The 281,872-nt window shown below is 61.4% G+C and overlaps 2 protein-coding genes across 7 annotated transcripts; one reads left to right on the forward strand and one right to left on the reverse strand.

The window, feature by feature from the left end:
* Positions 1 to 52,813: 52,813 nt before the first annotated feature.
* On the forward strand, positions 52,814 to 60,933 carry LDLRAD2 (low density lipoprotein receptor class A domain containing 2). Its single transcript, XM_039508592.1, has 4 exons — positions 52,814 to 53,917; positions 55,842 to 55,991; positions 56,311 to 56,451; positions 60,427 to 60,933. The coding sequence occupies exons 1-4, from the start codon at positions 53,395 to 53,397 to the stop codon at positions 60,672 to 60,674; spliced, it is 1,062 nt and encodes a 353-aa protein (XP_039364526.1). The 5' UTR covers positions 52,814 to 53,394; the 3' UTR covers positions 60,675 to 60,933.
* Positions 60,934 to 62,952: 2,019 nt separating this feature from the next.
* Positions 62,953 to 227,054, reverse strand: HSPG2 (heparan sulfate proteoglycan 2). Of its 6 annotated transcripts, XM_039508937.1 has the most exons (95): positions 226,927 to 227,054; positions 225,415 to 225,510; positions 223,229 to 223,303; positions 212,231 to 212,340; positions 211,838 to 211,896; positions 210,959 to 211,119; positions 208,232 to 208,357; positions 206,465 to 206,755; positions 203,596 to 203,715; positions 200,191 to 200,322; positions 199,857 to 200,001; positions 199,223 to 199,374; positions 198,698 to 198,844; positions 197,559 to 197,722; positions 196,936 to 197,115; positions 196,058 to 196,254; positions 195,083 to 195,230; positions 193,667 to 193,794; positions 189,412 to 189,498; positions 189,044 to 189,102; positions 188,385 to 188,452; positions 186,672 to 186,812; positions 182,185 to 182,361; positions 180,902 to 181,081; positions 180,431 to 180,549; positions 179,563 to 179,674; positions 177,590 to 177,703; positions 176,238 to 176,365; positions 175,982 to 176,068; positions 174,150 to 174,199; positions 173,683 to 173,762; positions 171,755 to 171,895; positions 171,460 to 171,651; positions 156,101 to 156,193; positions 154,334 to 154,414; positions 152,666 to 152,896; positions 152,433 to 152,546; positions 151,930 to 152,057; positions 150,003 to 150,089; positions 148,162 to 148,220; positions 145,524 to 145,688; positions 144,319 to 144,429; positions 142,984 to 143,084; positions 141,718 to 141,898; positions 139,957 to 140,016; positions 132,570 to 132,692; positions 131,660 to 131,812; positions 129,989 to 130,131; positions 122,665 to 122,800; positions 121,244 to 121,395; positions 120,731 to 120,869; positions 119,940 to 120,079; positions 117,106 to 117,244; positions 116,000 to 116,151; positions 115,103 to 115,238; positions 114,064 to 114,215; positions 113,535 to 113,661; positions 113,001 to 113,152; positions 112,503 to 112,641; positions 112,168 to 112,319; positions 111,633 to 111,771; positions 110,611 to 110,762; positions 109,282 to 109,420; positions 108,439 to 108,590; positions 107,914 to 108,052; positions 107,374 to 107,517; positions 106,466 to 106,600; positions 105,765 to 105,946; positions 104,952 to 105,144; positions 102,688 to 102,867; positions 101,663 to 101,923; positions 100,296 to 100,473; positions 99,836 to 99,933; positions 97,820 to 98,086; positions 97,443 to 97,555; positions 90,283 to 90,430; positions 89,250 to 89,366; positions 87,501 to 87,585; positions 86,909 to 87,053; positions 86,535 to 86,634; positions 86,024 to 86,133; positions 85,681 to 85,789; positions 83,504 to 83,602; positions 83,169 to 83,390; positions 82,281 to 82,525; positions 81,717 to 81,888; positions 81,247 to 81,369; positions 69,921 to 69,977; positions 69,551 to 69,626; positions 69,098 to 69,176; positions 68,071 to 68,112; positions 67,507 to 67,577; positions 66,208 to 66,291; positions 65,794 to 65,897; positions 62,953 to 64,798 (listed from the first exon to the last, which is right to left on the reverse strand). In XM_039508937.1, exons 1-95 carry the CDS (start codon positions 226,949 to 226,951, stop codon positions 64,629 to 64,631), a joined length of 12,567 nt encoding a protein of 4,188 aa, XP_039364871.1. In that variant the 5' UTR covers positions 226,952 to 227,054; the 3' UTR covers positions 62,953 to 64,628. The 6 variants fall into 6 exon arrangements, with proteins under 6 accessions (XP_039364871.1, XP_039364873.1, XP_039364875.1 ...); XM_039508939.1 differs by lacking the exon at positions 223,229 to 223,303 and having other exon boundaries at positions 197,559 to 197,782; XM_039508941.1 differs by lacking the exon at positions 68,071 to 68,112.
* Positions 227,055 to 281,872: the final 54,818 nt, after the last annotated feature.

The following is a 281,872-nucleotide window of genomic DNA, read 5'->3' on the forward strand; positions in this document are numbered from 1 at the left end:
AGTAAAGATGATTTCCAGTGCTACTGTGTGGTTAGTTGCTACAAGCGATGTAAAATGAATTGCAGGGTAGTATAATGCACTAGTTACACGTCAGCCTGCTTTATCTGCAGAATGCTGCTTTTCCATCCTTTGATGAAGAGGAATGTACAGTAAGACAGAAAATTAAAGGATTTAAAGAAGACTTTTCCATCTTAAATCAGGCACATTGGTAATAGTGACCTAGTGCAGGGGTTCTCACAACAACAATTTTGGTGGCCGCTCTGACAATTTTTCCTAAAATATTTAATTAACTTTAGGAAAAACAAATCAATATGCACATATACATGTGCAAATCATTGTAATTTATCTACGTAGGTTTTTTTTTGCAGACTCTAATAAAAATAATGTACAGTTGTCCCTATTCTTTACTAGACCTAAACAAATTAGAAACACAAATACGGTGCTTTGCCTGTTTTGCTTTTTTTGGTTGATTTTCTTTTAATTTTTAAGACTTGCTAGCTAGTAAGTCTGCTGTTGTGAAAAGTGATATTTGTATATTTGTTAATATCACTTTTCACATCCCTAGAAAGCTGGGAGACAAATTAAATCCTGGATGGGGAAGTGGGTAAGGAGGCAGGAGGGCCAGGGGCAATGGGGGACTGGACGAGTGGGGTGGAGACAGCAGGAGTCAGGGCGTGCGGGGGTGAGTCCAGGCCAGGAATCTGGGGTCCTGATGCACTAGGGGGGCTGGAGGAGGCAGTGGGAGCCGGGGCGATGGTGGAGGGGTGAACCTGGGGCCAGAGCCTGATGCCCTGGGGCTGGGAGATAGAGCCTGCTGTCCGCCCACCACCCCAGAGCTGAAGCCCGAAGCCCACGCCCCACCTCCCCCAGGAAGGTGGGGAATTCACACTGGTCACCTAGCTCCAACAGTGTTGTGGTTCCAGAAGGGGGCAGGGACTGCTGCCTGCTGGTGACCCTGTGGGAGGGACCACTGCTTTGAGCCCCCCAACCACCAACCAGGAGGCTGTGGCCACAAGAAAAGCCCGTGATGGCCGCATGCAGCCACAGTGGCCACATTTGAGAAACACTAAGAGAGAGATTGTTTGCATGACAGAGGATCCAGATTTCTCTATTACTGCCTGCTAGGGGAAATCTCTGTTAGCTCAAGTGGCAGGGGCCTGTGCTTTCTGCAGCTGGTGGTACAATGCTCTACCTTAGCATCCCCAGATCCATGTGTGAGAGTGATATCAAATAATTATTGCATCTTGGTTCTGAACCCAAATGTTTATAAAGTGAAAGTGTTGAAAACAGGTTGCCGAGCTTGGACTTGCAGGAAGCAATTACTTGTTCAAAGTAGTTGTCAGTCTTGGCAACTTCTTTCAACAAAAACTGGAAACAAGCAAATTGACTATAGTGTTTACCAAAGATGTTGTTCTTAGAAGGATCCTTGAATATATATAGCAGCTGCTGAACAGTTGCCAAATGTGACTTTAGAGATCAATGGATATGCAGAGAAAATGGGTTTTTAGCCCAGAAACATTATATTCTGATGTCAGGTCAGGTACTATGTGCATGATCCATCAGCTCATTTGTTTTCATGCTTGACTGGAAAGCCAGCGAAGTAATTGAGCCCTTTGTTTTATTTTTGGGAAAAGATCATGATTAGAACTGAAGGTGTATCCTCCAAACTCACATGGCACAGTGCCCCATTGAGATCATGTGCATCACCTAATCCACGTTCTCTGGACTGGTCAGGATGTTTATAAGGCAGATCCCTGGACTCCTATTTTCCACCCTTTTCTAAGTATTTGAATGATCACCTTGATTTCCCAACCATGTGTTTTTATACAATTATTTAAAAATTGGATTTTCTGTGTACCGAGAGTATTAACACACATATTATTTCTGAATCAAGTTGCTGAGATTTTTCCCCCTATTAAAACAAAATGAACCTTCATAAGAACGGCCACACTGGGTCAGACCAAAGGTCCATCTAGCCCAGTATCCTGTCTGGCGACAGTGGCCAATGCCAGGTGCCCCACAGGGAATGAACAGAACAGGGAATTATCAAGTGATCCATCCCCTGTCGTTCATTCCCAGCTTCTGGCAAACAGAGGCTAGGGCAGAAGTGGGCAAACTACGGGCCGCATCCGGCCCTTCAGACATTTTAATCCCACCCACCCCCCCATTTACCTCTCTCCATTCTGAAAACTGACCATTTATTCCTACCCTTTGTTTCCTATCTTTTAACCAGTTACCAGTTCATGAGAGGACCTGCCCTTTTATCCCGTGACAGCTTACTTTGCTTAAGAGCCTTTTGTGAGGGACCTTGTCAAGGGCTTTCTGAAAATCTAAGTACACTATATCCCCCTGGCCACATGCTTGTTGACCCCCTCAAGGAATTCTAGTAGATTAGTGAGGCATGATTTCCCTTTACAAAAACCATGTTGACTCTTCCCCCAACAAATTATGTTCATCTATGTATCTGACAGTTTTGTTCTTTACTATATCAGAGGGGGAGCCGTGTTAGTCTGGATCTGTAAAAAGCAACAAAGAGCCTTGTGGCACCTTATAGGCTAACAGACGTGACATGCGTCTGACGAAGTGGGCATTCACCCACGAAAGCTCATGCTCCAATACATCTGTTAGTCTATAAGGTGCCACAGGACTCTTTACTATAGTTTCAACCAGTTTGCCTGGTACTGAAGTCAGGTTTACTGGCCTGTAATTGCCGGGATCACCTCTGGACCCCTTTTAAAAAATTGGTGTCACATTAGCTATCCTCCAGTCATCTGGTATGAAGCTGATTTAAATGATAGGTTACAAACTATAGTTAGTAGTTCTGCAATTTTACATTTGAGTTCCTTCAGAACGCTTCGGTGAATCCCATCTGGTCACGTGACTTATTACTGTTTAATTTATCAATTTGTTCCAAAACCTCCTCTAATGACACCACAATCTGATACAGTTCCTCAGATTTGTCACGTAAAAAGAATAGCTCAGGTATAAAATCTCCCTCACGTCCTCAGCCATGAAGACCGATGCAAATAATTCATTTAGTGTCACCGCAATAGCCTTATTGTCCTTGAGTGCTCCTTTAGCATCTCAATCATCCAGTGGCCCCACTGGTTGTTTAGCAGGCTTCCTGCTTCTGATGTACCATACTAACATTTTTTTTTGCTATTACTTTTTGAGTCTTTGGCTAGGTGTCCTTCAAATTCTTTTTTGGCCTCCTAATTATATTTTTACACTTCATTTGCCAGAGTTTATGCTCCTTTCTATTTTCCTCACTAGGATTTAACTTTCACTTTTTAAAGGATGCTTTTTTATCTCTCACTGCTTCTTGCACTTTGTTGTTTAGCCACAATGCCACTTCTTTGGTTCTCTTACTATACTTTTCATTTGGGATATGCGTTTAAGTTGAGCCTCTGTTATGGTAACTTTAAAAAGTTTCCATGCAGCTTGCAGGGATTTCACTTTTGGCGCTGTACCTCTTAATTTCTGTTGAACTAGCTTCCTCATTTTTGTGTAGTTCCCCTTTCTGAAATTAAATGCTACAGTGCTGGGCTGCTGTGGTGTTTTCCCTGCCACAGGGATGTCAAATCTAATTATATTATGGTCACTATTAGCAAGCGATTCAGTTATATTCACCTCTTGGACCAGAGTTTGTGCTCCATTTAGAACTAAATCAAAAATTGCCTCTCCTCTTGTGGGTTCCAGAACTAGCTGCTCCAAGAAGCAGTCATTTAAGGTGTCAAGAAACTTTATCTCTGCATCCCGCCCTGAGGTGACATGTACCCACTCAATATGGGGATAGTTGAAATCCCCCATTATTATTGAGTTTTTTATTTTTATAGCCTCTGTAATCTCCTTGAGCATTTCACAGTCATTTTTTGTCTGGACTGTTTGTATTTGAAAAGTATTCTCACTTACACTAGCTGGCCATGCATCTTAGGTGCACCATGGAAATCAGGTTGTGACAGTCTTGATTGGTTATCAAGTACAGGAACAAACGCAATGAAGAGGGATAAAGGGTTAAGCGATTATGACATTGGGAGGTTGTTGTTAGTTCTTGGGCTAACCATGTTCTCTAATTTCTAGCAAATCACTATTTGGATGAACTTGAATCATATAAATTCAGCCTTTATCAGATTGGGAAACCCCTAGATTTTCCAGAATAATCCCAGTGGATGTGGTGGGAGTGGGTGGAGTTCCTGCCCTAATGCTAGCACTGCAGAAGCCCTGGCCTCTCATGGGAGAGCTAAAGCTTTATGCCAAATCTACCTCCACGAGAACCTAGATAGTGCCACAATAAATCAAGAAAGGATTTTACAAACACCCACACGTACTCTGCAGATGGGAATTTCAAAGCCATAAAGGGGATTTGGACACCCAGTTTTCATTAGCATTAAACCTCCTGCACCGCTCTGCAGACCTCAGCCTCCAGCAGTTGTTCTGTGAGTGCCATAGGCAAGTCCTATGGGCTGAGCAACCTGCAGTGCTCTGGTCCACTGTAAGGCCTAGGATGGGTGAGCAACCACTGGGGGAGGGAGATGAAAGGCAAGGGGGAAGTGGGCCCAAGCAGTAGAAGTGGGGAAATGGGACCAGGACAATAAGGTTTTGAAGAAAGAAAATGGAGATGATTCTGTTTTGTCCAGTTGGGTCTCCTGAAAAACATTGGAGCCTGGATACCCTTCTCTAAATGGGGCATCTTCTCCCAACTCCCTGGCAAGGTCAGTCTGATAAATAGCTGCCTGGGCCTGTTCTATGATATTCCTCTTTATGGTTTGGATTCAGGCAGGTGCCTCCCTTGAAGGGTGTGTATAGCTCCATTGACTTAGAATCTCAGGGTTGGAAGGGACCTCAGGAGGTATCTAGTCCACCCCCCTGCTCAAAGCAGGACTAATTTCCAGACAGATTTTTGCCCCAGATCCCTAAATGGCCCCCTCAAGGATTGAACTCACAAGCCTGAGTTTAGCAGGCCAATGCTCAAACCACTGAGCTATCTCTCCCCCCTGTCTTTGATGGGAGTGCTCAAGTGCTCAAGCAACTAACAGAATCAGGGCCTGAGTCGTCTCCATCCGTTCTAAATCAGTCTGGAGCCATCGTTTTCAGCCTGGATCTCCCAATACCTGTCTTGTTAGTGCCATGGCACGTCCATGCCTAGCAGCTGTGCCCTCATCCTCACTGGCTAGATATTGTCCATCTCGGTTTGCTGTCACCACATGATGCCTTTTAGTCTTGTAATGGATTGGAGGATCCTGGGGCAGCATGTTTTATTGTTCCCCTTGGCTTGTCTACTGCTCCATCAAATTCCCATAGTTGCCATGGCTACGCACCAACACAAATCCTGACCGTAAAGAGCAGACTGAAGCAAGGACAAAAGTAAAGCTCTAGGGGTCATTGTGCCCAGACAAGAAAGAGAAAAGTCCTCTGCCTTTTAATCAACAATGGGGCTGCTGCCTTTCGCAATGAGCAGATCAGCTGCTCCCCTTTGTTCCCATGTCACAGCAACCTCCAGCTTGATTTGCTCACTGAAAGCTAGGAGGTCACCACACTCCTCAGTCGACCAGCTGCTGCTGGCCTGGCTGGTACTTCCTCATGTCTCGCTGTAGCTTGGGATTTGGGGCTCCTGAAAAAGGAAACACGAAGATGGGGGGACACTGGCATATGCTATCAAAGTGGCTGGTTCTGCTGAACTTCATGGCATTGGAGGTCTCATCCATAGAAACAGGTATGGTGCTTCTTTTGCTTCCCAGCTGGGCTGATCCAGAACTCGAGCTCTCTCTTTGGTTTACTAGTAGAAACCTGACTTTACACCTGAATCTAAAGTGCATATCTGACATGCGCTGTAGCCACACTCCTTCCTATCTTTGCATAGGTGAGAGCGAAACGGTTTTGCTAGGATGGGGAGAGATATATGCATGGCCTATACAGAAGCTGCTATTTTTCCTGGTTTAAAAGGCAGCTGCATAATACTGATAATACTGAATGATTCATATGGTCTGAGGGGAGACAGGCACCTGTGGCTAGCAGGTGACCATCAGTAGTTTCCCAAATCATGATTGGCTGTGCCCCGGTGTGTATTTGCCTGTGTGTATTTGCCTGTGTGTCCTCAGTGCTAGGTGTGACCTTTCTAAGCATGGAAGACATTCAGCATACTTCAAGGGCCCTGATGTTGTGCTGAACTGTGCAATGATGTTGGCATTCACATACAGCTACTTGACAGACTGTTTGAAATTAATATTTTTCCTAGGGTGTTGAGGACAAACTCTCATTCACCATGCAAGAAGAATCACTGTTACCATCATTCCTGTTTCACTTCTGCAGGTGCAAATCAGGAGTGAGTTCCACCAGTGTGAAACTGGTGGAAATTAGAGGAAAATCAGGCTCAATGAATCCAGCAAGGCAGTATGAGTCCTACATGGCATCTTCTGTCCAGGGAAACATGATTGAGTAGGTAGAACCTATTAACTTGCCTTGGAACAAAATTCTCCCCTCTCTTCTGTGGCATGGGTAAGAGAGCCACAGTGTGGACTGGAGAGCGGCATTTTGACCTTAGTCCTGTGGCTGAATGCAGCCCTCTCTCACCCTTGTGCAGCCCCAGTAAGCTGAACAAGGAGCTTCTACGGGTGTGACCAAGTGCTGCATTCGGCTCTCTGTCACATCCAGATCTGGTTAGCCAAGACAGTGACAGGTGCCTTAGCAGCGCCATAGACGGAAAGCTATCTATTGTCCATTGTGTAGCTGTAGTGCTAGAATTATCAATACCTGTCTTACCACAGAGAATGAATGCATTCATTGCATGTAATTCACCAGCCCAGGAATCTTACCGGCCTAAGCAAATGTTAGTTTGGAAGGGATGGCTCCCCATCAGGAGGTGGAAACATTAAGAGGGTGTTTCTAGAGTGGAGTCCAGGTGTTAAATCCTTTGGGGTAGGAGCGGCAGGTGCTTTCTTGTGTCGGATTTAGTACTTTAATACCCATGAGGAAAAGCAGGGAAGTGTTCAGAGGTGATGGAGGAAATTCCCTGAAACCCAGAGGAAATGGGTTGTGAAGGAAGTTCACTTTGCAGGGTTGTCTCCTACCTTCCCTTCCCCTGGGAACTGGAATGAACTGGGGTCAACAGACAGAAAGAGACATTTTCCTCAAGGAAGCGTCTGAGAGGGGCACAGGCTACACTGGGAGGAGAGGACGTAGGTGGGTGCATATGTGCTGGAACTGCCGCACCCCCTAGCTGGAAGTGGTTTCCATCATATCCAGGGTTTACAGTTTGGTTCAATGGCTCTCAGCACCCCCACTATACACCTTGTTCCAGCACGCCTGGGTAGGCGGGTGGACAAGGGCACATGGACCCCAGGAGAGTTTGGAGTGCCCTCGTCACCACGTCCTATCCTCAGGGTAACTGTGCATGCTGGCTGCCCCACACCAGGCGCCAGAGCACAGCACAGAATGTTTCGCCCATTCCAGGTTTTCTCTGCTGTAATGGACTTGCTGTGAAAAATAGAAGGGGAATCCTGGCCCCATAGGAAGTTTTGCCATTGATGTCAGTGGGGCCAGGATTCACCCAGACATGGATCCGAACTGGCACCTCCAATCCAGTCCCTCCTGTGTTTCAGGTGGGGTTGGATTTATCTAGTTCCAATTCCCACCCAGCTGAAATCTTATAAGAACAGCTGGTCTTGTGCGAGCTGCACCACTCCAGATGGCTCAGATCTCACCAGGTCAGACAGTTTTACATGTTTGGGGCCAAAATATTAGATCATCAGTTTTTGAGATTTTCCTGAATCAATCCAGACACAAGTCCTAGTCCTGATTTGGCTTTGACTCTAAACCCTAGCCTAAGACAATCAGAGAATCTCAGGGTTGGAAGGGACCTCAGGAGGTATCTAGTCCAATCCCTGCTCAAAGCAGGACCAAACCCAACTAAATCATCCCAGCCAGGGCTTTGTCAAGCCTGACCTTAAAAACCTCTAAGGAAGGAGATTCCACAACTTCCAAGGTAATGCCAGAGCTAAAAACCTGATCTGCTTCTCTGTACTCAAAATAATCTGGACAATCTAAGCAGCCCCCCTTCACTGCTGGGGAATCACTGCTGAAGGCTTTGAAGGAGCCAAGCCCTCATCCCTCTGCAAAGTAAGCTCGACTGTACAACTTCAACAGCAGGCTGCAGGGCTTAGTTCTCCAAAGGAGCTGTTTCGGCCAATGATTTGAGATGTAATTGGATTGAAATCACCTGCATAGGAAACAAGATGTTTTGTTATCAAGAAGGCACAGCCCTTTGGAGAGCTAGAATATGCTGGCACCATAAAGTGCTGCCCCAGCGCTTCCCAGACGTGTACATTTTTCACTGTGTGGGCTCCCAGAGGCACAGAGCAGCATTGTTCAGGTCTCTGTGTGTAACTGCAATGCCACGGCCGGGGACGTGAGCTGATTCTGTGTGTGCTTGGCCCCAGTGGACTGCTCCCTTGTGATTTCAGGGTAACAGTGAGAAGGACCATTAAACAAGCTCCGGGTAATTTGATGTGTGTGGGTTGGGGGAGTCTTGGAGTGCACTACAGGAGCAAACCTTTTTCTGCTCATCAGCACCAGTGGTGCGGGTTTATGGCTGGCCCATCCCATGGTACAGCAGGGGGCTATTAGGAGGTGGGAACTTTTCTGACCTTCTCCAGGGCCCAGTGTACCTCCCTGAGGTGGGAGAGACTTTGAAAACTGGGATTCTGCTCCCAACAATTTGCCATGAGCTTCTCCTCCCACAGGAGGGAGACCTGCCCTCTGTGTCCCACAGGCAGAGCTGGGAAGGCACCGGCACCAGCAACTGCATTGAGGAGGCAGTGGACACCATCCATTGCAGCTCTTTCTCTCCTTGTGAAGAACCTGGAACAGAGCTGGACACGCCTGCTCGGAAAATGATCTCCAGTTCATGGAGCCAGCTAAGTTTTTAAACTAAGGGCTGGGGGAAAGTAAACAGGTGTGGAGGAGCACATGGTTTGGACAGAGACATCCCTTAGGGGAAGATCTATTAATGGAGATTTTTTATATCCTAGTAAGGAGGAGAGGATGGAAGATGATAAAATACAGGCAGGATCTGATAAACAGTCAAATGAAAAAAGTCCCATTCAATTACATCACATAATGGCAGACAGCTAAAAAGTGACAATTTAAGTGCTTATATACCAATGCTAGGAATCTAAATAATAAGAGGGGTGTGTGACGGGTTGGATCACAGAACCCCCCTTGGGAGCTGCTACCCAATGTGCCAAGACTACATCTGCCTCTGCTTTCCCTGCCAGCTTGGGACTCCAGCACCCTGTCTTGCTGAGCCAGCACCCGTCTGCTCCAGCAAAGACCCAGGGTCTGAATTACTTGCCCCAAAGCTGCAGGTTTACCTGAAAGCAGCTCACAGACGTGTTCCTGTCTTTAACACTCAGATGCCCAACTCCCAGTGGGGTCTAAACCCAAATAAACCTGTTTTACCCTGTATAAAGCTCATACGTGGTAAACTCATCAATTGTTCGCCCTCTATAACACTGATAGAGAGAGATGCGCAATTGTTTGCTCCCCCAGGTATTAATACAGACTCTGAGTTAAGGAAAAAGTGATTTTATTAAATGCAGAAAGCAGGATTTAAGTGATTCCAAGTAGTAACAGACAGAACAAAGTAAGTTACCAAGCAAAATAAAATAAATGTGCAAATCTATGTCTAATCAAACTGAATACAGATAATCTCACCCTCAGAGATGCTTCAATAAGTTTTTTCCTCAGACTGGACACCTTCCAGGCCTGGGCACAGTCCTTTCCCCTGGTACAGCCCTTGTTCCAGCTCAGGTGGTAGCTAGGGGATTTCTTATGACTGCTGCCTCCTTCGTCCTGTTCCACCCCCTTATATAGCTTTGGCACAAGGCAGGAATCCTTTGTCCCTCTCTGGGTTCCCATCCCTCCTTCTAAATGAAAAAGCACCAGGTTAAGGATGAATTCCAGTTCAGGTGACATGGTCACATGTCACTATAAGACTTCATTACCCACTTGCCAGCACACACGTATCAGGAAGACTTACAGATAAAACACATCCATCTGCAGACAATTGTCCTGGTTAAGGGAGTCATCAAGATTCCAAACCACCATTAATGGTCCACACTTTGCATAATTACAATAGGCCCTCAGAGTTATAGTTCATATGTCCAGTTTCAGATACAAGAGTGGTACATTTATACAAATAGGATGATCACACTCAGTAGATTATAAGCTGAGTAATGATATCTTACAAGAGACCTTTTGCATGAAGCATATTCCAGTGCAACATCACAGGGTGAACTAGAGTGCCTTGTATTAAATGAAGATATTGATATAATAGTCATCACAGAAACTTGGTGGAATGAGGATAATCAGTGGGACACAGTAATACCAGGGCACAAAATATACAGGTCATGCTGGTGGGGGAGTGGCATTATATGTCAAAGAAAGAATAGAATCAAATAAAGTAAAAATCTTAGATGGACCAAACTGTACCATAGAATCTCTATGGATAGTAATTCCATGCTTGAATAATAAGAATATAGCAGTAGGGATATATTACCGACCACCTGACCAGGATGGTGATAGTGACTGTGAAATGCTCAAGAAGATTAGAGAGACTATAAACATAAAAAAAAATCAACAATAATGGGAGATTTCACCATCCCCATATTGAGTGGGTACATGTCACCTCAGGGCGGGATGCAGAGATAAAGTTTCTTGACACCTTAAATGACTGCTTCTTGGAGCAGCTAGTTCTGGAACCCACAAGAGGAGAGGCAATTCATGATTTAGTTCTAAATGGAGCACAAACTCTGGTCCAAGAGGTGAATATAACTGAATCGCTTGCTAATAGTGACCATAATATAATTAGATTTGACATCCCTGTGGCAGGGAAAACACCACAGCAGCCCAGCACTGTAGCATTTAATTTCAGAAAGGGGAACTACACAAAAATGAGGAAGCTAGTTCAACAGAAATTAAGAGGTACAGCGCCAAAAGTGAAATCCCTGCAAGCTGCATGGAAACTTTTTAAAGACACCATAACAGAGGCTCAACTTAAACGCATATCCCAAATGAAAAGTATAGTAAGAGAACCAAAGAAGTGGCATTGTGGCTAAACAACAAAGTGCAAGAAGCAGTGAGAGATAAAAAAGCATCCTTTAAAAAGTGAAAGTTAAATCCTAGTGAGGAAAATAGAAAGGAGCATAAACTCTGGCAAATGAAGTGTAAAAATATAATTAGGAGGCCAAAAAAGAATTTGAAGGACACCTAGCCAAAGACTCAAAGAGTAATAGCAAAAAAATTTTTTTGAGTACTGTACATCAGAAGCAGGAAGCCTGCTAAACAACCAGTGGGGCCACTGGATGATCAAGATGCTAAAGGAGCACTCAAGGACAATAAGGCCATTGCAGTGAAACTAAATGAATTATTTGCATCGGTCTTTATGGCTGAGGACGTGAGGGAGATTTTATACCTGAGCTATTCTTTTTATGTGACAAATCTGAGGAACTGTATCAGATTGTGGTGTCATTAGAGGAGGTTTTGGAACAAATTGATAAATTAAACAGTAATAAGTCACCTGACCAGATGGGATTCACCGAAGCGTTCTGAAGGAACTCTAATGTGAAATTGCAGAACTACTAACTGTAGTTTGTAACCTATCATTTAAATCAGCTTCATACCAGATGACGGAAGGATAGCAAATGTGACATCAATTTTTTAAAAGGGCTCCATAGGTGACCCCAGCAATTACAGGCCAGTAAGCCTGACTTCAGTACCGGGCAAACTGATTGAAACTATAATAAAGAACAGAATTGTTGGACACATAGATGAACATAATTTGTTGGGGAAGAGTCACCGTGGCTTTTGTAAAGGGAAATCATGCCTCACCAATCTACTAGAATTCTTTGAAGGGGTCAACAAGCATATGGACAAGGGGATCCAGTGGATATAATGTACTTAGATTTTCAGAAAGCCTTTGACAGGGTCCCTCACCAAGGCTCTTAAGCAAAGAAGCACTTCTAAAAGTGACTGGTTTATAAGGCTTTCTGCATGTCCATGCAGTTCAGAGGCTTGGTGTTTTCCAGCCTTTTCATGTAGGTTGTCATCATTGGCTTTGCTGATTGGTCTGGCAAACTTAGCTCCTCCACTTTTACTATATAAATCCATGGTATGTCCACATCTTGAATACTGTGTGCAGTTCTGGTCACCCCATCTCAAAAAAGATATATTGGAGTTGGAAAAGGTACTGAAAAAGGCAACTAAAATTATTAGGGGTATGCAGGGGCGTCTCTACAAATTCAGCCGCCCCAAGCAGTCATGCCCGGGAGGCGCCCCCAAGCCGCGGGAGCAGCGGACCTCCCGCAGGCATGACTGCGGAGGGTCCGCTGGTCGCGCGGCTCGGCTGGACCTCCCGCAGCTGCGGGCGGTTCGCTGGTCCGGCGGCTCCGGTTGAGCTGCCGCAGGCATGCCTGCGGGAGGTCCAGCCAAGCCGCGGGACCAGCGAACCGTCCGCAGTCATGCCCGCGGGAGGTCCACTGGAGCCGCCGGCCGAGCGTTCCCTCCGCAGTCATGCCCGCGGGAGGTCCGCTGCTCCTGGGGCTCCGGTGGACCTCCCGCAGGCATGACTGCGGCAGGTCCACCGGCCCAGCCTGCCGCCCCCCCGGGAAAGGGCCGCCCCAGGTGGGTGCTTGCCCCGCTGGGCTCTGGAGCCGGCCCTGGGGGTATGGAACAGCTTCCATATGAGGAGAGATTAATAAGACTGGGACTTTTCAGCTTGGAAAAGAGATGACTAAGAGGGGATATGATAGAGGTCTATCAAATCTTGACAGATGTGGACAAAGTGCATAAGGAAGTGTTATTTACTCCTTCACGTAACACAAGAACTAGGGGTCACCCAATGAAATTAATAGGCAGCAGGTTTAAAACAACCAAAATGAAGTACTTCTTTACACAACCCACAGTCAACCTGTGGAACTTTTTGCCAGGGGTGTTGTGAAGGCCAAAATTATAACAGGGTTAAAAAAAGAACGACATAAGCTGTCATGGGATAAGAGGGCAGGGCCTCTCATGGATCGGTAACTGGTTAAAAGATAGGAAACAAAGGGTAGGAATAAATGGTCAGTTTTCAGAATGGAGAGAGGTAAATTGTGGTGTCCCCCAGGGTCCGTACTGGGCCCAGTCCTATTCAACAGATTCCTAAATGATCTGGAAAAAGGGGTAACAGGTGGCAAAATTTGCAGAAGATACAAAAGGCTTTGAGCTGGGGCAACTGCTTCCAGCCAGCAGCCTTATAAAAAAGCAGCCAGTTGCAAACTGAGTGAGCTGCGAACGGAGGAGAAGCAAACAGAGGGAGTTTACCTGGGAACCATCCGAGAGACTCCACGGTGAGTGCTGCATTAGGGGACCTGTGTGGTGAGTTGGTGGGGTGAATCTCCGAGTGTCTATTTGTTTGACTGGTGCTAGTTGCAGGGACTGTTTGACCATGTGTTTGTTTGAAAAGTGTGAATTGGGAGTGCTTTCTTACAGGTGGGCTGTGAGTGGCTGATTGGAGGGATGGCTTTGAGCCAGGGAAAATGCTTTGAGACAGCAGCCTTGTAAAAAAGCAGCCAGTTGTGAACAGAGTGAGCTGCAAATAGAGGAGAAGCAAACAGAGGGATTTTGCCTGGGGAGTTCGCCTGGGGGGCGTTCCCACAGAGTTTTTGCCTTTTGGGCTTCTGTGAGCAGTAAATACATCTGAAGAGGCTCTTAGAAGGAGGACAATATGGATAGTGAGCAATCAGCTGTTGTGACCTGCACGGCCATGTTGGTCTTTCTTGCAGAGGATAGAAGCCACTTCATCTGTACGAAGTGCAAGCTGGTCTCCATATTGGAAGAGAAGGTTAAAGGATTAGAGACCCAAGTATCAACCCTGCGTTGCATCAGAGAAAATGAAGACTTTCTGGATAGAAGTCAGCGTTTGGTACTGCAGGCACAGCATGCTGAAGGATCAGAGAGGGCAGTGCAGAAGGGGAAGAAAATTGGCAGCATGTGACCTCCAGAAGAACAATGAAGAGAACTCATGTACCCCCAATGCAGATAGAGATAAGAAACCATTTTAAGGCTCTCTGCACAGGTACTACGGCAGAGAATGGTTTGGAACAGTCATCTGAGGGAAGAGATCAGAAGGAGACCCCATCGGCCAGAAGGCATGAGATGCACTGTCCTAGGGATGGGGGTTCCACTACCACCGCTCCCAAGAGGAGGAGATGAGTGGGGGTGGGGGTTGGGGACTCCCTCCTAAGGGGGACGGAGTCATCCATCTGCTGTCCAGACCTGGAAACTCGAGAAGTGTGCTGGAATAACAGAGACTTGGTGGGGTAACTCACATGACTAGAGCACTGTCATGGATGGATATAAACTGTTCAGGAAGGCCAGGCCGGGGAGAAAAGGTGGGGGAGTTGCACTGTATGTAAGGGAGCAGTATGATTGCTCAGAGCTCCAGCGTGAAACTGGAGAAAAGCCTTTTGAGAGTCTTTGGGTTAAATTTAAAGGCAAGAGCAAAAAGGGTGATGTCGTGGCAGGTGTCTGCTACAGACCACCAGACCAGGAGGATGAGGTGGACGAGGCTTTCTTTGGACAATTAACAGAAGTTTCCAGATCACAGGCCCTGGTTCTCATGGGAGACTTCAGTCACCCTGATATCTGCTTGGAGAGCAATACAGTGGTGCACAGACAATCCAGGAAGTTTTTGGAGAGTGTTGAGGACAACTTCCTGGTGCAAGTGCTGGAGGAACCAACTAGGGGCCATGCTCCTCTCGATCTGCTGCTTACAAACAGGGAAGAATTGGTAGGGGAAGTAGAAGTGGGTGGCAGCCTAAGCAGCAATGACCATGAGATGGTCGAGTTCAGGATCCTGACACAAGGAAGAAAGGAGAGCAGCAGAATACAGACCTTGGACTTCAGAAAAGCAGACTTTGACTCCCTTGGGGAACTGATGGGCAGGATCCCCAGGAGGCTAATCTGAGGGGGAAAGGAGTCCAGGAGAGCTGGCTGTATTTAGGGGGGATAGCTCAGTGGTTTGAGCATTGGCCTGCTGCACCCAGGGTTGTGAGTCAATCCTTGAGGGGACCATTTAGGGATCTGGGGCAAAAATATGTCAGGGGATTGGTCCTGCTTTGAGCAGGGGGCGGGGGGGACTAGATGACCTCCTGAGGTCCCTTCCAACCCTGATATTCTATGATCTTAAAGAAGCCTTATTGAGGGCAAAGGAACAAACCATCCCAATGTGCAGAAAGAATAGCAAATATGGCAGGCGACCAACTTGACTTAACAGAGAAATCCTCAGTAAGCTTAAACACAAAAAGGAAGCTTACAAGAAATGGAACTTTGGACAGATGACCAAGGAGGAGTATAAAAATATTGCTCAGGCATGCAGGAGTGAAATCAGGAAGGCCAAAGCACAATTGGAGTTGCAGCTAGCAAGGGATGTGAGGGGTAACAACAAGGGTTTCTACAGCTGTACTAGCAACAAGAAGCAAAAGTGTGGGACCCATACTGAATGGGGGAGGCAACCTAGTGACAGATGATGTGGAAAAAGCTGAAGTACTCAGTGCTTTTTTTGCCTCGGTCTTCACAGACAAGGTCAGCTCCCAGACTGCACTGAGCAGCACAGTATGGGGAGGAGGTGAGCACCCCTCAGTGGTGAAACACCAGGTTAAGGACTATTTAGAAAAGCTGGATATGGGTCCAGATCTAATGCATCCGAGGTGCTGAGGGAGTTGGCGGATGTGATTGCAGAGCCATTGGCCATTATCTTTGAAAACTCATGGCAAATGAATGAGGTCCAGGATGATTGGAAAAAGGCAAATATAGTGCCCATCTTTAAAGAAGGGAAGAAGAAGAATCATCCAGGGAACTACAGATGGGTCAGCCTCACCTCGTCCCCAGAAAAATCATGGAGCAGATCCTCTATATAGATCCTGGTACACTCACATCTTGAATACTGCATGTAGATGTGGTCACCCCATCTCAAAAAGATTTATTGGAATTGGAAAAGCTTCAGAACAGGGTAACAACGATTAGGTATATGGAACAGCTTCCCTATGAGAAGAGATTAACAAGACTGGGACTTTTCAGATTGGAAAAGAGATGACTAAGGGGGGATATGATAGAGGTCTATAAAATCATGACTGGTGTGGAAAAAGTAAGAAGGAACTGTTATTTACTCCTTATAACATAAGAACTAGGGATCACCAAATGAAATTAATAGGCAGCAGGTTTAAAACAAACAAAAGGAAGTATTTTTTCACACAACGTACAGTCAGCCTGTGGAACTCCTTGCTAGAGGATGTTGTGAAAGCCAAGACTATAATAGGGCTAAAAAAGGAACTAGATAAGTTCATGGAGGACAGGTCCATCAATGGCTATTAGCCAAGATGGGCAGGAATGGTGTCCCTAGCCTCTGTTTGCCAGAAGGTGGAAATGGGTGACATGGGATGGATCATTTGATGATTCCCTGTTAGGTTCACTCCCTCTGGGGCACCTGGCATTGGACACTGTCGGAACACAGGATACTGGATTAGATGGACCTTTGGTCTGGCCAAGTATGACCGTTCTTATGTTCTTAAGTTTGCCTCTCCCCTTTGCTCCTCTCACCCCTGGGAGCTAGACTCCCTTACCAAGAGAGTCTCACCTTTGCATGCCAGCCAGGGTAAATTCTCAAAGATCTGTCCAGTTTTGCTAGAGTCAGAGCATCAATGGGACCAGCAGAGGGTCCACTGGGATAGAGTTTGGTGTCTGGTCAGGGGCGGCTCTAGCTCGCAGGCTTCAAGCAGTCGCGCGCGGCGGCGCGCGCGCCGCGCCAGCAGCGCGAGCGGACGGGGCGCATGACACTGGAGAGGACGCTGCTCGGCTGGACCGGCCTGGGACGCGCGACGGCGGCGCCGCGCGTCGGCGGCTCCGCAGGCTGCCGCGCATGCCTGCTGGGAGGTCCAGGAGAGCGGGCGGAGCAGCCGCGCCCCGCAGTCCTGCGGCGCGGCAGGTCCAGTTGGTCCCCTCGGTCCGGTGGACCTCGGCATGCAGGGCGGCGCGGCCCCCGCCCAGGCCGCCGCCCCGCCCCGCCGCGGGGGACGCCCCCCTTTTTTTGCCCTAGGCACCAGCTTGTTTTGCTGGTGCCTAGAGCCGCCCCTGTGTCTGGTACAGACCCCCAGGATCTGATTTGGATATGGATAGAGACCTCTAATATTTTAATGAAATAAACACTATCAGGAATTGTGTGATTATGGGAGACTTTAACTTCCCAGATAGAGACTGGAGGACAAGTGCTACTAATAGTGGTAGGACCCAGATATTCCTGGATGTGATAGCTGACAGATTTCTTCACCAAACAGTCACTGTACCAACAAGAGGTGGTGCTGTTTTAGAGTTAGTATTGGTAAGTAGTGAGGACCTCATAGAAGAACTGGTTGTAGGGGACAACCTTGGTTCGAATGATCATGAATTAATTCAGTTTAAACGAAATGGGAGGGTAAATGAAAACAGGTCTACAACTAGGGTCCTTGATTTCAAAAAGACAAAATTTAAAAAATGAAGGGAATTGGTCTGGAAATGGACTGGGGACTGAAGAAAAACGGTAGGACTGGTGTTCTTCAAGTTGTGTTGCTCATGTCCACTCCAATGCAGCTGTATGCTCACCCCAAGCACCGCCACTGGAAAGATTTCCCCTCAGTGGTATCCGTCGGGTCGGCTCTGGTGCCCCCTGGAGTCACGCCCTCATGGCATGGTATATAGGGCCCTACTGACCCACCGCCCCCTCAGTTTCTTCTTGCCAGCTAACTCCGACAGAGGAGCAGGCAGAGGGGTGGGGGTGGGTATGGACATGAGCAACAAATCTCAAAGAACAGTTACAGAAGGTCAGGAACTGTTTTTTCTTCGAGGGCCAACTCATGTCCATTCCAATGGAGGTGACACCCAAGCAGTTGTACGGCTGGAGGGTTTGGAGTTCATTGGCATGTTGATTGTAGCACCACTCGGCCAAAGCCTGCGTCATCTCTAGCTTGCTGGGTGATGGCATAGTGTGACTTGAATGTATGGATGGATGACCACATCACCGCACTACAGATGTCCTGAACTGGAACCTACCCCACGAATGCCACTGCTGATGCTTGAGCCCTTGTAGAATGGGCTGTCAGTGGAGGAACTGGGACCTTTGCCAGGTCGTATCATGTATGGATACAGGAAGTGATCCACGATGAAATTCCCTGGATTGAGACTGGGCGGCCTATAATTCTGTCTGCAATGGCTACTAAAAGCTGAGTGGATTTCTGAAAAGGTTGAATTCTTTTTATGTAAAAGACTAGTGCACACTTAACATCCAGTGAGTGTTCCTCCCTGTTAGCATGTGGCTTCAGATAGAAGACTGGTAGGAAGATAACCTGGTTACAATGGAATTGAGAGACCACCTTTGATAGGAAGGCCAGTTGCCTCCATAGCTGAAACTTGTCATTGAAGACGACCATGTACGGTGATTCTGAAGTAAGAGCTTTGATCTCTGAGACCCTTCTAGGAGAAGTAATGGTGCCCAGGAAGGCACCTTCCAGGCTAAGCAGAGCAGAGAGCATGTTGAAAGCCGTTCAAAGGGAGATCCTCTGGAGTTGTTTTCCTTGGCACCAGGGATGACTTTCGGTGCCAGGAGTCCTGGGACATAGAAGCAGAGTCCTTCCTCAGCACTGGAGAAGCAGAACAGCGCCGCGCCTCCCTTAGAGACGCTGGGGTGCTTGGTGCCAGGTCAGTGTGACTCGGCTCTGTGGGAAGACAAAGCGCTGCCTCCATAAGGAGGAACTTCAGTCTGGTGTCCCTGTCCTTCTTAGTTTGGGGCCTGAAGCCCTTGCAAATCCTGCAGCGCTGCTGCATGTGGGCCTCCCTCAGACACTTGAGGCAGCTGGAATGTGGGTCACTAACCAGCATTGGCTTATGGCACAACGCACGTCTCAAACCCCAGGGATTGAGGCATGCCCCGGCACCAGGGACGGGCTAACCCTGCTGTGACCCGAGGTGCCTAGGGCAGCCCACACTGAAAATGCCATGGTCAGGGCAGGCTGCAAGAGGACAGCAGATTCCCCCAGAACTGGAGGTTAACACTGTAGTTAGATTCCCCAAACTGTGCTCCTGATTCCCCACATTGGTTATCAAGAAGCTAAAAAATAGAAATCACAGAGCCCCCTTTATTGCATTCCAGTTCTCTGGCTCCCAATCAACAAATAGATCCAGTAAGGTGAGGAGTTATTTAAACAATTCTGCTCACTATATAAAATGTCCTTCTGATCCCCAAAGGGCCAGCCACATTACCAGGTTAATATTAGTTTGGATCTTAACCGAAATATCATGCTGCCAGTCAATCCTTTAGTAACTAAAACTAAAGGTTTATTAGAAAAGAAAAGAACGAGAAGAGAGTTGTTAAATGGTCAAAGCCGTCAGATACATATATAAGACTTCAGAGTCCATATATCAGGATCTTCGCAGCATTGGTGAGTTGGCTAGCTTGAAAGACCCTCTGGAACACATCCACAGCTTGGATGGGTCTATCAGTCCTGTGTTCAGAGCTTCAGTTTGTAGAGAAGTTGCTCCAGAGGTAGGAAGCCAGACTGAAGACAAAATGGAGATGGTGCAGCTGCCTTTTCTATCCTTTGCCATGTGGCTTGTACATCCTCTGTCCCAAACACAAGCTCACAGCACATGGGCCTGGAAAAACACTTGGAGTCCCCTGTCCACAGGCATGTCCCTAGGTGTCCTGCTGACTCATAATTGTAGCCCCTGGCTTCTCTCAAGGGGTTCATTGTACAGCTGATTGCCCTTAATAGGCCATCAAAAAGGCTGGATAATGCTGATGCCAATCTGTCTGGGGGTAACCCAGAAACACAGCACAAGTTTGATATACAAATATACCACACATTTATAACTCACAATCAGGGGTGAAAGTAACTTACAGGACTTACCAGTACTGCTGGAGTCGTGAGGGGGCGTGGCCTCATCCAGAAGAGGCGTGGCCTTGTTGCCGGCTCAAAGGGCCGGAGGAAAAGCAACAGTGGGGGTTTGTTGCCCGGTGTGCGTCGCACTAATTAACACACCAGGGTGGAGAAGCAAACCAAGTTTATTTGAGCCCAAAAAAGGTGCCAGGGAGAAAAAGCATTCTCAGATCCTGCACACCCGCGCGCAGGCGGGGTCCCAGCATTTATACCCCCCTTGTTTGTGTAAGCCTTTTGTTCGGTTTTCCCCCTCACCCCTCCCTTCCCAACAGCAGTTACTTTAAACATTACATTTCAGCGTGTTAGAAAAGTTCCCATTTGCATATTTATCTATGGCCTTCACAGCACAGACACATGCAGATTTTCCTCCCCCTCCTCCCCGCCGCTTTTTGCTGTTTCAAACTGTCCTACAGCTGCAAGCTGAGACAGCTGACAGTTACACATTTTGCTTGCTGTCTGTTAGCATCTTAGGCTGGTTAAAGTTCACAGCATGGAAGAACTTTAGTTCACTCAGGCCCAAACTCACAACTTTGGTTTACTTAGGCCTAGTGACACCAACAGCTTCAATTGGAAAGGGCGGGGCCTCTCAAGATTTAAAGGCCTTGGGGCACCGGCTGTGGCTGGGAGCCCCAGGGCCTTTAAATCAACTGGGGCTCCCAGCTGCAGAGATGGCTGGGAGCCCCCAGGGCCCAGGGGCAAATTAAAGGGCCCAGGGCTCCAGCCACCGCGGGGAACCCTGAGCCTTGCCGGGCTGGGGCCGGGATTTAAAGGGCCCGGAGCTCCTGCCACTGTGGGGAGCCCCAAGCCCTTTAAATCCTGGCCCCAGTCCAGCTGCCGGAGCTGTGGGCAGGATTCAAAGGGCTCTGGGCTGCCCGCAGCCGCAGGAGCTCTGAGTCTGAGCCCTTTAAATTCCGGCCCCAGCTCAGCTGCCGGAGCTGCAGGCGGGATTTAAAGGGAGCCCAGAGCCCTTTAAATCCCCACTGCGGAAGCCAGTGCGGTCTGGCACGGTGTACTGGCTCTTGCCGTACACTGTACTGGCTTACTTTCACCTCTGCTCACAATACAAAGATGAGACAAACCTGATGACCATATTTAGGCCATTATAACTTTCCCACTAATACCTTACATGGCATATATTGTAAGATTCAATGCAATTTTGTAATATTGGTATCAATCATATTATAAATGGTCACCCATATGCCATACAGCATCACACCCATTAAGCGGGGTCAGCTAACTAACTAACTAACTAACTAACTAACTGAAACTTAAACACTACAAAAAGATTTATGTACAGTAAATAAGCAAAGTTCACTAAGAAATACTTGTGGAAAAACTCAGGGACAACAGCAGTTCCAGTGACCATCACAGGCAGTAAGAAGTAACTGACGGGGTGGCAAGATGGCAGGGCCCATTATACCAACACCATGAGGGCGTGACTCCTGGGGGCACCGGAGCCAACCCAACGGACACCGCTGAGGGAAAAGCTTTCCAGTGGTGGTGCTCCGGGCAAACACACACTGACATTGGAATGGACATGAGCAACACATCTTCAAGAAGAACTCAAGGATCTGAATGTGGAGGAGGCTTGGAATTTCTTTATGTCCAACTATCTGAAGCCCACAGCCCAAGCAAGGAGGAAAAATTCCTAAGGAAAGTTTGCAGCCCAAACTGGATGAGCAAGCGTCTCAAACAGGTGATTAGGAGAAAGCCTGAAAGGAATGGAACATGGGATGGATCAGCAAGGAAACCTACCCCTTGGAGGTCAGAGAGTGTAGGGATAAAGTGAGACCTGCCAAAAGCTAAGCAGAGTTGGACCTTGCAATGGAAATTCAAACCAATAGTAAAAAGTTCTACAGTCATATCAATAACATGAAAACAAGGACAGAAGAAGTGGGACCACTGAGGATGGGGTGGAGATTAAAGATAATCTAGGCCTGGCCCAATGCCTAAACAAATATTTTGCCTCAGTTTATAATAAGGCTAATGAGGAGCTTGGGGGCATTGGATGGGTGGCTAATGGGAATGAGCATATGGAAGTAGAAATTACACATCCAAGGGGGAAGTCAAACTCAAACAGTTTAATGGGACTAAATCGGGGGCCCAGATAATCCCCATCAAAGAACATTAACGAAACTGGCACATGAAATTGCAAGCCCAATAGCAAGGATTTTTAATAAATCCATAAACTTGGGACTCATCCTCTCTGGCTGGATGTGGTGGGGTGTGCATACCCAGCACTAGACAGGAAAGGCTTAATCCAAAACTATGGGCAGACCCTGCTGCGCATGCTGCAGCTGCTGTGCTAGTATAAAGGAGAGCAGCCCAGCTCAGTCTGGGCTGACTGCCAAGAAGGAAGGACGCTTGGTGGAGGCTCCAGCCTAGAAGTCATTACAGCCCTTGCCTGAGGGAGCTGGAGATCCCGAGACCCAAACTGGAGACCTGTTGCCTACAGTTAACTGGCTGGAGTCAGAGTCTCAGGGAGTCACATGCGCTGAGGAGCCCGGAGAACCTGATGCCATCTGGACTGAGGTTTCAGAAAGCCTGGTAGGAAGTGACCCAGGGAGGTGGAGTGAGTGGTATCTCCCACCTGTGTAAGGTCAGCATGTTGCGGGTGGATTCCCCACTGACCCAGTGGCGGACCACTCTGCCACTGTTAGGGCCCTGGGTCAGGACCCGGTGGAGTTGGGTGGGCCTGGTCCCCCTACCCTAATGCTACCCCCCCTTTAGTGGTAGCCCCTGGATTTTGCCATTAGGCCGTGCTGCCCTGCACTCAAGAGCCATTGTGTTGACTCCAGCCACTAGGCCACACAGCCCTGCACTCAGTGGCCGCTATATTGACTCTGGCAACTAGGACATGCAGCTCTACACTTGAGGGTCAATATATTGACTCCGGCCAGTAGGCCACATGGCCCTGTGCTTGTGGGCGGCCATATTGTCTTGGGCCATTAGGCCACATAGCCCAAACCCAAGAGCTGCCGCTTTGACTCTGGCCATTGGGCAACACTGTTGTGAGGCCCAGAACAGTCCAGTAGACTGTAACCATGGTGTCAGGACAACCACGACTCACTGGAGAAGTGCAAATTTAGTATCTATATTTAAGAGAAGGAAAAAAAGTGACCCGTTAGTTTGACCTCAGTTGTATGCAAAGTCTTGGAACAAAGTCTGAAAGAGAGAGTAGTTAAGGACATAGATGTAAATGGTAACGGAGATAAACTACAACATGGTTTTATGATAGGTAGATCATGCCAGACCAGCCTGACCTCTTTCTTTGAGACGATAACTGATTTTGTAGACAAAGAAAAACATCTGATATAGTTCCACATGGAAATTACTAGTGAAACTGAAGAAGATGGGGTGGTTTGTTATTGTAGGGTTGCTGCTGCTGAGTTCCAGGCTGTGCATGCTCCTTTGTTATCACTGAGCTGGTCTCTAAGGATAGAACAAGAAGCAATGGGCTTAAACTGCAGCAAGGGAGGTTTAGGTTGGACATTAGGAAAAAGTCCCTAACTGTCAGGGTGGTTAAACACTGGAATAAATTGCCTAGGGAGGTTGTGGAATCTCCATCTCTGGAGATATTTAAGAGCAGGTTAGATAAATGTCTATCCGGGATGGTCTAGACAGTATTTGGTCCTGCCATGAGGGCAGGGGACTGGACTCGATGACCTCTCGAGGTCCCTTCCAGTCCTAGAATCTATGAAACTATGAGCACTGGAAGGTGCATGCTGATTTGGGTTGATCATATATGAACAAGTTAAAAATATTTTAAAATGATGAAAAATAATCCCTCAACAGCATGTGGCGCAGAGCCTGCCTGCTCCTGGGGAGCAGAGTTTGACTAATGCTGGGATGGAGTTAAAATAAGTCCCCTTTGGAAATAATTGGCAAAGCTCTACTGCTTTTACTCAGAAAGGAAAGTGACACCATTGTTATTTTTTTAATTTGCTTGCTGGGAAAACGTGACTGGAGGAGTGAGGCCCTCTGCAGAGTCTGGGAACAATGTAAATACTCAAGTTGTGTGTGCACTCAGATTCCAGCCTTGTGGGCCTCCTAGGAGCTCCTGTGTTAAATGCCTGTGAGCTTTCTAGGTCTCCATGGGGAGGGGCAGTGGGGGAGGAGGGTCAAAGGCTTGCAGAGATGCACTATGGGACAGAGGTTGCTCAGAACCAGACAGACGTAACTCATTGTGAGCAAGTGAAGCCAGATCTCCAGCAAAGGTAATGAGCGAGATGCAGAAGTCACTGGGTGAGGTTCTTTGAAAAATCCATGGCTCTGTGAAGTGGCAGGGGAGGGATCACTAAAGTTACTCTAATTCAAGCCATTGAGATACCCCTTATGTTCTTCTGAACCAGATGTGGGCTGGGCACAGAGCATGCTGCAGAGGTGAAAGTAAGCCGGTATGGTCCAGGGCCACCCAGAGGATTCCAGGGGCCCGGGGTCTTCGGCGGCGGGGGCCCTTCCATTCTGAGACCCGCCGCCAAAGTGCCCTGAAGACCCGCGGCGGGACCCCCCACCGCCGAATTACCGCCGAAGCAGGACCCGCCGCTGAAGTGCAGCCCGGTCTTCGGCGGTAATTCGGCGGGGGGGGGTCCCCGCCGGGGGTCTTCGGGGCACTTCGGAGGCGGGTCCCGGAACGGAAGGGCCCCCCGCCGCCGAATTGCCGCCGAAGACCAGGCTGCACATCGGCGGCGGGTCCCACTTCGGCGGTAATTCGCCAGTGGGGGGGGGGGTCCTTCCGCCCTGGAGCAGAAGGACTCCCCGCCACCGAAGACCAGGAGCAAAGAAGCTCCTGCGCTCTGCCCCGCGAGAGTTTTCCGGGCCCCCCGGAGCGAGTGAAGGACCCCGCTCCAGGGGCCCCAAAAAACTCTCGTGGGGACCCCTGTGGGGCCTGGGGCAAATTGCCCCTCTTGGCCCCCCCCCGGGCAGCCCTGACCCTATCCACCCCCCACAGAACACCCACAATCCAACCCCCACATTCCCTGCCCCCTGACCGCTCCCCCAACCTCTGCCCCCTCCCTGTGCCCTGACTGTCCCCAGGACTCCCTGCCCCTTAGCCAACCCCCCCGGCCCCAGCCTCTTACCCCCGGCTCCCTCCTCGCCCGGAGTCTCAGCGCCTCGCTGAACAGCCGCAGCGTGTCTCCCGCGGGGCCTGAGCTCCGTCCCGCTCCGAGCCGCGTGGCGAGGGGGTGGGGCTGGGAGTTCCACGCCGAGCGGAGGGAGCTGAGCTCAGCCCGGAGCTCCCAGCCCCGCCCCCTCCCCACGCGGCTCTGAGGGGGCGGGACGGAGGCGGGAGCCTCAGCTGTTCTCTTGGGGGCCCCTGTGGAGCCCGGGGCCCGGGGCAAATTGCCCCCTTTGCCCCCCCCCCTCTGGGCGGCCCTGGTATGGTCCAATACGGCGTACCGACAAGAGCCAGTATGCCATGCCGGACCGCATTAACTTCCACTGCGGGCAGCCCGGAGCCCTTTAAATCCCGGCCGGCTCCTGCAGCAGGGCTGGGGCCGGGATTTAAAGGGCTCAGAGCTCCCCGTGGCTGCGGGCAGCCCAGAGCCCTTTGAATCCTGTCCACAGCTCTGGTGGCCGGGCTGGGGCCAGGATTTAAAGGGCTCCGGGCTTCCCTCAGCAGCAGGAGCTCCGGGCCCTTTAAATCTCTGCCCCAGCCCTGCAAAGCTCAGGGCTCCCCGCAGCAGCCAGAGCCCCGGGCCCTTTAATTTGCCTCTGAGCCCCGGGGGGCTCCCAGCCACCTCTGCAACTGGGAGCCCCTGGTTGATTTAAAGGCTCTGGGTCTCCCAGCCACAGCCCGTTCCCCAGGGCCTTTAAATCTTGAGAGGCCCCGCCCCTTCCTATTGAGGCCACGCCTCTTCCAGATGAGCCCACGCCCCCTCAGGACTCCGACAGTACCGGTAAATCCTGAAAGTTACTTTCACCCCCGCCCAGCTGTGTTCATAGTTAGAGCCTTTAACACTCCCCAGGTACAGCTAAGGTTAGCTTAATTACAGTGTGTCACACACAGTGCCACCTAGTGGCTGAATAGTGTGATACAGTTTAGCATCCGATCACATTTCCCCCTTTAAGTTCTACACTCCTACCAGCTACAGTATTTACACTGCCGCACTGTCTTTGATGTTCAGTACAGATCAGTCTGTTCAGTGTCTCTGAATTGTACTGGTTTCTAATTACAAAACCGGAATGCATAATGACTTGGTCATCTGGCTGTCCATTAGTTCCAATGACTGGCTATGTTGGAATCCTTGAGTCCTCGTCTACTTGTTCAGCATCTACCAGCTGCAGAGTTTGCTCTGTTGATTGTTCTGTGAGGAACAAACTATAGATGTTGATGATTTATGTTGAACTCTACATTGTCAGCTCGATCACTTATGATCTGAGTGCTGAATTATTTTTCTTCACGACAGCTGGAGTTGTCCATTCTTTTTCTGCATCCAATTTGATATGAACATGGTCACCACATTCTAGACCTGGCAGTTCTCTGAGTGATATCTGTTGTAAAAATGTTCATTAGCTCTTTTATCCTATTTGGCTCCTCTCTTCATGTCTGGCCACTTTGGAGCGAGATTCTTTTCCAAAGTTGGAACAGTAGCTCGGAGTTGTCTTCCCCTCAGGAGTCATGCTGGACTAGATCCAGTAGCCGCTCCTGGCATTGATCTGTAACTCAGAGGAGCAAGGATTGGCTCTCACTGCTGTCGGTACATCTCTCTCAGCCTCTCCATTCGCTTGTGGGTACTCTGGGCAGCTAGTAATATGATCAAAATCATATTTCATTTGGAATGACAAATTCTGCTGCTGTAAATTGTGGGCCATTGTCCATCACTAGTTGTTCTGGAATCCCAAAGTGATCAAAAGTGCACTTCAGGCTCTCCATGACATTGTTATGTCTTTCAAATACATTATTTCATATTCCTGGAAAAACAGTCTACAATGATCAGATAGTGATGTCCTCTGAATGTGCATAAGTCTGCAGCTAGTTTCTTTTCTGACATTGGTCTATATGCGCCTTTACGTCATTTTCGAGTTCAGGGGAGTTGAGAACAATGCTGGGCTTCTGACAGAGTGTCTGCTACCACCAGATTTTTTCCTGGAATGTATTGTGATAAAGTTCCTCCTCTACCTTGGTGGGTCCTGCACTTATTGGCGGATTTTGCTAGCCTCAGAGATCTTCCTGTGATGGATCAGGAGTTGGGAGGTTTTGGGGGGAACCCGGGCCTGCCCTCTACCCCGGGTTCCAGCCCAGGGCCCTGTGGACTGCAGCTGTCTATAGTGCCTCCTGTAACAGCTGCATGACAGCTACAACTCCCTGGGCTACTTCCCCATGGCCTCCTCCAAACACCTTCTTTGTCCTCACCACAGGACCTTCCTCCTGGTGTCTGATAACGCTTGTACTCCTCAGTCCTCCAGCAGCACAGCCTCTCACTCCCAGCTCCTTACACACCCCTCGCTAACTGGAGTGAGAGCCTTTTTATACCAGGTGTCCTGATTAGCCTTAATTAATTCCAGTAACTTCCCAATTGGCTGCAGGTGTCCTAATTAGCTTGCCTGCCTTAATTAGTTCTAGAAGGTTCTTGAGTGTTCTGGAATCGTCCCTGTTATCTTACCCAGGGAAAAGGGGCCTGCTTAACCTGGAGCTAATGTATCTACCTTCGACCATTCTCTTGTAGCCATCTGGCCTGACCCTGTCACAGTATTTAGCAATTTAGGTTAAATTGCATTAACCTTAGCAATATAGGTTGACAGAGGTGCCAACTTTCTAATGTGCTGGGGGGTGCTTGACTCTCCTCCCCTGCCCCAGGCCATGCCCCCACTCCACCCCTTCCCCCAAGCACCAACCTGCCTCTTCCCACCCCATTCCACCCCCTCCCCCAAGCGCACCTAGCACTCGCTCCTCGCCCATCCCTCCCAGCACCTCCTGCATGCTACAGAACAACTATTCCATGGCAGGCAGGAGGGGCTGGGAGGGAGGGGAGTGGGCACCTATGCAGGTTGGCATCTCATTGGTGCTTGATCCACATCTCTTCCATTTATGAGGGTCACGGGTGGTTTATGTTATCAGTGTAAATGAATCCAGTCCACACAGCTATCTGTAAAAATTCTCACATGCCCATATGCTTGCCAGGCACTCCTTGTTCATACAGTTTTTCTGCTTCCGTAAGTGTATGAGAGCAAAATGCACTAGTTTCCACTCAGAGCCTTGTTGTTAAAACAATCATAGAATCATAGAATCTCAGGGTTGGAAGGGACCTCAGGAGGTATCTAGTCCAACCCCCTGCTCAAAGCAGGACCAAACCCAACTAAATCATCCCAGCCAGGGCTTTGTCAAGCCTGACCTTAAAAACCTACACAACTAGGCCACAGGTGCTTGCATCAGGGCCACCCGGGGGTGGGGACAGGACAAGAGGGGCAATTTGCCCCAGGCCCCGGGTCCCGCAGGGGCCCCCACAAGAGTTTTTCGGGGCCCCTGGAGCAGAGTCCTTCACTCGCTCCGGGGGGCCCGGGAAACTCTTGCGGGGCCCGGGCCCCTGGAGCTTCTTCTGCTCCCGGTCTTTGGCGGTAATTCGGGGGCGGGGGGGCCCTTCCATTCTGGAACCTGCCGCCGAAGTGCCCCGAAGACTGGTGGGGGCCCCCCCCCCACCGAATTACCGCCGAAGACCCGGCTGCACTTTGGCGGTGAGTCTCGCTTCGGCAGCAATTACGCAGTGGGGGGTCCCCACTGCAGGTCTTCGGGGCACTTCGGCGGCGGGTCCCAGAACGGAAGGACCCCCCACCACCGAATTACCGCCAAAGCGGGGGCCCCCCACCGCCGAACACCCCAGGCCCCCGGAATCCTCTGGGCGGCCCTGGCTTGCATCGGCACTGACCAGGGTGGGTTTGTTCCAATTGTAGTTCTTGAGAACTGGAGCTGTGGAGATTATTTCTTTTCCCTTTTTGAAGGCAATGTCTTGGTTTGGCCCCATAGCCAAAATGTCTTGGACTTGAACAGTTCGTTCAGTGATATTTGGCCAAGATACTGTACCATCCCCAATATACATCTCAGTTTTGGTGCATTCAATTCTAGAATTGCTTTTACTTTCTCAGGGCTAGGACTGATTCCATCTTTCTTTATTGTTTATTCCTGTAACAGAGTTGGGACTCACCACCCGGTGCCTCCTGCTGGTTATCTCTGGGAATTAGCTCTGTCCAGTGGATGGTGTCCCGTCCATCTTCCCCCCCTCGGTTGGAGTGGACCCACGTTCCTCCCAACTCGTGGCGTCCTTTTCAGGACCACTGCCTCCAGCAGTGCCCCTTAGTCCCTCCACACCCCCTTCCGGTGAGGGGGGGTTTGATCAGCAGTCTCTCTGCACCCCAGCCACCACGTACAACCACACACCCTCTGAGTCTAATCCCTCTTGTCAGGGATCTGGCGTAGTCTATGATGGCCACTCCCTACGGCCGATGGCTGGGTGTACTGCAAGGGGGGAAGGAGGGGACCCAGGCCTGCCCTCTGCTCTGGGTCCCGGCCCAGGGACCCTCTGGCGGCAGCCTGGCTGTCCTCCTTCTCTCCCCTCATCTGTCTGCTTCCCTGGGCCGCTTCCCCTACGGCCCCTTGCACCTGCTAGGCCCTTCCCCTCAGGGCCTGCAGCCTGGCAGGCTACAGGCTAGAGCTCCCTTTTGCTCCCCGAGCCTGGCCAGCACTGTGCTGTCTGCGGTGCTAGTCTCCCACCTTTGGAGACAGACCTTCCCCTTTCAAAGGCCTGGGGCAGACTGACTGCTCCCTTCCTGGGCAGCCTTCTTATAGGGCTGAGCCTGGCCCTGATTGGCTGTCTCCAAACTGGGCCCCGATTGGCTCCCAATAAGCCCTTCTTTAATTGGCTCCCTGTCTGCACATGCGCCCTGGCCTGTGGCAGCCCACACTCTTAGGGAGTGAGGCAGTCCGCTCCAGTACAGTTCCAAAAACTCCTTTGGGTTAGGTGGAAGATGCATTTTTCCTTCTTAGCTTCAGTCCAGACTGCCCGATAAGGCGTCACTGAGGGTTTTGGTGTGTCTTCCATGGAAGTTCCACTTATCAGAGTCTTATGGATTCTCTCGTTGCTTCGCTAGGTGAGTGTTCAGTTAGTGGTGAACTAAGTTCTTGGTTTATTTGTTTTTATGACATCTCACATGAAAAGCGAGTCCAATCCTGGATTTGCAAATGCATTCTCATGTCTTGGAAGTGCAGTTGTTGTTGAGGGGAAGTTTTGAGGTGTTGGCCTTATGACATGTTCTCTTCCCCTGCCAAGACCTCACACACCACTCCTCAAATGTGAACACAGCCTCATGGCACAGACCTCTCCCTCTGGGTCTGTCCAGTGCAACAAGTTTCCAGGTTTTAATGTCTATCTTGCATGCTTTGAGGCTGGCCTGCTTTGTATTAGAGCAGGTTCCTGTCTCAGCTGGCTGGAGAGCACTGCTTTCGGTATATGGGAAACCTCCATGCACACCTCTTCTCCAACCCAGCAAAGCATTCTCTTGATGGCAGGGATTTGGCACCTCTCAGTGACCTCTGTGCTGAGATCCTGTCCTACCCCTTGATGTTGCAGATGGATCTTAGGCAGCATAGTGGAAGCTCTTCAGCTGTTTGATGTGGTGGCGTGTGTTGTCCCCATGGAGGAGTGAGGTGAGTACAACAGAGTGGTAGGTTTTTTTATCTTGGTTCTGTTGCTGGCACAGAATGCCTGAGGCAGCAAACAGTGGTGGTTCGTTGCCCGGTGTGCGCCGCACTAATTAACACACCAGGGTGGAGAAGCAAACCAAGTTTATTTGAGCCCAAAAAGGTGCCAGGGAGAAAAGGCATTCTCAAATCCTGCACACAGATACAAGCGGTTTTTCTCTCTTTATACATAACTTCAGCTAAGCATTCCCATCACCCCCACACTCCTCCCCCCTTACCCCTCCTCTCCTATTTCCCATGTAGCAAATACATTATAAAGTAGCAATTACACTAAGCAGGTTAAATCATTTTTGGCAACAACCACTTTAGCTCGTTAGTAACTTTTCTGTGAACAGTTATCTTGTTTTATTTCTTTGATCTGTTATTTTGCCCCTTAGCCAGAGGCATACAGGCCTTATTATTATTTCCTAGTACCGGTGTGAGTGGGGTTGCACCTGATAACTAGCTGCTACGCATTCCATTCTCTGTTGCTAGCTTGTTAGGTTGATTAAAGTTCAAACATAAACATGGAAGCGCTTTGGTCAGACATGGAGTGACTTTAGTTCATTCAGGCCTACTACAGAAGGCTTTATTGACACTTATGGTTTTCCACCCTCCTGAGTTACCTAGAGTCATGCCTAGTGACACCAACAATTCCCCCCTTTGAGAATACTCAACAAACTTTTGGCTGAGTTTTCTCAAACTTTGAGGACAAAAAGTAATTACGCTCTAGGGAGCTGGGGTTATTAATGAGGGGGTAATTAGTTCCACATTCATCCTCCCCATGGACCCGGCAGGATTCGGTATGTGGGAGCCCACAACCACCCTAACCGGTCCAAATGCTTGGAAGGAGCACTGTGAATGTCCACACTTCCACCCAGAAAGTGTCCAAGTATGTCTTCATGACCACAGATCAGATGGTTCCTGATATGTCTGTAAGGGCAGTGGGCCAAGTCTGGTGCTCAAGATCACTCCGAATGGCCATCAGCTGGTCATTCAGGAAATCCTGAATTTCTAAACATACTAGATCCCACTGCAATGCCTTCCCAGCCTCAGTGATATTCAATACCATCTCTGTCAGTAACTTCTGGGTCATAGAACTAAGGGTGAAAATGACATGTAACTCACCAACTCCAGCCTGTACTTAAGATAACTGAGCTTTAAAAATAAGGCTATTGGCCTTTTCTAGTCGGCCCAATTCCTTATCATGTTCTTGGCCTTTAAGAATATTCCAAATGGCTGCTACATTATTGCCCAGCCCACAGGGATCTGCCCAATTTCCTCTTTTTCCAGGTTCTCTGTTGTGCTAGTCTAATGGCAGCCCCTTGTAAGCAATCTGGGTATGTAAAAGTGATCTAAAAACTGGATAAAGGCAATGTCATTTAAAATCCAATTAGGGAGGGCAATACATACTGAAGGATTTATCCAAAACACAGGGCGCAGCCTGTAGAATAAACCCCAAAATCCAATTAATACCACATTCCCAAACATGGGTCCCACAAATTTGTTCCTGCCAGCGTATAATTCTTTGTTTCTTCACCAGGGTCAGTTCTCAATGTTCTTTTTAGTCAGGAATTCCTGCACTTTGGCAATGTCAGTGGAGTGAGTGTTTCTTCTTCTTTCCCGAAGCAGTCGTGGTTCAGCACCCTACGGGGAGATTACCAGGACATCACCCTGTAATGGTTTTGCTTCTTCTAGAAAAGTTTAAAGGCACAGTAGATGTCAGTGGACAAGGGAGAGGTTGCTAGCACGTCACCTTGTCCTTTTTTCCCTGCTGTCCAGAAGCACAGTAGAACTAGAAGAAAGAATAGGCTAATCATCAGTAGGAAAATTCTCCTGATGTGGAGGGGTCTTTTTGCAGTGAGAATCCTGGGTCCAGGCAGTCAGTCTTTGGCACTTCACAGCAGTGTTGGTAGTCAGCAGGACTCAATAAGGGCCTTTCCAGCATGGAGCCAAAGCAGTCTTTCGCTGGTGGACCTTTACATTGATCTAGTTTCCTGGTTCCAAGGAGTAGCAGGGCTGCTAGGGTCTTCGGATAGTGCTTCTTTACCTGTGAGAAAAGAAACCTAACACATTGCATTAGTGTCTTTGCAGATTTTACAGCTGCTTGGGCAAATTTAAGCCCCCCCCCTTTTCTTGGTTGTTAGCCAAGTCTTAGCTGTGAGCAGTGTCCTTGAATGGGGCTGGCGCCTTATCCTTAGACTGAGCATGTTAGCTATTTTTTTTTCCTCAGTTAACTCGTTCTTTTTCCTTTTCCCCTTTTTGGCTTCTTTTAACCTACAAAGGAAACTTTTACTTTTTACTTATACACCTTTTGTTAACAATGAACACATACACATTGCCGTTATACAGTACATTAGTCTTATTATTTAATGTATGCCACATATACCCTTCTACTAAAATAACCTTATTACAGAGCCGTGGAACAACAAGTCAGGACAAGCACACCCACTTTGATGAGTTTCTTCAATACAACCTCTAGTCCAATAGCCTCCCACCATCCCCAGCCCGCTGGCTAGAAGTCTGAGGTAGCCAGAAGGATCCCATGCACAATATGGGGAGTGGGTTAACTCTTCATGTCCTTGCTTCCAAAGACTGTTAATATGCAAATTTTAATAACTTCAATTAAACAATCAATTTAAAAACTTTCAATTAAAAGATTTGGCCAATAAAGTTTCTCTTTCTCTTAAGGAAATGTACTAGACTTTAGTATATCACATTTTTCCTGATGTATTTAAACACTTTGTATTCTAAGTTGAACAAAACAAATATCTGCATTCTAATTCAACCCTTCCTTTGATTTTAAACCAGACCATGAAAATATCAAACACAACAATTCTGGCCATGAGACAACACCACAAGACAGAACATAGAACACAAAACATAATTTTTACTGTGCCAGCAAATCATGGTACGTTGAATGCTGTTCAGCTGGCATTAGTTTTCTCTGAGGGTACGTCTACACTACAAGACTATTTCAAATCAACTTAATTCGAATTTGTGGAATCGACCTTATGAAGTCGAAGTTGTGTATCCACACTAAATACACTAGTTCGACTGTGTGAGTCCACAGTAACGGGGCCAGTGTCGACTTTGGAAGCGGTGCACTGTGGGAAGCTATCTCACAGTTCTCGCACTCCCCGCTGCCCATTGGAATTCTGGGATTTCCCCCCAATGCATGCTGGGGGGAAAAATGTGTCGAGGGTGGCTTTGGGTAACTGTCATCATTGAACCGTCAATCACGCCCTCCCTCCCTCCCTCCCTCCCTGAAAGCGCCTGCGGGCAATCTGTTCATGCACTTTTCTGCTCAGTGACAGCGCGGGCACCACAGCACTTTGAGCACGGATCCCGCTGCAGTTATGGCCGTTGTCAACTCCTCACACCTTATCGTCCACCTCTTCCACAGTCAGCTGCTGAGAAATAGGGCTACTTTTCAATGGTGCTGCGAGCACTGGTGGACCATGGGGGACATTTTACCAACATCAACGTCGGGTGGCCAGGCAAAGTTCATGACGTGCGTGTTTTCAGGAACTCTGGTCTGTTTAGATGCCTGCAGGAAGGTAGTTTCTTCCCGGACCACAAAATAAGTCTTGGGGATGTGCAGATGCCTATAGTGATCGTCGGGGACCCAGCCTACCCGCTAATGCCCTGGTTCGTGAAGCTCTGTGCAGGCGCCTTGCACAGCGACAAGGAACTCTTCAAGTACCAGCGAGCAGTGAGCAGCGTGACCTGTGACTGTTCAGTTTCTTTACAGAGAAGCTGAACCTGCCCCTGTTTCTTTACCAAGTGACTGTTGACTAGCTTCTGCAGTTACATACCCCGCCCACCCCGCTTCCCCAACTTCCAACACACGTTTAAAAATAAAATACATGTTCCACTGTAACTTTACAAAGGTTTCTTTATTGATGACTTTGCGTTACAGGGTTGAAACTGGGACACGGACTGTGCTGGGTAGGGTGTGCAGTGATGTAAAGACCACCTGTAAACTCGAGGAATGACAGGCTCCTGCTCCCAGAGCGGTCTGCAGTGCCGGACTGGATGTTTCAACGGAGCCTGCCATCCCTCCTGTTTGGGACTCTGTGTGCGGGGCTATGTGGCCTTTTGGCGGGAGGACGGATATAGATTCCTCTGCTGCGTGGCTCTGTGGTCCAGGACAGGGACCGTTGCATGAGATCTGTAACCCCCTTCCCCCGCTACAAAGTCACGTACCCCCCCACCCACACAGAACCTGCAAACCACCTCCCATACCGACCAGGGTGCGTACTGACTGCACTGTGTGTGTGACGTGCTGCTGATCCTGCCCCCATGTCTGTACCCTGGTAAAGGTGATTGTCCTGTCAAATTACCAACCCCCTTCCCCCCCTTCAAACACAGTCTCCTCTAAAAGAACATGACGGAAACAGTAATTAACAGAAAAGTATTTTTTATTATCAACTAGACAGTTAGGGGATGAAACTGGGATGGGGGCTTGGGTGAGGCGGGAAGGAAAGGACTTCTCAAAATTTAGGGTATGAGAGCTTTTGGGTACTTGAGCACTCTGCTGGGGTGCAGTGATGGTTTTAACGCCCCCTGGCGCCCCTCCTTCTGGTTATTTTGGGTGAGGGGGGTATGGGACTTTGTGGCGGGGGAGGGCGGTTGCAGATACACTGCAGGGGGGCTCTGTCCTCCTGCCTGAGGTCCTGCAGAACATGCACAAGGCGCAGGAGCATGTCCGTTTGCTCCCTCATTAGTCCAAGCAGCGTTTGAGTCGCCTGCTTGTCTTCCTCACGCCACCTCTCCTCCCGTTCGCTGTGTGAGCGCTGGTACTGAGAGAGGGTCTCCCTCCACTGGCTCTGCTGGTCTGCCTCGTCTCGGGAGCACCCCATAAGTTCAGCAAACATCTCGTCCCGTGTCTTTTTCTTTCGCCGCCTAATCTTTGCCAGCCTCTGTGAGGGGGATGCTGGGGCAGGTCTGGAGACAATCGAAGCTGTGTGATGGGGAAAAGGGAGTGAATTCCTTGCAAAGATAAATTTTTGCGAACAATGAACACAGTCTAGTCTGTCTCTGTGAATTCTGGGTTGAGATCCCAGTGCCTGATGGGGCAAAAACCATTTTCGCGGGTGGTTCTGGGTAAATGTCGTCAGTCATCTCTTCCTCCGGGAAAGCTACAGCAGACAATCATTTCAAGCCCGTTTTCCCTGGATTACCCTGGCAGACGCCACAGCGTGGAAACCATGGAGCCTGTTTTGCCTTTTGTGCCTGTCACCGTATGTGTACTAGATGCCGCTGACAGAGGCGGTCCAGCAGCGCTACACAGCAGCATGCTCTTGCTTTTGCATGACAGCAGAGATGGTTACCAGCCATACTGTACCATCTACCATACCATAAATTGGTAATAAGATGGGCATGGTTACCAGTCCTTTTGCACTGCACCATTTGCTGCTGTCATAAGTGCTCCTGGCTGCTCTTAGCCAGGGGCGCAAAAGCCAAAATTGGGAATGACTCGCTGAGTCAATCCCTCCTTTTTGGTATCTAAAAATAGAATCAGTCCTGCCTAGAATATGGGCAAGTGTACTAGAGAACCACTGTATCAGAGAACCAGAGAGCACAGCTGCTCTGTGTCAGATCCTGCATAGATTATGAGCTGTATTCTATTCACATTGGGTGCTCCTGCAACAACCCCACCTGTTCATTCCATTCTTCCCCAGCCTTCCTGGGCTACCATAGCATTGTCCCCCCACTTGTGTGATGAAGTAATAAAGAATGCAGGAATAAGACACAGTGACTTGTTAGTGAGAAATGAGTGGAAGGCAGTCTCCAGTTGCTATGATAGTCCAGATAGGACATTAAGGAGTGTGGAGGAGAGGAGCCCAGCATCCTGCTGCTAGTCCAGGGGCAATTGAATCTTTTCTTTACACATGAAGGGTGGGGGCTGATGAAGCTCAGCCCCCTGTTGCTATGATGACGATGGTTACCAGCCATACTGCACCATCTACCATGAAAAATTAGGTTCACCTGACACTGGGGGACCTGACAGATGGTAGTCGGCATGGTTACCAGTCCTTTTGCACTGCCCCATGTGCCAATAGGCTGATGATGAGGACGGATACCAGCCATATTGTACCATCAGCCATCCATAGCGTGGGGGGAGCAAGGATGTTGGTGTTGAGTGCTGCAGCATCGCGTCTATCTGCAGCATTCAGTAAAGATAGGGTGACATGTAAAAGAGTCAAGAGAGGATTGTTTTCCCTTTCACTTCTGGGGGTGGGTGGGGGGCTGCGTAAATTGCCTAGCTATGCCCTGACCCACCGCGGACACTGTTTTTGACCCTAGAAGCATTTGGAGCTCAGCCAAGAATGCAAATGCTTTTCGGAGACAGCAGGAACTGTGGGATACCTTGCGTCCTCAGTCCCCCCTCCCTCCATGAGCGTCCATTTGATTCTTTGGCTTTCCGTTACGCTTGTCACGCAGCAGCGTGCTGAGTCTCTGCTACGCTGTCTCTCCGGAGATTTTTTAAAAATACTTTGGACCTGGCGTAACATTATAGTAATTCCCCTAATTAGATGCAGGAGTCTCCGAGCGAGATCACCCTGAGGAGGGTCACTGATGGAGATAGAGAGCGCATGCTGCGTGAAAGCCAGCACAAACCAGGGCCCTATGCAGCCGTGCTCGGGGAGGCAATGCTCCCTGAGTACCTCATGAAAGCCTGGCACGGAAAAGTGTGCTACCACGGAGCACCCAATAAGGCAGCTCTCCCCAGGAACCTCCTGCGGAGGCTTTTCGATTACCTCCAGGAGAGCTTCGTGGAGATCTCCCAGGAGGATTTCTGTTCTATCCCCATATATAGAGAGACCTCCTTTTCACATACTTCAGATTCCTGTTATATTAAGAATAAAAGTTTACATGGCTAAAGCACTTACCGACTGCTCCTTCCCCTGATTCAGGGTCCGGGTTAACGGCCGGGGACGGTTGGTAGGGGATCTCCGTGACGGTGATGAAGAGATCCTGGCTGTCGGGGAAACCAGTGTTGTAAGCGCTGTCGCCTGCCTCATCCTCCACAAACCCTTCCTCATCTTCCCCGTCCGCGAACATCGCCGAGGAACTGGCCGTCGACACTGTCCCATCGTCAGAGTCCACGGTCACTGGTGGGGCAGTGGTGGCAGGCTCCGTAGCGTCCATTTGCCGCTTTGATTTTTTGGTAGCCTTGTCTGGGGTCCTTGATTTTCACGCGGCGCTGCGTTGCATCCCGGCTGTATCCTCTGTCTCTCATGGCTTTGGAGACCTTCTCATAGGTCTTTGCATTCCGTTTTTTTGGAGTGCAGCTCCGAAAGCACAGACTCATCGCCCCACACACCGATCAGATCCAAGACTTCCCGGTCAGTCTATGCTGGGTCCCTCTTTGTATTCAGAGATTACATGAACTCCTCTGCTGGAGAGCTCTGCATCGCTGCCGGTGCTGCTGAGCTCGTCCCGATGTCCAACCACGAATTGAGATTCTAACTGTCCAGACAGGAAAAGGAATTCAAATTTTCCCGGGACTTTTCCTGTGTGGCTGGTCAGAGCATCCAAGCTCGGACTGCTGTCCAGAGCGTCAACAGAGTGGTGCAGTGTGGGATAGCTCCCGGAGCTAGTAAGTTCGATTTGCATCCACACCTAGCCTAATTCGACATAGCCATGTCGAATTTAGCGCTACTCCCCTCGTCGGGGTGGAGTACCAAATTCGAACTAAAGAGCCCTCTAGGTCGAATTAAATGGCTTCCTGGTGTGGACGGGTGCACGGTTAATTCGAATTAACGCTGCTAAATTCGAATTAAAGTCCTAGTGTAGACCATGTAACATGCTGGGGTACCCTTAGGGGGTGAGGTAGAATGTTTAGACTGTCCCTCTCCCATTTTCCACTTACACACACAGAGAGGGTGCCCTGTCCGCGCTAGCGGCACATAAACTAAGGATCTCTCCCTACAGGGCACTCACACAGGAGAGACTAATGAGGATGACCACGACTCTCCTACACCTCCCTTCAGCAAAGAGCGTCGGCTAGTCTCTGGGAGACAGCGCCACTTACTCTGATTGCGTCCAGTGAGATGATCAGACTGTCAGTAGCCCACACAGAAAGGAAGCGGGGGAGGGAAGATGGGTTCACACACTCCTAGACCCAGGAAGCTTCCTCGCCGGACGATGCCAGGCCGAGTCAGCCCACCGTGGGTCGGATCTCCTAAAGATCCACTAGTTACCGGGCTTGCGTTAGAATAGTCCTGATCACGAGCTTTCGCTTCACAGGGTATTCTGGGCATCTTCTGGTAACAGTCACTCACACTGGTATACACACACACACCAAGGCAATTATTTCCTATTACCACGATGCATCTTATCTTGCTGCACAGTCAATAAGTTCAGATTGTGTGAGCCCAACAGAGACAGACGTCCCCACGGACAGTTCTCCTCCCAGTGCAGCTCTGGGGCATATGATGGGGGATTTTTACAAGAGCTCTCCATACAAACAGCTTCAGAAGCTACCTGTTCGCTGACAAAACAGGATTAATTGAAGGATCGTGTTATAATTAAGTGATCCTTCCAGTGGCCACCTTTCCTGGCTCTCTAGCTGATACTGAGGCCAGTCAACTGTACAGAACCTCTTCAGTTTGCTTTTAGTCAATGGATCTGATTCAAACACTCTCCAATTCATCAGAATGCATTCTAAGGGCGTACACTGTGCCCTGCCGGCTGTACCCTGTCCTTGCCCCATACCACGGGCTTGCCCTTGACCCACTATAGGACGCTCTCTCGTCTAGTGGGAATTACAACGGCTGGGCGTCCCCAGCCTCAGGCAAAAGTCCACACCACTGGACTGTTCCTACCTTATCCGCAGGACCGGTTCCTCACCATCGCCCGCAGCTGCTTCTCCACTATCTGAGTGCGTTGCACCGTTGTGTCCTCCAAGGTCAGCCTGACGCGTCTCTGCCGAGGCCCCCGGTAAAGGCACCAGTGCGCGCTGGGCGTCGGCTGTGACCATCGTCCACCGGCCATTGGAGGAGTCCGGGCAAGGCACAATTTTGCCTCGAGCCCACTCAGGGACGTCAAAACTGTTGCCGGCACAGAAAGCCTGAGGCAGCAAACAGTGGTGGTTCGTTGCCCGGTGTGCGCTGCACTAATTAACACACCAGGGTGGAGAAGCAAACCAAGTTTATTTGAGCCCAAAAAGGTGCCAGGGAGAAAAGGCATTCTCAAATCCTGCACACAGATACAAGCGGTTTTTCATTCTTTATACATAACTTCAGCTAAGCATTCCCATCACCCCCACACTCCTCCCCCCTTACCCCCCCTCCTATTTCCCATGTAGCAAATACATTATAAAGTAGCAATTACACTAAGCAGGTTAAATCATTTTTGGCAACAACCACTTTAGCTCGTTAGTAACTTTTCTGTGAACAGTTATCTTGTTTTATTTCTTTGATCTGTTATTTTGCCCCTTAGCCAGAGGCATACAGGCCTTATTATTATTTCCTAGTACTGGTGTGAGTGGTGTTGCACCTGATAACTAGCTGCTACGCATTCCATTCTCTGTTGCTAGCTTGTTAGGTTGATTAAAGTTCAAACATAAACATGGAAGCGCTTTGGTCAGACATGGAGTGATTTAGTTCATTCAGGCCTACTACAGAAGGCTTTATTGACACTTATGGTTTTCCACCCTCCTGGGTTACCTAGAGTCATGCCTAGTGACACCAACAGTTCTGAGGCAGACTCCACACTTCCTTTGGAGTTCATGGGTGAGCCTGCCTGTCATGAATAGTTAGTAAAGGGTTAAAGTATAATACCTGGTGGACACCTGACCTGAGGACCAATCAGGGAAGAGAATTTGAAACTCCTAGGAGGGAACTTTTCCCTCTGTTTGGGGGGGTCTTTGTTTTTAGCCGTCTGGAGTTACAAGAGTCCAGATGTTTTAATCAAGTCTACAAGTTTCCACCTTTCTGAACTAAGTTCTTCTAGTCAAGATAGTGAGTATTAGAAAGATACGTTGTGTCCTCACCTAATAATCCTATGCTTGCAATTCTGTGTGTTTGTTACTGATTATTCTTATTCTGCTGTGTTGTTGTACTGAGAAAGAGAGAGGATTCTCTCCAGAACTTAGCAAGGTTATACCCTATGAGTGTCCAGCTTGGGCTCATAGAGATTCTGTATTTTCTTGTTTTTCTTTTAATAAATTCTTTCTATAAAGACTTGATTAAATCCCTTCCACTGTGGATAGGGGGAGGGGCGAAGACACTCTCTCGGTGGTGAGACAGGCTTATCTCCGGGCAGAGAAGGGAGGGGAGAGGGTTCCTCCTGGGTTTGATTCAAACAGTTGAATCAGGTATCTCTTTCCAGTGGCTAGGAGAGAGAGAGGGGGGGAGGTTTCCCTCCGATGAGTGGATCTGTATTTCCCCAGGGAACGTCTCTGGAAAGGGGAGTGGGAGGGGGAATATAGGGGTGTCTCGGCCCACGTAATCGACCGAGTGGTGGCAGCCTGAAGGAGACCTACCCTAAGGATTTTGGGGTGGGGGAAGACATGCTGGTCCTCACTTTGAAACCCCCCAGCTTCAAGTGAGGGTAGACCCATGACATGGTGGCAGCGGAGTTCGAACCCATTGTTCGAAGGAGTTTTTTCAGCTGGGCTACGCTGAAGGGAGCTCTTTTCTTTCTTGTTGCTTGGACAGGCAGCTTGAGGAAAAGGTGGTTTTGAAGCAGGTTCAGGGTTAGAAGATTTTCAGTTTCTTCCAGGGCTTTCTGTTACAAAGCCCCTGTGGAGTGCTGTTTTCGTCCATTGTGAGAGGAGATATCACTCAGGATTCCTGAGGTGGGGGGAAGTGCTCAACAAAGTACATTCCCATCCAACAGGAAAAACAGGTTTGTGGGGGGAGAGATAAACCCTCCAGCCAGGTTTTTTTTTTTTTCTCCCTGTGTTGAGAACACAGATCTCTGAGGAAATAGACCAGATTTTTCTCAGGGGTATTGTTAGCAGCAGCCTTTCAGCTGGGCTGCTGAGTACAGCTACTCAGAGCAGAGTGGGACAGAGAATTTTTTTTTACTCTTTCCCTCTTTCTCAGTACAAACCAGTAACATTACACAAACCACAATTTGCTATACAAAGGATTGATTTCTCTTTCTTTACTCAAGTTATCATAGGCAGGGGTAGGGACTGTCAAGCAACACAAACAGTTCACTGACTGCAGAGGGGTGTGGCCAGCACCTGAAGGCACAGACATGACTGACTCAAAGACCGAACTGGAAATTGCTCAAGTAAAATTAAAAATCCTACAGGCACAAAAAGAGAAGGAGGAAGCTGCCCATCAGAGAGAGATGGAAAAACTAGAAGCTAACCAGAAAGCCAAAGAGGCAGAACACAGGCGGGCAATGGCAGCCAAAGAGGCTGACCGGGCAACCAAAGAGTTAGAGCTACGAATCCAGACACAGGCTTTGGAATTAGAAAAAGCTAAACAGCAAACTCCACCCAATCCAATCCCTCTTCAACCTACTGATCAACCTTCTCGGAGAAAATTTCCCGCCTACAGGGCAGGGGATGATGTTGAGGCCTTTTTAGAAAACTTTGAGAGGGCCTGTATTGGATACCATCTTCCTAAAGATCAATACATGCTGGAGCTGAGGTCACAGCTCAGCGGACAATTATCCCTGGTGGCAGCTGAAATGCCTCTGGGCCAAATGAACGACTTTCAACTATTCCTAACCAAGGCCAGACTCAGAATGGGCATCACCCCTGATCACGCCCGTCAGCGTTTCAGAAACCAGAAATGGACACCGGAGGAGTCATTTCCAAAACACGCCTCCTACATTGAAAAGCATTTTTCTTCCTGGTTAGCAGGAGCCAATGTTCAAACCATGGACGAGCTAACCCTCCTGATGATGATGGAGCAGTTCTTGGATGGTGTTCCGGAGAACATTAGACGCTACATACAAGATGGTAAACCAAAATCTCTCACTGAGGCAGGGGAGATTGGAGCCAGATGGATGGCATCGGTAGACAACACGAAAGCTACGGCCAAAGGGAGCGAATCACACAAGGTAGCCACCGAGACTAAACCTTACCATCGAGGGCCAATCAAGCCCACACCTACAACCCAAGCACAGTCACACCCTACTTCTTCTTCTACCTCACCAGTTTCCAGTAGACCAACACAACCCCGTGACCCATCAAGTGGGCGATGTTTTGGATGCAATGAACTGGGGCATATCAAAGCCAAATGCCCGAAGAACCTGAACCGGGTCCAACTCCTTGCACCTGCACACCAAGGAAACCCGGAATTAGATATATCTCAAATACCCGTATGCTTTAGGGAAACTTTGAGAGTGGACGGAAAGGAAGTTATCGCATGGAGAGACACTGCAGCACATATGTCAGCTATCCACCGAACCTTCGTGGACCCCAAATTCATCAACCCGAAAAGCACAGTGACTGTTCGACCCTTCATGTCAAAACCTGTGACATTACCTTCCGCGCAGTTACCTGTCCAGTACAAGGGCTGGTCAGGACGTGGACTTTGCTGTCTATGACAATTATTCTGTCCCCATGATTCTGGGCAACCACTTAGCCCATCACGTTGAGCCGCCAGAAACAGAGGGAGTGGTTACACGCAGCCAAGCCAGACGAGCTGCTGCAGCCATCCCTGTCCCTGAGCCATCCACCAAGACCCCGTCTGTGTTAACAGGGACCCAGACAGAGGTGGTGGAACCGGATCCCATGACAACACCTACAGCAGCCATACTACATCCAGTCCCAGAACCGGAACTGGAAGAGCAACCAGCGGCAGTACCAGCGCCAGCACCGACGCCAGCGCTTACAACTCCACCGCCGGAGGGCGACAACGGGCCAAAACTGGCAGAAGCAGCAGACAACCCTACCCAAGAGGCTCAGCCGGAGCCTGAAATGACACTTTGTGCACCAGCGGGGCGCGGTTCACAGTCAACGGAAACAACCTCATCACCTACATCGCTTCCACAGGAACTGGTGTCTCCCGCCTCAAGGGAACAGTTCCAAGCAGAGCAGGAAGCCGATGACAGCCTCAAGAAAGCATGGGCGGCGGCACGCAGCAACCCACCGCCTCTCAGCTCCACTAACCGATCCCGGTTTGTGGTGGACCAAGGACTTTTATACAAGGAAAGTCTTTATGGTGGACACAAGGAGGGCTGGCATCCTCAAAAACGGTTGATAGTTCAAAAGCTCTTAAGCTTAGCCCATGATCATCCCAGTGGCCATGCTGGGGTGAACCGAAGCAAAGACAGGTTGGGAAGGTCCTTCGACTGGGAGGGGATGGGCAAGGACATTGCCAAGTATGTCCGGTCTTGTGAGGTATGCCAAAAGGTAGGGAAACCTCAAGACCAGGTCAAGGCCCCTCTCCAGCCACTTCCCATAATTGAGGTCCCATTTCAGCGAGTAGCTGTGGATATTATGGGTCCTTTCCCAAAAAAGACCCCCAGAGGAAAGCAGTACATACTGACTTTTGTGGACTTTGCTACCAGATGGCCGGAAGCAGTAGCTCTAGGCAACACCAGGGCTAACACTGTGTGCCAGGCCTTAACTGACATTTTTACCAGGGTGGGTTGGCCCTCTGAAATTCTTACAGATTCGGGAACAAATTTCCTATCAGGGACCATGAAAGACCTGTGGGAAACTCATGGGGTGCATCACTTGGTTGCCACCCCGTACCATCACCAAACTAATGGCCTAGTGGAAAGGTTCAATGGAACTTTGGGGGCCATGATCCGCAAATTCGTCAATGAACACTCCAATAATTGGGATCTAGTGTTACAACAGTTGCTGTTTGCCTACAGGGCTGTTCCACATCCCAGTTTAGGATTCTCACCATTCGAGCTGGTGTATGGCCATGAGGTTAAGGGGCCATTACAGCTGGTAAAGCAGCAATGGGAGGGGTTTACACCTTCCCCAGGGACTAACATTCTGGACTTTGTAAACAACCTTCAAAACACCCTCCGAGACTCTTGGGCCCTTGCTCGAGAGAGCTTAAAGGATGCTCAAGGAGCAAAAGGTCTGGTATGATAGACACACCAGAGAGCGTTCCTTCAAGGTAGGAGACCAGGTCATGGTCTTGAAGGCGCAACAGGCCCATAAGATGGAAGCATCCTGGGAAGGACCATACGTGGTCCAGGAGCGCCTGGGAGCTGTTAACTACCTCATAACATTCCCTGATTCCTCTTTAAAGCCTAAAGTGTTTCATGTTAACTCTCTAAAGCCCTTTTATCCCAGAGAATTACAGGTCTGTCACTTTACAGTTCAGGAAGGAGATGACACCGAGTGGCCTGAAGGTGTCTACTACGAAGGTAAAAGAAATGGTGGTGTGGAAGAGGTGACCCTCTCCTCAACCCTGCAACGTCTGCAGCGGCAACAGATCAAGGAGCTGTGCACTCTCTTCGCGCCCTTGTTCTCAGCCAACCCAGGACGGACTGAGAAAACCTGCCACTCCATTGACACAGGTAATGCTCACCCGATTAGGACCCCACCCTACCGGGTGTCACCTCATGCCAAAGTTGCTATTAAACAGGAGATTGACAACATGTTGGAGATGGGTATCATCCGCCCTTCTACCAGTGCATGGGCATCTCCAGTGGTTCTGGTTCCCAAACCAGATGGGGAAATACGCTTTTGCGTGGACTACCATAAGCTAAATGCTGTAACTCGTCCAGACAACTATCCAATGCCACGCACTGATGAGCTATTGGAAAAGTTGGGACGTGCCCAGTTCATCTCTACCATTGACTTAACCAAGGGGTACTGGCAAGTACCACTAGATGAACCCGCCAGGGAAAAATCTGCCTTCATCACCCATGCAGGGGTGTATGAGTTTAATGTGCTTCCATTCGGATTACGGAATGCACCTGCCACCTTCCAAAGGCTGGTGGATGGTCTACTAGCGGGATTGGGAGACTGTGCAGTTGCATACCTCGATGATGTGGCCATTTTTTCTGATTCATGGCCCGAACACCTAGAACATTTGAAAATGGTTTTTGAGCGCATCAAGCAGGCAGGACTTACTGTCAAGGCCAAAAAGTGTCAAATAGGCCAAAACAGAGTGACTTACCTAGGACACCAGGTGGGTCAAGGAACCATCAACCCCCTACAGGCCAAGGTTGAGGCTATCCAACAGTGGCCTGTCCCAAGGTCAAAGAAGCAGGTCCAATCCTTCTTAGGTTTGGCCGGATATTACAGGCGATTTGTACCACACTACAGCCAATCGCTGCCCCACTAACTGATCTGACCAGGAAAACCCAGCCAAATGCAGTTAAGTGGACTGATGAGTGTCAGAAAGCCTTTACCCAGCTTAAGGCGATACTCATGTCGGACCCTGTCTTAAGGGCCCCAGACTTTGACAAACCCTTCCTAGTTACCACCGATGCATCTGAACGTGGGGTAGGAGCGGTACTCATGCAGGAAGGACCGGATCACAACTTCCATCCTGTCGTATTTCTCAGCAAGAAACTGTCTGAGAGGAAAGCCACTGGTCCATCAGTGAAAAAGAATGTTACGCCATTGTATATGCCCTGGAAAAGCTACGCCCATACGTTTGGGGCCGGCAGTTCCAGCTACAAACTGACCATGCTGCGCTAAAGTGGCTTCACACCAACAAGGGAAACAACAAGAAACTTCTCCGCTGGAGCTTAGCTCTCCAAGACTTTGACTTTGACATTCAACACATTTCAGGAGCTTCCAACAAAGTTGCTGATGCACTCTCTCGTGAAAGTTTCCCAGAATCAAGTGGCTAAAAACTTTTCTTAAAATGTTTTCATGCTTAGTAGTCGATGTAATAGTGCATGTGTTTTATTACTCTGGTTGTTTTACAGTTCTAGGAGGAAATCGCCGCCAGTGGATCCCACTGTGACGATTTGGGGGGCGTGTCATGAATAGTTAGTAAAGGGTTAAAGTATAATACCTGGTGGACACCTGACCTGAGGACCAATCAGGGAAGAGAATTTGAAACTCCTAGGAGGGAACTTTTCCCTCTGTTTGGGGGGGTCTTTGTTTTTAGCCGTCTGGAGTTACAAGAGTCCAGATGTTTTAATCAAGTCTACAAGTTTCCACCTTTCTGAACTAAGTTCTTCTAGTCAAGATAGTGAGTATTAGAAAGATACGTTGTGTCCTCACCTAATAATCCTATGCTTGCAATTCTGTGTGTTTGTTACTGATTATTCTTATTCTGCTGTGTTGTTGTACTGAGAAAGAGAGAGGATTCTCTCCAGAACTTAGCAAGGTTATACCCTATGAGTGTCCAGCTTGGGCTCATAGAGATTCTGTATTTTCTTGTTTTTCTTTTAATAAATTCTTTCTATAAAGACTTGATTAAATCCCTTCCACTGTGGATAGGGGGAGGGGCGAAGACACTCTCTCGGTGGTGAGACAGGCTTATCTCCGGGCAGAGAAGGGAGGGGGGAGAGGGTTCCTCCTGGGTTTGATTCAAACAGTTGAATCAGGTATCTCTTTCCAGTGGCTAGGAGAGAGAGGGGGAGGTTTCTCCGATGAGTGGATCTGTATTTCAGGAACGTCTCTGGAAAGGGGAGTGGGAGGGGGAATATAGGGGTGTCTCGGCCCACGTAATCGACCGAGTGGTGGCAGCCTGAAGGAGACCTACCCTAAGGATTTTGGGGTGGGGGAAGACATGCTGGTCCTCACTTTGAAACCCCCCAGCTTCAAGTGAGGGTAGACCCATGACACTGCCAAATGCCAAGCTGGCCTTTGCCAGGTGCTGAGTGTTCTCATCATCCAACATGGCGTTGCTGGAAAGCATGCTACCCAGGAAGCAGAATTGCCTGATTGAGTTGAGGGGTTTGTTGTCAGTTGTGATGATGGGATCATGGTGTAGGTGGTCTGGTGCTGGCTGGTACATGACCTCTGTCTTTGTCAGGCTGATTGTGAAACCGAAGCATTTTGAGGCATAGGCAGAGTGGTTCACAATAAGCTGAATGTCCTTGAGTGTGTGTGCAGTGAGAGCACAGTTGTCAGCAAACAGGATATCTCTTAGTAGCTGTTCAATTACCTTGGTGCAGGCCCTGAGTCGTTTAGATTGACTAGACCCCCATCCAATATAAACCAGATATCTAAGCCTCTGTCGAAGTCCTGGAATGTGATCAAGAGCATGGCTGAAAAGACAGCGGCAAAGAGGGCTGAAGCCATTACACATCCTTGTTTGGTGCCATTGGTCAGTGATTCTCAATCAGGGGTATGTAGAGGCCTTCTGTGGGTACATCAACTCATCTAGATATTTGCCTAGTTTTACAACAAGCTACATAAAAAGCACTAGTGAAGTCAGTACAAACTATAATTTCATACCGACAATGACTTGTTTATACTGCTCTATAGACTATACACTGAAATGTAAGTACAATATTTATATTCCAGTCGATGTATTTTATAATTACATGGTAGAAATGAGAAAGGAAGCCATTGTCAGTAACAGCGGCTGGGACACTTGTATTGTTATGTCTGGTTTTGTAAGCAAGTCGTTTTTAAGTGAGGTGAAATGTGATGTAGGCAAGACAAATCAGACTCCTGAAGGGGTCCAGTTGTCTGGAAAGGTTGAGAGCCATTGCTGTGGGTGACAGGGAAGGCTTCTGATGAGTCTCCGTAACCCTGCCCATTATGCCATCATGAAGTGAGCGGATGACAGCAATCATCTTCTCTGGGCAGCCAAAATGATGAAGGCGTTTCCACAGGGCCTCGCAATTCACTGTGTCAAAGGCCTTGGTCAGGCCAACAAACACCAGGTACAGTTCCTTGTTCTGTTCACCAGCCTTCTCTGCAAAACTCATGTCCATGGTGCTATGGCCAGGACGAAAGCCAGACTGTGACTCTGGATACACCGAGTCCACTAAGTGAGAGATGAGCCTGCTGAGGACTGCAAGGATCTTCCCTGCTATAGACAGTCATGTGATTCCACGATGGTTCTCACAGCAAGGTATTTGTATACCTTCCTTTGTATAGCTGGACTATGAAGGCATCCGTGTACTCCTGAGGCACGGTGTCCTGTTCCCATATAGTCTTGAAAAAGCTGGTGAGTTTTCTGACCAGGTGAACACCTCCACACTTGTACACATTAAGTGGAATGCAACCAGGGGCAGAGACTTGGCCCTGGACAGCTGCTTGATGGCTTTAGTAACCTTGTCTAAAGAAGGGTCCACGGACAGCCCCTCCAGGACAGGACACTGCGGGAGTGAGTCAATGGCTCCGTTGGACATAGTGGATTGACGGATCAGGAGACTAGTAGAGTGCTCTGCCCAGCTTTTGTCTGTGAGGAGACAGTTACCATCTGCTGTGAGGACAGGCTATCAGAATATCGTCCATGGGAACTACAACTCCATTTGTGTTAGTTAGCAATTCTGCCATTGTTTTGGGGAAAATTTCAGGTGCACTGGCAATTTCAAAAGGTGATCTTTGAAAGCAAAATCTCCCAAAGGGTCTGATAAATGTAGTCAGTTGAGCACTTCCTTTGGCTAACGGAATTTGCCTGAATCCACTCGAGGCATCCAGCTTGGCGAATACTGCAGCTCCTTTCGCTTTGGGGAGGAAGTCAGTGTCACGGAGTGTGGGGAAGTCAGGGCCCTGCACCCCGTCTTCCTGCGATTCACCGTGACTCTCAGCCAGCCAGTAAAACAGAAGGTTTATTAGACGACAGGAACACAGTCCCAAGTGGAGCGTGTAGGTACAACCAGAACCCCTCAGTCAAGTCCTTCTGGAGGTTCAGGGAGCTTAGACCCCAGCTTGGGGTTCCCTGCGTTGCACCCCCCAGCCCAAGACTGAAAACAAAAACTCCTCCAGCAGCTTTCTTCCCCCTCCCCCCAGCTCCTCCTCTCCTCTGTTCAGTCTCCCAGGCAGAAGGTGTCACTTCTCCCAACCCCGCTCGCTCCTGGCTCAGGTTACAGCTCAGGGAGCTTCCTTCAAGGGAAGTCCCCCATCCCCAATGTAACTCCCCTGCAACACCTCCTGCACCCCACATGGGTGCTTGGCTGTTCCAAGCCTCGTGAGAAGTAGGGAGAACTGCCCTGGACTTGTTAGTGTGGTGCCTTTCCTGGGGTTTGTGTCCAGTATTCACGCTGGCTGCAGCAGCATTAGATCTGGCTCACAACTGCCTATGCCCTGGCCTCCAATGTCAGTTTATTTCAATCGTAAATATATCTTCACCTCAAAAAAAAAAAAAACAACCAACCATTCCCAGGTCAAATCCGCCCTACTTCCTGCTCCGTCACAGCCAGTGTGGAAGGGTAGATTTTTGTCTCACAGCTGCTTCATTGAGTCTGTTAAGATCCATAGGGATTTGTATTTTTCCATTTTTCTTTATATTTGGTACCATTGGGGCACACCATGCAGTTGGCTTTAACTCAGTTTCCACTTTATCAAGTAATAGGCTAGGAATCCTGCACAGTGTATGTGCACTGTATGCAGGGGTGAAAGTGAGCTGGTACGGGCTAGTACGGCGTGTCGGTACGAACCCACACCGGCCCGTACGCACCCTGCCCTTTTTGCCTCCCCCATCAGCAGCCCTGCTGGTAGGATCCGTACTTTAAAAAAGGGAAGCAGGAAGATCCAGGGAACTACAGGCCAGTCAGTCTCACCTCAGTCCCTGGAAAAATCATGGAACAGGTCCTCAAGGAATCAATCCTGAACCACTTAAAGGAGGGGAAAGTGATCAGGAACAGTCAGCATGGATTCACCAAGGGCAAGTCATGCCTGACTAACCTAATTGCCTTCTATGATGAGATAACCGGCTCTGTGGATGAGGGGAAAGCAGTGGATGTGCTATTTCTGGACTTTAGCAAAGCTTTTGATACAGTCTCCCACAGTATTCTTGCCAGCAAGTTAAAGAAGTCTGGGCTGGATGAATGGACGGTAAGGTGGATAGAAAACTGGCTAGATGGTCGGGCTCAATGGGTAGTGATCAATGGGTCCATGTCTAGTTGGCAGCCGATATCAAGTGGAGTGCCCCAAGGGTCGGTGCTGGGGCCGGTTTTATTCAATATCTTCATTAACGATCTGGAGGATGGTGTGGACTGCACCCTTAGCAAGTTTGCAGATGACACTAAACTGGGAGGAGTGGTTGATACGCTGGAGGGTAGGGATAGGATACAGAGGGACCTAGACAAATTAGAGGATTGGGCCAAAAGAAATATGATGAGGTTCAACAAGGACAAGTGCAGAGTCCTGCACTTAGGACGGAAGAATCCCATGCACTGTTACAGACTAGGGACCGAATGGCTGGGCAGCAGTTCTGCAGAAAAGGACCTAGGGGTTACGGTGGACGAAAAGCTGAATATGAGTCAACAGTGTGCCCTTGTTGCCAAGAAGGCTAACGGCATTTTGGGTTGTATAAGTAGGGGCATTTCCAGCAGATCAAGGGATGTGATCATTCCCCTCTACTCAGCACTGGTGAGGCCTCATTTGGAGTACTGTGTTCAGTTTTGGGCCCCACACTACAAGAAGGATGTGGATAAATTGGAGAGAGTCCAGCGGAGGGCAACAAAAATGATTAGGGGGCTGGAGCACATGACTTATGAGGAGAAGCTGAGGGAACTGGGATTGTTTAGTCTGCAGAAGAGAAGAATGAGGGGGGATTTGATAGTTGCTTTCAACTACCTGAAAGGGGGTTCCAAAGAGGATGGATCTAGACTGTTCTCAGTGGTAGAAGATGACAGAACAAGGAGCAATGGTCTCAAGTTGCAGAGGGGGAGGTTTAGGTTGGACATTAGGAAAAACTTTTTCACTAGTAGGGTGGTGAAGAACTGGAATGGGTTCCCTAGGGAGGTGGTGGAATCTCCTTCCTTAGAGGTTTTTAAGGTCAGGCTTGACAAAGCCCTGGCTGGGATGATTTAGTTGGGTTTGGTCCTGCTTTGAGCAGGGGGTTGGACTAGATACCTCCTGAGGTCCCTTCCAACCCTGAGATTCTATGATTCTATGATTCTATGAAATCTCTTCAGCTGTAGCTGCTGTGAAAGGTTTTTAATCCATTAACCCAGTAACCAGCCTGACTCTGATGTTTTCCTGTTTTGCATTCCCCAAATCTCAGGTTTCAGCCAGTGTATTCAACCTGTTCATAATCATCTTTTGTGACTTCTTCAGTAAAGTCAATCGATGTAAAGATATCCTTTGCCTGGTTCCCCATAGCATAAATTAGAGATGATACCTGAATATCTCCAGTTTCTTTGTGGATTTTTTTTTGCAGTTCAAAATCTTGCAAATTACTATTGGGAAGGTTTGTCAAAGTTGTAGTTCTCTGGGGTCTCCTCCTTGCCACCCCTTCTCCCTGACTGGAGGTTTGGGCTGCAGCAGCCATGACTGGTGCAGGTGGTTGTGGACAACAGCTTCCACAGCGCACCAGCCCCTCAAGCCTGGTGCCCTCCGGACGGAGCAGGGCCAGGGTCTCAGCTGGCAGTGAAATCACTGCCCGAGCCCCAGTGCCAAGAACACTGCCTGAGATTTACGGCCTGCCAGTCCCCTGTACTCAGCTGGCCCAGCCCCCCAGCAGCCCTGGGATTATCCCCCCAGACAGACTTCATCCTGGGAGCCATGGTGACCTTGGGGGGCTGTTACCCCTCTGCAGGGGTCTGCCTTGCAAGCTGAAATGCTGCCATGTGGCTGGGGGTGGTGTCGCAGAGTATTGCCTCGCCATAGCCCCTGTGACCAGCTGTCCCATCCCCCCATGGCCTCCAGCCAGGCTACGGTTATGCTCAGCCCTTTGGGATGAACCAGAGCTTACTCAGCAGTGCCATGACACTGCCCCAGGTCCAGCCCCTTAGTCCTTCTGGCTCCTGCGTCTGGGGCCTCCACGCAGCCTCCTTGGTGAGCCTGTAGGGACCCAGTCCCTGCCCCACCCTGGATCCAGCCCAGGGACCCTGCAGCAAGTGGGTTTTCTGCCTCATCAACCCACTTCCTTCTTCCCTCAGCTACTTCCTGCACCAGCCCAGCTTGGGTACAGGGGCTTACCCTGGGGCCAGGCTCATGGTCCCAGCCGCTGCCACAGCCAGGGGTGCTGGAAGTTTTTATATTGGGGGTGCTGAGAGACTTTGAACCAAACTGTAAATGATGGAAACCACTTAGAATCATAGAATCTCAGGGTTGGAAGGGACCTCAGGAGGTATCTAGTCCAACCCCCTGCTCAGAGCAGGACCAATCCCCAAACTCCCCCCCCCCACTTCAAGCCAGGGGGTAGGGCAGCCTCACCAGCGCCCCCCGCCCCAGTTCCAGCACCTATGGCCACAGCAAAGCATGAAAACCAAACGAACAGCAATAGAGCCCAGCACCACCAGGGACCCGGCCAGCGTACTGCACCCACTGTGTGCAGGAGCCTGACAGCACCTAGGCTCCCTGCTGGGAGCTGAGGGGTAGAGGCCTGATGCTCTCCCAGAGCTGGGGGTCCTCTGAACTGGGCTTCTCCCTGGTAAAGCACCTCCTCCAAACCTGGCATCAGTCATAGGTGCGTGGGGCAGGGCTGCCTGAGTCCACGGCTGCTCTTTAACCCCTTCCTGCCTGCTGTGGGGTTTGTGGATCCTGGCCCTTGGGGTCAGAGGCACAACCCTGGAAGGCAGCCCAGAGCAGGCTGCAGCTGTGCGAGCTGGTGCGCGTTGTTAGAGCAGCTGGGCGCTAGGCGGGATGAGCCTGTGGCCGTTTGCGTTCTTTGCCGTCTCCCAGGGCAGGGACAGAGGCAGTGGCAGTGGGATTCAGGGGCTGCAGGTCCTGCCGGGGCTCGGATGGCGACTCTCTTTCTCTCTCCCCCCACCCCAGTTAACCTGGTGGATTTTTGTGGGCAGACCATCAGAGACGACGGGCTGATTATCAATTCGCACAGGGACTCCCGGCGCTACTACTTCGTGGCCACGGGGACCGACTGCTCCCTCACCATGCAGGCCGCGTCGCCCAGAGACAAAGTCCAGTTCCAGTTCCGCTTCTTCTTGGTGTACAGCCTGCTGCAGCCCCCGCCCAACGCCACCCGAGCGCCTCTGCCTCCAGAGCCCGCCCGGCCCAGCCAGCGGGGGCCTGGGCAGCCCTCAGCCGGCGGAGACTGGGCGCTTCAGGACCCCTGCAATGCTGGATCGTATGTGCAATTCTATGATGGCCGAGATCGCGCCGCCGAGCCCCTGGGGTTCCCGCTGTGTGGGAAGAGCATCCCCAGGCCCATCCTGTCCACCGGGAACTACCTGACCCTGCGCTTGGTGACACGGGGGCAGCAGCCTCGGGTGGATTTCGTGGGCGATTTTACATCCTTCCGGCTGGGTGAGGGGCAACGCATGCAGGGGGCACAAGCCAAAGGACCTTGCCAGACTGCCCAGCTCCAACCAGTGTTCAGCCCAAAGATCAGCTGCCCAGCCCCCCCACACCTGCACAGGGGCCCTCGCCAGCTGGGCCCTGGGGCCTGGTCACTGGCCAGCACAGGGACAGGGCACATGTGGCAAAAGGCTTCAGTGGCGGAAATAAACTGAGTATTTGTGCCACCTGCTGAATCTCCGCCAGGCTCCACAGGAGCCTTGTCCTTGGGTGACTGGATCAGGGCAGGCGGGGGGGGGGGGGCAGAGGCAGGGCTGGCACGTGAATGCCCAGGGGTGCAGATTCAAAAGGCCACATGACAGGCGGTGGGGGTGGATCAGGCATGACATGGACTTGGCCACAAGCGCGTGTGATAGCGCATCACCCCGAACACTCATCAGAGCACGGGGACAATGCACCTATTTGCCAGGGACTCCACAGTCACCTGGAACACACACCGACGTGTGCCTATGTCCCACGCACACATACACCGTCTCACACAGGCTGCACACATACCTATACACACACACACACACACACACACCCCTGCACACACACACAAGGCTGCACACACGCATACCACATCTCACAGATGGCTGCACACATGCTTACACACATGTTTACACACACACTCTCACACAAGGCTGCACATGAACAGCTGCACACACACACACTCCTGTACACACACACACGTGCACACACACACTCTCACACAAGGTTGCACATCCTCGCACATGAACCCTCACGCTCTCTCTCTTTCGCTCAGCTGCCCCCTGCGCAGAGCCGAGCCCACTGTGGCCAGCGTAGTTCAGGGCTTCAGGGCATGCCGGCTGTCTGGGGCTCTGAGACACAGGGTTCCTGGCCCTGCAAAGAGCCCTTTAGCCAGGGTGCCCTCGTGGCCCTGCTGAGATCAGTGGCGCCCTGTCCCTGACACCAGTGAGCTGGGTGTGGGTGGTGTGATTGCCTGGCTCCGCTCTCAGTGCTCACCGCCAGGCCCCAGAGCCAGTGGGTCCCAAGAGAAACCAAAGGCCGTTCTTCCTGGTCAGACACCCGCACTGCTCTGGTGCCTCCCCCCACGACTGGAGAGGCCAGCTCCTCCCCACAGCAGTGGGTGCTGCCATAGCCTTTCACCTCTTGCAGGCCTGGCCCTGCTGGCTCACCTGTGGCTAGTGGGGTGTTAACTCCTGCTTGCAGGGCCCCAGGCAGGGCCCCAGCTTGCAGAGATCCTGGGTCTGAAACGCTGCGGCGTGGCTAAGGTTGCCAGGCTTTCGACCGGAACGCCCTGTTGGAAAGGGACCCTGGCGGCTCCGGTCAGCACCACTGACCAGGCCGCTAAAAGGCCAGTCGGTGGCGCAGCAGGGCTAAGGCCGGCTCCAGGCCTGACCTGGCTCCGCAAAGCTCTCGGAAGCTGCTGGCATATCCGGCTCCTAGGCACTGGGGCGGCCAGCGGGCTCCGTGTGCTGCCCCTGCCCCGAGTGCTGGCTCTGCAGCTCCCATTGGCCAGTGGGAGCTGCAGGGGAGGTGCCTGCAGGCGCAGGCAGTAGACAGAGCCCCCTGGCCCCTCTGCCTAGGAGCCGGACAGGCTGACTTCTTCTGAGAGCTGCCTGAGGTACGTGCCGTCCAGCCACCCGATCCCCAAACCTCCCCCCCGTGCCTCCCCCCCCACCCCAGACCCCCCCTCCTGCACCCAAACTCCCTCCCAGAGCCCACAGCCCAAGCTCTTGCCCCAGCCCTGAGCCATCTCCTGTACCCTAAACTCCTCATCCCCGGCCTGGACGCTTGAGCTCTGCTACTGAGTCACGTACCCACGCCAGCGCGTGCTAGTAGCTGCCCCCAGGGGTGCGCGACGCACCAGGAGCTGCCATGCTGTCAGCGCTGGCCATGTCCATTTCAGGCTTCAGCATGTCCGAGTGCAGCGAGGAGCCGTACTTCCAGTGCCGGAACAGCAAGTGCATCCCCATGAGCCTGGTGTGTGACCGGACGGGTATCGATAACTGTGGGGATGGCTCGGACCAGGCAGCCCACCCCCCTGCCAAGTGCAGAGGTCAGTGTGGGTGGGGAGAACCCAGGGGCGGGGTAGAGGGAGCGCCCAGAGAGCAGAGACTGGATAGGGCCTGATCCTGCCTGGTGCCCTCGGGAGGGCAGGGGAGCATTCTGGATGGGAGGACGGGGGAGCAAGCAGATCGGGGCGGGGGGGGGGGCGCTATGGGGCCTGAGGTGCGGCAGTAGCCAGGAGTGGGAGGGGGCAGCAGGAGCTCAGGGCTGCTCCACTCCAAGGGTTTTCCTGGCCTGGGGGCTCTCTGCTGGGCTGACGCCTGCACCGGCAGCTGGTGCAATTACACCCCTTCCCCTCCCCCATGCAGGCCGCCCTCCCACATCAGCATTTCTCCAGCCTGCGAGCAGCCCTGCAGCCCACATCACCCCCTGCCTGGCGGCCTGTGGGGGGGCAGAGAAGAGCCAGCCCTGGGCCCCAGACACCGCGCCCCAGGACGAGCCTGCAGCAGGTACCTAAGGCCACGTGCAACGTCCCGGGCCTGGCCTAGAAATGTGCTCACACCTGGCCTTGTTCTCAGCATGCCCTGGGGACAGGGCTGGGCTGTTCCCCATGGTACAGACGGGGACTGGGGCACGGCCAGGGGCTGGGACCCACCCCCATACAGGCACTGACATCTTTTTGCCAGTGGGTGCTCCGCTCTGCCCCCTCCCCCCCCATGAGCGGGGGGCAGGACCTCGGGGGGGGAGGCCAAGCGGGGGCAGGAGCACGGTTCAAGCACCGTAGCCCACAAAAGGTCCTGCGGGTGCTGAGCACCCCCTATTTATTTTCGGTGGGTGCTTGAGCCCCAGAGCACCCACGGAGTTGGCACCTATGCACCCAAGGTCACATGGAGGGTAGGGTGACCAGATGTCCTGATTGTATTGGGGCTTTTTCTTACATAGGCACCTATTACCCCCCACCCCCGTCCCGACTATTTACACTTGCTCTCTGGTCACCCATACAGGAAGGCTGTGGTCCCAGCTCAGTACCCGAACCACTGGACCAGCCTTCCCTGCGACATGCCCTGGGGGAGCCCAACCCTGTGGGCATCTCAGGCCCCTTCTGATCTCGTTCCTGGGAGGCCAAAGCCCAGGATTCCCTCAGCACTTTGCAAAAGGATTGACAGATGTGTGGGTACGTGCGTGTGAGCTATGTGTGTGTCATGACAGACATGTGTGTAATGGCAGGTGGCTGTGCATGTGTGCAATGAGAGACGTGTGAGCGTCTTATGACACATGCACATGTGTAATGATGGATGTGTGCATCCATGTGCAATGACAGATGTGTGTGCAGGTGCGATGACACGTGTGCAATGACAAATGTGTGCATGTGCAATGAGACTGTCATGACACGTGTGTGTGCAATGAGGTGTCTGTAATGACAGATGTGTGTGCTCGTGTGTGACGTGTGCATGTGTATAATGACAGGCAGGTGGGTGTGTATGTGTGCAATGATGCATGTGTGTGCATCTATAATGACAGGTGTGACGAACTAGGAATGTTCTAATGTTTTCTCTGAATACGGTGTTGGTGCCTCAGTGTCCCCTAGGCAGTTCTTAAGTATCTAGGTGGTGGGATAAGGGGGTGTGATTGCTGCAAGGTGCCAGTGCACATAAATGCCTGACACCCTGTCTCCTAGCAACTGATGGCCTGGGCCCCTCCTCTGCAAAGGTGCCAACTGAAGGTGTTGGAGACAAAAAGGTCAGGTGATCTCCTGGCCCGGGAAAGGGGCTGAGCAGAGGAGGAGGGGCTGGAGGGGGTGTCAGTCTGGAGCTGGCTGGGGACGAGGAGTGAAGTGCAGATGTGGGGGTCTGGCTCACTGCCCCCCCCAAAATGGACCCGGCCGAGGGGTCCGGTTCGTGGTACCTACAAGCTCTGTTTTAGACCCTGTTCCTGTCATCGAATAAATCTCTGTGTTACTGGCTGGCTGAGAGTCACGTCTGACTGCGACGTGGGGGTGCAGGACCCTGTGGCTTCCCCAGGACCCGCCTGGGTGGACTTGCTGTGGGAAGCGCATGGAGGGGCAGAGGTTGCTGAATGCTCCAAGGAGAAACCCAGGAGGTGAAGCCGTGTGAGCTTCTTGCCCTGAACAAGTCTGCTCCAAGTGAGAGGAGGCTCCCCAAAGGCCTGCCTGGCTTGGTGGGGAGCAGTTCCAGAGCATCGCCCGGGCACTCCGTGACAGCTGGTGGCAGCGCTGGGATGTACTGCAGCCCGTGAATGGCATTTCTTGCAGTAAGTGACTGGGGAGCAGTAAAACAAAGGAGGGATAATGAGGACCACGTGGGTTTCAGGGGGCGGTTAACCTCTGGGAGTGTGTGACCAGCGAGAAGGACTGTTGGAGTAACGGGGTCCCCCTGAGGACGGCAGCGAGCAGTCCCAGGGGCGGAGGAGTCTGCAGCTCGACCCTGGCAGAGAGGTGGTGACACGAGAAGGGCTGGCACACCAGGGGTTCTTCCTGGAAACCATGGGGGAGCCAAGGGCACACAGGCCTGAGTCCAGAGCCACTTGGGAGTGGTGCAGTGATGGCCTGTCACCATCTCCTTGAGAAGGACATTGTGATCCTGTGCACACAGATAGGGTTACGCATGGGGAAGTTCACCAAGGCCCAGTTAATTGTGCAGCTGGAGGAGGAGGACAAGGACCGCTCTGAGGAGCAGATTCCTGACCCAGATGGGGCTACAAGAGGATCTGGGAGCAGCTGGAGCAGCAGCCAGGCATCCCCGAGGGTCTTCACAATCGGGTTCCCCATCAGGGGATCGGAGACGGATGGGATTGGAGCAGAGCCCGAGAGAGCGAGAGGACCGTGAGAGAGAGCAAGAGCCTGAGGAAAAGCTGCAGGAGAAGCTACAGCAGCCTGGACTGGCGATGGTGGAGCGGAGAGGCATAGGGAACACTGAGGCACCAACACAGTATTCAGAGAAAACATTAAGAACCTTCCTAGTTCGTCACAACAGGTGTGTGTATGTGTGATGATGTGTGCGAGTGTAATGACAGGTGTTTGTGTGTGTGAAGGTGGTTGTGTGTAATGACAAGTGGCTGCACGTGTGTGGTGACATGTGCGTGCACTTGTGCAATGACAGGTGTGTACATGTACGATGTGTGTGTGCAATAACAGGCGTGTATGTACATGTGCAATACCAATGTGACTGCATGTGCAATGACATCAGTGTGTGCTTGTGTGATGACACGTGTGCTCATAGGCAATGACAGATGGCAGATATGTGGCTCTGTGTGTGTGCATGTCCAATGATGTGTTGGATGTGTGTGTGATGACACGTGCGTGGGTGCATGCACAGACAGGTGGGTGCATGTGCATATGTGTATAATGACAGGTGTATGCACATGTTTAATGACAGACGTGTGTCCATATGCAATGATGTGTATGTAATGACCGATATGTGCACATGTGCAATGACATGCATGTGTGTGCAATGACAGATTGTGTGTACTTGTGTAATGACAAACGTATGATGACAGGCATGTGTATGTGCATGTGTGCAATGACACGTGTATGGGTGTCTAATGGCACGTAGCTGTGTGCATATGCAACGACAGCTATGTGTGCATGTGTGTAATGACAGGTGGGTGTATGATTTGTGTGCATGTGTGTAATGACAGGTGGGTGTATGATTTGTGTGCATGTGTGTAATGACAGGTGGGTGTATGATTTGTGTGCATGTGTGTAATGACAGGTGGGTGTATGATTTGTGTGCATGTGTGTAATGACAGGTGGGTGTATGATTTGTGTGCATGTGTGTAATGACAGGTGGGTGTATGATTTGTGTGCATGCATTGACACATGTGCAGGAATGTGCAATGACAGGTAGGTGCCGGTGTATGCAATAGGGGAGGTGCATGCGTACTTGTGCCATGAGACGTGCAATGAGAGGTGGCTGCATTTGTAATAACAGGTTGGTGCATGTGGGTGCAATGACACATGGACATGTGCTATGACAGGTGGTGTGTGTGTGATGACACGTGTGTGATGACAGGCATGTGTACGTGTGCGTTCCTCCTCCCCGTGCTCTGAGCTCAGGCACTAGGAGCAGCCCCTCGGCAGCAGAGTGGGAGATCAGTTGCTGTCTCACACTGACCCCCGCCGAGGCTCTGGGCCCTGCAAGGGGCACCTGCGCCATTCCGCTCCCTACAGCGACCCTGCCTGGGCCAGCGCCTGGGAGCCTCTGTCCACCCTGTCCCTGGGGTCGCGCGCCCCATGCACACTGCAGCTGGCTTAGCAGCACATTGCAGGAGCAGGGTGGCAGCAACTCAGGCCCTGTGGCCCCATGGCCGTGGCACTGAGGGCACGGCAGCCCCTGGGGCTCTGCCCACCCTGTGGCAGGGCAGGTCTGCTTTTGGCTCCAGCACGTAGAGGGCAGAGCGGTGCTGGGGAGCTGAAGGGAGGCACCCGGCACTCACTGTCCCCAGCCCTTTTCCTTCCTCTCCAGGTGAGAGGAGCTTGTGCTCCCTGCTGGCCCTCTGCATCCTCCTGGGGCTGGGCGTGGGCTCAGCCCTCCTGCTCTGGTGCTGCTGGTCCCCTGGCTGGTTTGTCTGGAGACTCGGGGCCTGCCGGTTCCTGCCTGGCTGCAACTCCATGTGGGCCTCGTGCCAACTCTGCCCCCGCAGCTGTGCCCACAGGAACCACAGCTGTTCCAGCAAAGTCACGCCGCAGCACAGCGCCGACCTGCCCATCTGATGTCAGCCATGCCGTCCCGCCCTGGCCGGAGGAGCAGGGATCCGACCTTTCCTGTCTGTGCTGCAGGGATTCTCTCCGCTGGCTTGGGTCATAGCAGGACGGGCTGTGATACCAGCTGGGTGCAGGGTGGGGAGAGATGTGAGAGGACAGGGCAGCTCCCAATACCTCCTCTGCTCACTCCCATAGACCCAGGCCAGGCTCCATGCGCCTCCTCCCATGGATCGGCTCAGCTGCTTGCCTCCCCACCCCCACCCCCACCCCCACCCTCCGAAACACAAGGGCTGAGGGCTGCTAGGGCGCCCTGGAGTTGCCCCAGTGAGCGATGCAGGTGGCGGAAGGAGCGACTGATTCACCGGCGGCTTGTGTGGGGATTTGCCCCTCGCCTCCGAGCACGTGCTGCTGGGGGCAGGCCGGGTCCCCGTCAGGCTCTGCCTGGGACTGTTGTTGTGACGCCTGCCGCCCCGAACGCATTGTCCCACCACGTGATGTGAGCCCAGCAGGTTCTCCGCAGCTAATAAAACAAGCAGGCCCTTTGCTTTGGAGCGTGTGTGCCCAGCCCTGAGCTGGCCCTGCAAGCGGGCAGGCTGGGTGGGCATCACTAGTGCTGCCTGCGCTGCCAGGGGCATGCTACTGCAAGAGCTTTGGGGGTGACCAGGCCTGGCCCCTTCCTGGGGCGCTGCACCTGCCTGCCTGTCTGTGCCGAGGGCCGAATTTGGCAGCAGCTCCAAGCCCCCAAACTCCTCTGCAACCCCATGAGCTGCCAGCATTCAGCCCCTCTGGAAACCAAGCCCAGGTGGATCCCAACCTCAGGACAGCCGACCCCAACGGCCACTACTGCCCTCTGCGGCCTGCGGGACCCGGCTGAGGCTGGGAAGCCAGGCACGTCGGGGGCACTCCCACAGCGCAGTGGGGCAGCCCCATCCCTGAGATAGTTCAGGCTGAGCGGAGCAGGCTCGGGGCCTTTTCAGGGAGAATCCACCGCCAGCGTTGGGCTGGTTAGAGCCTGGCCTGCAATGACTGGGCCCCCCAGCCTGCCCAGGGGCAGTTCTGCCAGCGGCCAGGCCCCTGCCCCTCTTGCCTTGCCAGCAAGCTGGTGCGATGCAGGGCCCCTGCCCCCGGCGGGCGAGGCAGAGCAATGGGCCCCAATCTGGTTATTTAGGGACGAAAGGGGCTTTCCCCCAGCTCCTGGACAACCACCACCAGCTCTGTCTCTGGGACAGGGGCAAGCAGGGCCGGCAGGGGCCACGATCCCATCCCCCAAGCCCGGCAGGTGCAGCCCCAGAAGGGGTTGGCTGCTTGTGGGCCCTGCCTGGGCCTGGATCACAGACAGGTCCCCCTGCTAGGGGCCTTCGCTGGCAGGAGAGCAGAGCGCAGCGAGGGCGTGGGGACACAGGGCGTCAGCAGCCAGGCCCTCCAGGCTGGGGAAACACCCCCGCAGGTCAGGCCGACTCCTGCCGGGGGTCCTGGGATCTGGGCAGGGGCTGCAGGTGCCTGGGGGCTGCCAGGAGGGCAGGCCAGATCCTCCTGATCCCAAGGGCTGGGAGCCCACAGCTGGTTGGGGGCTGGTAAGCCCCCCAGTGAGATAGTAGCTGCTCCCCCCACTTCCCCAGAGCACCCTGGGGTGCCAGAGCCACTGACCTGCCCTCTGCTCCGGGCACTATAGGGTTATGCCTGCCCTCACAGGGGCATGAGGGGTCTGACCCCACCAGGCCCACAGCGCCAGTGCTGGGCAGTACTTCGCCATAGGGGGCGGCTGGGTTGAGCCCTGCAGGCTTGCGCCCTTTGAGCAGGGTCTGACCCTCCCAGGGGGGCTGCAGAGGCCATGGAACAGGTCAGTGGGGCCAGATCTGCACCAGGTAGCAATCAGCTAGGCTCCTCGTTAGCTTCATGGGGCCCGATGCTGGTGTCACCTGGCCCCACTCCACTAGAGCCAATGGGCAGAGCCCCACCTGGTGTAAACGGGCTGCAGCTCCTCTCAGCACTTGTGGCCCTAGCGCAAACGCTGCTCCCCAGCCAGAGGAAGAGGAGTGTGGGCTTCGCCCTGGCTCCCATCCCACCCCGGAAGAAGCCCCACCATGGGCCCATAGGACTGGTGGGGCCCTGCCAGACCCTGCATCCAGCCCCCAGCTAGTGCAGGCACCTGCAGCTGTTTGGATTCATGAACAAAGAGGACCCATGGGAGAACTGCTAACACCCCCGCGCCGTGACTCCCAGCCCGGCTGGCAGGCGCCTGAGACAGACACGGGCCGAGGCGCAGCTCACCCTCCGACACAGCTCAGGCGTTATTTGTCGTTTAATAGGAATCCAGTGAAACAGCACAAGTCGGACGTGGTCTGGGGTCGGGTGCGTTAACAGGGCGCCATCTGAACGGCAGGAACACAAGCAGCCTGGCTCCCTGCTGTTCTCTGGGGTGGCAGCCGCCCTGGGCAGACAGGCAATGCAAGGCAGCGGGGGCCGTGCCGTGTGCTGGCGCCTCGCCCTGGGTGGGACGTCACCCCAGGCAGAGAGGTGACATTTGCTGGGCTCTGTTCGAACAGGTGCCCTTGGAGCTCTCGGTTCTGCTCGGTGGTGGGCTGGGGCGAAGGGCTCTTTGCAGTGGGCTGTTCTGCCCAGCCTGCCACTGCCTAGGCCGAGTCATCTCTGTCCCACCAAGTGACGCTGGTGGTGATGCTGGGCAGGCTCCAGCCAGTGCGATTCAAAGGGCCTGGCACTGGTAAGTGCTTAGATCTGGACCTGGCAGAGCTAGCAAGAGCAGTGAGCGAAGATTGTCCTGCGAGCAGATGGCTCCAGAGCAGGACACGCCCCCCACCAGGCAGGGCAGGGCAGGGAATGGGTGGGCAGCTTTTAAGGGTCTGCCCAATGGTTGTTGGGTGAATAGGGGCAGCCCAGCCCCCAGAGGGTCCTGCTGCTAGTAAGGCACTTGCATCTGTCCGCCCGTCTGACTGGGGAGGAATGATCTTTTTTTTGGGGGGGGGGGGGGGGGTCTGCTGGCTGCCCACAGGAACACATAACAGCCTCTGGCCATGGGGTGCCCCTGCCACCAGCACCTGGAGCGAGCCGTGGGGCTGTCCTTATGCATGGGCCCCCAGCCGTGCATGCAGGATGCCGGCCAGGGTACCCTGCAGCATGAGCTGTGGTCGCTCCCAGGCCCTGCCCCTGCCCTCCTGCTCTGCATCACGACCCTCCAGGTGAGGCTCTAGGGAGACAGCCCCAGCTAGGGGCTTGGGGCAGCCATGGTGCGGGGGCTGGAGTGTGGCTGAGGCAACGGGGATGGCCACAGTGTAAACAGACAGATCCTGGTGGGAACCCCTGCCCCAGCCTGCTGGCCCCTGTAGTGCTGCCCAGGGCATGGAGCGGGAGGGGTGACCAGGCTGCCCCTGGAGAGAGGGGGCAGGCTCTCACCGAGCGGGGGAGGCGCCACCTGCAAGGCAGGCTGTAACTTTGAGCTCACTCTCCTAACTTTGGAGGATGAATGTGGATCCTATCCCTCCCCAGAGGAGAAAAGATGCCCCGTCTGCCCCTCTCCCCAGCCCCCCGTCCTGTAGCGGGCATGGGGCACAGCAGAGCCAGCTGGCACCCTCCTTCCCGCCCAGCTTGGGGGCACATGCTCTGAGCACTGAAGCCGGAAGGCAGAGGGGGGCGCTGCCCATCTTGTGGGGCAGGACGTGGCGAGGGCCGGCACTGGGTTGGGCTCCCGGCTCTCTGGGCCCAGTGCGGTTGGGTCGAATCCACCGTCTCAGTTCCGAAGGGTCTGCGTTCCCATGGGGCTGGCAGGAGGCGTGGCTGCCCCCCTGCTGCCACGCACCAATCACAAACAAACCCATCCCCCACTGGTCTGGGCTAGCAGCGAAGCACCATTTTCCTCGCGGTTTCTTAAAAAAGTGAATCATCGTAATAATAAAACAGCCAACGTCCCACGATTGGCCTGCGGACGCGGGGCAGGCGGCGGCCGGCCTATGAGGGGCACTCCTGCATGTTAACTCCCGCCTCCGAGTGATGCTGCAAGTCAATGGGCTGCCGGGGCGGCTGGCCTGGCTCGCTGCTCAGCACCAGGTTTTTAATGCACCCTGTGATTCCTGAGCGGAACTTGCCGGCGGTCAGGGCTTGGATGGCAGGAGCGCCTCCTGGGGGCAAGAGGAGAAACAGTCAGCTCCCAAAGACACCGCCGGGGGGCAGCCCCATGCTCCGGTGGCCCTAGCGCTCCAGCGGCCACAGCCGGGGCTGGATCACTCCCCGGGGCACCGGGCACTGCCAGAGAGCGGGCTGGGCAGCTCCTACGGCCCCTTCACATGGAGACGTAGGGAAACCGAGCCATGGAGCGAGCGAAGGTCACACGCAGGGCGTGATGGGCACAGCTGGGGACGGACCCCCCTCCCCTCCCTGCTCTAATCACTAGAACCTTCCCTCCCTTCTTGGGTGGGGGGGTTTATGGGAATTCCCCAAGTGACCGTGAGCCTCTCAGCTCATCCCCAAACCGGGAATGTTGCTTCCTTTGCTCCCCAGCGCAGAATCGCACCAGGGTCCCATCCCGTGCAATGCAGCTGGGCCCCGCAGAGCCCTGGGAGCCGGCCCCGCCCGCCACGGTTAGTGCCCGGCCCTGGGCCCCGCAGAGCCTGGGAGCCGGCCCCACCCGCCACGGGTAGTGCCCGGCCCTGGGCCCCGAGAGCCTGGGAGCCGGCCCCACCCGCCACGGTTAGTGCCCGGCCCTGGGCCCCGCAGAGCCTGGGAGCCGGCCCCACCCGCCACGGTTAGTGCCCGGCCCTGGGCCCCGAGAGCCGGCCCCACCCACCACGGGTAGTGCCTGGCCCTGGGCCCCGCAGAGCCCCGGGAGCCGGCCCCACCCGCCACGGTTAGTGCCCGGCCCTGGGCCCAGCTGAGCCTGGGAGCTGGGCCCATCCTGCCATGGGAAGTGCTGGGCCCTGGCCCAGGCCAGCCCCCATCGCTCCTAGTTCTGTCCCAGAAGTGGCGGTGCCGGCTCAGACAGGGCTCCTGGGCATTAGGTTCCTGGAGAGGAGGGTCCAGCTGAGCAGGCAGGGGGCAGGGGAGAGCCCCAGTTCCCACCCTGTACTCCCAGGTCTCCCAAGTCCCGCAGGTCCCCAGGGCGCCAGTCCAGCCTCACCTATGTACACGCTGCCTTGGGTGTTCACCATGACGTTGCTGCCTGGCGACTCCCCACTCACCAGCTCCTCGCCGTCCACCTGAATGGAGCCCCGCCTGCCTTCCCTGCAGGGCACAGAGCCAGGCGTGAGCCGGGTTCGTCCAAGGCCGGCCCCCATCCCAGTCGGGAGCAAGGGGGCAGGACGATCGACCACGGGGGAGCTGCACCCACTGACACCAGTGACACCCCTGCCCCCTGGGCTCCCTGGCTCCAGGCTGCAGCCCGGCTCAGCCCCTCTGCAGGGAGAGCCTGGGGCTAAGGACCCTGGCAGAATAGTTGGAGGGCTGCCTTGCAGTGGGATGGCTCCCTCCCACTCCCTTCCCAGGGGCTGTGTGGCTGCAGGTCGGTGATGAGCTAAGCCCCGGGGCCCCTCACCGAACAGCTGTCACTCTGTGCCACTCTCCATCGTTGATGGGGTCCTCAGAGACGATGCTGGCTTCGCCGCTGCCCAGCTGGTAACTGCGGGGAGAATGGCTGGCATTAGCACCCACTCCTGGGGGGCAGCGTCCGCATTACCCAGCGCTCGGGGGAGGGGGCAGCACCTGCATTAGTCAGCTCTCGGTGGTGGGTGCATCTGCATTACCCAGCGCTTGGGGGGAATGGGGTCTGGGGGAGACTGGGGAAAGATGGTTCTGGGACCCTGGGGGTGGGGCTCAGGGTGTGTCTAGGGTCCCAGAGGCAGGAGAGTGGATCTGAAGTGAAGAAGTGGGGAGAGAAGGTGGGTCCGGGCTCCCAGGCAGGGGGAATGAGGATCCAGGGTGCAGGTGGGTCCGGGGTTCCAGGTGTAGGGGAGGGTGGGTCCCGGGGCAGGTGGGTCCGGGGTCCCAGGTGTAGGGAGGGTGGGTCCTGGGGCAGGTGGGTCCGGGTTCCAGGTGTAGGGGAGGGTGGATCCCGGGGCAGGTGGGTCCGGGGTCCCAGATGTAGGGGAGGGTGGGTCCCGGGGCGGGTGGGTCTGGGGTTCCAGGTGTAGGGGAAGGTGGGTCCCGGGGCAGGTGGGTCCGGGGTCCCAGGTGTAGGGAGGGTGGGTCCCGGGGCGGGTGGGTCCGGGGTCCCAGGTGTAGGGGAGGGTGGGTCCCGGGGGCGGGTGGGACCGGGGTGCCAGGTGTGGGGGGTGGGTCCTGGGGCAGGTGGGTCGGGGGTCCCAGGTGTAGGGGTGGGTCCCGGGGCGGGTGGGTCCGCGGTCCCAGGTGTAGGGGTGGGTCCCGGGGCGGGTGGGTCCGGGTCCCAGGTGTAGGGGAGGGTGGGTCCTGGGGCGGGTGGGTCCGGGGTCCCAGGTGTAGGGGAGGGTGGGTCCCGGGGCGGGTGGGTCCGGGGTCCCAGGTGTAGGGGAGGGTGGGTCCCGGGGGCGGGTGGGTCCGGGGTCCCAGGTGTAGGGGAAGGTGGGTCCTGGGGGCGGGTGGGTCCGGGGTTCCAGGGGAAGAGAGTCTGAGGTCCTGGGGTGATGGGGAAGGAGAGTCCAGGGGGAGAGGGAAGGTGGATCCGGGGTCCCCGGGTCAGGGGGAAGGTGGTCCAGAGTCCTAGGGATGGTGGAAGGTGGATCTGGGATGCTGGGTCCAGGGCAGGTGGATCTGGGGATTCTAGCCTGTGCCCTGGACATGCTCCCTGGCTGGCAGGAGGGGTGCGTCAGGGGCCACGTGGCCGTTTGCTCCTCAGCTGGCGCCAGGCCATGCTCACCTGAACACCAGGTGTCCATCTCTCAGGCCGAGGCTGATGAAGTCCTTGGCTTTGCCGTTCTGCCCTTCCTCCTGCCAGAGAGACGTTATGAGACTGCTGGCTCCTGTCTGGCTGGGACCCTGCTCAGGAGCCAGCCCTGGAGCCACGGGCCCTGCCTGCCACCCGGGCACGGGTCCAGCTGAGCTGGGAGCCAGTTCCACGGCTGGACCCAGGGCTTGTGCCAGTCAGCGCCACGGGGCCCATGAAGCAGCTTGCTCCCCTGCAGGGCTTCTTGGCAACCCCGGGCTGGATGCTCCGACTGACCCTGTACAGGCAGCCAGCTGCACTGCCCGCGGGCCGTGGGAAATGCCCACCCCTGCGCGGCTGGGGCCAAGGGGGGACACGGCTGTCGGGGGCCAAGTTGCAGGGAGTGTTCGCCAGTCAGGGCTCCACGTGTGTCCCTGGCTGTGGTGCATGCTGGTGCCCGCGCACCAGGCACTGCCCGGTGATCCTGGAGGCTGTAAGCCCCACTGCTGCTCCCCACGTGGTGCCAGGCCCAGCACCCAAGGGCCCTGCAGTAAATACCTCGTTAGTAGCATGTGGCTTGAGAGCAGGCTGCCCGGTCACCTGGAGGAGAAACGTGCAACAGGGCGGTGAAATGCCCATGGACAGCGAAGCAGCATGCGCCAGGGGGGTGATGGGGAGCCTGGCAGCCAGGGCACGGCTCAGGGAGCGGTACCCTAGGGCAATGCCAGCCCCGCATGGCATGGAATGAAGAGTTGAGCATGGCAGATTAGTATGGGCCTGGCTCTCTGGCCTGAGCCAGGTGGCACAGGCTGGCTTCATGCATGCGCAGGCAGGTCAGACAATGGGGGTGCGATGGGATGTGAGTCCAGAGTGGAGCTGGGTTCCAGTCCATGCCATAGCGGGGGAGGGAGCAGCCCAGCATGCTGGCTGGCGTGCCATGCTGGTGGATGGGTGTCCTGATCACACTCAGCAGCCAATTCCCCAACTGACAGCAGGGGGCACTGCTGGTCAGGCCCGCCTGGCACCCCCTCTCCCTCCTCTCCAGAGGGCAGCCAGGAGCCTGGCTGCTCTGCCCTTCCTGGGGGCCCATGCACCTAGCCCTGCCCTCCATCCTGAGGGGCTCCCTGTGCCCCTATGTGCTGAGGGGGAAGCTGGTCACTCCAGGGCCCTCTCCCCAGTGGGGTGCCCAGCTCTGGCCTGCCTCACGCGCTGGCCCCTCTTCCCCCCTTGCTGGCTGCTCTCAACCCGCCGCCGCAGAACTCCAGGCCAGCAAGTGCTGGAGATGGAGTCGCCCTGGCTGGGGATGAGGCTGCAGCCTGGCCCTGGTGCCACCCTCAGCCCTGGAACCCAGCCCCACGAGGCACGCCCAGGCCGCCCTCATCTCCCACCTGCCCCCGCCCACCTCTCCCTCTGGATCCCACCCGTGTCACCCTCACCCGGAACGCCAGGGAGCCCAGACAGCCCCTCCCCGTCACCCACCCACCTCCTACCTGCCCCAGCCACCCATGCTGGCCTGGCTCCCACCTGCCCCGGCCCAGGTCCTCTCCCCGACACGGCGAGGGGCCCAGCCCCCAGCGTGACTCACCACGCCCTGCCACAGGAGGAGGCCGCTCGGGGAGCGCGTGCGCACTTCCAGCTCAATGGTCTCTGGAGACTTGGGGTGACTGCAAGGAGAAGACAGCGGCTGTCAGCCCTGGGCCCCAGTGTATACGGTGGGGGGTAGGGACCAGACCATGGTGTGCCCTGGGAGCCCTGCCCCCACCAGCCCCCAGTCCCCCCACCCAGGGCCCAGCTCTGCCATTCCTCTGGCCCCCGGAGCCAGGCCATGCGGCTCCTGGGGGGACTCAGCCAGAGGGCTGCTCACACTCCAGGCTCCCTCCCCGGCTATGCAGAACATGGCGGGGCTGGCACTGGGAGCTGGAGCTGGTGCTCGCCCCGCTGGTGCATGCTGGGAGCTCCGGGCCTTCCCGAACACAGACGGCAGGGGGCCCTGGGGCGATGCCCCTTCTCCCCGTCACAGCATAGGGGGCCCACTCACCTGCGGGGCAGCACGTGCCGGGGAAGCGCGAGGTAGCCGCCATCCTGGAAGTAGGCTCCGTACTGGCCTGGGGCGTCTGCAGGGCGAGAGCTGGGATCAGACAGCAGGGGGCGCTGGGAGCCACCCCGTCCCACACCTGGGCTTCACCTTAACCTGGCTGCACCCAGGGAAGCCAGTGCTGCTTCCTGACGCTTCCCCCCTGCAGGTCATTAGAGCCCCCCCTCCCCGGGGTGAGCTGCCTCACCCCACCCTTGGCCACCGCCCGCAGGGAGCCGCAGGGCAGCCTGGGAGCTGCTGGGCCAGGGCTGCTCGTACAAAGCGGGGGGACGAGAGAGGGTGGGCGAGACGCCAAGCAAAGTGGGTACCGTACCGTTTCCCCCGCTGCCCTCCAGGGCCCACTCACGCTCCAGCGCCGCCAGGGCCAGGCCTGCATGGGGACAGACACACGGGTTACAGGGAACGCTCGGCACAGCGCAGCAGCACATGGCAGGAGCGCTGCTCCATGCCAGGGGGAGGCAGAGGGCATCGCTCTGCCAGCTCGGGCCTGGCGCTGGCTCCCTGCCGGGCCCTGCGCTGCACAGTGCTGGCGATACCAAGTGCTGTGCGCCAAAGCAGAGGAATTGCCCCCCGCCCCGAGCACACGCTGCCCCCGCCCCGAGCACACGCTGCCCCAGACCCTGCCCCGCGCACACGCGGCCCCCAGCCCCGAGCACACGCTGCCCCCAGCCCCCTCCCCGAGCACACGCTGCCCCCACCCCCGAGCACACGCTGCCCTCAGACCCTGCCCCGAGCACACGCTGCCCCCCAGCCCCGAGCACACGCTGCCCCCGCCCCGAGCACACGCTGCCCTCAGACCCTGCCCGAGCACACGCTGCCCCCAGCCCCGACCACCCGCTGCCCCGGCCCCAGCCCCGAGCACACGCTGCCCCCCCGGCCTCGGCCATGAGGAGACGCTTCCCCCAGCCCCGAGCACACGCTGCCCCCAGCCCCGAGCACACGCTGCCCCCGGCCCCCAGCACCCGCTGCCCCCAGACCCTTCCCCGAGCACACGCTGCCCAGCCCCGAGCCCTCGCTGCCCCCTGCCCCCGCCCCGAGCACACGCTGCCCCGGCCTCCGCTCTGAGTACACGCTGCCCCCAGCCCCGAGCACACGCTGCCCCCAGCCCCGAGCACACGCTGCCCCGGCCCCAGCCCCGAGCACACGCTGCCCCCCGCCTCCGAGCACACGCTGCCCCCCAGCCCCGAGCACACGCTGCCCCCGGCCTCCGCCCGAGCACACGCTGCCCCAGCCCCAGCCCCGAGCACACGCTGCCCCTGGCCCCGCCCCGAGCACACGCTGCCCCCACCCCTGAGCCCACGCAGCCCCCGGCCCCAGCCCCGAGCACACCCTGCCCCCTGCCCCCTCCCCGAGCACACGCTGCCCCGGCCGCCGCCCCGAGCACACGCTGCCCCCAGCCCTGAGCACACGCGGCCCCCCCGGCCTCCGCCCCGAGCACACGCTGCCCCCAGCCCCGAGCACACGCTGCCCCCAGCCCCAGCCCCGAGCACACGCTGCCCCCAGCCCTGAGCACACGCTGCCCCTGGCCCCGCCCGAGCACACGCTGCCCCCAGCCCTGAGCACACGCTGCCCCCGCCCCGAGCACACGCTGCCCCCAGCCCCGAGCACACGCTGCCCCGGCCCCAGCCCCGAGCACACGCTGCCCCGGCCTCCGCCCTGAGTACACGCTGCCCCCAGCCCCGAGCACACGCTGCCCCAGCCCCGAGCACACGCTGCCCCGGCCCCAGCCCGAGCACACGCTGCCCCGGCCTCCGCCCCGAGTACACGCTGCCCCCAGCCCCGAGCACACGCTGCCCCCAGCCCCGAGCACACGCTGCCCCCAGCCCCGAGCACACGCTGCCCTCAGACCCTGCCCCGAGCACACGCTGCCCCCAGCCCCGAGCACACGCTGCCCCAGCCCCGAGCACACGCTGCCCCCGGCCTCCGCCCGAGCACACGCTGCCCCCAGCCCCGAGCACACACTGCCCCCAGCCCCGAGCACACGCTGCCTCCAGCCCTGAGCACACGCTGCCCCCCCGGCCTCCGCCCCGAGCATACGCTGCCCCAGCCCCGAGCAGACGCTGCCCCCAGCCCGAGCACACGCTGCCCCCAGCCCCGAGCACACGCTGCCCCCAGCCCCGAGCACACGCTGCCCCGGCCCCAGCCCCGAGCACACGCTGCCCCGGCCTCCGCCCCGAGCACACGCTGCCCCGCCCCAGCCCCGAGCACACGCTGCCCCCAGCCCCGCCCCGAGCACACGCTGCCCCAGCCCCGCCCCGAGCACACGCTGCCCCCAGCCCCGAGCACACGCTGCCCCCGGCCTCCGCCCGAGCACACGCTGCCCCCAGCCCCGAGCACACTGCCCCCAGCCCCGAGCACCCGCTGCCCCCCGCCCCGAGCCCACGCGGCCCCCCCGCCCTCCGCCCCGAGCATACGCGGCCCCCAGCCCCGAGCAGACGCTGCCCCCAGCCCGGAGCACACGCTGCCCCCCAGCCCCGAGCACACGCTGCCCCCAGACCCGAGCACACGCTGCCCCTGGCCCCAGCCCCGAGCACACGCTGCCCCCAGCCCCGAGCACACGCTGCCCCCGGCCTCCGCCCGAGCACACGCTGCCCCGGCCCCAGCCCCGAGCACACGCTGCCCCCAGCCCCGAGCACACGCTGCCCCCGGCCTCCGCCCGAGCACACGCTGCCCCCAGCGCCACCCCGAGCACACGCTGCCCCAGCCCCGAGCACACGCTGCCCCGGCCTCCGCCCCGAGCACACGCTGCCCCCAGCCCCGAGAGCACACGCTGCCCCCGGCCTCCGCCCGAGCATACGCTGCCCCAGCCCCGAGCAGACGCTGCCCCAGCCCGGAGCACACGCTGCCCCCAGCCCCGAGCACACGCTGCCCCCAGACCCGAGCACACGCTGCCCTGGCCCCAGCCCCGAGCACACGCTGCCCCGCCCCAGCCCCGAGCACACGCTGCCCCCAGCCCCGAGCACACGCTGCCCCGGCCTCCGCCCCGAGCACACGCTGCCCCGGCCCCAGCCCCGAGCACACGCTGCCCCCGGCCTCCGCCCGAGCACACGCTGCCCCAGCCCCGAGCACACGCTGCCCCTGGCCTCCGCCCGAGCACACGCTGCCCCTGGCCCCAGCCCCGAGCACACGCTGCCCCGGCCCCAGCCCTGAGCACACGCTGCCCCCAGCCCCGAGCACACGCTGCCCCCGCCTCCGCCCGAGCACACGCTGCCCCGGCCCCAGCCCCGAGCACACGCTGCCCCAGCCCCGAGCACACGCTGCCCCCAGCGCCCACCCCGAGCACACGCTGCCCCCAGCCCCGAGCACACGCTGCCCCGGCCCGAGCACACGCTGCCCCGGCCCCGAGCACACGCTGCCCCCAGCCCGGAGCACACGCTGCCCCCAGCCCCGAGCACACGCTGCCCCCCGCCCCGAGCACACGCTGCCCCGCCCTGAGCACACGCTGTCCCCAGCCCCGAGCACACGCTGCCCCCAGCCCTCCCTGAGCACACGCTGCCCCAGCCCTCCCGAGCACACGCTGCCCCCGGCCTCTGCCCCGAGCACACGCTGCCCCCACCCCAAGCACACGCTGCCCCCAGCCCCACCCCCGAGCACACGCTGCCCCGGCCCCGTCCCGAGCACACGCTGCCCCAGCCCCAGCCCCGAGCACACGCTGCCTCCAGCCCCGAGCACACGCTGCCCCTGGCCCCGCCCGAGCACACGCTGCCCCCAGCCCCAGCCCCGAGCACACGCTGCCCCCAGCCCCGAGCACACGCTGCCCCGGCCCCAGCCCCGAGCACACGCTGCCCCCGGCCTCCGCCCCGAGCACACGCTGCCCCCAGCCCCGAGCACACGCTGCCCCCGGCCTCCGCCCCGAGCACACGCTGCCCCCAGCCCCAGCCCCGAGCACACGCTGCCCCTGGCCCCGCCCCGAGCACACGCTGCCCCAGCCCTGAGCACACGCTGCCCCGGCCCCAGCCCCGAGCACACACTGCCCCCAGCCCTCCCCGAGCACACGCTGCCCCGGCCTCCGCCCGAGCACACGCTGCCCCGCCCCGAGCACACGCTGCCCCCAGCCCTGAGCACACGCTGCCCCCGGCTTCCGCCCGAGCACACGCTGCCCCCAGCCCCGAGCACACGCTGCCCCGGCCCGAGCACACGCTGCCCCGGCCCCGAGCACACGCTGCCCCAGCCCGAGCACACGCTGCCCCCAGCCCCGAGCACACGCTGCCCCCAGCCCCGAGCACACGCTGCCCCGCCCTGAGCACACGCTGCCCCCAGCCCCGAGCACACGCTGTCCCCCGCCCCGAGCACCCGCTGCCCCCAGCCCCAGCCCCGAGCACACGCTGCCCCCAGCCCTGAGCACACGCTGCCCCAGGCCCCGCCCCGAGCACACGCTGCCCCCAGCCCTGAGCACACGCTGCCCCGGCCCCGAGCACACGCTGCCCTCAGACCCTGCCCCGAGCACATGCTGCCCCCAGCCCCGAGCACACGCTGGCCCCGGCCCCAGCCCCGAGCACACGCTGCCCCCGGCCTCCGCCCCGAGTACACGCTGCCCCCAGCCCCGAGCACACGCTGCCCCAGCCCCGAGCACACGCTGCCCCCAGCCCCAAGCACACGCTGCCCCCGGCCTCCGCCCCGAGCACACGCTGCCCCCAGCCCCGAGCACACTGCCCCCAGCCCCGAGCACACGCTGCCCCCAGCCCCGAGCACACGCTGCCCCCGGCCTCCGCCCGAGCATACGCTGCCCCAGCCCCGAGCAGACGCTGCCCCAGCCCGGAGCACACGCTGCCCCCAGCCCCGAGCACACGCTGCCCCCAGCCCCGAGCACACGCTGCCCCTGGCCCCAGCCCCGAGCACACGCTGCCCCGGCCCCAGCCCCGAGCACACGCTGCCCCAGCCCCGAGCACACGCTGCCCCCGGCCTCCGCCCGAGCACACGCTGCCCCAGCCCCGAGCACACGCTGCCCCCGGCCTCCGCCCGAGCACACGCTGCCCCCAGCCCCGAGCACACGCTGCCCCCAGCGCCCACCCCGAGCACACGCTGCCCCAGCCCCGAGCACACGCTGCCCCCGGCCTCCGCCCGAGCACACGCTGCCCCCAGCCCCGAGCACACGCTGCCCCCAGCCTCCGCCCGAGCATACGCTGCCCCAGCCCCGAGCAGACGCTGCCCCAGCCCGGAGCACACGCTGCCCCCAGCCCCGAGCACACGCTGCCCCCGGCCCCAGCCCCGAGCACACGCTGCACCCGGCCCCAGCCCCGAGCACACGCTGCCCCCAGCCCCGAGCACACGCTGCCCCGGCCTCCGCCCGAGCACACGCTGCCCCGGCCCCAGCCCCGAGCACACGCTGCCCCAGCCCCGAGCACCCGCTGCCCCCCCAGCCTCCGCCCCGAGCACACGCTGCCCCCACCCCCGAGCACACGCCGCCCCCCCGGCCTCCGCCCCGAGCACACGCTGCCCCTGGCCCCAGCCCCGAGCACACGCTGCCCCCGGCCTCCGGCCCGAGCACACGCTGCTCCCAGCCCCGAGCACACGCTGCCCCCAGCGCCCACCCCGAGCACACGCTGCCCCCAGCCCCGAGCACACGCTGCCCCGGCCCGAGCACACGCTGCCCCGGCCCCGAGCACACGCTGCCCCCAGCCCGGAGCACACGCTGCCCCCAGCCCCGAGCACACGCTGCCCCGCCCTGAGCACACGCTGCCCCCAGCCCCGAGCACACGCTGTCCCCAGCCCCGAGCACACGCTGCCCCAGCCCTCCCTGAGCACACGCTGCCCCAGCCCTCCCGAGCACACGCTGCCCCACCCCAAGCACACGCTGCCCCAGCCCCACCCCGAGCACACGCTGCCCCGGCCCCGCCCCGAGCACACGCTGCCCCCAGCCCCAGCCCCGAGCACACGCTGCCTCCAGCCCCGAGCACACGCTGCCCCTGGCCCCCGCCCCGAGCACACGCTGCCCCCAGGCCCAGCCCCCAGCACACGCTGCCCCCCGCCCCACCCCGAGCACACGCTGCCCCCGGCCTCCGCCCGAGCACACGCTGCCCCCAGCCCCGAGCACACGCTGCCCCCGGCCTCCGCCCCGAGCACACGCTGCCCCAGCCCCAGCCCCGAGCACACGCTGCCCTGGCCCCCGCCCCGAGCACACGCTGCCCCCAGCCCCGAGCACACGCTGCCCCGGCCCCAGCCCCGAGCACACACTGCCCCCAGCCCTCCCGAGCACACGCTGCCCTGGCCTCCGCCCGAGCACACGCTGCCCCGCCCCGAGCACACGCTGCCCCCAGCCCTGAGCACACCCTGCCCCCGGCCCCGAGCACACGCTGCCCCAGCCCCGAGCACACGCTGCCCCCAGCCCCGAGCACACGCTGCCCCCAGCCCCAGCCCCGAGCACACGCTGCCCCCAGCCCTGAGCACACGCTGCCCCTGGCCCCCGCCCCGAGCACACGCTGCCCCCAGCCCTGAGCACACGCTGCCCCCCCGGCCCCGAGCACACGCTGCCCTCAGACCCTGCCCCGAGCACACGCTGCCCCCAGCCCCGAGCACACGCTGCCCCCAGCCCCGAGCACACGCTGCCCCCAGCCCCGAGCACACGCTGCCCCGGCCCCAGCCCCGAGCACACGCTGCCCCCGGCCTCCGCCCCGAGTACACGCTGCCCCCAGCCCCGAGCACACGCTGCCCCCAGCCCCGAGCACACGCTGCCCCCAGCCCCGAGCACACGCTGCCTCAGACCCTGCCCCGAGCACACGCTGCCCCAGCCCCGAGCACACGCTGCCCCCAGCCCCGAGCACACGCTGCCCCCGGCCTCCGCCCGAGCACACGCTGCCCCCAGCCCCGAGCACACACTGCCCCAGCCCCGAGCACACGCTGCCCCCGGCCTCCGCCCCGAGCATCGCTGCCCCCAGCCCCGAGCAGACGCTGCCCCAGCCCGGAGCACACGCTGCCCCCAGCCCCGAGCACACGCTGCCCCAGCCCCGAGCACACGCTGCCCCTGGCCCCAGCCCCGAGCACACGCTGCCCCAGCCCCGAGCACACGCTGCCCCGGCCTCCGCCCGAGCACACGCTGCCCCGGCCCCAGCCCCGAGCACACGCTGCCCCAGCCCCGAGCACACGCTGCCCCCGGCCTCCGCCCGAGCACACGCTGCCCCCAGCCCCGAGCACACGCTGCCCCAGCGCCCACCCCGAGCACACGCTGCCCCCAGCCCGAGCACACGCTGCCCCCGGCCTCCGCCCCGAGCATACGCTGCCCCAGCCCCGAGCAGACGCTGCCCCAGCCCGGAGCACACGCTGCCCCCAGCCCCGAGCACACGCTTCCCCAGCCCCGAGCACACGCTGCCCCTGGCCCCAGCCCCGAGCACACGCTGCCCCCGGCCCCAGCCCCGAGCACACGCTGCCCCCCGCCCCGAGCACACGCGGCCCCCGGCCTCCGCCCGAGCACACGCTGCCCCGGCCCCAGCCCCGAGCACACGCTGCCCCAGCCCCGAGCACACGCTGCCCCCGGCCTCCGCCCGAGCACACGCTGCCCCCAGCCCCGAGCACACGCTGCCCCGGCCTCCGCCCGAGCACACGCTGCCCCGGCCCCAGCCCCGAGCACACGCTGCCCCGGCCCCAGCCCCGAGCACACGCTGCCCCCAGCCCCGAGCACACGCTGCCCCCAGCCTCCGCCCGAGCACACGCTGCCCCGGCCCCAGCCCCGAGCACACGCTGCCCCCAGCCCCGAGCACACGCTGCCCCGGCCTCCGCCCGAGCACACGCTGCCCCGGCCCGAGCCCCGAGCACACGCTGCCCCCAGCCCCGAGCACACGCTGCCTCCCGGCCTCCGCCCGAGCACACGCTGCTCCCAGCCCCGAGCACACGCTGCCCCCAGCGCCCACCCCGAGCACACGCTGCCCCAGCCCCGAGCACACGCTGCCCCCGGCCCGGAGCACACGCTGCCCCAGCCCGGAGCACACGCTGCCCCCAGCCCCGAGCACACGCTGCCCCCAGCCCCGAGCACACGCTGCCCCCAGCCCCGAGCACACGCTGCCCCGCCCTGAGCACACGCTGCCCCCAGCCCCGAGCACACGCTGTCCCCAGCCCCGAGCACACGCTGCCCCCAGCCCCGAGCACACGCTGCCCCCAGCCCCGAGCACACGCTGCCCCCAGCCCCGAGCACACGCTGCCCCCAGCCCCGAGCACACGCTGCCCCGGCCCCAGCCCCGAGCACACGCTGCCCCCGGCCTCCGCCCGAGTACACGCTGCCCCCAGCCCCGAGCACACGCTGCCCCCAGCCCCGAGCACACGCTGCCCCCAGCCCCGAGCACACGCTGCCCTCAGACCCTGCCCCGAGCACACGCTGCCCCCGGCCCCGAGCACACGCTGCCCCCAGCCCAGAGCACACGCTGTCCCCAGCCCCGAGCACACGCTGCCCCCAGCCCCGAGCACACGCTGCCCCCAGCCCCGAGCACACGCTGCCCCCAGCCCCGAGCACACGCTGCCCCCAGCCCCGAGCACACGCTGCCCCGGCCCCAGCCCCGAGCACACGCTGCCCCCGGCCTCCGCCCCGAGTACACGCTGCCCCCAGCCCCGAGCACACGCTGCCCCCGGCCCCGAGCACACGCTGCCCCCAGCCCTGAGCACACGCTGCCCCCAGACCCTGCCCCGAGCACACGCTGCCCCCAGCCGCGAGCACACGCTGCCCCCAGCCCCGAGCACACGCTGCCCCCGGCCTCCGCCCGAGCACACGCTGCCCCCAGCCCCGAGCACACACTGCCCCCAGCCCCGAGCACACGCTGCCCCCGGCCTCCGCCCGAGCATACGCTGCCCCAGCCCCGAGCAGACGCTGCCCCAGCCCGGAGCACACGCTGCCCCCAGCCCCGAGCACACGCTGCCCCCAGCCCGAGCACACGCTGCCCCTGGCCCCAGCCCCGAGCACACGCTGCCCCCAGCCCCGAGCACACGCTGCCCCCGGCCTCCGCCCGAGCACACGCTGCCCCGCCCCAGCCCCGAGCACACGCTGCCCCAGCCCCGAGCACACGCTGCCCCCGGCCTCCGCCCGAGCACACGCTGCCCCCAGCCCCGAGCACACGCTGCCCCAGCGCCCACCCCGAGCACACGCTGCCCCCAGCCCCGAGCACACGCTGCCCCCGGCCTCCGCCCCGAGCATACGCTGCCCCCAGCCCCGAGCAGACGCTGCCCCAGCCCGAGCACACGCTGCCCCAGCCCCGAGCACACGCTTCCCAGCCCCGAGCACACGCTGCCCCTGGCCCCAGCCCCGAGCACACGCTGCCCCGGCCCCAGCCCCGAGCACACGCTGCCCCCAGCCCCGAGCACACGCTGCCCCCGGCCTCCGCCCGAGCACACGCTGCCCCGGCCCCAGCCCCGAGCACACGCTGCCCCAGCCCCGAGCACACGCTGCCCCCCCGGCCTCCGCCCCGAGCACACGCTGCACCCCGCCCCGAGCCCACGCAGCCCCCGGCCTCCGCCCCGAGCACACGCTGCCCCGGCCCCAGCCCCGAGCACACGCTGCCCCGGCCCCAGCCCCGAGCACACGCTGCCCCAGCCCCGAGCACACGCTGCCCCCAGCCTCCGCCCGAGCACACGCTGCCCCGCCCCAGCCCCGAGCACACGCTGCCCCAGCCCCGAGCACACGCTGCCCCCGGCCTCCGCCCGAGCACACGCTGCCCCGGCCCGAGCCCCGAGCACACGCTGCCCCCAGCCCCGAGCACACGCTGCCTCCCCGGCCTCCGCCCCGAGCACACGCTGCTCCCAGCCCCGAGCACACGCTGCCCCCAGCGCCCACCCCGAGCACACGCTGCCCCCAGCCCCGAGCCCACGCAGCCCCGGCCCGAGCACACGCTGCCCCAGCCCGGAGCACACGCTGCCCCCAGCCCCGAGCACACGCTGCCCCCAGCCCCGAGCACACGCTGCCCCAGCCCCGAGCACACGCTGCCCCGTCCTGAGCACACGCTGCCCCCAGCCCCGAGCACACGCTGTCCCCAGCCCCGAGCACACGCTGCCCCAGCCCCGAGCACACGCTGCCCCCAGCCCTCCCTGAGCACACGCTGCCCCAGCCCTCCCGAGCACACGCTGCCCCCGGCCTCTGCCCCGAGCACACGCTGCCCCCACCCCAAGCACACGCTGCCCCCAGCCCCACCCCGAGCACACGCTGCCCCGGCCCCATCCCGAGCACACGCTGCCCCAGCCCCAGCCCCGAGCACACGCTGCCCCTGGCCCCCGCCCCGAGCACACGCTGCCCCCAGCCCCACCCCGAGCACACGCTGCCCCTGGCCCCGCCCCGAGCACACGCTGCCCCCAGCCCCAGCCTAGCACACGCTGCCCCCAGCCCCGAGCACACGCTGCCCCCGGCCCCAGCCCCGAGCACACGCTGCCCCCCCCGGCCTCCGCCCCGAGCACACGCTGCCCCCAGCCCCGAGCACACGCTGCCCCCGGCCTCCGCCCGAGCACACGCTGCCCCCAGCCCCAGCCCCGAACACACGCTGCCCCTGGCCCCGCCCCGAGCACACGCTGCCCCAGCCCCGAGCACACGCTGCCCCGGCCCCAGCCCCGAGCACACACTGCCCCAGCCCTCCCCGAGCACACGCTGCCCCGGCCTCCGCCCGAGCACACGCTGCCCCGCCCCGAGCACACGCTGCCCCAGCCCTGAGCACACGCTGCCCCCGGCCTCCGCCCGAGCACACGCTGCCCCCAGCCCCGAGCACACGCTGCCCCTGGCCCCAGCCCCGAGCACACGCTGCCCCCAGCCCTGAGCACACGCTGCCCCTGGCCCCCGCCCGAGCACACGCTGCCCCCAGCCCTGAGCACACGCTGCCCCCGGCCTCCGCCCGAGCACACGCTGCCCCAGCCCGAGCACACGCTGTCCCCAGCCCCGAGCACATGCTGCCCCCGGCCTCCGCCCCGAGCACACGCTGCCCCCGCCCCGAGCACACGCTGCCCCCAGCCCCAGCCCCTAGCACACGCTGCCCCCAGCCCCCAGCACACGCTGCCCCCGGCCCCAGCCCCGAGCACACGCTGCCCCCGGCCCCGAGCACACGCTGCCCCCAGCCCCGAGCACACGCTGCCCCCCGCCCCGAGCACACGCTGCCCCCAGCCCGAGCACACGCTGCCCCCAGCCTGGAGCACACGCTGCCCCGGCCCCAGCCCCGAGCACACGCTGCCCCGGCCCCGAGCACACGCTGCCCCCAGCCCGGAGCACACGCTGCCCCCAGCCCCGAGCACACGCTGCCCCCAGCCCGAGCACACGCTGCCCCGGCCCCAGCCCCGAGCACACGCTGCCCCCAGCCCCGAGCACACGGTGCCCCTGGCCCCCTCCCCGAGCACACGCTGCCCCTAGATTCCCAAGCCATGACACTCTGCTTCCTCCAAGAGCCCCAGCCCCCGATGCGCTGCTGCCTGAGCCCTCCCAGCTCCAGATACTCTGACTCCCCATCCCCCCAAGCCCAACCCCGGGCATGCTGCTGCCCACCCCCGTCCCCCTGGACACTCAGCTTTGGTTCCCTCCCTTGCTCCCTACAGGCCCCTGACCCCCACTATGACTCCTCCTCTCCCCCTGCACCCAGCCGCCCTTCTGCCGCCCTGCTCTAGCTCCTGCCTCTCTCTAAGGGCCTGGCTAGAGCCCTGGCAGGTCCTTGGGGGCTGTGCTCCCCGCCCGCCAGCCCCAGGCTGCATACCCTGCTCGCAGTACGTCCCCGAGAAGCCGGCCGGGCACAGGCACTGGTTTGCCTTGCACTTCCCACCGTTCAGGCAGGGGTTCCTGAGCAGGCACTGATCCTCAGAGAGCTCGCAGCGCTCGCCTGTGGGGAGACAGCCGGGGGTTGTGGGCACAGCCTCCCACAAGGGGGCACGCACACACATGTGAGCACAAACACATGTACACGCATGCACACGCGCCCTGCCCCATGTCACGGATCCCCAGGGAGAAGGGACCCCAGCTATGGAGGACCCACCCTGGGCACATCCCTGAGTGGCACCCTATGAGTGGGGATGCCCAGCTCAGGGCCCCTCCTCGCTCTAGTGGTGGGGCTGCAATCTGCTGCGAGAACGACCCTGGGCCCTTGGCAGCACAGGTGGCAGTGCCCTGGTGCACAGAGATGTTGCTAGCCCTGCCCATGCTCCAAGCGCGGGGACGAAGCGTGCCCACCTCGGAAGCCATCCTGGCACAGGCACTGGAACTCGTACTCGCCGGTGGGCATGCAGGTGGCTCCGTGCAGGCAGGGCCTGCGGTCGCAGGGTGAGCTGTCGTAGCACTGGGTGACGCCCTGGCTCTCCAGGAAGCTGTAGGAGATGTCCACCTTCTTCCCATTGATCGACATCTGGGGGAGGGAAAAGCCTCAGTGCCTCTCTGGGTTTAGCCAGGGGCTCTGAGGCCTGCACTGCCCCAAACTGGGCAGGCTGAGCTGGCACAGAAGGGCACTTTCAGAGCTGGGTAGAGAACACAGGATATGTGATCCAGGCTGCCCAGGAGCCACTCAGAGCATGACCTGGCCCAAGGCTGCCCCAAGCTGAGCCCCAGCCCCCATGCTGCTAAATAGGAAGGGGTTCACCTGCCCCCTATGGGGCTCTCGGGGTTGGTGTATGTAAACCACATCCAGAGTTAATGGCACCACTAGGAATAGAACCCAGGAGTCCTGGTTCCCAGCCCGCCATCTCCTCTGACTCCACTCCTTACAGGGCTCAGGAGTGACTCCAGAAGGGTGCGACTCACCTCCCCAATGCAGCCACGGAAGCTGGAGCTGATGCTGGCGGCTGCAGGCACAGTGACGGATTTGTCCACCCCACCCAGGTACATGGGCGTGCGGAGGTTGAGCCCCTGGCTTTTCCCCGGGGAGGACCTCTTCACCGGCTTGCTGCTGTCCACCTGCAGGGTGCCATCCTTGTTGATCCGTTCTGCCGAGACTTTGTGCCACTGGCCCAGGGCGAGTGGCTCTGTGCTCCGGAGCACAGCCATGCCTGCGGGAGAGAGTGGTGAGACGGGCGCCGAGCTCAAGGCACGCCCCAGGGGTCTCTCCTTCGCCTGGAGTGGCTGGGTAGCCGCAATCTCCCCTGCCAGGGCATGCCAGGGCCTCTCAGGATGGCGGGTGCTTTCAAAGCCCTATGCCCTGCCAAGGGGCATCGCAGGGGCCACGCACAGGAGCCAGTGACAAGGCAGATGGCTGCGAGGTCCTGGACCCCGGGCTACAAAGGTGTGTGTGCTGGGAGGAAAGGGAGCCAGTGCGGTGTGGGCATCGGGGGGCTGAGGGAATCAGCCACAGCCCAAATGCAGCCCAGGGCAGCAACAACTGACCAGCCTTCCCGGGGATGAACTGCGCGTGGTGGGGCAGCGTCCCTCACCCAGCGGGCACCCCCCAGAACAGCACCCCCCGCAGCTGGCACCAGCAGCCTCCATGCAGATAGCCACAGCAGAGAGGCCACAGAATCTGGATCCTCCCGGTCAAGAGCTGGCCTGGCCTGCAGCCAGGGGGAGGTGGGGGGAGCGCCAGTGGGTGGGCTGTGGGACAGATGCCAACACCCAGCCCTGCCATGGCCCCAGCAGGCAGCTTCGCTCGGGGGCAGGCACTAGTGCCAGCTGCACCCTAATGCCCAGCGCCCTTACCTGAGCCCAGCTCGTAGCGGAACTCCACGTGCCCGCTGGCCATGGCCAGGGAGACGAAATCCTCCACGGGGGCGCCTGTGCCCCCGCTGAACAGGATGAGGCCGTTGGGGGAGAGCGGCTTGAACTCCGCGTCGAGGCGCAGCTCATAGTGGATGTTGGTGAGGGGCGGGTAGGAGATGAACGAGTCGCTGCCATTGAAGGAAGGGGTGGTCGCCATGACGCCTGTGGAGTGGGGGGTTACTGAGGATCGCCACTGGCCCCGCCCGCCCTTTGACCGGCAGGGTCCTTCCGACTGGGGCCGGACTGTCCCAGCCAGACCCCCCCGCCCCACTCACCTTCCATGCACGTCTCCCCAGACTTGCCCAGGTGGCAGCGGCAGCGGTAGCCCTGCCCGTCTGCACGGTTAATGCAGGTGGCATCCGGTCCGCAGGCCTCTGGGGGAGACAGGTCCAACAGGGCTCAGCGCCCGGGCAGCACCAGGGCTCTGGCTGCAGCGGGGGTGCCCTTGCTCCGCGTAGGTGGGGGGGACAGGGAGCAGCCCATGCGGCGCAGTCAGGCTGTTCCCAGCGCGGCCCCCATGGCTCCTAGCGCAGTTACCGGGGCAGGCCCGGCTCACGTGGATGGGGCAGCGGGACGTGTGTCACACCCTGGCCCCTGGCAAAGCTCCTGCTGGGCCAGTGATGGTGACAGCATCCCCTTGCTGCGCTGCCGTGGGCAGTGCTGGAGCTATGGGGCAGTGGTGCCGGGGGGGCAGTGCTGTAGTTATGGGGCAGCGGTGCCGGGGGGCAGTGCTGGAGCTATGGGGCAGTGCTGCTGGGCGGCAGTGCTGTAGTTATGGGGCAGCGGTGCCGGGGGGCAGTGCTGGAGCTATGGAGCAGTGGTGCTGGGGGGGCAGTGCTGTAGTTATGGGGCAGCGGTGCCGGGGGGCAGTGCTGGAGCTATGGGGCAGTGGTGCTGGGCGGCAGTGCTGTAGTTATGGGGCAGCGGTGCCGGGGGGCAGTGCTGGAGCTATGGGGCAGTTCTGCTGGGCGGCAGTGCTGTAGTTATGGGGCAGCGGTGCCGGGGGGCAGTGCTGGAGCTATGGGGCAGTGGTGCTGGGGGGCAGTGCTGGAGCTATGGGGCAGTGGTGCCATGGGGCAATGCTGGAGCTATGGGGAAGCAGTGCTGGGGGCAGTGCCGGAGCTCGGGGGCAGCGGTGCTGGGGGGCAGTGCTACAGTTATGGGGCAGCTGTGCAATGGGGTAGTTCTGGAGCTATGGGGCAGTGGTGTAATGGGGCATTGCTGGAGCTATGGGGCAGCAGTGCAGGGGGGGGCAGTGCTGTAGTTATGGGGCAGCGGTGCCGGGGGGCAGTGCCAGAGCTATAGGGCAGCGGTGCAGGGGGGGCAGTGCTGTAGTTATGGGGCAGCAGTGCCAGGGGGCAGTGCTGTAGTTATGGGGCAGCGGTGCTGGGGGGCAGTGCTGGAGCTATGGGGCAGGGGTGCGGGGGGGCAGTGCTGGAGGTATGGGGCAGTGGTGCTGGGGCAGTGCTGGAGCTATGGGGCAGTGGTGCTGGGGGCAGTGCTGAGCTATGGGGCAGCGGTGCCGGGGGCAGTGCTGTAGCTATGGGGCAGTGGTGCTGGGGGCAGTGCTGTAGTTATGGGGCAGCGGTGCCGGGGGGCAGTGCTGGAGCTATGGGGCAGTGGTGCTGGGGGGCAGTGCTGGAGCTATGGGGCAGTGGTGCCATGGGGCAGTGCTGGAGCTATGGGGCAGCAGTGCTGGGGGGCAGTGCCGGAGCTCGGGGGCAGCGGTGCTGGGGGGCAGTGCTACAGTTATGGGGCAGCAGTGCAATGGGGTAGTTCTGGAGCTATGGGGCAGTGGTGCAATGGGGCAGTGCTGGAGCTATGGGGCAGCGGTGCAGGGGGGGCAGTGCTGTAGTTATGGGGCAGCGGTGCCGGGGGGCAGTGCCAGAGCTATGGGGCAGCGGTGCAGGGGGGGCAGTGCTGTAGTTATGGGGCAGCAGTGCCAGGGGGCAGTGCTGTAATTATGGGGCAGAGGTTCCGAGGGACAGTGCTGGGGCTATGGGGCAGCGGTGCAATGGGGCAGTGCTGGGGCTATGGGGCAGCAGTGCCTGGGGGGCAGTGCTGGGGCTATGGGGCAGCGGTGCCGGGGGGCAGTGCTGGAGCTATGGGGCAGCAGTGCAATGGGGCAGTGCTGTAGTTGTGGGGCAGCAGTGCCAGGGGGCAGTGCTGTAATTATGGGGCAGAGGTGCCGAGGGACAGTGCTGGAGCTATGGGGCAGCAGTGCCTGTGGGGCAGTGCTGGGGCTATGGGGCAGCGGTGCAATGGGGCAGTGCTGGGGCTATGGGGCAGCGGTGCCGGGGGGCAGTGCTGGATCTATGGGGCAGTGCTGGATCTATGGGGCAGTGGTGCCAGGGGGCAGTGCCAGAGCTATGGGGCAGCGGTGCAATGGGGGGCAGTGCTGGGGCTATGGACAGTGCTGGATCTATGGGGCAGTGGTGCCAGGGGGCAGTACCTGGGTGGCAATGCAGCGCCTGCGAATGTTCACAGTTGCTCCCCGTGAATTCCTGTGGACAGTGGCACACGTAGCTGCTGCTCTCCGAGTCCCTGCAGACACCTCCATTCTGGGGAGGAGCAATCAGAGGGTTAGAAGCCCTGCCCCCAGCTGCTGCTGACATCCCATGACACAAGGAGCGCCCTGGGGCCAGCAACAGCACATGCCACGGGGGAAAGCAGAGCCCCCCAGGGCCAAAGCACCTCCGTTATCCCGGTGCAACCCCAGGGAAGCAGGGGCCCAGCATGTGTCTGAACCGCGCATAAGCTCTGCCCCAAGGGGCCAGGGTGAGGGAGCGAGTTACCTGACATGGCCGGTCCCGGCACGTGGGGCAGTTGGAAATACCATGAGCTTTCAAGTCCAGATCCTTAAAGATCACCTCCTCGCCCTGGACCAGCAGCTGGCGCACACAGCCTGGGGGGACCAAGAGAGCAGGGGCATCAGAACAGGCCGGGCAATGGGGCGGGGCGGAGCGGAGCGCCTGGGGAGCCAGGAAGGAACCCTGCTGGGCAAGGGGCTCAGAATCCCTCCATCACCATCTCAGGGCGGCTTCTCCACCCACACGCAGGGCTCCCAGCCCGGGCGCCCCGGGGCGGGTGTCAGGCTCGTGGGGAGCGGGAGCCAGGCCACCTGCACTCGGTGTTCTCCACCCACACGCAGGGCTCCCAGCCCGGGCGCCCCGGGGCAGGTGTCTGAGGCTCGTGGGGAGCGGGAGCCAGGCCGCCTGCACTCGGTGTTCTCCACCCACACGCAGGGCGCCCCGGGGCGCGTGTCTGAGGCTCGTGGGGAGCGGGAGCCAGGCCGCCTGCACTCACCCACAAAGCCGCTGCTGAGGCCGGATTTGGCGACGGCGATGTAGTCGGGATAGCCGCCGAGGTACAGCTCCTCGTTCAGATCCAGCCCTTGGAATTTACCCTGGGGGGCACAGAATGATGGGCACAGCAGCTCAGGGCTACCCTCTGTGCCCTCCTCAGTTCCTAGGAGAGCCCCATGGATTGTGGAGGCACAGCCCCTGCCAACCAGCCTCCCCATGTCTTCCCCCGCTAAGCTGCCCCAGGCATAGTGCCACTCCAGGGGGCCAGCGCCAGCATGGCACAGCCGGGGCCATAGCCCTGTTGGCAATACTGCCAGGCTGCAGCAGTCCACCTTGTTGGCCCCACACCATGCGGCCTCCTGAGCCTTCTCTTACCTGGGATGTGCCGTTGACAGGAGGGTGGCTGTCCAGCACCAGGGAGCCCTGGGTGAGGTTCCGGTATAGCCGGACCGTGTGAAACTCCCCAAGTCGGATTGGCACCGGGTGCCGAATCGTGGCCATGCCTGAGCCGGCGTCAAACCTGCAACATCAAACATGTTGGAGACAGGGAAGGGAGCAGAGCTGCCTCCCACCCTCCCCGGCCCCTGGCACTTCTCAGTGCTCTGCTGCAGCCTGGAGCCTGCCTTCCACACACACAGCCCCTGGGCCGCCCATTTCCTGAGCCATGAGAGGCACTTCATGTGGCTCCACATCGCCAGTGTCTGCCACACTGCAGGTCCTGGGGTGGGAGGCACCACTGGGGCAGCTGGGATTTCAGAGCCACCGAGTGGATCTGGGCGGCCAGTTCACAAGCATCTGAATGAGAATTAGGCACCGACTCCATTCGACAGCTCTGCCTATTGGGGCCCCGTTCGCTCTGCAGCCTGGCTTCAGGAAGGGCTCGGAGCTGGTCGGGTTGCTGCAGGCTATGGCTGCTCCCGGCAGCAGGGCCTGGCTCTGGGGAGGGGCTGGCATCGCCAGGTCTCACCTGAATTCCGGGCGGCCTCCCACCAGACCAAAGGACACGAAGTCAGCGCCAGTGCTCTTCTTCTGCCCATTGTACAGCAGCATCCCTGCCAAAAGCACAGAGGGGCTGAGCTGGGCGGGACGTGAGTGCCACACCCAAGCCAACGAACACCAGGAGCGGGGAGGGTCCAGATCACAGCCAGAAGCCCCACTGCTCAGCCCCCATCCCCAGCTCACCACAAGCTACAGGACGCTCAGGCCCCGACCACAGCACTGAGCAGGCTGGAGAGGGGGCAACACCACACACAGCTGAGCAGAGGGGAGCTGGCCTCACGCCCCTGAGTGGGACTGGAGACTGCTGGGCATTGTGTGTGCCCCTGGCAGCCCACCGCAGGGCATCCCCTATACATCAGCACAGCCGGGGCCCTAGTGAGCCCCTGGGACCCACCACGCTGCTATGCTGGGTGAAGGAGGCCCCTGCCCTCTGCTCGTGGCTCAGCTGATGGTGACGTGCCTGGTGGGGCACTGGGGGGCCAAAGTCTGGAGGGAGCCTGAGCCTGCAAGCCAGGAGAGGGGATGATGCTGTGGAGCCCTGGTGCTTCGTGGGCCCATGGGCTCAGTCCATGTGGGCCGCACTGGGAGGGCAGGGGCAGGTGCTGGACTCTAGCTCCCTCTAGTGGCAGGGCCTTTATTCTGCAATCTTGGAGGCCGGTGGAGGAGAGGGGGAGGCAGGGAAAGGGGGCAAGTCCCTGGGTTTTCAGGCCCAGCCCATGAGCAAGGGGAAGTCCAGACTCAGGGCAGCCTGGGGCCCCACCACCATCAGTTACACCCATCCCCCGCAGCCAGGGCCCTTTGGAGCCACACCCACCCGGCAGCGTTGGTGGGGATGGAGCCAGCAACACAGGGCTCTGCCCCGTACGCCAATGGCCTTCATTCGCTGGCAGCACTAGTGGGCTTTTATCCAGTAACTGGGCCGGCCCCGAGGGGAGACCTGGCAATCCGTGGAAACAGCCTCAGCCCATCAGTTCTGCCGACTCCGGGGCGGGCATGGAGCTGGCAGCACGGATTAGCACAGTAACTCAATGCCAGGAGGAGTCGCTTGGGTGCCTAGGGTTGTGGGGTGATGTCACTTCCTGGAGAGTGAGGTCTCTGGGACAGGCAGGAAGATGCGCTGGAGGTTAAGTGGCAGCTGTGGCTAGTAGGAGTTAGACACACGGGGGAGCCTGGCTGACTCCCAGCCTGCCCGTCACTCAGTTAGTCTGTGCGGGGTTTGCAGGTTTAAGGCACCCTTGGGGTGCATGGGTCCCGTGCCCAGAGGGCCGGCGCTCCTGGCCCCGGGCTGTAGGGGGTTAAGAGCTAAGCCCACGAGGCATCAGGCAGCCGAGTGCAGACTTACCTGAGTAGAGAATGAGAGCTAGAGGGGGAGAGGAGAGATGGAAAAGGAGACACATGAGGCAAGAGAGGGACAAGGTGGAGCGAGAAGGGAGGAGGAGGAGAACAGGTAAGTGAAATGAGCCCGGCTCACTCAGACTGCCTGGGAGAGAAGAGGCAGGAGCAGGCGAAAGAAGAAAGTGACCCGTGTGCTGCAGGGGCCATTGGGCTACAATCGAAGGCAGGGGTTTGCCGATGCAGTTAGCAGTGGAGAAGCCCCTCACCTCCCCACTACCCCCACCAGCCCTGTCCTGGCTCAGGGCCCCACCCCCTGCCCCTGCGGGAAGATGGCGTCCCTGGGTGGGCAGGCGTGGCTGCTTCTCAGATGGACTTGGCTCACCATCAGCAGTGTCTGGCCGGAAGCTGATCTGGATTTCAAACTTCTTGTAGGCGTCCTTGATGGTGGGCAAGGCAAGGAAGGTCTGAGGATTCTGGGTAAAATATGGCACCACCCGCTCTGGAATGGTGGAAGGAGGGAGAGTGGGTCAGTGTGTGACGGAACAGACCCACGTGCAGGGCTGTTATGAAGAGGAGGCAGGGCCCCAGCAGTGCAGACTGACCCTGGGCCTCGGGCCACTCTAGACACGAGAGTTAGATCTATAGGCAGGGAGCTCCCGGCTCCCGGCTCCCTGCCAGCGCTCAGGACTGAGATCCTCTCCTGCCAGACCTGAGGGACCTGCGGCTATCACCGGCTTCATGGGAAGAGCTGGGCCACACGGCACCCAGCTGTTGTGGGTGTGCATGGGAGGGGGGATGAGCAGCCATGCCGCTGCCACCCCCACTCTGACGGATCATGGGGGCAGAGATGGAGAGATGCCAGAGAGCCTGTTCCCCCTGCCATTGAGAGCTGAGCCCCCAGCTTGAGAAACCCGGACCCCCGAGGAGCAGCTGGACAGGACAATGCAGCCTGGCTGGAGGCCAGGGGTTAAGCAGCGCTCAGGTTCAGTGACCACGGCCCGGCGGGGCTCGGGACGCCATGGGGAAAGTGAGTGCCTCAGCCTGCTCAGCAGTGCCCCCGCTGGCTGCACACATGGGCCCCAGGTAGATCTTCCCAGGGCTGCACATCTAGGGCTCAGCGTGGTGCCTCCATCCGATGGGAAGTTCAGTCCCCCGTCGCTCTTGGGTCAGGGTGGGGACTGTGCTGTGCATGCCGCAGCAGGATGGGGAGGTTACTAAGGTGCCAACCAGTTCTGAAGGAGATCCCGTCACCTTGCCCTCAGCTGGAAGGACACCCTCTGTAACATGGCGCCTCCGGGGCGGAGAGGAAGGACAACGGCGGTAATGTGAAGACACCAATGGGGGACACGAGGGACATGTCCCTCCCAGCTGCACGGGTCACATCCTGCAGGCGCCAGTGCAGCATGAATGCTCACCTCGGACTTTGAGCATGGAGAAGGCCGTCACCTTCCCTTGCCTGTTGGATGCCGTGCAGACGTAGATCCCAGCATCTTCTGGCTTCACAGATGGAATGGTCAAGACGTTGTTCTCCAGACAAATGTCTTTTGGGAGGTCTCCTTCCAGCTGCAACCAGATGTCAGACCAGGGCATCAGCCACCATCACCCACCCTACCATCACCTATCCACCCATCTGTCCCCCATCCACAGACCCATCCACCCCCCACCCATCCACTCATCCATCCCCCAAGCATCCAACATCCACCCCCCACCTATCCACTCCCCCACCTATCCACCCATCTGTCCCCATCCACTGACCCATCCACCCCCATCCGCCCATCATCCACCCCCCAACCCATCCACTCATCCATCCCCAATCATCCAACATCCACCCCCCACCTATCCACCCATCTGTCTCCATCCATCTGTCCCCCATCCACTGACCCACCCATCCGCCCATCATCCACTCCCCCACCTAACCACCCATCGGTACCCCATCCATCCATCCCCTATCTGCCCATCCTCCACACACCCACCTATCCACTCATCCATCCCCCATCCGCCCAACATCCACCCCCCCACCCATCCACTCATCCATCCCCCAAGCATCCAACATCCACTCCCCACCTATCCACTCCCACCTATCCACCCATCTGTCCCCATCCATCTGTCCCCCATCCACTGACCCATCCATCTCCCATCCGCCCATCATCCACCCCCCCACCTAACCACCCATCTGTACCCCATCCATCCGTCCCTCATCCATTGACCCACCCATCCGCCCATCATCCCCACCTATCCACCCATCGGTACCCCATCCATCCGTCCCCTATCTGCCCATCCTCCACACCCCACCTATCCACTCATCTATCCCCATCCGCCCATCATCTACCCCCACCCATCCACTCATCCATCCCCATGTGTCCAACATTCACCCCCATCCACTCCCCCACCTAGCCACCCATCTGTCCCCCACCCATTCCCCATCTGCCCATCATCCACCCTACTCACCAATCCATCCATCCGCCATCCACCCCAACCTATCCACCCATCTACCCCATCCACTGATCCATCTGTCCATCATCCACCCCCCGACCTATCCACCCATCTGTCTGCCATGCACTGAGCCACCCATCCCCCATCAGCCCATCATCCACCCCCCCACCAATCACCCGTCTGTCCCCCATCCATCCAACATCGCCGCCCGCACTTATCCACCCATCCGTCCCCCATCCACTGACCCATCTGTCCATCATCCACACCCCCCACCTATCTACCCATGCATCCCCCATCCACTGACCCGTCTACCTATCCTCCACCCCTCAAACTATCCACCCATCTGTCCCTCATCTACCTGTCCCCCATCCACTGACCCATCTGTCCATCATCCACACCCCCAACCTATCTACCCATGCATCCCCCATCCACTGACCCGTCTACCTATCCTCCACCCTTCAATCTATCCACCCATCTGTCCCTCATCTACTGACCCACCTATCCACCCATCCATCTGTCCCTCATCCATGCCCCCAGCTCTCCAGTCCCACCCATCCTCCCCCCATCCACCCATTATTAACCCCCCCACCTATCTACCCGTCCATCCACCATCTATCCATCCCTCATCCACCCACCACCTATCCACCCATCCATCCCCCATGCACCTATCTGTCCACCATCTGCCCACTCATCCATCCATTCACTCATCTGTCTGTCCATCTGTCATCTACCCTTCCACTCATTACCTACTGTTCACCCACCTCTCCATCTGTGCATCCACACATCTGTAACGTTATTGATATAATCTGGGACCATACAGAACATGGTTGCAACCAAGGTCCTGTAGTGGCACCAAATCTTTTGTAAAGGGGGTCATATAAGGTGTCTAAGACCAGGTTATGGGTTGCTGGTTATGATTATGCTGTCTATATGTATGTATCGTTTTGTAGTTGAAGTTATAAGTATTGGCTCTATACTGTCTGTATTTCAAATTTGTGCTGTGCTTCCCAGAAACATCCCAGACAAGTTGGTGTTAGCTCTGCCTAGCCTGCTTGATGGCCCATTAAGGACCATCAGCTACACAATTGACCCATGGAGAGAAGGCAGATACGCCTTGTAACTCAGCAAAGTATGCAGGGTCTTGCCCATGTGACTCCAGACTCCATTTTGCTGTAATTTTCCACAGTAAGAACAAAAAGGTTCTTACACCTGGAAAAACCTATAAAAGGCTGATGCCTCATCTCCATCTGGTCTTCAATACTGCTTCTTACCTCTGGAGGGACTTTGCTACAAACTGAAGCTCTGAACAAAGGACTGAATGACCCATCCCAGCGGGGGATGTACTCCAGAGACTTGATTTGAACCTGCAGTTTACTCCATCACTGCTACAAGCCTGAACTAAGAACTTTGCCATTACTGGATTTAATTGATTCCATTTAACCAATTCTAGCTCTGCTCTCTATCTTTTTCCTTTTATGAATAAACCTTTAGATTTTAGATTCTAAAGGATTGGCAACAGCGTGATTTGTGGGTAAGATCTGATTTGTATATTGACCTGGGTCTGGGGCTTGATTCTTTGGGATCGAGAGAACCGTTTTCTTTTACTGGGGTGTTGGTTTTCATAACCATTCATCCCCAGGACGAGTGCACTGGTGGTGATACTGGGAGACTGGAGTGTCTAAGGAAATTGCTTGTGTGACTTGTGGTTAGCCAGTGGGGTGAAACCGAAGTCCTTTTTGTCTGGCTGGTTTGGTTTGCCTTAGAGGTGGAAAAACCCCAGCCTTGGGCTGTGACTGCCCTGTTTGAGCAATTGGTCCTGAATTGGCACCTCAGTTGGGTCCCACCAGAACCGCATCGTCACAACATCTGATCTGAGAGAGGCAGAGAGGTATGTTGATGAGGCTTTCCGGGACACTGTAGAATTGTCCCACCTCCTATCAGACAGCTCCTGTGCTGTTGAGGAGGAAGAAGGGCCCAGGGAAGTAGAGCAGTCAATGGGAGCAGAGGGAAACTTTCCCGTAGTTGGGACCCTCCTTCCAGATGGTGCTGGGGTTGCCTCTCGCACTGAGGTTGCCTCTCCGGGGGAGGGAACTCCAGTTTCTAGGAAAAGGCAGGTGTTAGTAATGGGAGATTCGATTATTAGAAATGTAGATAGCTGGGTCTGTGATGACCGGGAGAACCGTATGGTGACTTGCCTGCCTGGTGCGAAGGTTGCGGATCTCTCGAGGCATCTAGATAGACTTATGTGTAGTGCTGGGGAGGAGCCGGTGGTCGTGGTACATGTAGGTACCAATGACATAGGGAAGGGGAGGAGAGATGTCCTGGAAGCCAAATTTAGGCTGCTAGGGAAGAGACTGAAATCCAGGACCTCTATGGTGGCATTTTCAGAAATGCTCCCAGTTCCACGCGCAGGGCCAGGTAGGCAGGCAGAGCTTCAGAGTCTCAATGCGTGGATGAGACGATGGTGTAGAGAGGAGGGGTTCACATTCATTAGGAACTGGGAAACTTCTGGGATGGGAGTAGCCTATACAGGAGATATGGGCTCCACCTAAACCAAAGTGTAACCAGACTGCTGGCAATAAATATTAAAAAGGTTGTAGAGCTGTTTTTAAACTAGGATATGGGTGAAAGCCGACTGCTGCAGAGGAGAGTGTGGATCGGACACAGACTTCTCTTGGGGAGAGTCTGATGATAGAGAATCTCCAGGTTATAGTCAGGAGCAGAGGAATGAGAAGTATAATGTAAGGGCCGGATCAGATGATAAACAGTCACATAAAAAAGAATCTGGCACATCAGAAAAAGGCAGGCTAATAAACAGGGACAAGTTTTTAAAGTGCTTGTACACAAATGCTAGAAGTCTAAATAATAAGATGGGTGAACTAGAGTGCCTTGTGATAAAGGAGGATATAGATATAATAGGCATCACAGAAACCTGGTGGACTGAGAGCAATCAATGGGACACAATCATTCCGGGGTACAAAATATATCAGAAGGACAGAACAGGCTGTGCAGGGGGAGGAGTGGCACTATATGTTAAAGAAAGTGTAGATTCAAATGAAGTAAAAATCTTAAGCGAATCCACAGGTTCCATAGAGTCTCTATGGATAGAAATTTCATGCTCTAGTAAAAATATAACATTAGGGATCTATTATCGACCACCTGACCAGGACAGTAATAGTGATGATGAAATGCTAAGGGAAATTAGAGAGGCTATCAAAATTAAGAACCCAATAATAGTGGGGGATTTCAATTATCCCCATATTGACTGGGAACATTTCACTTCAGGACGAAATGCAGAGATAAAATTTCTCGATACTTTAAATGACTGCTTCATGGAGCAGCTGGTACTGGAACCCACAACGGGAGCGGCAACTCTAGATTTAATCCTGAGTGGAGCACAGGAGCTGGTCCAAGAGGTAACTATAGCAGGACCGCTTGGAAATAGTGACCATAATACAATAGCATTCAACATCCCTGTGGTGGGAAGAACATCTCAACTGCCCAACACTGTGGCCTTTAATTTCAAAAGGGGGAACTATACAAAAATGAGGGGGTTAGTTAGACAAAAGTTAAAAGGTACAGTGACTAAAGTGAAATCCCTGCAAGTTGCATGGGCTCTTTTTAAAGACACCATAATAGAGGCCCAAATTCAATGTATACCCCAAATTAAGAAAAACAGTAAAAGAACTAAAAAAGAGCCACCGTGGCTTAACAACCATGTAAAAGAAGCAGTGAGAGATAAAAAGACTTCATTTAAAAAGTGGAAGACAAATCCCAGTGAGGCAAATAGAAAGGAGCACAAACACTGCCAACTTAAGTGCAAGAGTGTAATAAGAAAAGCCAAAGAGGAGTTTGAAGAACGGTTAGCCAAAAACTCCAAAGGTAATAACAAAATGTTTTTTAAGTACATCAGAAGCAGGAAGCCTGCTAAACAACCAGTGGGGCCCCTTGACGATGAAAATACAAAAGGAGCGCTTAAAGATGATAAAGTCATTGCAGAGAAACTAAATGGATTCTTTGCTTCAGTCTTCACGGCTGAGGATGTTAGGGAGATTCCCAAACCTGAGCTGGCTTTTGTAGGTGACAAATCTGAGGAACTGTCACAGATTGACGTGTCACTAGAGGAGGTTTTGGAATTAATTGATAAACTCAACATTAACAAGTCACCGGGACCAGATGGCATTCACCCAAGAGTTCTGAAAGAACTCAAATGTGAAGTTGCGGAACTATTAACCAAGGTTTGTAACCTGTCCTTTAAATCGGCTTCGGTACCCAATGACTGGAAGTTAGCTAATGTAATGCCAATATTTAAAAAGGGCTCTAGGGGTGATCCCGGCAATTATAGACCGGTAAGTCTAACGTCGGTACCGGGCAAATTAGTTGAAACAATAGTAAAGAATAAAATTGTCAGACACATAGAAAAACATAAACTCTTGAGCAATAGTCAACATGGTTTCTGTAAAGGGAAATCGTGTCTTACTAATCTATTAGAGTTCTTTGAAGGGGTCAACAAACATGTGGACAAGGGGGATCCGTGGACATAGTGTACTTAGAGTTCCAGACAGCCTTTGACTAGGTACCTCACCAAAGGCTCTTACGTAAATTAAGCTGTCATGGGATAAAAGGAAAGGTCCTTTCATGGATTGAGAACTGGTTAAAGGACAGGGAACAAAGGGTAGGAATTAATGGTAAATTCTCAGAATGGAGAGGGGTAACTAGTGGTGTTCCCAAGGGTCAGTCCTAGGACCAATCCTATTCAATTTATTCATAAATGATCTGGAGAAAGGGGTAAACAGTGAGGTGGCAAAGTTTGCAGATGATACTAAACTACTCAAGATAGTTAAGACCAAAGCAGATTGTGAAGAACTTCAAAAAGATCTCACAAAACTAAGTGATTGGGCAACAAAATGGCAAATGAAATTTAATGTGGATAAATGTAAAGTAATGCACATTGGAAAAAATAACCCCAACTATACATACAACATGATGGGGGCTAATTTAGCTACAACGAGTCAGGAAAAAGATCTTGGAGTTATCGTGGATAGTTCTCTGAAGATGTCCACGCAGTGTGCAGAGGCGGTCAAAAAAGCAAACAGGATGTTAGGAATCATTAAAAAGGGGATAGAGAATAAGACTGAGAATATATTATTGCCCTTATATAAATCCATGGTACGCCCACATCTCGAATACTGTGTACAGCTGTGGTCTCCTCACCTCAAAAAAGATATTCTAGCACTAGAAAAGGTTCAGAAAAGGACAACTAAAATGATTAGGGGTTTAGAGAGGGTCCCATATGAGGAAAGATTAAAGAGGCTAGGACTCTTCAGCTTGGAAAAGAGAAGACTAAGGGGGGATATGATAGAGGTATATAAAATCATGAGTGATGTGGAGAAAGTGGATAAGGAAAAGTTATTTACTTATTCCCATAATACAAGAACTAGGGGTCACCAAATGAAATTAATAGGCAGCAGGTTTAAAACAAATAAAAGGAAGTTCTTCTTCACGCAGCGCACAGTCAACTTGTGGAACTCCTTACCTGAGGAGGTTGTGAAGGCTAGGACTATAACAATGTTTAAAAGGGGACTGGATAAATTCATGGTGGCTAAGTCCATAAATGGCTATTAGCCAGGATGGGTAAGAATGGTGTCCCTAGCCTCTGTTTGTCAGAGGATGGAGATGGATGGCAGGAGAGAGATCACTTGATCATTGCCTGTTAGGTTCACTCCCTCTGGGGCACCTGGCATTGGCCACTGTCGGTAGACAGATACTGGGCTAGATGGACCTTTGGTCTGACCCGGTACGGCCTTTCTTATGTTCTTATGTGTTCTTATGTTCTTATGATCTACCCACTCCTCCATTCCCCCTCAGTCCCTCATGCCCACCCCTCTGGGGTGAGCAGTGGATCACTACCACCAGTGGCCCCTGACACTCAAACTCCACTGACACCAGAGAATTCTCACAATGGGCTCACCCTGCTGCCATCCCCACTGCAGATTTCCCCATCTTGCTGGTGAAGCCGAGAGCGGTTGTCGCTGGCAAGCCCAGGCTGCCCTCCTCTCTCCTTGCTCATTGCGAGAGTGCCAGGGGAGTAAGTGCCCAGGGCTGGAGGGCGGGGGGCATTCCCTAGAGATCAGTGATTTACCTTGGTCCACTTGATCTCTGGGACGGGGAAGCCAGATGCCAGGCACGGGAATACTGCCCTCGACCCTGTGGTGACCTCCTTGACCTCCGGCTGAGCTGCGATCTGGGGAATGGCTGCAGTGAAGGAACACATCCGTCAGCGCAGGGCACTGGCATTCCTGCCCAGGGCCCAGCTGCCAACCCACCCACAGCCCTTTGCTCTGCAGGCCGCTCACTTCATTCAGCACAGGGCCCCGTGACCCTCAGTGATGGGCACTGGTGTAGTGCGTGTGCCACAGAGCGTCACAGGGCAAGAGCCGCCGTGAGAGACCCCGCCCCCGTGGTGCAAGGGGAGGTGCCGTGGGACGGGGCGCCCCCCGCAGGGGAGCAGGCACTTACACTGCACGTGCAGGATGACGTTGGACTGCACGGTGCCCACGTCGTTGGTGGCGGTGCAGCGGTACTGCCCCGCGTCCGATTGCTCCACCCGCTCGATCTTCACCATCCCACCGCTGACGACCACCTCGGGGCGAATGCGGCTGCCCACCTTGCTCCAGGTGATGTGTGCCTTGGGGTCCCCGATGGCCAGGCACTCGAACTCCACCGCCGCGCCCACCAGCACTGACTGCACTGAGGTGCGCACGTTGATCATCACCTTGGGCAGAGCTGGGTGGGGCAGATGGCAGAGGTGAGCGAGGGGGCACCCTCCCAAGTGGCCACAGAGGGCACGAACATGGGAGCAGCGTTAAACTCTAGGGTCAGCCCCACACACAGCAGCTGTGCCAAGGGGAGGGCAGGGAGGAACACCCGGCAGGGCCACCGGGGGGGGGGGGGGGGAAGTGGGGCAATTTGCCCCAGGCCCCACAGGGCCCCCCATGAGAGTTTTCAGGGGCCCCCATGAGAGTTTTCGGTGGGTCTTCAGCGGCAGGTCCTCCAGTGCCACCGAACACACCCGGAGCGAGTGAAGGACCCACTGCCGAAGACCCGGAGCTCCTTCCGCTCTGGGTCTTCGGTGGCAGTTCGGTGGCGAGGGCTCCTTCTGCTCTGGGTCTTTGGCGGCAGTTTGGCAGCGAGGGCTTCTTCCACTCTGGGTCTTCGGTGGCAGTTCGGTGGCGAGGGCTCCTTCCGCTCTGGGTCTTCGGTGGCAGTTCGGCGGCGAGGCTCCTTCGCTCTGGGTCGCCGGTAGCAGTTCGGTGGCGAGGCTCCTTCTGCTCTGGGTCTTTGGCGGCAGTTTGGCAGCGAGGGCTTCTTCCACTCTGGGTCTTCGGTGGCAGTTCGGTGGCGAGGGCTCCTTCCGCTCTGGGTCTTCGGTGGCAGTTCGGTGGCGAGGGCTCCTTCCGCTCTGGGTCGTCGGTAGCAGTTCGGTGGCGAGGGCTCCTTCTGCTCTGGGTCTTTGGCGGCAGTTTGGCAGCGAGGGCTTCTTCCACTCTGGGTCTTCGGTGGCAGTTCGGTGGCGAGGGCTCCTTCCGCTCTGGGTCTTCGGCGGCAGTTCGGCGGCGAGGGCTCCTTCCGCTCTGGGTCTTCGGTGGCAGTTCGGTGGCGAGGGCTCCTTCCGCTCTGGGTCTTCGGCGGCAGTTCGGTGGCGAGGGCTCCTTCCGCTCTGGGTCTTCGGTGGCAGTTCGGTGGCGAGGGCTCCTTCCGCTCTGGGTCTTCGGCGGCAGTTCGGTGGCGAGGGCTCCTTCCGCTCTGGGTCTTCGGTGGCAGTTCGGTGGCGAGGGCTCCTTCCGCTCTGGGTCATCGGCGTCAGTTCGGTGGCGAGGGCTCCTTCCGCTCTGGGTCTTCGGTGGCAGTTCGGTGGCGAGGGCTCCTTCCGCTCTGGGTCTTCGGCGGCAGTTCGGTGGCGAGGGCTCCTTCCGCTCTGGGTCTTCGGCGGCAGTTCGGTGGCGAGGGCTCCTTCCGCTCTGGGTCTTTGGCGGCAGTTCGGTGGCGAGGGCTCCTTCCGCTCTGGGTCTTTGGTGGCAGTTCGGCGGCGAGGGCTCCTTCCGCTCTGGGTCTTCGGCGGCAGTTCGGTGGCGAGGGCTCCTTCCGCTCCGGGTCTTCGGCGGCAGTTCGGTGGCGAGGGCTCCTTCCGCTCTGGGTCTTCGGCGGCAGTTCGGTGGCGAGGGCTCCTTCCGCTCTGGGTCTTCGGCGGCAGTTCGGTGGCGAGGGGTCCTTCCACTTTGGGTCTTCGGCGGCAGATCAGTGGCGGGTCCTTCACTCGCTCTGGGACCTGCCGCTGAAGTGCCCTGAAGACCCAGAGCAGAAAGACCCCCGCCACCAAAGACCCCAGGCCCCGTGACTCCTCTGGGTGGCCCTGACACCCGGCTTCTCTTCCGGAGCAGCAGTGGCTAGTGTGGAGGCTGCACGGCCAGCTCAGTCCCACTCAGCTGGCAGCATCTGTGTTCTCCCCCTCCCTGTGCCAGGGCCCCTGCTTACCCTGGATCACCAGCCTTGCGCTGTCCTGGGCCTGCCCGGAGGGGCTGCTAACTCGGCAGGTGTAAACCCCCTGGCAACCACGATCCAAGTTGTGGATTCTGCAGTGAAACAGCAAAGAGATGGACTGGCTCCCACATACCCTGAGGCCCCTTTGCCCCCCAGCGGTGCCACTCTGCCAGGCCTCCAAGCCACAGAGGGTTAGACCTCCCGCCGGGCAGGGCGGAGACGGGCATTCCCACCTGAAGGAGAAGAGTCTTGAACTCTGCTGTTAGGGAGGGCGGGCAGGGGGTCGAACCCCACGAACGCCATCCCCAAGAGCACTAGCTGCCCCCGTCTCAGCAGAGAGGCCCTGGGCTGATGGGGGCAGCCCCTCTGCAGGGCATGGGGGTGAATCCCACTGGTTACATTCCTGGGCACTCCCCAGAGAGGGCGCAGGCCCCGTGCCCCTGCTCCTCCTTACCGCAGCACCCCGTTCCGCACGCTGTGGCTGGCGGGCAGCTCCCCACCCTCCCTGAACCACTCGATCCGCGCCCGGGCATCTCCGGTGACGGAGCAGGTGAACTCGGCCGTGCCGCCCACGCCCTTCACCTCCGTCTGGGGTGTGACTCGCACGGTCGGGGAGGCGCTGGGGGCTGATCCTGTGGGGAGCAGAGACACAGAGGTATCAGCTACAGCCACCCAACCCCCATCCCCAGGGGAGCTGCACATGCTGGAGCCAACAGGTGGAGCTCAAGGGGACTCGCTGAGCCACTGCCCCACGGCCCACCCCCTTCAGCCTGTGCCCCTGGCACCTAAGGCAGCCCCCACAGCTCTTGGCTGCTGGAATCCACCAGGACTCCCCGCCGCCTACGCAGGCAGTGTCACCCCTCCCCCTGCCAGCAGGATCAGCACTGCCCCTTCCCCTGCCCAACCACAACAGGGCTGGCATCATTCATCTCTCCTGCCAGCTGGGCCAGCAGCACCCCCTCCTCTGCCCCGCCTGACCGCTAGCAGGGCCGGCAGCATCCCTCACACACAACCCCCAATGGGGCGGGTGTCACCCCGACCTTCAATGGAGCCAGAGCAGCATTGCCACCGCCTTCTTCAGCCGCCCCGGGGAAAAGCCCTCTCTGATTACCCCCCCGAGTACCCTGCCTGGGCAGGGGCAGGGGCAGAAAAGCCCCCGGCTGCAGGAGGGGCTGAGCTGAGGTGGGGCTGGGGAGAGTTCAGGAGACGCTGGGCATGGGCAGAAGCTGGAGGCTCTGTGGGTCCGGCAGCTGCAGAGCCCATACAGTGGGGTCAGCTGGCCCTGGCGCTGTGCCCGGGGACTGGCAACACTGTGCCTGCCCCACACTGTGCCAACTGGAGCAAAGCCACAACGTGCCCTTGTTCACCCGCTCCGAAGTCTGTGACCAACCTAGGGACTTGCCCCCCCCTCCCCAGGGCCGCCACGCCACCCGCTGGGGGCTGCCCCTCCCCCACTCCGCCCCCCCTCCCCCTCCACGCCGGGGCTGCCCTGCCTCCACCCCGCTATTCCCTCCCTGGGGCCGCCGCCCCCTCCATGCCGGGGCTGCCCCACCCCCACCCCATCCCCGGGCTGCACCACCTCCCCCTGCCACCCCCTCCCCGCTGGGGCCGTCCTGCCCCCACCCTGCCATGTCCTCCCCAAGGCCACACCACCATCCCCTCCCCCTCCCCAGGGTCACTCCACCCCCGCCCCACTGGCCCCCACCAGGGACCACCCCACTGCAACCCCGTCCCTCTCCCCTTGTTGGAGCATCACTGTGCTCCCACCCCCACTCTCTCTCCAGTGCTGGCCCTGCCTGGGCGCTCTGCCCCGAGACTCACCCTGGACGCTGACCCGGGCGAAGGTCTCTGCCGAGCCCACCCGGTTGCTGACAAGGCAGCGGTAGGTCCCCGAGTCCTCGGGCGCCGTCGGGCTGATGTGCAGGGCACTCTCCCGCAGGACGGCCTTGCTGGAGAGGCTGCCATTGGCCTTGCTCCACTGGTAGTGCAGGGGTGGCGTGCCGTGGGCCAGGCACTGCAGCCGCACCGCCTCGCCCGCCGCCACCGAGACCTCCTCGGGCAGGCTGGTGGCATAGGGGGGCGCTGGGGGCAGAGAGGTGCAGGGGGCATTAGGGGACCAGCTCAGCGCTGCCTGAAACAGGCCCCCCTGGCGGTGGCTGCTCTGCGCTTTGTGTTTGGGGCCCCACCTGCGCCCACGGTGACCCCCAGGGCCCCCGCCCCGCCTAGGGACGGAGAGGCCTGAGCTGGAGCGCATGGGCCTGCCCGGCTGTGGCACCATCTCCCCTGCGGATGGGGGCCCCATGGCTTGGGCCATTGAGCGCTGCCAGCAGGAGGGATGGGGGCCGAGCAGGTCTCTATCCCCAGCACCCCCGGTTCAGAGTCTCCCCATTTTGGGCCCCACTTTGCCCAACCAGGGCGGCTGCCCACAGCTATCGCCTGGGCACTGCCCCCTGCTGGCAGCCCTGTGTCACTCCACGAGACCCTGCAGGGAAATGGGGAGGGAATGGCAAGGTGGAGGGGCCTGTCCCCCAGTCCCTGCATTTACCAGGCTTGACTGGGCAGTGATCAGTGCTCGCTCTGAGCGAGAGCCTGGTGCCCCAATGAAACACCCGCTCCACCCCACGCCTGGGGCAGGGAGCCCTAGGGCGCAAAGAGGCTGCACACATCTCAGCCACTAGAGCCCCATGGCATCAGCTCCCATCTTTCACCCTGCCCCTTCCCCCGGGGCATGCGCCGGCGAGCCAGCCCCCCCAGACTCTCCCACCAGCTGACATGGCCCAGAAATACGGGGCCTGAGGTCAGAGGTGAAGTGCCAGCTGCCCGGGCGTGGGGTGGGAGCTCCTTACTCTCCACGTCCAGTGTGACGAAGGCCTCGGTGAAGCCGGCAGCATTGCTGGCATTGCAGATGTACTGGCCTGAGTCCTGCTGGGCCACGCGGGGGATGAGCAGAGTGTTATTCACCACCCGATGCTGCCAGGGCAGTGGGGCCCTCAGCTTGGACCACTGGATGCTGGGAGGGGGTTCGCCTGCGGGGACAAAGAGACAGTGAAGGGCTGGGCCGGGCGAGCCGTCCACACTGCTCCTGAGGGATGCCCGTCTGGTCCAGATTGGAGGGTGGCTAGAGGGGTGTGAGGGGATCGCTAGCTAGCTAGGGCCTGGGCACTGGGCAGATGCCCCTAACTTAACTCCTACATACAATGCTAATGGATGGCTCCCTTCATCTGCCTCAGATGGCTGCTGGGGAGAGATCTCCTTTGCCCTCCCCACATCACGGGGCTGCCACAAGGACGCTCCTCCCCTTGCTGATCTGGGGCCCACCCCATGGACCTGGGTGGCACTGCACGGCCATGGAGCTGCAGGAACTGCTCCCAGCTAGGCTTCCCTCCTGGCCAGTGCAAAAAGGCGGTGAGTGAGAGGAGCGTAGGGCTGGGCAACAAAGTATTGCTGAACATGTCTGTGGCTGGGCAGAATGCGACGCTGTACAGCTTCGATGGAGACCATCGGGGGGGCATATTAAGCACTGGCTTCAGTTTGTATCCATACCCAGTTTCACAGTTGTGGAAGAATATGGGGGGGGGGTGTCAGACACTGGGGGGGGGTCAGAGAATAACTATTTAATGACAGTCGATGCTGAGACTCAAAAAGTTAATGCTTTGTAACTGTTAAAACACAAATTGTCAATGTCATGTGGCAAAACAAAGTGCACAGCCTGAAATCAAACTCTAGTTCTCAAGCAGCATTTTTCTCACGTTGCCTAGCTGTGAATTTCAATTATTATTGATGGAAATATTTGTGCGTGTACATTTGTGTGTGTTTGTGTGTCTGTGTGTGTCTGTGTCTCCGTATGTGTGTATATTGTGAAATTGACATGTACTGATATTTACTGATAAAAATCTACTCCTTCCAAGCCTAAATAGACCCACATGACTAGCAGATAAGGTAACGGCCCCTGAAGTGAATGAACGTGATCCTTCTGTAACCTGTCTTGGCAGCTGGCTTGAGCTTTGGCTTGGACTACTCAACTCACAAGTTATACTGTAGTAATAAAACCATAACAAGGGATAAAGTGAAACGAATTGTTGCAGACAAAATATTGTTAATTTAATAGCAAAGAAATGTATCACTGGAGACATAAATCATCGTGTGGAAACCGTTCCATCTCAAATGCACTCAGCCGCACAGAGCACATGGAATGACTTGGTTAAGACACTTGGTTAAACCCCAGTTAAGCTCTTTTAAGTAGGTCAAATGTGTTGTGATTCTTTGTAGAGGGGAACGTGAAGGAGGATGGAAAAGTAACAGTCAGAACGATTGGCCGCACGGTAAACGTGCCGTGGGAAGTGGACTAACCACAAATTGTCCTGTGAGATAAACAGGAACCATCAAAACCCTGCAGACTGTAAAGAAGTCGGCCCTGTGCATGCAGACAGGTCCGGTACCCGCCTTGGGCAGCTTTGCCTTTCCGTACCCACCCTGTCAGGTCTGTAGTTCAGGAAACTTGATTGAACAGCCCGAATGGAGCTGTCTATTCCATTCTTCTCATTCAGTGGCATAACCCACCTTCCACAATGCAGGGAGAATTCAGCACTCTCGCCTCTCTGCTGGATGCCAGGGTCTGGCTTTCCCCCGGAAGCCCACCCAGCTCCCGCCGGGATTGCTAGCAGTGGTTCCAGCAGGTGTTCAATGGCGCTGGGCTCACACGGGTTTTGTGGTGGCTCCCAAGTGCCCTGAGATGTGTGATGGGTGGAGAGGTGCCAACCGCAGAGCGGCGCCCACGGAGCATTGCCTCAAAGAGATGAGGTCCCCCAACCCCGTCCTCTGGCCGCCCTTCGTGATCTCCCACCTGCAGACAGAGCAGGCCTGACCCCGTTTAGCTGCCAGGTCTGAGACTCAGACCAGGGAGGGGGAATGGGAAGGCCAAGCAGAGGCTGGCAGAACAGGAGGCATGGATATGTGCCCCCAATCAGGTGGGCCCCACCCCAGCCTTCCCATGGAACCTCTCCCAAACTCCCATCCCTTCTCGGGGCTCTGGCTGCAGGCTGCTCCCCAGCTCTGCCCTAGGAGCAGGCAGCGCCAGGGAAGCCAGCGGCCCTGCCCGGCACACACGTACCTGTAGCAGAGCACTGGAGGGTTGCGGTTTCTCCAGCTACCACTGTCAGTGTTGGCTTCACTGTGATCTCAGGGGCGCCAGGCTTTCTGTTGGCAGCTTCCACGCTCACCTCCACCTGGACCTGTGCGGAGCCGATGGAGTTCTGGGCCGTGCAGATGTAGGTGCCAGCATCTTCAGGCTTGGCTGCCGAGATCTGGGGGCAGAGAGGCAGCCTAAGGCCTGTGGGGTGTGACACAGCCACGTGCCCCCAAGGCTGAGCGACAGGAGTGATGTTAGGTAGCACTAGGTCCTGCTGGAGGGGGCGCAGCCGTGTCCGTGTCCGCTCTGCCAGGCGAGCTGGCCAGGGGTGCAGCACTGTGCACTGCAGACAGCAAGACAGGGCCCCAGAGCGCAGAAGGCACCAGCCCCTTTCGCATCCGCCAAAGCCAGGGCAGGATTTAGGGGCACTTGCGTGGGGACCCAGCTGTGGGAGCCAGAGAGAAACCCAGGGTCTGTCTGTGCCCAGCAGCCGCGAGGAAGGACAGGCCAGGTCCCTGTCCCAGTGCGATCCAGGCAGACAGCTCAGTCACAACAGGGAGGCCAGGCTGGCTGCCCCCCTGGCTCAGAGCGGGCACTGAACTGCCCCATGCCCCATCAGGGACTGGCAGGGGTGGTTCCTTTGCTCAGCTCCTGCTATGGCTGGCTGAGAAAGGGACTTCTGCTCCCTGGCAGGGCAGGACTGGACTGTGGTGGATCCACGTGGACGGGATAAAGGCCAAGTTGCCTGTGCCATGGTGCAGGGCTCCCTCCCCCCGGCCCCAGAGCCCAGCTTACCTGCAGCACTGCTTGGCTCTCCAGGGGCAACAGCTTCTGCTGCTCGAGTTTCTGCCTCATGCCCAAGCGGCTCCAGCGAACAAGAGGGCGCGGGTCGCCCATGCCAAGGCAATCCAGGCTGATGGACTTGCCTGCCTTCACCGTCACGGGGCCCTTGGGCATCACAGATACTGTAGGATAGCCTGGGAGGGTGCGGGGGAGGGGGGGAGTAAGGGCACAGCCTGCCAGCCAGAGCCGCTAGAAACCCCCCTGGAGCAGCTGGGAGCTGGCCACGGCAGACTGTCTTCGGGCTGCCCCAAGGGCGTGTGCTCAGGCAGTCCAGGGGCTGCACAAGCGGATTCAAGCCCTGAGCACTGAGGGGCGTCTGGGGGTGGGCCCGACAAGGACAAGCAATCCAGGCTGGGAGGCTGGGTGGGGGGTTAAACCTGCCCCTCCCCAAAGGCCCCCCCATCCCTGCTCATGGGCTCCCCAGCTCGAGGAATATCCCCAGGCTCCACCAGGGACAGCCACCCCCATTGCCAGAGCAAGGCAGCCTATGCAGGGGTCGTCCTGGAGCAGCAGCCCCGCCACCGAGACCCTGATGTGATACAGTGACAGTGCTGGGGTGCCAGCCAGCGGCTCTCGGGGCCAGCCAGTGAGCTAGGAACCCAGGCTGGGTATCCCAACTGCCTGTCCCCACTCCTGTACTCAGAGCCTCTCACCTTGCACCATTAAGTTAACCACACTGTTGGCTACTCCGTAGCGGTTGGAGGCCACACAGCGATAGGCTCCCTGGTTGCTGGGGCGAGCCCTGGAGATGGTGATCACTGAGCCATTGGGGCTGATCTTCACATTGTCTGCAGGGGGACAGACACAGGTGAGCAAACAGCTGATCTCGCCCCTGGGGCTGGGAGCTCTTGCTGAAAACCCAGATTCCTAACACCTGCAACACTGACAGCACCCCCTGCTGGGAGAGGCCAGGACTGGAGTAGCTGGGAGCTCCCCCCCGCCACGCCCCGAACACCCAGGCTCCTGCGCCTCCTGTTGGCACAGGCTGGGACTGGAGGAGCTGAGCTTCCCTGAAGCCAGCACTGCTGCCTGGCAGCCCCCCTGTGCCCCAGGCTGTTTGCTCTCACTCAAGCGTGAGCCTAGGGAGCCGGACCCATGGCTAGAGCAGGGGCCCATGTGTCCCTGGCCCAGGGGAAGGGTGGGCTGTTTTCGCTCGCAGCCCAGATCTGCAGAGCCTAACGGGCGTCCAGGCCCCATGGCCCCACACAGGAAGGCAGCATGACACAGGCTCTGCAGACGGCTGCTGCAGTGGAGAGGGACAATGCCCACGGCCGCCCAGCATCCTGGCCAGGGGATGGGAGTGCCCCCACAGGAGACTAGGGGCTGTGGGTCTGGGGGAGCAGGGCTAGCGCTCATGAGATCTCGGAGAGAAGTGGGGGCAGAGAGAGGACAACAAGGTGTGGGGGAAGGGACGCTGGTGGAGGGGGGCTATCAGGCCCTGTCTGGCGGGAGGTGGGGGTACTGTACCCAGGGCACTGGGAGGGGACATCGGCAGCAGTGGACCATTGCTCAGTTCCAGGGAAGCCGGCTGGAGCTGGCGTGAGAAGGGGCCGCTCTGTACCTTGCAGATGCTGCTTCGGGGCCATCTTCCAGGTGATATTGATGGGCCGGGCACCACCGTGGATGCGGCACTTGAAGGTAGCATCCTCGCCCTGGCGCACAGTAGTGCTGTGCGGCTCGATGGAGATGATGGGGCTCTGCAGACCTGCCAGGCAGAGAAGGCAAATGGGGTTAGAGCCGTGACACCCAGACCTCAGGAGCCAAATTAGCCATTAGCGTTACCCCAAAAGCCCCAGTCATGTGACGCCATCAGTTCATTTCCTAGAGCACTAGAGAGTCCGACTGAAACAGTCTGATGGGAAATTATCTCGATCTCATTCTCGCAGCAAAATGACTAACCGAGTGTTATTATTTTATCAACTGCAATTGGTTAGTAACAGAGTGAGAGCCCCCTGCTTGCTTACTAATGGCATCAGTGTTCTAATATGTGCTGCGAAGAGCCACAGGAAACACCTTCAGCCGCTTGTCTGAGCCTATCCCTGGGGAGCCCTGAGCCACGGCCCTGGGACCACCCACCTACCAGCAGGCCAGACAGACTTACGGTAGGAGGAGCTGGTGCCAGAGGGGACGCTCACAGTGATGGAGGCCTCGTGGTGGCCGGCGCTGGTGCTGACACGGCAGACGTATTCTCCTGAGTCGGCTGCAGAGACCTGGACCAGCCGCAGGCGGGAGCCGGAGACCTGGCGGGGAGAGCCCAGGAATCGGAGAGAAAGGGCTGAAGCGTCTGTCTGCAGCCAACACCTGGGAAAGTCTGATCCCACTTCCGACAGCTGCCGTGGGGCCAGACCCACGGCTACCCCCAGCCCATGGGGTGGCCCAGTCAGGGAGTGCTCCCCCATTCACTGGCAACTGTCTATCGTACCTGGATTCCCCAACCTCAGCTGGCAGCCGGGCCACCGACGGAGCCCTGCTGGGTAGTGAGCCAGGCACATCCCCGGCCACGGCGCTGTGGAGACTGAAGAAGCAGCTCCCTCTGTCCCCCAGGACAAATCAGTCCAGGGAAGATCTCCCCACACTCCCCAGGAAAAAGAAAGAAAGTGCCGCAAGGCACTGGGCTGCTTCCTACCTGGTGACTGGCCGGCAGGGAGCCCTCCCGCTTATACCACGTGACTGTTGCTGGCGCCTGGCCCGTGACGAGGCAGTGCAGGTCCAGGGTCTGTCCCTCAGCGATGGAGGACGAGGAAGACTCGATCCGGATGGGGGGTGCCATGCCCGAGGCTGGAGGAGCCGTGGGAGATGGGGGTTAATGCTGGGGGAGAGGTCCCCTCACACAGATAGAAACCACCTGCCAAAGCAGCTAGTCCACCCCCAGCCCCCGCGGCTGTAGCAGGAGCCCCTCAGCCCAGACGGCCTGGTGCAGGTAGCTCTGAGAAGACCCAGGCAAGGGGCTCCCAGCCTTTCCACGGGACCTGTGCTGCAGCCTTGATCCTGCTGGCAGGTTACATGTGTGGCTACAGCCCCTCTCAGCAGGAGCTCAGAGCGCTTTGCAGACGAAGGTTCACAATCCCTTGGGGCTGGTCAGGATCATCACCCCCTTCAGCAGGTGGGGAAACTGAGGCAAGGAGAGGGGAAGGCCATGGCCATGCAGCTAATCTATGGCAGAGTCAGGATTCGAACCCAGGACAGCCTGGCTCCTAGTACTCCAAGAGGCAGACACTGCTGCTTGTAGGCAGGGAGCTGTGCGGGAGTCGGCCTGGGAGCAGATCACTCATCTCCCATCTCAGGCACCAGCCCCGAGTTAGGGCATGCCCGAAGCCCACCTACCTGTAGAGAGGCTGGCGGGATTTGGTGCTAGAGGACTGGCTACCTGCCAGAGAGGCCATGGCCCCCTGGGGCAGCGACAGCAGGGGCCCAGCCCTGCCTCTCCTGGGACGCAGGCAGCACCTCAGCGCAGGCTGGGCAGACTTACAGTACGATGGGCCGGTGCTGTCCTCGATGGTGATGACAAGAGCTGCCTCCTGGGTGACGGCGCCTGTGCTGACGCGGCAGACGTACTCGCCCGAGTCGGCTGCCGAAACCTGGGGGATGCGCAGGTGGGAGCCGGAGACCTGGCAGGGAGAGGGTCCATGACAGACCAGGACAAACATAGATTCCAAGGCCATTGTGATCACTTAGCCGGTCCCCTTGGGTAGCCCAGGCCATGAGACCTGCCCCCAATAAATCCTAGAGCAGAGCTTCTAGAGACATCCCATCTGGCTTTACAAATGGCCAGTGCTGGAGAATCCACCACGACCCTGGTCAATTGTTCTAGTGGTTAATTGCTCTCGCTGTCCACCTTATTTCCAGCTTCAACTCCCCGCCATTGGATCATGTCAGACCTCCCGCTGCTAGACTGAAGAGCCCGCTATTCAAGGCTTGTTCTCCGTGTAAATACCTGTAGACTGATCGAGTCGCCCCTTAACCTTCTCGCTGTTAAGCAAAATAGAGCTTCTTGAATCTATCACTATAAATTGTGTTTTCTAACCCTTTAATCCTTCTTGTGGCTCTTCTCTGAACCCTCGCCAATGTACCACCATCCTTCTGGCACTGTGGGCACCGGAACTGGAGCCAGGCTGCCAGCAGGGGTCACACCAGTGCCAAGCACAGAGGTAAAATAACCTCTCGACTCCTACTTGAGATTCCCCTGTTCATGCATCCCAGGATTGCTTCAGCTCGTGTGGCCACAGCGTGGCACTGGGAGCTCATGTTCAGCTGACTCTCCACCATGGTCCCCAAATCTTTTCAAAGTCCCTGCTCCCCAGGATAGAGCCCCCCATCCTGTGAGTGTGGCCAGCGTTCATTGTTCCTAGATGAATACATTTACATCAAACCATATCAACATGCATGTTGTTTGCTTGCGCCCAGTTTACCAAGCGATCCAGACTGCTCTGTGTCAGTGACCTGGCCTCCTCTTGTTTCCCACTCCTCCGATATTTGTGTCAGCTGCAAACAAGTAGCAGCCTGGCCTGATTCCCAGAGTCCGCAGCCACAGGCAGTCCTGAGGCCCCCTGCTCCCGGGGGGCGGGGGGGGGGGGCATCTGCTGCCATTGCTGCTTCCCTAAGCATCCCACTGCTGCTTTGATTCCCTCGGCCGGAGCGACTCAGTCACCTGTCTCCTTGCTCTTGGCAAAGCCCAGAAGCCCGTCTCCCTGCCTGGGGCAGCTCCTCTGTCTGGGAGCCTCCAGACACAGCCCTCCCAGGAGCAGGGCCCAAGGAAACCGACCTGGAGCTCAGCCCAGCCCCCTGCTTGCTGCTGTACCTGGTGACTGGCTGGCAGGGAGCCCCCCCGCTTGTACCACGTGACTCTGGGCTGTGCCTGGCCCGCGACGAGGCAGTTCAGGTCCAAGGTCTGTCCCTCGGCGATGGAGGATGAGGAAGACTCAATCCGGACAGGGGGCGCCATGCCCGAGGCTGGAAGAGCCGAGAAGGAGGGTTACGCCGGGTGCAACATCACATCATGGTGCCAAGGAGCAAAGGCAGCATCGTCCATCTCCCCAGGCAGGGGCCAAGCCATGGCAGGAAGGTTCCCAGGGCAACATCCGGCTCCAAAGGACTCCACGCTAGGCCCCCCGGTGATGGGACCCCCGCCATGCGGCCAGCATGCCCTTGTTCTTTCCTTGGTCCTATCGCCCCCGGGGCCCCGCCTTGTGCAGTCTCAAGCAAGCCCTCCCCAGCACTCAGAGCCCCGGGGAGCATCCCTCATGGACCCTGCCCCACATGGCTAACCCAGCACTGGGGCAGGGTCTGTGCCCTCCCACAATGCACTGGGGTTAGCCAAAGTGGATTCCAATACCTGCCCTAGGATTATAGTGCCCACCTGGGCCCATCCCTCAGCCCACAGTGCCCACCTCACCACACAGGGGGTCTCCGATCCCTATGGGCTCCTGGCCTGTGTACCCCCATAGAATCATAGATTATTAGGGTTAGAAGGGACCTCAAGAGATCATCTAGTCCAATCCCCTGCTCAAAGGGGGACCAATCCCCAAATGGCCCCCTCAAGGATTGAACTCACAACCCTGGGTTTAGCAGGCCAATGCTCAAACCACTGAGCTATCCCTCCCCAATGTGAACCCCTGCTATGCCTGAAGCCAGGCCAGGGCCCTGAGCCAATCTCAACAGACATCTCCATGGAGATGGGCAGGATACAATCTGGGAGGTGGTACTGGGCCGCCACGGGTCTCTAGCACTGGGTCCATGCCCATTGCCTGTGTGGGCCCCTGGCACTGAGTCCCATTCCCATTGGCCCCCTCCATATGTGGGCCCCAGCCCGCTCAGACGTACGGTACGAGGAGCCAGCACTGTGGGGGATGGTGACGATGACGGAGGCCTCCAGGGGGCCAGCACCATTGCTGACACGGCAGATGTACTCGCCCGAGTCGGCAGCTGAGACCTGGGGGATGCGCAGGCGGGAGCCGGAGACCTGGCGGGGAGAGAGGGCAGAGGCCATGGGGCATTGAGGAGAGCTGTGCTCAGCAGGCAGGGGCTCATGGGGAGCTGGGCTCCTTGGGAAAGCCAGCCCTGCCTGTGGGACAAGCCCTTACAAGGCTGGCACGGACTGTCTCCGACCCCCACCGTCTCCCAGCCCCATGCAGCCCTTGTGCCTCCTCCTGGGGTAGGACTGGAGACACCATGGACTTTTCCAGGCATTTAGATTCCAAAGCATTTGCTGCCTATTGTGAGTTTCATTGTCCAAGGATATCAACCTTCTCCCCATCGCCGCCCCAGCCAGGAAATCCCATGGGTCTGCTGCTCCTAGGAGCATGGGGGAATTTATGGGCCATGGCCATCAATTCCCAGCCACCACGAGCCCCTGTACCTGGCTACTGGCTGGCAGGGAGCCCTCCCGCCTGTACCACGTGATTCTGGGCTGCGCCTGCCCTGCGACCATGCAGTTCAGGTCCAAGGTCTGTCCCTCGGCAATGGACGCGGAAGAGGTCTCGATCCTCACCGGGGGGGTGACGCCCAGAGCTGGAAGGGGAGCAGAGGCTCAGCACAGAGAGCTCAGAGATGACAAAGGACACATTGTGCCCTGCCAAGCTTTGATCACCCCGCAGGGCGCATGAGGCTACAGCCCAGGCTGGGACATGAGCCAGCTCCCTCCTGCTTCCCGGCCCAGCCCAGTGCCTGCAGCCCAGCCCAGGCCAGACTCACAGTAGGAGGAGCCGGCACCGCCCTGGATGGTGACGATGAGCGAGGTCTCCTGGGTGATGGCGCCGGTGCTGACGCGGCAGACGTACTCGCCCGAGTCGGCCGCCGAGACCTGGGGGATGCGCAAGCGCGAGCCGGAGACCTGGCGGGCAGCGAATGACATGGAGAAAGGGTCCGTGAGAAGAGGGAGTGCATGGGGGGCTGGGGAGGCCAGTGATCCCCCCACTCCCTTACCCCCCTTTGGCCCCGGGCAACCCCTCCCCAGGCTCTCCGCTGCGGGGTTCCTGCTGGGCCTCCTGGGCAGGGCTGCTCCCTTGAGCTCTCCTGGCCCAGGGGGTCCCTCCGCTTCCCGAGACACCGGAGCCGAGCCTCACTGCCCGGCCGGGAGGAGACAGCATCCCAAGAAACGCCAGGACGAGAGCCCCTCCTGGGAGGGCAAAGGGAGTCCAAGGCCCAGGAAACGCCCTCTGGAAACACTGCCAGGCCCCCCATGTCTCCTACCTGGTGGCTGGCTGGCAGGGAGCCCCCCCGCTTGTGCCATGTGACTCTGGGCTGCACCTGGCCTGCGACGAGGCAGTTCAGGTCCAAGGTCTGTCCCTTGGCGATGGAGGACGAGGAAGATTCGATCCTCACTGGTGGGGTGACTCCTGAGGCTGGAGGGACCAAGGGCAGAGGGTTGGAGCTGTGGGATCTGGCTCCCTCCCATGGAGAAGACATGGAGCAGAGCTGTGGGGGCAGGTCTCCCAGGGCTGGGGCCGGATCAGCACCAGCAGGGAGCTCCTGAATGCCCTGTCTGGTCTAGTTCAGGGCTCCAGCTGCTTCCCCAGGGGCCTGTCCCACAACCCACAGACCTCGCCCTTTGGGAGCTCAGAGCCACCCCATCAGTTCTAGTCACCCCGTTGGGGGGCTGAGATCTCCCCTTGGATGGCAGCACCTGCGGGTGGTCAGGGTTGTCACTAGAGGCGCCTCCCCAGAGGGCACCGAGCTTCCTCCGCCCTGGGGAAGAGGAGAGCACGGTGGCCACACACAACTCACGATAGGAGATACTGCTGCTCTGCTGGATGGTGACGAGGACAGAGGCCTCCTTGGTGCCGGCGCGGCAGACATACTCGCCCGAGTCAGCCGCCGAGACCTGGACCAGCCGCAGGTGTGAGCCAGAGAGCTGGAGGGCGGGTCACGGAGAGCCCGGAGTCAGAGAGGTCGCTGTCCTCTGACCCCTGCATCACACAGCACGGGGCTGCCTGCCTGGCCTCCATCAGGCTCAGGCTTGCGCCTGCTGCTCCCAGATCCCCTGCTGGTCAGCTGGCAGAGCAGGACTCGCCCTCCTATCCACATACGTTCCCAGCCCCCAACTCCTCTGCCGCCAGGGATGAGAATGCTGCTCCCGGCTCTGCCCTTTCGACTAGGGGTCCTGCCACTGCACTGGGACCCCCGTGGAGCCAGCCCGCAGCAGGACAGAGCCCAGCTCATTCCCAGAGCTGCCATTTTCACCCAATAGCCACATCCTTCAGACCCAGGGGAACCTGGACAGAACCTCTCCGCTAGCCCAGCCTCGCTCTCCTACCTGGTGGTCCGCCGGCAGGGAGCCCCCCCGCTTGTACCACGTGACTGTGGCTGGCGCCTGGCCCGTGACGAGGCAGTGCAGGTCCAGGGTCTGTCCCTCGGTGACGGAGGATGATGATTGCTCTATCCAAATTGGGGGGCGCATGCCCGAGGCTGGAAGAGCCCAGAGATGGGGGTGGGCACGGCTGACAGCAAATTCTCTGGCATGTCATACCCCCACAGCAAGTGGAGATGGAAATGACTCCAGGGTCCCACGGTCCCAGCCCACCCCAGTTGTAAACAGCCCAGTGATGGGGCTTCCGCCGATAGGAAATGTTCCCAGAGCTGAACCCCTCCTCTCTCCCTCTGAAATCTAAAGGGGACGGCCTCCAATCTGATCCCTGCAGGATGCCCCTGTACTGTACAAGCAGGACGCTGCCCAGGGGATTGGATTCCCCACATGTAGGGCTTCAGGCATGCGCATATACAGGGGAGGCTGCCTCTAACGCCCACTCTCCCAAGGCCAATGCCCATGAGACAGGCTACGCTGGGGAAACCGGAGCAGAGACTGCAACGTGCCCCCATCCCCCCTTTAAATAGGGTCTCTGGTGGCACCTGATCCTGTCTCTGCCCTGAGCGAAGCGTCTGCTCAATACCCCAGTACGCTCCATGGGGAGGGCAGCCCACAGTGGGGGAGGGGGCTCTTCCCCACAAAGGAGCCTCAGCAGCCATCACCCCACAGGCCTTCAGCAGTGAGGGATGCGCTCATCATCATTACTGTCTATAGCAGGAGCTACCCGAGGCCCCAGCTGAGATCAGGGCCCATTGTGCTGGGCACTGCACAGACACAGAGTGAGAGACAGGCCCTGCCCCGAAGAGCTAAACAGAGGGGAAACTGAGGCACAGAGAAATTTAGCAGGTCAGTAGCAGAGGGAGCATAGAACCCAGATCCTCAGTCCAGTGCTCTGTCCACTAGGCCAGGCTGCCTGCCACGGATGTACGGAGCCACCCTTTGTGGGACACTGGAAGAACGGCCGTCGCTGTCTGTTGCCTGGACTCACAGTAGGAAGACTCGGCGCTGCTGATGGTGACAATGATGGAGGCTTCTTGGACCATGGTGCCAGTGCGGACGCGGCAAACGTACTCGCCGGAGTCGGCTCCCAAGACTTGGGGGATGCGCAGGTAGGAGCCGGAGACCTGGCGGGCAAGGAGCCGGGAGCGCGAGAGACAAACCCCACATCTAACATCAAGGCTCTGATAACATCTCCTCAGGGCAGGGGAGGGCACCCTCCCCCCACAAGGGCCTATCGCACCAGGGCTGCCACGATCCCAGCCTGTTAGCCAGGGCTCTGCCGGTCGCCATTCCTAGGAGAGCAACCCGAGTCCCACTGCCCTGCCACCCTGGGAGCAGCAGTGCATTGTGGGTAGCGCAGGCGGGGTGACCGGAGCTATGTATGTGACCGAGTGGGAGTTTTTCATAGTATTTTGTATAAGAACGGCCACACTGGGTCAGACCAAAGGTCCATGTAGCCCAGTATCCTGTCTGGCGACAGTGGCCAGTGCCAGGTGCCCCAGAGGGAATGAACAGAACAGGGAATCATCAAGTGATCCATCCCCTGTCTAGTGTGTGGGCCTCAGTGAGTGCGTGTGACCCTCCAGGGGCTGACATGTTGAAGGGGGCCACCCCAGGGACTGTTCCCGAGTCATGTGAGAGCACCAGCCTGTGGACCCGTGACAGGTTGTTCCCACACCACTGCAGCACTGGGCTATGGCAGACTTGGGCAGTTTCCCCATGGAGCTGCCAAGTACTAACCAGGGTACCACGGTGAGAAACCAGATAACTCTGGAGGGAGATGGACGTCCTCCAGAGATGGGCCCATCTGCAGCAAACAACCCCGCCAGACCCACTCTCCCTGCCCAAGGAACCCCCAATCATGTCTGGCGTGTGTATCTCCTACCTGGTGACTGGCCGGCAGGGAGCCCCCCCGCTTGTACCACGTGACTGTGGCTGGTGCCTGGCCCGCGACGAGGCAGTGCAGGTCCAGGGTCTGTCCCTCAGAGATGGAGGACGAGGAAGACTCGATGCGGACAGGGGGTTCGACGCCCGAGGCTGGAGGAACCAGGGGGAAGGGGGGTTAGAGCTGGGGGAGAGGTCCCCTCTCATAGCAGAGGAATTGGGAGATAGAAACAGCCTGCCAAGCGGCTAGTCCACCCCCAGTCCCCGCTGCCGGAGCAGGAGCTCTGTCAGCAGAGCCTAAAGAGCTGAGCGTCTGGCTTTCAGGAGAGACCAAGGTGGCTGACAGTCTGCGCCTCCTGCTTGGCACGTGGGAGCTCTGTGCTCTGATCTCATGGCCAGTAGCCTCTGCTCCCAGGCTCTAGGCCGTGAAGCTCCTTCCAGCTGCAAATGTCGAAGGACAGGGAAAAGCACTGGCCAAATGGGGGAACCCAAGGCAGATTCCCCAGGGAGGTGAAGTAACTTGCTTCAGTCATGCAGCAAGCTAGGGCAGAGGTGGGGCTAGAACCCAGGTCTCCTGAGCCCCCTCCATGCCCAGGCCATGCAGCCTCTCCCTCCAGCAGCCCAAACGAGCCTCCCTTTCCCTCTGGGGCGCGAAGGGAGATCAGCACCGCAGCTCACTTGCTCCTCAGCGTCTGCTGAGCCTGCTGCCCCAGGGGCAGGGGTGCCAATCAGGATGGCGGTCTCCATGATCTGGGCACTTCCCTACTAGATGCTAGCCGGAGCCCCCCGGCCCAGTGGTGGTTGGCCTGTTTCATGGCCACAGCCAGCCTGGAAGGAGATTCCTTCCGCTCCTCACTGCTCTTCTCATCTCCTGGGAAACAAGAGATGCCTTGGCCTAACCCTCCTCCCCCCCGCAGGGCTGCCCCAAAGGGCTCCCTGCAGGACCTCCTCAGCCCCGCTCCCTCCCGCCCCATGCACCCCAGCTGGGCCCAGCTGCCAGCAAGGCAGAGGAGCAGCTGCCCTGAACCCTAAGGCCTGAGGTCACGCCTGAGCCAGGGTTTCCAGGCCAGCCCAGGCTGCACCGTGCCAGGCACTGCCTTCACTTACAGTAGGGTGAGTCGGTGGCGTGGTAGATGGTGACGATGATGGAGGCCTCTTGGATACCAGCGCTGGTGCTGACGTGGCAGACGTACTCACCCGAGTCGGCCACCGAGACCCGAACCAGTCGCAGGTGGGAGCCGGAGACCTGGCGGGGAACGGGGCAGGAAAGCAATGGGGCTTTGTGAGAGGAGAGAATGGAACTGGCAAGCGGAATGGAGCCGCTGGGGGAGCTAACCCCACGCCTGCGTCCCTCAGCCAAAGCAGCCTCCCCCACCGTGTGGGGCAAAGGACTAGCCGGGTTGGGGGCATGGCCCCACCTCGCAGTGGTTCTCCAGAGTTCAGCTAAAAGAGTCAGTCTCTTGCTGGGAAGGTTGCACAGAAAATCGTGAACGCATGACCTGAGTGCCACCGAGGCACGGTCAGCCTGAGTCTGCAGGGAGCCTGAGCCGCTTCACAGGCCAGGCTGCGCTGCCCCATTAGCTCCAGGATAGCATGGAGATCTGGGCCGGTCTTTCCCAGGGCGTCACCCTCCACCCACACATGGCCGGGGAGTGGGGCTGGGGGTGCCAGTGGGGCGCTAGCGAAGGGCTGCCCAGGGACACCGGTGTGACACTGCACCCCATATTCTTCATAGGGATATTATGATATGATTATGGCATAATTGTGATGTCTTTTATGTAAGGTAAGTCATGTGAGCTATCATTGGAAAGGTCATGAGTTCCTGACGATGATTATCCTATTTGTGTGCATGTATCATTTTTGTATCTGAAGTTAGGAATATTGACTGTGTATCTGTGTTTACACCTGGGGAACACCTACTAGACAAGATGCTTCATTCTGAAAAGCTCGGTGGGGAAGGGCCGTTAGAGAAAACAAGAGGCCTTAGAAGAAGCTTATTTCCCACCTGGGGAGCCTTGCTGAGGAGGCTGCTGTGACACTACAGGGACATGTGACCAGGTCACCTGATGCTGGACTCCATCTTGGGACATCAGTATTTTTCCACTGACTTGCATAGGAACCAAGCTTTGAAACAAAGGGGTCCCACCCTATGCAAAAGCTATAAAAGGCAGGGGAGTGACGTCATCATGGTTCTTCACAGACTCCCCACCCAAAGAGACTCCTGGAAACACCTGAGGAAGTTCTGGACCCAGGCTAAAGGGACTGGAACCCCGGGGGATTCCAAGCTGTAAGTTAGTGCCGTTTGCCCCTTTGGAGTCTGCAGCTGCTTGTATCATCACTTGGGTGAGGATCTGCTCTTCATAGCCAGTATATTAAGCTCAGTTTGTGGTTTTTGTTTATTTGCTAGGTAACCTGCTTTGATCTGTTTGCTATCCCTTTAAAATGTATCTTTTTGTAGTTAATAAACTTGAATCATAGAATCTCAGGGTTGGAAGGGACCTCAGGAGGTATCTAGTCCCACCCCCTGCTCAAAGCAGGACCAAACCCAACTAAATCATCCCAGCCAGGGCTTTGTCAAGCCGGGCCTTAAAAACCTCTAAGGAAGGAGATTCCACCACCTCCCTAGGGAACCCATTCCAGTGCTTCACCACCCTCTTAGTGAAAAAGTTTTTCCTAATGTCCAACCTAAACCTCCCCCCCTGCAACTTGAGACCATTGCTCCTTGTTCTGTCATCTTCTACCACTGAGAACAGTCTAGATCCATCCTCTTTGGAACCCCCTTTCAGGTAGTTGAAAGCAGCTATCAAATCCCCCCTCATTCTTCTCTTCTGCAGGCTAAACAATCCCAGTTCCCTCAGCCTCTCCTCATAAGTCATGTGCTCCAGCCCCCTAATCATTTTTGTTGCCCTCCGCTGGACCCTCTCCAATTTATCCACATCCTTCTTGTAGTGTGGGGCCCAAAACTGGACACAGTACTCCAAATGAGGCCTCACCAGTGCTGAATAGAGGGGAATGATCACATCCCTCGATCTGCTGGCAATGCCCCTACTTATACAACCCAAAATGCCATTAGCCTTCTTGGCAACAAGGGCACACTGTTGACTCATATTCAGCTTTTCGTCCACTGTAACCCCTAGGTCCTTTTCTGCAGAACTGCTGCCCAGCCATTCGGTCCCTAGTCTGTAGCAGTGCATGGGATTCTTCCGTCCTAAGTGCAGGACTCTGCACTTGTCCTTGTTGAACCTCATCATATTTCTTTTGGCCCAATCCTCTAATTTGTCTAGGTCCCTCTGTATCCTGTCCCTACCCTCCAGCGTATCTACCACTCCTCCAAAAACCCAAAAAACTTGGTTTTGCTTTGTTTAAAACCAGTGTGTGGGATGCATAACTCGGGGCAGGAAGCTGTTGTATATTCCTCTCCACAGCGCGGAGGGGGGAATGTCATGGGCTTACGCTGCCCTGTGCAGCACAAGACGGTCTCATTGTGGGCTGACGCTCTAGAAGGGGTGCGTGCCTAAGAGCTGGGAAGTTCCCTAGCTGGACTCTTCCCATCTGCATGTACCTGCCTGTATATGGGCTGGGAACCTTGTCACAGCAGTACAGTATAAAGGGAGCCCGGGCTGGGGGCCTGGGGGGCTCAGTGGTACCCCAGTTCGAGGTGGCACCCCGGGAGGAACCCGTCACAACGGTAACCTCTCCCTCTTGGGGCAGGGCTCTGGAGAGACAATCCCAGAAGCATGAGGAGCAAGGTATTGTGGGTAAGCTGGACAATGGTGCGGGGTGCCAGGTGCTACATTACTGGGAGGCAGCGCTGTGGACTTACTGGTTCCCCAAGGAATCCCCAAGCAGCTACTGCTGAGTCCTGGGCATTCCAGCTCCGCACGAGCTGGCACAGGCCCCAGCCCCAGCCCCAGCCCCCGTGGTCCCACCTGGCCCCCTACCTGGTGGCCTTCCGGCAGGGAGCCCCCCCGCTTGTACCACGTGACTGTGGCTGGCGACTGGCCTGTGACGAGGCACTTCAGGTCCAGGGTCTGTCCCTCGGTGACGGCGGAGGAGGAGGACTCAATGTGGATGGGGGGGGCTGGAAGAACAGAGAGGGAGGGGTAGAGCCAAGAGCGGAGCATCACCAAAAGCCAGGCTGGAGCAGTGCTGGCTGGGGGAGTGGAAATGACCTGCCCGGCCCGCAGCCCCACAGGGTCAGAGCGCGGCTCTCCCGGGACTGGCAAGGCAGCTGTACGGACCACAGGGCAACACCCAGGGGAAGAAGGCAGCCCACGGCTCGCCCTTCACCCTCCAGGGCAGATCCATTGTGGGGGGCTCCTGCTCCCAGAGATCAGCAGAAACTTCCACACACACCCCATCCCCCCACCCCCAACAGCAACCCCTGTGCTGCCTGGTCGTGCCACTGCCAGGCTGGTTCCCCTGGAGAAAGCACCCAGGGCAACTGTCCCTGAGAGCCGATCCCTGTGGCACACTCCCAGCAGCCTGCACAGACTCCTCCACTCACCTGTGGAAGGGGAATGGTGGCCCTGAAACCTGCCCTGTGCAGGGGGCAGGAACTGCAAGGGGCAAGGCATTGTCTGGAAAGCACATGCCTGGGGACGCAGCAGGTGAGAGCCATCCCTTACCCAGTGGATGCCAGTGCATCGTCCACAGGGACCCCTGGTACCAGTGGAACAAGCGCAGGGAGCTCCTGCCCCCAGGCCAGCCAGCTCACACAGCTCAGACTTACCGTGTGGGGAGCCGGCGCTGTGCTGCACAGTAACTGGGATGGAGGCCTCGCGGGAGCTGGCACCGATGCTCACGCGGCAGACGTACTCACCCGAGTCGGCCGCCGAGACCTGAGAGATGCGTAGGTGGGAGCCGGAGACCTGGCAGGGAGATGGGTGGGAGAGAGGGAATTCAAGGGGGAAGAGAAGAAAACAGCCCTGAGCTTAACCCTCAGCCCCATTGTGTCTCCTGCCCAGCCCCCTCAGAGATCCCAGGGACTCGCTGGGCCTCAGCCTGAGAACTACTGGCCTCTCATTTCTGCATCCTCCCGTCTCCCTGTTCTCAGAGACTGACACAGCTGCCCGCCTGACCTGGGATAAGGAAAAGCCTCCTTGGGAGCCATGAGCATCTGTACCAGGACCCGAGGGAGTCCATACAGGGGCTCTGCAGTGCCACGGGCTGCCTCCCCAGCTGGCGTGAACTGGTGCAGCTCCACAGCTGTCCATGGAGTCACACTGATTTCCTACAGCTGTACCTGGTGTCTGGCCGGCAGAGAGCCCCCCCGCTTGTACCACATCACTGTGGCTGGTGCCTGGCCTGTGACGAGGCACTTCAGATCCAGGGTCTGTCCTTCAGCGATGGAAGACGACAAGGCCTCGATCCGGATGGGGGGCACCACGCCCGAGGCTGGAAGAGACAGAACAGGGTAAATCAGCTTAGCACGGATCAATGGCTGAGTTCATGTAAAGCCTGGCAGCTTGTCACACAATGCAGCCCGCACCTCCTCATGCCCAGCTACTGCAGCCTAGCCTGGAATGATTCATCGCTAGCGTTATCTGCAGGTGCCCAGTCAGGGACAGGTGCTGCACAGCCACAGAGCAGAAAGGTGGCCTTGGCAGTTGAAATGCATTAGCAATGGCTCATTTTCCTGCACTCCCGGAGGGGGCTGGCTGTGCTGGGGTCCTGTAGGCCAACTGCTGGAGATGCCTGGCCTTTTCCGGCTGATCTCATCTATTTACTCACCCAGGCTGACCTCCCACTTGGTCACTTACTTCAAATGCCACAGTGCCCTGGTGGCAGCCCCAGGAACCTCCCTGGTGAAGAGGCTGAGGGGTGGGATCATGGCAGCCCACGCTCTGCGATCAGGGCTGGGCCAGGCACCAGCACCCCATCCCCTGGCATGCTGCCAGCTCCGCGTGGGCCTGCTCACGCCCACCCCCTTTCACACAAGCAGCTGGGCCATGGGCTTTTACTGGCACAAGCTCAAACAGGGGGAGACTGAGCTGGGTTCCTTCAAGCATTTGCCCCCAGAGCTCAGTCATGCAGCCTCAGTCCCACCAACTGGGGCAGAGGGACCACACCACACGGCAGCTCGCCAGTCTCACTTCTTACCCTGCCAGCCACATGCTGTGCTCAGCAGCCCGAGTGACTCCAGCCTCCACCAGCTGGAGTCCACAGACAAGCTGGGCTACTGGGACAACGCTCCTGAATGGGTCCCCGCAGGGACTGAGCTGGGCTCTTGGGACAGCCCTGCCAGCCAATCAATGCTTGAGCTAATAACCCAGCTCCGGCAGCCTGCGGGGGACAGTGCACTTGGGAAGCTCTTCACTGGTCTGGCTACTCAGGGCTACATGCCTGGGCTCCACTCTCCATGTGCTGAGCACAGGCTGGCTGCAGAGCCCTCTCTTGGGGGCAGACCCTCCTCTTAGCCCAGGCTAAGGGGGATTTTCTGTGGGAGCCTCTTGTTAAAGTCCTGGCAGCACCAACAGCTGGAGAGAAGCTGCTGGAGCTGAAAGGCAGGGGCCTTGCCCCCTCCCTCAGCCCTGCCCTGGGCTGGGGAGGGACACCCCCTCCAGCTGGATGGCACATGGGGGATGCCCAATGCTGCGCTGCACAGCATGTGGCGGGGCAGCCCTGCCGGTGGTTAGCAGTGAAAGCCCGTCCTTGGGCCCCTACCTCGTAGCACCACCACCTCGATCCTGGCACTGCCGACACCGGCTGGGCTGGTCCCGATGCACAGGTAGACCCCACTGTCAGCGGCCGTGATGGAGGGGATCACCAGAGTGGCGATGTCGGTGCGCTCCGAGCGGGACTGCAAACACAGCAAGGGAGCGCTCAGGGCTGGGGTCCCAGAGGCACACGTCGGACACAAGCTCCAAGTGTGCAGGAAGAGGTGAGGGCACCTGGGAGCCCGTCCCCATTGTGTGGGGTCAGCAGCAGGCCCCGCTGAGGAGACCGTTGATCAGTGCCCAGCTGAGTGGGAAAGGGGCTGCTGGGTAGCCAGCTTGGTTACTGGCGGTTTGTCTGGGTGGTACAGGGCCTGTGGGGGAGCTGGGCCGCTGGGGGGTAGCACTCTGTCTCTCAAAGTAGCACCCTGGAACCCCCATATTCACCCCTGTCCAATAATTATGATCTATTTCATACAAGCATGCTGTGATGGTTCACTCCATAGTCGTTATGAAAATATGCTTATGATATGACTATGACATAACAGATGTACTTTATGCAAGATGGCTCATGTGAGATATCATTGGAAAGGTTCTGATTTACTGACTGCGATTATCCAATTTGTACGTCTGCATCATTTCTGTATCTGAAGTTAGGGATATTGACTATGTATCTCTATTTCAGTTACGCTACTTTGGGTGACGCCCACTGCCAACACTTCAGGTAGAACAAGGGAAAAGCCAGACAGGGCGAATGGCCCATCAGTGAGGAGGATGAACTCTGAAAAGCTTGGCCTTCCTGGGCACACCCCATACTGCCCCTGATATTACAGTCACCTCAGACTAAACATTACCTGGGACTTCTTGTAACTTTCCTCTGTGAGGGAAGTGGGGTCAAGTTTGGAAACAAAGGATTCTGGCCTTATGTAAAGGGTGGGGGGGAAGGCAAATGGGCCTGTCTGCCCAAGAAGAGAGACTGCGAAAGCCACCTGAAGGGAAGGCAGCGGGGGAGTCCAGACTGAGACAGGGCTCCAGTCTGAAAAGAAACAGAACCGGAAACTTTGCAACCTGCCTAACATAACATTTAGGGTAAGAAATTACATTGTGTAACCTGTTGCTTAAGTATATTGAGCTTAGCTTGCGTACTGGGGTTTATTTGCTCAGTAATCTGCTTTGTTCTGTCAGTTATCTTATAGTCACTTAAAATTCACCTTTTGTAGTTAATAAACTTATTTCTTGTTTATAATATAACCCCGTTTATGTCATTTCTAACTGGGGGTGGGGGAGGCCAGAAGTTGTGCATATCTCCCCCACGTTGAGGAAGGGGGCGAATTTCATAAAACCTTTGGGTTTGTTCCCCTTAAAGGGAGTGGGCACCAGAGTGTTGGGGGAGCCCCTAAGTCTGAATCTTCCCAGAGCCGATCTTGGTCTCTGTGCAGCTGGCCGTGGCCCTGCCTGTGTGCTTGGCTGGAAGAGGCTTGTGAGCCCAGTCCATCCATGCCAGGTAAAGGGGACCCAGGCTGGCAGAATAGGCTGACTCAGTGGCATAAGGTGACACCCCGAAGCACCCCAACCCAACACACAGGCCATGTAAAATATCACATGAAAGCTCATGATCTGCTGAAACCCACTGTTCTGTCCAAACCTGTATATCGTTAGTGTGTAGGAAGGGATGAGATTTTGCTGTATGGTTGTTACTGAACTATGTTGTAAGTTTTGAGTCTCTCCTGCTAGGTGGTGACCCACTCCCTGGGGAGTGTTATGTGACCATTAATCAGCAGGGGAGTTGTAAACAAGGGATGTACAATGCTGTAAGAGGGCTGCACAAGCATCACACAATGGGGGATTGCTCAGTTCTGTGACTCAGCAACGCCCACCAGGATGTGTCTGGGCTAGTGTTTTCCAGGCACATGGACTGAGGATATAAAATAGGGGACAGTGGCATCATTCTTTGGCCTTTCTCCTCCCCCACTGTGATGAAGTGTGTTGGGGGGTGTCTTGTTTTTTCAATGGCTTGTTGTTACAGAGGACCAGCAACGGAACTTGGGACCCCAGCCAATGGCCTAGAGAATGGGTACCCCAGTGCCCTCTCGAAGCGGGGGGCCGAAGCACCGAGGGTAGGGCTTGACAGAGCTGGGCTGGAGCCTCCATCCCAAGGTGGGGAAACTGTATCCTCAAGCCCAACAGCTGAATTCCAGAAGGAGCTGCAGGAGGATCCCTCCTTGGAGAAGCTGAGGGCCTCGCTGGCCACAGCGGTGCAGGAGCACCCATGTCAACATGATGAAACGGAGAAGTTGGTGCTGGCTGTGTATGGGCAGTGGGAGGAGTAGGGAGAGCTTCCCTGAGGCTGGGGCTGACCCCTCACTGGAATCAATTCCACTCAGACCAGCTAACCCCTGCCCAGCAGGCAGAGGTCAGAGCAGTGCTGCATTCATACCGGCAGCTGTTCTCCAACCGGCCTGGGCTCACTAACCTGGCTGTCCACCGGGTGGAGACGGGAACCAACGCTCCCATCAGGTGTTCCCCATTCAGGGTGTCATAACAGATAGTTAAGGGTTAACAAGCTCAGTAACCTGATGAACACCTGACCAGAGGACCAATCAGGGGACAAGATCATTTCAAATCTCTGTGTTCCTTGTGGGTCTTTGTTCTCTTTTTGGATCTAAGAGAGGCCAGACATATTCTTCAAGTTTCCTGAAGTATTTTCTTTTATTCAGTCTAGTGAGTATTAGAAAGGTGGACTAGTCTTATAATTTGATTTCTACATTTGCAATTGTGTGTTTGCTGAAGAAATATCTTTATTTCTGTTTGCTGTTACTTTGATTATTCTGAGAAGTGGGGGGGGGGGGGAGCCTCTCCAGGTTTATAAGTTAGACCCTGTATTTTTCCATCCTGGTATTACAGAGATAGGGTACTTTCTTTCTTTCTTTCTTTTTAATAAAATCTTTTCTTTTTAGAACTTGATTGATTTCTTCCTTGTTTGGATTTTCAGGGGAAAGGGAGGGGGGAAAGTGAATCCCTCTTTGTTTTGATTCAAGGAATTTGAATCCAGGTATCTCTCCTAAGCACTAGGAGAGGGGAGGGGGGAAATGGGTTGTTTCCCTTTGTGTTGAGATTCAAGTTTGAATCTGTGTTCCCCAGGGAGAGTTTTGGGGGAACAGGGAGTGTGTCAGACACTTAAAACTTGACTGGTGGCAGCAAGAACCAGATCTAAACTAGGATTTTAGCTTAGAGGAGTCCATGCAGGTCCCCATCTTGTGAACGCTAAAGTTCAAAGTGGGGAATAACCCTATGGCACAGGGTCACTGGGAAAACAGCCCAGGGCCTGGAAAGGGAGGTCAGGGACATGCTGGCTTTAGGGGTGATCCAGCCGTCTGCCAGCCCCTGGGCCTCACCCGTGGTGCTGGTCCCCACGGACGGGTCGATCTGGTTCTGTGTGGACTATTGGAAGCTCAATGCCTCACCATGCCTGATTCCAACCCCATGCCTGGGACCAATGAGATCCTAGACAAGTTGGGAGTACCTGACTACCAAAGGCTACTGGCAGGTGCCTTTCGACCCAGAGGCCAGGGCAAAGTCTGCCTTCACCACCCCAATAGGGCTCTTTGAGTGCCTGGTCCTGCCTTTCGGCCTCAAGGGGGCACCTGCCACCTTCCAGCGCCTGGTGGATCAGTTGCTAAGGGGGCTGGAGGACTTTGCTCTAATGTATATTGACAATATCTGTGTCTTTAGCCAGACCTGACGTGGCTGCACCAAATAAAAGGAGCTAATGCCAAGCTGCTGAGATGGAGCCTGCTCCTCCAGGGTTATGACATGGAGGGGGAGGCCAATGTTATAGTCGATGCTTTATCATGGGGCGGGGGCCCTGAACTTCCCCAGGTCACTGGCTAAGTGACCCCACTCAGTTCAGACCTGAAGGGGGGAGAGATGTGACAAAGTGAGGGTCTGTCTTGTTTTTTTCCTTGCTTTTTCAATGGTTTGCATGCAGAGGGGGCGGGACTCAGTTTCCCTGGGTGTTACTGGCTTAATGAGGTGATGGGAGAGGGCAGAGGCGTAGCGAGCGCCCTCCGACCGGAGGGGGCCCCGCAAGGAAGGGGGCCCCTAAAAGTGGCAAAAAAAATGTTTCTGCATTGTAAGGGGCCCTGGACATATGTTCGGAGGGGGCCACGTTCTTTGTTGCTACGGCCCTGGGAGAGGGAGTCTGTTGTTACAAAGGACCGGCAATGGAACTTGGGACTCCAGCCAATGGCCTGGAGAATGGAGACCCCAGCGACTGGTGACCTGGAGACCCAGCTCAGGAGTCACAGCCTGTTCCGGCCAGTGGGCGAACAACGGACTGTAAAGAGAGGGTCCTGGTGACCTGACCAGCTGGTTCCAGACAGAGGGGGCCAGAGGACAGAAGAGAGGAGAGGAGGCCCAGAAGACCTGGTGTACATGGATAGAAGCCAATGGACAGAGGCGGGGCTTGGGGCTGGGGATATGGAGGCCCAGCTGGGAAGCAGGGGGACTCTGGGCTGGAGAGGGGGAGCAGACAGAGCCCCCCTGGATGCAGGGGAGACTGGGATATGCTGTGCTGAGGGAGGCCTGGCCTGAGAGGTTCCTGTGCTGGGTTCATCCCCGACCCCACCTCAGAGCCTGCACCCCCAGCCGGAGCCCTCACTCCCTCCTGCACCCCAACCCCCTCATCCCCGACCCCACCTCAGAGCCTGCACCCCCAGCCGGAGCCCTCACTCCCTCCTGCACCCCAACCCCCTCATCCCCGACCCCACCTCAGAGCCTGCACCCCCAGCCGGAGCCCTCACTCCCTCCTGCACCCCAACCCCCTCATCCCCGACCCCACCTCAGAGCCTGCACCCCCAGCCGGAGCCCTCACTCCCTCCTGCACCCCAACCCCCACAAACCCCCCCCCACCACAGAGCCGGCACCCCCCCCCGGAGCCCACACTCCCTCCTGCACCCCAACCCCCTCATCCCCGACCCCACCTCAGAGCCTGCACCCCAGCTGGAGCCCTCACTCCCTCCTGCACCCCAACCCCTCATCCCCGACCCCACCTCAGAACCTGCACCCCAGCCGGAGCCCTCACTCCCTCCTGCACCCCAACCCCTCATCCCCGACCCCACCTCAGAGCCTGCACCCCAGCCGGAGCCCTCACTCCCTCCTGCACCCCCCCCCCCTCATCCCCGACCCCACCTCAGAGCCTGCACCCCCAGCCGGAGCCCTCACTCCCTCCTGCACCCCAACCCCCTGCCCCAGCCCGGTGAAAGTGAGTGAGGGTGGGGGGATGGAGTGAGCAGAGGGCAGGGAAGGGTGTTCAGTTTTGTGCACTTAGAAAGTTGCTCCCTGCAGAGGGGCTGGGGGATGAGAGGGGGGAGCCTGGGCACGGTGAGCTGCATCCTGCTTGTGCTGGGGCTCGGGCTCCACGGGCTCTGCTGGGCTAACCCCCGGCACAGCACGGCTCTCCTGCCAGCCTGGGCTGGGTGGTACCAGGACAGGGGCCAAACCACCCCCCTCCTCCGGAAACAGCTGTGCCTACAAACTCCTGGCCGGGCACTCTGTGCTGGAGCTCACAGAGTGGCTCCCATGTGCTGTGAGCCCCAGCGCCCGGGCCAGCGAGGGAGGAGGAGCCATCGGGGAAAGCAGGAAGCCGGTGCCCTGCCCAGCCCAGCCCGCCATGCCACGCACAAGAGCAAGCGAGCTGCCTGCCAGAGCTCCTGGACCCGCTGCTGTATCTCCTGCAGGCTGGTGCCTTGGAGGTGAAGGAAACCGTAGGCAGAGAGAGGGCGGCAAAGTGACAGAGCGACAGCAGCCGGGGGGGGCGTGTGCCCGCGTGCGTGACCGGAGCCGGGTGTGAGAGTCAGCAAGGCCCCTCCTGTGACCGGCCTGGCCAGTGGAAAGCGGCTCCCTCATGGGAACAGCCCTGGGGCCCGGCCCCATCAACAGAGCCCTGGGACCCGGCCCCATCAACAGAGCCCTGAGACCCTGGGACCCGGCCCCATCAACAGGGCCCTGGGGCCCTGGGACCCGGCCCCATCAACATAGCCCTGGGACCTGGCACCATCAGAGCCCAGAGACCCTGGGGCCCGGCCCCATCAGAGCCCTGGGACCCGGCACCATCAGAGCCCTGAGACCCTGGGGCCCGGCCCCATCAACATAGCCCTGGGACCCTGGGACCTGGCACCATCAGAGCCCAGAGACCCTGGGGCCCGGCCCCATCAGAGCCCTGAGACCCTGGGGCCCTAGGTCCGGCCCAAAGGCGCTGAGACGCAGCCCGAGCCCCTGCCCATGGGGCCAGTCCCTGCTGCCTGCGCTCCTGACCCTAAGACATGGGGCGCGTGCCCGGGGGCGGGGCTGGACTGGGCTCTGGCCCTGGCCCAGTGGGGGAGGCCCCTGCCCATCAGGTCCCAACCCAGAGGCTGGGAGAACCAATGGGCTGCCTGCAGCTGGCCTTGTTGGGGTGGGGGCTGCAGCCCCATTGGCTGCTATCCAGCCACCCCCCCTCCCCCAGGGACGGCACCTGCCGGGTTCCCCAGGCCTGAGAAACCGACAAGAGGCAGCTTCTGCAGAGACACGAAACGAGCCCCATGGAGAGTTCCCCGCCGACGTCTCCGGCTGGACCCACAGCAGCCCCCAGCCGGCCGGGCCCCACGCCCTGGCGCCGGGCCCCACCCACAACCTGACGGGCCCCACACCCCGGCCCCCACCCCGAACTGGCCCATCCCCAAACTTGCCAGGCCCCACGCCCCGGCCCCCACCCCAAACCTGCCAGGCCCCACGCCCCGGCCCCCACCTCGAACTGGCCCATCCCCAAACCTGCCAGGCCCCACGCCCCGGCCCCCCCCTCGCACGGGCCCATCCCCAAACCCGCCAGGCCCCACGCCCCGGCCCCCACCCCAAACCTGCCGGGCCCCGGGCCCCACGCCCCGGCCCCCACCGCAAACCTGCCGGGCCCCACGCCCCGGCCCCCACCCCAAACCTGCCAGGCCCCAGGCCCCACGCCCGGCCCCCACCCCAAGCCTGCCAGGCCCCACGCCCCGGCCCCCACCGCAAACCTGCCGGGCCCCACGCCCCAGCCCCCACCCCAAGCCTGCCGGGCCCCACGCCCCGGCCCCCACCCCAAACCTGCCGGGCCCCAGGCCCCACGCCCCGGCCCCCACCCTGAACCTGCCGGGCCCCACGCCCCAACTCTGAGCATTCTGAACCCTGGTGCTCTCAAACTGCAAGGCCCCACAGTGCAATCCCCATGCCCCTCCTCCCCAAAGTGGCTATGCCCCCAACACACACCGCCCCACAGCCCTGCCCCAAGCCCAGAAGGTCTGTAGGGCTGGGGACGTTACCTGGGGCGGGAGGCTGCCCCCTTGCTTCTCCCAGGTGATGGTGGCGGTGGGGGAGCCGGCAGCCCTGCAGTACAGTCTCACCGTGCTGCCCTCCTGCACCTCTGTCCGCTCCGGGCTCACCTGCACCTGCGGCACGCTGGCACCTGCAAACAGCCAGTGGGTTACAGCTGCGGGAGGTCCCGGGAGAGCCGTGGCTGAGTCACAGCAGGGCCAGCCTGGCCAGTGTGATGCCACCCATCTCCCACCCCACCCTGCCCTTCCCCATGGCGCCTCTCCACCCTTCGCAGCCAGCCGGGCAGGCCCAGAGTGAGACCGGGACACTCGGTGACCTGCCAGCCTGGCCAGTGTGATGCCACCCATCTCCCACCCCACCCTGCCCTTCCCCATGGCGCCTCTCCACCCTTCGCAGCCAGCCGGGCAGGCCCAGAGTGAGACCGGGACACTCGGTGACCTGCCAGCCCGGCACAAGGGAATAGGGGACACGGCGTCCCACCCTGCAATTCTTCCACCACTCCGCCCGCCCCTGAGCCTCACTGCGCGCTGGCCATGGCGCCCGCTGCCCGCCCGTCCCTGCCCCTGCTCTCCATGGCACACGCTGACCGCCCGTCCCTGCCCTGCCGCCCGCTGGCCATGGCGCCCGCTGACCGCCCATCCCTCCCCCTGCTCTCCATGGCACACGCTGCCCGCCCGTCCCTGCCCTGCCGCCCGCTGGCCATGGCACACGCTGCCCGCCCGTCCCTGCCCCTGCTCTCCATGGCACACGCTGACTGCCCGTCCCTGCCCCGCCGCCCGCTGGCCATGGCGCCCGCTGACCGCCCGTCCCTGCCCCTGCTCTCCATGGCACACGCTGCCCGTCCGTTCCTCTCCCCGGCGCCCGCTCTCCATGGCACACGCTGACCGCCCGTCCCTGCCCCGCCGCCCGCTGGCCATGGCACACGCTGACCGCCCGTCCCTGCCCCTGCTCTCCATGGCACACGCTGACCGCCCGTCCCTGCCCCGCCGCCCGCTGGCCATGGCGCCCGCTGACCGTCCGTCCCTGCCCCTGCTCTCCATGGCACACGCTGACCGCCCGTCCCTGCCCTGCCGCCCGCTGGCCATGGCACACGCTGACTGCCCGTCCCTGCCCCTGCTCTCCATGGCACACGCTGACCACCCGTCCCTGCTCCTGCTCTCCATGGCACACGCTGACCGCCCGTCCCTGCCCTGCCGCCCGCTGGCCATGGCACACGCTGACCGCACGTCCCTGCCCCTGCCGCCCGCTGGCCATGGCGCCCGCTGGCCGCCCATCCCTCCCCCTGCTCTCCATGGCACACGCTGACCACCCGTCCCTGCCCCTGCTCTCCATGGCACACGCTGCCCGTCCGTTCCTCTCCCCGGCGCCCGCTCTCCATGGCACACGCTGACTGCCCCTTACCAGAAGGTTCAAATAGCCCTGCTCTAACCACTAGCCCATCCTGCACCCCTGCTCCCACTGCTGCTGCTCTTGCCCATGCTAAGAGGCCAAAATGCTGGAGCCTGCGCAGCGCTTGGTGTGTGGAGCCAGCATCCGGTGGGGTCCCCAGCCAGCGAGAACAAGGGTTGCTTCTGGGGTCCTGCTGCAGCTGCTTTGGCCTAGGGGTGCAGAGCTGGGGCAGGCGAGGGGAGATCTCTGGGCCGCCGCAGTGTACGTACTGTGAACTTGCAGGAAGGCCCGGGCCACGTGCTGCCCAGCGCTGCTGCGCACACGGCACAGATACTCCGCCTCGTCCGAGGGCTCCACAGCGGGGAAGCGCAGGGTCCCTCCCTGGATCACAGCCTTGCGGGACATGACACCTGCCTGTCCTCCTGCAGTGAGCCAGGCCAGGAGAGATCCAGCACTTAATGCCCTGTCTCTCAGCACCCCAGCCTTGCACAACCTGCCTCACCCCTACCCGGGGCCGGGGGCCCAGAGAGCAGCTGGGCTCGCAGTCCATGGCCAGCCTGGCACAGCACAGCCTGGCCACGCATCCCCCGGGGCCAGGGGCCCAGAGAATAGCCCCTAGCAGCCCACGCTGGGTGGCTGGAGCCCGTCACTGCAACACAAGGGGGTACACGTGAGCCTGCCGTCTACGCAAAGCTGATGGAGAGACTCTGGCTCGAGTGGGAGGGGCTGGGGATCCCCCTCCCATGTCTCCTGCTGACGCAGCCACAGGCATGGGCAGCAGGTGAACCCCCCTTCAGGGAGGCTAGCCCACAGCCCCGTCCCAGCCCTGAGCCCCCCATCCCCACCTCCCCCGTGGTTGGAGGATCCCTGGCCGCCAGCTGGAGCAGAGCCCCCTGCAGCTTCCAGGAGAGGGGGAGCGAGGGCAGGGCCACAGCCTGGGTTACGGGAGGCTTAGCATCTCCTGGTCTTCGATACCTGCCACCCATGGCCACAGGCCACTGTCAATGGGATCTAGTCTAGCGGTTTGCAGAGCGTCGCTCGTCTCCTCCATCTGCCTCGTCCCAGCCCTGGGTCTCTGAGTGGCCAGGTGAACCCAGAACCCCGGCAGGCAGGTATGGCCGGGATGGGGAAGTGCTGACTGCCCCGTCCCCACTGTGCTCCCCGCCCGGCTGCACCTACCGATCCACTCCACAGTGGGCGGGGGGCTCCCGCTGGCAATGCAGTGGAACTCAGCCGGCTGGCCTGGCTGGACCGTCAGCTGTGCTGGCTCGATGGTGGCCGTGGGCAGGACGGCGGGGGCAGCTGCGGCAAGATGGATGGTGGGTTAATCACTTTGTACTTGCAGGAAACCTCGAGAGCCCTGTGGCAGGGGCTTCAGGGGGCTCCCGTCTCCTAGACCTGCTGCCTACTCAGGGCGCTTCAGGGCTGTATGGGCCCCAGGCCTGGCCTACCTGTGGCCTCCCCGCTCTCATCTACAGTAACACCGGCCCCAGAAGACAGAGCAGAGGCCATGTCCCGGCCGGGCAGCCCCTGTTGTGCCCTGGAGCACAGTGTATGGTCCATTATGGACCACAGCCAAGTGGGCAGTTTAGAGCAGGCCCTAGGTTGCTGTAAAAGACGGTTACTCACCTGTAGTAACTGTTGTTCTTCGAGATGTGTTGCTCCTATCCATTCCATGTAGGTGTGCGCGCCGCGCGTGCACGGCTTCTCGGAACTTTTTTCCCTAGCAACCCTGGCGGGCCGGCTGGGCGCCCCCTGGAGTGGCGCCGCTATGGCGCTAGATATATACCTCAGCCGGCCCGTCCGCTCCTCAGTTCCTTCTTGCCGGCTACTCCGACAGTGGGGAAGGAGGGCGGGTCTGGAATGGATAGGAGCAACACATCTCGAAGAACAACAGTTACTACAGGTGAGTAACCGTCTTTTCTTCTTCGAGTGATTGCTCCAATGCATTCCAGTTAGGTGATTCCCAAGCCTTACCTAGGCGGTGGGGTCGGAGTGAGACGTGGCGGAGTGTAATACCGCAGAGCCGAAGGCTGCGTCGTCTCTAGACTGCTGCACCAACGCGTAGTGGGAGGCGAAGGTGTGGACCGAAGACCAGGTGGCCGCTCTGCAGATGTCCTGGATGGGGACATGGCTCAGGAAGGTGGCTGACGAGGCATGCGCTCTCGTAGAATGAGCGGTGAGTCGGCATGGTGTCACGTGAGCCAGCTCGTAGCATGAGCTGATGCATTGAGTCACCCAGGAGGAAATGCGCTGGGTAGAGACCGGCTCGCCTTTCATGCGATCAGCGACTGCGATGAAGAGCTGGGTGGAACGCCGAAAGGACCTTGTCCGTCGATGTAAACGCCAGCGCCTACGGACGCCGAGGGTGTGGAGCTGTTGTTCCCGGGCGAAGCATGGGGCTTCGGGAAGAAGACCGGGAGAAAGATGTCCTGATTAAGGTGGAAGGCCGAGACCACCTTTGGTAGGAAGGCCGGGTGAGGACGAAGCTGCACCTTATCCGCGTGAAAGACGGTGTAGGGGGGGCCCACCGTCAACGCTCGGAGCTCCGAAACTCGCCTTGCCGATGTTATGGCAACCAGGAAGGCCGTCTTATAGGAGAGGTAGAGGAGAGAACACGTGGCCATAGGCTCGAATGGTGGACACATGAGCCTGGCCAGGACGAGGTTCAAGTCCCAGGTCTGGGCAGGGCGACGCACTGGCGGGTATAAGCGGTCGAGGCCCTTCAGGAAGCGGGAGACCATCGGATTGGAGAAGATGGTTCGACCCTCGGCTGACGGACGAAAGGCGGACACCGATGCGAGGTGGACCTGCAAGGAGGAAACCGCCAGACCCTGCTCCTTAAGGTACCATAGGTAGTCCAGGATGGTAGGGATAGGTACCACAAAGGGGTTGAGCCCTTGCTGGTCACACCAGAGCGCGAACCTCTTCCATTTCGCCATGTAGGTGGTACGAGTGGAAGGCTTTCTGCTTTCAAGCAGGACTTGTTGCACGGCCGCCGAACAGTCCCTCTCTGCGTGGGTCAACCACGCAGGTACCAGGCTGTAAGATGGAGGGACTGCAGGTTCGGATGGTGGAGTTTGCCGAAGTCCTGCGTGATGAGGTCCGGCCACAATGGGAGGGTGATGGGCTCCCGAACGGAGAGCTCGAGCAGCAGGGTGTACCAAGGCTGCCTCGGCCAGGCTGGAGCCACGAGTATCATGGTGGCTCGATCCCTCCGAAGCTTCTGGAGCACTCTGTGCACGAGCGGAAACGGAGGGAAGGCATAGAGGAGGTGAGTCTGCCACGGATACAGGAAAGCGTCCGACAGAGAGCCCGGCGAGTGTCCCCGGAACGAGCAGAACTGGAGACACTTCCTGTTCGCCTTGGAGGCGAAGAGGTCGACTCGGGGAAACCCCCACCTCTGGAAGATCGTGCGCGCAACGTCGGGACGGAGGGACCACTCGTGGGAGAGAAACGACCTGCTGAGATGGTCCGCCCGCATGTTCTGCACTCCCGGAAGAAAGGATGCTTCCAGGTGAATGGAGTGGGTCACGCAGAAGTCCCACAGGAGGATCGCCTCCTTGCAGAGGGGGGACGAGCGGGCTCCGCCCTGCTTGTTCACGTAGAACATTGCTGTTGTGTTGTCCGTGAACACTGTCACACAGCGGCCTTGCAGGTTGGTCCGAAAGGTGTGACATGCAAAACGGATCGCTCGGAGCTCGCGGACATTGATGTGGAGCGTGAGTTCGCTCGCTGACCAGAGGCCTTGAGTGTGCAGGTCTCCGAGGTGAGCCCCCCATCTGAGCGCAGAGGCGTCCGTGGTCAACGTTGCCGATGGCCGAGGAGGGTGGAACGGGACTCCGGCGCACACGACCTCCGGGTCGAGCCACCAGCGGAGGGAGTCGAGAGCCGTCCTGTTGACGGTGACCACCATGTCGATGGCGTCGCGGGCGGTACACCGTCGCGAGCCAGGACTGAAACGGACGGAGGTGAAGTCGCGGCGTGACGCCGTGACGCACGACACGGCCATGTGGCCCAGGAGGCGGAGGCATGACCGCACCGTCGTAGTTGGGAAATTGACGAGGTCCCAGATGATGGAGACCATCGTCTGGTGCCGAGCGCGAGGGAGACAGGCTCTGGCCACCGTGGAGTCGAGGACCGCCCCAATGAATTCGACTCGCTGCGTCGGAATCAAAGTTGACTTCTCGGTATTGACGAGAAGACCGAGACGCCGAAAGAGGGCCAGGACCTCTACAATCTGACTCTCCACGAGTTGCCTGGACAGACCGCGGATCAGCCAGTCATCCAGATACGGGTAAACATGTATGTGGTTCCGTCGCAGGGCTGCGGCGACGACCGCCATGCATTTGGTGAATACTCTGGGGGCGGTCGAAAGGCCGAATGGCAACATGGCGAACTGGTAGTGGGCGTCATTGACCACAAACCGAAGGTAGCGCCGATGAGGGGGTAGATAGCGACATGGAAGTAGGCGTCCTTCATGTCGAGGGCGGCAAACCAGTCTCCCGGATCCAGGGAGGGAATGATGGTCCCCAAGGTGACCATGCGGAACATGGGCTTGAGTAGGTATCTGTTCAGCCCGCGAAGGTCCAGGATAGGACGTAGCCCGCCTTTCGCCTTGGGGATGAGGAAATACCTGGAGTAAAATCCCCTGCCCCGCCTGGAGGGAGGCACCTCCTCTATGGCACCCACGCTCAACAGAGACTGGACCTCTTGTATGAGGACTTGCTCGTGAGAGGGGTCCCTGAAGAGGGACAGGGAAGGTGGGTGGGAAGGAGGGGGCGAAACAAACTGAAGACGGTATCCCGAGTGGACCGTGCTGAGCACCCAGCTGTCCGATGTTACTCGGGACCATGCCAAGAAAAAACGGGAGAGGCGGTTGTGAAATAAACGGGGAGGATCCGGAGGGGAGAGTGATGTGCAGCCCTCGTGCGTCCCATCAAAAGGGTTGCTTCGCCGCCTGAGGGGCTTTGGAAGCGGCCTGGCCCTGGTTTCGGCGGTTGCCCGATGGGCGACGGCGATTTTGGGCCGGTCGCCGAGCCGGGTAGGGTCGGTACTGCGACTGATAGCGGGAGGGCTGCGGGCGGAATGGCCTGCGCTGCGTCACCGGCGTATGCATCCCGAGTGTACGGATCGCCACCCGGCCATCCTTTAGTGACTGGATCCGCGAATCCATCTTCTCCGAAAACAACCCCTTGGTGTCAAAGGGCAAGTCTTGGAGAGTGAACTGGACTTCCGGAGGCAGGGTGGAAGATTGGAGCCAGGCGATGCGCCGCATCGTGACCCCTGTTGCTAAGGTCCGTGCCCCTGAGTCTGCCGCGTCGAGGCCGGCTGTAATGGAGGAGCGAGAGGATCGCCTCCCTTCCTCCAACATTGTGGTGAAGTCCTGGCGGGATGTGGACGGCAGGAGGTCAGTGAACTTGGCCAGGGACGTGAGTATGTCGAACACGTATCTGGCCAGGAGGATCTGTTGGTTACCGATCCTCATCTGCAGGCCCCCTGCTGAATAGACCTTTCGGCCGAGCAGGTCCATCCGCCGTGCCTCTTTCGCCTTTGGGGCGGTGGCCGGCTGGCCGTTACGCTCCCTATCGTTAACGGACTGTACCACCAGGGAGTCCGGAGTTGGATGCACATACAAGTACTCATATCCCGTGGGAGGGACTGAGTACTTTCTTTCCACGCCCCTGGCTGTGGGGGGCACAGAAGCGGGCGTTTGCCAAATGGTGGTAGCGTTCCTCTGGACCGTGCGTACAAAAGGTAACGCAACCCGGACTGGCAAGTCCGACCCCACCACGTTCGTGATGGGGTCCTCGTCCTCCTTTACCTCCTCGACAAGGAGGTCCATGGCCGTCGCCACACGGCGGAGTAGGTCCTGATGCGCCTTCGCATCAACGGGGGGCGGCTCCCTTGATGCCGCGCCGGCCACTGCCTCATCGGGAGAGGATGAGGAGGATAACTCCTGAACGACCTCAGCCGAAGAGGGGTCCACTGCGTGGTGGGCTGGGGGTTCGGAGGGGCCGTCTGGCGCCACCGGAACGGCTGATGGTGGGGATGGCGGTGGTCGAGACATCGACGCCTCTGGGACAGTGCGGTGGGCCCCTGGAGGCCTCGGCGGAACAGGCACAGCGTCCGACTCAGACAGCCCATGGGACCCAAAACCCCACTGCTGGGCCCCGCTAGGCTGGGGTGGTGGCGTGAGGCGGGAGGCCATAGGCTTCTGCGCCGGAAGCGAGCGACTCAGGGCGGGAAGGCCAGGGAGGTGCCAACGAAGGACCAGGGCATACCGCCGAGGGTTGCTCTTCCCGTCGGCGCCGGGAAGGCGACCTCGCTCGACTGTCTCCACGGTGCCGGGAGCTCGACCGGTGCCGGGAGCTCGACCGGTGCCGGGAGCTCGACCGGGAGTAAGATCTCCGATGTCGAGACCGACCATGGTCATCGCGGTGCCGGGAGCTGAACCGGTGCCGGGAGCTCGACCGAGAGCGCGAACTGCGATGCCTGGAGCGTCCGCGGGAGTCGCGGCGCCGGGAACGGTGCCGGGACTGAGACCGTCGGTGCCGAGCTGGTGGCGACCTCGATCTGGTGCGACGCCGGGAGTGCGACCGGTACCGCGAAGCGGAGCGGTACCGGGACTTCGACCGACGGGCTGACTGCGATCGGTGCCGCGATGGAGTGCGGTACCGGGAACGCGATCGGCGGGACGGCAAGCTGTCGACGGTGCGGGAACGAGACCGGGACCGTGTCCGATGTCCACGCCTTGATTCCAGAGAGGGTGGCCGGACCATTGCTGCCGGTTTGCCTCTGGAGACGACAGCCCGCGCCGGCGGTGCTGGGGGCCGGAGGCCTGGAGCCTCTATGAGCTGTATCAGCTCTCGCGCGGAGGTAAATGTCTCCGGCGTCGACGGCAGCCGAGGCTCGACCACGGACGGAACCGGGGAGCGAGGTGGCGCCGGACTCGACGGCCCTTGCGGCGCCGGAGTCACAGGTGCAGTGCACTGTTTGTGCAGAGGCACCACAGGGGCTGCAGGCTGCGGAGTCGCCTTGGCGGAGTCCTGAACGCGAGCCTGAGCCAGAGCCTTCGCCAGTCGTTGTTTCCTGGCGGGCGAGAGCGAGCGGTGCCGAGTCTTCGCAACCGCTTTCTTCGCCGGCGGTGCCGCAGTCGGTGCTGGCGGTGTGTCCTGCACGGGAGGCCGCAGAAGCGGCGCGGGCGGTGCCGGTGGTTGGAGGGACACCTCCATGAGGATCTGTTTCAAGCGGCTATCTCGATCCTTGCGGGTCCGGGGCTTGAATTTTAAACAGATCTGGCACTTGTCAGTCCTGTGCCCTTCGCCCAAGCAGCGGAGACACGTGTCGTGCGGGTCTCCTACGGGCATCGGTTTCTGGCACACCGTGCAGGGCTTAAAGCCCGGTGCTTTGGGCATGAGCCCGCACCGGCTAAGGCAAAAAAGGGGGAACCCCCCCCTTTTTTAGCCTATCTATCTAACACTAACTATTGCTAACTTAACAACTATAACTAACTATGCTAACTATGTACAACGATGAACTAGAGAAAGCTAGGGACGTGAAGAGCTATCAAGCACTCCACAGTTCCAACTGCCGTCACGGGCGGTAAGAAGGAACTGAGGAGCGGACGGGCCGGCTGAGGTATATATCTAGCGCCATAGCGGCGCCACTCCAGGGGGCGCCAGCTGGCCCGCCGGGGTTGCTAGGGAAAAAAGTTCCGAGAAGCCGTGCACGCACGGCGCGCACACCTAACTGGAATGCATTGGAGCAATCACTCGAAGAAGAACCAGCACCCAGGGCTGGGACTGACTCCCTGAGAGTCTCCCTCAGGGCTGAGTACAGCTGAGAGCCTGGCTCTTGGCACCTGCAATGACTCGGCTGGGATCCCCCAGTTTGGGACCAAATTGCTGCCCCTGGGGCCAGCGTGGGGAGCAGCTTGTGGGATGTTAAGGAAACAATCCTGAAGCCCCCCATGCAGGCAAAGGACAAGGCAGGAGGGGTCTCTCCCTGGAGCCCACTGCAGCAAACCCTGACCGGTGTATCACCTCCCCTGCACTGTGCAGCGAGCGGGTGTTCAGAGAGACGAGGGGCCAGGAAGGGACATCAGGCAGGTTCCAGAGCCCCAAACACTCAACCCGCTCCGACACCTGCCCCTGCTGGCATTTGTGCCAGCTCCCGCCCAGCGCCACTCACAGGAGAAGAGACCACTCAGGGACCTGCCCACCGTGACACACAGGAGCCCAGTCCACATCACCCCGCCTCCAGCCCTGTCTACTGAGGACAGAGGAACTGGGCTGCCCGGGCATCGTACCCTCAGGGCCGGATTAACATTTTGTGGGCCCTGGCCCCGAGCTCCACCCCAAGACCCCACCCCCTGCGCTGCCCCTACTCAGCCTCTTCCCCCGGAGGCCCCACCCCCCACTCGCATGGGGGGGAATGGGGTGGAGAGGCGCAAAGAGCAGCAACGCCGCCCTGCCGTGCTGCGGGGGAGAACGAGCGAGCGCAGGCCCCACCCTGAGTGGGAAGCCACGGCACAGCGCTGGGCGTGCAGCACCAGCCAACTTACAGGGTCTGTGGCCTTCCATGACTTCGATGGGTCCATAAAACATCTGGGTCTTAGGAGGGGCTGCAAACAAATCACAGTTTTCAGTTTCAAACCCCATGAAAACTGAGTGCTGCCTGTGCGCCTCCATGCAGGGACCTGCCGGAGCACCCAGCACTGGGCCTGTTCTCAGCCTGAGGGCACCAGCCAGCATGTCAGCTTTCTGAGCCCAGGGGTCTTGAATGGCTGCGCCAGGGAGGAGCCCTGGGCCAGCTGACAGAAGGGGCTGCTCTGTGCCCGGTGCGGGCAGCTGGACCCTGAGCCCATGGGCCGCTGAGAGAGAAGCTGGAGGACTCGACACAGCATGCCAACCATGTGGCCACAAGAAAGGAAAACGGCCCAGCACCATTTCCCCTTGCTTGGCAAGCAGTTTGGAAGCAAAGAACGATGTCCCCGTGTCCGTGAGGGCAGCGGGAACAAGGTCGCTTCCTCCCGAGATTCTGCAGAAGGAAAGTCCCAGGGACAGCAAGAAAGAGATGTAAAAAAAAATTCATTCCACCCTTGCCCCCAACACACTGCTTCTTCTTCCGCAGGGCCCTGGATGGAGAAAAACCGAGGCGGTGTTTCTCTACCCCCACCCTTGCTGTGCCCGAACACCTCCCAAATATGGATGAATTTAGCTCCTCTGGGATGTAAGGAAGGATCATTTTCCTGATTTTCCCAAAGAGGGAAACTGAGGCACAAAGCTTCCATGACTTGCACAGGGTCACACACACCCTGTGGCAGAGTCAGGAAAGGAATGCAGATCTGCTGAGTCCCAGCCAGGTGCCCTAGCTACAAACCATCTTTCCTTGCCATTCAGCCCTCCTGCAGTGATACTAAAGGGGCAGGGTCCGAAATCAGACTGAACACAGACAAGCCCACGCTTCCGACCCTGTGTTGCTTGGCCCAGACAGGACACAGTAGGAATTTTACACCTAGCTTCTCTTGCCCCGTATTTCTCTCAGCTTGACAAAGAAACTGGCTTTCTTGATTTCTGGTTCCTATGCAGCAGTGGCAAAGAGCGGGATGTCAGTGCTTAAGCCCAAAGTGGAGCAGCTTCCCTTCGACCCTCGCCCCCCAGCCCTGTTTGATTAGGGATCCACTTTGCTTTCACAGCACCCTAAGCTGGCCCTAAACCCTGACACTGCTTCCGTCAGAGATCCTGCGGGGGCGGCGGGTCCTGCTGAATGGCACCGCTCTGAATGCATCCATTAGCCCGAGAGTTTGAGGAGGAAATCGTGGGGAGGGGCATTAGCCTAAGTCAGGTGCAACTTTTCAATGGTCATGTGCCCCCATGCAGCTCTCCCCTCCACCCAGAAGGAAGCTGCCTTTGTAAAGGCCAATGGCGGGCACCCGGACGGTGGGGAACGTTCCCATTAAAAACCCACCCAGCAAGGGCAGCGCCAGCACATCCTGCCGACCATGGAACCAGAGGACGGAATGGGGACTGACCGTGGGCACCACTCGTGTCAAGGGAAGTGCCATAGGGTGGGGGTGGGAGCCACAGAGCAACGCTAGCACCCCAAGGGCAGAGGCGGGAGCCTGGCTAGCAGAAGGTTACATCAGGGGGCACTGTCCTGGGCAGAAGGTGGCCTCAGGACTACAGGGGTGGCTCCTGGGAACTGGTGAGCACTGGGCACCAGCAGCCAGGCTCTCCCTAACCGCCTCCCCCTGACTAACCCAGCCCAGGCTCTCCCCGAGGGCGCAATGGGGCGTGCAGGGGGGTCCCAGGGCTTCCCGCACCTTGCACGTGCAGTGTGGCCGTGCCCTCAGCCATGGCCAGCATGTTGGAGCCGGTGCAGACATAGATGCCGGTGTCCTCAGGCTGCACGTTGCGGATGGTGAGGATGCCGTTGAAGTCCATGGCGCGGCGTGGCAGCTTGCCGTGGTTCTGGCGCGTCCAGACCAGTGTGTAGGCCGGAGACTGCGGGAGCAGAGGGGACACGGCCATGAGGCCCCAGGGAGACGGCTCTAGGTGAGCTCCTCAGGGGGGCAACGTGGGGTCGATCCCCACCTAGCCAATAAACCTGCTCCCCTCCTTACGCCCCCACCAGAGCTAGGGCCACTGCAGGGGATGGCACCCACATACCATGGTGATGGGCACATCACTGACGATGGGCAGAGGCAGGGAAGGCTGCGTCCCCTGGGCTGCGCTTGGCAGCATTGGGAGGGTGGCTCCCTGCCTGGCTGCTCAGGGGCTGTCAGACCCCAGGCCCGGGTCAGCAAGTCACTCTGCTCCCTCCTGGGATGTAGCAGCTGGGAGGCTCCAATGGGAGGGGAAAGTGCAGGGCGAGCAGGTGTCAGCTCCTCCCGCCGTGGGGAACCTGGGCTCTGTCCTGCTGGCACCGCCTGGGAATCGCGCCCTCGTCAGACTCTAAGCTGGGGTGAACGGGCCTTGTTTCACTGACTTCCCTGCCAGCTGGGCACGTGGGCTCCAGCGGATGTGCCATGCCAGCTGCCCGTTATCCCAAACATGGGCACAGTGCTTTGGCTGCGTTACCACCCGGCAGCTGTCAGCTGGCTGTGCACTCTACTGTAAACTGCACAGGCATCTGCGCTGCCCTCAGAGCCCACGCCTGCGCCGTGCCCGCCCTCGGCTTCACCCCACATTAAACAATGCCAAGCGCCATGCGGACCAAGCAGTCACAGGACTGCCAGCCACTCGCTCGGCTCCCATCGACTTTCCAGCACAAGCTTTCTGGGGCACAGGTTCTTTGCTAGCTGTGCATGCAGCGCCTGGCACAACCGGCCCAATCCCGGCCAGGGCCTCGCAGCTCCACTCCAGAAAAAAAAAAGAAAAAAAAAAGAAAAAAAAAAGAAAAAAAAAAAGAGCGTGCGGCTGTTGTGGGCTTGTGTCTGTGCAGGGTCTGGGTGTCCAGGCGCCTGCAGGAGGCGCTTGGGTTCCTTGCCCCGGCCTATGCTGTGTCTGGAGCAGCAGTTCTCGTTCCCCCACCCCCGTCCAGCCCATCTCGCTGCCCCCACAGCCCCAGGCAGCTGCCCTGCCCTCACCTGGCTCTTGGCCGTACAGATGAAGGTGACGTCAGCTCCAGGCTTCACACTCTGGACCCTCTTTTCCTCCACGGTCACCGTGATGGGTTTGCTGGGGGCCTCTGCACCGACAGGGAGACATCAGACTCCTGCCCAGCACACCCTGCAGGCCATGGACAGCAGGACGGCAGCTCCAGGGCCCAGCCACCAGGGGCTAATGATGCCTCGGGGCCGGGGCCGGGGCCAGGCAGGGGAAGGAGGGCAACAGGGAGCAGAGCTTGGGGTGGGAGGGTTGAGTTCAGGTTTTCGTGTTGGCTCTTCCTCTCTGAGGCCTCCTCATCCCAGCCTAGGCCCTGCCCTCCCCAGGCCCCCATGCCGATCCTGCCCAGCCTCAGGGCCCCGTGCCCTGCCCTCCTGGGTCCTGTCTGCTCCCAGACCCCGCCCTGCCCTCCCCTAGGCCCTGCCCTCCCCCGGCCCCCATGCCGATCCTGCCCAGCCTCAGGGCCCCGTGCCCTGCCCTCCTGGGTCCTGTCTGCTCCCAGACCCAAGGCCCTGCCCTCCCCTAGGCCCTGCCCTCCCCCGGCCCCCAAGCCGATCCAGCCCAGCCTCAGGGGCCCGTGCCCTGCCCACCAGGGTCCAGTCGGCACCCACATCCCAGGCCCTGCCCTCCCCTAGGCCCTGCCCTCCCCCGGCCCCCATGCAGATCCTGCCCAGCCTCAGGGCCCCGTGCCCTGCCCTCCTGGGTCCTGTCTGCTCCCAGACCCCGCCCTGCCCTCCCCTAGGCCCTGCCCTCCCCCGGCCCCCATGCAGATCCTGCCCAGCCTCAGGGCCCGTGCCCTGCCCTCCTGGGTCCTGTCTGCTCCCAGATCCCAGGCCCTGCCCTCCCCTAGGCCCGGGCCTCCCCCGGCCCCCATGCCGATCCTGCCCAGCCTCAGGGCCCCGTGCCCTGCCCTCCTGGGTCCTGTCCGCTCCCAGATCCCAGGCCCTGCCCTCCCCTAGGCCCTGCCCTCCCCCGGCCCCCATGCAGATCCTGCCCAGCCTCAGAAAGACCTGCTCATTCCCCTGAGCCCAGGCAGACCCTGCTCACCCTCAGGCCCCTGGGACTTGCCCATAGGAGCCCATCTTGTTGCCCAGGCCTGAGGTATGAGGCTCTGACCTTGACCCTGCCCTGGCTGCCTGGGCGGAGCAGTGCCACTCGCTCTGCCTCTATCCCACCACCGCTGAGGGCATGGCCACCGTGCCAACGGCTCTGCCAGGGAAGGAGGGTGTCAGCTCCCAGCTGGGGCCCCGCAGAGTGCACAGGCCCAGCTGGGCTCAGCAGCGTCCTCCCCCCTCCCCTCCCCCGCAGCCTCTCACCTGTGACAATGAGCTCCGCCCGGCTGGCATTGCTGTGCTGCAGGCTGCGGCAGGTGCAGACGTAAACCCCAGCCTCGGAGGGCTGGATGCTGGGGAAGTGGAGCTCTTCACCTGGGGCCGGGAGAAATGACGTGTGAGAACCAGCCATGGCCCACCACGGGCTGAGTGTGTGCAGAGGGGCCCTCTGACAGCCAGGGAGAACATCCCCAGGCCTGAGGAGCTTGCAGGGAGACCCCATCTCTGCCACCCCCCTGCTTATAGCCACTGGGCACAGCTCCCCAGCTAGGCAGGCTGGCCTGGGGCCGCGTCTGGCCGGAGAGCTCTGAAGAACACCCGAGATGCTCAGGCTGGTGATTCAGGAGGTGGCACGTGAGCCTGAGTCACCATAGACCCCCCCCGCATGGTGCCAGGTCATTCCATGGGGGGCGCTCTCCCCTGTGGCTGTGCAGCTGGAGGAGCATCGATCCGAGCTCCTGACCTGCTCAGGCCTCGAGGGGCTGCATCTGCACCAGACTGGGGTGTCCTGATCTAACCCTTCCTGAACTCCCTGTTGTTCAGCCTGCCCAAAGGCGAGGAGACGCCAGAATGGCTGGCCCCAACCAAGTGACCCCTGTCCTGCCCCCGTTTCCCTGCTGATTCAAACCTTCTCCCGTTGGTCTGGGCGTCTGCCAGCACCTGAGTAAACCTGCCATCAAACCCGCTCCCCACGGCCACCAGGATGACCCTGCAGTGGCATGTGGGTACTGGATTCTCCTTCCCTTGCGGTGTGACTGTATAAATAGCTACCATGTCCCACCCCAGAGACAGCGGGATCCCAGCGCTAGGAGAGGGATCTCTGTATAAATGGATATATTGCCCCGCCCCAGAAGCAGCTGCATTTAGGGCTGGTCTACACTTATAACTTGGGTCAACACAGCTACAGTGCTCGGGGGTGTGAAAATCCACACCTCTGAGCGCTGTACTATGCCAACCCAACCCTGGTAGACACAGCTAGAGCGACAGACAAATGCCTCTGTCAGCTGTCGCTCAAGGAGTTCCCAAAGCCATGGACAAACCCTTCCAGCTGTATGATGGAGCTACACAGGCGCAGCCAGTCACCACAGCGAGGCCGCCATAGCCTCCGCAGTGCAGACACGGCCTCAGTGGAGGGGAAGTGCCTGGTTCCGAACTTTCATTATTCTCTCCACGCTTGGCCACACGGTTACCTTGCCGTCTGCTCTGGGCAGTGCTGGGCACGGGGCGCCCATCCTCCCGCGACCAGGCGTAGTAGTAGGGCGGGCTGCCGCTGGCCTGGCAGCGCAGGGTCACCTCTCCACCCTGTGACACTGTGGTCTTTGGGGGGTGGACTCGTACCACGAAAGGGGCTCGGTCTGTGGGGAGAGGAGAGCAGGAGCCAGTCATTCTGGGGGATTCTGGGGAGATGCATCAGACTCATAGGGGTGGGATCAGCAATGGTGCTGCAGCTAGCTGCTCCCCCACATGGGAATTCTCTTAATGTGAGAGCAAAGGGACCCACCCTGCTCTGCACCCACCAACGGGGCCCCCACAGGGCTCTGGGGCGAGGGGCCGTATCCACCCGCGCCCTGCTCTGCACCCACCAACGGGGCCCCCCCAAGGCTCTGGGGCGAGGGGCCGTATCCATCCGCGCCCTGCTCTGCACCCACCAACGGGGCCCCCCCCAGGGCTGTGGGACGAGGGGCCGTATCCGCCCGCGCCCTGCTCTGCACCCACCAACGGGGCCCCCCCAGGGCTGTGGGACGAGGGGCCGTATCCGCCCGCGCCCTGCTCTGCACCCACCAACGGGGCCCCCCCCAAGGCTCTGGGGCGAGGGGCCGTATCCGCCCGCGCCCTGCTCTGCACCCACCAACGGGGCCCCCCCAGGGCTCTGGGGCGAGGGGCCGTATCCGCCCGCGCCCTGCTCTGCACCCACCAACGGGGCCCCCCCAAGGCTCTGGGGCGAGGGGCCGTATCCGCCCGCGCCCTGCTCTGCACCCACCAACGGGGCCCCCCCAAGGCTCTGGGGCGAGGGGCCGTATCCACCCGCGCCCTGCTCTGCACCCACCAACGGGGCCCCCCCCCAAGGCTCTGGGGCGAGGCCAGATCCGCCCGCGCCCTGCTCTGCACCCACCAACGGGGCTCCCCAAGGCTCTGGGGCGAGGGGCCGTATCCGCCCGCGCCCTGCTCTGCACCCACCAACGGGGCCCCCCCAAGGCTCTGGGGCGAGGGGCCGTATCCGCCCGCGCCCTGCTCTGCACCCACCAACGGGGCTCCCCAAGGCTCTGGGGCGAGGGGTGATCCACCCGCGCCTGCTCTGCACCCACCAACGGGCTCCCAAGGCTCTGGGGCGAGGGGCCGATCCGCCCGCGCCTGCTCTGCACCCACCAACGGCCCCAAGGCTCTGGGGCGAGGCCGTATCCGCCCGCGCCTGCTCTGCACCCACCAACGGGCCCCCAAGGCTCTGGAGGGGCCGTATCCGCCCGCGCCCTGCTCTGCACCCACCAACGGGGCCCCCCCAAGGCTCTGGGGCGAGGGGCCGTATCCGCCCGCGCCCTGCTCTGCACCCACCAACGGGGCCCCCCCAGGGCTCTGGGGCGAGGGGCCTTATCCACCCGCGCCCTGCTCTGCACCCACCAACGGGGCTCCCCAAGGCTCTGGGGCGAGGGGCCGTATCCACCCGCGCCCTGCTCTGCACCCACCAACGGGGCTCCCCAAGGCTCTGGGGCGAGGGGCCGTATCCACCCGCGCCCTGCTCTGCACCCACCAACGGGGCCCCCCCAAGGCTCTGGGGCGAGGGGCCGTATCCGCCCGCGCCCTGCTCTGCACCCACCAACGGGGCCCCCCCAAGGCTCTGGGGCGAGGGGCCGTATCCACCCGCACCCTGAGGGGCTCCTCCCTCTACCAGCTCCTGGCTGGATCCCATCTGTCTGCTCACTCCTGCTGGCGGGGCAGAGGCAGGGATGAGGGATTCTGGCCTGTGGTCTGGGAGCTGTATCAGCATCAAGCAGTTGCCTGCTCCCCTTGCAGCCACCTGAGCCCAGAGTCACAGCCCTCCAGGAAGGGGTGTGCCAAGTGCCCTGTTGTCACACTCCCCACATCACCGCAATGTGCCTTGGGAGGAATCATTAAAGACCCCCCCGGTTAACGTCCTTGGGACAAAGCGCGTAGGAAGAGTAACCCTGCTTCTCCGACACAGGACGGGCCGGCGCCTCTGGCCTGTCCTGGGGCCGCTCCTTGGCAGCGATGGGGGTAGGAACAAATCAATCTGCAAACAGCAGCATGGAGCCTCTTTCCCCATGGGACTTCCCATCCCGGCCTCACCGCTGGAGTGAACTTTCTCCAGGGGGACCCTCAGCACAGAGCATTTCAAAAGGGGTCTGGACTGTGACAGTGAGCGGCAAAATCCCCCCAAGCCAGCTGTCTCTCACCTGCAGGGCTCTGACTACGGGGGAGCCGGCCCTGAGAACTGCGCCAGGCATGCTGCTGGGAGCGTGGCACAGGCTTGACCTCCAGCCGAGCCGCGCTCACTCAGCTGGAGCTGATAGAAAGAGGTTTGTATGTATGTTTCTTGGACCCATTTCTGACGGATGCCTCACACTAGTGCTCACTTCAGATCCACCAGGCTGTAGTTAAATAAACTGGCTTGATTTTTAATCTAGCCCAGTGCAGCACCGTGTTCAAACTGAGCTCTTGGTAACTCCAGTGAATGGAGCAAATTGCTGGCTACTGAGCCTGGATGGGGCAAAGGACCTCCAACCTCTCAGGCTACTAGCCCTTGTCCTTCTGCTGGCCCAAAGACCAGGGCAGTGGGGACCCACTGGGAATGAGCCCTGGCCCTGCACTTACCCACGGGCACACACTTCTGCCCCCGCACGCTGGGGTTCCCCACATAGCCTGGCGCACATCTGTGGGGAGCAGGAGAGACAGGTGAAGGGGGCACTGGTCTCCCAGGGGAGCATGATTATCGGGGGGCTTGCACACAAAGCCTAAGGTTGCCAACTTTCTATTGGCACAAAGCTGAAGTGGCCACATCCAGCAGCTCCCATTGGCCTGGAGCAGCGATCCGCGGCCAGTGGGAGCCACGATGGGCCGGACGGGGCAGGTAAACACACCGGCCCGGCCTGCCAGGGGCTTTCCCAACACAAGCAGCGACCCCTGTTTGAGAAACCCTGCCCTAGCCCCTCCCTTCCCTGAGGCCCCGACCCCCATCCTGCCCCTTCCCCGAGGCCCCGACCCCCATCCTGCCCCTTCCCCGAGGCCCCACCCCCCTCCCTCGGTGGCACACTCTCCCCCACCCTCACTCACTTTCACTGGGCTGGGGGTTGGGGTGCAGGCTGGGGGTGAGGGCTCTGGCTGGGGTTGCAGTCTTTGGGGTGGGGCTGGAGATAAGGGGTTTGGGGTGCAAGAGGGAGCTCCAGTCTGGGGCTGAGGGATTCAGAATGTGGGAGGGGGCAGTGGGTTGGGGTTCTGGGCCGGGGGTGGGGCCGGGGATGAGGGTTTTGGGGTGCAGGAAGGGGCTCTGGGTTTGGGGAGCTCAGGGCTGGGGGGGCGGGCCCTGGGATGGGGCTGTGGATCAGGGGTTGGGGGGCAGGAAGGGGCTCAGGGCTAGGGCTTGGGGCTTACCTCGAGCGGCTCCCAGTCAATGGCGCAGTGGGGCTAGGGCAGGCTGCCTGCCGCTCCTGGCTCCGTGCTGCGCCCCGGAAGCGGCCAGCGGGTCTGGCTCCTAAGTGGGAGGTGCTTGGGGCAGGGGCAGCGCGCAGAGCCCCATGCCGCCCCCTCCCAGAGCCGTAGCAGCGTGGTGCCCCAGGACAGGTAGGGACTAGCCTGCCTTAGGCTGCAGCACCGCCAACCAGACTCTTAACAGGGTCGAAAACCGGACACCGGGTCACCCTGAGAAAGCCTGGTGCCCGCGGTGCCTCAGAGCTGCAGGTGGGGACTGAGGAGCGTGGGGAAGCAAACAGCCCCCCCGGGCCCAGGCGCGATGCAGCCAGGCTCCATGGGCTGAGCCCCGACCCAGGGCAGCTGGGAGCTTAGGGGACAACAGTCGCCACTTTTCTAATGGCTGGAAACCAAACCCCCAAGGCCCTGCCCTGCCTCTTCCTCTGCAGTCCTGCCCCCTACTCCGCCTCTTCCCCAAGCCCCGCCCCTTCTCCACCTCCTCCCAAGCCCCGCCCCTTCACCACTTCCCTCAAACCCCGCCCCTTTTCTGCCTCTTCCCTCAAGCCCCGCCCCTTCTCCACCTCCTCCCTCAAACCCCGCCCCTTCTCCACCACCTCCTCCAAGCCCCGCCCCTTTCCCGCCTCCTCCCAAGCCCCGCCCCTTCTCTGCCAGTTCCCTCAAACTCCGCCCCTTCCCCACTCCTCCCACAAGCCCCGCCCCTTCTCCACCTCCTACCCAAGCCCAGCCCCTTCTCCACCTCCTCCCCAAGCCCTGCCCCGTCTCTGCCTCTTCCCCCAAACCCCGCCCCTTCGCCGCCTCTTCCCCAAGCCCCGCCCCAGTCCCCAAGCCCCGCCCCTTCTCCACCTCCTTCCCCAAGGCCCCGCCCCTGCTCTGCCTCTTCCCCCCACCCCAGATTTTAAAAAATGGATGGTTGTGGGGGGAGTTTGTCAAAGGGCACCAGGATACACAAGCCAAAACCCAGACTGGGGGAAAACTAGCTGGGTGGCCCCCCTAGGGGAAAGACTTACTGCTCACAGTACTGGCCGGTGTAGCCAGGCTCGCAGGCCGAGCACCGATAGCCACCTGCCCCCAGGCTCTCACACGTCCGGGAGAACCTGCAGGGCGAGAGAGACCTGAGCGCCCGCCAGGAACAGCACCCCACCCACCCCGGGAACAGCGCCCACCCCCGCTCAGTCACCCCGGGAACAGCACCCCCACCCACCCCAGGAACAGCGCCTCCTGCCTCCACCACACCGGAACCACCGTAGAAACAGCGCCCCCCCCCCCCAGTCACCCGGGAACAGCGCCCCCGCTCAGTCACCCGGAAACAGCGCCCCACCCACCCCAGGAACAGCGCCCCTGCCTCCACCACACCGAACCACTGTAGAAACAGCGCCCCACCCCCGCTCAGTCACCCCGGGAACAACACCCCCACCCACCCCAGGAACAGCGCCTCCTGCCTCCACCACACCGGAACCACCGTAGAAACAGCGCCCCACCCCCGCTGTCACCCCGGGAACAGCGCCCCCCCCGCTCAGTCACCCCGGAAACAGCGCCCCACCCACCCCAGGAACAGCGCCCCCTGCCTCCACCACACCGGAACCACCGTAGAAACAGCGCCCCACCCCCGCTCAGTCACCCCGGGAACAGCGCCCCACCCCCGCTCAGTCACCCCGGGAACAGTGCCCCACCCACCCCAGGAACAGCGCCCCCTGCCTCCACCACACCGGAACCTCCGTAGAAACAGCGCCCCACCCCCACTCCGTCCCCCCGGGAACAGCCCCCCACCCACCCCAGGACCAGCGCCCCTGCCTCCACCACACCGGAACCTCCGTAGAAACAGCGCCCCACCCCCGCTCAGCCACCCCGGGAACAGCGCCCCACCCCCGCGCAGTCACCCCGGGAGCAGCACCCCTGCCCCGCTCAACCATTCCGGGAACAGTACCCCTCCCCAGCCCCGCTCAGTCACCCCAGGAGCAGCACCCCCTGTCCCGCTCAGCCATTCCGGGAACAGTACCTCCTCCCCACCGCCACCAAGCCACCCCGGAACAGTGCAGAAACAGCGCCCCACCCCGCTCAGTCACCCTGGGAACAGCTCCCCACCCCTCAGTCACCCTGGGAACAGCACCCCACCCACCCCAGGAACAGCACCCCCTGCTTCCACCACACCGGAACCTCCGTAGAAACTGCGCCCCACCCCCGCTCAGTCACCCTGGGAACAGCGCCCCCGCTCAGTCACCCCGGGAACAGCGCCCCCGCTCAGTCACCCCGGGAACAGCGCCCCCGCTCAGTCACCCCGGGAACAGCGCCCCATCCCCGCTCATACACCCCGGGAACAGCACCCCCTGCCCCCGCTCAACCATTCCGGGAACAGTACCCCCTCCCCAGCCCCGCTCAGTCACCCCAGGAGCAGCACCCCCTGTCCCGCTCAGCCATTCCGGGAACAGTACCTCCTCCCCACCTCCACCAAGCCACCCCGGGAACAGTGCAGAAACAGCGTCCCATCCCCGCTCAGCCACCCCGGGAGCAGCGCCCCCTGCCCCCTGAAGAGCGGCCCTGGCCCCACTGTATACCCCCCGAGCTGTCAGACACACAAGGCTGAGTGAACCACAGAGCCCTTGGGATAACCCCCAGGGCAGACTCTTGGGGGATCTGCCAGGAAACATTGGCTGGCAGCAGCAGTAGGGCTGCTGCTGAGACGCCGACAGACCTGGCTGGCAATAGGGCAGCCTGTGCCTGGCACCTCCTCTATACATCCTCGCTCCACCTCCACCTCCGCCCTGCCCAGGCCAGGCCTGGCCCCTTGCTGGCAGGGGCTGAGCCCCAGCGTTAACACCCAGAGATGGAGATGCCAAATGCGGGGGGGGGGGGGTGACCTCAGTCGTGTTAACCCACGTGTGCCATGGGCTGCTACACTCTAACCCCCAACCCCATCCGCTGGCGTCAGCTACTCACTGGTTCTCAGGCTCCGAGCGTGGGCAGGCGCAAGGCTGGCAGTCCTCGGGGGTCCCGGCGGTGGCATCGCCGTAGTAGCCAGGGGCACACTGCTCGCAGAACTCCCCGGCCGCGTTGTGTAAGCAGTTCTGGGGAGAGGGACGGAGCTCACCGCGCTGTGCGTACCAGGGCTAGCTACACACCCACCTGCTGGGGGAGGAGGGGTCGCAGCAAGGGGCTGGCCTCCTCTAGGGTGGGGCAGGAGGCAGGGGGTAGATGGGGACCCTCCCCAAGTCACAGAGTGCAGGCCCAGGAAGCCAGGGGCTCTGGCCCAGCGCAGGCAGGTCCAGGGGGACCAGAGGGAGTCTCAGCCCTTCTCTCAGCCCACGTTGCGGCATCCACCTGGCTGCGACAGTGGCAAGGGGGACTCCAGAAGGAATAGGAGTGGCTGCTTCCGCGAGGTGGGGTGGAAAGGCTGCTCCAGCCTGCGGGCAGGCCCCGTGCGCACCACACTGGTCACTCACCGAGCAGGCCCCCGTCTCTGGGTGGCAGGCGTCCGAGTGGCCATTGCACTCACACAGCTCGCAGTGCCCGAGGTACAGGCCACCCCCGGTGCGAGTGTAGCCAGCAGCACAGTCCTGCAGGGGAGAGACACAGCATCACCCTGCAGTACAGCCGGCTGGGGCCTCGCCTCCAGAGCGGGCACAGCTGCCAGGCCCCAAGCCCGGGGACGTGGGTTGGCAAGGGGCCCCCTCACCTGGCAGGAGAGGCCTTGGTACCCAGGTGGGCAGCGGCACTCCTCCACCTCAGGTGCCAGCGGCAGGCTGCTGTAGGTGGGCACGGCGGTCTCCATGCTGACGCCAGCAATGCTGGCCGACACCATGTCGGTGGAGTAGGTGGCACGGATGAGGATCTCGTCCAGGTCGGCCAGTGCCATCATCAGGTGCTCCCGGGTGGCATGCTGCCCGTCGGGCCGCTTCCAGTATTGCTGTGGGGGAGAGGGGCAGAGTCACGCCTGGCCGGAAGCCCACCGAGCTCTGAGGCAAGGGCAGCGGGGCCACCCAGCAGGGAAGCCCATGTGCTGGCACCACAGACCTTGGCTCAGCCAGGTTTCCCTGGATTCATGCAGCAGGGGGTGGAGGGAGCTCTGGGCAGAGACTCTGCCATGGCACGAATGGAGACTGAACCCAGCTCAGACGAGAGCCTGACCCCGTGGAGCTGGAGGGCAGCCCAGCCCAGCCCCTCGGGACATGTCCCCTCCTGGCACAGGGTGGGCTTGACATAGGGGTGCCAGTGGCTTCAGTCCAGGGGAGCCCAGGAGCCCCACTACACCTTCCCCAGGCCCAGGGACCGGTCAGTGTGTCGCTGACGCCAGTGCCCATAGGGCGGGGGGCTCAGACCGGAGCAGGGGTGTACTGGGAGAGGGGGCAGGGGGACAATGTTAGGAGGTGGGGGTGTGAGGTAGTATGTTCCAGAGGGGCAAGGTTGAGGGTGGTGTGATGCTCGTGAGGAGAAGGCGGGAGTGGGGGCAAGGCAAGGGTTGGGGTGAGGCGAGGTGGGGGCCAGCGCAGTACAATGCCCGAGAGGCAGGATCGGGTTGGAGATGAGGCAGGGGTGGCCCATGCTGGCGAGGCAGGGGCGAGGGCAAGGGCTGAGGCAGGTGCTGGATGGGGGCAGTAGCATGCCAGAGAGGTGAGGGCAGGGGCAGGACCAGTATCATGCCGGCAGGTGGGGCTGGATGGGGGTGGAGGCAAGTACCATGCTGGAGGCGGTGGGGCGGGGATGATACCATGCCAGTGAGGTAGGTGTGGTACCACCCTGGCAAGGTGGGGACTGGGGGGCAGGGGCAGTACCACCCTGGCAAGGTGGGAGGGGGCTGGGGTGGTACCATGCTGGCAAGGCAGGGCCGGGGGGGGGCTAGGGCAGTACCACGCTGGCACCACAGGGCGGGGAGGGGCTAGGTGGTACCACGCTGGCAAGGCAGGCCTGGGGCAGGCGCGGTACCGCGCGGGTAAGGCAGGCCTGGGGGGGCAGTACCATGCTGGGAAGGCAGGCCGGGGGGGGGCAGGGCGCAGTACCGCGCTGGCAAGGCAGGGCCGGGGGGAGGGGCTAGGGTGGTACCATGCTGGCAAGGCAGGCCCGGGGGGGGTAGGGCACGGTACCGCGCTGGCAAGGCAGGGCCGGGGGGGGAGGGCGTGGTACCACGCTGGCAAGGCAGGCCGGGGGGGGGGCAGGGCACGGTACCGCGCTGGTAAGGCAGGCCTGGGGGGGCAGGGCGCAGTACCGCGCTGGCAAGACAGGTCTGGGGGGAGGCAGCGTGCGGTACCGCGCTGGTAAGGCAGGGCGGGGGGTGGGGGCAGTGTGCGGTACCGCGCCGGCAAGGCAGGGCCGGGGGGGTTGTACAACCTGCGAGCCATGCCCTCACCTCCCGGAGGATGATCTCGAAGCTCCGCCGGTTGCGCGGCAGCAGCTCAGGCTGGTACGCCACCAGCGTGATATCGTTGCCCTGCATAGACAGCAAGGTTCTGAATCATTTGTTCCAGTATCTCTCCGGGTACCGAAGTCAGGCTGCCTGGGCTGTAATTCCCCAGGTCCTTTCTGTTCCCCTTTCCAAAGGTAGGTACCAGGCTGTGCCTCTCCAGTCCTCTGGGACCTCACCTGTCCTCGGGGACTTCTCCAAGATAGTCACTAACGGTTCCCAGCTGGCTTCAGCTAGCTCCCTCCATGCCCCAGGGTGCATGTCACCAGGCCCTGCTCACTTCAACACATCAAACCCATCTGTGACGTTATTAACATAAACCCTGACTGTAGAGATCATTGTTGCAACCACTGTTATATATTGCAACAAGTATTGTACAGAGGTTGTCGTGTGAGCTGTCTAGGGAAAGGTTATGATTTGCTGGTTATGATTATGCTGTCTGTATGTGTGTATCATTTTGTAGTTGTATTTGATTCCAAGTAGCCTCAGCAAAGCATTTGTTCAGTTTCTTGAGAAAGGACTATGCTCAAATAAATTTGTTAGTCTCTAAGGTGCCACAAGGACTCCTATTCTCAGTAAGTGCCCAATCAAGAAACACTTAACTGACAATGGACTTTGGGAGACGACAATCCACATCTGAGTTTTCCTGTGAACTTTCAAACTAACTTGTAAATAATGGCGTAGGCCTGCACACTGAGTCATGCATGGACATGTGATTTGCTCATGTGACTCCAGACTCCATCTTGCTGCTGGGATTTTCCACAGTAAGAACGGAGGGGTGTCCTTCCACAGGCAGAGAATACAAAAGGCCCTGAAAACGGCTCCATTTTGTCTTCAATCCTGCTTCTTGCCTCTGGAGGAACCTTGCTACAAACTGAAGCTCTGAACAAAGGACTGGATGACCCATCCCCGCGGTGGGTTGTACTCCAGAAACCTGATGTGAACCTGCAATTTATTCCATCACTGCTACAAGCCTGAACCAAGAACTTTGCCATTATTGTATGTAATTGATTCCATTTAACCAATTCTAGCTCTGCTCTACATGTCTTTCTTTTTATGAATAAACCTTTAGATTCTAAAGGATTGGCAACAGCGTGATTTGATCTGATATGTATATTGACCTGGGTCTGGGGCTTGTTTCTTTGGGATCGAGAGAACCTTTTTCCTTTTACTGGGGTGTTGGTTTTCATAGCCATTCATCCCCAGGACGAGCGGCGCTGGTGGTGATACTGGGAAACTGGAGTGTCTAAGGGAATTGCTTGTGTGATTTGTGGTTAGCCAGTGGGACGAAACCAAAGTCCCCTCTGGCTGGCTGGTTCGGTGATGCCTAGAAGTGGAGAAACCCCAGCCTTGGGCTGTGACTGCCCTGCTCTAAGTAATTTGTCCTGAACTGATACTCTCAGAAGTGTCCCACCAAAGGCAGCATCGTTACCTTGACCTTTCCCTGTTCTGCTTGTGTTCCCTGCCCTCTATCCCAGCCTCCCTTCCCCCAGCTCTCCGCATGCCCCTCGATCGCAGACCCCTGCTCTTCCAGCCCTGCCCCCAGACACCCCATCACCCAGACAGCCCCCCCGCCCCCCCACTGTCCCTGGCAGCTCCCTTCCCATCCCAGACAGCCCTGGTGCCCCACAGGCCCCTCACTGTCCTGTTCCAGGCAGGCCCCCTTCCCATCCCGGACAGCCCCCCACCCCCCATCTCAGGCAGCCCCCTTACCGTGATCTGCACGTCGGCATCAGGCAGTGGGGCACTCCTCCCCCCAGAGCTGTAGGAGAGGGTGTAGCGCAGCCGCCCACCGTAGGAGCCAACCTGAGAAAGCAAAGGAACGGCGCAGGCTGCAGCACCTTAGCTCTGACTCTGTGGTGCCCTGGCCTGGCCATGCAGGGTGGGGCTTTGTGCCACCGGCCAGGCCAAGGGTCCCTGAAGTGAGTCCACCCTGGGGCTGGTTTGGTCAGTCCAGGAGGGGGGCACTAGGGACGAGGGCAGGGGGAAGGATCAAAAACCTGCCCGATAGCGATCGACCCAGGGAGCTCCATCTCCTTAGCCTGACAAAGAGACGGCTCCGAGGGCCTCGACCGCAGGCTGTAGGGACTTGCATGGGGAACAAAGATTTACCAACAGGCTCCTCAGTCCAGCAGTGGGAGCACATGTGTGAGGGTAATTAACCCTCGGAACCATTTCCTGGTGGATTCTCCAGCTCTGAAATCCAGCCTGGCTCTCTCTCTAACAGACAATTGCTGTGGGGCAGGTCTCTGGCCTGTCTATCCAGGGGTCAGGCTAGATCATGGCTTCCCAAACTGAGAGATGCACCCCAAGGGTGGGCTATGCCACTGATGCAACCACAGGCAGAGGTTGGGGGCATTCCCCCCCAATGTGTATGTTGGTAGTGGGGGGCGCAACGTAAAGGTTCAGCTGCCCCCTGAACAGCTCGAGTCACCCCCCCCCCCAGCAGCTCCTCTCTCACCAACAGGGCACCCATGTCTGACTGGGAAGTGGACAGCAATGAGGAGTCGTGCGCCTGGAGTTGGCCGCCAGCCCCCCCGCTGGCAGAGTGGTGCCCAGAGATGGCCTTGCCCAGGGCCAGCGGGGCACAGCGCCTCCGGCAGGTGGCAGACAGAGAAGTGGAGCTGCTAAGCAGAGGGCGAGGAGAAGGCGCTGGCCCCAAGAGGTGGCAGCTCCCGGGGCAGCTGGAGGAGGCTGGAGGGTTCCCGGCCAGTCCCACCCCGCAATCCAAGGCAATCAGGCCCCCAGGGATTGGGCTCGGCAGTGCTGCTCCGTTTCTGCCTTGACAAGGTGTGAGCGGGACCATCATGTGGTTTATTTACAGGGTTGGAGTTTATAGGTCTGTAATCATTCAGGTAACGAATTTTCCTCAAGTGCTAGCAGTGGCTGCAGCGTCAAATGCCACCGCATGGGGAGGCCTCAGGGCAGAGTTTGGGACCCTCTGGGCTGGATGATCACAATGGTCCCTCCTGGCCTTGGAGCCGATGAAATGAAGGGGACTTCTTGGCGATCTACAGCTTTGGCGGGTGCGACGCTCCTCCTTGGAGCCCTCAAGGCAAAGCCCAGAGCTCCCAGAGCCCCTTCCTCCCCAGAGGAGGCCAGGCCCTCCCGCAGGACTGCAGGCCCGACAAGCAGGGCTGTGCAGAACAGACCCAGCGAAGGCACAGAACCGGGGTGGGGAATAGCACGGGGTATCAAGGCAGGGGGCTCCCCAGGGCCACTCTGCCGTAGGCTTCGGAGCAGGCTGCAACAGGAACTCTGCTCAGCCACGCAACCCAGCGCTGGAGGACAGGGGATTAGCCAGACCCCAGATCCCAGCACCCCCATTCTGGACCTAGATCAAAGTGGCTGCTGCCAGTGGTGCTGCCCCTCCCCAGCACAGAGTGCAGTTACCTTGTCCCCTAGGAAGGCGCCGGGGAGCTGCCAGTAGAAAACACTTTCAGGAAGCAGAGAGAAACCCTTGTAGACGAGAGAATACTGGGAGAGGAGAGAGATGGGCACATGGCACCGTGTCACAAAGGGGGCACAGCTGAGCGTCCCCACCTGGCCGGCTGCAGGAGAGCAGAGGGGGAGCCACACAAAGCACGGGCATGGCACTGAGATGGCACCACAAGCTGTGCCCCGTGGGAAAAGCCATGGGTGAGGCAGGAGCGCTGTGCTACTTCCCAGGCGCCCTCGCTCCAGCTCTGCATCACTCATTCTAATCCACGCCCAGGCTGTGAGGCAGTGGTACCCATGGGCAAGGGCACAATCTTTGCAGTGCAGCCCTGCTGATGCCCTTCCACCCCACCTGCAGCGCCCCCGGCTGGCTTCCCGCATGCAGACTAACAATGGGGGAGAAAAAACCAGGAGTCCTTGTGGCAACTTAGGGCTAGTCTACACTTACCAGCCGGGTCGACGCGGTGAGTTCGACTTCTCGGAGTTCGAACTATCGCGTCTAATCTGGACGCGATAGGTCGAACTCCGGAAGCGCCGGGGTCGACTCCGGTACTCCACCACTGCAAAAGGTGGTGGCGGAGTCGACCTTGGAGCCGCGGACTTCGATCCTGCGGCGTCTGGACGGGTGAGTAGTTCAAACTAGGGTACTTCGAATTCAGCTACGCTATTCACGTAGCTGAACTTGCGTACCCTAGTTCGACCCCCGCCCTTAGTGTAGACCTGCCCTTAGAGACTAACAAATGTATTTGGCCACAAGCTTTCGTGGGCTAGAACTCACTTCATCAGATGCATGGAGTGGAAAATACAGGAGCAGGTATAAATACATGAAATGGTGGGGGTTGGCCAATGCCAGGTGCCCCTGAGGGAGTGAACCTAACAGGCAATGATCAAGTGATCTCTCTCCTGCCATCCATCTCCATCCTCTGACGAACAGAGGCTAGGGACACCATTCTTACCCATCCTGGCTAATAGCCATTTATGGACCCAGCCACCATGAATTCATCCAGTCCCCCCTTAAACATTGTTATAGTCCTAGCCTTCACAACCTCCTCAGGTAAGGAGTTCCACAAGTTGACTGTGCGCTGCGTGAAGAAGAACTTCCTTTTATTTGTTTTAAACCTGCTGCCTATTAATTTCATTTGGTGACCCCTAGTTCTTGTATTATGGGAATAAGTAAATAACTTTTCCTTATCCACTTTCTCAACATCACTCATGATTTTATATACCTCTATCATGTCCCCCCTTAGTCTTCTCTTTTCCAAACTGAAGAATCCTAGCCTCTTTAATCTTTCCTCATATGGGACCCTCTCTAAACCCCTAATCATTTTAGTTGCTCTTTTCTGAACCTTTTCTAGTGCTAGAATATCTTTTTTGAGGTGAGGAGACCACATCTGTACACAGTATTCGAGATGTGGGCGTACCATGGATTTATATAAGGGCAATAATATATTCTCAGTCTTATTCTCTATCCCCTTTTTAATGATTCCTAACATCCTGTTTGCTTTTTTGACCGCCTCTGCACACTGCGTGACATCTTCAGAGAACTATCCACGATAACTCCAAGATCTTTTCCTGACTCGTTGTAGCTAAATTAGCCCCCATCATGTTGTATGTATAGTTGGGGTTATTTTTTCCAATGTGCATTACTTTACATTTATCCACATTAAATTTCATTTGCCATTTTGTTGCCCAATCACTTAGTTTTGTGAGATCTTTTTGAAGTTCTTCACAATCTGCTTTGGTCTTAACTATCTTGAGTAGTTTAGTATCATCTGCAAACTTTGCCACCTCACTGTTTACCCCTTGCTCCAGATCATTTATGAATAAATTGAATAGGATTGGTCCCAGGACTGACCCTTGGGGAACACCACTAGTTACCCCTCTCCATTCTGAGAATTTACCATTAATTCCTACCCTTTGTTCCCTGTCCTTTAACCAGTTCTCAATCCATGAAAGGACCTTTCCTTTTATCCCATGACAGCTTAATTTACGTAAGAGCCTTTGGTGAGGGACCTTGTCAAAGGCTTTCTGGAAATCTAAGTACACTATATCCACCGGATCCCCCCGTCCACATATTTGTTGACCCCTTCAAAGAACTCTAATAGATTAGTAAGACACGATTTCCCTTTACAGAAACCATGTTGACTATTGCTCAAGAGTTTATGTTTTTCTATGTGTCTGACAATTTTATTCTTTACTATTGTTTCAACTAATTTGCCCGGTACCGACGTTAGACTTACCGGTCTGTAATTGCCGGGATCACCTCTAGAGCCCTTTTTAAATATTGGCGTTACATTAGCTAACTTCCAGTCATTGGGTACCGAAGCCAATTTAAAGGACAGGTTACAAACCTTAGTTAATAGTTCTGCAACTTCACATTTGAGTTCTTTCAGAACTCTTGGGTGAATGCCATCTGGTCCCGGTGACTTGTTAATGTTGAGTTTATCAATTAATTCCAAAACCTCCTCTAGTGACACTTCAATCTGTGACAGTTCCTCAGATTTGTCACCTACAAAAGCCAGCTCAGGTTTGGGAATCTCCCTAACATCCTCAGCCGTGAAGACTGAAGCAAAGAATCCATTTAGTTTCTCCGCAATGACTTTATCATCTTTAAGCGCTCCTTTTGTATTTTCATCGTCAAGGGGCCCCACTGGTTGTTTAGCAGGCTTCCTGCTTCTGATGCCCCGGGGGGGCTCTGCATTTTATTTCATTTTAAATGAAGCTTCTTAAACATTTTAAAAACCTTATTTACTTTACATACAACAATAGTTTAGTTCTATATTATAGACTTATAGAAAGAGACCTTCTAAGAACGTTAAAATGTATCACTGGCACACGAACCCTTAAATCAGAGTGAATGAATGAAGACTCGGTGCAGCGCTTCTGAAAGGCTGCCAACCCCAGGTCTAACAAGATAAATCAATTAACAGCGGTGGCAATTCTTCCACAAAAAAACTTCAAAAAGACTCCAACGTGAAGCTGCAGAACTGGAATTAATTTGCAAACTAGATACCATCAGATTAAGCCTGAATAAAGACTGGGAGTGGTTGGATCATTACAAAACCTAAACTTAATTTCCCCAGTACTAATTTCTCCCTACTGTTACTCACACCTTCTTGTCAATTGTCTGTAATGGGCCACTCCCGTACCACTTCAGAAGTTATTTTGCCTCCCTTGGTATCCTGCTGTTAATTGATTTATCTTGTTAGACTGACCTCACACTTGGTAAAGCAACCCCCATCCTTTCCTGTATTTATACCTGCTCCTGTATTTTCCACTCCATGCATCTGATGAAGTGGGTTCTAGCCCACGAAAGCTTGTGCCCAAATAAATGTGTTAGTCTCTAAGGTGCCACAAGGACTCCTCACTGTTTTTGCTGATAGAGACTAACCCGGCGACCACTGAAACCTGTCACCATGCAATGAGGGAGAAGGGGCCTCTAGGGCCTAGGACGAGACCCCGTAGAGTTATCACACTTGTGAGCCAAGCTAAGATTGTACCCAAGGCTCCAGCAGTGCCAGGCTAGAGCACACCCATGCCCCTGCTTCCCGGAGCTCCCCCTGGCCATGCTGGAGACTGCGCCTGCCATGAAGCGGGACCTAGAGGCATGGCAGGAAAGCTGGCGCCAGCAGGGGCCTGTTGCAAGGGGCTGTTTTCCCAGATGGGTGGAATTTTCTATTCACCAGGAAAAATGCGGCCTGGTTGGGCATTGCAGGCTGGAGCTGTGCTCAGCTGGGGGCGCAGGGGCAGCCTCACCACAGGAGACATGCCTGGCAGCCTGCGCGGGAGAGCTCCTCTTGGTCACTGTCGGGGCTGGTGACCCTGGGTAAGATGCTGGGGGGCTGAAGTCTCCCCAGGGGTCTCCCTGGAGAGGGTCTAACCCATCCCCTCCAGGAGCAGGATCACCTAGGGAACACAGCTAGGAAACCCCCGTCCCCCATTGTCCGTCTGCAGTTGACCAACGGGGAGCGCCGGCCGTTCCTGGCCGCAGGGAGCCAGAACAGACTCATTAGGGATGACTGTGCTGCTGCAGCCACCTGCACACACACACACACACACACACACACAGACAGAGTTCAAGGACTTCACCAGCAAACCACACAATTCCCGACAGCACCTCCACCGCCCCGAGCCAGGCCAGGCTCCGTCACCCCCAAGCAGGACAGAATCCCAGGGCACGGCAATGGGCAGGAAGGCCCATGCACGGGCTGGGTCAATGGGGTGAAAGTGCTGGGCTTTCATCATCTACATCAGCTCTGAATCCGGCTCTCAGGCTCCACTGCAGTGGTGCTCCAGCCCAGGCCTCGGCATGCTACTATGCAAGGTCTGCTTAGCTGGGAAGGGCTGGCCAGGGGAGCTGCTGTGCCGTAGTATCCAGTTGGCAAACGAAGCCAGAATCTGCTCTCATTCCCAAGTGCTTTCACCCTGGCAGAGCCCCACCGGGGGAGCGAGATCGGCGTCTGGCCCGCAGTACCCTGGACAGACGGCTGCCCTCCGAACAGGGGCCAGGGAGCGCTACTGCAGGTATCAGATGCAATCCCTCAGGACATGCAGTGCCAGCCCCGGGGACAGCGGGGCCATTTTGTTCCCTCCCACAGAGCCAATCCCCTCCCGCGCAGGCCATGCAGGTGGGCACGCCCTGGCCTCCGGTACCATCTCAGCCGCAGCTGCAAGCCTGTGGCCCTGGGAGAGGAGGCTGCTGGACTCCTGGAAGCGAGGTCTGAGCAATGCTTCCCACTGGGGCTTTAGCAACACAAGAGACCAAGGGAGGGCTCAGTCAGTGTGTGCGGGGGCAAAGCATAGGCCCGGGACAGCACTGCAGAGCATAGACACTACAGACCCCGGAGATGGGTGGGGTGGGGTTAGACCACTGGTCTGCTGGAGGGGCCTCGCACAGGGCAGCAGAGCCAATGACTGAGCCCATTCGCAGACACTGTTTGAACAGCTTCACGGCCCGATCCGGGGCCACTCCATACATGTGGCATCCCCTTGGGCACCAGTGCTGCCTTGCCCGGCCCAGGGCTGCCCTGGGAGGGGTTTGGAAAGCCCAGCGGCTCTGCCATGGCTTCTCAGCAGGGTGGCAAAGGTGGGGGGATGGCAGCAAGAGGGTGCAGGGAGGGTAGTGAGGACAGGGGGAGGACAGCAAAGGCAGAGGGAGGGTGGCGAAGGCAGGGAGAGAGTGGGGGAGGGCAAGGGGAGGACAGTGAAGGCAGGGAGAGAGTGGGGGAGGGCAGAGGGAGGACAGTGAAGGCAGGGAGAGAGTGGGGGGAGGGCAGAGGGAGGACAGTGAAAGCAGGGAGAGGGTGGGGAGGGCAAGGGAGGACAGTGACGGCAGGGATAGTGTGGGGGAGGGCAGAGGGAGGACAGTGACGGCAGGGAGAGAGTGGGGGAGGGCAAGGGGAGGACAGTGAAGGCAGGGAGAGAGTGGGGAGGGCAAGGGAGGACAGTGAAGGCAGGGAGAGAGTGGGGGAGGGCAAGGGGAGGACAGTGAAGGCAGGGAGAGAGTGGGGAGGGCAAGGGAGGACAGTGAAGGCAGGGAGAGAGTGGGGAGGGCAAGGGAGGACAGTGAAGGCAGGGAGAGAGTGGGGAGGGCAAAGGGAGGACAGTGAAGGCAGGGAGAGAGTGGGGAGGGCAAGGGAGGACAGTGAAGGCAGGGAGAGAGTGGGGGGAGGGCAAGGGGAGGACAGTGATGGCAGGGAGAGTGGGGGGGAGGGCAGAGGAGGACAGTGAAGGCAGGGAGAGAGTGGGGGAGGGCAAGGGGAGGACAGTGAAGGCAGGGAGAGAGTGGGGAGGGCAAGGGAGGACAGTGAAGGCAGGGAGAGAGTGGGGAGGGCAGTGGGAGGACTGTGAAGGCAGGGAGAGAGTGGGGGGAGGGCAGAGGGAGGACAGTGAAGGCAGGGCGCGAGGGGGGGAGGGCAGAGGGAGGACAGTGAAAGCAGGGAGAGAGTGGGGAGGGCAAGGGAGGACAGTGAAGGCAGGGAGAGAGTGGGGAGGGCAAGGGAGGACAGTGAAGGCAGGGAGAGAGTGGGGGAGGGCAAGGGGAGGACAGCGAAGGCAGGGAGAGAGTGGGGGAGGGCAAGGGGAGGACAGTGAAGGCAGGGAGAGAGTGGGGGGAGGGCAAGGGGAGGACAGTGAAGGCAGGGAGAGAGTGGGGGAGGGCAGAGGGAGGACAGTGAAGGCAGGGAGAGAGTGGGAGAGGGCCGAGGGAGGACAGTGAAGGCAGGGAGAGAGTGGGGAGGGCAGTGGGAGGACTTTGAAGGCTGGGAGAGAGTGGGTGAGGGCAGAGGGAGGACAGTGAAGGCAGGGAGAGTGGGGGGAGGGCAAGGGGAGGACAGTGAAGGCAGGGAGAGAGTGGGGGAGGGCAAGGGGAGGACAGTGAAGGCAGGGAGAGAGTGGGGGAGGGCAGAGGGAGGACAGTGACGGCAGGGAGAGAGTGGGGGAGGGCAAGGAGGACAGTGAAGGCAGGGAGAGAGTGGGGAGGGCAAGGGAGGACAGTGAAGGCAGGGAGAGAGTGGGGGAGGGCTGTGGGAGGACAGTGAAGGCAGGGAGAGTGTGGGGGGAGGGCAAGGGGAGGACAGGGAAGGCAGGGAGAGAGTGGGGGAGGGCAAGGGGAGGACAGTGAAGGCAGGAGAGAGTGGGGAGGGCAGAGGAGGACAGTGAAGGCAGGGAGAGAGTGGGGAGGGCAAGGGAGGACAGTGAAGGCAGGGAGAGTGGGGAGGGCAAAGGGAGGACAGTGAAGGCAGGGAGAGAGTGGGGAGGGCAGAGGAGGACAGTGAAAGCAGGGAGAGGGTGGGAGAGGGCCGCCAAGGTGGGGAGAGCGTGGGGGAGGGCAGCAAAGGCAGGGGGAGGGTGGCAGGAGGGCGGGAGGGAGTCCCCACGCCAGGGAGAACGGATGAGGCGCACACTAATGGGGGGGGGAGCCAGGGAGCCAGGACTTGGGAAGAGTCAGGGGAGGGGCATCCAGTGCCTAGGAGCAGCGTCACACACAGCCATGGCTGTACCTGCAGGGCCCGTGGTGCCAGGGGCGAACCCGGCGCGGCCAGGGAAGCAGGGGATGAAGACGCTTTCGAGGAGGAGGAGGAGGAGGACTGGGGCGATGCGGCCAGGACAGGGCGAGCAGGGCGGCTGTGAGCCAGCCGGGCAGTGGGGAGGCTTTGCAGGCCTGCTGGCTGGGGCCAGGGCCTTGGGGCGGCCCTACCCATGGGGGCCGCAGTGCTGTGTAGAGAGGCCACCTGCCCGATGGCAATGCCAGAGAGCAGCTCCCAGATCTCAGCATCCACCCTCCACTGCACTTTGTCAGCCTGAGGGCGGGGAGGGGATGGACAGGGAGAGCAGGGAGTGACCATGCCGGGTGGTGCCATGCTGGGCACACTGCCAACCCCACAAATCACGCCAGGCACAGCACCAACCCCACATACCATACTGGGCATGCTGCCAATCCCACACACCATGCCAGGCAAGGTGCCAACCCCACACACCACACCAAGCACAGCACCAACCCCACACACCCCGCTGGGCGCAGTACTAACCCCACACACCACACCAGGCACGGTGCCAGCCCCACACACCCCGCTGGGCGCAGTACTAACCCCACACACCACACCAGGCACGGTGCCAGCCCCACACACCCCGCTGGGCGCAGTACCAACCCCACACACCACACCAAGCACAGCACCAACCCCACACACCCCGCTGGGCGCAGTACCAACCCCACACACCACACCAGGCACGGTGCCAGCCCCACACACCCCGCTGGGCGCAGTTCTAACCCCACACACCACACCAAGCACAGCACCAACCCCACACACCCCGAAGGGCGCAGTCCCAGCCCCACACACCACACAAGGCACAGCACCAACCCCACACCCCGCTGGGCGCAGTACCAACCCCACACCAGGCACGGTGCCAGCCCCACACACCCCGCTGGGCGCAGTACTAACCCCACACACCACACCAAGCACAGCACCAACCCCACACACCCCGCTGGGCGCAGTACTAACCCCACACACCACACCAAGCACAGCACCAACCCCACACACCACACCAGGCACGGTGCCAGCCCCACACACCCCGCTGGGTGCAGTACCAACCCCACACACCACACCAAGCACAGCACCAACCCCACACACCCCGCTGGGCGCAGTACCAACCCCACACACCACACCAACACAGCACCAACCCCACACACCACACCAGGCATGGTGCTAGCCCCACCACAGCAGGATGGGGAAGTGCTGCCCATGCACAATGCCGGGACAGAGCAGCGCTGATCCCACACACATTATGCCAGGACAGCACTGACCCCACCCACCCACGCCCCAGCCTGGGGTAGTGCGGTACCGAAACCACATGCCAGGGATGCTGGGCCTTCTCCAAACAGCGCCCCCTGGAGGCAGCCAGCAGCGGGCACCTCAGGGGCAGGGCCCCGCTCCGGTGGCCTGCAGCAGCCGCTGGCAGGACGTCTCCTCGGAGCACAGCCAGGCACCTGGCAGTCTAGGGGCGACCTCCATGCCACACGGCAATAGCCAGCCTGGGACACCTGGCCTCAGTAGGGCAGGGCCATGGCCTGGCTGCCTTTGCCCTGTTGTTCCCACTACTGAGCTGGGGAGAAGCCCAAGGCTCCGGTTGTGGGGGCAGCATCATCTCCGCACGGCCCCCATGCACTGGGGCTGCCGCGCCCTGCTGCCGTGCAACAGTTAGATTCTGCGGCACCAGCAAATGGCACCAGGGCACCTCCCATCACGATGCCAAAGGGGGGTGCAGAGTAGGCCATGGCCAGCTGGACCCCAAACCAGCGCATGGGTCACAGAGAGAGTCACCAGCATGGGGCCAAACACACAGCACATGGCAGGGAGCCGAGTAGGACTGGGTGCTTCCTTGCAATGGGCTGGGTGCTGGCTGCCATGGAGGGCATTGGCTGGCATGGGGGTGGGGCAGGGCACTGGCTGGCTGGCCTGGATCAGGGAGTGGGGCAGGGTTGGCAGATCGGTGGGCACAGGCAGCACAGAAAAATACTGCATGAGAGCATAATGCAAAGCCGCCTAGATCCTTCCCTAGTCCCAGCCCCTCTGAGTTCTAGCCCCACAGAGTCCAAGCAGGGGTTCTGACCTGCCAATCACTGCAGAGCATGCCCATGCCAATGCCCCCCATTACCTTAGCCACTCGTCTGGCCCTGTGGCTGCCCCCTCCAGAGCCCAGGATCCTACCCGAGGCCACAGCCTTCCGCAGCTGCTCCTCCGTCAGGGATGTGCCATTCTGATGGGAGGCGCAAGAGGGCTGTGAACCCACTGGCCCTCCCAGCCAGGGGGCATGAGCAGCCCTCACACCCTTCCCCCACCCAGTGCCAGGGTCGCCACACACTGCATGCTCCAGCTCCATGAGCAGCTACGTGGGTGAGTCCCTGGGCACTGGCCTGGGGAGAGGAGGGGAGTTTCCACTCAGAGCCAGACTGTCATCGCTATAAGCTACCAGGTTCTCAAAAATGCCACCCAGAACCTGTTACCCTGGGCATGCCCCCCCATGAACACTGGGGACCCAGTGTCAGGCTCAACCATGCCCAGGCCAGGAGAGGGCATTGGCGGGGGCGACTCAGAGGGGAAAGGGACATGTTGACTCCCTTGCCCACGGTGGTTTAGCAGGGCACAGTGCCATGAGGATCCTAATGGGCACCGCTTGGGGGGCTCCCATGACTGTGGGTGCCGGGCAGAGTATTCATGGGGTGTTGGAGACCCCAGGTGCTACTCTGCCAAGCACCGGGCAAAGGCATGGGCACAGTCCACCCTGGCCTGGCTATCCTGGCCACAACAGAACCTGCCATGCCCCTTCCCCTCCCATTGGCAAGGCTCCCTGACAGGACAATCCAGCACTGGGGTTGGCCGAATGCCCCCAGGGGCTTAGTAACATGCAAATTCCATGTCATTAGCTCTGTCCCAAAGATGGGGGAGAGGGGCTGAGATAAGCCACACCCCTTCCCCAGCAGGCAGGTAAGCCATGCCCCCTTCCCATAAAGGTGAGTAAGCCACGCCCCCCACAGGCGAGCCCCTCCCCTGGCAGGTAGGTAAGTCAAACCCCTTCCCCCAGCAAGTGGATGACCATTTGCCAGGTTATCCAGGAGGGCCATATGCTCCAGGCCAATGGACTCCAGGACCCTTGGGAGCCAAGAGCTTGGCTGCCCCAGGCCCGTGCCTGCGGGTTAGACTGGCAGCCCCACAGCGCACTCCATGCTCACGCCCCCATCATGCGGTGCCCGTGCCTAGTACCTTGTGCGCACGGCGCAGCCGAGCAAAGTAGGTTTCTCTCTGTTTAACGGAGGAAGCAGGCGGGAGGGAGAGGAGAGAGCGGGGTTACTGAGGACAAGTGAGCAGTGCCAGGAGCCCACCTGCACCTAGCGCGGCCCAGCCAAACCGCCCACGCGCAGGAAATCCCTTCCAGATGGCTGACTAACCGAGCCGCCCCCGCCCGCCCAGCAGCTGTTGGAGCCGGGCTGGGAGTGAGGCAGCAGAGCCTTGTGGGCGTGGTTTGCCATGGACACTCCACTGCAGGGCTGAGCAACCCCCAGGCAAGGCAGCCTGCCCCAGCATGGGGCCAACAGCAGGAAGGGTCAGGACAGAGCACTCCCCACTCCTGGGGCCCAGGAACTGGGGACAGACGGTCGGCACGCTATCTGCCCCCCTCCCCGTCTGGCTCAGCTGGACAGCTGCTCCTCAAAGCCAGTGCAGAGTGTGAACCTGGCTCCTCCTGTCCCACGGCTCTTCCACTGCCCTCTCCAGCTTCTCCTCTCACTGCCAAGCCCCCAGCCTTCCTGCCATTCCTTCTTCTCACCCTGCCTGTGCACTCGCCTCCCGCTCTCATCCGCACCCTCCAACTCGCGAACCAGACGCCCTCCTCCCAGCAATCCCCTGCGTGCCCTGTCTGCATGCGGCACAATCTGGGCTGAATGTGCCTGTGAGCCCGGGGCAGGGACAGGACCCATGTGGGACTGTGCTCCAGGCACACGGTGGGCACTGCCGGCACACAGGTGCACTCCTGGCACACAGCGGGCACTGCCAGCACACACGTGCACTCCTGGCACATGGCAGGCACTGCCAGCACACAGGTGCACTTCTGGCACACAGCGGGCACTGCCAGCACACAGGTGCACTTCTGGCACACAGCGGGCACTGCCAGCACACAGGTGCACTTCTGGCACACAGCGGGCACTGCCAGCACACAGGTGCACTCCTGACAAATGGCTGGCGCTCCTGGCACATGGCGGGCACTGCCGGCACACAGGTGCACTCCTGGCACACAGCGGGCACTGCCAGCACACAGGTGCACTCCTGGCACACAGCAGGCACTGCCAGCACACAGGTGCACTCCTGGCACACAGCAGGCACTCCTGACAAATGGCTGGTGCTCCTGGCACACGGCAGGCACTCCTGACAAATGGCTGGCGCTCCTGGCACATGGTGGGCACTGCCGGCACACAGGTGCACTCCTGACAAATGGCTGGTACTCCTGGCACACAGCGGGCACGCCTGACAAATGGCTGGCGCTCCTGGCACACAGCGGGCACGCCTGACAAATGGCTGGCGCTCCTGGCACATGGCGGGCACTGCCGGCACACAGGTGCACTCCTGACAAATGGCTGGTGCTCCTGGCACACGGCGGGCACTGCTGGCACACAGGTGCACTCCTGGCACATGGCAGGCACTCCTGACAAATGGCTGGTGCTCCTGGCACACAGCGGGCACTGCTGGCACACAGGTGCACTCCTGGCACATGGCAGGCACTCCTGACAAATGGCTGGCGCTCCTGGCACATGGCGGGCACTGCCGGCACACAGGTGCACTCCTGACAAATGGCTGGCGCTCCTGGCACATGGCGGGCACTGCCGGCACACAGGTGCACTCCTGACAAATGGCTGGCGCTCCTGGCACACAGCGGGCACTGCCGGCACACAGGTGCACTCCTGACAAATGGCTGGTACTCCTGGCACACAGCGGGCACGCCTGACAAATGGCTGGCGCTCCTGGCACACAGCGGGCACTCCTGACAAATGGCTGGTGCTCCTGGCACACAGCGGGCACGCCTGACAAATGGCTGGCGCTCCTGGCTAGCACTCCCAGCACACAGCTGGCGCCCAGAGAAGGAACAAATTCCCCTGGTCACAGACAGTGAATTGGGCCCTTTCCCCCCGTAAGGGCAGAGTCATCCTCTCCTTCCACCTGCTGGGGCTCAAGGGAAGGGGGGCAGAGCTGATCTAGAACAAACGCCCAGCCGGGGGGAGCAGCGGGTGTGGAATGCAGCCCCAAGCTCTGCCCCCCTTGCCATGGCCCAGTGCTGCCCCCCGTGGGGAAGGGGTGTCTGGAGTAAGTACAGTCCATTCCAGACACGACGCTGTCCTGCGATCCTGGGACGTCACCGCACGGCGAGCACATCTGCTGAGTGCGGGTGCCGATTTGCCTGCTTGGGCACCAGGCCACGGGGTGTCTCCACTGCAGGGAAACCCACGCCTGGGACCCGCTGGAAAGCTGGGCTTACGATGGCTGGCCCCATGCAAACACGTCCCTGCCTCGGGGCTGCAGCTCGAGTTGTGACCACACTTGGAGCCAAGTCGCGGCTGGACCCAGGCTCTGACCAAATGCCCAGCAGGGTCCTAGGAGCCAGGGTTTGTGGGCTTGCACACCTGAATCTGCCTGATTTCTATGTGGATGGAGGAGGGGCTTGGGCTCAAATCTGAGTCAGCGCCTGGGGTTAGTGCACAGTGTAGACAGACCCACGGAGGCCACCAGGGAGCAGGGACTTTGCTCGTATCGACGCCCCTAGAGTGGGCTCCTGCTGGGAGTAGGTGGCACAGCCCCAGGCTGCAGAGAGCAAAGCCACAGAGATGGTAAGTGACTTGCCCAAGGTCACACAAGAGGCCAGAGAAACTAAGCCTCAGTCTCCTGAGACCCACCTCAGCCCCTATCCACTAGGCAACCCTGCCTTCATGGGGCAGATCCCCTTCCCAGAGACAGAGCCACAGCCCTGCAGGCTCCTGACAGAGCTCATGCCCCCTTCAGCTGCCATCTCCAGGGGATGGGTCACCTTCCCTGGGCTGTCGGCGCGGCTGGGTCTGTGCCAGCAGGATCCAGCTGCAGGGATCAGCGTGAGGTGGAGGCCTAGGGGGTCTCCAATGGGCAATGGCACTGCTCACCTCAGGGCTGCCTGAGGAACAGGGCCCGTTAGAGCCAGTGCTATCCCCTGCCTGGGCTTGGCCCTGCTGGGCCCGGCAAGATGGGGCTCTGGCCTCAACACGGGGCTGAGGGGGAAGCTCATAGGTTCAGGGATCACACGCTGATGACAGTGGCCCAGGAGACACAACAGCGCAGGCCTGTGCCTCGGTTTCCCCATCTGCAACACAGGGCTGACAGTACTGCCCTCTGTAAAGCCCTATGAGACCCACTGCTCGGCAGAGCTGGAGAAAAGCCAGGTGCATCACTGGTCCAGTGCAGGAGCCCAGGGCCTCAGGAGCTGCCGGGCACGATGGCATTCAGAGTGCCAGCCCCAGGCATGCAGAGCTCTCGCACAGACACACGCCATGTGGCCTGGCCCCAGAGGGCCCCTCAACCATTTCCAGCCATGGTGGGGCAGGGAGACGGGCAAGGCCATACCTTGTCTCCTTGGTAGGGCTCTGGCAGCTGCCAGTAGTAGGACTCCTGGCCCAGTTGGCCGAAGCGCCCGAAGGAGAGCTGCGGCCCCTCGGCTGACAGCTCCACGGCGAAGCCGGTCATGATGCGGGTGCTGTGCTGGCGGTTCACCAGGGCGAAGTTCTGGAAGTCGCCCGGGAGAAAGGGGCTAGTGACCTGCCGGGAACAGACACCGGGGGACGTGAATCCAACTAGGGACCCCTACGAACCAGGCACCCCGTGGGACTGGACCAGGAGGCTGGGGGAGATGGGCTCTTACCAGGCCCCGGTAGTAGGAGGAGCTGGTGCACTGCTGGGTCACACCCATGCAGAAGCAGGGCAGACAACCCTCGTGGTTCTCGGCACTCAGGTGGAAATGGTTGGCACGGCAGCTGCTGCAGGAGGGACCCTCCACGTGGGGCTGCAAGGGAATGGGACAGATGAGGGGCTGAGGAGACGGCCCAACAGCCAGGGAGATGGTTGAGTGACCCCAACTGCTGGGGGTCCAACCAACCCCATCCTGTTCCCCAGGGCTGGAATTCCCCAAGCAATGAACTGGGCCAGGAGCACGGGAATGAAACGGTAAGTGGAGCAGAATCCTGGGGCAGCTGCAGAGGGATCCTCTCCCCCAGGGACCCTGCTCCCCTCCCCCGTGTCAGGGACAGGCAGGAAGTTCCCACGTTCAGGCACAAAGTGGTGAAGATCGGGGCCAGGCAGAGGGTGCAGGCTCAATGCACGTGGGCATAGGCCAGCTACCCAACAGCTGGGGCAGCCCAGTGACAGCTGTCAGCAGCACGGGGCAGGCACAGGCCAGAGCTCGGAGTGAGGTGCAAAGAACAACTCAGTTCAGGAATTTGGTTCCCAGTGCGGCTCTGGGGAACTGAGGGCAGCTCAGCGTCAGACACAGGAGAGCCACTTAGCACAGGATGTTAACAAGAACAGGGAGTAGGTGTGACAAAGTGAGACTTTTCTGTAAGATTTGTATGGCTCCTATGCGTGCCTCAGTTTCCCCTGTATTTCGCAGAGGGGAGGAAGGGCTCTCAGGGCAGGCTGGAACACAGGTAGGAGCATCACTAGGCTGACTGAGCTGGGCCTGGTCATTAAAAAGGATTGGCCAAGGCCGATTCCACATCAATGGAGTATGTGAGAAGCCAACGGCCAACCCAGTCCCAGAACATTGACCCCGAGGAACCAATGGTCCAGAGGGAGATGGATTTCCCACCTCTCTGCAGAGGAGCTAAGCAACAGCTGGAGAACAAAGGACTGGAGAGGGGTGAGGTGGTGACCAGAGGCGCCTGCTGGAAGGAGTCGGGGCTCTCGTCTAGAACTGACCAAGGAGGAGGTCAGGCAGAGAGACAGATGGAGCTGAACATGGGTTCACTAGTCCCCTGGCTGGGCCCTGGGCTGGGCTGACCAGCGTGGGCTGTGCTTTCACCTTCAGGTCTCTGGGCTAACCTGGGGCTTCCTATGCTGGGCTCCAGCTGCTGAATAAACCCGACTGATGTGACAGCGCTGGCTGAGGGACGTTAATCCCTGCACAGCGCACAAGTCTCCACGGGAGTCTGGCTCAGTGGGACTCGCTGCACAGAGCTCCCAGTGTGAGGCTGCGGGGCTGGAGCCCCAGAAGTCCAGTCTAGGAGGTGGTCAGGCAGCGGGCCCTGCCCTGGAGGAAGAGTGAGACCCCTGGGGGGGGGGGTCTAGCCCACCGAACGGTTCCTCCTAGAGACTGTTCCAAAGCTGGGTCTGTAGCACCGATCCTCTGGATCCATGACAGTGGGGTCTAGTGGTTAGAGCAGTGAGGACTCCTGGATCTAGGAGGGGAGTGGGGAAGAGATTAGAGCAGGGGGCTGGGCCCAAGACTCCTGGGTTCTTGTCCCAGCTCCACCAGCATTGTGTGTCCCTGGCTCAGTTCACCTTGTGTTAGAGCAGCAGCTGGGAGCGTCAGCCTGTGGCATCCTGAGAGCCCTCCCTGCCCCCATGGAGACGCGCCAGGGGTGGCGATTGCGGAGGAATGGAGCTAGGTTCCCCGACGGGTCCCTGGCAGGGCTGGCAACGAGGGAGGAATGGAGCTAGGTTCCCCGATGGGTCCCTGACAGGGCTGGCAACGAGGGAGGAATGGAGCTAGGTTCCCCGACGGGTCCCTGGCAGGCCTGTGGGTGAGCCCCACACATGGCAGAGGAACTTGCTAGCAGGGAGCTAGTCTCTCACCTTACACTGGCACTGGCCGCTGGCATCGCACTGCCTGCTCACGCTGCCTTGTGGGTCACAGCTGCAGTTTCTGTTGAGCTCTAGAGCAAGGAGGCAGAAGAGAAGAGCTGTTACTCCTGAGCCTGGTCGCCTGGGGGCCAAGCAATGGAGAGGCTCTGAGCCCAGCACCCTCTTGCTCCAGGGGTAACTGCCAGCTCTGCCTTGCCCACAGGATGGGGCACCAGAATCCATGATGAGCTCCCCCAGGCTGGGGCTCCTTAAATCTCCCCCACAATTGGACCCCCAGGGGAGCCCATCCCCAGGCACCGGGCCCCATAACCCCGAGGGCACCGCACGGGGTTGGATTTTGGGTGCTGGGGATTTCGCACGACTTCCTTCCCGACAGCCCTGGCGCTGGGCCCCGAACCCCAGTCTCACCCCAGGGACCCCCCCCAGACCCAGCTGCCACTCGCTTCCATGGCACTCACCTCTACAGGGCTGTCCCAGGCTGGGGTTCCCCACATAGGCAGGAGCGCACCTGGGGGCAAAGGGAAGAGACCTCCTGGTCACATGGCGAGCTGGCTGTGCCAGTCTTCAGCCCACCAAACCCTGGCTGCTCCTTGCCCTCACAGCCCCCCATGCCCCCCAGTCCCACCCCTCACCCACAGCCCTGCACCTCCACACCCCCCACACCTATACCCCACATAGCCCCCTCGCCCACAACCCCACCCCCATCCTCCCACACAGCTGCAGCCTCCACCCCACATACTGCCCCCACACCAACAACACCTCCCCCATACCCTCCCTCACAGCCCCCCATGCCCCCCAGTCCCACCCCTCACCCACAGCCCTGCACCTCCACCCTCCACCAGCCATACCCGTCACCCCCATACCACACAGCCCCCTCAACCACAGTCCCACCCCCTCACACAGCTGCACCCCCCACACCCATACCCCACAGCCCCCTCACCCACAGCCCCACCACCTCACACAGCCGCACCCCACACCCATACCCCACAGCCCCCTTACCCACAGTCCCACCACCTCACACAGCCGCACCCCCCACCCCCATACCCTACAGCCCCCTCACCCACAGTCCCACCCCCTCACACAGCTGCACCCCCCACACCCATACCCCACAGCCCCCTCACCCACAGTCCCACCCCCTCACACAGCTGCACCCCCCACCCCCATACCCTACAGCCCCCTCACCCACAGCCCCATCCCCTCACACAGCCGCACCCCCACACCCATACCCCACAGCCCCCTCACCCACAGCCCCATCCCCTCACACAGCCGCACCCCCCACACCCATACCCTACAGCCCCTCAACCACAGTCCCACCCCTCACACAGCCGCACCCCCACCCCCATACCCTACAATCCCCTCACCCACAGCCCCATCCCCATTTCCCCACACCCCTACCCCCATTTCCCCACACAGCTGCACGCCCACACCTATACCCCACATAGCCCCCTCACCCACAACCCCACCCCCCACCTCCCACCCACCCCCAGCCTCCACCCCACCTACCGCCCCCACACCAACCACTCCTCCCCTCATACCCTCCCACACAGCCCCCCATACCCCCACAGTCCCACGCCTCATCCAGTCCTGCATCTCCACCTCCCACACAGCCACCCCCCGCCCCACCCATACCCCACAGCCCCCTCACCCACAGCCCCTCAGCCCCCACCCTCCCAGCCCCCCAACTCTGGTTTAGTTCTTTGTATCTCTGCTGCCCTCATGCTGCTTCCAGCCTGGAGTTGGGCGCCCTGAGCTCTGCATCTGGGCCTCTTCCCCCCAACACGAGTGGCTCTTGCTGCCCCGACGGGGGTTACTCGTCCCCCTGGGGGAAGAATTGGGCTCCCAGAGCATTCAGGGGCTGGTTGCCAGGCAGGAGCATGGGGAGCCCTGGCCTCAGCACTAGGGCTGGAGGAGCTTCCTTCCCAACTGAGCCCCCTGCCCGAGCCCTACAGTCCTTAACCAACCCCAGAGCCCCGGCACCCCACACCTGGGCAGCAGTCACAGACAGCCCCACGGCCAGGTTCCAAGACCATTCGACTCCGCAGGAGACAGGCTGTGCTGGGCGAGCTGGGCCTAGAGGGGTTCCCTCCTCCAAGTGCCAGTGTCAGGAGCCTTGCTGGGGCTCCCAGAGCAGTGACCTACACTGGCACTGGGGGCACCCCTAGCACCATGCAGTCAGTGCCGATTCCACTGCCCCAGACCACCACAGACTGACACGCAGGTGAGCCAAGCAGGGTGCCTGGGGCAGTCCCTGAGTGGTGTCTGGGCAGGGACAGACTGGCACCCCCCGTACCTCTGGCACTGGCGTCCCACGTAGCCCGTGGGGCAGGCATCACACGTGGGCTGTCCGTCCATGTCCAAGAAGCAGGTTTTCGTGGCCCTGAGAAGAGGATGAAGAAGAGTCATGCCCAGCTCAGCCCTGCCCCCGGCCCAGCCTTGTCCACCCCACAGCCCACCCCATGGACCAATAGACAGACAGGACGACACAAGACATGGCGTGAGCAGAAGCCCTGTGAGGTGGGACTTCCCCAGGCTGTCAGGGGACGTACTGGCTGGTGGCGTATGGCCCGTAGCATGGGCAGGGCTGGCAGTCTGTTGGGGTCCCTCGTCGGGCATCACCATAGTAACCTGGCTGGCAGCGTTCACACCTGGTGCCCTCGGTGTTGTCCTGGCAGTTCTGAGAAGGAAAGAGAAGGAATCTATACATTTAAAATGATGCAGTGTAAATTAGCTGTTACCACTCAAGAAAGAGATCTTGGAGTCACTGTGGATAGTTCGCTGAATGTGGAGTGGCAGACAAAAAAGCAAACAGAATGTTGGGCATCATTAAGAAAGGGATAGATAATAAGACAGAAAATATCATATTGCCTCTGTATAAATCCACGGTACGTGCACATCTTGAATACTGCGTGCAGATGTGGTCGCCCCATCTCAAAAAAGAGAGATTGGAATTGGAAAAGATTCAGAAAAGGGCAACAAAAATGATTATGGGTATGGAACAGCTTCCATGTGAGGTGAGATTAATAAGACCGAGGGGTGTTTTCAGCTTGGAAAAGAGATGACTAAGGGGGGATAGGATTGAGGTCTATAAAATCATGGCTGGTGTGGAGAAAGTAAATAAGGAAATGTTATTTACTCCTTCTCATAACACAAGAACTGGGGGTCACCCAGTGAAATTACTAGGCAGAAGGTTTAAAACAAACAAAAGGAAGTATATTTTCACACAACGCACAGTCAGCCTGTGGGACTTCTTGCCAGAGGATGTTGTGAAGGCCAAGACTATAACAGGATTCAAAAAAGAACTAGGTAAGTTCATGGAGGACAGGTTCATCAGTGGCTATCAGACAGGCTGGGCAGGGATGGTGTCCCCAGCCTCTGTTTGCCAGAAGCTGGGAATGGGCGACGGGATGGATCACTTGTGATTCCCTGTTCTGTGCATTCCCCCTGGGGCACCTGGCACTGGCCACTGTCACCAGACAGGATACTGGGCTAGATGGACCTTTGGTCTGACCCACTCTGGCTGTTCTTATGTTCTTATCTCTTATAGCCAGGCCCTGCCAGCTCCACTCTGACGCCCCCTCACTCTCACTGCAGCCTGGCACCTGCCCAGGAACCTGGAGCCCCAGATACCCCACAAGGTGCTGCATAGGTCACTGGCACCCACTGCCTGTCCCAGGCCAGCCTCATCCCCCAGAGCCAGGGAGCTCACCCAGGGGTCCCTGAGGGGAGCTGGCTGGCCTGGCTCTGGGCACAGGCCCTCTGCTCACGCCCCACAGGAAGCCCTGGGAGCAGGCCAGGGCAGAGTGCAGGATGTCACATGGCAGGGGACATCCCTGCTGAGTCACGCAACCGCCCTCACAGACCCACCCCAGATAGGGCAGCTCACAGGGGCAGGGCTCACCTGGCAGTCTCCCGTCTCAGCATCACACTCGCCCGAGTGCCCGCTGCAGTCGCAACGCTCACAGGTACCCAGGTAGAGGCCGCTGGAGGTGCGAGCATAGCCCATGTCGCAGTCCTTCGGGGAGAGAACAGAGCCAGTGGGTTCCTAAATCCACCCTCCCCCGGCGCCAGGCAGGGCTGGGACCCTCCCCCGGCGCCAGGCAGGGCTGGGACCCTCCCCTGGCACCTGGCAGGCTTGGGACCCTCCCCCAGGCATCAGGCAGGGCTGGGACCCTCCCCCAGGCATCAGGCAGGGCTGGGACCCTCCCCCGGCGCCAGGCACGGCTTGGGCCCTCCCCCAGGCATAAGGCAGGGCTGGGACCCTCCCCCGGCACCAGGCACGGCTGGGACCCTCCCCCGGCGCCAGGCAGGGCTGGGACCCTCCCCCGGCGCCTGGCAGGGCTAGGACCCTCCCCCGGCGCCAGGCAGGGCTGGGACCCTCCCCCGGCGCCAGGCACGGCTTGGGTCCTCCCCCAGGCATCAGGCAGGGCTGGGACCCTCCCCCGGCGCCAGGCAGGGCTGGGACCCTCCCCTGGCGCCAGGCACGGCTGGGACCCTCCCCCGGCGCCAGGCAGGGCTGGGACCCTCCCCCAGCGCCAGGCATGGCTTGGGTCCTCCCCCAGGCATCAGGCAGGGCTGGGACCCTCCCCCGGCGCCAGGCAGGGCTGGGACCCTCCCCCGGCGCCAGGCACGGCTGGGACCCTCCCCCGGCGCCAGGCACGGCTGGGACCCTCCCCCAGCGCCAGGCAGGGCTGGGACCCTCCCCCAGGCATCAGGCAGGGCTGGGACCCTCCCACGGTGCCAGGCAGGGCTCGGGCCCTCCCCCAGGCATCAGGCAGGGCTGGGACCCTCCCCCGGCACCAGGCACGGCTGGGACCCTCCCCCGGCGCCAGGCAGGGCTGGGACCCTCCCCCGGCGCCAGGCACGGCTTGGGTCCTCCCCCAGGCATCAGGCAGGGCTGGGACCCTCCCCCGGCGCCAGGCAGGGCTGGGACCCTCCCCCGGCGCCAGGCACGGCTGGGACCCTCCCCCGGCGCCAGGCAGGGCTGGGACCCTCCCCTGGCGCCAGGCAGGGCTGGGACCCTCCCCCGGCGCCTGGCAGGGCTGGGACCTTCCCCCGGGGCCTGGCAGGCTTGGGACCCTCCCCCAGGCACCAGGCAGGGCTGGGACCCTCCCCCAGGCACCAGGCAGGGCTGGGACCCTCCCCCGGCGCCAGGCAGGGCTGGGACCCTTCCCTGGTGCCTGGCAGGGCTGGGACCTTCCCCCGGGGCCTGGCAGGGCTTGGGACCCTGCCCCAGGCACCAGGCCCGGCTGGGACCCTGCCCTGGTGCCAGGCAATATATGCCACCCCCAGACCCCTCCCTCCAGCTCAGGCCAAGGGAGGGTCTCCCAGGGAGCTTTGTCCTTTGGACTCCATGCTCAGAATGGCCGGGAGGCTGCGGCCTTTCTTGCTGCAACCCCGCCCTCCACGCGCCCTCCCGCTGCCCCCCCGGAGTCAGTGCCACACACAGCAGCAATGAGGTCGGCCTGGCACACGGATCAGACTCACTCAGCCAGGGCCCCCTGGCCCTCCGGTTCCAAACAGGCCATGCAGCTATCATGCTGGCATGGGGCACACTGCCCAGCCCCCATGATACGGCTCAGACACTGCCCCCAGGTGACGCAGTTAGAGCCTCCCCAACACTGGGGCTGCTCCCTGACTCCCTGTATGCCAGTGAGGGCCCCATTGCCACCCAGGCCTGGCACCGGCAGGACACCAGCTCCTCCAGCAGGGCTGCCCAGCAGCTGGAGGGAGGAGCAGAGGGCTTACGCCCCACAGCTGCCTCTGGACCTGGGAGGTGCCCCTGCTGCATGGCTCTCAATGACATGGAGGAGGCTGCCCCCCAGCCAGAGGGGGCGCTGCTGCCCTGTGTGCCTACTCCAGGGCCAGACTCACCTGGCAGGAAGGGCCATGGTAGCCAGGGGGACAGGTGCACTCCTCCACCTCCACCGCCCGCTCCAGGCCAGTGGCGTGGGGCACGGCCACGTCCATGTGGATGTTGGAGAGCCTGGGAGACAAGAGACCAGGAGGGAGCTCAGCATCCGCAGAGAGACAGGCCTGGGCCAGGCTGCCTGGGCACTGCCAGTCCCTGGCCCCGGCCAGGGTCTCCCAAGGGTCACAGCCAGACTCCACTGGATCCCAGGTGAGACAGCGAGATCGAGGGCCACCCTCCATCCTGGAGCCTCTGTGCGTGGGCAGCTGTGTCCCAGCCTCCCATGCCCACCTGTCCCGGCAGAGGGGACGCACCCCCTGCTTGTCAGAGCGGGACAGAGCAGCTTGAGAAGGGGGGTCCCTGGAGCAAGGCAGAGGCAGCTACCGCGGCTGAATTTAGAGCAGCCTCTCTCCTGCTGTCCCATCGCACTGCCCTCTGGCACACCGGGCCCAGGAACAGCCTCTGACCCCCAGATCAGCTGGGCCCCACGCCACTGCCAGGGAGGGCCAAGAGGAGGAGCCCAAAAGGTGCAGCCTCTGGCTGCCCAGCAGGGAGCTGCACTGGTACTGGCAGGAGAGTTTCGGGTCTGGTGTGGAGGGGGTGTGTGCTGCACTTGTGCTGGGGGTATGGTGCATGCGTGAGGGGTGTGCACAAGGCCGGGGAGCAGTCGTAGCTGGCACCGTCTCTCAGCCTGGCAGACTGGCCCTTTCCCCACAGAATGGGCACAGCTGGGACACCAGCAAAGACGGCTTCTCCCCTGCTCCGAGCCCCCCGCTGCCTCTTGCCAGGCTGGAGCCTGAGGCCAGGGCCAGTCCCCGGCGCCCACGTTACCTGCTCTCCGCCGGCCTGTCCGTGTATGATGCCCGGATCATGAAAAGGTCGATATCGGCCAGCGCCATCAACAGGTGCTCCCGCGTGGCGTCCTGCCCGTCAGCTCGGCGCCAAGCACGCTAGGGAGGGCACAGCAAACGCCAGGGTGACCGGCCACATGCGCCACCCGCGCCAGCCCGCTCCCCACACACAGGCTTACAGCAGCTTGGAGCCCAGGGCGCTCTAGCAGTCGCTGCCGCTGCTGGAGCAGGGGATTCTGGGTACTTTATAGTGTGGCATGTCCCCAAGCAGCAGGCATACGCGCTCCCACCCGCGGGGCGATGGGCCAGTCCCTGGCAGTGAGGGCAGGGCACCCTGGCAAGGTACCATGGGTTAGCCCTGGGCCACCCAGGGGCTGATGGGTGAGGGGCGCTAGGGTCCCATCCCACGCCCTGGGGGCGGAGCGCCTGCAGGGGCCGCCCATGCTCTCACCTCTCGGAAGGGGACTGTGAAGCGGGTGGGGGTCCCCGGCAGGGGGCCGGCCTTGGCGAAGTGCTGCAGGAAGATGTCGTTGCCACGCAGAAGCACGTCGGCCTGGCCGGGCAGGGGCTGGGCGCCGGGCGCCGCGCTGTGCATAACGGTGTAGTGCAGCTCCCCGCCATAGGAGGTCACCTGCGTGGGGCAGCACCACTCAGCCGGAGTGATGGACATGGCCTGGCCGCCCAGCCCCGCCCACAGCCTCCCCTGCTCCCACTGCCTGGCCCCGCCCACTGTTCACAGCCTGCCCCGCCCCCAGCCCCCTGCCCCACAGCCCAGCCCCCTGCCCATACCCTCCTCCATCCCACCACCCTGCCCACCCACAGCCTCCCCTGCTCCCACTGCCTGGCCCCGCCCACTGCCCAGCCCACTGTTCACAGCCTGCCCCGCCCCCAGCCCCCTGCCCCACAGCCCAGCCCCCTGCCCATACCCTCCTCCATCCCACTGCCCAGCCCCGCCCACAGCCTCCCCTGCTCCCACTGCCGGGCCCCGCCCACCGCCAGCCCCACCCACTGCCCAGCCCACTGTTCACAGCCTGCCCCGCCACCTGCCCCACAGCCCACCCCCTGCCCAGACCCTCCTCCATCCCAACACCCTGCCCCGCCCACAGCCGCCCCTGCTCCCAGGGCCTGACCCCGCCCACTGTTCACAGCCTGCCCCGCCCCCAGCCCCCAGCCCCACAGCCCAGCCCCCTGCCCAGACCCTCCTCCATCCCACCTCCCTGCCCTGCCCACAGCTTCCCCTGCACCCATTGCCTGACCCGCCCACTGTTCACAGCCTGCCCGCCCCAGCCCCCAGCCCCACAGCCCAGCCCCTGCCCAGCCCCTCCTCCATCCCACCCCCCTTCCCGCCCACAGCCTCCAGTGCTCCCATTGCCTTGCCCCGCCCACTGCCCAGCCCACTGTTCACAGCCTTCACCGCCCCCAGCCCCCAGCCCCCAGCCCCACAGCCCAGCCCCTGCCCATACCCTCCTCCGTCCCACCGCCCTGCCCTGCCCACAGCATCCCCCCCCCCCAGCCCCCTGCCCATACCCTCCTCCATCCCACCACCCTGCCCTGCCCACAGCATCCCCCGCCCCCAGCACCCACAGCCTTCCCCATCCCACCATCTGGCCCCACCCATAGCCTCCCCCACTCCATCCCTTTGCTCACCCCCGGAGCACCAGCCCTCCCTCAGTGCCCACCCTTCCCCTACACTATGATGCTGCCAGCCCAGGCACCGTGGAGTGGAGGGGGCACCTTGTCTCCCTTGAAGCGCTCAGGCAGCACCCAGTAGTAGACATCGCGGGGCAGGGCGTGGAAGGTGGAAAAGGCCAACTCAGCATGGCTGGGGGAGCGGATGCCCTCGCTGACCGTGCGGGTGTTGGCCCGGTTGGCCAGGCTGAAGTGCGCCCGCTCACCATCCAGGGCCTGCACCTGCAACACAAACACTGTCAGCTGGTGGCCCTACGCCTGGAGCAGGACACCTGGGTTCACTGCACCTCACGGTCCTCTTGGGGGCTCTGTGTCTGGCGCGGGGTGAGCCCCCGTCTGCATCGGGGACGTGGGGGGCAGGCCAGTGAATGCGGCGCTTGACATGGGCGGATCTACTGGCCCCACTGAAGGTGCTGATGGGGCCGTGCCCCTGCCCGGCGAGGCTCTCTGGGTGGGGAGGCACCTGCTCTGAGGGGGTCTCTGGGTGAGGAGATGCTGCCCACGGGGGGTACCTGCCTGGTGGGGCTCTCAGGGCGGGGGGAGGTGCTGCCCGCAGAGGGTACCTGCTCTGAGGGGGGTTCGGGGGCTGCTGCTCATGGGGGTACCTGCCTGGTGGGTTCTTGGGAGGTGCTGCCCGCAGAGGTACCTGCTCTGAGGGGTGTCGGGGGAGGTGCTGCTCACGGGGTACCTGCCTGGTGGGTTCTTGTGGGGAGGTGCTGCCCGTGGGGGTACCTGCCTGGTGGGGCTCTCGGGGAGGTGCTGCCCACAGGGGTACCTGCCTGGTGGCACTCTCGGGTGGGGAGGTGCTGCCCGCGGGGTACCTGCCTGGTGAGGCTCTCGGGGGTGGAGGTGCTGCCCACGGAGGGTACCTGCTCGGAGGGGGGGTCGGAGGGGGAGGTGCTGCTCGGGGGGTACCTGCCTGGTGGGTTCTTGGGGGGCGAGGCGCTGCCCATGGGGTACCTGCCTGGTGGGCTCGGGGCGGGGAGGTGCTGCCCGTGGGAGTACCTGGTCTGAGAGGGTTTTTTGGGGGGGTAGGGGCTGCCCGCGGGGGGGATCTGCCTGGTGGGGCTCTCGGAGGAGGGAAGTGCTGCCCGCGGGGGTACCTGCCTGGTGGGGCTCTCAGGAGAGGGGGTGCTGCCCGTGGGGTACCTGCCTGGTGGGGCTCTCGGGGGGGAGGTGCTGCCCGCAGGGGGTACCTGCTCTGAGAGGGTTTTTTGGGGGGGTAGGTGCTGCCCGCGGGGGTATCTGTTCTGAGAGGGTTTTGGGTGGGGAGGTGCTGCCCGCAGGGGGTACCTGCCTGGTGGGTTCTCATGGGGAGGTGCTGCCCGCAGGGGTACCTGCCTGGTGGGGCTCGGGAGGGGGCTGCCTGGGGGTACCTGCCTGGTGGGGCTCTCGGGGGTGGAGGTGCTGCCCACGGGGTACCTGCTCTGAGGGGGTATCGGGGGAGGTGCTGCCTGTGGGGTACCTGCCTGGTGGGGGCTCTTGGGGAGGTGCTGCCCAGGGGTACCTGCCTGGTGGGCTCTCGGGGGCGGGGGAGGTGCTGCCCGCAGGGGGTACCTGTTCTGAGAGGGTTTTTTGGGGGGGTAGGTGCTGCCCGCGGGGGATACCTGCTCTCAGGGTGTTGGGGGGGAGGTGCTGCCCGTGGGGTACCTGCCTGGTGGCCTCTCGGGAGGTGCTGCCCGCAGGGGTACCTGCTCTGTGTTACACACCACAGCACACTGCACAGCACTGCACTGTGCCGCACTGCACTGAAACACACCACAGCACCACCAAGTGCACAGCCTTGTGTACTGCACTGTGTACCACATCGCAGACGTACCATTACTAAATACCATACCGCATGCGCCTCACCACACCATACTGCATCGTAATCTGCACCGTGTCATGCGCTGACAGCACTGTGCCACACCACGTTGCTGCACAGCACTGCACTGTGCCGCACCTGCACTGAAACACACCGGCGACCACCAAACTGCACAGCCTTGCACTGCACTGTACCACATCGCTTTGTACTGTACCATAGCCGAAACCATACCGCACTGCTCACCACACCATGTTACCGCACTGCCAGACCATCGAGTATCAGCACCGTACCGTACCGTACTGCATCATGCCATCGCACCGGTATCACCACAGCATTGTACCACACGCATTGCACAGCACCGGCGCGGCATGCGTGCCGTGCCGCGACTGCGCACCGCACCGACCAGAGCGACCACACCATGCGCTGGCAGCACCGTGCAGCACTGGCAAATCACACCACAGAGCACCGGCAGCACCGCACCATGCCGCAAGACAGCACCACGCAGCATTGTACTACCCCGCGCAGCACAGCAGAACAGAACCACAGCCAGAGCACAGCACCGCTACCGTGCCGTACCTTACAGCAGCGCAGGCGCCTCCTGTGGAGTCACTGCTCCCGGCTTTGTCACACTGTATGATCTCCTGGCCTGGGAAGCAGAAGTGGATTTTGCAGCTGAGTCAGACACTCACCCACCCCTCAAACCACTCGTCACCCCCGCTAACACGCCCCTGGGGCAGCTCGCAACTGCTTGGCACTGGCTGGTGTGCCTGTGCAGCCAGGCGCACGGAGCGGAGATGGGGCACGACACTATTCAGCAGCTGCAGGACCGATTGAAGCCCTGGGGCGTTCTGAGTTCAACCAGCAGATGGATGCATGAGGATGGAGTGAAAGGAGGGCTGGGAGTTCGCTGGGGAAGCTCCCTCCAAGGGTCACAGTGATTCTGTCCTGCCCACTGATGGCTCCCAAACACAAGGCTCAAGGCTATGGTGTAGGGGTCTCGGTGCCGCGGCTCAGGGGCCAGGCACGGCAGGGCCCAGCGTGATGTTTGAGGAGGCCTCTGCCCAGACTGGGTCAATCTCTCATTGAGGGGGCTGGGCACGGCCCTAGGGATAGCTGTGAGTCCCCAGCAGAGCCCACAGCACCCCAGACACCCAAGATGGCTCAGGCTCAAAGCCCTGCCTGGGGCGCGGGGCGAGGCTGAGGTCTCTCTCCCAGTGCCGAGGGCTGGGGGAACTGACTGGCAGAGGGCACGTGGGGGCACTTCACTGGTTCGCACGCAACTCCCGCCCGGCTGCGTGGGGTTTCGCCGTAGCCAGGGGCACAGCTACAGGGGTGGCGTCGACGCCGGGTCAGACGGGCCGTCATTCTGGAAACAAGGCCATGGGCCCTCTCTATAGGCAGGTTCCTGACCCCCACTTCCAGCGCTGGCACCCATCCATCTCCCACTGTGGGAGAGCTTCCCATGCTCCTTCTCCCTCCACGTACTTTAGCCAGTGCCATCCTCTGCTGCCCATCCCACACAAACACCAGGCCCAGCTGCCCCCACCTCAGCTTACCTCTCCCGCAGCCTTCCCCATCTGGGAGAACCCCCAGCGCCCTGTGCTAACATCCCTGCTCCACCGGCGCCGAGACCCACCTTCACAGCGTCGCTTCTGCACCCGTGTACACCCTGGGCGCAGGCGTGCGTCACGTGTGGCCTGGCCGTCTGTGTGTCAGGAAGCCACGTGGTGGAGAACCGCCTGCAGGCAGCAAAGCAGAGACAGTAGTTAGTTAACGCCACCCCTGCGACCCGGGGGCATGGAGCCAGGCACTGAAGCGGCCCCACACCCTGCGAGCGGGGCATGGTGGCACAAACAGCCAGCAATGGGAGCACCACACCTAAGGCTTTGAAGGCAGCGGGAGCCAGGCATGAGCCAGCCCAGTGGGCCGCCTGCCCCGGGAGCATGGAGCCAGGCACAGAGCAGCCCAGCAATGGGGCCCCACACACCTCTGGAGCCCCGGGGGCAACTGGAGCCAGACACCCGAACAGCCCAAACAATGGGGCCCCCACACCCTGCACGAGCCCCGGGGAGCATGGAGCCAGGCACAGAGCAGCCCAGCAAAATTTCTGGGGCCCCACACTGCTCTCAGGGTGTTGGGAGGTGCTGCCCGTGGGGTACCTGCCTGGTGGGGCTCGGGAGGTGCTGCCCGCGGGGCTGCCTGGTGGTGGGGCTCTCGGGGGGGAGGTGCTGCCCGTGGGGGGTACCTGCCTGGTGGGGCTCTCGGGGGGGGAGGTGCTGCCTGCGGGGGTACCTGCCTGGTGGGGCTCTCGGGGGGGGAGGTGCTGCCTGCGGGGGTACCTGCCTGGTGGGGCTCTCGGGGGGGTGCTGCCTGCGGGGTACCTGCCTGGTGGGGCTCTCGGGGAGATGCTGCATGGGGTACCTGCCTGGTGGGGGGTTCTCGGGGAGAGGTGCTGCCCACAGGGGTACCTGCCTGGTGGGGCTCTCGGGGAGGTGCTGCCTGCGGGGTACCTGCCTGGTGGGGCTCGGGGAGGTGCTGCCTGCGGGGTACCTGCCTGGTGGGGCTCAGGTGGTGCTGCCTGCGGGGTACCTGCCTGGTGGGGCTCTCGGGGGGGGAGGTGCTGCCTGCGGGGGTACCTGCCTGGTGGGGCTCTCGGGGGGGAGGTGCTGCCTGCGGGGGTACCTGCCTGGTGGGGCTCTCGGGGGGGAGATGCTGCCTGCGGGGGTACCTGCTCTCTGTTCCAGGAGGAGCTGGCGCACTGCTGGGACACCCCCATGCAGAAGCACTTCAGGCAGCCGTCGGGGTTCTGCTCACTCAGGTGGAAGGCTCCAGACGTGCACTCGTTGCAGAGACGTCCCGCCACGTTGGGCTGCAGGAGAGACGGAGGGATGGCACTGAGCAACACGGCGCAGGCTGGGCATGCAGCAGGGCTGCTCCCACTGCCCCAGCCTGGCATGGCCCCAGGGCTCCTCCAGGGATCCGACCCATCTCGTGTTGGCCCGGGCCTCTGGCCCGCTCTCAGGTGGGCATGGCACCGAGTCCTGGCGCTGGGTGCCACGGGCCCTAGGGAGCGCTGGCTCTGTCTGGGGAGCCCGGGGGAGGGGGAGTTCCCTGGGTCCTGCACCCACAGGGGCATGCTGGTGGCACTAGCGGGTGCAGCTCCAGGCAAAGGGCTGCAGGGCACAGGGACGGCGGTTGAAGGTGAGCCGCGGAGATGGCAGAGCAGCTGCCCAGCACAATGGCTGGGGAGGGTCACTGTACTCAGGCTGGGCTGAGGGTCCCCTCCTGACCCCGGGGAACAGAGCCGCCCCTGCAGCACCCCCAGAAGGGACGACGCCCCTGGCATGGAGCCAGTACAGGGCACGCGGGAGTGCCGGGGCCGAGGGCCTGAGCCCTAGGGGAGCGGGTGGTGCAGGAGCCCTGGGACCTCCGAATGCAGCTGTCTACCCCAAACCTCTCCATGCATCCCCCAGCCCCAGGGCAGGCCCTGCCCCACAGTCCGGAAGGCAGCACCCAACTACTCGCTTCTGCTTCCCACTTCTGCTGTTCAAATCCCTGTCACCACAATGTGCTCCCTAGGCCAGTGGGGTCACACCACACTGCAACACACAGCACCACACCATGCAGCATTGCACCGCACTGCAACACACTGCACAGCCCCATGTTGTGCCACACCGCACCATGCAATAGTGTGCCGCACTGAAATGCACCGTACAGCACGGCACTGCGCCACACTGCACCATGCAGCACTGCAACGCACCACATGGCACTGCATAGGGCTAAGCTGCATTGTAACACACCGTGCTGCAACGCGCTGCTCAGCACCATACTGCAGTGCAACACACCGTGCAACACCAAACCACACAGCCCCGTATTGCACTGTACCACACCGCCCCATACCATACCATATTAAACTGTACCATGCAACGCCGCACCACACCATACTGCACTGCACCACACCATAGAGTATCACACCGTACTGCACCGTATCGCACCGCACAGCACTGTGCCACACCACAGCACACTGCACAGCACTGCACTGTGCCGCACTGCACTGAAACACACCACGCACCACCAAATTGCACAGCCTTGCACTGCACTGTACCACATCGCACTGTACCATACTAAACCATACCGCACTGCGCCTCACCACACCATACTGCACTGCACCAGACCGTCGAGTATCACACCGTACCATGCCGTACTGCATCATATCACACCACACAGCATTGCACAGCACCGCGCAGCATCGTGCCGTGCCGCGCAGCACTGCGCCGCACCACAGAGCACCACACCATGCCGCACAGCACCGTGCAGCACTGCGTCACACCACAGAGCACCGCGCAGCACCGCACCATGCCGCACAGCACCACGCAGCATTGTACCACCCCGCGCAGCACAGCAGAACCACAGCAGAGCACAGCACCGCACCGTACCGTACCTTACAGCGGCAGGCGCCTCCTGTGGAGTCACTGCTCCCCCGCTTGTCACACTGTATGATCTCCTGGCCTGGGGAAGCAGAGGGGTTTGCAGCCAGTCAGACACTCACCCACCCTCCAAACCACTCGTCTCCCGCTACCACGCCCTGGGGCAGCCCTGGCTGCTTGGCACTGGCTGGTGTCTGTGCAGCCAGGGGCGCCGGAGCGGGATGGGGCACGACACTATTCAGCAGCTGCAGGACCGATTGTGCCCTGGGGCGTTCTGGGTCCAGATGAGATCATGAGGGGATGGAGTGAGAGGGCTGGGAGTCGCTGGGGAAGCTCCCTCAAGGGTCACAGTGATTCTGTCCTGCCCCACTGATGGCTCCCAAACACAAGGCTCAAGGCTATGGTGTAGGGGTCTCGGTGCGCGCGGCTCAGGGGCCAGGCACGGCAGGGCCCAGCGTGATGTTTGAGGAGGCCCTGCCCAGACTGTCAATCTCCTCATTGAGGGGCTGGGCACGGCCCTAGGGATAGCTGTGAGTCCCCAGCAGAGCCCACAGCACCCCCAGGATGGCTCCGGGCACAGCCCCTGCCTGGGGCGCGGGGCGAGGCTGAGGTCTCTCTCCCAGTGCCGAGGGCTGGGGGAACTGACTGGCAGAGGGCACGTGGGGGTACTCACTGGTTCGCACGCAACTCCCGCCCGGCTGCATGGGGTTTCCTTCGTAGCCAGGGGCACAGCTACAGGGGAATCGAGCGAGACGCCGGGTCAGACGGGCCGTCCTGGAGCAAGGCCATGGGCCCTCTATGGGGCAGGTTCCCTGACCCCCCACTTCCCCGCGGGCACCCATCCATCTCCCACTGTGGGAGAGCTCCATGCCCTTCTCCCTCCCGTGGAGCCAGTGCCATCTCTGCTGCCCATCCCCACACAAACACCAGGCCCAGCTGCCCCCTCAGCTTACCTCTCCCCGCAGCCTTCCCCATCTAGGAGAACCCCCCAGCGCCCTGTGCTAACATCCCCTCTGCTCCACCAGCGCCCCGGAGACCCACCTCTCACAGCGTCGCCCCGTGTACCCCTGGGCGCAGGCGTCGCATGTGGCCTGGCCGTCTGTGTCCAGGAAGCACGTGGTGGAGAACCTGCAGGCAGCAAAGCAGAGACAGTTAGCACCCTGCGACCCCCGGGGGGCATGGAGCCAGGCACGGAGCGGCCCCCCCACACCCTGCGAGCCCCCGGGGAGCATGGAGCCAGGCACAGAGCAGCCCAGCAATGGGGCCCCCACACCCTGCGACCCCCGGGGAGCATGGAGCCAGGCACGGAGCAGCCCAGCACTGGGGCCCCCACCCCCCGCGAGCCCCCGGGGAGCATGGAGCCAGGCACAGAGCGGCCCAGCAATGGGGCCCCCACACCCTGCGAGCCCCCGGGGAGCATGGAGCCAGGCACAGAGCAGCCCAGCAATGGGGCCCCCCCACCCTGCGACCCCCGGGGGGCATGGAGCCAGGCACGGAGCGGCCCAGCAATGGGGCCCCCACACCCTGCGAGCCCCCGGGGAGCATGGAGCCAGGCACAGAGCAGCCCAGCAATGGGGCCCCCACACCCTGCGAGCCCCCGGGGAGCATGGAGCCAGGCACAGAGCGGCCCAGCACTGGGGCCCACACTCCCTGCGAGCCCCCGGGAGCATGGAGCCAGGCACAGAGCAGCCCAGCAATGGGGCCCCCCCACCCTGCGACCCCCGGGGGGCATGGAGCCAGGCACGGAGCAGCCCAGCAATGGGGCCCCCACACCCTGCGAGCCCCCGGGGAGCATGGAGCCAGGCACAGAGCAGCCCAGCAATGGGGCCCCCACCCTGCGAGCCCCCGGGGAGCATGGAGCCAGGCACGGAGCGGCCCAGCAATGGGGCCCCCACACCCTGCGAGCCCCCGGGGAGCATGGAGCCAGGCACAGAGCAGCCCAGCAATGGGGCCCCCACACCCTGCGACCCCCGGGGGGCATGGAGCCAGGCACGGAGCAGCCCAGCAATGGGGCCCCCACACCCTGCGACCCCCCGGGGGGCATGGAGCCAGGCACAGAGAGGCCCAGCAATGGGGCCCCCACACCCTGCGAGCCCCCGGGGAGCATGGAGCCAGGCACAGAGCAGCCCAGCAATGGGGCCCCCACACCCTGCGAGCCCCCGGGGAGCATGGAGCCAGGCACAGAGCAGCCCAGCAATGGGGCCCCCACACCCTGCGAGCCCCCTGGGAGCATGGAGCCAGGCACAGAGCAGCCCAGCAATGGGGCCCCCACACCCTGCGAGCCGTGGGGGGAGCATGGAGCCAGGCACAGAGCAGCCCAGCAATGGGGCCCCCACACCCTGCGAGCCCCCGGGGAGCATGGAGCCAGGCACGGAGCAGCCCAGCAATGGGGCCCCCACACCCTGCGATCCCCCGGGGAGCATGGAGCCAGGCACAGAGCAGCCCAGCAATGGGGCCCCACACCCTGCGAGCCCCGGGAGCATGGAGCCAGGCACAGAGCAGCCCAGCAATGGGGCCCCACACCCTGCGAGCCCCGGGAGCATGGAGCCAGGCACAGAGCAGCCCAGCAATGGGGCCCCACACCCTGCGACCCCGGGAGCATGGAGCCAGGCACAGAGCAGCCCAGCAATGGGGCCCCCACACCCTGCGACCCCCCGGGGGCCAGGAGCCCGGCGCCCGGCCGCCCAGCAATGGGGCACCCACGCCCTGCGAGCCCCCGGGGGGCATGGAGCCAGGCACGGAGCAGCCCAGCAATGGGGCCACCACACCCTGCGAGCCCACGGGGAGAATGGAGCCAGGCACAGAGCAGCCCAGCAATGGGGCCCCACACCCTGCGAGCCCCGGGAGCATGGAGCCAGGCACAGAGCAGCCCAGCAATGGGGCCCCCCAACCTGCGCTCCCCGGGGGTGCATGGAGCCAGGCACGGAGCAGCCCAGCAATGGGGCCCCCACACCCTGCGAGCCCCCGGGGAGCATGGAGCCAGGCACAGAGCAGCCCAGCAATGGGGCCCCCACACCCTGCGAGCCCCCGGGGAGCATGGAGCCAGGCACAGAGCAGCCCAGCAATGGGGCCCCCACACCCTGCGAGCCCCCGGGGAGCATGGAGCCAGGCACAGAGCAGCCCAGCAATGGGGCCCCCACACCCTGCGAGCCCCCGGGGAGCATGGAGCCAGGCACAGAGCAGCCCAGCAATGGGGCCCCCACACCCTGCGAGCCCCCGGGGAGCATGGAGCCAGGCACAGAGCAGCCCAGCAATGGGGCCCCCACACCCTGCGAGCCCCCGGGGAGCATGGAGCCAGGCACAGAGCAGCCCAGCAATGGGGCCCCCCACACCCTGCGAGCCCCCGGGGGGCATGGAGCCAGGCACAGAGCAGCCCAGCAATGGGGCCCCCACACCCTGCGAGCCCCCGGGGAGCATGGAGCCAGGCACAGAGCAGCCCAGCAATGCGGCCCCACACCCTGCGAGCCCCGGGAGCATGGAGCCAGGCACAGAGCAGCCCAGCAATGGGGCCCCACACCCTGCGAGCCCCGGGAGCATGGAGCCAGGCACAGAGCAGCCCAGCAATGGGGCCCCACACCCCTGCGAGCCCCTGGGAGCATGGAGCCAGGCACAGAGCAGCCCAGCAATGCGGCCCCCACACCCTGCGAGCCCCCGGGGAGCATGAAGCCAGGCACAGAGCAGCCCAGCAATGGGGCCCCACACCTGCGAGCCCCCGGGGGGCATGGAGCCAGGCACAGAGCAGCCCAGCAATGGGGCCCCCACACCCTGCGAGCCCCCGGGGAGCATGGAGCCAGGCACAGAGCAGCCCAGCAATGGGGCCCCCACACCCTGCGAGCCCCCGGGGAGCATGGAGCCAGGCACAGAGCCGCCCAGCAATGGGGCACCCACCCTGCGACCCCGGGAGCATGGAGCCAGGCACAGAGCAGCCCAGCAATGGGGCCCCACACCCTGCGAGCCCCCGGGGAGCATGGAGCCAGGCACAGAGCAGCCCAGCAATGGGGCCCCACACCCTGCGAGCCCCGGGAGCATGGAGCCAGGCACAGAGCAGCCCAGCAATGGGGCTCCCACACCCTGCGAGCCCCCGGGGGGCATGGAGCCAGGCACAGAGCAGCCCAGCAATGGGGCCCCCACACCCTGCGAGCCCCCGGGGAGCATGGAGCCAGGCACAGAGCAGCCCAGCAATGGGGCCCCCACACCCTGCGAGCCCCCGGGGAGCATGGAGCCAGGCACAGAGCAGCCCAGCAATGCGGCCCCACACCCTGCGAGCCCGGGAGCATGGAGCCAGGCACAGAGCAGCCCAGCAATGGGGCCCCACACCCTGCGAGCCCCGGGAGCATGGAGCCAGGCACAGAGCAGCCCAGCAATGGGGCCCCACACCCTGCGAGCCCCCGGGGTGCATGGAGCCAGGCACAGAGCAGCCCAGCAATGGGGCCCCCACACCTCACCGGGGCATGAATGAGCACAGAGCAGCCCAGCAATGGGGCCCCACCCCACGCCCGGGAGCATGGAGCCAGGCACAGAGCAGCCCAGCAATGGGGCCCCCACCCTGCGGCCCCCGGGAGCATGGAGCCAGGCACAGAGCAGCCCAGCAATGGGGCCCCCACACCTGCGAGCCCCGGGAGGGCATGGAGCCAGGCACAGAGCAGCCCAGCAATGGGGCCCCACACCCTGCGAGCCCCGGGAGCATGGAGCCAGGCAGGAGCAGCCCAGCAATGGGGCCCCACACCCTGCGATCCCCCGGGGAGCATGGAGCCAGGCACAGAGCAGCCCAGCAATGGGGCCCCCACACCTGCGAGCCCGGGGAGCATGGAGCCAGGCAGAGCAGCCCAGCAATGGGGCCCCACCCTGCGAGCCGTGGTGGAGCCAGGCAGCAATGGGGCCCCACCCTGCGAGCCCCGAGGGCATGGAGCCAGGCACAGAGCAGCCCAGCAATGGGGCCCCCACACCCTGCGAGCCCCCGGGGAGCATGGAGCCAGGCACAGAGCAGCCCAGCAATGGGGCCCCCACACCCTGCGAGCCCCCGGGGAGCATGGAGCCAGGCACGGAGCAGCCCAGCAATGGGGCCCCCACACCCTGCGAGCCCCGGGGAGCATGGAGCCAGGCACAGAGCAGCCCAGCAATGGGGCCCCCCCACCCTGCGAGCCCCCGGGGAGCATGGAGCCAGGCACAGAGCAGCCCAGCAATGGGGCCCCCACACCCTGCGAGCCCCCGGGGAGCATGGAGCCAGGCACAGAGCAGCCCAGCAATGGGGCCCCCACACCCTGCGAGCCGTGGGGGGAGCCCTCCCAGCACTCACCTGCGCGCGGAGTCGGTATAGGGGCAGGGGCAGGGCCGACAGGCTGTGGCGTTGCCTCTGGTGGCATCTCCAAAGAAGCCGGGTTTGCACTTGTTACACTGAGGCCCCTCTGTGTTGTGCTGGCAGTTCTGGGGGAGGGAGGAGATGGGTCATTGAGGCTCCAGGAAACTGCGAGGGGCACAGTGCCCCTGGCAGGCAATGCCACCCGCACTGCGCAGCACCACACCGTGAACAAGGGAGCACAGGGCTGCCCCTACAGTGACTCCCCTCTGCGCTCAGCTGTCCCAGCATGCACTGGACTGGGCACCTCACGAGCGGCACTGCCCATCCACGCCCCCTCTGCGCTCAGCTGTCCCAGCATGCACTGGACTGGGCACCTCACGAGCGGCACTGCCCATCCACGCCCCCTCTGCGCTCAGATGTCCCAGCATGCACTGGACTGGGCACCTCACGAGCGGCACTGCCCATCCACGCCCCCTCTGCGCTCAGATGTCCCAGCATGCACTGGACTGGGCACCTCACGAGCGGCACTGCCCATCCACGCCCCCTCTGCGCTCAGATGTCCCAGCATGCACTGGACTGGGCACCTCACGAGCGGCACTGCCCATCCACGCCCCCTCTGCGCTCAGATGTCCCAGCATGCACTGGACTGGGCACCACACGACGGGCTGTGCCCATCCACGCCCCCTCTGCGCTCAGATGTCCCAGCATGCACTGGACTGGGCCCCTCACGAGCGGCACTGCCCATCCACGCCCCCTCTGCGCTCAGATGTCCCAGCATGCACTGGACTGGGCACCTCACGAGCGGCACTGCCCATCCACGCCCCCTCTGCGCTCAGATGTCCCAGCATGCACTGGACTGGGCACCTCACGAGCGGCACTGCCCATCCACGCCCCCTCTGCGCTCAGATGTCCCAGCATGCACTGGACTGGGCATGTCACGAGCGGCACTGCCCATCCACGCCCCCTCTGCGCTCAGATGTCCCAGCATGCACTGGACTGGGCACCTCACGAGCGGCACTGCCCATCCACGCCCCCTCTGCGCTCAGATGTCCCAGCATGCACTGGACTGGGCACGTAACGAGCGGCACTGCCCATCCACGCCCCCTCTGCGCTCAGATGTCCCAGCATGCACTGGACTGGGCACCTCACGAGCGGCACTGCCCATCCACGCCCCCTCTGTGCTCAGATGTCCCAGCATGCACTGGACTGGGCACGTCACGAGTGGCACTGCCCATCCACGGTCTACCTGGCATTGCCTGGGTGTAGGTCTGGCCAGCACATGCCCTAGAGGAGAGAGCCCAGGACTGGGTGGTGCATAGAGTCCCGCTCCAGCCCACCTGGCGTCTGCCCCACCCCTCCCATTGCTGGCGGGGCCAGGTGGTAGCCAGGAGGTAGCCAGGCCCTGTCCCTTACCAGACAGTAGCCGTAGACCCGGTCACAGGAGCTGGAGTGCCCGTGGCAGTTGCAGCCGGAGCAGGTGCCGAGGTAGGGGCCCTCGCGTACCCGCTTGAACCGGGCATCGCACCTCTCGCAGGACAGGCCCGAGTAGCCGATGGGGCACCTGGAAGGGAGTAGGAGGAGCTGGACGCAGGGAGTGGGACAGTCCCAGGCTACGGAAAGCCAGGGGCTCGGCTGACACTCCCCCTGGTGATCCCACGGGCTCAGGGTGCTTCCTCCCACCCTGGTTCCAGCGGGAATGGAGCCTGAGCAGCGGCAATGGCCGGGTCTCCACAGTGGGGGAGGGGAGCCAGCTGGAGTGGTCCCCTCCCCACTCACCAGGGGCTGGGGAGAGCAGGTTGGTCCCTTGGGTCATGCCCTGAGGCAGGTGCCCTTCCTTGGTTCGGGACTGGGATGCTCCAGCACTGAGGGTACTGCACAGTCCCCAGGACTTCCCCGCAGCGCCCCCCTGCCTCCCCGCAGCGCAGGCACTGGGGAGTCCATGGCAGGCACTGGGGGACCCACAGCACACAGAGGGGACCCGTGTCAGGCACTGGGGGACTTGCAGTTTGCAGGGGGGAACCCATGGCAGGCACTGGGGGGGACCCATGGCAGGCACTGGGGGGGACCTGCGTCAGGCACTGGGGGACCTGCGGCACACAGGGGGACTCATGGTAGGCACTGGGGAGACCCACGTCAGGCACTGGGGGACCCACAGCACACAGGGGGGCCCGCAGCACAGCAGCAGGGGCACAGCCCCGTCACAGGGGACCAAGCCGAGACTGGGCCCCCGCCTTGCTGCAGCAACAGTGCGTCCTGGCTACACGGTGCCCACAGGGAAGAGAGGCACCAGCCAGCCCACGGCTCCCTGGGCCCAGAACGATGGGGCCCTGAGCTCCCTGGGAAGCAGGAGACTCCCCCTGCCCAAGCCAGGCAGTTTCCTGATGGCACCTGCACTCCTCGACGCCCTGCGCCACGCCCTGGCTGGTGAGCTCCACGGTGGTGGTGTCCATGGCGATGTCACTCAGCCCCACGCTCGCCATCTTGTTGTCGTAGACCGTCTGCACCAGGATGGTCTCCAGGTTCTGCAGGGCCAGGAGCAGCGTCTCCCGGCTCACCGGGGCGCCCGACTCCTGCTGCCAGTTCTCCTGGGAAAGGCCCAGGGGAGGGACAATGTCGCATTCGCCCCCCGAGTGCGTGCCAGGAACACAGGGCGATACGGACCGGGGGGCATCCCAGCACTGCACCCAGAGGGCCAGGCACACAGCAGCTGCAGAAGCCCATTCATGGTGCTGACAACCGCACTGGATGCGACATACCCTCTGCCCCGGTGACTGGAGAGCAGGGGAATCCCCTGGCCATGTGCTCCTGGCAATCAGGGGCCAGGGAGGAGCTGGCAGAGAAAGCCAAGGCAGCCTTTGTTTCCCGAGGGCATCACGCCCAGTGCGGGACACCCTTGCTAAGGAGCTGAGGATGAGCGGCGGGTCTCAGCATCTCGTCTCCTTCATCCCAGCTTCCCGCTGCCTTTGCCTGCCCTGGAGCTGCCCACAGGCATCCGGGGGCACTTGGTGAGCCACAGAACGAGTCTCGGTTGCCCGGCTGGGCCTGCCTCCCGCCTCTGCAAGGGGCCAGCTGGGCACGGCAGTGCCAGCCGGCATGAGCCGCAGAACAGCACCCCCCGCCCGGTGCGAGAGCCCTACTGGAAGCCAAGAGAGTCGGCTGAACACGCGGTCATTGGCACAGGCGGCGGAGAGAGCGTGCCACAGGGGACAGGCGCCCCCAGCCCTCCCTGGGCACGTGGGGCCCGCTGCCTCTCCAGCAGCACCCACCTCTGTGAAGTGAATCTGGCGCTGGTTGACGACCGACGGCTGGGTGGGCACCTGCACCCGGTAGATGAGCTTCTGCCCATTCCCCACAATCACCACGTTGGACTTCTGCACGGGCTCTGACTGGCCACGCGCCAGCCCATAGCGCACCTTGAAGCTGAGGTACCCGCCGTAGGAGTCCACCTGCAACCAGCGGCAGAGCTCAGGCCAGCGGGCAGTCGGGAGCTGGCAGCCCCGGGGGGAGCCCTGCCAGCACTGCAAAGAACCCAGCCCCTCCCTCGCCCTCCACAGGGCCTCAGGCCAGCACGCTGACAGGGCCTCACCAGACCAGCCAGCAGGGGGCGCTCCTGGGGCGTGGGCAGGGTACAGCCACAGCCTTCGCCCCGCTCTAACCCCGCGTGTCTGGAGGGGCCCCTCTGCTCTGCAGTCACCAGGCCCCTGGGGACGTGGCACTGGGCTGCCATGCGCGGTGGCACAGCTCCTGCCCCAGAGTCCCGCAGCAGAGCGGACACTTCCCTGTGCCACGGAAGGTGCCAGCGGAGGGATGGGGGACTCCACTTGCCACCTTCCCTCCCAGGCTGCTGTCCCCTCTCTGCCCTGGGGTGTGCCCGGTCCCGGCCCTTCACCTTGTTGCCCAGGAACTGGCTGGGCAATGCCCAGAAGGAGTCGTGTGCCAGGAACCTCCTGGACAGGTCCACGAGCTGGAACTCCTGCAGGGCGGGGTCGATCTGGAGCTGTGTGGAAGAGAGGGGCAGCGTCCCCGGCTGCGCTGGTGTCGTCACGTTCACACCTGGCCAGGAGGAGGAAAGGCTCAGCGCCTCCCTGCTCCCAGTACAGCACCGTGAGGGTGCTGCCCGTGGGAGCCAGCTGAGGTCACTCAAGTATCATCATAAATGTTACTATTCCCTTTTTGATCTCTGGATTAAAACTCTAGCAATAGACAAGACAAGACCTGAGCAAACATCCCCCCTTCTACCTCTAACAATGCCGACTTGCATTTCAAAGCTCTGTTCATTTACAGATCTTCCTAACCAGTCCTTAAGGTTCACCCATGGGTCAGGTCAGTCGGTGAGGTGAGTTAATTAACTCTTTCTGGCCCTGTCATCTTTCCATGAGATGTTATATTATACTCATAACGTCACAAGCACTCAGCCACATGGAGAGGGACAGGGCTGCATGGGGAGATGGCTGCTGCCAGGGGCCCCCCACAAGACCCACTGCCCTCCCTCAAGCCCCCTCCTGCCCCCAGAGCTGAGCTGCGGCTGATGAGACCCTTCTGGTCTAGCTGCCAGAGTGAGTCTGTGGAATAGCTCTGTACCGGTCCTCGGCCCATCATGAGGGCACCTGCTGCACAAGCCAGGAACCAGAGTGGGGCCTGATTGGCCAGGAGCCAGCTTAGAGAAAACTGTCCAGCCATGAGGGCCCTACAAACCCCTCCACCCCAGCCCTGTCTGCAGCCAGCCACTCTGGAGGCCGTTCCTCTAACTGCTAGTTAATCTGCTTTCCAAGCTGGGCAACCAACCTGAGCCACCCTTCCATGGCCCGCACCAGCCCTCCCAGGCCAGCCTGTGCAGCAGCAGGGGGCCGAGGCCTGAGGCTAGGCCACCTCGGTGGGCTCACACCCCTGCTGGGGGGCATTCCTCCCAGGGAGATGTGCTGCCCAGCTGGGAAACTACAGCCAGATTCTCGCCCTGGCCCATGGCCCAGGGAGGAACAGGGCGTGTTGTACGACAGGGCCTGGATAGTACTGGCAGCTGCCCCTCACCCTTGAAGTCATCAGGCGTGTCGAAGCGCAGGCGAATCTGGTCCCGGTAGCGGCTGGTGCCATGGCAAGCCGTGGTGATGCCGAAGCAGAAGCAGGCCAGGCACTTGGAGGTACCTTCAACATGGAAGTGTCCTTCGGGGCAGGGACCTGCCAGGAGAGGAGAGAGACCACGATAGCCCCTGGAGCCACGTCATGGACCTGGCTCCATGTCTCCGCCGGTGCCACAAGCCCCCCACGGGAATGGGGTGGGGCAGGGAGGTGCCATGGAGCCCACGGCAGTGGTGACGGGACCGTCACTGACCAGGAACCTCCGGCCTCACCTGGGAAATTTCCCACCCAGGTGAGCCCCAGACACCAGTCGGTCCCCCGTTCCCACCCGCCCTGCTTCCCTGTCCAGGCTCAGCTCCCCCGTCCCCAGGGACTGCAAGGCCACAGCTGGGGAGGTCACACACAAGTGACCCCACCCCTCGGGTCCTGCGCTCACTGGCCAGGTCTGAGAGGGCGGGTGCCGGGCCCCAGACTCACCACGCCGGGGCGTGAGGCTCAGCACGCCATCAGGGATCCCAAATACCATGCCCCGGGCATTGATGGCTTCACAGGTGTAGGCACCCTGGTCGGCCTCCTTCACGTCCCGGATGGTCAGCGTCCCGTGGCCGTTCTCGCTGCTTATGGACACTCTGGGGAGGGGAGGAAGGGCAGTGCCCGCAAGTCCCAATGGAGGGAGCCCTGGCAAGAGGGTCCGATGCGCTGCAGAGCCCCTCACACCAACCCCCCAGTGCAATCCCACTGGAACAGCCCTCTCCCACTGCAATGCCCCCCCTCACGCCAACACTGCACCGAACCTCCACTACAGAGTCCCTCCCCCACCGCAATGCCCCACCCCCACTGCAATGCCCACACACTGCAGAGCCCCTCATGCCAACCCACCGCTCCCCATGCACTGCAGAGCCCCTCACACCAACCCCCACTGCAACGCCCCTACCCCGCAGCAGAGCCCCGACACACGCGGCAGAGCCCCCACACACCAACCCCCACTGCAACACCCCTCCCCCACTGCTAAGCCCCTCCTCCACTGCAGAGCCCCCCCACACACTGCAAAGCCCCCTTCTGAAAGCACCTCCCCCACTCCGTGGGGTGTCCCAGGCCACCCCCAGCCTACCTCCTGTTGGCAGGTATGTGGCCCCAGTTGAGTCTCCAGGTGATGATGGGGGTGGGCACGCCGACGGCCACGCAGCGGAAGCGCACTGTCTGCCCGGGGGTGGCCTGCACGGACTCCTCGGGGGGCGTGATGACTTGCGGCGGTGCTGGGGGAGGAACCAGGTGAGGCAGGTGGGGGACCCCCACCCCAGGCCTAGGCTGCCCCACAGCAGCTCCAAGGGGAGGGCACCCTGGACCACAGCTCTCCCACCCCTCCTTGGAGGGCAGAGACCCCCCTGCCAAGCCAGCTGGCTGATCCCAACCCTCTCCACAGCCCACCCCATGCCCGCACTCACTGCAGCCGACCTCGTCGGAGCGGTCGGGGCAGTCGACCTCCTCGTCGCACTGGTAGCTGGCCGGGATGCAGGTGCGGCTGGACACGCAGGTGAACTGGTAGGGGCTGCAGGCATCATAGGGGCCCTTGGTGGCTGCGGGGGCGAGATGAGGGGGTTAGCGGGCAGAAGCCTGCAATGCCTGGCCACACCCCCCAGCCTGACCCCCATCCATCCCTGCCCAGCTGGGGTCACCCCCCCGCCTGACCCGCATCGATCCCTGCCCAGCTGGGGTCACCCCCCAGCCTGACCCCCATCCATCCCTGCCCAGCTGGGGTCACCCCCCTGCCTGACCCCCATCGATCCCTGCCCAGCTGGGGTCACCCCCCCGCCTGACCCCCATCGATCCCTTCCCAGCTGGCGTCACCCCCCTGCCTGACCCGCATCGCCCCCTGCCCAGCTGGGGTCACCCCCCAGCCTGACCCCCATCCATCCCTGCTCAGCTGGGGTCACCCCCCCAGCCTGACCCCATCGATCCCTGCCCAGCTGGGGTCACCCCCCCGCCTGACCCCCATCGATCCCTGCCCAGCTGGTGTCACCCCCCCACCTGACCCCCATCGATCCCTGCCCAGCACTGCCCCCTGCCCAGCTGGCATCACCCCACCTGACCCCATCGATCCCTGCCCAGCACTGCCCCTGCCCAGCTGGCATCACCCCGCCTGACCCCATCGATCCCTGCCCAGCTGGTGACACCCCGCCTGACCCGCATCGCCCCTGCCCAGCTGGTGACACCCCCCCGCCTGACCCGCATCGCCCCCTGCCCAGCTGGCATCACCCCCCTGCCTGACCCCCATCAATCCCTGCCCAGCTGGTGACACCCCCCCGCCTGACCCGCATCGATCCCTTCCCAGCTGGTGTCACCCCTGCCTGACCCCATCGATCCCTGCCCAGCTGGCGTCACCCCAGCCTGACCATCGCCCCTGCCCAGCTGGGGTCACCCCAGCCTGACCCGCGCCCCTGCCCAGCTGGCATCACCCCCAGCCTGACCCGCATCTCCCCTGCCCAGCTGGCGTCACCCCAGCCTGACCCGTCGCCCCCTGCCCAGCTGGTGTCACCCCCCCGCCTGACCCGCATCGATCCCTGCCCAGCTGGCGTCACCCCCAGCCTGACCATCGCCCCTGCCCAGCTGGCGTCACCCCTGGCCTGACCCGCATCGCCCCTGCCCAGCTGGCGTCACCCCAGCCTGACCCCATCGATCCCTGCCCAGGTGGCATCACCCCAGCCTGACCCGCATCGATCCCTGCCCAGCACTGCCCCTGCCTGCCCAGCACTGCCCCTGCCCACCTGGCATCACCCCTGCCTCACCCCATCCATCCCTGCCTGACCCCATCGATCCCTGGCCAGCTGGCCATGCCCCCGCCTGCCCAGCACTGCCCCTGCCCAGCACTGCCCCCTGCCCAGCTGGCATCACCCCTGCCTGACCCGCGCCCCCAGCCCAGCTGGTGTCACCCCAGCCTGACCCGCATCGTCCCTGCCCAGCTGGCATCACCCCAGCCTGACCCGCATCGCCCCTGCCCAGCTGGCGTCACCCCCAGCCTGACCTGCATCTCCGCCTGCCCAGCTGGCATCACCCCCCCAGCCTGACCTGCATCTCCGCCTGCCCAGCTGGCATCACCCCCCCAGCCTGACCCGCATCGTCCCCTGCCCAGCTGGTGTCACCCCCCAGCCTGACCCGCATCTCCCCAGCCCAGCTGGTGTCACCCCAGCCTGACCCGTCGTCCCCTGCCCAGCTGGTGTCACCCCAGCCTGACCTCGCCCGCCCCAGCCCAGCTGGTGTCACCCCAGCCTGACCCGCATCGTCCCTGCCCAGCTGGTGTCACCCCCCGGCCGGACCCGCATCGGCCCCGGCCCGGCGGGCGTCCCCCCCCAGCCTGACCCGCATCGCCCCCTGCCCAGCTGGCGTCACCCCTGGCCTGACCCGCATTGCCCCTGCCCAGCTGGCGTCACCCCAGCCTGACCCCCATCGATCCCTGCCCAGGTGGCATCACCCCCCGAGCCTGACCCGCATCGATCCCTGCCCAGCACTGCCCCGGGCCTGCCCAGCACTGCCCCCTGCCCACCTGGCATCACCCCCCTGCCTCACCCCCATCCATCCCTGCCTGACCCCCATCGATCCCTGGCCAGCTGGCCATACCCCCGCCTGCCCAGCACTGCCCCTGCCCAGCACTGCCCCCTGCCCAGCTGGCATCACCCCCCTGCCTGACCCGCATCGCCCCCAGCCCAGCTGGTGTCACCCCCCAGCCTGACCCGCATCGTCCCCTGCCCAGCTGGCATCACCCCCCAGCCTGACCCGCATCGCCCCTGCCCAGCTGGCGTCACCCCCAGCCTGACCTGCATCTCCGCCTGCCCAGCTGGCATCACCCCCCCAGCCTGGCCTGCAGCTCCGCCTGCCCAGCTGGCATCACCCCCCCAGCCGGACCCGCAGCGTCCCCTGCCCAGCTGGTGTCACCCCAGCCTGACCCGCATCTCCCCAGCCCAGCTGGTGTCACCCCCCAGCCTGACCCGCATCGTCCCCTGCCCAGCTGGTGTCACCCCCCAGCCTGACCCGCATCGCCCCCAGCCCAGCTGGTGTCACCCCCCAGCCTGACCCGCATCGATCCCTGCCCAGCTGGTGTCACCCCCCAGCCTGACCCGCATCGTCCCCTGCCCAGCTGGCATCACCCCCAGCCTGACCCGCATCACCCCCCGCCCAGCTGGGGTCACCCCCCAGCCTGACCCGCATCTCCCCCTGCCCAGCGGGTGTCACCCCCCAGCCTGACCCGCATCGCCCCCTGCCCAGCTGGCGTCACCCCCCAGCCTGACCCGCATCGATCCCTGCCCAGCTGGCGTCACCCCCGCCCCAGCCTGACCCGCCCCAGCCCAGCTGGTGTCACCCCCCAGCCTGACCCGCATCACCCCCAGCCCAGCTGGTGTCACCCCCCAGCCTGACCCGCATCGTCCCCTGCCCAGCTGGCATCACCCCCCAGCCTGACCCGCATCGCCCCCTGCCCAGCTGGCATCATGTGTGGGTGATGGCAGCTCCTGTGGCCCCAGGACAGAGGACGCCAGCTGGGTGAGAGACACCAAAGGACAGGCCGTGCCCTTCTACGCCTCATCCTCCACCGCAGCCCCACCCTGCCGCCAGCCCGAGCCCCCAGCCCCGAGGGACCCTGGGGAGTCAGGAGACGGCTCTATTCGGCCTCCCTGCTCGGCCTCCTTTGCACCCTGGAGGTCAGAGCAACAGCCTGGGCCGTTTCCAGGGGCACCGGGCAGCAGCCCGGGCACACTCTCGGCTGGAAAGGGCTGGGGCCCTGGCGGCTCCAGGGAGCCAGGAGGGGCGAGCGGGGCAGGGCCCGGGAAGGCTGGGTGCTCTCTCGCCAGCACACTTACGGCAGTCCACCTCATCGGAGCCGTCCACACAGTCGTTGTCCCCGTCGCAGCGCCACAGCTTGAGGGCACAGTGCCCGTTCCGGCACTTGAACTCGTTGGGCTCGCACGGGGTAGGGGTGCCTGTCGGGTGGGGGAATCCATCAGTGGGCTGCCTGGGCCCCTACAGCATGAGCGCTGCCTGCACCCAGACACAGCCCCTCCCCAGCCCTGCGCCTGTAACCCCGCACTGTGCCACGTGACAGCCCCTCCCCGGCGCTGCGCCTGTACCCCGCACCGTGCCACGTGACAGCCCCTCCCCGGCGCTGCGCCCGTACCCCCGCACCGGGCCACGTGACAGCCCCTCCCCGGCGCTGCGCCTGTACCCCGCACCGTGCCACGTGACAGCCCCTCCCCAGCGCTGCGCCCGTACCCCCGCACCGGGCCACGTGACAGCCCCTCCCCAGCCCTGCGCCTGTACCCCCGCACCGTGCCACGTGACAGCCCCTCCCCAGCGCTGCGCCTGTACCCCCCACCGTGCCACGTGACAGCCCCTCCCAGCCCTGCGCCTGTACCCCCGCACCGTGCCACGTGACAGCCCCTCCCCAGCGCTGCGCCTGTACCCCCACACCGTGCCACGTGACAGCCACTCCCCGGCTCTGTGCCTGTACCCCGCACCGTGCCACGTGACAGCCCCTCCCCGGCGCCGCGCCTGTACCCCCCCACCGTGCCACGTGACAGCCCCTCCCGGCGCGCGCCTGTACCCCGCACCGTGCCACGTGACAGCCCTCCCGGGCGCCGCGCCTGTACCCCCGCACCATGCCACGTGACAGCCCCTCCCCAGCGCTGCGCCTGTACCCCCCACCGTGCCACGTGACAGCCCCTCCCCAGCCCGGCGCCTGTACCCCCGCACCGTGCCACGTGACAGCCACTCCCCGGCTCTGTGCCTGTACCCCCGCACCGTGCCACGTGACAGCCCCTCCCCAGCCCTGCGCCTGTACCCCCGCACCGTACCACGTGACAGCCCCGCCCCCGCGCTGCGCCTGTACCCCCCACCGTGCCACGTGACAGCCCCTCCCCGGCGCTGCGCCTGTACCCCCCCACCGTGCCACGTGACAGCCCCTCCCCGGCGCCGCGCCTGTACCCCCGCACCATGCCACGTGACAGCCCCTCCCCGGCGCCGCGCCTGTACCCCCGCACCGTGCCACGTGACAGCCCCTCCCCGGCGCCGCGCCTGTACCCCGCACCGTGCCACGTGACAGCCCCTCCCCGGCGCCGCGCCTGTACCCCCCACCGTGCCACGTGACAGCCCCTCCCCGGCGCTGCGCCCGTACCCCGCACCGTGCCACGTGACAGCCCCTCCCCGGCGCTGCGCCTGTACCCCCGCACCGTGCCACGTGACAGCCCCTCCCCGGCGCCGCGCCTGTACCCCCGCACCGTGCCACGTGAGAGCCCCTCCCCGGCGCTGCGCCTGTACCCCCGCACCATGCCACATGACAGCCCCTCCCCGGCCCTGCGCCTGAACCCCGCACCGTGCCACGTGAGAGCTCCTCCCCGGCGCCGCGCCTGTACCCCCGCACCGTGCCACGTGACAGCCCCTCCCCAGCGCTGTGCCTGTACCCCCCCACCGTGCCACGTGACAGCCCCTCCCGGCCTGCGCCTGAACCCGCACCGTGGCTCGTGAGAGCCCCTCCCCTGAGCTGCGCCTGTACCCCGCACTGTGCCACGAGAGAGCCCCTCCCGGCACTGCGCCTGTACCCCGCACCGTGCCACGTGACAGCCTCCCGGCGCCGCGCCTGTACCCCGCACCGTGCCACGAGAGAGCCCCTCCCCGGCGCCGCGCCTGTACCCCGCACCGTGCCACGTGAGAGCCCCTCCCCGGCGCTGCGCCTGTACCCCCGCACCGTGCCACGTGACAGCCCCTCCCCAGCCCTGCGCCTGTACCCCCGCACCGTGCCACGTGACAGCCCCTCCCCGGCGCTGCGCCTGTACCCCCGCACCGTGCCACGTGACAGCCCCTCCCCAGCCCTGCGCCTGTACCCCCGCACCGTGCCACGTGACAGCCCCTCCCCGGCGCTGCGCCGGTACCCCGCACCGTGCCACGTGACAGCCCCTCCCCAGCCCTGCGCCTGTACCCCCGCACCGTGCCACGTGAGAGCCCCTCCCCGGCGCCGCGCCTGTACCCCCGCACCGTGCCACGTGAGAGCCCCTCCCCAGCGCTGCGCCTGTACCCTCGCACTGTGTCACGTGACAGCCCCTCCACAGCGCTGCACCTGTACCCTCACACTGTGTCACGTGACAGCCCCTCCCCAGCGCTGCACCTGTACCCTCACACTGTGTCACGTGACAGCCCCTCCCCCGCCCTGCGCCTTTACCCCCCCACCGTGCCACGTGACAGCCCCTCCCCGGCCCTGCGCCTGTACCCCCCCACCGTGCCACGTGAGAGCCCCTCCCCAGCGCTGCGCCTGTACCCCCGCACCGTGCCACGTGACAGCCCCTCCCCAGCGCTGCGCCTGTACCCCCGCACCGTGCCACGTGACAGCCCCTCCCCAGCGCTGCGCCTGTACCCTCGCACCGTGCCACGTGACAGCCCCTCCCCAGCGCTGCGCCTGTACCCTCACACTGTGTCATGTGACAGCCCCTCCCCTAGCGCTGCGCCTGTACCCTCACACTGTGTCATGTGACAGCCCCTCCCCAGCGCTGCGCCTGTACCCTCACACTGTGTCATGTGACAGCCCCTCCCCAGCGCTGCACAGGGACCCGATTCCCCAGTAGTGATCCGTCAGCCAATTGCGGGAGCCAGCCAAGCGAGGGCCATGTCCTGGCCTAGTGCTGCAGCCGCTAGCCTGGCCGCTCTTTTGCTGGCCCAGCCCAACCCCCGCATGCCCCCTACCGCAGCTGAGCTCGTCGCTCCCATCCAGGCAGTCCCGCTCGCCGTCGCACAGGTAGTCCCGGGGGATGCACTGCTTGTTGGAGCAGACGGCCTCATCCCGGCGGCAGGGGTGCAGCTCCAAGGGGTGCCGAACCGGCGGGTGCCTGGAGGTGATGAGCCGGGGGGGCGTGGTGGACGGCACCCTCCTGGTAGTGACCATGGGCGTCAAGGGGGTGGTTGTGGGTGTCCGGGTGGTGGCCAGCTGAGCGGTGGTGATGGGCGGGGGTGGGGTGCTCACCACTTCCTGCGGATCTGGGGCCAGACAAAGAGAACATTAGCGACCGGAGAGAAACGGGCTGCGAGCCAGAGCCGGGGGCAGGGGATGCAGCCCTGGGATCTGGGCCAGGCCGGGCAGGGCAGGGCCACCAAGGAAGGTATCTGTGATCAGGAGAGCGAGGCTGGCTACAAGCGGGGCAGCGACCGGGCGGGCGGCATAGGCAGGAGTGGGGTCCAGCCTCAGGGCGGGCACAGGACATTACTTGTTCCCTCCCATCCAATCTCAGCTGCCTGTCCCGGGGCCATGGCAGCATGCTGGGCCCTGGGCTCCTTGCTAGCATGGGGATGCCCCTGGCACATACCTGCTGGGTGGGCCTGTGGGCAGAGCATGCCCATGGGAAGAGCCTTCACAAGACACGTGCCCCCTCCCCAGCCCACTGGCATTCCAGCTGGTGCCCAGGCAAGGGGCAGCGCCTGGCTGTGCCTTGGGCTGTCCTGACAGCTGGCCCTCTGGAAGCCTGGGAAAAGGGTGCCCAGCCCCTCCCCAAATGGCAGCAGGTGGCGAGGGAAAGTCCTGGGGCCCCCGGGCTCCCTACCACAGCCGTGCTCCTCGGAGCCGTCCCTGCAGTCAGGGCTGTGGTCGCAGCGGTAGCCAAGGGCAGGCAAGGGTAAAGGGGGGGAGAGATCAGTTAGTTCCCGAGGCAGCCCCAGCTCTAGGACCACAGGCGCCCGGGAACTCCTGGCCCCTGCAGCCAGAGGCCTCCGGTTCCCAGGGCTCAAGGCAGGTCCTGCTGGGAGCTCGCCAGGCCTCCAGGGCAGTGCCCCTCTCAGCTGGGCCAGCCCCGCTCCTGGGGACAGAGGGTCTCACTCATAGTTCCAGGGGATATTCTGGGTGTGCCACAGCAGGGACTCAGGCAGGGAACTGAGCCGGGGAGAGGCCAGCACCGGGGGAGCTCGCTCAGGCTGCGCAATCCGCTCCCAGGGGCATCGCATGGGACCAGCTGAGCCCGGGAGAGCAGCTTGCGGTGAGCAATCCCTGCCCCGCCGCCCCACTGCAGCTCTGGCTAGAGAAGGGCACGGCCTGGGCAGCAGCGCCACTGAGGACGGGCGGGGGCCCTAGCCCCAACTCTCAGCTTGGCTGCTCCGAGCCTCAGGCTCCCCTCTGCAAAGCACCTTAGGGAGCATGGGGCACAATCCCTCCCCAGGGACGGGCAGGGGGCTCCTCGGGGCTCCATTGCCCATGGCTCTGTGGTCACAGGCAGGGAGGGAGCTGGAAGCTGCTGGGAGGCATTTAACCCCACCAGAGATCCTGTGGGAGCTGAGTGGGGCTCGTGCCAGGATTCCCGGCCATCTCTGTGCTGGGCGGGGGGGGGGGGGCTGGATCTGTGCTGTGAGAGGTTCAGAGGGGAGGAGCTGGTTAGAGGAAGGACAGACGCAGGGGGACCACTGCGGGGGATGGGCTGGCAGGCCTCACAGTCAATGGCCCCGCCCCCACCCATTCCCGGCCCCTACCGCAGTTCAGCTCGTCCGACATGTCGCGGCAGTCGGGGCGGCGGTCGCAGCGGAACTCCTGGTCGATGCACTCCCCGCTGCCGCAGGCGAACTCCTCCCTGGTGCAGGCACGCACATCCGGGGGCACTGCAACAGGGCAGGAGTCAGAGCCACGGGACGCCCAGGCCAGCCTGGGGCAGCGCCCTGGGGGCGAGGGGAGGTGCCACCAGGGTCCCAACCCCTGGGGAAAGCTCTCAGCCCGTGGGCCAGGGCTCCAGAACCAGCCCAGTTCGACCTTGGCCCAGCTAGCTCCTGGGATGTCAAATCCCAGCCAGATGGCTAGAGCTTGACCGCAGCCCCTTCTCCTCCGCAGGCTCACAGGGGGCCCTCAGAGCTCCCCTCACTGCCACCCTGCCCCCAGGGACGCCCTACTCTGCCTCCTCCCGCCTCCCCAGACTTGCGCAGCTGCATGGAAATCCCCTCGCTGCCCCCTGCAAACCCCTGCCCAGCTGGAAACTCCAGAAACCCTGCACCAGAAACCCCGCGAGCTGCATGTTCAGGAAGCAAAACAAGCACTGCACACGGTTAGAGGCAGGCGGCAGGTACACACACCACGGGGCATGTGCCATGTGACACATGCAACGCATGGCAGATGCCATGTGCACACGCCACGCGACACGCCCTGGAGCACACACCCCATGCAGCAGACATGCCATGGCACAGGGCCCACCTGCCCACGGCACCAAGAGAATCCGGTGGATTTGGACTCCTGCCTGGTGGGTCCCTGCATAACCACCCGCTCTGACCTTGGTTGAGTCTGCTGGGCTCAGGTAGGGGTGGGATTGCTTGGGCCTGGGTCTGCGCAAAATGCAGCCAGCAGGGGGCAGTGCAGTGGAGGCTGCCGGCTCACCCCCATTGGAGGTAGTGCCAGTGCTCTGCAGCGCCCCCTCTGGTCAATCCCAGGAGCAGCACAGACAGGCCCAGAGCTCACCTGGTCCAGGAGCGAGGGGAAGGGGGCACGAACCCACAAGTCTCAGCAGGCCTGTGCCCATGGCCAGGGCCGGCTCCAGGCACCAGCGCAGCAAGCAGGGACTTGGGGCGGCCCATGGAAGGGGGCGGCACGTCCAGCTCTTCGGCGGAAATTCGGCGGCAGGTCCCTCTCGGAGGGAAGGACCGGCCGTCGAAGTGCCAAAGAAAGCGGCGCGGTGGAGCTGCCGCCGAAGTGCCGCCGATCGCAATCACGGCTTTTTTTTTCCCCCGACGTTTGGGGCAGCAGAAACCCTGGAGCCGGCCCTGCCCATGGCCCCTGGTTCCAGCCCAAAAGCAGGCGCCCTAGCACGGCCCTGTGTTTCCTGGTGTGGCGGCATTGGGCTGAAAGCCAGTTCCATGTGCCTGCACAAAGGCGCCGAGCCACAGGACAGCATCTGCGCCAACTGCAGGGGGATGTCACCTGCCAGGGCGCCAGCTGCAGGGCCAACAGGCAGGCAGCATCAGCCAGCGGCACCAGAGCCACGCACGGCAGGGCGCCCACAAACACACCTGGCACGGCACAGCACAGCACAGCACGGCACGGCACAGCGCAGGGGAACCTGGAGCCTGCTGCGGGAGCTGATGGGGGGACCAGCATTGGTCTGGGCTCCTAACACCAGCCGAAGGCAGGAGGGCAGCGCCCCCAACACGCTGCGTACAGAGCCCTCCCGGGGGCTGGCAGCTGGCGTGGGAGGGGAAAGGAGCTGCCTGCGCCCTCTCCCACAGGCTGGGCTTCTGGGATTTGAATCTCTCTACTGCCAACTGCTGGGGCAGGAACTGGGCCACCCAGTGCTCGGGGAAGGGCCTGGCACTGGGGGCAGCAGTGGAAGTCTCTTCAGGCCGAAGGAGCCCATTGCCAAAACCCTGCATCCAGTCAGCAGAGGGCCCTCTCGGGTGCAAGGGGCTACAGGGAGAGCAGGGGCTGCCCCCCCCACCCCACCCCCGCTGCCAATCGCACTGCCAAGGCCTCTGGGTTCCCCCTGCACCTGCCACCTCGCCCAACTCACCTGGCGACTCCCTGGCAATGTGGGGAGGCGGGGTCTGGGCTGCAAGTGAATAGAAGGTTAGAGCTGGGGAGGACAGGGCCCCCCCAGGCCTAAGCACAGGCTGCCTGGGGAGCAGGAGTCCCTGGCTCGGGGCCGCCCGGCCCAGCCCTGGCCAGACAGCAGCTCAGTGGACCAGCCAACACTGCCCTCCCTCCCACCTGCCCCGTCTGGCCCCATGGGTGGCAGGGCCACGGCCGCAGCCTCGCAGAGGGAGCAGTGCCCCTCACCTGTCATCTGGGCTGCCAGCGGAACGGCCCCTGCTGTGCCGGGCGCCAGGTTCCAGCGGGGTTTGCTGGGGAACAGACAGGCTAGGGAGTCCAGAGTGAGACCGCAGCGACTGCAGACAGATGGACGGACACAGCCCAGGCAGCAGTCTGGTTCTATAGGAGAGTGACCGGAACCAGTCCGGTGCTGTCCATGCAGGCCAGGCCAGTCTGTGCCAGCCCCTGTGAGGCACACAGGCAGACTGGCCCTGGGACCGTACCATGCCCATCGGGGGCACAGGCCCCACCCCTCACTTAGTCTGTCTATCGCCAGGGCTCAACTGCTGGGGAGGGGGCCTCCCTCCCGCCCACACTGGCAGGCTGCTGCCCCCTTCCCCAGGCCCCCTTGGCACATGCCAGCAGAGCCCAGGGCAGTGAGCCCAGCTGGGCATCTGGGCAGGCTCACTCACCCGCCCCGAGGCGCCGGAACTGGAAGCCCTGCGTGGAGGTGATGTAGGAGGCAATGGAGCCGCTCTCGACGACAGAGTAGAGCACCTCGCGGATCTCCCCTTCGTCCAGGTTCCCCTCTGAGCCCACATCCAGCTCCACAAAGGTATAGCCGTCGATTTCCCTGGGGAGAGCAGGGGCAGGGCTAAATGGGGGGAGGTGTGCGCGTGGGCATGCGTGTGCTCCAGCCACTGCTCCGTACTGGATGGAAGCAGATTCACACGTGTGGGTGGGTCTCCCAATTGGGATCCACCCGTCTCGTGTGTTCCCACTTACCTCCCCCTCAACAGATGATAAAAGCCCTACTACTGCTGTGCTAATGGGGCAGCTCCTTTAGCTCCCACGCTCAGGCCTGTTTGAAACAGCTGCAGTCTATGGGGGGCTCTGAGCCATGACCCCCACCTATCCCCCGCAATGTCTCCAGCTGTGGAGGGCGGGGTGTCTCTTTTTGGGCATGGTGTGCGACTCCCCATGCGCACTCTAGGTAATAATTGGAGATATACCAATCTCCTAGAGCTGGAAGAGACCTCGAAAGGTCATTGAGTGCAGCCCCCTGCCTTCACTAGCAGGACCAATTTTTGCCCCAGATCCCTAATTGGCCCCCTCAAGGATTGAACTCACAACCCTGGGTTTAGCAGGCCAATGCTCAAACCACTGAGCTATCCTCCCGCTCTGGACCCTGGTGCAGGGTGCTTGGGGCACAGCTGTGCAGGGGCATGGTGCTGACAGCAGGGAAAACACCGGCTCTCCGAGATAAATGCACCATGCCCAGGAGAACAGGGGGCAGAGGGGCCTCCATTGCCCTCTCCATGCCATGGCACTGCCAGGGGCACCTCACTCACTTGATGAACACCACGCTGACCACCTGCTCCCCACCAATCTTGTAGTACTCGGACTCCAGCTGTGGAGAGAGGTAGAGAGAGTATCACAAACGGTACCCCACGGCCAGGGGCCTGGGGAAATCCTGCAGGCAGCATGGCCTAATGGTGAGCGCAGGGCACCATGAGCCAAGCCACTGGGGTTCTTCACCTGACCCAGCCACCGGCCCCAGGCCCTTCCCCCACCCCAGACCCTGCCTGGAAAGGGCCTTAGGGCCCAGTGGGCTATGCCCTCTAGAGACTGACAGGCCTCTGGGGTGCCGAGCAGGGGACAGGGTTACTGCTGAGTCTGGGAGTAGCAGGGCCAGCTGCCAGGAAGCTCTCTCGGCAGGACCAGGTGGCAGGGCCGGGGCTCACCGTATCCACCACGGCCTCCGAAACCTCCCGGAACTCCTCCGAATTGGCGTCGTCCAGCTGCGGGCTGTAGTCAATGGACTGGGTGAAATTCACCAGAGCGCGGAAGTAGACTGGGCATGCGGAGAGGAGAGACGGCCAGTGTGAGAGCAGGGCGAGCTGAGCAGGGAGAACCAGCTTTACTGGCTACCTCCAGGGATCACCTTGCCTAGCCCTGAGATGCAGCCGCCTCTGGGATGGGTTGCTGCAGCCGCATAACAACACAGCGCAACAGTTCTAGGGTGGCCAGATGGCCCGGCTTTATATGGACAGTTCCGCTATCTGGGGCTGTATCTTATCTAGGCTCCTATTACCCCCCACCCCCGTCCCGATTCTTCACACTTGCTGTCTGGTCACCCTAGGCAGGACAGGAAGTGAGGAAGACCAGGGTATCCAGCTGAAACCTGCAGGACCCTGGGACACCAGAAGGCCGCCTGCTGGGTTAGGACCTGGCCAAGCCAATGGAGCCAACACCCTTATTCTGACAAAAAGAGCCGAGGGCTCGTTAATGACCAGAAGGGGCAGGACCCTGGCTGTGCAGCGCCCCCTAGTGCTGTGCTGAGGCACTGGCGCTAGCACTGACTGTGGTGGGAGAGCGCCCCCAGCAGCACAGCACAGCACAGCACAGCACCTAGACCCCCTGGGACGACAGCAGGGCAGGGGATGGTGCTGGGGACTTGGCCGCCCATTCAGGCAGAGGGAGCAGAGCCCTGACCTTCTCCCCAGGGCCATAGGGTGGAGGGGACAGGCCCAGCTGGCTCCCGGGCTGGGAAAATCCTCAGCCCCCATTGCAATTCCAGCTGCACCCTCCAGTGAGAGCCAGCCCTGAAGGGGGCCATGCTGCAGGGGCCAGGCCCAGGTGGGAGCTCTGGGCCGGGGGGAGGGGTTTGTGGAGTCCTGCTAACTGCATCCCCAAGCTTCACACCCCCGAGCTTCACACACATGCCGTGCCAGGAGCAGCCCCTGGCTCCCTGCATCAGGCGGCGGCTGCCAAAGCTCATCCCCCACTCGCAGCTGCCCTGCGCTGGGAGCCACACTGCCTGCATCCAGCCGGGGCCCCTCCCAGCACCAGCTGCTCCGCTCCTTGCAGTGAGTAAACAGCAGCCCCGCTCCCCACCTCCCCCAGCCCTTGCAGACAGGCCAGACACCACACAGCTCCCCCACAGGAGCCTGCTCCCAGGCCAAGGAGTCCCTGCAGCCTGCCCCCCAGCAGAGCCCCCCATTGGCAGGGGCAAGGCCCATGGAGCCCCTCAGCACCGGAGTCCCAGGGGCAGGGTGGGAGCTCCTCCAGCGTGTGGCTGCGCTCTGACTGGGCCCCTGGGCTCTCCCCGCTGGGAGCCCCCAGCTGAGAGCAGCAAACGCCCTAGGATGCGGGGCCGAGGGGACACACGGCTCGGCCTTGTCCGAGAGAAGAGAGAGGCTGTGCCAGGGAAGTTACTATGCACTGCCCTGCACGCACGCTCCACAGTACCTTGTCAGGTATCAGTAACACAGCCCCATCCCCCACCCCATGCAATGGCGATGCACCCACAGGCACCAGGGAGAAACTGGGCTCTGCCTGCTTCAGATGCCCCAGTTTGGGGTCTGACACTAGCAAACTACCACCTGGGCACGTGGCAGAGCTGGACAATCTACCTGCTCTTCTCCAAGGAGAAAAAGGCCTGGCATGGGAGACTGGATTCCTGGGTTCTGTTTCCTGTTTGGGGAGGGGAGTAGGGACTAGTGGGTTACAGCTGGGGGGCTGGGAGCCAGGGCTCCTGAGTTCTTTATCCTGATTTGGGAGGACTGTGCTCCTGCTGGAATTCTGCGCCATTGAACAATGCAGAATTTGTGCAGAATTAATGTTCCCCACAGACATTTTTTTTCACGCAGAATTTGTGATTTCAACCAAAATGCTTCCTTTTTCCTCCTGTCTGACCCTAGCTGTGCTGGCCTCCCTCTTACATTTAGGGGTCTACCAAATTCGCAGCCATGAAAATCACATTCCAGACTGTGAAATGTGATCTCCCCAGTGAAATCTGGTCTCCAGCCTCCCAGCTCTGAAGGCAGCACCTCTGCTAGCAACAGCACAAAAGTAAGCCAATACCAGGCCACCCTTACTTTTGTGCTGCTGCTAGCAGCAGTGCTGCCTTCAGAGCTGGGCACCTGGCCAGCCTCCCTGCCTTCATCGTTCCTGTAGCTCTATTGTTACAGACAGACTTGCTGACAGGTATTTTGATAAATTACCAAAATAATTGAAACTGGCCTGATTATTTTGTTTTATTTTGATAAATAAAATATGCAGAATTTAAAAATATTGTGCATAAAATTTTTAATTTTTTGGCGCAGAATTCCCCCGGAGTAGAGATGGGCCGGGGGATCAGTGCTCCTGGGATCTCTATGCAGCTTGAGGAGGGAAGTAGGATCTAGTGGATTAGAGCCAGGGAGGCTTGGAGTCAGTCAGATTCCTGGGTTTTATTTGCAGTCCTGCAACTGGGTGAACTCCTTCCCCCAAGGTGCCTCACTTTGCCCTCTATGAAGTGGGGAGAAGGATCCTGACCTGTTGGGGAGGTTGTGCAGAGCTCTGAGATCCTGGTAGGGATGGGGCAGGCTTGTCGCCATGCCCACTGGCGCTGCCTGCCCCTAGCTTGGTTCACCCCATGGAAGTGGGCGGCCTGTCTGCAAGGAGAGTCTGTTTCCTGCCCTATAGCATGGGGGCTGGGGTGCCAGCAGGACAGCTGCAGGGTACTGGAACCAGCTGGGGGCAGGGCAGGGGGGCCCGGCGAGGCTTCTCGCTATCTCAGGGGCTGGGAAGGATGGAGATGGGCCCTATGTTTCAGAACGCAGAAGCTCCCCTGCAGCTGCCCAGCCAGCCCCCCGCTACCCCCCCCCTTCACAGGCACCCCGCAGCCGCCCGGGAAAGCCAGAGTCTCCTGCAGGCTGGACGGAGCTGCTCCAGGGCTGCTCCCTGGGGTGGTGCCTTCAACATTGGCTCACAGGCCCGCACACAGAGCCAGCGCTCTCCCCATGTTCCAGGGCTGCTTCTGCTCCCAGCCAGGCCCTTCCCAGGCATGGGCGAGGCCGTGCCACCAGCACCAGAGAGGGCGGTGCCAGAGAGCGCTTGGAGCTGGGGGTGGCGGGCCCTGCCTCAAGACAGGGGCTTCCCCCCATTTGCAGCACCCCATTTCACAGCGAGGCGCTGCCAATCCCTGCCTAGGTGCCCCTCCCGCAGCCCAGGGAAGACAGGGGCACTTGTCAGGCACACAAAGAGCCCATTGAAAGTGCCCTGTGACCTCGGGGATGGCGGGCAGCCAGGGGGTGGGGTCACCCCACACACCCTGCCCTCCAGCACAGCTCACCCCAAAGAGCGCAGCCAGGCGGCCGCCAGCCCTTCCTCAGCTCAGGGAGAGGCAGCCTGCAGCTCACGCTACAAAGCCCCTTTTCTTGCAGAGTTGGGACGGGGGTTCAGCCTGAAGCAGGCAACACGTCCCCCCGCTGGTCCTGGCTAACTCCCACCAGCCCAGAGCCCAGCTCTCTGCTCAGCCACTGCTCTGCTTCTGCCAGCCCCTCAGCCTGGCCTCAGGCAGGGCGACGCCCCAGCCCTCCCGCCAGGGAGCTGGGACCTCTTCACATGAGAAATTCAATTCCTGCAGACGCCCTGGGTGATCACTCTCTAAGGTCCCTGTGGTGGGAAGAACATCTCAACAGCCCAACACTGTGGCATTTAATTTCAAAAGGGGGAACCATGCAAAAATGAGGGGGTTCGTTAAACAGAAGTTAAAAGGTACAGTGACTAAAGTGAAATCCCTGCAAGCTGCATGGGCGCTTTTTAAAGACACTATAATAGAGGCCCAACTTCAATGTATACCCCAAATTAAGAAACACAGTAAAAGAACTAAAAAAGAGCCACCGTGGCTTAACAACCATATAAAAGACGCAGTGAGAAATAAAAAGACTTCCTTTAAAAAGTGGAAGTCAGATCCTAGTGAGGCAAATAGAAAGGAGCACAAACACTGCCAACTTAAGTGCAAGAGTATAATAAGAAAAGCCAAAGAGGAGTTTGAAGAACAGCTAGCCAAAAACTCCAAAGGTAATAACAAAATGTTTTTAAAGTACATCAGAAGCAGGAAGCCTGTTAAACAACCAGTGGGGCCCCTGGATGATCGAGATACAAAAGGAGCACTTAAAGACGATAAAGTCATTGCGGAGAAACTAAATGGATTCTTTGCTTCAGTCTTCACGGCTGAGGATGTTAGGGAGATTCCCGAACCTGAGCCAGCTTTTGTAGGTGACAAATCTGAGGAACTGTCACAGATTGAAGTGTCATTAGAGGAGGTTTTGGAATTAATTGATAAACTCAACATTAACAAGTCACTGGGACCAGATGACATTCACCCAAGAGTTCTGAAAGAACTCAAATGTGAAGTTGCGGAACTATTAACTAAGGTTTGTAACCTGTCCTTTAAATCGGCTTCTGTACCCAGTGACTGGAAGTTAGCTAATGTAACACCAATATTTTAAAAGGGCTCTAGAGGTGATCCCGGCAACATCGGTACGGGGCAAATTAGTTGAAACAATAGTTAAGAATAAAATTGTCAGACACATAGAAGAACATAACTTGTTGAGCAATAGTCAACATGGTTTCTGTAAAGGGAAATCGTGTCTTACTAATCTATTAAGAGTTCTTTGAAGGGGTCAACAAACATGTGGACAAGGGGGATCCGGTGGACATAGTGTACTTAGATTTCCAAAAAGCCTTTGACAAGGTCCCTCACCAAAGGCTCTTACGTAAATTAACCTGTCATGGGATAAAAGGGAAGGTCCTTTCATGGATTGAGAACTGGTTAAAGGACAAGGAACAAAGGGTAGGAATTAATGGTAAATTCTCAGAATGGAGAGGGGTAACTAGTGGTGTTCCCCAAGGGTCAGTCCTAGGACCAATCCTATTCAACTTATTCATAAATGATCTGGAGAAAGGGGTAAACAGTGAGGTGGCAAAGTTTGCAGATGATACTAAACTGCTCAAGATAGTTAAGACCAAAGCAGATTGTGAAGAACTTCAAAACGATCTCACAAAACTAAGTGATTGGGCAACAAAATGGCAAATGAAATTTAATGTGGATAAATGTAAAGTAATGCTGTGACGAAATGGGAATGTTCTTAATGTTTTCTCTGAATACGGTGTTGGTGCCTCAGTGTCCCCTAGGCAGTTCTTAAGTATCTAGGTGGTGGGATAAGGGGGTGTGATTGCTGCAAGGGGCCAGTGCACATAAATGCCTGACACCCTGTCTCCTAGCAACTGATGGCCTGGGCCCCTCCCCTGCAAAGGGGCCAACTGAAGGTGTTGGAGACAAAGAGGTCGGGTGATCTCCTGGCCCGGGAAAGGAACTGAGCAGAGGAGGAGGGGCTGGAGGGGGTGTCAGTCTGGGGCAGGCTGGGAACGAGGAGTGAAGTGCAGACGTGGGGGTCTGGCTCGCTGCCCCCCAAAATGGAGCCAGCTGAAGGGTCCCGTTCGCTGTACCTACAAGCTCTGTTTTAGACCCTGTTCCTGTCATCGAATAAACCTCTGTGTTACTGGCTGGCTGAGAGTCATGTCTGACTGCAAAGTGGGGGTGCAGGACCCTGTGGTCCCCCCAGGACCCCACCTGGGCGGACTCGCTGTGGGAAGCGCACGGAGGGGCAGAGGATGCTGAATGCTCCAAGGAGAGACCCAGGAGGTGAAGCCGTGGGAGCTTCTTGCCCTGCAGACAGGCTGCTCCGAGGGAGAGGAGCCTCCCCAGAGTCCTGCCTGGCTTTGTGGGGAGCAGTTCCAGAGCATCACCCGGGAACTCCGTGATAAATGCACATTGGAAAAAATAACCCCAACTATACATACAATATGATGGGGGCTAATTTAGCTACAAGAAGTCAGGAAAAAGATCTTAGAGTCATCGTGGATAGTTCTCTGAAGATGTCCACGCAGTGTGCAGAGGCGGTCAAAAAAGCAAACAGGATGTTAGGAATCATTAAAAAGGGGATAGAGAATAAGACAGAGAATATATTATTGCCCTTATATAAATCCATGGTACGCCCACATCTCGAATACTGTGTACAGATGTGGTCTCCTCACCTCAAAAAAGATATTCTAGCACTAGAAAAGGTTCAGAAAAGGGCAACTAAAATGATTAGGGGTTTGGAGAGGGTCCCATATGAGGAAAGATTAAAGAGGCTAGGACTCTTCAGCTTGGGAAAGAGGAGACTAAGGGGGGATATGATAGAGGTATATAAAATCATGAGTGGTGCGGAGAAAGTGGATAAGGAAAAGTTATTTACTTATTCCCATAATACAAGAACTAGGGGTCACCAAATGAAATTAATGGGCAGCAGATTTAAAACAAATAAAAGGAAGTTCTTCATGCAGCGCACAGTCAACTTGTGGAACTCCTTGCCTGAGGAGGTTGTGAAGGTTGGACTATAACAGCGTTTAAAAGAGAACTGGATAAATTCATGGTGGTTAAGTCCATTAATGGCTATTAGCCAGGATGGGTAAGGAATGGTGTCCCTAGCCTCTGTTCGTCAGAGGATGGAGATGGATGGCAGGAGAGAGATCACTTGATCATTGCCTGTTAGGTTCACTCCCTCTGGGGCACCTGGCATTGGCCACTGTCGGTACACAGGATACTGGACTAGATGGACCTTTGGTCTGACCCGGTATGGCCGTTCTGATGTTCTTATGTAGGTGGGTCCCAGACCCCACAGCTGGCGCCAGGGCCCCAGGGGGAGCCTAGGGTGTGGCTGGCTCCGGCCTGCATGGCTTCTAGAAGGCCAGATGCTGAAGCTGTTTAGGGGCCTGCGGGGATGGGGATTTCACTTGGGTGCCTTGTGAGGAGGTGGCCCGCTCCTCCCAACCAGTGCCAGGCCAGGCACCGAGCTGGGCCTGCTACCCAGCTCCGCAGGCTCCAGCATGAGATTCTGGCCTGGAGCCCCCTACCACTCGCAGGACGGGTGCAGCACAATCAGGGGCAGAGCGAGCTGCCCTCCCACATTGCCCTGCCAATGTGCTCCAGGGTGCCCCTCCGGGGTCCACTGCCCAGGGGAGGGACCAAATGTCTTTTCCAGCCCAGGAACCCGGGAAAGCAGTGCCAGGGCCAGATGCTTTCTAGTAAAACCCACCCTGCCCTGGGTCCCTCACAGCAGGCACAGCCCTGGCCCCTAGCCTTGAAGCTCACTGCGCCTGGGCCACGGGCTCAGGAGGGCAGCTTCAGCCCTGCCCTAGCTGGGTATGTGCCCTTGTCACCTCCCACTGGCTACCCATGGGCACCTGGGCACAAGGGCGAGAATTCAAGGGCTTTCACGTCAGACTGTGTTGCTCTCTGGCTGTACAAAAGCTGGAGTGGGCACCCGGGGGTAAAATGGGAGTGGGCAAGCAGAGGTTGCCCGTGGGAAGCCTTGCGCCAGCAACACTGCCCTACAGACATGCCCAGTGGCCCCAGGCAAAGCACAAAGAATCATGCCCACAACCCCCAGTGCCAGGCCTCGGCAGCTGCGTCCGTACCCGGGCACGGGGAGTGGCACGTTGGGGGGCCCTGGGCCTGCTGCAGGAAGCCCAGCCGGCTCCCTGGCTTCCCCAGAAGCCACTTTCCCTCCTTGTAAGGAGCCCTCGTTCCCGGCTGTGCTTTGTTTGCACTTGGCTGGGGAGGGAGATGGAAAAAATGCTTCAGGCTGCAGAGCCCTTGGCTTCCTGCTGCTGCGTCCGGCTCCGGTGAGTCAGCCCCTCCCGGCGCCCGCTCTGTGCTGCAAGGAGCTGGGTCAGACCTGGCTCCCAGTGACCCAATGGAAGGCAGAGTCTGCCCTGGAAATCGCTCCCCTCCCTCCAGGGCCCTCCCTCACCGCACGGTGCCTGGGACCTCTGGAGCTGTGGCAGGCTCCTCTAGTGGGGCAGGGCATGTGGGGGGGTGACACACCCAGCCAGGCGCTCACGCTCAGCACGGACCCTGGGGCTCTCCACTGCTCCAAGCTCACTGCCCCGGGGAGATCTCTGAGCTCATGAGCCCAGCGAATGCCCCTGGCAGGGGGCAGGGGGGCCCTGGTATTACCCAGCTCAAACACAGGGGTGTGTCCCAGAATCAGGATGAGGTCTGGGGCCACAGTGCCCTGATCCCGGCCAGCCCCGTGCAGGTGGGGGCCGGGGGCACAGTGCCCTGATCCCGGCCAGCCCCGTGCAGGTGGGGGCCGGGGGCGCAGTGCCCTGATCCCGGCCAGCCCCGTGCAGGTGGGGGCCGGGGGCGCAGTGCCCTGATCCCGGCCAGCCCCGTGCAGGTGGGGGCCGGGGGCGCAGTGCCCTGATCCCGGCCAGCCCCGTGCAGGTGGGAGCCGGGGCACAGTGCCCTGATCCCGGCCAGCCCCGTGCAGGTGGGGGCCGGGGGCACAGTGCCCTGATCCCGGCCAGCCCCGTGCAGGTGGGGGCCGGGGGCACAGTGCCCTGATCCCGGCCAGCCCCGTGCAGGTGGGGGCCGGGGGCACAGTGCCCTGATCCCGGCCAGCCCGTGCAGGTGGGGGCCGGGGCACAGTGCCCTGATCCCGGCCAGCCCGTGCAGGTGGGGCCGGGGCACAGTGCCCTGATCCCGGCCAGCCCGTGCAGGTGGGGGCCGGGGCACAGTGCCCTGATCCCGGCCAGCCCGTGCAGGTGGGGCTGGGGCCACAGGGCCCTGATCCCGGCCAGCCCCGTGCAGGTGGGGGCCGGGGGCACAGTGCCCTGATCCCGGCCAGCCCCGTGCAGGTGGGGGCCGGGGCCACAGTGCCCTGATCCCGGCCAGCCCCGTGCAGGTGGGGGCCGGGGCCACAGTGCCCTGATCCCGGCCAGCCCCGTGCAGGTGGGGGCTGGGGGCACAGTGCCCTGATCCCGGCCAGCCCCGTGCAGGTGGGGCCGGGCCACAGTGCCCTGATCCCGGCCAGCCCGTGCAGGTGGGGCCGGGGGCACAGTGCCCTGATCCCGGCCAGCCCCGTGCAGGTGGGGCTGGGGCACAGTGCCTGATCCGGCCAGCCCCGTGCAGGTGGGGGCTGGGGCACAGTGCCCTGATCCCGGCCAGCCCCGTGCAGGTGGGGGCCGGGGGCACAGTGCCCTGATCCCGGCCAGCCCCGTGCAGGTGGGGGCCGGGGGCACAGTGCCCTGATCCCGGCCAGCCCCGTGCAGGTGGGGGCTGGGGGCACAGTGCCCTGATCCCGGCCAGCCCCGTGCAGGTGGGGGCGGGGGCCCCGTGCCCTGATCCCGGCCAGCCCCGTGCATGTGGGTGCCGGGGGCCCAGGGCCCTGATCCCGGCCATCCCCGTGCAGGTGGGGGCCGGGGGCACAGTGCCCTGATCCCGGCCAGCCCCGTGCAGGTGGGGCCGGGGCACAGTGCCCTGATCCCGGCCAGCCCGTGCAGGTGGGGCCGGGGCACAGTGCCCTGATCCCGGCCAGCCCCGTGCGGGTGGGGGCCGGGGCCACAGTGCCCTGATCCCGGCCAGCCCCGTGCAGGTGGGGGCCGGGGCCACAGTGCCCTGATCCCGGCCAGCCCCGTGCAGGTGGGGGCTGGGGGCACAGTGCCCTGATCCCGGCCAGCCCCGTGCAGGTGGGGGCTGGGGGCACAGTGCCCTGATCCCGGCCAGCCCCGTGCAGGTGGGGGCTGGGGGCACAGTGCCCTGATCCCGGCCAGCCCCGTGCAGGTGGGGGCTGGGGGCACAGTGCCCTGATCCAGGCCAGCCCCGTGCAGGTGGGGGCCGGTGGCACAGGGCCCAGATCCCGGCCAGCCCCGTGCGGGTGGGGGCTGGGGGCACAGTGCCCTGATCCCGGCCAGCCCCGTGCGGGTGGGGGCTGGGGCCACAGTGCCCTGATCCCGGCCAGCCCCGTGCGGGTGGGGGCCGGGGGCACAGTGCCCTGATCCCCTGCAGCACTGAGCTGTGCGGTGATGGTTTCTACTCTCCCCTCTCCTGGCTGCCGTCCGAGCGCCTGACAGCTCTGACTGCTCCCCACATTCTCTGCCCTCCCCTTTTACCCAGCAGCCAATGGGGCCGTCCTACAAGGGCACTTCAGGCAGAGCTGAGACTGGATCTTAACGTGACACCCAAGCTCCCCGCCAGAGCCGAACCCAGGAGTCCTGATCACCACCTTCCACATGCAGGCGCCTGGCCAAGTGTTACAGCCTGGCTAGCAGCTGAGCCCCGGAGCGGCAGCTACTCCTGTAGCTCGAGGACTGGGGAAGGCTTCCAGCCTACCAGCAACCCACAGTGGAGAGATCTGCCAACTGGGGTAAGGAATAAACTGTTTTATTTGTAACAAACACGCAGGCCTGCAGCAAGGGAACCGGCTCTGCTGCTAACAGCCATGGGAGCCTGTCCCTGATGGGGCGGCCCCGGTGCCCCACACTGAGACCCTGCTCCCGCAGGCAGGATGCTGCTGCCCCACGATGCCAGCTGCAAAGGAACCACAGGGCTGGGGTGGTTCCATCTCAGCTGCTTCTCAACAGAAAAAGGGTTTCAACTAAATGAAATTTTTCACAAATAGCATCAGCTTCCTGCAGAACCGGATTTTTTGTCCAAAATCCCCCAAACCCACAACAGTTCAATTTGGAGAGGCCGACGTGGTGCCGCCTGAGGATTGTAGCTCGGATGCCTCGTTGTCCCCGTTCTCCTCTATGGGCCAGCTCCCTAGCTGGACTATAGCTCCCATGATGCACCATGGCTAGGGACTTCCATGTTGCACAGTCTCTCTGCACCAAGAGGGGAAATCACAGTGCATCATGGGAGATGTAGTCTGACCAGGAGACTTGGCCTACAGAGGAGAATTGGAGCTTGATAGAGCCCAACCACAACTCCCATGAGGCACTGCGACAGCAATTCTGAATTCAAATATTTTGGCATTCACATTTTTATCAACATGCTGAACTTTTCCATTGACCCCCCTCCCCAGCTAGCCAGCCTGCGCCCCCCCCCAAACACAGCCTGGGCCCCCAAGCCCTTCACTTACTGAGCGGGGCCTCATCATCCGGGTCAGCCACAGTCATACCCGCCAGATGGGGCTGCCCTGCTGCACCCGGTTGGGCTGCATCCCAGGAGCAGGAGGAGGAAGAAGATGGAGCACGGAGAGGGACAGGACAGGGGAGAAGAGAGAAAGATGGGCAGTTACTGAGAGAGAAGAAAGAGCTACAGCCGAGGTCATGCAGGGCCAGAGCCAGCAACCCAAGAGACAGGCCCGATGCTACTACTAAGCAGAAGAGGAGCCACGATCTGAGCCAGGCCATCGCCGCCACACGGTGCCACGCTGCCTCCTACCGTCACCGCCACACGGTGCCACGCCACCGCCACACAGTGCCATGCTGCCTCCTACCATCACTGCCACACGGTGCCACGCTGCCTCCTACCGTCACCGCCACACGGTGCCACGCTGCCTCCTGCCACCACCGCCACACGGTGCCATGCCACCGCCACACAGTGCCACGCTGCCTCCTGCCATCACTGCCACACAGTGCCACACTGCCTCCAATGGTCACCGCCACACGGTGCCACACTGCCTCTAACGGTCACCGCCACAGGGTGCCACACTACATCCTGCCACCACCGCCACATGGTGCCACGCTGCCTCCTACCGTCACTGCCACACGGTGCCATGCCACCGCCACACGGTGCCACGCTGCCTCCTGCCACCACTGCCACACGGTGCCACACTGCCTCCTGCCACCACTGCCACACGGTGCCACGCTGCCTCCTACAATCACCGCCACACGGTGCCATGCTGCCTCCTACCGTCACCACCACACGGTGCCACGCTGCCTCCTGCCGTCACCACCACACGGTGCCATGCTGCCTCCTGCCACCACCGCCACACGGTGCCATGCTGCCTCCTACCATCACTGCCACGCGGTGCCACGCTGCCTCCTGCCACCACTGCCACGCGGTGCCACGCTGCCTCCTGCCACCACCGCCACACGGTGCCATGCTGCCTCCTGCCACCACCGCCACACGGTGCCATGCTGCCTCCTACCATCACTGCCACACGGTGCCACGCTGCCTCCTGCTGTCACCACCACACGGTGCCATGCTGCCTCCTGCCACCACCGCCACACGGTGCCATGCTGCCTCCTGCCATTACTGCCACACGGTGCCACGCTGCCTCCTGCCACCACCGCCACACGGTGCCATGCTGCCTCCTACTGTCACCGCCACACGGTGCCACGCTGCCTCCTGCCACCACCGTCACACGGTGCCATGCTGCCTCCTGCCACCACCGCCACACGGTGCCATGCCACCGCCACACAGTGCCACGCTGCCTCCTACCATCATTGCCACATGGTGCCACGCTGCCTCCTACCGTCACCGCCACACGGTGCCACGCTGCCTCCTGCCACCACCGCCACACGGTGCCACACTGCCTCCTACTGTCACCGCCACACAGTGCCACGCCACCGGCACATGGTGCCTCCTGCCACCACCGCCACACAGTGCCAGGCTGCCTCCAACCACCACCGCCACACAGTGCCACGCCACCGCCACATGGTGCCTTCTGCCACCAGCGCCACATGGTGCCATACTGCCTCCTACCGTCACAGCCACACGGTGCCACCCCGCCTCATACCATCACCACCACATGGTGCCACGCTGCCTCCTGCCACCACCACCACACGGTGTCATGCTGCCTCCAACCGTCACCAAGCCAGGGCCTTCACAACCCCAGTGGCCAACCCTGCCCCCCGTCACCATGCTTGCACCCCAGCCCCACCCCCGCTGCCTCCCCCTGCTCCTCTCCCTTGCTTGTGCCACCCATGAATGGAGGCCATGCCCCAGGCAAGGCACAGAGATATGCCCACTCACACCCAACCCGGGTAACTCCCCTGGCGTCAGAGTGGATGCAGGCCCCATTCTGCCCCCCACCTCCCTCCAGGCTCAGTTCAGATTCTCCTACAGGCCCCGGGCAAACAGGCAGCGTTGTCAGGCCTGTTACAAGCTGCCCTGCCTCCCCCAGCCCAGCCAGGCGAGTGAGCGCTATGTGTGATGCACAGCATGCTGCCCTCCGGGCATCTCAGCCCTGTGGCCTGAGCACACCCAGGACGTGCCAGCCCACTGGTGCCCCCCAGCAGGAAGCCGGACTGCTCTATTGCTGCTCTTTGACTGCAGTTTCAGCCCCGCCCACTAGCACCCACCAGCTCCACCCCTTACCCATTGACAAGTGTGTGACGCTCGGCGTCCGGCTGGTGGACAGCAGCATGTCGGGCAGTGCGATCCCACTGCCGTTCTCCCCGCTGCCGTTGCCATCTGGAATGGAAGCAGACAGAACAGGGGCCGTGAGCTGCAGCCGCGGCGTAGGGCTCCTGGCAGCACCGGCTCCCGAGGGCCGGCGGGGGTAGGGCCAGTCGCCCTGGGCAGTCACGCCAGCGAGGAAAGGACCAAGCCCCATGCAGGGCTCCAGGCCATCTCCCTGGCACTGAATACCCACCGCTCTTGTGAGGGACGGCCCAGGACGGCCCCCGCTCAGGACTGACCGTTATTGCACCGGGCATGGTGCCGGTTCAGAAGTGCCTGCCCACGGGGAGCTCGGCCACCCGCTGGGGGGGCCTGCACGGGGGCATCCGAGCCTGTCCTGCCTACGGCCGGAGGGGATGTCCCTGCTGTCTGACCCTGCCGGCTCATGGAGCCCCAGGGCCACCCGGGTGGGGGCTGGAAGGACAAGAGTCCTGCAGGGCCCCAGAACCGTTACACAGCACCTTCAGCACTTGGCAGCAGGGGGCGCTAGATGACGCTTTAACACATTTCTGCACATTCACATCTGTACACGCCTGCACACACACTCACACACATTCACATCTGTACACGCTTGCACACACACTCACACACATTCACCTCTGTACACGCCTGCACACACACACACACACACACGCATGCCCGTGCATGTAAGCACAAATGCACATGCATGCCCACGTGACCCCTCGGTTTACTCTCCTGCTTACATCACTAGATCCTGAAATGCAAGCGGGCGGGTTACACACTCGCACACAGGGTCCACACACACTCAGCCCTGCTCTCCACTGCGAAATCTCTCTGTATTACAGCCGCAGTTACACTGAGCTAAGCGCCGGGGCAGGCAGTGCTGGGTCGTGGAGGTGGATTAACTAGGTCTCTCTGGTCGGCTTAGAGCGTCTTCATTAAAGGGCTCCCGTGGCACAGCTGCACCTGCACCAACGCAGCGTTTTAAGCACAGACCCGCCCGCGCTCATGCACCAGCCACCCCCAGGGCTCTCTAAGGTCTGGATTTGGGGCTCTCTGGCCCAAAGGGGCGTCAGGGTCTAGCTCTGTCGGGCAGACAGGGTTAACAAGCCTGCTCTGAAGGGGAGTTTGATGCCTGCTCCCAGGATGGAGCCCAGCACTGCAGGCTGCCGAGGACGGATGGCAGCACTCAGGAAAGGTTGGGCTGCCCCTGTATCCACTGACCCCTCTCCGAAGCGGGGCAGCCCAGCACTTCCCCCCAGCACATCGGGGCTGCAAAACCCCTGCCTGGGTGGGAGCATTCGCCCCATGTCCCCAGGGCGCTGGGGCACAGGGGACATGAGAGCAGCCGTGCATGTGGGGGCCACAGGAACTGGCCCTGTCCCACTCTCAGCAGGAGCAGGCGCTGTCAGCACAGATCTCGGAGCCCAGGCCGGGGAGGGCACGCTGCAGCCTTGCAGCCCTTACCTCCTGAGGCTTCATCTGCCAGCATGTCTTCGTCATCGGAGAGATCGGCGTCACTCCACCAGGGTGTGCCCGCTGGGTCAGACTCTGTGTCCTCAGGGAAGGAGGCTTCGTTCAGCCCCTGGGCAGCATGGGAGACCTGCCGGAGAGAAGCCCAGACAGCATCGGTCAGTGGCCAGCCCTACCTCTTGGCAAATCAGAACCCAGGCTGGATCAGCACCCAGAGCACCCCTCATGCATGGGAGTTTGAGGGTGAGGCAGGGTTTGAGGGTGCCCCCGGCACCCTGCCCTAGTGCCCCCAGTGCTCCCTTGAGCAGGGGAAACTTCAGGGCTCTCTCTCTGTAACAATGCTCCAGGGGCCAAGCAGTGCTGGCAGGAACGCAGTCACTCCCTTGGCACTCAGTGCAGCCACACGGGCTGGGTGGCACTGTGCAGCTGCCGGGGTGCAAGCACACCCCAGGCCAGACAAGGCTGCCCTGGCCACTTGGCTTTGCTCCACCCGGCGTTGAGCGCAGGAGGCGACACCGGATAGCGCCCGTGCCCCTCTGTTGGGCTGCTCTGCGATTTACAACTGTGCTGCATTCTGCCCTGTGTCTGACCCACACTCCCTCTTTGGCCGCGTGCAGTAGGGGATTAGCAGCCTGCCATGGAGGGAGGGCACTCCCCGAGAAGCTCCAGGGACCAGGTGAAAGAGACAAGCACCCTTCTGAGCCATTCAAATGCAGGGAACCCCCTGGGACTGGCTCAGAGATCGGCAGGTTAAAAATTCCCAGTGGGAGCCACCAAGGTCCAGGCAGCAGCAGAGCCCAGCGAGTGATGGCTGCCTGAGGGGCAAAGGGAGCAGTAACAAGCCAGGTGCAATGGGACCTGAATAACGGAGTGCAGGAATGGATGCCCCCCAGATGCCAAACCAGACACCAAACTCCCTTTAAATCAATTGTACAAAGGAAAAATAGGTTGGACCATTATGCCATGTGTAGAAACCTGGTTCCAATTAGTCTCAAGAACATAAGAATGGCGATACTAGGTGAGATCAATGGTCCATCTAGCCCAGTCTCCCGCCCTCTGACAGTGGCCAATGTCAGGTGCCTCAAAGAGCAATTATTGAGTGATCCGTCTCCTGTCTACCACTCCCAGCTTCTGGCAAACACAGACTTAAGCACACCCCGAGCAGGGGGTGGCATCCCTGCCCAACCTGCCTAATTGCCATTGTTGGACCTGTCCTCCATGAACTTATCTCATTCTTTTTTCAGCCCAGTTTTACTTTTGGCTTTTGCAACATCCCCCAGCAAGGAGTTCCACAGGTTAACTGTGCGTTGTGTGAAGAAATACTTCCTTCTCTTTATTTTAAACCTGCTGCCTATTAATTTCATTTGGTGACCCCTAGTTCTTGTGTTATGAGAAGGAGTAAACAACACTTCCTTATTTACTTTCTCCACACCAGTCATTTTATAGACCTCACTCATATCCCACCTTAGTTGTCTCTTTTCCAAGCTCAAAAGTCCCTGTCTTGTTAATCTCCCCTCATATGGCAGCTGTTCCATATCCATAATCATGTTTGTTGCCCTTTTCTGCACCTTTTCCAGTTCTACTATATCTTTTTTTGAGATGGGGTGACCAGAACTGCACACAGTATTCTAGATGGATTTATAAAGAAGCAATAATTCCCATGGATTTATACAGAGGCAACATGATATTTTTCTGTCTTATTATCTATCCCTTTCTTAATGATTCCCAACATTCTGTTTGCTTTTTTGGCTGCCGCTGCACATTGAGTGGATGTTTTCAGCGAACTATCCACAGTGACGCCATGATCTCTTTCTTGAGTGGTAACAGCTAATTTAGACCCCATCATTAAATATATATAATTGGGATTCTGTTTTCCAATGTGCATCACTTTGCATTTATTAACATAGAATTTTATCTGTCATTTTGTTGCCCACTCACCCAGTTTTGTGAGATCCCTTGTAAGTCTTCAGTCAGCTTTTGACTTAACTATCTTGAGTAGTTTTGTATCATTTGCAAATTTTTACACCTCTGTTACCAGATCATTTAGGAATCTGTTGAATAGGACTGGGCCCAGTACAGACCCCCGCTGGGGGACACCACTATTTACCTCGCTCCATTCTGAAAACTGACCATTTATTCCTACCCTTTGTTTCCTGTTTTTAATTCATTACTGATCCATGAGAGAACCGTCCCTTTTACCCCATGACTGCTTACTTTGCTTAAGGAGTCCCCGGGGGCCCTCAGCCCCAGGACATTGGGGATGGTCAATGGTCTCACCCCTGCTGTGGAGCCAGGTGCCAGCACCCCACACGGAGCAGGCTGGGGCTGGGGCCAGGGCATTCAGCTGAGGACTGCTGCAATGACGGGCTGTCAGCGGAGGAATAGGCTCTGCCAGAGGGGCTGCAAGGCCTGGCCTGTGTCCTGACCAGCTCTGCGGGGGCTTGAGCAGGGGCGCAGGCAGCCCCAATTCAGTACCAGGCAAATTGGTAGTAAAGAGCAGAATGATCAGACCCCCAGATAAACACGATACGTCCATGTCCAGGGTGCAAGCAGCAGCACAGACACAGACCAGCAGGGGAAGTTCCTTGGAGGGTGTGGGGGGCCTTTGCCCCTCCCTCTGCTGGGGACTCTGACCACCAGCGTAAGCACAGCAGTGGCCAGCGCCCGCCCTGCAGGGCGAGTCCTGCCCTGGCCCACACCTCTCCATCTCCAGCTCTGCAGCCAGGGCAGTGCTGCCCGAGGAGAGTGCTGAGCTGGGGATGGGCCTGTGGGAAGCAGATCTGGGAGCTCGCGCATCGCTGCTGCATCCCACTGACTGAGTTCCCACCAGCTCCGCACCGGCCAACACGCGGGCGCTGGCTCAGCCAGCTGGACCCACCCACCTGGCAGCCGGTTCACTGCAGGCTCCTGGCATGGGCTCACCGACATTGCTCAGCAGTAAAGTCATGCTGGCCTTTGGGGGAGGGGAAGGGGCGGTGAGCTCATCTCCAGCCACCCACCCGCATTCCTGGGATGCTCGGAGGAGCCCACCAGCCGCCACCGCTGTGTTCCCACAGCCCCCCAGGCAGGGTCATGTGCTCGCAGCTGACCTGTGCTGTGGCCATGATCTCAGCCCATGGAATTCCGGGGGTTGGTGCGGAGGGGGGGATCCCCAGACAGCTCCTCAGCTGGGCTCAGCATGCGCCTCCCATCCCCGTGGGGTCGGAGCGTCCCCCGCCACTGGCTGCTCCCAGCGGGTCTGTTCTCAGCTCGGGCTCTGTCCCCCTGCATGGCCAGCCCCCCAGGAGTGACCTTGGGGAGCGGACACGGCCCCACGGGTGGCTATGCAACCGCACAGATGGCACGGGCTGAACGGAGCTCAGAAGGGGAGGCCACTGGGCCCCAGGCCTGAGGGCTCGCTCCAGAGACGTGCCCACCGTGCGGGGCCCAGCTCACCCCGCTGGAGCCGTCTCCCCCTCCGCCCGGGCGCAGGGCCCGGCTCCCCCCGCCGGAGCTGCCATCCCCCCCCCCGGGCGTGGGGCCCGGCTCCCACCGAGCTGCCATCCCCTCCCGGGCGCGGGGCTGCTCCCCCGCCGAGCTGCCTCCCCGGCGCGGGGCCCGGCTCACCCTGCCGGAGCTGCCTCCCCCCCGGCGGGGGACCCGGCTCACCCCGCCGGAGCTGCCATTCCCCCCCAGGGTGCAGGGCCCGGCTCAGCCCACCAGAGCCGCACTCCCTTCCAATTGGCCCCACATCATTTTGGGGGCTTCCACCGCTAGCTGCCGTCACCCCCAGCCCCGCTGCCAGGCCTGCTCACAGGGGAGACATGTCTTTGGCACTGAGGTGCCCGTGCAGGCTGGAGAAGGCGTTTGTCCATGGGGTTGTCATCCTGCCGGGTTTTTCCTTACAGATCTCACGTGGCGGGGCCCCAGGACTGGATACTGGGCGCTCCTCCCCGGACACATCCTTCCTACCTCTGCTCATTCAGTGCCAACGTGAAACTGGCACCGCTGGCTCAGAAACCTCTCCCCTCCCCCACCGCGCGGTGGCTGCAGCTTCCAGTCCCCAGCTCCCAGATGTCCACAGAGACTCCTGGGGCAGACAAGACCTGGCTCAAAGCAGCCTCTTTTCATTTTGCAGGGCACCTTGAACCACCAATGCATCAGGACTGTCATCGCTGGGCACCGCACCATGGCAGGGGGGGCTGATCCCTGGCCCATGAACCTGGAGTGACGCCCCTGACGCCTCAGATTTGCACCAGGGAAAACATGAGCAGAGTTTGGCCCATGCACTGTCCAGCCCTTTGGGATCCTTCAGGCGGGAAGGCGCGAGGGGACGGCCCCCAGCAGCAAACTCAGCTCCAGTGGGAACGAGTTCAGTGCAGCTCAGAGCAGGGCTGGGGCTAGCACTTTGCATGTCATGCAAGAGGCCCAGGGCAGATGGCCCTGTGCCCCCTGCTCCCAGGGGCACCAGGGAGTGGGCATGCTGGCAGCAACACCCCTGCAGCCTCCTTCTGTAGCACGGATGGGTGCTAGCATGCCACTACCTAGGCGTGAACTGTGGCACGTGCTCCTGCCCCCGAGCTGAGGGCTGATGGAAATCCAGGAACCCACCTCAGACTGGAGGAAACAAGATCTGGCCTCTGGCGCTGGCCCTGGGGTGGCAGGGCCAGCCATGTGGGCTGCATTGTCTCTGCTCCATGTCTTTCACCCTGGGGTGCAGCTGAAGGGGATCCACATGCACAGGCCATCTGCCCCCTGGCCAGAGCTGAACCCCCAAGCCAGCTCCCTGCACTGCCTCATCGCTCTGGCAGGAAGCAGGACGCTGACTTCCACCCGGGACTCTTCTTATCATGATTAAAGCAAAGCAACATCCCCAAGCTGACCAGGCCGTCAGCAGGAAACGTAGGGGGCAGGGGGCTGCACTCCTCCGCTTGGCCCTGGGCCTGTGGTGCAAAGGACAGGGGCTCTCACCCCACTAGAGCCTCCTGCCCACAAGCAATGCAGAAACTGCTTCAGCTCACAGAAATGCAGCCAGCTCTGGGTGGGAGGCAGCAGGTGTTGAACAGTGCACAGCAATGCTGCATGCTGCTTTGGGATGTGAAGTGGAGAAGAATCTGTATGAAAGTGCAGGGAGATTCGGGGAGCAGGATTCACTTCCCTCCTGTGTCCAAAGCAGGGCACAAGCCCCTACGGGCAAATGGGCACAGGCCCCTTTTCACGTGGTGTCTGAAAGACACCCCCTATGGCAGCAAAACCCCCTCCTGAGACACCCACGCTGCTCCCTGCAGCACAGCGCCACCTGGCTCAGAGGGGAGAGCGCCCCCGCTGGGTCACCTGCCTGCTCCCTGCAGCACCATGCCCCAGTGCCACGCTGGGCATTGGCTCAGCACAGACTGCGAGGAAAGAGCCACCCACCCTGCTCCCTGCAGCAGCGTCTCTCCACTTCCTACTCTGGGCAGGTGCAAAGGGGACGGACGCCCCCACTGGATCCCTCGCAGCCCCGCACTGGCCTGCCCAGGACTGCAGCCCCCATGAAATAAGCTAGAAGTGGGAGCTCTTGGCAGGGGCTTGGGTGGGGCAGGGAGCGACATGACTCTGGCAGAGCACCTAGCACCAGCTGAGCCCACGTGCCACCCTGAGCGCATCCAGCCCCAGCCCACCGTGTGCCCCGCCCAGAACAGCTGCAATCCAGCCCACCCCAGCAGGCAGGGGAAGGGGGAGGGGCCCCACAAGGCAGCTCCCTGCCCAGGAGCAGGGAGAGAAGATGCATTGGGGTGGCAGAGCGGGCACCTCCCAGGGCACAGAATGGCCTGAGGGCCAAACCCCCCATTCCTCCTGTCCTTCTCCCCAGAAGTCAGCAACCCCCTCCCCTGCTGCACCCCCAGGGCCAGCACTCCCAGACTCCTTCCCTGAGCCCATCACATTACAGGGGGCGCATCCCAGCACAGAGATCGCGCCCACAGCCAGCCGGTGGCCCTGGCGGGGTCCCCTCCTGGGGCAGCTTGGACGCCGGCTCCCCTGCCCTGCTGGCAGCGAGTGGCCTGGGGCATCAGACTGCGACGAGGCAGGAATTCGTCACAGCAGCATTTTCCTGTGCAAACACACCGGGTCATTATTCCCGGGTGATCGGCGCAGGGACAAAGGCCTGATGAAAACAGAAAAGGTATTTAATCAGCCCCGGCTGTCTGAATGGGCATGAAAAGGCCAAGGGGAAACAGGAGCTGGCGATCCATGCAGTCTGCAAATGCCAGCATGGCACCATGCCAGGCTCCACACACACAGCCCCCACGAGCCCAGCACTGCTGCGCTCCCAACCTGGATGGCACCAGGTGTCCCTATTTATCCCCCATGCCACGCTCTGCCAGCTTAGCATCTCTCCCAGAATTCGCTGGGATCAATGAGATCTCCTACAACCAGGTGCCAACAGGGTGCAGGTAGAGGGGACTCTGTGGCACGGATGCCACACACACTGATGGAGACGAGGGCATGATCTCCCAGCCTGGGGTACAGCCTGGCACGGGGGCCCTGCAGGAAGTGGAATGAAGACACGATGCCCAGCTGGAGTTCAGCTCCAGCCTGGCACGGCCACATGTCCCAGCTGCCCATGGAGCTGCCCAGCCCCTGGGCACACAAGCCTCGGTGAGTGGCAGTCACTGACCCAGGGAGCAGGCACGAGTGCAGCCCCTCTAGCACAGCAAGGAAGCGGGCAGAGGTCACTTCAAAGGGACCAGCTGCTATGCCCAGGCCTGTGCCAGGCTTGGGGCACACCAGCCACAGTGCTGTGGCTTGGAGTCTGCAGGCAGGTCACTGCAGTGTCTGCCAGCCAGCACCCAGGCACCCAACCAGCGAGCACATGGCATGGCACTGTGGCAGCCAGCCAGGGGCCGCAGCTGGAACCACCTGAACTGGTCTGTGCCCCAGCCCCAGCCCACATGGGGGGGGCATGCTGAGGGGCTCTCCCCCGGCAGTGCCCCCGTCTTGCCCCAGCAGCCCCTTTGGAGGGCTCTGATCTGCTGCAGCCAGAGGGTGCTGGGCCCAGGCTGCATGGATGGGTCTAAGGCTCACAGGCCACCGGACGCACCTCCGAGGCACCAGCGGCTCTGGGCTGGAGGGGCCCCTAAGCCCAGGGCTGAGGGTTGAGACTGGCACACGCTGCCCCCTGCTCTGCTCAGGGCAGGAAGGAAGCTGAGGCCAGACCCTGGGAGGAGGCTGCCGCCAGCCTCATGTGATGTCTGGTCCGGTCCGTTCTCAGGATCCTCCCTGCTCCTGGGGGCTCCCCCCAGCAGAAGCGCCCTCGCCCCAACCCACATATCCCAGCCAAAGAGCCCTGGAGGGGCTGCCCTGAGCGCCATGCCTGGCCGGGCCAGCAGGGATGGGAGCTCTGCAGACCCAGACATGGCACAAAGGAGCAGCGCAGGCAAACTGGCGCCGCCTGGGCCCACGCTCCAGGCACAAGCCGATGCCACCCACAGTGTGGTCAGCCTGTGGAACTCACCGACACAAGGCGTCTCTGAGGCCAAGAGTCCGGCAGCATTTCACACAGGCCTGGGCACCTGCCAGGAGCCCTGACAAGAGATGGCAGGAGTCTAAACCCTCCCATCCCCAGCCATGGGCCAGGCGAGTAATTCCACCGTCACCTAGGGCTCTCGGCCCTCCCACTGCAGCAACTGCAGGAGTCAGGGCTCATCCCCATGGCAGTGCCAGAGCAGCACAAGGACACGGGTCCCACAGGCCTCCACAGGGCAACGGACCCGGCTCAGCATGTCACGGCGTGGCTGGGCCTGTCATTGTGGGACAGCAGAAATTGTGACTAGCGCTGCTCCCTTGTGCCTGGCCCCCACACCCGCCTCCGTCACTGCCAGAGTCCCACACTGAGCCCCTGCACCCCCCGCCCCTCACCACCATCGGCCCACGCCCGCCTCCGTCACTGCCAGAGTCCCACACTGAGCCCCTGCACCCCGCCATCACCACCATCGCCCACGCCCGCCTCCGTCACTGCCAGAGTCCCACACTGAGCCCCTGCACCCCGCCATCACCACCATCGCCCACGCCGCCCGCCTCCGTCACTGCCAGAGTCCCACACTGAGCCCCTGCACCCCCCGCCCATCACCACCAGCGGCCCACGCCCGCCTCCGTCACTGCCAGAGTCCCACCATCACCCCCTGCACCCCCCGCCCATCACCACCATCGGCCCACGCCCGCCTCCGTCACTGCCAGAGTCCCACACTGAGCCCCTGCACCCCCCGCCCATCACCACCATCGGCCCACGCCCGCCTCCGTCACTGCCAGAGTCCCACACTGAGCCCCTGCACCCCCCGCCCATCACCACCATCGGCCCACGCCCGCCTCCGTCACTGCCAGAGTCCCACTGAGCCCCTGCCCCCCCGCGCCCATCACCACCATCGGCCCACGCCCGCCTCCGTCACTGCCAGAGTCCCACACTGAGCCCCTGCCCCCGCCATCACCACCATCGGCCCACGCCCGCCTCCGTCACTGCCAGAGTCCCACACTGAGCCCCTGCACCCCCCGCCCATCACCACCATCGGCCCACGCCCGCCTCCGTCACTGCCAGAGTCCCACACTGAGCCCCAGCACGCCCCCCCCAACACCACCATCGCCCACGCCGCCTCCGTCACTGCCAGAGTCCACACTGAGCCCCTGCCCCCGCCCCTCACCACCATCGCCCACGCCCGCCTCCGTCACTGCCAGAGTCCCACACTGAGCCCTGCACCCGCCTCACCACCATCGCCCACGCCCGCCTCCGTCACTGCCAGAGTCCCACACTGAGCCCCTGCCCCCGCCCATCACCACCATCGCCCACGCCCGCCTCCGTCACTGCCAGAGTCCCACACTGAGCCCCTGCACCCGCCCGTCACCACCATCGCCCACGCCTCCGTCACTGCCAGAGTCCCACACTGAGCCCCTGCACCCCGCCTCACCACCATCGCCCACGCCCGCCTCCGTCACTGCCAGAGTCCCACACTGAGCCCCTGCACCCCCCGCCCGTCACCACCATCGGCCCACGCCCGCCGCCGTCACTGCCAGAGTCCCACACTAAGCCCCGGCCCCCCCCGTCACCACCATCGGCCCACGCCCGCCTCCGTCACTGCCAGAGTCCCACACTGAGCCCCTGCACCCCGCCTCACCACCATCGCCCACGCCCGCCTCCGTCACTGCCAGAGTCCCACATTGAGCCCCTGCACCCCGCCCGTCACCACCATCGCCCACGCCCGCCTCCGTCACTGCCAGAGTCCACACTGAGCCTGCACCGCCGTCACCACCATCGCCCACGCCCGCCTCCGTCACTGCCAGAGTCCCACACTGAGCCCCTGCACCCCCCGCCCATCACCACCATCGGCCCACGCCCGCCTCCGTCACTGCCAGAGTCCCACACTGAGCCCCTGCACCCCGCCCGTCACCACCATCGCCCACGCCCGCCTCCGTCACTGCCAGAGTCCCACACTGAGCCCCGGCCCCCGCCTCACCACCATCGCCCACGCCCGCCTCCGTCACTGCCAGAGTCCCACACTGAGCCCCTGCCCCCGCCCGTCACCACCATCGCCCACGCCCGCCTCCGTCACTGCCAGAGTCCCACACTGAGCCCCTGCCCCGCCATCACCACCATCGCCCACGCCCGCCTCCGTCACTGCCAGAGTCCCACACTGAGCCCCTGCACCCCGCCTCACCACCATCGGCCCACGCCGCCTCCGTCACTGCCAGAGTCCCACACTGAGCCCCTGCCCCGCCCATCACCACCATCGCCCACGCCGCCTCCGTCACTGCCAGAGTCCCACACTGAGCCCCTGCACCCCGCCTCACCACCATCGCCCACGCCCGCCTCCGTCACTGCCAGAGTCCCACACTGAGCCCCTGCACCCCCCGCCCATCACCACCATCGGCCCACGCCCGCCTCCGTCACTGCCAGAGTCCCACACTGAGCCCCTGCCCCCGCCCATCACCACCATCGCCCACGCCCGCCTCCGTCACTGCCAGAGTCCCACACTGAGCCCCTGCACCCCCCGCCCGTCACCACCATCGGCCCACGCCCGCCTCCGTCACTGCCAGAGTCCCACACTGAGCCCCTGCCCCGCCCCTCACCACCATCGCCCACGCCCGCCTCCGTCACTGCCAGAGTCCCACACTGAGCCCCTGCACCCCGCCCCTCACCACCATCGGCCCACGCCCGCCTCCGTCACTGCCAGAGTCCCACACTGAGCCCCTGCACCCCCCGCCCGTCACCACCATCGGCCCACGCCCGCCTCCGTCACTGCCAGAGTCCCACACTGAGCCCCTGCACCCCCCGCCCCTCACCACCATCGGCCCACGCCCGCCTCCGTCACTGCCAGAGTCCCACACTGAGCCCCTGCACCCCCCGCCCGTCACCACCATCGGCCCACGCCCGCCTCCGTCACTGCCAGAGTCCCACACTGAGCCCCTGCACCGCCCGTCACCACCATCGCCCACGCCCGCCTCCGTCACTGCCAGAGTCCCACACTGAGCCCCTGCACCCCGCCGTCACCACCATCGCCCACGCCCGCCTCCGTCACTGCCAGAGTCCCACACTGAGCCCCTGCACCCCGCATCACCACCATCGCCCACGCCCGCCTCCGTCACTGCCAGAGTCCCACACTGAGCCCCTGCCCCGCCCCTCACCACCATCGCCCACGCCCGCCTCCGTCACTGCCAGAGTCCCACACTGAGCCCCTGCCCCGCCCGTCACCACCATCGCCCACGCCCGCCTCCGTCACTGCCAGAGTCCCACACTGAGCCCCTGCACCCCCCGCCCGTCACCACCATCGGCCCACGCCCGCCTCCGTCACTGCCAGAGTCCACACTGAGCCCCTGCCCCCCGCCTCACCACCATCGGCCCACGCCCGCCTCCGTCACTGCCAGAGTCCCACACTGAGCCCCTGCACCCCGCCTCACCACCATCGCCCACGCCCGCCTCCGTCACTGCCAGAGTCCCACACTGAGCCCCTGCCCCGCGCCATCACCACCATCGCCCACGCCCGCCTCCGTCACTGCCAGAGTCCCACACTGAGCCCCTGCACCCCGCCCGTCACCACCATCGCCCACGCCCGCCTCCGTCACTGCCAGAGTCCCACACTGAGCCCCTGCACCCCGCCCATCACCACCATCGGCCCACGCCCGCCTCCGTCACTGCCAGAGTCCCACACTGAGCCCCTGCACCTCCGCCATCACCACCATCGGCCCGCGCCCGCCTCCGTCACTGCCAGAGTCCCACACTGAGCCCCTGCACCCCGCCATCACCACCATCGCCCACGCCCGCCTCCGTCACTGCCAGAGTCCCACACTGAGCCCTGCACCCCGCCCATCACCACCATCGCCCACGCCCGCCTCCGTCACTGCCAGAGTCCCACACTGAGCCCTGCACCCCGCCCATCACCACCATCGCCCACGCCCGCCTCCGTCACTGCCAGAGTCCCACACTGAGCCCCTGCACCCCGCCCGTCACCACCATCGCCCACGCCGCCTCCGTCACTGCCAGAGTCCCACACTGAGCCCCTGCACCCCGCCATCACCACCATCGCCCACGCCGCCTCCGTCACTGCCAGAGTCCCACACTGCCCCTGCCCCCGCCTCACCACCATCGCCCACGCCCGCCTCCGTCACTGCCAGAGTCCCACACTGAGCCCCTGCCCCGCCCGTCACCACCATCGCCCACGCCGCCTCCGTCACTGCCAGAGTCCCACACTGAGCCCCTGCCCCCGCCCATCACCACCATCGCCCACGCCCGCCTCCGTCACTGCCAGAGTCCCACACTGAGCCCCTGCACCCCGCCTCACCACCATCGCCCACGCCCGCCTCCGTCACTGCCAGAGTCCCACAGTGAGCCCCTGCCCCCGCCCATCACCACCATCGCCCACGCCCGCCTCCGTCACTGCCAGAGTCCCACACTGAGCCCCTGCACCCCGCCATCACCACCATCGCCCACGCCCGCCTCCGTCACTGCCAGAGTCCCACACTGAGCCCCTGCACCCCGCCCATCACCACCATCGCCCACGCCCGCCTCCGTCACTGCCAGAGTCCCACACTGAGCCCTGCACCCCGCCCATCACCACCATCGCCCACGCCCGCCTCCGTCACTGCCAGAGTCCCACACTGAGCCCCTGCACCCCCGCCCATCACCACCATCGCCCACGCCCGCCTCCGTCACTGCCAGAGTCCCACACTGAGCCCCTGCACCCCGCCATCACCACCATCGGCCCACGCCCGCCTCCATCACTGCCAGAGTCCCACACTGAGCCCCTGCGCCCCGCCTCACCACCATCGCCCACGCCCGCCTCCGTCACTGCCAGAGTCCCACACTGAGCCCCTGCCCCGCCCGTCACCACCATCGCCCACGCCGCCTCCGTCACTGCCAGAGTCCCACACTGAGCCCCTGCACCCCCCGCCCATCACCACCATCGCCCACGCCCGCCTCCGTCACTGCCAGAGTCCCACACTGAGCCCCTGCACCCCGCCATCACCACCATCGCCCACGCCCGCCTCCGTCACTGCCAGAGTCCCACACTGAGCCCCTGCACCCCGCCTCACCACCATCGCCCACGCCGCCTCCGTCACTGCCAGAGTCCCACACTGAGCCCCTGCCCCCGCCCATCACCACCATCGGCCCACGCCCGCCTCCGTCACTGCCAGAGTCCCACACTGAGCCCCTGCACCCCGCCCGTCACCACCATCGCCCACGCCGCCTCCGTCACTGCCAGAGTCCCACACTGAGCCCCCCCGCCCGTCACCACCATCGCCCACGCCCGCCTCCGTCACTGCAGAGTCCCACACTGAGCCCCTGCACCCCGCCCGTCACCACCATCGCCCACGCCCGCCTCCGTCACTGCCAGAGTCCCACACTGAGCCCCTGCACCCCGCCCGTCACCACCATCGCCCACGCCCGCCTCCGTCACTGCCAGAGTCCCACACTGAGCCCCTGCACCCCCCGCCTCACCACCATCGCCCACGCCCGCCTCCGTCACTGCCAGAGTCCCACACTGAGCCCCTGCACCCCGCCCATCACCACCATCGCCCACGCCCGCCTCCGTCACTGCCAGAGTCCCACACTAAGCCCCTGCCCCCGCCTCACCACCATCGCCCACGCCGCCTCCGTCACTGCCAGAGTCCCACACTGAGCCCCTGCCCCACACGCCCACGCCCGCCTCCGTCACTGCCAGAGTCCCGCACTGAGCCCCTGCACCCCGCCCATCACCACCATCGCCCACGCCCGCCTCCGTCACTGCCAGAGTCCCACACTGAGCCCCTGCCCCCGCCCATCACCACCATCGCCCACGCCCGCCTCCGTCACTGCCAGAGTCCCACACTGAGCCCCTGCCCCCGCCCATCACCACCATCGCCCACGCCCGCCTCCGTCACTGCCAGAGTCCCACACTGAGCCCCTGCCCCCGCCCATCACCACCATCGCCCACGCCCGCCTCCGTCACTGCCAGAGTCCCACTGAGCCCCTGCCCCCGCCCCTCACCACCATCGGCCCACGCCCGCCTCCGTCACTGCCAGAGTCCCACACTGAGCCCCTGCCCCGCCCTCACCACCATCGCCCACGCCCGCCTCCGTCACTGCCAGAGTCCCACACTGAGCCCCTGCACCCCGCCTCACCACCATCGCCCACGCCCGCCTCCGTCACTGCCAGAGTCCCACACTGAGCCCCTGCCCCGCCCCTCACCACCATCGGCCCACGCCCGCCTCCGTCACTGCCAGAGTCCCACACTGAGCCCCTGCCCCCGCCCATCACCACCATCGCCCACGCCCGCCTCCGTCACTGCCAGAGTCCCACACTGAGCCCCTGCACCCCCCGCCCGTCACCACCATCGGCCCACGCCCGCCTCCGTCACTGCCAGAGTCCCACACTGAGCCCTGCACCCCGCCCGTCACCACCATCGCCCACGCCCGCCTCCGCTACTGCCAGAGTCCCACACTGAGCCCCTGCACCCCGCCGTCACCACCATCGCCCACGCCCGCCTCCGTCACTGCCAGAGTCCCACACTGAGCCCTGCCCCGCCCGCCCATCACCACCATCGGCCCACGCCGCCGCCGTCACTGCCAGAGTCCAACACTGAGCCCTGCACCCCCCGCCCATCACCACCATCGGCCCACGCCCGCCTCCGTCACTGCCAGAGTCCCACACTGAGCCCCTGCACCCCGCCCATCACCACCATCGCCCACGCCCGCCTCCGTCACTGCCAGAGTCCCACACTGAGCCCCTGCACCCCGCCCGTCACCACCATCGGCCCACGCCGCCTCCGTCACTGCCAGAGTCCCACACTGAGCCCTGCACCCCGCCCTTCACCACCATCGCCCACGCCGCCTCCGTCACTGCCAGAGTCCCACACTGAGCCCCTGCACCCCGCCATCACCACCATCGCCCACGCCCGTCTGCCAGAGTCCCACTGAGCCCCTGCCCCCACCCATCACCACCATCGCCCACGCCGCCTCCGTCACTGCCAGAGTCCCACACTGAGCCCCTGCACCCCCCGCCCGTCACCACCATCGGCCCACGCCCGCCTCCGTCACTGCCAGAGTCCCACACTGAGCCCCGGCCCCCGCGCCTCACCACCATCGCCCACGCCTCCGTCACTGCCAGAGTCCCACACCGAGCCCCTGCACCCCCCGCCCGTCACCACCATCGGCCCACGCCCGCCTCCGTCACTGCCAGAGTCCCACACTGAGCCCCTGTCCCCGCCCCTCACCACCATCGGCCCACGCCCGCCTCCGTCACTGCCAGAGTCCCACACTGAGCCCCTGCACCCCCCGCCCCTCACCACCATCGGCCCACGCCCGCCTCCGTCACTGCCAGAGTCCCACACTGAGCCCCTGCACCCCCCGCCCCTCACCACCATCGGCCCACGCCCGCCTCCGTCACTGCCAGAGTCCCACACTGAGCCCCTGCCCCCCCCGCCCATCACCACCATCGGCCCACGCCCGCCTCCGTCACTGCCAGAGTCCCACACTGAGCCCCTGCACCCCCCGCCCCTCACCACCATCGGCCCACGCCCGCCTCCGTCACTGCCAGAGTCCCACACTGAGCCCCTGCACCCCCCGCCCATCACCACCATCGGCCCACGGCCGCCTCCGTCACTGCCAGAGTCCCACACTGAGCCCCTGCACCCCCCGCCCATCACCATCATCGGCCCACGCCCGCCTCCGTCACTGCCAGAGTCCCACACTGAGCCCCTGCACCCCCCGCCCTTCACCACCATCGGCCCACGCCCGCCTCCGTCACTGCCAGAGTCCCACACTGAGCCCCTGCCCCGCCCATCACCACCATCGCCCACGCCCGCCTCCGTCACTGCCAGAGTCCCACACTGAGCCCCGGCACCCCCCGCCCGTCACCACCATCGCCCACGCCCGCCTCCGTCACTGCCAGAGTCCCACACTGAGCCCCTGCACCCCGCCCGTCACCACCATCGCCCACGCCCGCCTCCGTCACTGCTAGAGTCCCACACTGAGCCCCTGCACCCTCCGCCCGTCACCACCATCGGCCCGCGCCCGCCTCCGTCACTGCCAGAGTCCCACACTGAGCCCTTGCACCCCCCGCCCGTCACCACCATCGGCCCACGCCCGCCTCCGCTACTGCCAGAGTCCACACTGAGCCCTGCCCCGCCTCCCACCATCGGCCCACGCCCGCCTCCGTCACTGCCAGAGTCCCACACTGAGCCCCTGCACCCCGCCCATCACCACCATCGGCCCACGGCCGCCTCCGTCACTGCCAGAGTCCCACACTGAGCCCCTGCCCCCGCCCGTCACCACCATCGCCCACGCCCGCCTCCGTCACTGCCAGAGTCCCGCACTGAGCCCCTGCACCCCCGCCCATCACCACCATCGCCCACGCCGCCTCCGTCACTGCCAGAGTCCCACACTGAGCCCCTGCCCCCGCCCATCACCACCATCGGCCCACGCCCGCCTCCGTCACTGCCAGAGTCCACACTGAGCCCCTGCCCCCGCCATCACCACCATCGCCCGCCTCCGTCACTGCCAGAGTCCCACACTGAGCCCCTGCCCCCGCCCATCACCACCATCGCCCACGCCCGCCTCCGTCACTGCCAGAGTCCCACACTGAGCCCCTGCCCCGCCTCACCACCATCGGCCCACGCCCGCCTCCGTCACTGCTAGAGTCCCACACTGAGCCCCTGCCCCCGCCTCACCACCATCGGCCCACGCCCGCCTCCGTCACTGCCAGAGTCCCACACTGAGCCCCAGCACCCCCCGCCCCTCACCACCAACGGCCCACGCCCGCCTCCGTCACTGCCAGCGTCCCACACTGAGCCCCTGCCCCCGCCTCACCACCATCGGCCCACGCCCGCCTCCGTCACTGCCAGAGTCCCACACTGAGCCCCTGCACCCCCCGCCCATCACCACCATCGGCCCACGCCCGCCTCCGTCACTGCCAGAGTCCCACACTGAGCCCTTGCACCCCCCTGTCACCACCATCGCCCACGCCGCCTCCGTCACTGCCAGAGTCCCACACTGAGCCCCTGCACCCCCCGCCCGTCACCACCATCGGCCCACGCCCGCCTCCGTCACTGCCAGAGTCCCACACTGAGCCCCTGCACCCCCCGCCCGTCACCACCATCGGCCCACGCCCGCCGCCGTCACTGCTAGAGTACCACACTGAGCCCCTGCCCCGCCCATCACCACCATCGCCCACGCCCGCCTCCGTCACTGCCAGAGTCCCACACTGAGCCCCTGCCCCCCCCGCCCCGCACCACCAACGGCCCCCGCCGCCTCCGTCACTGCCAGAGTCCCACACTGAGCCCCTGCACCCCGCCCATCACCACCATCGCCCACGCCCGCCTCCGTCACTGCCAGAGTCCCACACTGAGCCCCTGCACCCCGCCCGTCACCACCATCGCCCACGCCCGCCTCCGTCACTGCCAGAGTCCCACACTGAGCCCCTGCACCCCGCCCTTCACCACCATCGCCCACGCCCGCCTCCGTCACTGCCTGAGTCCCACCCTGTGCCCCTGCACCCCCCGCCCATCACCACCATCGGCCCACGCCCGCCTCCGTCACTGCCAGAGTCCCACACTGAGCCCCTGCACCCCCCGCCCATCACCACCATCGGCCCACGCCCGCCTCCGTCACTGCCAGAGTCCCACACTGAGCCTCTGCACCCCCCGCCCGTCACCACCATCGTCCCACGCCCGCCTCCGTCACTGCCAGAGTCCCACACTGAGCCCCTGCACCCCCCGCCCATCACCACCATCGCCACGCCCGCCTCCGTCACTGCCAGAGTCCCACACTAAGCCCCTGCCCCCCCCGCCCCTCACCACCATCGGCCCACGCCCGCCTCCGTCACTGCCAGAGTCCCACACTGAGCCCTGCCCCGCCCGTCACCACCATCGCCCACGCCCGCCTCCGTCACTGCCAGAGTCCCACACTGAGCCCCTGTCCCCCGCCTCACCACCATCGGCCCACGCCCGCCTCCGTCACTGCCAGAGTCCCACACTGAGCCCCTGCACCCCGCCTCACCACCATCGGCCCACGCCCGCCTCCGTCACTGCCAGAGTCCCACACTGAGCCCCTGCACCCCGCCTCACCACCATCGCCCACGCCCGCCTCCGTCACTGCCAGAGTCCACACTGAGCCCCTGCCCCCCCCGCCCATCACCACCCTCGGCCCACGCCCGCCTCCGTCACTGCCAGAGTCCCACACTGAGCCCCTGCCCCCCCCGCCCCTCACCACCATCGCCCACGCCCGCCTCCGTCACTGCCAGAGTCCCACACTGAGCCCTGCACCCCGCCCATCACCACCATCGCCCACGCCGCCTCCGTCACTGCCAGAGTCCCACACTGAGCCCCTGCACTCCCCGCCCTTCACCACCATCGGCCCACGCCCGCCTCCGTCACTGCCAGAGTCCCACACTGAGCCCCTGCACCCCCCGCCCATCACCACCATCGGCCCACGCCCGCCTCCGTCACTGCCAGAGTCCCACACTGAGCCCCTGCACCCCCCGCCCATCCCCACCATCGCCCACGCTAGGACGGAGCCAGCCCTGCTGTTCCAGGGGTAACACCCGGCCTGGTCCCTGGGGGCTGGGGAGGGAGGCGTGCCCGGCCAGGGTAACAGCCTGCCTGGTCCCCCCCCCGGGCTAGGGACTTGCCCGGCTGTGCCGGGGGTAAAAGCCCTGCCCGGTCCCCCCGGGCTGGGGGACGGAGCCGTGCCCGGCTGTTCCAGGGGTAACAGCCCTGCCTGGTCCCTGGTGCTGGGGGACGGAGGCGTGCCCGGCTGTGCTGGGGGTAACAGCCCTGCCCGGTCCCCGGGGCTGGGGGACAGAGCCGTGCCCGGCTGTGCTGGGGGTAACAGCCCTGCCCGGTCCCCCCGGGCTGGGGACCGTGCCGCCTGGCCGTGCAGGGTAACATCCCTGCCCGGTCCCCGGGGCGAGCTGGCCGTGCCCGGCTGTGCCAGATTAACAGCCCTGCCCGGTCCCCCCGGGCTGGGGGATGGAGCCGTGCCCGGCTGTGCCGGGGTAACAGCCCTGCCCGGTCCCCCCGGGCTGGGGGACGGAGCCGTGCCCGGCTGTGCCGGGGGTAACAGCCCTGCCCGGTCCCCCGGGGCTGGGGGACGGAGCCGTGCCCGGCTGTGCCGGGGTAACAGCCCTGCCCGGTCCCCCGGGGCTGGGGGACGGAGCCGTGCCCGGCTGTGCCAGGGGCCCGGGAGGAGATGTCCTCCCAGCTCTGTGCCCCGTGTGTCGGTCCTGGCTACCGTTTTCAAAATTGCGCCAGAGACGCAGGGATGGAGACGGGGGTTTCGGGGAGAGGCCTGCAGGAGGGAGACCCAAGGGGCCGTACCATCGTACCACCACCCCCACCATGGCTCCCCGGCTCAAGCCGATCTCGAGAAGGAGTGGGCAGGGGGGAGGGGAGAGATCCTGTCTCTGGGCCCCTCATGGGCACTTGGGGCGCCCATGCCCTGTGCAGCTGGTGCACCAGAGAGGCAAAGCAGGTGTTGGTGGCCACCAGAGATGGGATCATGCAGCAGCAGGGGAAAATCACCCCAGCTCTGGCCGCCCGCAGACACCAGCCGCTGGGGTGGGAACAGGCACTCCCAGGGCAGGCACCCTAGTGGGACATGCGGACTCCTTCCCCGTGGGGAGGCTCCAAGCGGCGCAGCCCCTGGGGCCTTAGCCGAACCCCGAGGCTGGGAGCCCGCAGCAGGGCCACTCCGTGGGTCTCTCCCCTGCAGGCTGCGGGACAACGGAGCCCAGCCCCCCGGGACACTCAGGCAAAGCAGAAACAGTAACTGGTAACGAGAACTGGCTGCCAGTGCCTCCCGCATCGGCCGGCTGCAGGCGGATGGGGGCTCCGCTGGGGGCCGCATTGGCATCTCTTCTTTAAAACAATTACGGGCAAAATTAGATTAGAGTCAAACATACAGAGGGCAGGCAAGGTGCAAGTTCACTCCGGCTCTGCCGATGCCTCTCACTGCCAACCTGCAGCCCCCAACTACTGCAACCCTGAGCTCCCCACACCCAGCTCTGCCGGTGCCCCCCATTCCTCACCCACGGCCCGCCCGGCCCTGAGCTCCCCACCCCCAGCTCTGCCGGTGCCCCCCATTCCTCACCCACGGCCCGCCCAGCCCTGAGCTCCCCACCCCCAGCTCTGCCGGTGCCCCCCATTCCTCACCCACGGCCCACCCGGCCCTGAGCTCCCCGCACCCAGCTCTGCCAGTGCCCCCCATTCCTCACCCACCACCCGCCCGGCCCTGAGCTCCCCACACCCAGCTCTGCCGGTGCCCCCAATTCCTCCCTCCCTGCCCGCCCGGCCCTGAGCTCCTCCCACTCAGCTCTGCCGGTGCCCCCCATTCCTCACCCACCGCCCGCCCGACCCTGAGTTCCCCACCCCCAGCTCTGCCGGTGCCCCCCATTCCTCCCCCACGGCCCGCCCGGCCCTGAGCTCCGCACACCCAGCTCTGCCTGTGCCCCCCATTCCTCCCCCACGGCCCGCCCGGCCCTGGGCTCCCCGCACCCAGCTCTGCCGGTGCCCCCCATTCCTCACCCACCGCCCGCCTGGCCCTGAGCTCCCCACACCCAGCTCTGCTGGTGCCCCCCATTCCTCCCCCACGGCCCGCCCGGCCCTGGGCTCCCCACACCCAGCTCTGCCGGTGCCCCCCATTCCTCCCCCACGGCCCGCCCTGCCCTGGGCTCCCCACACCCAGCTCTGCCGGTGCCCCCCATTCCTCCCCCACGGCCCGCCCAGCCCTGGGCTCCACACACCCAGCTCTGCCTGTGCCCCCCATTCCTCCCCCACGGCCCGCCCGGCCCTGGGCGCCCCGCACCCAGCGCTGCCGGTGCCCCCCATTCATCACCCCCCGCCCGCCCGGCCCTGAGCTCCCACACCCAGCTCTGCCGGTGCCCCCATTCCTCCCCACGGCCCGCCCCGGCCCTGAGCTCCCCCCACCCAGCTCTGCCGGTGCCCCCCATTCCTCACCCACCGCCCGCCCGGCCCTGAGCTCCCCACACCCAGCTCTGCCGGTGCCCCCCATTCCTCCCCCACGGCCCGCCCGGCCCTGAGCTCCCCGCACCCAGCTCTGCCAGTGCCCCCCATTCCTCACCCACGGCCCGCCCGGCCCTGAGCTCCACACACCCAGCTCTGCCTGTGCCCCCATTCCTCCCCACGGCCCGCCCGGCCCTGGGCTCCCACACCCAGCTCTGCCGGTGCCCCAATTCCTCACCCACCGCCCGCCCGGCCCTGGGCTCCCGCACCCAGCTCTGCCGGTGCCCCCCATTCCTCACCCACCGCCCGCCTGGCCCTGAGCTCCCCACACCCAGCTCTGCTGGTGCCCCCCATTCCTCCCCACGGCCCGCCCAGCCTGGGCTCCCACACCCAGCTCTGCCTGTGCCCCCCATTCCTCCCCCACGGCCCGCCCGGCCCTGGGCTCCCCACACCCAGCTCTGCCGGTGCCCCCCATTCCTCCCCCACGGCCCGCCCAGCCCTGGGCTCCCCACACCCAGCTCTGCCGGTGCCCCCCATTCCTCCCCCACGGCCCGCCCAGCCCTGGGCTCCACACACCCAGCTCTGCCTGTGCCCCCCATTCCTCCCCCCCGGCCCGCCCGGCCCTGGGCTCCCCGCACCCAGCTCTGCCGGTGCCCCCCATTCATCACCCACCGCCCGCCCGGCCCTGAGCTCCCACACCCAGCTCTGCCGGTGCCCCCCAATCCTCCCCCACGGCCCGCCCGGCCCTGGGCACCCCACACCCAGCTCTGCCGGTGCCCCCCATTCCTCCCCCACGGCCCGCCCGGCCCTGGGCTCCGCACACCCAGCTCTGCCGGTGCCCCCCATTCCTCACCCATGGCCCGCCCGGCCCTGAGCTCCCCGCACCCAGCTCTGCCGGTGCCCCATTCTCACCCACGGCCCGCCCGGCCCTGGGCACCCCACACCCAGCTCTGCCGGTGCCCCCCATTCCTCCCCCACGGCCCGCCCGGCCCTGGGCTCCCCACACCCAGCTCTGCCGGTGCCCCCCAGTCCTCACCCACCGCCCGCCCAGCCCTGAGCTCCTCCCACTCAGCTCTGCCGGTGCCCCCCATTCCTCACCCACTGCCCGCCCGGCCCTGAGCTCCCCACACCCAGCTCTGCCGGTGCCCCCCATTCCTCCCCCCCGGCCCGCCCGGCCCTGAGCTCCTGTGACTGATCTCTGCCGGTGCCCCCCAGGGCTCACCCACGGCCCGCCCGACCCTAAGTTCCCCACCCCCAGCTCTGCCGGTGCCCCCCATTCCTCACCCACGGCCCGCCCGGCCCTGGGCTCCCCACACCCAGCTCTGCCTGTGCCCCCATTCCTCCCCACGGCCCGCCCCGGCCCTGCTCCCGCACCCAGCTCTGCCGGTGCCCCCCATTCCTCACCCACCGCCCGCCTGGCCCTGAGCTCCCCACACCCAGCTCTGCTGGTGCCCCCCATGCCTCCCCCACCGCCCGCCCGGCCCTGGGCTCCCACACCCAGCTCTGCCGGTGCCCCCATTCCTCCCCACGGCCCGCCCAGCCCTGGGCTCCCACACCCAGCTCTGCCGGTGCCCCATTCCTCCCCACGGCCCGCCCAGCCCTGGGCTCCACACACCAGCTCTGCCTGTGCCCCATTCCTCCCCCCCGGCCCGCCCGGCCCTGGGCTCCCCTCACCCAGCTCTGCCGGTGCCCCCCATTCATCACCCACCGCCCGCCCGGCCCTGAGCTCCCCACCCCCAGCTCTGCCAGTGCCCCCCCTTCCTCCCCCACGGCCCGCCCGGCCCTGAGCTCCCGCACCCAGCTCTGCCGGTGCCCCATTCCTCACCCACCGCCGCCCGGCCCTGAGCTCCCACACCCAGCTCTGCCGGTGCCCCCCATTCATCACCCACGGCCCGCCCGGCCCTGAGCTCCCCACACCCAGCTCTGCCAGTGCCCCCCATTCCTCACCCACGCCCCCCCCGGCCCGGCGCTCCGCCCACCCAGCTCTGCCGGTGCCCCCCATTCCTCCCCCACGGCCCGCCCGGCCCTGGGCTCCCCGCACCCAGCTCTGCCGGTGCCCCACCTCACCCACCGCCCGCCCGGCCCTGGGCTCCCGCACCCAGCTCTGCCGGTGCCCCCATTCCTCACCCACCGCCCGCCTGGCCCTGAGCTCCCCACACCCAGCTCTGCTGGTGCCCCCCATTCCTCCCCCATGGCCCGCCCAGCCCTGGGCTCCCCACACCCAGCTCTGCCTGTGCCCCCCATTCCTCCCCCACGGCCCCCCCGGCCCTGGGCTCCCACACCCAGCTCTGCCGGTGCCCCCCATTCCTCCCCCCCGGCCCGCCCCGCCCTGGGCTCCCACACCCAGCTCTGCCGGTGCCCCCCAGTCCTCCCCCCCGGCCCGCCCAGCCCTGGGCTCCACCCACCCAGCTCTGCCTGTGCCCCCCATTCCTCCCCCACGGCCCGCCCGGCCCTGGGCTCCCCGCACCCAGCTCTGCCGGTGCCCCCCATTCATCACCCACCGCCCGCCCGGCCCTGAGCTCCCCACACCCAGCTCTGCGGTGCCCCCATTCCTCCCCACGGCCCGCCCGGCCCTGGGCACCCCACACCCAGCTCTGCGGTGCCCCCATTCCTCCCCACGGCCCGCCCGGCCCTGGGCTCCACACCCAGCTCTGCCGGTGCCCCCCATTCCTCACCCATGGCCCGCCCGGCCCTGAGCTCCCCGCACCCAGCTCTGCCGGTGCCCCCCATTCCTCACCCACGGCCCGCCCGGCCCTGGGCACCCCACACCCAGCTCTGCCGGTGCCCCCCCTTCCTCCCCCACCGCCCGCCCGGCCCGGGGCGCCGCACACCCAGCTCTGCCGGTGCCCCCCATTCCTCACCCACCGCCCGCCCAGCCCTGGGCTCCCCGCACTCAGCTCTGCCGGTGCCCCCTATTCCTCACCCACTGCCTGCCCGGCCCTGAGCTCCCACACCCAGCTCTGCGGTGCCCCATTCCTCCCCCCCGGCCCGCCCGGCCCTGGGCGCCGCACACCCAGCTCTGCCGGTGCCCCCCATTCCTCACCCACCGCCCGCCCGGCCCTGAGCTCCCCACACCCAGCTCTGCCGGTGCCCCCCATTCCTCACCCACGGCCCGCCCGGCCCTGAGCTCCTCCCACTCAGCTCTGCCGGTGCCCCCCATTCCTCACCCACCGCCCGCCCGGCCCTGAGCTCCTCCCACGCAGCTCTGCCCGTGCCCCCCATTCCTCACCCACCGCCCGCCCGGCCCTGAGCTCCTCCCACTCAGCTCTGCCAGTGCCCCCCATTCCTCACCCACTGCCCGCCCGGCCCTGAGCTCCCCACACCCAGCTCTGCCGGTGCCCCCCATTCCTCACCCACTGCCCGTCCGGCCCTGGGCTCCCCACACCCAGCTCTGCCGGTTCCCCCCATTCCTCACCCACCGCTCGCCCGGCCCTGAGCTCCCACACCCAGCTCTGCGGTGCCCCATTCCTCACCCACCGCCCGCCCGGCCCTGGGCTCCCGCACCCAGCTCTGCCGGTGCCCCCCAGTCCTCACCCACCGCCCGCCCGGCCCTGAGCTCCCACACCCAGCTCCGCCGGTGCCCCCCACTCCTCACCCACGGCCCGCCCGGCCCTGAGCTCCCCCCACCCAGCTCTACCGGTGCCCCCATTCCTCCCCCACGGCCCGCCCGGCCCTGGGCTCCCCACACCCAGCTCTGCCGGTGCCCCCCATTCCTCACCCATGGCCCGCCCGGCCCTGGGCTCCCCACACCCAGCTCTGCCGGTGCCCCCCATTCCTCACCCACCGCCCGCCCAGTCCTGGGCTCCCCACACCCAGCTCTGCCGGTGCCCCCAATTCCACACCCACCCCCCGCCCCGCCCTGGGCGCCCCGCACCCAGCTCTGCCGGTGCCCCCTATTCCTCACCCACGGCCCGCCCGGCCCTGAGCTCCCCACACCCAGCTCTGCCGGTGCCCCCCATTCCTCACCCACCGCCTGCCCAGCCCTGGGCTCCCCGCACCCAGCTCTGCCGGTGCCCCCTATTCCTCACCCACCGCCCGCCCGGCCCTGGGCTCCCCACACCCAGCTCTGCCGGTGCCCCTATTCTCACCCACGGCCCGCCCGGCCCTGGGCTCCCACACCCAGCTCTGCCGGTGCCCCCATTCCTCAGCCACCGCCCGCCCGGCCCTGAGCTCCCACACCCAGCTCTGCCGGTGCCCCCATTCCTCACCCCGGCCCGCCCGGCCCTGAGCTCCCACACCCAGCTCTGCGGTGCCCCCATTCCTCACCCACGGCCCGCCCGGCCCTGGGCTCCCCTCACCCAGCTCTGCCGGTGCCCCCCATTCCTCACCCACCGCCCGCCCGGCCCTGAGCTCCCCACACCCAGCTCTGCCGGTGCCCCCCATTCCTCACCCACCGCCCGCCCGGCCCTGGGCTCCCCGCACCCAGCTCTGCCGGTGCCCCCTATTCCTCACCCACCGCCCGCCCAGCCCTGGGCTCCTGACTCAGCTCTGCCGGTGCCCCCTATTCCTCACCCACTGCCCGCCCGGCCCTGAGCTCCCCACACCCAGCTCTGCCTGTGCCCCCCATTCATCACCCACCGCCCGCCCAGCCCAGCGCTCCGCCCACGCAGCTCTGCCGGTGCCCCTATTCCTCCCCACCGCCCGCCCGGCCCTGAGCTCCCCCCACCCAGGTCTGCCGGTGCCCCCCAGTCCTGACCCACCGCCCGCCCGGCCCTGAGCTCCCCACACCCAGCTCTGCCGGTGCCCCCCATTCCTCAGCCACCGCCTGCCCGGCCCTGAGCTCCCCACACCCAGCTCTGCCGGTGCCCCCCATTCCTCACCCACCGCCCGGCCCTGGGCTCCCCACACCCAACTCTGCCGGTGCCCCCCATTCCTCACCCACCACCCGCCCGGCCCTGGGCTCCCCACACCCAACTCTGCCGGTGCCCCTCAACCCTGACTCGCAGCCCCAGTCCCCCCAGAGGAAGCAACGTGTGTCCTTTGGGCAGGACTGGGACATCTCCCCGATGAGGCCCTAGCCTGGACACCCCTCCTCCCCCAGGCCTCTTTTGAAAGGGCCAGGGAGTGAGACTCCCCCCACCCGCGCAGCCTGGCTCTCCCAGGGGCAGCATGGCCACAGAGGAGAGAGCAGCAGGTAGAAGCCATGCTGCGCCCTGCAGCCACTAGAGACCCCTGGGGCTCGTCTGCACCCAGGCACGTGAAGGGGAATCAGCTCAAGGAGCTGCGTCGCCAGCGTAAAGTGCATTTCCCTCAGGAGTCAAGTGGTTTCGTGGCCCCATGCGGGGGAACCCTCAGCGTGCTGGGAGCTAGGGGGCACGGTCCTCCCAGGAGGCCCCTACAATCAGGCCCTGTGACTCAGACCTTCCCTCCAGCCAGGCGGGGTTCAGGGTTCACAGGGGCTCCGGGATCGCAGGTAGCAGGCAAGGGCCACAGATTCACACAGTTGGCCTGGCGGATGGATGGACTCTAGCCCCATATCCTCCTCTAGCGGCCGGGTGCCAGCACCATCTCCCCGCAGGTTCAGCCTCCCACACAGACCAAAGAAAGGCCCCAGTTCTTAGAGTCCCATGCTGAGCTCACAGTCTCAGCTCTCACTTCCAGATCTATTTGTTCCTACTCCCCAGAGGCAAAGAAAAGCTTGAAGCCAAGGCCTGAGTATGAGCATTACCTGCCTGAGTCTGCAAGCAGCCTGAACCAGTAGCTCTGAGAGTTACTGAAACCTGCTGCCATTCCAGTGAGGGACAGGCCCATGCCAGGGGGAATCTCATGTGGGGTGTGCCTATTGCCCTGGGCAGCTTTAATTTAGGCCTGTCCCCAGAGGAGACCTGGCAGTTCAGCTGAGCAAGGGGCAGCATTTCTGCAGTGGGGTAATGCTGCAGGGCCACTGGGTTGGAATCCTGGGGTACTGGAGATGGTTGGTGGTTCAGTGTTCGTTCAGCTCCTGCCGCGGCATCGCTGCTCTGTGCCCAAAACACACCCATGCCCCAGGCACCACCACCCCATAGTAGAGGGGAACTCCACTGTCTAGGGGCTGCCAATTTGAAAACTGTCCCCCTCCCCGAAATTCACTAGGATACGTTAAGAAAGAAAGAAAGAAAGAAAGAAAGAAAGAAAGAAAGAAAGAAAAGCCTCAGTTTCCCTTCCCAGCCTGTCTCTGTCATGTCTGTTGAGACTGTCAGCTCTGGGGGGCTGGGACTGGCCTACTCTGTGTCTGTGCAGCACCAGCGCAGTGGGCCCTGAACTCACCCCTACAAGGGCTCCGGCTGTATAGCTAATAAAGAAGAAAAAGAAATGAACCCAGGAAGCTGCTGGAAATGCCTCGGTAGCGCTAGGCTGCAAATCCCTGCCCTGGAGCTGTGAGACGCTGCAGCCCAGACACCACCCCTCTGCTAGCACTGGCTACAAAGGAGCTCTAATGACAGAGCCAGGGCGCCCGGGCACGGGGATGGGCCGCAGCCGCCTGCAAAGGCAGTGGTGGGCCGAAGTGCACAGGTACGGCACGCCCACAGACGGGCGGGTGCCCACGTAGCCGGCAGCATGCACACGCGCACACACGCACCACTGTCTCGCTCGCGCCTGCCCTGCAGCCAGGAAATACTGACATCACGGCTGACTTCTGGGCTATGTTTAACATCTGGGGGGGTCATCGCCCAGAGCAGGCGTGGAGCAAAGCCCTGGCCTGAACGCAGGGCTCTGGGATCCCACCAGGCACTGTGTTCCACCAGTTCAGGAGGGGAAAATATTTTCCCCCAAGCTTCCCTCTCCACAGCCTGGTCACCATCCAGCCAAGCTGATGGACATGGAGGAGCAACGGAGTGTAACTGACACGCCAGAGAGGCAGCAGGGTGTTAAACCCCCAGGAGAGGGGAAAGGAAGCCAGGACCTGCTGTCCATACCCCGACCCTCACCCCCAGAGTGAGTCACACCCATGTACCCCAATGCACCATGTGCCATGCACAGCACCCCCACGCCCCCTGGATCCCGCTCGCCGGCCCTGCAGGAAAGTCGCCCCGAGGAAAGGATGGGATGGGGGTTCCCCCAGGAGAGATCAGCCCCTGACAGCATGGCCCCATGTGGGAGCCAGGGCCCCTCCTCCACCAGAACAATGGTAGCTATTCCCAAGCCTCAGAGCCGGCCCAGGGGTTATTTAAAGCTCCTGCCCCCACCCCAGGCCTCGGCAGGAATGAGACGCTTCCGGAAATTGTGCTCGGAACAGAGCGCAGCAGCCAGCAGGCGGTTCAGCAGGGACTAGCAGAGGGCCCCCACCCCAAACACAGACATCCAACCCCCCTGCATGTCCCTGCTCGCCACTTATCTCCAAGCACTGCGCCCCTGCCAGACGGGCAGGAGGGCCCAGGCCAGGGGTTGGAGGAATTGCCCCAAGGCAGCCTGAAGCCCGACCCAGGCCAGGCGGAGGAAGACATGGGGCGGCCCCAGCTACTGCCACGGAGCCCTGCTCAGCCGGGAGCATCCATGGCAGAGGATGGTCGTGGTGCTCCGTCCAGCTCGTGCCAAGCCCAGGCCCACTGCCATGGGACCCTGGAACTGCCAGAGGGGTCAGGCCAGCCTGCCCCAACAGCAGCCGCACCAGCGCTGCTGAGGCAGGGCCAGGAAGCCGCCCAGAGGGCGACTGGATTAACCCGCCTGCATCCTCCCATCAGCCAGCACCACAATCCTTGGCAAAGCCGCCGAGCTCCCCACACAGGAGCTGCCTTGTTAGTGCCCTGCCTGGGGCAGCCCATGCCACGCCCTGGCACGGGTTGCCCTCCTAGCAGCCGTGTGGGGGGGTTTCACTCTCAGCTCATGGCCGTCAGGGCGCCTGAGCAGGTCCCAGGCAGTGTACCCAGTACGCCCACGAGTCCCAGCGAACTGCAATCCCGCCAGCTCCCGTAGGGCCCGCATGGGTTGGGTAGCAGCTCAGCCACTTCGCTGCCACACCCCGATCTCAGCGACAGCCGCTCAGAACGCTTGGCCAGCAGCGGCTGGTGATCTGCCACTCTCCAACACACCACATTGTGCCAACTCCTCTCCTTGGTCGGGGTGGGGGGTCCAAGCATCTCCCACCCACACTGTGCTGAAGGCTGCCACAGAGAAATCAGGGAGCTTCCTTGCAGCGTCCTCACCCTCCTTAACTGCTCCCTTTGCCCCTACTGGTGCAGCTCCCACCCCAATTCTAGCCTAGCTGGGAGAGGCTCCTGCCGTTTGACTCCACTCCAGAAATTAAGCCAGAAAACCAACCCCGGCTGCCGAATGTCAGCCCTGTGCCTTGTCCCCATCACTGACAGGCCCCATCCGAGCACCAGGAAACGAAGTGCTCGGGGCCTCGGAAATCCGGCGCTGGCCACTGAACACCTAACTCTTAGCAGGCAGGCAAACTCCTATTTCAGCTCACCAGGGCAGCAGGCCCCTGCGGTAACATGAACTAGGACTAGATCTCCCCACCAAAATAAACCCACCCCCCGTACCGAGAACCCAGACCCCACGGCTCCCAACACAGGGCCCGATCACTGGAGCTACAGGAAACCTCTGCTCCACTGCCGCCTCTGGCAGAGCCCGTCTGAGCTTTCTAGGCTACAGCCAGCCAAGGATGAGGGTCCCCACACGTAGCGCGGTGCTCAAGCCTGAAATCAATGGCAAAACGCCCCACCAACCCCCGGCCGAGCCCACCCATTCCCCTCATCCCACCCCCTATCCAGAGACCTGGATCAGGCCCCACCTTCCCACCAACTTGCCCTCCCCCCACCCCCCACCCCACCAGCCAGGGTCTAGATCAGGACCCAATAACCACTTAATTACAACCAATTTTCCAAGTGCCTGGAGCTGAGCTGCTGGGTGCAGCTGGCTCTGGGGACCTGCAGGACCTAAATCATCACAGCTGCTCACAGGGTAATTGTAACAGCCTGTCACTCATCCCAAAATCTGCCAGTCTCTGGAGCCTTCCTAGAAACTCCCCCCGGTTTGCCACCAGAAAAACCTGCCTATTCTCCGGCCCAGCATTTTCCAACTCACATTACGAGGCTGCTCGCCCCAGCGTACCTGCTACCACAGTCCTGCTCTACCCACACACGGCTCTGACGGTGCCCCATAATCCCTACCCACAGACTCCTGCTATTCCCGTCCTGACCTTCCCCACCCCATGGCTCTGCCAGCGCCCTTCACTCCTGACCTGCTGCCCCTGCTGCCCCGTCCCCAGCTCTGCTAACAGCATCTGTGGTTATTTCCCCTTCACTTCCCTCACTGCCATTCCCTGCCATAGCTCCCGCTCCCTTCTCCAGGGCCAAAGGGTCTCGGTTTGGCTCATATACCCCCACCCCCCAGCCCTCTCACCAGCCCAGAGTGGGCGCATGGCCCAGCACATGCACCAGGCTTCGTGCCAGGTGAGAACCCTTCAGGAGCTGGCTGTGCAAGCCAATCAGGCTGGCAGAGGAGCAGACTGGGGATGGGGGTCAGGGCTGGTCCCGGTCCATTAGTTGTGTGTGGACAGTGGTTCTAGTTCTAGAGTGGGGTGGGGAGGCTCCAGGAATGAAGCGAATGTGGCTGGGGGTGGCTCAGGGATTTGGCAAACTCAGGAGAGGTTTGTGAATCAGCAGCAAACCCAGCCCACTTGGGCCTGCCTTTACACTGCTGCTTCTCACACGCTTGGCCCCACCCTGTGCCTGTGGCTGGAGATTTGCGGGGTGCAGGACTGAGAGCCAGTTATTTATTTCAGCTCCTGACCAGCCCTGCTAGCCCAGCACTGCCTGCCCAGCTCTGGCGGTGCCCCTCAGTGCCAACCATCAGCCCCCCAGCTAGCCCATCCCCCAACACCTCTGCCGGTCCAGGCAAGGATTCTGCAACGCCTCTCCTGTTACTGGCGGGGGAAAGCAGCTCAGCAACCACCATCCCAGGGCCGCTCTCCCCTGCCCATTTCCCAGCGTCCAACTCCTCAGACACAGGCAGAAATTGGGGGATAACCCCTCCCCCATTTTCCTGGGTTGAGGATTTCACCTCCCTGACCCTCAGCTGCCACTCTGCCCCATTCCTCCCAGGCCTACGGCCCTGCAGCCGTCTCTTTGCCAGCTCAGGGTGAAAGGCACGAGAGGTCTGGGGACCTACCCAGGAGATGCAACTGTGCCCAGCGGGACTAACCTTCCAGCCCTGGCACCAAGCAGATGGGGCGATGCCGGGTGGGAAGGAGGTATCAATCACTAGGAGGGAAGCGCTGCCACAAGGGGGTGCATCCGAGCTGGCTGTCCCCCTCTTGGACTCCCAGCTCTGCCCATATGAGAAGAGAGGGGCCCCTGGGCCCCCTGAGTCACACTGCTCTGACATGCAGGGTGGGGGGAGGGGCAGAACACAGTGCTGCTGAAAATGGATCAGCCCAAAGCATCCCCAAAATAACCTGTCTCCCTGCTGGCCTGCCCAGCCCAAAATACCCTGCAAGCCTGCAGCAGGCTGGGGCGGGGCAGGGTTCCTGCCCCCCGCCCCCCGCCAGTCTGAGCCGGCCAGAGGGGAAGGGAGCGGGAGGACAGGACGGGAGCGTGGGGTGGGGGGGCAGGGTATCGGGTCAAGGAAGCATCCTGCCCAGGGAAGGGTGGACGTGGGGGGCTGTTTGAGGGGAGTGGCTGCTGAAGGCTCCCCCTCTCCTGCTGCTCCCCTATTTGCTGGAATAGCCCCTCCTCAGGCTGGGTGCTAAGGAGGATGGACGGTGCCCTGCCACCAGCTCCCATTGGGATAGGGGCACCCTGTGCTCTGGTGGGGGGCTGAGGAGAGTCTAACTCCCAGGCCTGAGCCTATTCCAGCCCCAGTGAGAGCCCACACTCAGAGGACCCCACCCAGGGAGGCCACAAGGGCCTCCAGTCGCACTGAGTGGGCAGTGGGGGCTGGGCTGCCCCAGCTCTGGGGTCCATGGGAGGCACAGAACTGCCCACCGTCCTTGGGCAGGGGAGGGCTGGGCTCTGGAAACTAGGCCAGGCCTGGCGGACAAACCACCCGTCCCAAGGCCAGGCAGAGAACGGCGCTGCGGGAAGGGACGGGGCGAGAATCCGGGACTGGACTCCTTCCGCCCCCTAGCCGAGGCCACAGGGGTCACTGACCCACAGCCCCAGCACTGCTCGTCACTAAGCTGCCAGAGAGCTGTGCCTCGCACGGGGCTGGCAAGGGGAGGGCAGCTGCACTGCTGCTCACAGGCGTGCATGGGGGGCACTGCCTTTTAAAGGGGCCAACCAACCCCACCAGCTGTCGAGCCGCTGCCAGTTTAGCTTCAGTTCTACACCTCAGCCATGACAGCAGCTCCAGCAGCACAGTGCCCCCTAGCACTGCACTGGGGAAAGCATCCCCTACACATCCCCAATCATTGCAGGGCATCGGGGTCAGCACTGACTGCCGGGGACAGCGCCCCCTGTAGGGCCCCCACGCTGCTCCCGCATCACAGCGCCCCCTAGTGCTGCACAGGGCTACTGGGGTCAGCACTGACTGCTGGGGACAGCGCCCCCTGCAGGGCCCCCCACGCTGCTCCCGCATCACAGCGCCCCCTAGTGCTGCACAGGGCATTGGGGTCAGCACTGACTGCCGGGGACAGCGCCCCCTGCAGAGCCCCCCACGCTGCTCCCGCATCACAGCGCCCCCTAGTGCTGCACAGGGCATTGGGGTCAGCACTGACTGCCGGGGAGAGCGCCCCCTGCAGGGCCCCCCACGCTGCTCCCGCATCACAGCGCCCCCTAGTGCTGCACAGGGCATTGGGGTCAGCACTGACTGCCGGGGACAGCGCCCCCTGCAGGGCCCCCCACGCTGCTCCCGCATCACAGCGCCCCCTAGTGCTGCACAGGGCATTGGGGTCAGCACTGACTGCCGGGGACAGCGCCCCCTGCAGAGCCCCCCACGCTGCTCCCGCATCACAGCGCCCCCTAGTGCTGCACAGGGCATTGGGGTCAGCACTGACTGCCGGGGAGAGTGCCCCCTGCAGGGCCCCCCACGCTGCTCCCGCATCACAGCGCCCCCTAGTGCTGCACAGGGCATTGGGGTCAGCACTGACTGCCGGGGACAGCGCCCCCTGCAGGGCCCCCCACGCTGCTCCCGCATCACAGCGCCCCCTAGTGCTGCACAGGGCATTGGGGTCAGCACTGACTGCCGGGGACAGCGCCCCCTGCAGGGCCCCCCACGCTGCTCCCGCATCACAGCGCCCCCTAGTGCTGCACAGGGCATTGGGGTCAGCACTGACTGCCGGGGAGAGCGCCCCCTGCAGGGCCCCCCATGCTGCTCCCGCATCACAGCGCCCCCTAGTGCTGCACAGGGCATTCGGGTCAGCACTGACTGCCGGAGAGCGGCCCTGCAGGGCCCCCCACGCTGCTCCCGCATCACAGCGCCCCCTAGTGCTGCACAGGGCATCGGGGTCAGCACTGACTGCCGGGGAGAGCGCCCCCTGCAGGGCCCCCCACGCTGCTCCCGCATCACAGCGCCCCCTAGTGCTGCACAGGGCATCGGGGTCAGCACTGACTGCCGGGGAGAGCGCCCCCTGCAGGGCCCCCCACGCTGCTCCCGCATCACAGCGCCCCCTAGTGCTGCACAGGGCATTGGGGTCAGCACTGACTGCCGGGGAGAGTGCTCCCGACAGTAAATTCCAGCAGCCCCAAGGGTTACATTAGAAGTCTCTCCTCTAAGCTGGGACCCCAATCAGCCCATTGGCTCTGCTCCGATCCCTGCCCACAGCAGGGCCAGATTATAAACAGCCCTGGGGTCAGTTAACTTCCCTCCTCAGGAGAAGCGATGGGCTGAAACCACCGCAGGGGAAACTGGGGAAGCTACAGGCAGGGGGTGGGGGGAGAAGTCTGGGGCAGCATAGAGAGAATTAACTCCGTCTTGCCCAGCTGCAGGGAGAGGCCCTTGCAGAGCCATCACCCCCCAAACTGGCCTGCCCATTTCCCTGGCTGGGGGTGCCGAGAGCAGGGGAAGGGCCGAGGCTGATAAGGGTCCAGAGATGGACCCCTATGAGAAAGCATCGAGCAGCTGCCCCATTGGAGCAGGCCCATGGGCCTCTCTGCTCCAGTCCCCCAAGGCAAGAGGAGCCGGCCCCAGACACGGGCTGTCTGTGAGCCAGGGCTCTGGGGCTCTCGGCAGAGGGGAGCTGGGGGACCCAGTGTGTGGGAAGGAATTACCCACCCCTCCCCCGGTGCCACGCTGCAGATGTCCCGCCTGAGCCTAACCCAGAGACGTCAGAGGTCTGGGTCCCACCCTGTGCAGGGCTAGCCACAGCCAGGCCTGGAGCCAGGGAACGCACCCAAGTCCTGGCTCGAGGGGGAGAGCCAGTGACTGAGACAGCGAAGGGATAAAAATCAGGGGCCCAAAGGTCCCTTGTAGAGCAGCAGCACCCCTCACAGCCCCCTCAACCCAGCACACCCCCATGGCCCCTCCAATCCAGCAGTGCCCCCTCACCATTCCGCCCCAGTAGCAGAGTCCCCTCACAGCCCCCCACCACTCAGCAATACCCCTCACGGACCCCTCTACCCAGCAGCAGCCGCGTCCCCTCCCAGCAGTGCCCCCTCCTAGACCCCCGCACCCTGCAGCAGCAGCCTAGCTGAGATCTGTGGGATCACACTCAGCAGCGCTGACCCCTGGGATCCGCAATTCTGGCTGGTCCCAAAAGCTGATGGCTCCTCAGTAAAGGGCAGGCTGGGTGTGGTTGCCCCCTTATCACCACGCCCCTTTCATCCGGAGCTGTGGGCTCATTCTCCCCAAGAGGCTGCTGGCTGCTAACCCCCTAGTTCTGCGCAGGCCTGGGCTGCAGTGCAAATCCCGCCCCCGCCTGCCCCACACGCTGGGCCGGCTGGCATGGCAAGCGGCAGAGAGAAGGTGAACAGACAGCAGGATCTCTCTGAGTAGTCCCGCCGGCTGCGATCAGGCCTGACCCTGCACGGGGCTCAGTACCTGCTGCTGAAGTTACCAGGTCTGGGCCTGCTTCCACTCAAGCCAAAGGGAGTTTGTGGGTGCTCGGCTCCCCCCAGGATCAGGCCCTGGCTGGAGCACTAGCAAGCAGGGTGCTACAGGGAATCAGCCAGCCCGCCCTCTGCAGCACAGATCCTGGGCAGGGAAGGAATCAGAGCGGCCTGCTCCAGTGATCACTCACCCACCGGTCATGGGGCAGTCGGGGGGAGGGGCTGCCAGGGCAGAGCCGGGAGAGCAGAGGGAAGAAGCCTCAAGGGAAAAAGCTGCCTCGTTTGGACTCAGGTTACCGGAAACAGCACAGTTCTTTAGTTCCCCCCAGCTCCACTTCGGAATCTCGCACCCTTGCCCAGGGAACATCCCGTCCGCACCCAGCCTGGCACTGCCCTGGCAGCACTGCAGGAGCCTCAAAGCCGCCCAGGAGAGCCTGAATGCCCCCCAGTTCCACAGCTGCAGCCTAGGGACCTGGCCCAGCTGCTGCTGAGATCAACATGGGACAGGGCGTGTGGCCTAGGAGACATGGCACCAGACTGGAGGACACCTGGATTCTACTCCAGCTCAGCCACTCATCTTGGGAAAGTCACTTCCCCTCTCAGACCCCTACTCCCAGCAGCATTTCCCCATGTTTCTCTTCCACGCCTTGGCCTCGCCTCTCTATTGAGACTGGGAGCTCTTCGGGGGCAGGGCCTGTCTCCCATCACATACCTCTGCAGCACCTGGCCCCTAGGAACCCCGACTCCTCCAAGTCCTACTGAAATGACATCATGCCCTTAATCCCCCCAAAAGCCTGGGAATCGCCATCCAAGCCAAGGCCTGTCCCTGCGGTACACAAGCAGGAAACCAGGGCTTGTTTTCATTGTTAAAAGGAGCCTTTCTTTGTAGTGACTGACAAGTGGGTTAGTTCATTAAACTCCCTGCAGATTTCACCAGAGAACTCTGCTGCTACAAATGGAAATCAAGCTGCCAGCAATTGAAAACACAAGTGACAAAGTACCCAGGTGCAGTATTCCAGTTTGGGCTCTTTTTTCATTTGCCAACCCAGTCCCTTCCACCCCATCAAAGCCTCACCTCCTTGCAGAGGCCTGATGCACAGAAGCCGAGCTGCTAACCCAGCACAAGCCTCGTTAAAGGGACACATGCACTGGTGTGACTGGTAATTGACTGGGTGGATTTTCTCCAAACTTTCTGAAGAAGTTCACATTTGGATGGACCCAGCTAGGGTCCTTTCACCCCAGAAAGGAAGATAGCTGAGGTCGTTATAAATAAGGGAATTAAAAGGAATTCTAGCTCCTTGGAGATGACATAATAATAGCAGAGCCAGAAGAGTTACAACCACCTCTTCTGTTTGCAAGCTCACCCTAGGAGGTGATCACGGTTTCTCATTTGGTCAAAAGACAGCTCTAATATTCCCTTCCCATGACATTTTACTGGCAGGTTACACAGCAAGAGAGATCTTCCCACCCAGCCAGGGGATGTTATTTGACGTGGAATCGCACTAGGATTTACAACAACCTCTTTCACACTGTCAACCTTCACTGGACAATGATTTTTCAGTAGCTGTTAACAAAATGGAGAAAACAGCCCAGGTTGCCACGAGAGCATGGCTCCCATTTAAGCACCAGAATCCGTGGCTAGATTTTCAGCACAGGGCGGGTGCCTGTCTCTTTTGAAAATCTGTCCATTTACAAACACCTCTCAGCTCCCTGGGTCTGGAATCCTAGCGACCTGGGAACATGAAGGGTGGTGCACAGAGGCTGTGCAGGATTCAGGAGAGGAAATGGCCTTTTCTTCAGTACATCTGTTTATTACAGGCTTTGTTGAGTGACGAGTCACTGCTGGAACAGACGGCCCTGTGACTAGACTGAGCTCAGGACAGCAGGGTTCGGTTCCTGGCTCTGATTTCTCTGAGTCTCAGCTCCCCATCTGTATAATGGGCAATGCTCCTTCCTTTAGCTGCTTTGTGTATTTTGGCACCTCGCGCCCATGGATTTCAATGGGATTTAGTACCTTTGAGGACCTGGGGGTAGGTTCTTCACCATCCCCAGAGGGCTGCAGCACCTCTCTGGCTCATGCACTAGTCTATGCTGACGTTCCAAACACACTCAATAGAAAAGAACAAAATTAGTGGCCTAGCAGCCTAGTTCAACCAGAAATAGACCCGTGTCTTTATTAATAGCATCTCCACTCCCAAGCAAACCAGCTCCGAGCCCTAGCAACCTCTCCCTCATTGTCCTCCAAGGCCAGCGGATTTCAGCAGCATTAAAGGTGTTTCCTTCCCTGTTTCCTACAGTAGCTTGGCAGCACTGCTGGGAATGGCCATCGACACGCAACAATATACTGTGCAGCGGAGACCAGCTAAGCCAGTCAGCCTGCCCTACTGCTGCTGCGACAGCCAGGAGTTCAGGGTGCTGAGCACCCAGAGGAAGGCACTCAGCATTTGGCAGGATCAGGCCTCAAGCATTCAGCAGAGGTGGTGCACTGGCAAAGGTGAGATATCATCTCCTCTGCTATCAGAGGATGCCAGACATGGCCTGTTCTCTTGGGCCTGGGGCCAAGGCCCAGGGCTTAGCCAAGTGCAGACAGCACATACTTGGCACCTAGATCCCAGCACTCAGGGAACGGGCAGAGTGCCCACTGACCCCAGTCACAACAAACCCTAATCTCCCTTTCAGGGGCAAACGAGGGAAGAGAGAAGAGGCCTGGCCAATGCCACGGGGTGGGACTGGTGCTGGGCCCAGGCAGAACCCAGAGAGTGGCACCCAGACAGGACTAGCAGAGACACAATGGGGACCTTCCCTGAGCTGCAGCCAGTGCTAAGCGGTTCGGCTGCTGCATGTTGTAGAGTGTGTGTGTGGGGGGGGGGGGGGCACCTTCTTTTCCACAAATGCCCTAGGCACAGCGATGGGGCTCCCAGCGCCCAGGTATACCAACCCTGGTGACAGGCGCTGCTTGGAGAAGTGGCTGAATCAGGGGAACACGTAACTTACGCTGGGGCAGGAGGAGGGTGGAACTTAAACTCAGGTGTTCAGTGGGGGGCAGCTCATCCTTCTTCCCCCCAACACCCCTGCCCCGCACAGCTGCTGCTGCCGCATACGTGCATCCTGCTCAAGCCAGATGGTGTCTATATTAGAGTGCAGAGCTGGCCACATTTCGCCCAGCAGATCTGCTCCTCAGGGCATTCCCCGGTGTCCCGGCAGCTGGCTGGAGGGTTTCAATACAAGTATTCACGGCTTTTTGCCCTGGCAGTGCTGCTGAGCCAGCCCAGCCCAGGGACAGCCAGTGGAAGTCGGACTCACTCTGGCATCATAGACTTTAAGGCCAGAAGGGACCATCATGACCATCTAGCACATCAGAGGCCAGAGAACCTTATGCACCCACTCCTGGAATGAGCCCCTAACCTCTGGCTGAGCAAGACAGAGAATCCACCATTTTTTCTTGTTCAAACCAGTAAGTGACCCGGCCCCCTGCTGCAGAGGAAGGTGGAAATGGCCCAGGGTCTCTGCTGATCTGACCTAGGGACAATTCCTTCCCAACCCCAATACAGCGATCACAATGGCCTGTCCAGCTTAGAGCCCAGAATCTTTATTTCTGGTGATAAATGAGCTGGAAAGATTTCTGCTGGATAGCCCCTCTCCAGGCCAACTTTGCAGGGCTGGGAGTTAGGGGAGGAAAGAACACCTGCACATGAAAGCACATCCAGGAAAACACTCCAGAATCTTCCTGGCTGCAGATTTTCTGTGGCTTTTGTTTTTCATTTTCATTTAATTACTTTTCTTCTTAATGAATGTCTACCCCAAGGAAAGCCCAGGGCCTTGCTTTATCAGCCAGTGTTTTGCCCAAATCTTCTATGTGCTCCTCAAACTTCCATAAAATTCCACCTGCAAGCCATTATTCTACTGCTCACAGCCAAACAGACCATGTGACAAGGGTATTAAGGCAGCCCAACGTCAGAAAACGCTGGAATGAAGGCTGCCTCTGCCCTTTGCCCCCCTGGGGCGAAGGCTCCTGATAACATGATCACACACTAGTTTTTCCCCGGCACCCCTGCCTCAGTCAGTGCACAGAGACCTGCCCTGGGGATGAACCACAGCTGTGCAGTGGTCTGTAGCACCCCTGCTTTTGACCTCGATTTCTCTGTGCCTCTGCTCCCCATCTGCAAAACAGGGATCGTAACACGCCCCCACTCCCCCCAGGTGCTGGGGAAATAATTTCATTGACATCCATTCCTTACTGCTTGGGAAGCACTCAGAGAATAAATACTGCGATGAGAGCCACAGAAAAGCCCTGGAGGAAATAAATTTGGTCTTCAGAGCAGGGGTTGAGCAGTGTGCAGTAAATGAGGCCTGGGGCCAGACCCGGAACAAGGAAGATAAAAGGAAATATTGCCTAGCCGCTGGTTCAGAGAGCGCTGTGTGTCCTGTGCATGGGGCGAGGGGGGCGCTGTGGAGAACACAGCACGTTCACGGCGTTACACACTATGCCAGAATACATACGCACAAGGGGACCAAATTAGGGGTGCATGGACAAGCTTAGTCCTGGCGCTTTTAAGGCGAGTGCTCGATTGTGCAGCCTTCCCGTGCCTTTCGCGTGGCAACGGATACAGCTGCTGTACCGGTTCTGATCAGCGCAGCCCACTCAGCAACAGTAGGTCTTAGCTCGGGCTTAGCAACGGCATCAAGCAGGAGTCTCCAAACATGCTCTGAACCGTTGCCTGTCTCTGGCCGACGGCTCATCCCACAAGCTCCCCATGGACCCCGCTGCAGCTGAAGGCCAGTGGCTGCACTGCCCGGTCTGGAGCAGCAGTCCGCCACTCTTCTGAACAGCGCCGCCGCATGCGCTTTAGGTGATGTGTGTGCTTGGGGCTTTGCTGAAGAGGGATGGCCGGATGCACACGCTTCGCTGCTTTGCTGCAATGAGGCTTTGCAGTGTTTGTTCTGCCCTGGCAATATCAGAACAGCATTTCACAGCAGCAGGCGGGGGCCTTTGGCCTCATCTCCGTACAGCACCGAGAGGTCAGGCCAATAGTGAGAGCACGCTGGCACTTCGGCGAGACCCAGCAGCATCACACGCCCGGCTCTTCCCACCCCCGGCCCCCTGCCCCATTCCCAGGGCACTGTCCAATCTCCCAGCGGCTCCCTTGACTTTGCTCCATGGATTTTGCTCAGTCCTCACAGGGCACCAGGGAGCAGGGCCGCGCTCTCAGCCTACCTGCACGGGAGCAGAGAGGCTTCACTGCCCGGAAGCCTGGCCCAGCCGGTTCTCCTGTATACAGGGCTAGTCTCTGGGTCCAGCTGGTGTCGGGGTGGGGGCGGGGAGGTCATGGTGAAGGCACAAGGCTGGGAATCAGGACTCCTGGGTCCTCGTCCCAGATCTGTGTCCAACCTGCTGTGCAACCCTGGGCCTCAGTTTCCCCAGGCCTGACACGGGGGTGACAGTTCCCCATCCCCCCTCTGGGGGAGCGAGTCACTCCCGTCTGTGTAGTGCTTGGAGACCCCTGGACAGCAGGCGCCAGCAAAGGGGCAAGATTGTGTTATCCAATCTCCTTAGTGACAGTGAAACAATGGGGGCAGCTGGAAAGCGCTGTCCAGCTGGGCTGGCTGCTTCCCTAGAGGCATGAGTCAGAGGCTCCTGACGCCAGCCCAGGGCTGGGTCCAAGGCAGGTGCAACGCGGGACTCACACACACAGTGGAACTAACTGGGACTGGAATCTGCACACCAGGCTGCCCGTGCAATGCACCAACCCACGTGACACAGGCATGGAAGGGCCCCTTCCCCAGGTCATATGCCAGCCCCGCCCCACGGGTGGATGGCTGACAGGCCAAGGTGCTGCTTTAGCTCCCCCGCCCCACCCCTCTCCACCAGGGTCAGCCAGGCCCCGTCTAGCTTCAGAGAACCTCACGGCATCTCGCCTGGGGCCACAGACAGGGCACGTGGGGCCCTCACACCCCAGTCACAGCCCGAGCCGGTCTCTGCCCTGCAAAGTCTCTTTGGCAGCAGGGGGGCCAGTCAGGATCCTCCACCATGCAGCACAAATGCTACGAAAAGCTACCCAGACAATGGGCCTCTTCCAGCTGGGGAGGGCACCATGGAGCACCCCCCTCCCACCCCCCCGTTGACCCTAAACAACCAGCTCTCCCAGCGGCTGGGCCTCAATCCCAGGTCTCCACAGGGCAGCTCCGAGAACCAGCCCCAAGAGCCCTGCATGAGCAGAACTCAGCCCCCGCCCTGGACCCACAGCAGCTCAGAGCATTGAGCCCAGGGCCCCCAGGGCAGCCGTCAGGCGCAGAGAGCAGGCCAAGCCCTGCCCCAAGGCACAGCAATCGCCCCAGCTCCCCGCTAGCTCCCCCGGCTCCGGTGCACTCCCTTCGCCCTGCCACAGCGTGGCTCCGGCTCAGCTGCCCACGAGGCTTCAGCCCCATGCTTAGCACATTCCTCCCAGAGCAACATTACCGAATTGATCCACAGCCCCTTCTCTGCACTCCCTCAAAATAGCAGCCGCTGCGGAGCAAGAAGTGGGGAAAGCCCCCACCATTACCAAAATCACCAGTCCAGCGCCGGGGCGTCCGGCAGGCGAGGGGCTTGCCGTAGCCTGCAGCGGCCTGAGGGCGCCTGCTCCTGCTCACCCTGCAGCCACCGGCAAAAGCCCCATTGAGTTCAGCAGGAGCAGGCTTGGACCCTTTGAATCGAAACCTTCCAGGGTGGGAAGAGAACCCAAGTCCTGACTCCCAGACCACCCTGCGCTACCCCCATCACACTCCCAGACCACCCTGCGCTACCCCCCAATCACACTCCCAGACCACCCTGCGCTACCCCCCAATCACACTCACAGACCACCCTGCGCTACCCCCAATCACACTCCCAGACCACCCTGTGCTACCCCCAAATCACACTCCCAGACCACCCTGCGCTACCCCCCAATCACACTCCCAGACCACCCTGCCCTACCCCCCATCACACTCCCAGACCACCCTGCGCTACCCCCATCACACTCCCAGACCACCCTGCGCTACCCCCCATCACACTCCCAGACCACCCTGCGCTACCCCATCACACTCCCAGACCACCCTGCGCTACCCCCAATCACACTCCCAGACCACCCTGTGCTACCCCCAGTCACACTCCCAGACCACCCTGCGCTACCCCCATCACACTCCCAGACCACCCTGCGCTACCCCCCAATCACACTCCCAGACCACCCTGTGCTACCCCCAGTCACACTCCCAGACCACCCTGGGCTACCCCCATCACACTCCCAGACCACCCTGCGCCCCCAATCACACTCCCAGACCACCCTGCGCTACCCCCCAATCACACTCCCAGACCACCCTGCGCTACCCCCCAATCACACTCCCAGACCACCCTGTGCTACCCCCAATCACACTCCCAGACCACCCTGCGCTACCCCCCAATCACACTCCCAGACCACCCTGTGCTACACCCCAATCACACACCCAGACCACCCTGCGCTACCCCCAATCACACTCCCAGACCACCCTGCGCTACCCCCAATCACACTCCCAGACCACCCTGCGCTACCCCCCATCACACTCCCAGGCCACCCTGCGCTACCCCCATCACACTCCCAGACCACCCTGCCCTACCCCCCATCACACTCCCAGACCACCCTGCGCTTCACCACAATCACACTCCCAGACCACCCTGCGCTACCCCCAATCACACTCCCAGACCACCCTGCGGTACCCCCAATCACACTCCCAGACCACCCTGCGCTACCCCCAATCACACTCCCAGACCACCCTGTGCTACCCCCAATCACACTCCCAGATCACCCTGCGCTACCTCCCAATCACACTCCCAGACCACCCTGCTACCCCCATCACACTCCCAGACCACCCTGCGCTACCCCCATCACACTCCCAGACCACCCTGCGCTACCCCACAATCACACTCCCAGACCACCCTGCGCTACCCCCATCACACTCCCAGACCACCCTGCGCTACCCCCAATCACACTCCCAGACCACCCTGCGCTACCCCCCAATCACACTCCCAGACCACCCTGCGCTACCCCCCAATCACACTCCCAGACCACCCTGTGCTACCCCCAATCACACTCCCAGATCACCCTGCGCTACCTCCCAATCACACTCCCAGACCACCCTGCGCTACCCCCATCACACTCCCAGACCACCCTGCGCTACCCCCCAATCACACTCCCAGACCACCCTGCGCTACCCCCAATCACACTCCCAGACCACCCTGCGCTACCCCCCAATCACACTCCCAGACCACCCTGCGCTACCCCCATCACACTCCCAGACCACCCTGCGCTAACCCCCAATCACACTCCCAGACCACCCTGTGCTAACCCCATCACACTCCCAGACCACCCTGCGCTACCCCCCATCACACTCCCAGACCACCCTGCGCTACCCCCAATCACACTCCCAGACCACCCTGCGCTACCCCCATCACACTCCCAGACCACCCTGCGCTACCCCCATCACACTCCCAGACCACCCTGCGCTACCCCCCAATCACACTCCCAGACCACCCTGCGCTACCCCCAATCACATTCGCCCCCCAGAGCCAGGAAAAGAACCCAGGAGTCCTGACTGCTGGGCCCTGCTCTAGCTGCCCTTGGAGATGTTGAAGCTAAAAAGAACCCTGGAGTCCTAGAAGACCAGTCCAGGCTCCCAATGGAAATGGGGCCCAGTAAGGTCGGATCCAGCCAAGGACCAGTGGGGAGCTCTGTGCAGGGACAGAGTGCCCATGCCATGACTCCAGCAGGACTCAGCTTGCTGGCTCTGAAGGTGAGGTGGGGGCAGGGGCAGGGGCAGGGGCATGGCGGGGGCTGCTGCTGCTCCGCAGCGACTCCTCTGGATGAGTTAGGCACATTGCTCAGGTGACTCGGAGGCCCCGGGATTCCTGCTGGCTGCCAAGCTACCCCCCACCCCTGCCCCCAACATCGGCCTCAAAAGTCTGCACCAGAAACAGCATCTGGCTCCCCCAGCCCTGCTCAGTCTGCCCAGGGGCATGAAGCTGGCAGAGGTCTCCGACCGCTCTCTGGGGAGCTAGGCAGTGCCATCCCTGCCCTCCCCACTAATGCACCTGCTCTGACACTTGCAACCACATCCCACAAGCCAATGGGCAGTTTGGAGAGGCAGCAAGGGTGCTGGGAGGGGAAGGGGTGAGGAAGGCTGGAAGAAACCAGGTTTCTCAAACAGGGAAAGCCCCTGGCGGGCCGGGCCAGTGTGTTTACCTGCCCTGTCTGCAGATCCGGCCAATTGCGGCTCGGACCCAGCAGCTCCCATTGGCCCAGAGCAGCGATCCGCGGCCAGTGGGAGCCGCGATCGGCTGGACCTGTGGACAGGGCAGGTAAACACACTGGCCCAGCCTGCCAGGGACTTTCCCCTGTTCGAGGAACCCTGTCTCAAACCCACCCAAAGAGGTGCTGGGAAGAGCCACCCAGGGGTGCAGGGATCAAGAGGGTCAGGTGCTGGCCAAAGAGTTGGCAGAGTCCAGGTGCCGGAGAGAGAAGGGGAACCCGGATCAGATGCCAGGGACCAGCTGGCCATGGGGCTGCGGGGGAGAGACCCTCCCTGGAAATCTATGGGACCTGGAAGGAAATGCCCATGGAGAACAAAGGAGAGGGAGTTGGTTTTATTGTTAACTCTGTGAGCAGGAACATGGCCCAGTAGGGTAGGAGGATCCTGCAAGGACTCCAACAGCTGGCACAAAACACCCACCTCCAAGGGCAGCGAGAGCAGAGAGCTGGGAGGCAGGACTCCTGGGTTCTCTTCCCAGCTCTGGGAGAGCAGTGGCATCGAGCAGTCATAGCAGTGGACTGGGTGCAAGGACTCCAGGATTCTCTTCCCAGCAAACCCAGCAAGTGGCTGTGAGCAGAGTGATGAAGGCTCCTTCGCCAAGCTCTGCGAGAGGCCACAGAAATACCCAGCATGTGCATTATCCCAGGAGAAGGGCAGGCTCAGAGGCCTGGCTGATTGAGGGGGTCCTGGGGCAGGGAGGTATGGGCCCTAAATCCATCTAGGTCTGCTTTGGAGCAGGCGCTAGATAGCGTCCAGGCCTTGGTGGTTCTGAGCCAGCGAGCAGCGTGTGTGCACAGCTCAGCCCAGGCCTCACAAACTCACCACACCCCAGAGGCCACAGCTGCTGTCGCTTCTCTCACAAACCTAGATTCATCAGCCTTTGCCAAAGGCCTCTCATGGGTGACACCGTGACTGGGGGGGAGGTACAGCCGGCTGAGGCAGACACACCACCTCCGAGGGCCAGAGGCAGCTGCCTGCCTGCGGTGGCAGCAGAAGCAACATCAAAGCAGGGGCAGAAGGGGAGGGCAGAGCAGACAGCTCTGGACGCTGGGGAGCTCCACACAGCACCAGTCCCCCCCAAGCCCTGAGCTCCCACTTCAGCTAGAGATGCCTAGACACACGCACCCCACCTGCCTGCAGGGCCTGCCCCACATGTGCAGGCTGGGACGGATTGGATCACCACCCACGGGTGTCGGTTTCCCCTAGGGTGATTGGGTAGCAAGTGTGAAAAATCAGGATGGGGGTGGGGGGTAATAGGTGCCTATATTAGACAAAGCCCCAAATATCGGACTTGTCCCTGTAAAATCGGGACAGCTGGTCACCCTAATTTCAGAGCCCACACAAGGGGAAAACGGTTCCATTGATCCTACGCGAATGGCACCAAGAGGCAACGGAAGCAGCGAGCTGGAGTTTGGTCTCAGGCTATTTACTTTGTCTGTTTCCACAGACGATGCTGATGCGGTTTAGCAGCTTTAACTTTGTGCATCTCAAGGCCTGTCAGTAAATAACTGCCTGATGCCCCCATAACTTCCTGCACCTGTGGAAGCTTAAATCAATAAACATAGAAAAAAATGTTTGGCAACAAACATGGATATTAGCCATCAAAATTGCTAAAGCCAAGTCCAATTCTCCCAAGCCCCCTCCACTCTGCACAGCGATCCTGGATCATTCCATAGCCAAGAACACAACACCTCCAGGACCACCCATCTCCCCCGGCCAAACCAGGCTGCAGCAGCTTGCATAGCCTCTCCTCAGCTGGCCAGCAGGAGGCGCTACTGAAGGGGCATGACTCACCCAGTCAGAAATACCCACAGGGTTAATTGGTTGAAGGCACCTTTTGTCATAGCCCGGGGGACTGAGGCCTGTGCTCTCCCCAGGAGTCTCCTTTCCGTTGCACTCCAGGTTTGCTCACAAGCACTGGGCTCGACTGGTTTCTCACCAGAGAGTCTCTTGCCTTTGGTGTACAAAGGAAAAGAGAGAGAGAATCCTGGTTTCCCCACAAGCCTGTACACAGAGCCTGCACCAGGGCAGAGGTGCAGCACTTGGCTGGGGACATCAGACCCAGGGGCCTCCAAAGGCATTTCCCATCTGCCCTGCCCTTCGCCCTAGAGGAGGGTGCTCGGCAGGACATCACTGTGCCCGGCTCTCGTGGCCACCCCCCGCGCGAGACAGCAGGTGTGCTGGATGGAGTCTCACGAACAGATAGGGAATCAGCCCCCCACGGCACCAGCCGCTCCCCCGCCCCGGCCCAGCTCCCAGTCTGGGCACTGCAGGGCTGGGGGGCAATGAGGAAAGCAGGAGCATTGAGCAGTCTCTTGGCAAGGGCGGAGCTGAGTCTCCAAACCATGCTCCAAGCTCCAGCTACCACTGGGCCCTGAACTTCCAGCCTGACCCAAGCACGGGACCCTTGGAGCCTGCTACTCCCCAGGCATCCCTGTTCTAGCTGCACATCGGAACAATCCGATGGTAAACGCAGCGAGTGCACTGGGCTCAGACAGCTCCGTGTGCCGCTGAGAACAAGAAGCCACAGCAAGACATGGTCACATGGTCCCCTCCAGTGCAGCCCACTAGCTCCCCCCCCTCATCCGTGCAGATTCCCTCCCTGCCTGCACGGCTACGCTACTGCCCCGGGCTGGCCCAGCATGGCAGCTGCTGGTGCAGGGTAGCCGTGGTGGCACACGAATGCCCTTCTGCACGTGGTGCTCCTTCCCCCAGCCCAGCCACAGGTTCCACGCCATGGATTCCTCAGCCCAGAGAACCCCACGTTCGGGTTGCCACAGCCCCAGCAAAAGCCCCTGAAACCCTCCCATCTGCTCCAATTTCTGGCGACGCCCCCCCCCCCATTGCTCACGTCCTGTTCAGCGAGGTGAATGGCAAGCTCTGACACAGCTCGCCTGCCCACCAAACATTCCCTGGCCCCCCAGCCAGGGAGGAGCCGTAATCCCTGCCCACACGGGGGCAGCAGGATGGAGGGGCGATCAGGCTGGGGACCGAGGGCTGACATGAAACGCTCTGCACACATGCCTGCAGCCCACAGGAATGTCCTCACACCAGCCAGCAAGGTAGGAGGGGCAGCATGCCTGGGAGCCCCAGCTTAACCTCTGAGCCCACGGCTCGCCACCCCATCTTCTGTAGGCACCAGCCCTCCTACATCACACACACACCCCCGGCTCTTTTAGGAGTCTGGCCCCTCTCCAGTTTCCACAGGGAAGGGAACTCTCTCCTCATCCCCCTCCCGTCAGCAGGAGTCCCATCTCCATTGCTGGCCCTACCCTCTTGGGAGGGAGGGGACCCCCACTGTCAGTCTAGGGACAGCCGTGGGGCACAGAAGTGACTGCGCTCTGTGGGCTCAGTGCTGGCCAAAGGAGCAGGGCCTTTCTAGGTATGGGCATGGGGGGCCCAGAGGGACCCGGCTAAGCCAGCTGGCAAGCACTGGCCCCCCGGGTGCCCCCTGCCCTGCAGGCACTGCTTCCGGGCACTGTGATGGCATCTCCTTCATCACAGCAACCTATAAACGCTTGAGACCTGAGCTGGGAAAAGAACTAAACATTAGCTGTCCAGGGGTCTGCCCAGGCGAGCGGGGGTCTCCCGGCAGGGAGGAGTCACCACTGAAGGGGGACTGGGAGGAGCAGGACCATAGTGACAGGTCAGGGTCAGAGCCAGCCCCTCCCCACCACTCGGTACGTGTCCCTCTGCACACAGGCAGGCTGGCCACAAGGACACACCCACACAACATCAGACCTTCCCTCTTCCCTGCGCAGCCAGGGCCAGACTCTGCCCACCCTGGCATAGGGTCAGACTGGAGCCACTCCACGGGAGCTGGGGCATTTACACCAGGCCTGGTCCCTGAGGGGCGTCTGGCAGCTAGTCACAGGGACACATTCATTCAGTAACTGTGCTGTCTGCTCCCGCGTGGACAGCTGAATAGCAGGGGCATCAGAGTCCTGGCAGTGCTGGACGAAGGGTCCAATCCTGATCTCGCATAGTGCTCAGACGCTAGGGGTCCTTTGCCCTCAATTCCCCCTTGACCAAAGTTCCCTCTTTGCTCCTCCGCAGCTCGAGCCATCAGGCCAGAAGGGACCAGCGTGATGGAGTCTGACCTCCCGCCTAGCACAACTGGAGAAGCCTCTCCACGTGAGCCCGCCCTGACCTCCTACGGAGCCAGCGCAGAGCTCGGAGAAAGACTGGCCACGTGCTGGAGAATCCCCCACATCCCAGGCCAGCAGGTCCCTCACCCTGAAACATTTGCTTTTATTTCTAGTCTGAAGGTGTCTGGCTTCAGCCTGCAGCCACAAGCAGGATTACACCCTGCATGGAGCCTGGGAGGCTGTCTTGTGTTGGGGTCGTCGGCAGCAGAATCCCCCTTCCCCTTCCCAGGCAGTTTGTTTCAGTAAGACCATCCTCATTTCTCCAGAGGACGAGAGCGCAGGGAGAACTCCCCGGGGCACGGTTCTCCTCTCACACCACGGAGATTCTAAGTTACTCTCGATTTACTGACAACACAGCCCTGCATCCAGCATCGCCAGCTCTCTCCATTTAAGCAGGAGCCTCACAACACTGGAAGTTACTCTTAAAGCCTCAGCTCCTGGAGTCATGTGAATACCTGAGAATCTCTGCTTTCATTTTTAAAAAATGAGTTTCTAGCCCGAATGTGGGTGGAGAAAACGTGACCAGAGGGTGACCTGAAGCTCAGAAGGCAAAAAGAGAGAAGTCCTACATTTACTTAAATAAAAAAAAGTCTCATGATTTTTAAGCTAGTCAACTGGCTCAGGATTTTGAATGCTTGGGGTTGGTGACACCGAGTACCCACACCCCGCCCAGCTCACACCGGAGAGCCACATGCCAGCGATCACCTGGTCGCACTTGGCCATGCCACGGGTGTGCCAGGTTGATTTTCCTGCTGTGTGTGGCGTTCCTGTTGCTGGGCTGCGGCTCACAGGGCCTAGAGGGAAACGTGTTGATACATGGAGGCTTGGCAGATGGGCACAGCGGGGAGCAGGCATACCAAAAGGGCAGATGGTGGCCTGTGCTGCGTGCCCATGAAGGGGAGCCAGTGGGTGTCCAGTGCCCACGGATTCCCCTCAATGGCCTCCCCATCGCAGAGGCCAAGGGAGCTGTCCCTCGGCTCCCAGCACAACAGGGCCCAGAGCTCTGCATGGGGTTCCTAGGCGCTACCGTAACAGAAATACTAACGTGGAAGAGGACAAGCGCAGGAGTGAAGGAGGGTGCTGGGGGTGGGAGGGAGGGGGATGGAGTGGAGCCAAGGACAATGCTGCTGCTAGGAGCCTGCCTTGGCCTGCACCTCGATATGCATGGCGAGAGCTTGCTACATCGCTCGGCCAGAACAGCAGGGCAGCCCCACGTTACCCTCCCATTGTGACGTCACCACCCACAGCCATGACATCATCCCCATCCATCTCTCCCAGAGATCTGCAGGGGAAGTCTCTGCGGCGCAGTGGGGCAGCACAGCTGACTCATTCACCCCCAGCAGGCTGGGAGCCCAGAGCCAGGGTGCAGGCACTCACAAAGCCCCGGGATTTACTGCCGGCTTTTCCATCGCATTTCTGACACACTTGCAGCCCTGGCCCCGCCTCACCCTGGCTCCTCAAAGCAGCAATTGACAAGAGGGGAGAAGGCAAGCGGGAGTACTCCCAACCTGCCTCATTTGGAAAACATCTCGGCTCCTACAGCCCAAGTTCCAGGCATATTTCTCAGCCACTGTCAGCTTTAATTTGGTCCAAGAATCCTGGGTCTGTGGTGCAGAGGAGAAGGCGAGCGAGACAGAGGAAGAGGGGAGGGCAGGCGGGCGGGGGGAGGCCCGGAGGCCAGCCGAAGAGAGGTGTGTTTGTGCACCTCCCGGACACACGGCTGCCTCTGCCACTTAGCAAACAACTGAGACACCCAGTGTGCACCTCCTCCCCCACTCCACCCCCACCTGATGGCACCTTCGCTCCCAGCCTCTTTCTCCCAATGGGGCGGTTCCATCTGCCGGTGACGCCAGGACTGGCCACCTTTCAGCAAAGGCCAGCCGCCATTGAGAACCCAGCAGCACCTAGTGCAGTTACTAAGCTGGATCCAGGGCTCCCCAAGCACAGGCTGTGGGCTCTTCCCGAGACTCCTCTGGGGGGCCTATGGGATGACACCCAGAGCTGGAGCTGGGATTGGCCACCCACAGTGGCTGCTTGCAGGGCATTTCCACCTCCTGGTTAAAAACCAAATGAGCCAGAGCCCAGCGCTGAAGCCACCAGCACGGAGCCAGTCCCCCCACGGTAGCAGAAGGCAGGTGCTTGGGGCAGCACCATGCACTGCTCCATAGCGCCCCCTCTGGCCACTTCAGGAACTGCATTAAGCCACCGCTGGCAGGATAGCATGTCAGTGTCTGGCAAGGTGTTGCGGGGCAGTGGTGTCCTTGGGAGACACCTGATGGGAATAAGATCCCGGCTCCCCCAGCCTCCCTCTCCCCAGAGAGACCACACCCCACCTAAAGCTGTTGGAGCTGGGTGGTGGGGAGGGGTGGCCAGCTGGAAGCCTGACCTCAGCACATCTCCTAGCCCAGGTTCTCCCCCCGCAGGGCTCCGGCACTGTAACTCAGGGCATGTCTACACAATTACTGCAGTGGATCATGTCCACACTACCCTCCTTCTGTTCATAGCGTACGTCCGCACCAGGAGCACTTCCATCGACTGAAGAGGGGCAGTGTCAGGGGCTGAGAGCCCGGGCTCCTGGCTGCCCCCACCGGGAGCACGGCAGCCACCTGAGCTCAGATCTGTCCGCCGGGAGCATGGCAGGCTCCAGACACTGAACTCCCCACCAGGAACCCAGCTGCCCCCGGGGCTCTCGGCTCCCTGCTCCCCACCAGCACATCAGCCACCCAAGCTCCAGGCGCGGAGCTCCCCACCAAGCGCAGCCTGGGTTCCCTGAGGCTGCTGTGCTCCCAGAGCAGAGGGAGAGCCTGAGTTTCTTGTCAATTTCATGGCTCTGTGTGGAGCTGTGAAATTGACAAGAATGACAGCCCCCAGCTGCTGTAAGTAACCCGCAGCCTCTACACAGACACTGCGCCGCCCTAACTACGCCCACACACGCCCTGCTCCGCTCATGGGGGGGAGGTACGATGTCGGTGTAGCAGGGCACGTTCATCTCCGGGAGCACGGCTGCAGTGTGGACACTGCCATAATTAGTGTAGACTAGGCCTCAGAGTCTTTCTACTGCCCCCGGCAGCCACTTCCACCTCTGCAGGGCTCCCCTCCCTGCAGCTCCCTGCCAGCTTTCCTGCCTCTGCAGCCCCACCCAGCACTGTGACCCTGGGTATGAGAGCCAGGTCTCCAGAAGGGGTCTGTGGTGGCAGGACCAACCCCACATTCTCTAACCCCAGCTAGGGAGAGAGCCATGAGGGAGGGGGTGGCGCAGGGGGGCAAGAAAACATGGGGTGGTTTGCACCTGGGCACAGGACGAACCTCCAGTCAGGGATCCTCCAGGCCGCTCAGAGCCCCCCTCCTGGGGGGAAGCTCCCTGACTGCAATGGCCTAGGCTGGTGGTTAGAGGAGATTCCAGGGACTGGGCTTTAGCTTCACGAAGAAGCCAGCACATTTCCCAGGGACTGTCTGACCAAGCGCGCTGCCTGGTCCCACCCGAGGGCGGCAGGTCTGCACGCTCCCCTTTGGCTGCTAAGCTGCAGCCAGATCAGGGTCCCAGGAGCCATCCCATCCAGCTCCCGGGAGCAGACTGACTGGGCTCCCTGCAGGAGAGGGCCGGGGAGAGATTCCTGTATTGTATAAATACTACAGTGGAGTCACTCAATCCCTGTTCTATTTCCAGCCATGTTTACACTCCTGCCTCCCCCTCCTCGCACTTCCTCTCCCCCTGCCACCCCATCCCATCTCCAGCCCCCACCCCCTTCCCAGGAGGGAGGAGCAGATCCCACCCCCTGTGGACCCTCTGCTTTGAGAACAAGCCTGGGCAGGTGTGTGGGGGGTGGGGTGGAGGATATCTGCCTGTCACATGATCCTCTCCCATTCAGCTGCTGGGGAATGTGGCCCCTTTGCACTATTCGCACACCCGCCCTGCAAGCCCCCTTCTCATTCCCCTTCCAGCCCCAGCACACATAGTCTCCCCAGGCCCCTGGGGATTCCTCCACCCTGCCACCCAGAGTCCGGGCACACACACACACTCGCTGCTCCTGCTTCCATCCCCCAGTCCTGCCCACGGCCCACAGACAGGTGAGTGGGCTACTGCTTAAGAACAGGGCCAGCCAAATAGGGCCTGGGAAGCAGGACACCTGGGTTCTATTTCCAGCTATGCCACTGACTAGCAAATCCCGCCCCCTTCTGTGCCTCACCTTCCCCATCTGTGCAATGGGGTGGGAGAGACCAGGTCTCATGCAGGGAAGCTGGGAGCCTGCGATGGAGCCTGCTAGATGGGGCAAGTCATCAGCCACTCCTGAATCTGGGGCGGGTGGGAGCAGCTTCCCACAGAGGAGAAGGCAGGCTGCAGCCAGGCTCCACTCCCCTAGGCTGGGGGAGGTCACAGGTCAGGGAAATTTCAAACAGCCAGGCCCAGGGCAGGGGGCTCGAAAAGAGTGCAGCTACCCAGCATGCACTGCTCCACCTGGTCCAAGCAGCCTCTGCCCACCATCACCTGCCTCCAGCTCTATATTCTGTGCCCTTGGGCCCCTGCCAGCACCCCCGGGACTACTCCGAGAGCCAGGCCACCCCGGGGATCGTGTCCAATGAAAGGCCAGGGCTGCAGCACCAAGTGCGACAGGCTTTCACCCATCCTGCAGCAGGCGGGCCCCTGGTGCCTCGCACCCCTGAGAGGAGCCAGCTCGCGGAATCACCCTCCAAGAACAGGCTCCAGGCACCGGCTGAGGAGTTTCTCAGCTGCCTGCATTTTCTCAGAGCCTGCGGACTCTCAGACACAAAGCTGCCCATTGTTACCCACGCAGGCCTGGGCCGTGTGGGTGGAGAGCAGGCAGGGCAGACTATGTAACAACTCCAGAGCCCCCAGAGGGCTCCTGCACTGAAGATCTTCCAGTGGAGCCCAGGGCTGGGATAGCTGAGGCCTGTGGGTCAGGACTGAGGGGCACCAGCAGGGCTGGGGGCCCAGGGCTGGGATAGCTGAGGCCTGTGGGTCGGGACTGAGGGGCACCAGCAGGGCTGGGGGCCCAGGGCTGGGATAGCTGAGGCCTGTGGGTCGGGACTGAGGGGCACCAGCAGGGCTGGGGGGCCCAGGGCTGGGATAGCTGAGGCCTGTGGGTCAGGACTGAGGGGCACCAGCAGGGCTGGGGGCCCAGGGCTGGGATAGCTGAGGCCTGTGGGTCGGGACTGAGGGGCACCTGCAGGGCTGGGGGGCCCAGGGCTGGGATAGCTGAGGCCTGTGGGTCGGGACTGAGGGGCACCAGCAGGGCTGGGGGGCCCAGGGCTGGGATAGCTGAGGCCTGTGGGTCGGGACTGAGGGGCACCAGCAGGGCTGGGGAGCCCAGGGCTGGGATTGCTGAGGCCTGTGGGTCGGGACTGAGGGGCACCAGCAGGGCTGGGGGCCCAGGGCTGGGATAGCTGAGGCCTGTGGGTCGGGACTGAGGGGCACCAGCAGGGCTGGGATAGCTGAGGCCTGTGGGTCGGGACTGAGGGGCACCAGCAGGGCTGGGGGGGCAGGGCTGGGATAGCTGAGGCCTGTGGGTCGGGACTGAGGGGCACCAGCAGGGCTGGGGGGGCAGGGCTGGGATAGCTGAGGCCTGTGGGTCGGGACTGAGGGGCACCAGCAGGGCTGGGGGCCCAGGGCTGGGATAGTGGAGAGGCAGCAGGTCAGGACTCAGTGGGTGCAGTGCCTACCAGCACCGCACCTAGCAGGGCTGCAGCGGTAGCGATGCCCAGTGGGAGTAGTAGAGGGCACCATGGGGAGCTGGCTCTTGCCAAGGGCCCAAAAATACTCTGGGCAACTTTCACCCAGCTTGGCTTCCCTGCCCCAGACATGCTCTGTGTGCAACAAACAGCAGCCCGGCCCCTGGGTCCCCTTCCACTGCCCGCGCAGGGGCTCCACAGCAGGGCCCGCCAGCGCCTTCCCCCGCCCAGCGCCCTGCTCTGATCAGGGGAGGGGGCCAGTTCAGAAGCGCCCCCCGCCCTGCAGGGCTGTTAACACGGGAGCAGCAAGGTCCCCAGCTACTCTGGGCTAAATCACCGCTGTCAATGCTTGTCCGGGGGAGCTGGCTGGGCAGGGGCAGGGGCTCCTGGGAAGGGGCTGCTCCCTGCTGCTGCTGCTACGGGACATTTCATCGCCTCCCAGCTGTGAGCGGGAGGGGGGCAGCCCGTCCCCTGGCAGCCGGTGGGGACCCCCGGCCCGCACGCTGCTGGGATGCCGCCCTGGCAGTGGCCTTCGCCTTCCCCTTGGCACCCGGGGATGGGGGAAGGTCCCAGCTCCCCCGCCCTGTGCCCCCAGGAGCTGCCCCGCGGCCCCCTGCCCGCCACAGCAGCACTGGCAGAGCCCAGCCCCTCCGCCCTGGCTCCGGGCTGTTCCTGCTGCCCCCGGGGACGGGACGGGACGGGACGGGACCCCCTAGCCGGGCACCCGGGGAAGCCGCTCCCGCTTCGCGCCGGGGGCGGGGCCTGTATTTTAAGGCGGCTATTTTTACCGCGCCCGCTCCGGGCACCGGGGCCGGCTGCTGCGCGGGCCCGTCGGCTCCTACCCGGAGCTGGCGCCGAAGGAGGGAGCGAGGGCAGCGGCCACGTCCTGCCGCCCGGGAGCGCTCCTGGGGGAGGCGCCGCTGAACCTCGCGGCCCCGGACCACGCGGTCCCCACTCGCGGCTCAGCGCCCCCAGCCCGCCGGGGCCGGGGCCAGAGCCAGCGACGCGGTCCGAGGGGCCCCAGGCCAGGGGACCTGCGCGCCGGCTGCCGGGGGCCACCCTCCCGCAGGGCTCCGCGCAGAGCGGGGTCCCCCTCGCCCCGGGACTTACCCGCAGGAGCGCAGCCAGCAGCAGCAGCAGCAGCGAGCGGTGCGCCCCGGGGAGCCGCTGCCGGGGACCCATGTTCCGCCTCGGGGCGCAGCCGGGTCCGCAGTCCCAGCCCGTCTGGGAGCGCGGCGTCCTGCCCCGGGATTCCGGCCCTTTGTCTGGCTGGGCCGCCGGGCGCCCGCTCCGGCCACTGGCAACTTTTCCCTTCGCCTCCCTCTTCCCCTGCGCTCTGCCCCGTCCCAGCAGCGCCGCTCCGAATCTCGGCTCCTCACTCCCGCGGCTGGCGGCCAAACCCGGCCTGGACTCCGGGCTCCGGAAGGGAGCTGGGCGGGGGCGGGGGAGGGGGAAG

Source organism: Mauremys reevesii, linkage group 21 (assembly GCF_016161935.1).
Source record: "Mauremys reevesii isolate NIE-2019 linkage group 21, ASM1616193v1, whole genome shotgun sequence".
Taxonomy (NCBI): domain Eukaryota; kingdom Metazoa; phylum Chordata; order Testudines; family Geoemydidae; genus Mauremys; species Mauremys reevesii.

What these genes read in the sequence shown, in the direction of transcription:
- LDLRAD2 (XM_039508592.1), top strand. Translation starts at nt 53,395, where the DNA reads ATGGCGACTCTCTTTCTCTCTCCCCCCACCCCAGTTAACCTGGTGGAT. An exon ending in CCCCCCTGCCAAGTGCAGAG is followed by an intron (nt 55,992 to 56,310) that starts GTCAGTGTGGGT and finishes TCCCCCATGCAG; the next exon opens with GCCGCCCTCCCACATCAGCA. An exon ending in CCAGGACGAGCCTGCAGCAG is followed by an intron (nt 56,452 to 60,426) that starts GTACCTAAGGCC and finishes CTTCCTCTCCAG; the next exon opens with GTGAGAGGAGCTTGTGCTCC.
- HSPG2 (XM_039508935.1), bottom strand. Translation starts at nt 226,951, where the DNA reads ATGCTGGCAGATGAAGCCTCAGGAG. An exon ending in CGCTCGGAGCCTGAGAACCA is followed by an intron (nt 150,090 to 151,929) that starts GTGAGTAGCTGA and finishes CTCGCCCTGCAG; the next exon opens with GTTCTCCCGGACGTGTGAGA. An exon ending in GCAGAAGTGTGTGCCCGTGG is followed by an intron (nt 145,689 to 148,161) that starts GTAAGTGCAGGG and finishes CTCTCCCCACAG; the next exon opens with ACCGAGCCCCTTTCGTGGTA.